A 288,358-nucleotide genomic window follows, 5' to 3' on the forward strand; every position below is an offset into this window, starting at 1 on the left:
TGGGAGTCATATCATCCTCTCCCATCATGGATATTAAGAACAATATTACAAAGGTGGTGTACACCCCCTGCATATTGAGAGAAATATTATGCTCTCCCCTTCAGGATATTAAGAACAATATGGCAGGAGGTGTGTACAACCACTGTGATATTGGGAGTCATATCATCCTCTCCCCCTGAATATAAGAAACAATATCACAGGAGGATGTACACCCCTTGTGATATTGGGAGTCATATCATTTTCTCTCCCTCTGGATATTCGGAACAATATCACAGTGGGTGTGTACACCCCCTACGATATTACCACTAGTATCATCGTCTCCCTCCCAGGATATAGGGAACAATATCACAAGGGGCTGTAAACCCTCTGCAATATTGGGAGTAATATCTTCCTCTCCCCGGCTGGCTATTAGGAGCAATGTCACAGGAGGGGTGTACACCCCCTGCTCTATTGGGAGTGATATCGTCCTCTTCGTCCCTGGATATTAGGAACCACATCACTAGGGAGAGTACACCTCCCGCAATATTGAGACTAATATCATCTTCTCGCCCCCTGGATATTAGGAACCATATCACCGGGGTGGTGTACACCCCCTGTGAAATCGGAAGAAATATCATCCTTTCCACCTCTGGAACACTTTTTAACAGAGCTTTGTATGTGGGGAAGACTCGAGTGATTAATCGAATGTTTCATCAGGTGCGGTTCTTCTGTTTCCCAGTTTTGACACAGCATTTGGTGAAATTTCCAGAGATTCCTGTGGTCAGGCTCACGGTTTCATTCTGTCACTTTCTAATGCAGTATTCTTTAGGAGTCTTTTAAATTAAGCGCCGTCATTTAAAAATAAGTTTTATAATATGCAGTTTCAGGTTAATTCTTTACCTTTGTGTCTCAGGCAGTGGCTCCCCACCTGTGAGTAGTCAGAAAGGTTCACGCAGTTTTCCAGGGCGGCCTTTGCATTCCCTGGAACTATTAAGAGCGCGTTCCTGCTTCCGCGGTGATTGGCACGCAGTGTACGTGAGGCCTTGCGTGGGTTAGCCTCTTCTGCAGGCTTAAAGGTCACTTTCTGTTCTTCCCCAAGCCTGCTCTGCTGTGCCAAGTGTTCACTGCGGGCGACGGTCACACTGTCTGGCACAGGCCACCGAGACCACAGGGCAGACTCCACGTAGAGGAGCCTGCAGAATGGAAGAGCCTGGCGCCCTCGCCGCCCTTCACAGGGAGTAGAAAGCGCAACCCTGTGATCAGAGCTGTGCTAGCCTAGAAAGCCTCTGAACAGGTTTAATCGAGGAATCGGCTCCTACCAACTGCCCATGTTTAGGATGTGTCTGAGTTTTTGTGATTTTTCCTGCACTGAAGCTACTGGGCTGGCTCTGAGTCACCGTTATGGGAGTTCACGTTGCTCCGACAGGAAGTGGTGGGGGAGGTGGGCCGCATAGAGTCTTGCGGCAGTGACAATGAAGGGCTTGTTGCTTGTTGGGTGAGCGAGTTCAAGCTCTTTGAAATTGTCAGCGTAAACAGCGACCCGCTGAGGACATGGCTGTAATTCAGGGTGGCATGATTGATTGTCATCCTTGGTATCAGGTACCGGCCTCTAAAGTGACGGTACCCATAGTCCTGCTCCAGGAGGGCAGCTCCTGCCCAACACGCATGCCCCTGGGCCCCTACATCCAAGGTCTTGCTGAGAGTCAGGCCTGCAGCTGTGGGTACAGCGGGGTCTTCATGGAACTGAGCACGTGTCTCTTTGCTTGTGGGGCACAGCCCTCTGACCCTCGCTATCCCCAGTGTCCCGTGGGTGCGGGTGGGGGCGGCTGCCGGGGGGCCGATCGCGGGGGGTGTCCCACCCCCCGTCGATGGGTCCCCCGGCAGCCGTGGGTGCGGGTGGGGGCGGCTGCCGGGGGGCCGATCGCGGGGGGTGTCCCACCCCCCGTCGATGGGTCCCCCGGCAGCCGTGGGTGCGGGTGGGGGCGGCTGCCGGGGGGCCGATCGCGGGGGGTGTCCCACCCCCCGTCGATGGGTCCCCCGGCAGCCGTGGGTGCGGGTGGGGGCGGCTGCCGGGGGGCCGATCGCGGGGGGTGTCCCACCCCCCGTCGATGGGTCCCCCGGCAGCCGTGGGTGCGGGTGGGGGCGGCTGCCGGGGGGCCGATCGCGGGGGGTGTCCCACCCCCCGTCGATGGGTCCCCCGGCAGCCGTGGGTGCGGGTGGGGGCGGCTGCCGGGGGGCCGATCGCGGGGGGTGTCCCACCCCCCGTCGATGGGTCCCCCGGCAGCCGTGGGTGCGGGTGGGGGCGGCTGCCGGGGGGCCGATCGCGGGGGGTGTCCCACCCCCCGTCGATGGGTCCCCCGGCAGCCGTGGGTGCGGGTGGGGGCGGCTGCCGGGGGGCCGATCGCGGGGGGTGTCCCACCCCCCGTCGATGGGTCCCCCGGCAGCCGTGGGTGCGGGTGGGGGCGGCTGCCGGGGGGCCGATCGCGGGGGGTGTCCCACCCCCCGTCGATGGGTCCCCCGGCAGCCGTGGGTGCGGGTGGGGGCGGCTGCCGGGGGGCCGATCGCGGGGGGTGTCCCACCCCCCGTCGATGGGTCCCCCGGCAGCCGTGGGTGCGGGTGGGGGCGGCTGCCGGGGGGCCGATCGCGGGGGGTGTCCCACCCCCCGTCGATGGGTCCCCCGGCAGCCGTGGGTGCGGGTGGGGGCGGCTGCCGGGGGGCCGATCGCGGGGGGTGTCCCACCCCCCGTCGATGGGTCCCCCGGCAGCCGTGGGTGCGGGTGGGGGCGGCTGCCGGGGGGCCGATCGCGGGGGGTGTCCCACCCCCCGTCGATGGGTCCCCCGGCAGCCGTGGGTGCGGGTGGGGGCGGCTGCCGGGGGGCCGATCGCGGGGGGTGTCCCACCCCCCGTCGATGGGTCCCCCGGCAGCCGTGGGTGCGGGTGGGGGCGGCTGCCGGGGGGCCGATCGCGGGGGGTGTCCCACCCCCCGTCGATGGGTCCCCCGGCAGCCGTGGGTGCGGGTGGGGGCGGCTGCCGGGGGGCCGATCGCGGGGGGTGTCCCACCCCCCGTCGATGGGTCCCCCGGCAGCCGTGGGTGCGGGTGGGGGCGGCTGCCGGGGGGCCGATCGCGGGGGGTGTCCCACCCCCCGTCGATGGGTCCCCCGGCAGCCGTGGGTGCGGGTGGGGGCGGCTGCCGGGGGGCCGATCGCGGGGGGTGTCCCACCCCCCGTCGATGGGTCCCCCGGCAGCCGTGGGTGCGGGTCGGGGCGGCTGCCGGGGGGCCGATCGCGCGGGGTGTCCCACCCCCCGTCGATGGGTCCCCCGGCAGCCGTGGGTGCGGGTGGGGGCGGCTGCCGGGGGGCCGATCGCGGGGCGTGTCCCACCCCCCGTCGATGGGTCCCCCGGCAGCCGTGGGTGCGGGTGGGGGCGGCTGCCGGGGGGCCGATCGCGGGGGGTGTCCCACCCCCCGTCGATGGGTCCCCCGGCAGCCGTGGGTGCGGGTGGGGGCGGCTGCCGGGGGGCCGATCGCGGGGGGTGTCCCACCCCCCGTCGATGGGTCCCCCGGCAGCCGTGGGTGCGGGTGGGGGCGGCTGCCGGGGGGCCGATCGCGGGGCGTGTCCCACCCCCCGTCGATGGGTCCCCCGGCAGCCGTGGGTGCGGGTGGGGGCGGCTGCCGGGGGGCCGATCGCGGGGCGTGTCCCACCCCCCGTCGATGGGTCCCCCGGCAGCCGTGGGTGCGGGTGGGGGCGGCTGCCGGGGGGCCGATCGCGGGGCGTGTCCCACCCCCCGTCGATGGGTCCCCCGGCAGCCGTGGGTGCGGGTGGGGGCGGCTGCCGGGGGGCCGATCGCGGGGCGTGTCCCACCCCCCGTCGATGGGTCCCCCGGCAGCCGTGGGTGCGGGTGGGGGCGGCTGCCGGGGGGCCGATCGCGGGGCGTGTCCCACCCCCCGTCGATGGGTCCCCCGGCAGCCGTGGGTGCGGGTGGGGGCGGCTGCCGGGGGGCCGATCGCGGGGCGTGTCCCACCCCCCGTCGATGGGTCCCCCGGCAGCCGTGGGTGCGGGTGGGGGCGGCTGCCGGGGGGCCGATCGCGGGGCGTGTCCCACCCCCCGTCGATGGGTCCCCCGGCAGCCGTGGGTGCGGGTGGGGGCGGCTGCCGGGGGGCCGATCGCGGGGCGTGTCCCACCCCCCGTCGATGGGTCCCCCGGCAGCCGTGGGTGCGGGTGGGGGCGGCTGCCGGGGGGCCGATCGCGGGGCGTGTCCCACCCCCCGTCGATGGGTCCCCCGGCAGCCGTGGGTGCGGGTGGGGGCGGCTGCCGGGGGGCCGATCGCGGGGCGTGTCCCACCCCCCGTCGATGGGTCCCCCGGCAGCCGTGGGTGCGGGTGGGGCGGCTGCCGGGGGGCCGATCGCGGGGCGTGTCCCACCCCCCGTCGATGGGTCCCCCGGCAGCCGTGGGTGCGGGTGGGGGCGGCTGCCGGGGGGCCGATCGCGGGGCGTGTCCCACCCCCCGTCGATGGGTCCCCCGGCAGCCGTGGGTGCGGGTGGGGGCGGCTGCCGGGGGGCCGATCGCGGGGCGTGTCCCACCCCCCGTCGATGGGTCCCCCGGCAGCCGTGGGTGCGGGTGGGGGCGGCTGCCGGGGGGCCGATCGCGGGGCGTGTCCCACCCCCCGTCGATGGGTCCCCCGGCAGCCGTGGGTGCGGGTGGGGGCGGCTGCCGGGGGGCCGATCGCGGGGCGTGTCCCACCCCCCGTCGATGGGTCCCCCGGCAGCCGTGGGTGCGGGTGGGGGCGGCTGCCGGGGGGCCGATCGGGGGGCGTGTCCCACCCCCCGTCGTTGGGTCCCCCGGCAGCCGTGGGTGCGGGTGGGGGCGGCTGCCGGGGGGCCGATCGCGGGGGGTGTCCCACCCCCCGTCGTTGGGTCCCCCGGCAGCCGTGGGTGCGGGTGGGGGCGGCTGCCGGGGGGCCGATCGGGGGGCGTGTCCCACCCCCCGTCGATGGGTCCCCCGGCAGTCGGGGGCAATGGGTGGCAGCTGTTGGTTTTGAGATTACTAGGGGTGCCTTGCAGATATCACAGAATATATGTTCACCTGTTACCGTAAGGGGATTGGTGGCGTCCTCTCCCTTTCCTGATATCTGGAAGAATATCACAGGTTGTACCACTGTGTCTTCCATTCTGGGAGTAAGATGGAGCTGTCGGCCTTGGAATATTAATTAGAATGTTCCAAGGTGGATGTACACCCTCTGCCATGTTGGGAGTTACTTCAACCTATCCCCTCCATGGATATTAGGAACGATATCCCAGGCTGGGTGTTACCCTCCTGCTATACGGTATGTAATAACACCCTCTCCCTTCCACGATATTAATAGTGATATCGCCGGGGTAGTGAACACAGCCTGTGCATTATTATCATCCTCCACCTCTCCAGGTACTGGAAACGATATCACAGAAGATCTGTACACTTCCTGCGATACCTGGAGGAATAGCCTAGACGTCTTCCGGGAATATTAGGAGTAATATTTCCTTGTGGTTGTCCATTCATTGCTATGTTGGGAGTCATGTCATACTCTTCATCCCTGGATATTAATATCAGTGTCACGGGGTGAGTGTACACCTACTGCGATATTAAAACTAAAGTCTTGTTCTCCGTCCCTGGATATCAGGAACCATATCACAGGTAGGTGTACACTCCCCGTGGTATTAGGAGTAATAATATGGTTATTAATCATCAATGATCGATTTTAATAATTATCAATGATTCTAATTATTAATTGGATACAATTATTAATTGTGGATAATTCTTTTAAACACATGATTAGGCATGCCTGAAATTAATTATTAATATTAATGTCATTGAACAATATTATTAGTCTCTAATACTAATTATTATTTCCTTACCTGCATCAATGTGTATTGATTTAAGGAGCATTAGTTGTTGATATCATTATTTAATTATTAATAGTCATATTGTTATTAATTATTATGACAAATCTTTAATATATGAAACCAGTATTAATTTTTACTATGTTTTCTGTGATCATTAATATTGATAACTACTAATAATTTTTATAACATTTATTAATATTAATAATTAATAGACTTGTTCCTGATATCCACTGGGGAGAAGATGATACTACTTTCAATATCACAGAAGGTGTACACGCCCCCTGTGATAGTACTACCAATTTCCGTGTGGGAGGGGATGATATGATACCCAATATAACAGGGAGCAGGTATTCTCCCGGGATAGTGTTCTGAATAATCAGGGAGGAAGAGGTTGATATGACATCTGATACACCTGGTGAGGGTGGACACATTGAGGGTCTACACCTGTCTGTGAAAGACATCATAATTTGCAGAGAGGATGCTATAACTCATAACTCACAATATCAGAAACAGGATGTGAGGGCACTATGGCCTGCAGCCGTTGGGGGGGCGGGTAGGGGCAGCTGCTGGGAGGCCGATTGCGGGGTGTGGCCGACGCCCCAGTGATGGGGCCCCCAGCAGCTGGGGAATCGGTTGGGGGCAGCTGCTGGGAGGCCGACTGGGGGGCGTGTCCCACCCTCCGTCGATGGGTCCCCCAGCAGCCGGGGGGTTGGGTGGGGGCGGCTGCTGGGAGGCCTATCGGGGGGCGTGGCCCAACCCCCCCCCCCCGGTGATGGGGCCCCCAGCAGCCGTGGGCAATGGGTGGCAGCTGTTGGTTTTGAGATCACTAGGGTTGCCTTGCAGGTATCACAGAATTTATGTTCACCTGTTACCGTAAGGGGATTGGTAGCATCCTCTCCCCTTCCTGATATCTGGAAGAATATCACAGGTTGTACTACTGTGTCTGCCATACTGGCAGTAAGATGGAGCTGTCGGCCTTGGAATATTAATTAGAATGTTCCAAGGTGGATGTACACCCTCTGCCATGTTGGGAGTTACTTCAACCTCTCCCCTCCATGGATATTAGGAACAATATCCCAGGCTGGGTGTTCCCCTCCTGCTATACAGAGTGTAATAACACCCTCTCCATTCCATGATATTAATAATAATATCGCCAGGGGGGTGAACACAGCCTGTGCATTATTATCATCCTCCACCTCTCCAGGTACTGGAAACAATATCACAGAAGATCTGTACACTTCCTGCGATACCTGGAGGAATAGCCTAGACGTCTTCCGGGAATACTAGGAGTAATATTACCGGGAGGCTGTCCATTCATTGCTATGTTGGGAGTCATGTCATACTCTACACCCCTGGATATTAGGATCAGTGTCACGGGGTGAGTGTACACCTACTGTGATATTAAAACTAAAGTCTTGCTCTCCGTCCCTGGATATCAGGAACCATATCACAGGTAGGTGTACGCTCCCCGTGGTATTAGGAGTAATAATATGGTTATTAATCATCAATGATCGATTTTAATAATTATCATTCTAATTATTAATTGGATACATTATTAATTATGGATAATTCTTTTAAACACATGATTTGGCATGCCTGAAATTAATTATTAATATTAATGTCATTGAACAATATTATTAGTCTCTAATATTAATTATTATTTCCTTACCTGCATCAATGTGTATTGATTTAAGGAACATTAGTTGCTGATATCATTATTTAGTTATTAGTAGTTATATTATTATTAATTATTATGACAAATCCTTAACATATTAAACCAGTATTAATTTTTACTAAGATTCCTGTGAGCATTAATATTGATAACTACTAATAATTTTTATTACGTTTATTAATATTTATAATTTATAGACTTGTTCCTGATATCCACTGGGGAGAAGATGACATTACTTTCAATATCACAGAAGGTGTACACGCCCCCTGTGATAGTACTACCAATTTCCGTGTGGGAGGGCATGATATGATACCCAATATCGCAGGGAGCAGGAACTCTCCCGGGATAGTGTTCTGAATATTCAGGGAGGAAGAGGTTGATATGACACCCGATACACCTGGTGAGGGTGGACACATTGAGGGTCTACATCTGTCTGTGAAAGAGATAATAATTTGCAGAGGGGATGCTATAACTCATAACTCACAATATCAGAAACAGGATGTGAGGGCACTATGGCCCACAGCAGCCGGGGGATCGGGTGGGGGCGCCTGCTGGGAGGCCGTTCGGGGAGCGTGGCCAACACCCCCCCACCGGTGATGGGGTCCCCTACAGCCAGGGGCAATGGGTGGCAGCTGTTGGTTTTGAGATCACTAGGGTTGCCTCGCAGATATCACAGAATTTATGTTCACCTGTTACCGTAAGGGGATTGGTAGCATCCTCTCCCCTTCCTGATATCTAGAAGAATATCACAGGTTGTACTACTGTGTCTGCCATACTGGGAGTAACATGGAGCTGTCCGCCTTGGAATATTAAGTAGAATGTTCCAGGGTGGATGTACACCCTCTGCCATGTTGGGAGTAATATCAACATCCCCCTCTATGGATATTAGGAACAATATCCCAGGCTGGGTGTACCCCTCCTGCTGTACAGAGTGTAATATCACCCTCTCCCTTCCCCGATATTAATAACAATATCCCTGGGCGTGTGAACACAGCCTGTGAATTATTATCATCCTCCTTCCCTCCGGGTACTAGGAACAATATCACAGAAGAGCTGTACACTCCCTGCGATATTGGTTGAAATAGCCTAGACTTCTTCTGGGAATATTAGGTGCAATATTACCGGGAGGCTGTCCATTCATTGCTATGTTGGGAGTCATGTCATACTGTACACCCCTGGATATTAGGATCAGTGTCACGGGGTGAGTGTACACCTACTGCGATATTAAAACTAAAATCTTGCTCTCCGTCCCTGGATATCAGGAACCATATCACAGGTAGGTGTACATTCCCACTGGTATTAGGAGTAATAATATGGTTATTAAACATCAATGATCGATTTCAATAATTATCAATGATACTAATAATTAATTGGATACCATTATTAATTATGTATAATTCTTTTAAATACATGATTATGCATGCTTGAAATTAATTATTTATATTAATGTCATTGAACAATATTATTAGTCCCTAACACTAATGTTTATTTTATTACCAGCATCACTTTGTATTGATTCAAGGAAGATTAATTGCTGTTATCATTATTTTATTATTAATAGTGATATTACTATTAATTATTATGACAAATCATTAATGTTTTAAACCAGTATTAATTTTCACTAAGTTTACTGTGATCATTAATATCGATAATTACTAATAATTTTTATTACATTTATTAATATTAATAAGTAATAGACTTGTTCCATCTTCCGGGGAGATGATATTACTTTCAATGTCACAGAAGGTGGACATGCCCCCAGTGATAGTACTATGAATTTCCGTGTGGGAGGGGATGATATGATACCCATTATCGCAGGGAGTAGTAACTCTCCTGGGATAGTGTTCTTAATATTCAGGGAGGAAGAGGATGATATGACTCCCGATACACCCTCTGAGGGTGGACACATTGCGGGTATACACCCATCTGTGAAAGAGGGCGTAATTCCCAGATGGAGAGATGATTTTACTCACAATAGCGGAAACAGGCTGTGAGTCCTCTGTGCCTCCCAATAGCCAAGGGGTGAGGCGGAGTGGCTGTTGGGAGCCAGATCACGGGCGCGCCTCACCAAAGAAAGCTGCGAGGTGCAGAGTGAGAGTGCGAAACAAAGAGAGTGAGTCACACACACACGCACACACACACATACACACACACACACAGAGAGAGAGAGAGAAAGAAAGAAAGAAACAGGGAGAGTGAGAGAAACCGAGAGAGATAGAAAAAGTCAGAGAAGCAGAGACACAGAGAGACATAGAAACATGGAGAAAGAGATGAGGGGAAGAGAGAAACAGAGATATACACAGAGTCTTAAAAGGATACAGAGAGAGACAGTGCAACCAGGAGAGAGACACACACAGGGAGAAACAGAGACAGACAAAGTGAGAGGCAGAGAGAGATGGAAAGAGAGATGGAGAGAGGGACAGAAAGAGAGAAGCAAAAGCACAACATTCGTTGAATTGCTTCTCCCTGAAGTCAACATTCTATTTCTGCACTTTCAGTCACCACCAAGAATCTTTCTATGTCACCTGTCCTCCTTCCTTCCCCATCTTCCTCATGCCCTCTTACTAAAGCCTCCTGAAATCTGCCTTCCCAATGACAACTCCTCCTTGAAATGTCACCGCTGACTTCCAAACCACCAGCAAATAAAAAAGGTTTTTAAAACAATTACTTCCACCTCTTTCTCAGTTTTGCTAAAGGTTATGGTGCTGTTTCTTAATACCTCTCTCGAAAATCTTTCTCTCTGTTTTTTATTTCTTTGCATGAATTAACATCGAGATAGAGCACAACATATCATAGTGAATATAGACTATAAAGGATGTTTTGTGCATACCTTATTTTTAGTGATATACACTGTATAAGTAATTTATTTTTGCCATTTGTTTCTTACTATGGTTTGAAAGTGTCCCCCAAATTTCAAGTGTTGGAAACTGCATCTCCCATGTAGTAGTGCCGAGGGGAGGGATCTTTAAGGGGTGATCAGCTCATGAGGGTTTCACCCTCGTCAGTGGACTAATGTTGTTATTGGTGTAGTGGGTTCCTTATCACAAGAGTTGGTCTGTTACAAAAGTGAGTTTGACCCCTCTTACTCCTTCATGCTCTCTTGCCCTTCCACCTTCCTGTGGGCTGACACAGCACAAAGATCCTTGCCAGATGCCCACCACCCCTTAACCTTGGGCTTCCCACTTCCAGGACTGTGAAAAATGAATCTTTGTTTTTGTAAATTACCCAGTCTCAGACACTCTGCTAAGAGAAGCAGAAAACAGGCTAAGACAAAATGTTTTAGGATCCTCTTCCCTCACAGTTGCAGTAAGAAGTTTATAGCTTTCTTTTGCTTTGTGGAAGATACAATGCTAAATAATAGGCATAATTTTGAAGGTTTCTCCTTCCATCCAAATATTTGATTCATTTTAAAATTTCTATTACACTGAGCTGTTAACCCTTGCTACTGATGCCTCAGAGATGTCTGGAAGAAAACCACGGAGGAAACCTTGAATGCCATGTAGTCTGTCTTATCTAAGTGCTCTCTGGACTTCGAGAAGGCTCTTTCTGTGAACCAGAGAGCTAACAATGTAGCCCAGCTCAAGACACTTTCCTGGAAAAGCTCTCAGAACATAGCCATTCCCGTGAGCATCACAGCTTTTAAACTTCACAACAGGCACCAGAGAGCAGTCAGAAGACCATGGAACATTTTGCCTGAATTCCTTCCAGCATTGTGTTCCAGGAACCTTGAAACTCCCTCTCCCTCTACATGGGTCTTAGGTTTCTCTTTCCAAATCCAAACAGACTTGTTTTTAAACAATCCCCAAGAAGACGACATCTTAGCATTACATATAATTGAGTTTTAAATCTTCTAAATTCAGAAAGAAAGATTATGGAAATCATTCAGAAGCCCTTGAGTTTTTAATGAGAAGAATCTGCAGTGAGGGGAAGACTCTTTTTATCCTGCAAATTCCTGGCGTACTTCTTCCACACACGATCCTTGCTTGTGTCTCTCTCCAAACCTCTCTGTGAATAACCCACTCATCCTTCCAAGCTCAACTAACACGCTATGTGACAGAAACAGTTGCTTCAGTATCCATTTCCTCCTCCTCTTGTAACCAAGGCTCTGCACTAAATGCTTCATTCCCCAGCTGTCTTTGTGCACCCATGCGGCCATGTAGGTCCATTCTGGCCCATGTGATATAAGTAGAATTGTTGAGCAGGACGTCCAAAAGGACTCCTTAAAAGGAGCCAAGCTACTGGGTATGGCTCTTTCTTATTTTTTCTTTTTCCTGCTGCTTTGAATGCAGCTGTGATTGCAGGAACAAAGCTGCTATCTTGGGGCATGAGGTGATCTAGAAGATACAACCACCTTCAGTCAAAGTTCCTGAGGGAATGATAGGAGAAGCTGGGCTCTCTGATAAGATCACAGATCCAGTGCACAGGGGAGGACTGCCTGCTTTCAGATTCCGTTCATGTGAAAAGACAGACCTTTATAGGTGTGAACCTCTGTCAGCTTGAGTCTTCTGTTTTATGCAGCCAAACTTAACCCTAACTGCCACACACCGTCTACTCATATTTTATGACGCTCTCTCTAATCTCTTAGGTAATTGTGTCCCCCCAGAAACCTATGGAGAGCTGAAGGGGTTTTAGGGTCATGGAATCCACCCTCCTCCTTTGGTAAAAGAGTACAAAGAGCAGAGAGCTGAGCGATGGCTGAGGCATGCGATTGTAAACCAAAAGGTACCTGAGACCGATCTCAATCCATTTAAAAGTTAATTCTGCCAAGGTTAAGGACGTGCTTGGGAGAAAAAAACATGGAATCACAGAAACAGTCTGTGGTCTGTGTCTTCCTCCCAAGACGATTTTGAGGGTTTCAGTAGTTAAAGGGGAAGGGTGGGCTGGAGGGAAGGGTGGGCTGGAGGGAAGGGTGGGCTGGAGGGGAAGGGTGGGCTGAAGAGGAAGGGTGGGCTGGAGGGAAGGGTGGGCTGGAGGGAAGGGTGGGCTGGAGGGGAAGGGTGGGCTGGAGGAAAAGGGTGGGCTGGAGGGGAAAGAGGGAGTCTGTGGTCGTCCTCAGGTTGCAAGAGAAAGAGAGCAGGTGGGGAATGGTCAGTTACGTCTTCATCTCACATGCAATAAATCAGTCCTTTACATAAGATAAGGTGAACATAGAACAGCTTCCTGTGGAGATACGTAACCCTTTATCTGTAGCTATCTGCTTAGGAACAAAAGGAAAGGCAGTTTCTCGTATGATTCAGCTTCCAGCTTAATGTTTTCTTCCTTTTTGACTGTGAATTGGGGTGCCGAGGCTTTATTTTCCCTGCACACTATGTTGTGTGTGAAAATTGTTGTTCGGGACCCAGAGTTGTTAACTTCCTCCAGCTACATCCTTTAGCTCAATTTCCATTTGGAGTGGCTTCTGGAAGGCTGGAATTGAAATCCACCAGTGCCCATTTCAAGGTGTTCCCAGCATCGCCCGGATACGCTTCCCTGTGGATGCAGGTCAGTCATCATAATGCACAGAAACAGCGCTGACCTCAGCCTGGAGCCATTGCCCTGAAAGGGGATTCTTCCCAGCTCGGGCCTGAGACTGATCTCTGAGAAGTGGCCGCTCCATCCCTGAACACTTCCTGCTTGTGTCTCCTTACTTCCTAGAGATCACGGCATTCAGGCTCAGAATGCCGCAGGCCTATCCCACTGGAAGCTGCCGAGGTGCCTCCTGGCACACAGGACGCCCGGCACGGCAGCAGCATCAAGGGACCAGCAGGGAAGAGGCTGCAGTGATTTGGGGGAACAGCCTGAAAATCACCTGGAGCCTGGTGGCAGGTGGTCCCACCTCCTCCCAATATTAGGTCCCAGAGAAAATGACAATATGAGCAACTCATGTCACCATTATTAGCAGAGTCTTTTTATTCTTTCCTTAATTTTTTGCCATTAAGTTGAGCTCTATCGGTCCATTCTCTTTTCTTTTCTTTTCTTTCCTTTTTAGACAGAGTCTTGCTCTGTTGCCCAGACTGGAGTGCAGTGATGCGATCTCTGCTCACTACAAGCTACACCTCCCGGCTTCACGCCATTCTCCTGCCTCAGCCTCCTGAGTAGCTGGGACTACAGGCACCCGCCACCATGCCTGGCTAATTTTTTGTATTTTTAGTAGAGACGGGGTTTCACCATGTTAGCCAGGATGGTCTTGATCTCCTGACCCCGTGATCCGCCCGCTTTGACCATCCAAAGTGCTGGGATTACAGGCTTGAGCCACCCCACCAGGCTTATAGGTCCATTTTCTGCTTTTAATGCCACCAATACATGAAATTCCAGATCTGCTTCTGTAAAAAAAAGTTTCATTTTCATTATTTTATTATTCATTACATTAATTCTATTATTTTATTCTCTTTGTTTTTTTAAGAAGAATTTCAGCGTGAGAGGGGCTATCCCTGCTGCCTTGTGGCTGCAGAAGGAGAGAGAAGGAGCCTCTCCAAAAAAGGGTTTCATGAAAGCCCTGAGACGAGATATTCACTTTAGAGGGTTCAGGACAAGGACACTCACTTTGTTCTGTGCGGTGTGGAGATGCGGGTGAGCGTTCCTCAGTGGCACCACCTGGTTCCCTCTTGTCCTCAGCTGCCAGTGTGCCCTGGGACATGTCATTTGGACAAAACACTTTTCCATGTCTGCCCTCCATTCCACGGAGGCAGGAGAAAAGGGTCTGGAGGCAGGAACAAAAGTCCGATTCACCCTGACTTCGGAGAATTAATCAAATGGAAACTTTTGGGCTATGACAGGAAATATCCTCTCCATTTACACAGGGCATACACTGAGTACATGACTTTGTAATTTTACTTCATCCTCTTCATTTACATAGGGTACACATCAAGTAACCAATGGAAACCTCTAAAGGGGATTTGAACCCCAGAAACTTCAGTAACGGGCTCCCTGTGCTCAGGTGCTCCCACCCTGTGGAGTGTGCTTTCATTTTCTGTAAATCTCTAATTTGCTGCTTCATTCTTTCCTTGCTCCATTTTTGCATTGTGTCCAAGTCTTGGTTCAAGACACCAAGAACCTGGACACCGTTGACCAGTAACATTATCTTAATATCTTGTTTTAAAACTGAATTCTGTTTTTCATCTGTTCACCTAGTTTTTAGAAAATTACAGTAAAATACAACTTGGAACTTACCACAGCTTAATACGAAGGTCACTATGAGCTATACAACAAGTTTGATGTTTAAAAGTTTGCAGCATTTTTTATTGCTCTTTCATTTACACACTACAGTAAATATTTTATTTTTTATGTTTAATTATGAAATATATGACACAAAGGAGTCTATAAAATTTGGGTGGGCACGGTGGCTCATGCCTGTAATCCCAGCACTTTCGGAGGCTGAAGCAGGCGGATCATTTGAGGTCAGGTGTTCGAGACCAGCCTGGCCAACCTGGTGAAACCCGTCTCTACTAAAAAAATACAAAAAGTTAGCTGAGCATCATGGCAGGCACCTGTGATCGCAGCTACTCGGGAGGCTGAGGTGGGAGAGTTGTTTGAACCCAGGAGACAGAAGTTGCAGTGAGCCGAGATCGTGCCATTACACTCTAGCCTGGGCTACATGAGCAAAACTCCACCTCAAAAACAAACAAACAAAAACTGAATGTATAATCCGATAGATTAATAATTGCGCTGATGTCATCATCCATTAGCATCGAGTGTCTTGAAAGGCTACAATATGCCCTTCCTTGATAACCTGGGTCTCCCTTCTCCACCCAGACATAGGACTAATGTGTCAATGTTTGTCTTGCTTTTCATAAGGTTTATCATTTCTGTGTATATTATTAAGCAATAGCACATACTATGGTTTGTGAACTGTATAGGGAATAGCAGTGTATTTTTCAGTAATTTCCTTTGTTCACTGTAATTTTTCATTGTTGATGCTTCTAAGTGCCGTTCATTTTCACTTCTGTATCATATTCCACAATGTGACTAGGGCAGCTTTTTCCCTTGATAGAGGTGTGTTTGGATGGCTTTCAGGTGTTTTCTATGTCTACAATCACTGCCTAAATATTCTTGCCCCGTATATGTCTCTTGGAGAAGACCGTGCAAGGGCATTTCTAGGGCAGACATGCCGGAGAAGGCAAGTGTGAGACCACAGAGGGGCGTGTCTAGCTTTTTATGAAATACAGTCTCTTAACAGGAGCAACAGCAGTGGATACTTTGCCAGCAGTGGATCTTTTCCACCTTTTGGATTTTTGTGGCTCTGCTGAATTTGTTTCTTGAATTACTGGATGTATCCACAGTACTTTGTTGACTTAAGTTTTGTAACGTTTTGCACGCGGACTTATCTTCCTTAGAATTTTATGTGGGGAGATATTTTGAGGACAGGGTTGCATTGTTTCAGCAAAGATGTTCACTCACATGGGGTAGGGGTGAAGTGAGCAGCCGCCTGGTGCCGCGTCGATTTGACACATGCTCTCGAGGTCTTCCAGCATGAACTCCTGGAGGACTGCTTCTCATCAGTTCTCAGGGTCAGTGGTTTTCCCCCCCACCCAGCACCAATGCAGGGACAGCTGCTCTCCTTGCTGCTCCTGCTCTGAGGTGGGCTTTTATTTGAAGTCTAAGATGTCAGATTTCTGACCTCATTTTGGAGAGACATCCGGTTTTGTTTCTGATGCCCCATCCTCTGTGCAACTGTCTAAACAGAAAAAAAAATTCCACTTTGGTTCCTGCCAATTGCTTATTGACTGCTGTGGATTCCATCCTTCAATGCCAGCTCAATAATGCACTTACAAAGATGCATTTTGGTAGGTTTTACTCCCCCTTTCCATCATCTTCATGCTGGGTCCAGGACTTCTTTTCCTCTGTGATTAAGATGCCACAATGGGCTTGGCATGGTGGCTCTTGCCTGTAATCTTAGCACTTTAGGAAGCCAAGGTGGGTGAATCACCCGAGGCCAGGGGTTCAAGACCAACCTTGCCAACATGGTGAAACTCTGTCTCTATTAAAAGTGCAAAAAATTACCCGGCATTATGATGCATGCCTGTAATCTCAGCTATTTGGGAGGCTGAGGCAGGAGAATTGCTTGAACCGGGACCCGGCAGGCGGGGGTTGCAGTGAGCCGAGATCATGCCACTGCACCCCAGCATGGGCTACAGAACGAGACTTTGTCTCAAAAAAATATATATATATGTATATGTATATATATATATATATATATATATTTGAAGTATTATCCAATGAGAGCAGGTGTTCCGGAAGACCTCATTTAAATACAGAATCTGATTGGGGGCCCATGTCACACCTGCCATTTTTTCATCTTTGCAGCTGGGCTTTTCTCCTCTTCTCTGCTGGACTCTGCTGTTTCCCACAAGGTCTTCAGAAAGTTTGCCCTGAATCCTACAACCAGGAGATGAGAAGCACAGAGTGACACCAGCAGGAGAACATGAAGATGCAGTGATAGTTGTCCTCCTTCTGCAGAGTCCAGAGCAGTGCACTCCTACTGCTGGTGCCCTAGCTAAGCCTGGGGGCCAGCATGCCTGATGATAGCCTGGGAGTGCTGCAGTCAGGGTCCCCACAATGGACACCCAGCCTGTGCCCTTGCACTCTACTTGAGCGTGGCCATTGTCACCTCAGAGCCCCTGAGTACAGAGCAATGCATCCTACCAGAGCTGCATGTGAGGAAGGACCACGTGAGTCCCGGGAAAGAGCTGAGGCCCTGCAGGTGGAGGTGGCCAGGACCGAGACCTGATGCCTATGTGGAGAGTCGTCTGTGGGTGTGAGTGGCACTGTGGGGTCAGTTCCTGGGTTCTGCTGCTCCTCCTCCTCAAATATCAGTGTCTGAGCAGAGGCTGGCGTGTGTGTGGCACCTGGAACTGCAGGGCCACCACTCATGTGTGAGGCCATCATGGGGACCTGAACATGGTGTGGTCTGCAGACCCCACCCATCCATTAGCCCCAATTCCTGGCCAGCTTCTGCCAAGCTGAGAGGGTGGAATCTGGAAGGTGGGCGTAAGCTGAAACCTGTCCCCCAGTGGCTGACATACAGGGTGACACTCTCTGTGTGGGGGAAAGAAAGAGAGATCAGACTGTTATTGTGTCTATGGAGAAAGACGAAGACATAAGAAAGTCCATTTTGATCTGTACTGGGAAAAATTCTTCTGCCTTGAGATGCTGTTCATCTGTAACCCCAGCCCCAACCCTGTGCTCACAGAAGCATGTGCTGTGTTGACTCAAGGTTGAATGGATTTAGGGCTGTGCAGGATGTGCCTTAGTGAAAATGTGTTTGCACCTCCTTGGCTCCAGGCTGCCAGCTGCCTGCCCAGGGTCTGAATGTCCTACTGTGACCTGTTTCCTCACCTGGCCCAGAGGACAGATAGGGAAGGCTTGTTTTGAGGATAAAGCAGGGTGATCCCTGTAAGCCCTCATTAGCTTGCCTGTCCTCCAGGTCTTTTTGATTTCTTTTTTCTCTTCTTTGTTATGAAACTCTGGAGAATTGTCCTCCAGCCTGTCTTCAGCTGGGGAGGTAGAAAGGCTGGACCTTGCCCTTGACTTCAGGGCCCCATCTGGGTGCCCCCTCCTCCTAGGGTTTTTAAAAGCATATACTTGGCAACATACCCTGTACCTGAGAGAGCTGCAGAGAACCTCCTGCATGTCCAAAGTAGCACACTTTGTTCCCTGACCCCAGGCCCTCATCACACCCCAAAGCGCAAATACTTTCAGGTGGCCAGCTTCAGACAAGAGTCTGAACTCTATGCTTGCTTTCTGGGGTCTACATAGGCCCATATGATGGGGCTACCTCTATTCTACCCCTGTGCCTCCCCCAATCCATTAGGGGCCTCAACTTAGTGATCTCTAACCGGGAGCAATGTTCCCTAGGCAAGGAATGCAGCCCTCCCCAGGATGCTGGCATGGCCATGTCCCAATGGACATCAGTCCTGGAGCAAGAGGTCCAAGGCAGGGAGTTTCACCGCCCGTTTCACCAGGTGTGGTGACCTTTCTTGGTTCCTAGCCTTCAAGATGGGATTTTTACACTGTGCCACAGTGGGGGAAACCGAGGCACAGGTCCTGTGAGCGGTAAAGAAGGAAAACCTCTGTGACTAGGAAACATGTCCCTTGCCCAGCACAACCGCTCCAGGATAGTACCCTTTGAGATGTATTGCTGAGCTGTTCTTGGCACGTGGCATGGCACTGTGGTGGAGGTCAACAGCTTGTGGAGTTGGGGGTGGGAGTGCTGGCAGGAGCAGGTAATTTTGGAGCCACCATGGGCAGGAAGGGGACATTGCCCCTATCCCCACAACTTGGGCACAGCAGCAATTTTCTTCTCTGATGTGTGTGGGCACCAATGCCTATGTGGGTGTGGGTGCGTCCTCCCCTTTTGTTGATGAAGAACCTTCCCGCAGCCGTTGGGGTGGGTATGGACACCACGTGTGCCTGGCAGCAGGGTGGTCCCTGTGGAGGCTTGGCTACTATATGTCTCACTGCCCCCTCCCCAGGGGAAGGAGACCCTGTGCCCTTAGTGCCCCTCATGCCCAGTCCCTCACATTCTTCACTTGGCATCCCCCTGCCTGATTCTCCCAACTCAGCCCCTGCCAGGTTTCTCCAGGGGCTGTGGGCCCTGGGATGGGATCAAAGGAGGCAGCAACTGTGCTGCCTGCCTCTGCCTGAAGTCGGGGATCCCTGGCCGCTACTGGCATCTGGTGGGCAGGGTATGTGGGGAGGTCAAGGGTCAGCTTTTCCACTCCCCAGCCTGCACTGCCTAAGTCACCAGGTATAACTGGGCTGGAGGCTGATCTGTGTCCTCCACAGTCACTTGATGCATTACATTGAAGCCAATCCTTGTGTAAATGACAAGACCTGTTGTTACTGCCCAAATCAAACCACAACCTAAAGACTGTTGCACTTGGGCCCAGAGCCTGGGGCTGAGGCTGCCATGACCACTCTGTTCTCTTCCTTCTGTTGCACTTGGGCCCAGAGCCTGGGGCTGAGGCTGCCATGACCACCCTGTTCTCTTCCTTCTGGGGTCCCCAGGAAGCTCCCAGGACTGAATGATCCCCACAAAACCCAGTGGCCAGGATGGGAGGGCTGGAGGTCAACTCCCCCACCCTGCCCCTACCACCACAACCAAGAGGCCCCCATGGAGGTTGGCCCCGAGCTGTGGGTCCCTGTGGGATGCGGGCTCCCACGGATACTTCAGGGGATGAGCATGGGTCCTTCTGGCTGACGGGAGCCTGGTGGGCACTGGGTGTGTGGGGTCTGTGTAGGTGGGTTGGACAGCACTGGGTCTAGCCAGGGAACCAGGGACTGGTGTGACCAAAGTGGGCAGCAATATGTTGCCAGAACCAAAACTACAGTGCAACCAGCCCAGCTGGTAGGGAGAAGGAGACCTGCCTAGCAGGACCATCCACCCCTATCCCGGTCCCAAGCCCAGACTGCCTGCCTGTACTGGACATTGCCTGGTCCGGGAGGCCTGGGCATGATGGTCAGGTGGTGTGTCCCTGGGTTCCAGGCCTTGGTGGTCCCTTGGGAGCTGAGCATCCTCTCGGCAGGAGGAAGGCTTGCAGTCCACTGTTTGCATCTGCCCCTCGGGGTTTGCCCCCGCCCCAACTTCTCAGCCCATACGGGGATGTGGCCAGGGCTCCTCACCTGCTCTGTGGCTCCAGTTCTGATTAGCTCACTTGGTGACTCTGACAGCTTCCTCTCCAAAGTTTGGGTCCTCATCTGTGGGAATGGGGTGTCCCAGGGACCCTGCAGGCAGGAACCCACCCCCAGCTCCTCTGATGGGCCCTCCTGGGCTTTCTTACCTACTGGCTTGTGAGACCCAGTTGGCCAAACTTGGTGTCCTATTTTTATTTTGGCCTTTTTCTTAGTGTGTGTTTTCTGTAACTACTGCTGTGTAGAACCTCTATATGAGTTTTAGGTAGAGAATCTTGCCCACCCAGAGGTCCGCCACCCCAGAGAGCCTCCATTCAGCACCCCCGGGCTGGTCCTGCCTGTGCTCCGCTTGGTGTGAATGTTGAGTGTGACCGATCCACACGGCTGCTTGACCCTGCATCTCCTTCCTTCTTGTTCCTGAGGCCAATTCTGTTCTCTCTTTCTCTACCTGAACTGCACTTGAAGCCAAGATGAAGGATGAGAAGTGGTTGCTAAGAAGGACCCCTCCTGCAGCGAATCCGCTGTGAGGAGGCTGCACTGGCCCAGCCTGTCCTTTCCTTCTCTAAGCTCATTCCAGAGGTCGGCAAGGGGCAGCCTGTCCCTCCCTGCCTGCTCTTCTGGCCCGTAAATCAAGAATGGATTTTACATTTCCAAATGGTTGAACAAATAAAAAAAATAACACTTCATGACACTGAGACGTTTCCATGTCCATAAGTAAAGTTTTATGGGGGTGCAGTCATGCCCATCTCTTCACAGGCCACCTGCAGAAGCTGCTGTCATGCAGCCAGGGCAGAGTTGCATCCTTGAGGCAAAGATCACTTGGCAAAGCCGAAAATACTGACTCCTGGCTCTTTAGGGAAACAGTTTCCAGTCCCTGGTTTAAAGGCTGTGTGGCAGGACCCCAGGATCTTGGTCAGATTGTTCCTCACTCAGGGCATGCTGTGGCCTTCGCTAGTATGTCTGCAATGTTTGAGTGCTATGGTGCCTCTCATGGGGGCATTGAGCTCTTTCGTGCTAGATTTCAGGGTATCTGCCTCATGGTCATCTGTCTCACCAACAGAGACCCTGTGGCCAGATTCAAACAAGCAGGAACTGTTGGTCTTTGGCAGCAGGGATACCTTAGAGCTGAGCTGACACCCACCCTGAGGTGGTCCCATGACACCCACTGTCTGGGTCAAGGTTGGGGCAGGGCTGGTGTCCTGAACCGCCGTGCGATGTAGATCATAATAGCCAGCGAGGGAGAGGGGGCTATTACTCCCCACATCACGGAGGGTGCCTCACTCCCCTGCGATGGGGATCTTAATAGCCAATTAATCCCCACCGCAATGTGTGTCCATTATTAGTAGTCTTTTTTTTTCAGGATATTAGGAACAATTTCACAGGTTGTGTGTACACAGCCTGCGATTGGAGAATGAATACCACAATTTGCACCTCTGGATATTAGGAACCATATCACACAATGGGTATACACTTTTTGGGAGATTTGGGATAATGTCATCCTGTGTTTCCCTGAATATTCGGAGACATATCACAGGGCGGCTGTACACCCACTACTCTCTTGGCAGGAACATCATAGTTTACCTACTGGAAATTAGGAGCAATATCACAGACTGGCTTTCAAGCCACTGTCGTATGGGAACTTAAATCATGCTCTCCCCCACAAGTTATGAGGAACAATATCACAGGGGGTGTGCACCTTCTCCAGTAGTGGGAGTAGCATCACCATCTCTTCCTTTAGATGACAGGAACAATATCACAGGGTGGGTGTACACCCTGTGTGTTTTTGGAAGCAATGTCATTCTCTCTTCTTCTAGGTTTTACGATTAATATCACAGGCTGGGTATATACCCCTTGTTGTATTGGATGGAATCTCATCCTCTTTCAACCTGTATCTTTAGAACAATATCCCATGGGGACTGTCCATCCCTTCAATATTGGTACTAATATCATCATCTCCTTTCCTGGATATAAGAAACAATATCACAGGAGGGGTGTACACCCCTTGCAATACTGGTAATAATATCCCTCTCCCCTGTGGTTATTAAGGACAAAATCCCAGGGTGGCTGTAAGGTTCCTACTTTACTGGGAGTAATGTCATCCACTCACCCCCTGGATAAGAGGAACCATATCACTGAAGAGGTGTCCACCCCCTTCGATATTGTCAGTCGTGTCATCTTCTTCCCGCCTGGATATTAGGAATGATTCCCCAGGGTTGGGGGCTGTGTACACCCACTGTGGTATCGAAAGTAAAATCAGCCTCTTTCCCGCTGGATATTAAGAACTTTATCAATGGTGTGTGTGCACCTTCTGGGATATTGGGAGTACTATCAGCCTCCACCCCGCTGCATATTAAGACCAATATTCGGGGGGCAGGGTGGTTACAGCCCCTGCAATATTGAAAGTAATATTCTTCTCTTTCCCCTGTACATTAGGGACTACATCACAGGGGTCTGTACACCTTCTGCGATATTGGGATTAATGTTATCTTCTCCCCCACTGAATATCAAAAACAATATCACAGAAGGGTGTACACTCCCTGCGATATGGACAGTAATATCATCGTCTCTACCTTTGGATAGGAGGAACAACATCACAGAGGGTGTGTACACTGCCCTGCAATATTGGGCATAATGTTATCCTCTCTTTCCCTGGATATTAGGAACGATATCCCTGGTGGTGGGGGGTGGATTACATTAAGAACAATATCACTGGGTGGGTGTACACCCCCTGTGATATTGGGTGTAGCATCATCCTCTCTTCCGTAGGATATTAAGAACAATATCACAGGACAGGTGTAGAGCCACGGCCCCTGCGTGATTGGGAGCAATAGCATCTTCTCCCCCTCTCTATATAAGGAACAATATCCCAGGGTGGGTGTACATCCCCTGCGATATTGGGCGTAATGTCATCGTCTCCCAACGTGGATATTGGGCATAGTGTCACAGGGGGGTGTATGCCTTCTTCGATATTGGGAGCAATATCATCCTCTCCCCTCAGGATTGTAGGCAAAATATCGAAAGGGTTTTACAACTCGTGTGATATGGGCAGTAATATCATCCTCTCCCCACTTAGATGTTAGGAGCTGCATCACAGGCGGCTGTACACTTCTTGTGATATTGGGAGTCATATCATCCTCTCCCATCATGGATATTAAGAACAATATTACAAAGGAGGTGTACACCCCCTGCCATATTGAGAGAAATATTATGTTCTCCCTTTCGGGATATCAGGAACAATATCGCAGGAGGTGTGTACAACCACTGCGATATTGGGAGTAATATCATCCTCTCCCCCTGAATATAAGAAACAATATCACAGGAGGATGTACACCCCCTGTGATACTGGCAGTCATATCATTTTCTCTCCCTCTGGATATTTGGAACAATATCACAGTGGGTGTGTACACCCCCTGCGATATTACCACTAGTATCATCGTCTCCCTCCCAGGATATAGGGAAGAATATCACAAGAGGCTGTACACCCCCTGCAATATTGGGAGTAATATCTTCCTCTACCCCGCTGGCTATTAGGAACAATGTCACAGAAAGGGTGTACACACCCTGCTCTATTGGGAGTGATATCGTCCTCTCCTTGCCTGGATATTAGGAACCATATCACTAGGGAGTGTACACCTCCCACAATAATGAGACTAATATCACCCTCTCTCCCCATGCATATTAGGAATCGTATCACAGGGGTGGTGTACACCCCCTGCGAAATCGGAAGAAATATCATCCTCTCCACCTTTGGAACACTTTTTAACAGAGCTTTGCATGTGGGGAGGACTCGAGTGATTAATCGAATGTTTCATCAGGTGCGGTTCTTCTGTTTCCCAGTTTTGACACAACATTTGGAAAATTTCCAGAGACTCCTGTGGTCAGCCTCACGGTTTCACTCTGTCACTTTCTAATGCAGTATTCTTTGGGAGTCTTTTAAATTAAGCGCCGTCATTTAAAAATAAGTTTTATAATATGCAGTTTCAGGTTAATTCTTTACCTTTGTGTCTCAGGCAGTGGCTCCCCACCTGTGAGTAGCCAGAAAGGTCCACGCAGTTTTCCAGGGCGACCTTTGCATTTCCTGGAACTATTAAGAGCTCGTTCCTGCTTCCGCCGCGATTGACACGCAGTGCGCGTGAGGCCGTGCGTGGCTTAGCGTCTTCTGCAGGCTTAGAGGTCACTTTCTGTTCTTCCCCAAGCCTGCTCTGCTGTGCCAAGTGTTCACTGCGGGCGACGGTCACACTGTCTGGCACAGGCCACCGAGACCACAGGGCAGACTCCACGTAGAGGAGCCTGCAGAATGGCAGAGCCCAGCCTCCTTGCCGCCCTTCACAGGGAGCAGAAAGCACAAGCCTGTGATCAGAGCTGTGCAAGCCCAGAAAGCCTCCGAACAGGTTTAATTGAGGAATCGGCTCCTACCAACTGCCCATGTTTAGGATGTGTCTGAGTTTTTGTGATTTTTCCTGCACTGAAGCTACTGGGCTGGCTCTGAGTCACTGTCATGGGACTTCACGTTGCCCCGACAGGAAGCCGCGGGGGAGGAGGTCTGCACAGAGGCTTGCCACCATGATAATGAAGGGCTTGTTGCCTCTTGGGACAGCGAGTTCAAGCTCTTTGTAATTGTCAGTGTAAACAGTGACCCGCTGAGGACACGGCTGTAATTCAGGGTGGCATGTTTGATTGTCATCGTTGGTATCAGGTACCTGCCTCTAAAGTGACGGTACCCGTAGTGTGGCTTCAGGAGGGCAGCTCCTGCCAAACACACGTGCTCCTGGGCCCCTGCAGTCAAGGTCTTGCTGCCAGCCAGGCCTGCTACTGTGGGTGCAGTGGTATCTTCAGGGCACTGAGTGCCTCCCTCATTTGCTTGTCGGGCCCAGCCCTCCATCCCTCCCGGTCCCCAGTGCAGCTCCTCCCTGGGTTCTCCCAGCCCCATGCACACCTCCATCTTCACAGCTTCCCTAGTTTTCTCCTGGGCGCCATAGGTGGGTGCCTGGGCAGGGTTCGTGTGTTAGTTGAGTTCTCTCCAGCCCTCCCTGGCTCGTGGTTCAGCAGGTCCCTTCAGATGAGTCAGCCAGCTGTGTGCCTGCATGTTCAGGATACTTGTCAGGGGCTCCTTCAGGTCAGAGCAAGACCCAAGCTCACCTCCTCCAGGGGACTTTGGAGCCCGCCCTGGAGAGACACCAGCCACGTCCAGAGGGGCCGCCCAGATCCTCGCGGGCTGGTGGGAGTGACTTCTGAGCCACTCGAGGCCCCACTTTGTGTTCCTACACCCCACAAAGACACTTAAAGCGCCATGTTCTGGTGCCGTGTGCCTCTCCAGTGTGGCACACAAGCCTGGACGGGGATCTGAGCGGGCGCTGCCTTCCTCAGGCTGCGCTTGTGTTTTGGGGCTCCTGGAGCACTCGTGGCTGTGATTCCCGCCGCTGTCTGGGCTCCCCTAGACAGTCTCACCCGCAGCCTGAGGGTCACATCAGCAGCCACCGAGGAGCCGGCAGGTCCGGCGTTGGTCCCACTCAGTCCTTCTCGACTTTGGTGACAGAGGAGACAGCAAAACTTCAGCTGGGAGCCCCAGGCCTTCTCTGCTTGGGGCCCTGGGACTGAGATAGCACAGATCCTGCCATCCACTGCTGGGGGCCCTGCTGTGCGCCTCCTTCCTCTGGTCAGGGGCCGCGCCCTTGAGCTGGGAAGCTCCAGGTCCTCACACTCAGGGGCTCGGGGCGGGTCATGGCTGCAGAGAGAAGGAGAAGGGCGGCGTTTTGAGCCCAACTGTGTTGGCTTCATCTTCTGCCTCTTGTCCCTAAATGCATTTGCAAAGTTTTCCAGATGAAAACTCAGACGGGATTTTTAATGACTGGAATCTGTGAATTCCATGGAAGCCAAGTCTGTCCACCTCTTTCACCCACCTCACTTCTCCCCATTGGGGCTGATTTTGGCAGTGTTCATAGGGGCATGGATGAAAGGGGTGGTGGCCAGCCCTCAGCCCTGCGTCCCTCCCCTCCTCCCCTCAGCGCCACAGCATTTCAGTGTCATCCCCTTCCCTGCACGCGTCCTCATGAAAACCAAGTGCAGCTGGAGGGAGATGCCTGTGCCCGCTCCCGTGACCTTCCCAGCCAGCCCGGCTGCAGTGGCCCCTCAGCAAGCATCTGCCTGGTGCTGCCTCCGTGCCCCTCCCATCACCTGACGCTCCTGCTCCCGAATCTTCACGCGTGTGCTCCGTGCAGCCACCTCACAGGCTCCCCAGGAACGGAGACAGTGTCTTACGCAGGTCAGAATGCTCTTCTCTGTCCACTGAATACTCCAACACAGAATCATTCCTCTGTGATTATTTATGCTTTGTTATGTAGAACTGGAATAAAGAAAAAGTGAATTTAGACATTACAGCCATCAGGTTGAAGCTAGGTAATTGCATTAGGGAATTAAATGAAAGCATTTGAGCTTCTCGAGCTCTAATTCCACATCTTCGTATCTCCATCACCCCATAGCCAGTGTCTAACACAGCTCTTGGTCTAGGAGTTTCTTGATAAATGCTTATTGAATTGAACGGGACTGAGCTTAACATTCCCACCCAGAGTTAGAAGCCAGTCCCTGAGCAAATTGCATTTAGAACGTGAGTTTGACGTTACTGTGGTAAGGGGTGTCCTACATGTCATAATTCCTAGTCAATATCGGGTATTTAGTCAAATAGACTCAAGTATAGAGAGGCATGGCCCATCTGGTGAAAGGGCAAGGCACAGTGCTGTAGGTCCAAGTCCCCAATATCAACTATGAAAATAAAACATTGTCACCTCCAATTACAGCCCTGTCCTCTGCTGGTCCCTGTTTACGCTACCAATTATAAACAGCTTGAACTTGCTGTCCTGAGAGGCAACACACCCTCCATTCTCTCTGCAGTGCGGCTGCCTTGGTGGATGGAACATGCCCCTCCTCCCTCCCTCCCCCTCCTCTCTCCCTCCCTCCCCCCTCCTTCTTCCTGTCTTCTGTCACCTTTCTCCCCCAACCTTCTCTCCTGGTCGAGGGGCAGAAGAGAAGAGACCTCCGGAATCTTCTGCTTCATCCAAGCAGCTTGGGGGCAGCATGAACAGCTGCAATTTGGCTGTCGCAGCAGGTGCCTCAGGGCAGCCTTTCTAATGGGAATCCTGGAATCGTGTCTTTCCTTAATGTGTCCTAAAGGCTGGAGGACATGAAGTGAAACAATGTTCCATGCTCAGTCCTATGATTTTGTGTATTTATTGGACTTACTTTGAAATTAAACTAAATGATACCCAAGGTAGAGCATTAAAAAAAAAAGAAAAAACAGGCTATGGTGTTTGAAAAACAAACAAAGCCATTTGGTTTGTTGGTTTGTTCTTAGATCTTCACAGGCTCCTAGGTCACACACTTCAGTTTCTCAGCGAGTGACATTCTCTGCAGAAGCCATGTCAGCCTCTTGTTTGATGATGTCAGCCACAGCAGAAAGAAGCACTCCGTAGGCCTCGTGCTCAGCACCTTGGCGTGAGCTCCTGCCGTCTTCTGTTCATGCTCATCACAGCTCTGTGCAGTGGGCGTCCTCCTGATCCATGTGGGAGGGTAGAGGATGGAGGTGGAAGGGTGAGTGACGGCAGGATCACATGAGGGATCTCTCCCGAGGTAGAGAGGGGAACCGGCCCAGGACCTCAGTGCCCATCGCGTCCTTCCTCCTCCTCCTATGCTTCTCTGTGACTGTTTGACTCAGGCTGCAGGGACAGACGTGAGTATGTGCAGAGTGTGTGTGCACTCCTGGGGTGTGTGCTCATATTGGCTGGGAGGGATGTGAGCGTGTACAGAGCATGTGTGCACACCTTGGGGGTATGTGCTGGCGTTGGCAGGGACAGATGTGAGCATGTACAGAATGTGTGTGCACACCTTGGGGATATGTGGTGGCATTGGCAGGGACAGATGTGTACAGAGCGTGTGTGCACACCTCGGGGGTGTGTGCTGTCGTTGGCATGGACAGACTTGAGCACGTACACAATGTGTGTGCACACCTTGGGGATATGTGGTGGCATTGGCAGGGACAGATGTGTACAGAGCGTGTGTGCACACCTCGGGGTTGTGTGTTGGTGTTGACACGGACAGACGTGAGCGTGTACAGAGAATGTGTGCACACCTGGGAGTGTTTGCTGGTGCTGGCACGGACAGACGTGAGCGTGTACAGAGCGTGTGTGCACACCTGGGGGTGTGTGCTTATGTTGTTTTGTAAGCGGCAAATACGTGGCTCATTGCCTAGGGCGGCCCTGCGCCCGTGCTGAGTCCAACAGTGGCCCTCGGGTTGGGGCCACCATCTCCCCAGACAGCACTCGAGTGTCTTGAGGGTTCAGATTCTTCCTCTCCGGGTACTTGGGCCTCCTCAGGACCAAGCATCAGAACCAGCCAACTGCAAACTACAAGAACGTTCAAATGCATCTTCAGTAGGAAAAACAAAAGCAATTGGAATAATTTTTTAACATGACCCCGTGGTTAAGCCGTTAGAAGCTCCAGACAAGAGATTGAGTCACTTTAAAATTCACACCAATTAAAATGGTTGTGAGAGTTGCAGAGCTTTACCGCTAAACCTTGAAATAATTGAAGCGTTCTGCTCCGCTTGCTTACAAACTAGGGTTGGGGATAACTTTCAGTCCAAAGTAGCAACCTTCTAAATCCAGCTTAGATGCGAGGCTCCCACTGACACAGGAAGAGACAGTGGCCCTTGTTTATTCTCCTGTGTTCAGATACTTTGTCATTTTTTCTTTGTATCCTGATCATCACTTCTGCTTTTCCAATTCAAACTAAAGGGAGTTTAGTTCTGTTTTAGAGAAGCTGTGGTTAGTGGTCTCTTTTCATGGTTTGCTTAATCTCTTCAGTTTGGTGCTTACATTTACCCAAATGGACTTTTCTTTAGTAAGACGGTGCCGTAGCCCAGGGCTTCTCCTTCCGTATCTGCTCCCCAGGAGGCCCCCCAGGATTGGGAGCTGGAGATCCAGCCCCTCTCCGTGTGCCGTTTTCTTTGAGTCCAATGTAGGTTTGGCTCAGAGAAGAAAACAGGCCTCCGGGTTGGGTGCCTCTGACTGCTTGCTTGTGAAATGTGTAATGATAAGGCGCCTTCCAAACTAATTTTACACATTGATAGTTGTAGCTTGAAGTATCGCTGTAGTCATAAGAATAAGAAACACTCCCATAAAGTAGATAAACAGAAAAAAGCCATAAAAGTTTAATAAAGGGCAAATAAAATGGTGTTGTAAGAAGGTACAGTGGGAAATGCTCTCAGTCCACCCAGATCGGCTGTGGCGTCCTCCTGTAAATACATTCAGCTACGTGTGGCCCTGATCACAATCACTACTGTGAATCGTGATCCAGAATGTTCTTGGGGGCGGATGCCTGGACTGTGCCAGCAGCTGAGTCTGATTGGGCGTCACGGCGGTGATGTGCTTAGCGCGGCCAGCTGGGCTGAGGGGTGGCCACCCGTGCACTCGCCACGTGCAGCCACTATTCTGGTGATAGAGTTGCACGCTTCACGGCTTGTCCAGCTGGGCTCCTTAAAGTACCGGGAACCCAACCGCAGGTGGGTGCCTCCCGACATGGGAGCTTTCTTTTTTATCCAGGGCCCTCTGGCGCTGCAGACCCCAGCCACCGGTCCCTGAGCCCACGGGGAGGCACCACAGGACTCCGCTGGGCCATGGAGGTCCCCGAGCAGGTGGTCACTCGTTGCTTATGAAGTGGTCCATGGCCTGTGAGTTTATTCCCGGGGTCTGTGTGGGCGAGGGTAACCAGTTCACAGCTGGGCACTTACCCCTTACACAGGTGACACTAGTTGAAGTGGAATCTATATTAGCTCATACAGGAGTACGTGAGGAGCTAGGAGGGTGGGGAGGCATGGCCCTAGCGTTAGAGTCTGGGCTCCTGACGTTCTGTGTCTTCCTGTTGAGGGGCCGTCAGGGCCGCTGTGGGTCCTGAAGACAGTGGGTGCCATATGGACCAGGGGGTGCAGAAGCCTCTAGAGGCTGTGGGAGGCAAGGAGACGGTCGCTTCCCCAGAGCCAGCCCTGCCGACACCTCGATGTTAGGTGGTGGGACCTGTTTTGGACTCCAGCTTCCAGAAATGTGAGAAAATAAGTCAGTGTTTAGGGCGCTAAATTTGGGGTGATTTAGTGGAGAAATAGAAAACTAGTCCACGAAGGTGCACGCATTGAAATGTGCTCTGTCCAGGTGTTCACAGTGGCGTGAGGGGGATGGCATCAGGGTTCTGGGAACCGTGCAGTTTTACTGAAGGAAGGGAGCTCGCCACGCCTTTCCTCATGTAACTGAAGGTATGTATGCCTGCCACACCGCCCAGGAGACAGGGACTAGAATTCTGACTTTATTTCTTATGGGAACCAAGCCACAGTCAGAACACGGTGAGGGCTGAAATGAGCTTCCTACAGCCTAAACTGGGAAGAGGAATGGCAAGTAGTTTGTGTTTTTCTACACAGACCTGTCCTTTCAAGTTTTAAGTTCTGGAAAAAGGGAGAAGCTAGACACACCTCGGCGAGGGACAGTGTTTCTGGAGGTGGTGTGGCTTCAGCCTGAACGTGGCCATGTGGCTGGGAGACTCAGAAACTGCCCTCCAAGGGCACTCATCTGTTCCTTATTGCACTAATACCTCATTTATAGAAATCCACAGAAATTCCAGAGCAGTGCGGGAGGCCTCTGGTCTGGATGGGTTTGTGTGGACCGAGGGCACGGGGTGTTGTCCCAAGTGCTTATCCTGATCTGGCAAAGGCTCTGTTCCCAAATAATAATTCCACAGTTTCAGAGCCTATATGTGAGGGATAGTCTTTTAACTTTGTTGCATATAAAGGAAACAAAGTATGTCTTGAGGGTCCAAAAATCCATTTAGTAGTCATGGCTGTAAACTCACACATGGGGCTTTGGGATGGAGTGAAAAGCACCGTCACCTGGCGTGGACGCTGCGTGGTATTTTTAGTGTGGTGGCTTGCTCGTGCCTTGAGCTCCATCTGCGGTGTGAGCAACAGCTGTGCAGTTGAGAAATGTGGACAGGTCAGCTTGCTCCTCCAGGTGCGTGCAGGCATCCGGGTGAGGGGCCTGGGATGAGGCCACGTCAGTGGCAAGGAGCTTGGTTGTGTCAGCAGATATGTCTGCCTCTACGTTCCCGCAAGCCAGCCAGAACCCAGTTTTCCTTTGGTCATCTAATGCCAGAAAAAAAACTGTTTCTTAGAGATTCTCATAATTTATGTTAATGAACCATTTGACCATACATAAAATGTTATAAATGCATGAGGCTTTACAACTTGGCAGATATGTAACTCACATGTTATGATTGAATCAAACTGTTGAAGATACTTGTTTCACTTGAAGGTTTTTAGCATTTTATGCACAAACCAAATGCCAATAGCATTTTGAAAGAGTGTTTTGGAATTTTAAACAGAGTGAGACAGTACTGGGTCTCTGGGATGCTGGTGAGGTGGACGTGACCTCAAGCTCTTGGAGCTTGCAAGCAAGCAGGATTCCTAAATTGTCACACCTGCAGTGCTGGAAGTCAAAGTGGATTTCTGTAAACGAGGTATTAGTGCAATAAGGAACAGATGAGTGTCCTTGGAGGGCAGTTTCTGAGCCTCCCAGACACCCCAGGGGGAAGTAGGGGAGGGGCGCAGTTACCCACCAGAACCTGGACGGTGGAGCCGGGTTTGCAGGTGGCCCTACGTGGCAGGTCATTATGTGCAATAAGGAACAAGTGAGCGCCCTTGAGGGCGGTTTCTCAGCCCTCTTCGGAACCGCAAGTGGAAAAAGACCCAAGGTGGGGGGTGGGGGGGGTCAGTTATTCCCTGGAGCCTGGATTGTGGCGCCAGGTTTGCTGGTGGTCCTGCGTGGCAGGTCATTACGTGCAATAAGGAACAGGTGAGTGCCCTTGAAGGCAGTTTCTCGGACTGCTTCAGAACTGCAAGTGGAAGACGCCCCAAAGTGGGGGGGGGGGGTGATGGTCAGTTATCCAGTGGGACCGCGTTTGCTGGTGGCCGCTGCATGGCAGGTCACTGCGTGGAGCCATGGGAGGTTAGTGGAGTGGGAATGGAGGACGCACCCTCCACAGCTACTTCTGGGAGTTGACTCTGGTAGCAAAGGGGGCATAGAGGGATTCCCATCAGGGGCAACACGGCTGGTGTCCCACGTGTACTGGACGCCGAGGTGTGGCTATATGTGATCTCAGTCTCCACAGTCACCCTGGGACGTGGGTTCAGTTACCTTTCCATTTCTCATTTGAGAAATCTCACAGGCTCACATCACAGCTGGGTGGGTTAGAACTCATGTCTCAGGCAGGACGTTGGTCCCAGAGCCCAGCTCTTACCCCACCTGCTCTTTTCAGTCCACCAGTCTTGAGAGGGGTGTGTGGTGGTGGTGATGGGCGGCCGAGAAACCAAAACAGTAGAAGGGGGGGCAGGAAATAAACCAGGCAGGAGACACAGGCAGTGCTTGGGAGGTCTGCGTGGGGTCTGGGTGTGGGGGGGCACCTCTGGGCCTGTGAACCCCATTCTGTGCTCCTGGCTTGCCCAACCTTGGCCCTCAGCCACATGCTGCACACTTCAGGTGAAATCTCAGTCCCTCGCGTGGTGTGGGCATCTTTTCTCCCTGGCTTTGCCTCTCCTTAAATCACAGTCTCAGTGGGGGTGGCAGGGTGGTTGGTGGTCCCTGTAATTTGCCTTCCACCTCCCCATCCTTGTCCTATCTGGCCTTTTACCAGAATCTGTCTCTTCAGAGCCTGCAAATGAGTGGAGGCCACGGCAGCCTCTCACCGGCCTCTCAAACTTGTTTATTCATCAGTTGTGTTAAATGCTGATTCCTAGGCACCCCATTAGACTCTACGCCTGCCTGGCATGGGTACTTTGAGGAAAGTACAGAGGGTTGTTGGGCTGTTGCAGGAGGGAATTTGCATTTGTAGAATGTCCACTGTGGTCCTTCCAACAGTCTGCACGCACACGTGGCATTAAGCCTGGAAGGACCTCTGGGTGCTGTGCTGGTGAGGAAGCCTCAGCTGGACGAGGGGCTGCTGGGGCTCGGACTTGATTCCTGGGCTGGGGGCTGCGGGCTTGTTCTCTTCAGTGGGCCTGCTGATGGGATGCCCTGGGAAGTCCTGCTGTGCACTCTGCGGAAGGTGCAGAGACAGGCTCAGGGAATACAGACCATGGATTTAAAAATTCCTACTGGAAAATCTTTTATGAGCAAATTTGCATCTGACTGAAGACAATCATTGCTTGAATAGTTGGTTTATTTACAAAATTGATCCTATGAACAAACAGATTAAAGTTATCATTCATGCCTTGTCTATAATGTAAATAGGAGCTATTACCACAACCTAAATTAGCTTTACATTTTGTATCAGATTGCAGTCCAGATTACAAACGGCTGCTTGATAATCTAATTGAGAAAATGGAGGAATTTAGTACTTGGAACCCAGAGTGAAGAGAACAGAATTGCTTTGATTTCTCAAAAGTGTGTGACTGAGGGGGTGACCTGGGGTGAAGAGAAGTGGGTGGAGTCATTACACTGGAGGAGATGATATGCCCCCAGCCTTTCTCAGCTGTCTTCTCGATAAAACAAAGGGGCGATAAATGGAAGAATTCAGCACTGAGTTCGTCTATGCCCTGAGCTTCTCATACGGTCATTAATGTGACCGGGCTGTATCTGTGAAGCCTCCATAGAGGCACAAAGGAATTAGGCTGGAGTAAGGCAGCCGGCGGCCTCTGGCGTTTGGACCGCGTGTCATTTCCTAAAGCCCTTTTGGGTGAAATGACAGTCACAATGTCTGTTCAGAGGAGTGTAATCTCACATATGAGATGCAGAATTTAAACACCAAAGCCAGGAAGCTTGGTGGGAGTGGCTGTCTCCCAAGTGCTTTTCTGTGCTGCCGTGGATGAGGCCTGGATGTGTCATCTGTTGGTGAGATCCACTGGTGAAGGGGCTAAGCAAACCCGGGGGGGTGGGGGGGTGGTGTGTGAAGTTACATCTTTTCTGGCATCCCAAGTAAATACATTTTGTAAAACTTGTGAATTTGACCCTGACCCTAACCCTGAGTGTTGAAGTCTGGTGCAGTGTCTTGAGCCCTCTTCTACATTGAGGGTGAGTGACTGTAAATGACCGATTCCTCAGTGGTGAAGGTTCAAATTTAGCTTCCCTGAGGAAGCCAGACCTCAGTCACACGTATCTCCATTGTAAACACTGCGGCCCCTACGCAGGTGGCTGCAAGTTTCCAGGCTCCCCTCGGAGAAGCAGCCATGCGGTGCTTGGTGACTTGATAACATCAGCTACCTTCTATCTTCTGTCTAATCACGGTACTAAATGCTTCTCCTACAAGGAAACGGATCTGGTTTCTTCCCCAATCGTTGGAGGAAGCAGCCTGCCTAGGGACTGCACCGTCCTCTGCACTTTCACAGCGAAGCTTGTGTCTGTCTCTGAGGAGTGTCACGTGTGTCGTGGGAATCCCGGGAATTGCCTCCTTAATTCTTTTGAGGGCTCAGGCAGCTCTGCCTGTTTCACCCAGGATGAGCAGCGGGTGGTCTCTGGCTGCTGTGGGACTAGGGCTTGGGGTGTCTCATCACATCCGGTGGCCTGTCCAGGTGGGCATCATTGTCTTTTGCCTGTTGGCTGAGGCAGCTGTGATGCCATGGGGGTCATGCTTGTGTCAGGGCCAACCCAGTTTTTCCCATGCACACCTCTCCTGCTGGAGTGCCTGTCCTTATGATGACGTGTTGAATTAGCGTGGAGAATGGAGAGAGGCTCTGGGCCTCTCCTTCCCATTCTTACTCCCTGGAGCTGTGATGCCCGACAAGGGAGCCCATAACCTGAGACTCCTTTAATTAGAATAAAGATTTGATTACATAGCTAATCACACTGGAAAAGAACTTCACAGGTTAAATTCCAGATTCAGCCCTTTGGGTCTAGTGGCCACGTTTCGGGGCTCAGCAGCTGTAGGTGGCTGTTGCCTTTGAGTTGGCTGAGCAGTTTGGGACGTTTCCAGTTCAGCAGGCAGTTCTCTTGCATGGCTCTGCCTGTGGTGAGGGCACCTCAGCTGGAGACCCTTGTGGGGATCCCTTAGGCATCTGGCTGCAGCCAGGCTGCACGGTTCCTGTGCCCCGGGTCCTCTGCAGGCCCAGATGGATCCCACCACAGAGCCAGCACTGCTAGACTTGTGGTACTGTGTGCAGACAGCAGAGGGGCAGGTCCAGGCCTTGCAGGGGCTGGGGTGACTGGCCTCTTTGGCCAGGCTCCTGTCTCCGAGTCTTCATGGGAAATGCATCCACTATCCACAACATGCATCAGAGGAAAACTGCAGGCTTCTCTGTGGATGGTGAAGTGAGATCATACAGAGTGACTAGGCTTGGGCTCCTGACCAGCGTGGAACCTGATGATACCTTTAGGTGGAACCTGACATGCCTCCGTGTGTACATGGCAAAGAGAATGCAGCATTGTCAGTTTGAATCCAGACGTGCTCCTGTTTTGAGGTGGAAGGTTCTGGGAGTATTGACCGTTGGTGATTGTCCTCCGTGGAGGACTTTGAATGCAGGCACTGGTGTGGATAACCATGGTATCCTGGTCCTGTATGTGGGCATCCCTGAATATCCCGGGCTGGAGGAAGGCAGGGCAGATGGGAGGGTGATAAGCGGTCAGGTGTTTCCAGCTGTGGGGAGTGATGCCATCAGATGGCAGAGAGCAGGAGGGTGGTGGCCGGGGGACCGAAGCAGGGGTGCGTGGAAATGCCATGTTTCCTGGGGCGTGGGGAGGACCTGTTGAACTCTATTCCTGGGCAACAGTTCTTCCATTATCAGGAATCGGTGCCATTGTAAATGAGTAGCAAATTCTGTAATTGCTCTAATTACTTACTGTTAAGTCCCCATCCCAATTACCATAAATTAGCAACAGTGATAACAGCTTGCCTGGTCAAGCCTTGCCAAGAAAAACAGTGGAACTGGTTTTAGTTGCCTTGAGTTCCCTCCAAATCAGATTCCTTAGCGACTTGTGTCCCCACAGCTGCTGCAGTTCCTCCTGGGCGTGGCAGGCACATTCCAGACATTCACATCTCAGCTCAGATGCAGGTGTGCACGTTATTTATAGAAAATCGCACTGCGCTGTGATTGGCTTGAGCTGACATTTTCTAGGTGGGAGGTGGAGGCCAAGGACCTGTGAGGGACTGTCCTCGTGTCCGAGTGCCCTCTCATTGGAGCAGGTGCACATCTGTTATTCAGTTCTAATGGGATGAAATTAGAAATATGAATTTTTAAAATTCACGTGTTATGAACTCTCTTCAGTGATTTCCTCTGAAATGACAGACTATTTGTGGACAAGGCACTTAGCCTGCAGCTCTCCTGAGAACTGTCCTAGACCTCGATGCTGTCCTATGGCCTCTTCCTGGGTGTGGGGTGCTCTGCTTGAAGCAAAACCGAAGGAAAGAACATGGTCAGTGTGCATCACTACTGCAGCCAGCTCAATGCACACCCACTGGGAGGGGGGCCGGACCACTTAACATTTTAAATGCATTTAACATTAAACCAGCAAGTCAGCCAGTGCTTTCTGTAACCAAGCTGCCTGGCTCATGGGAACCTGATACTTTTTGGAAGAGAATACTTGTGTCTGTGGAGTGTCTATTTGTCTCATTTCTTGAGACTGTGTTCAAAGTGATGAACGTGTGTAAATTAGGACATTTTTGTGTAAATTGGGCCACAGAGCTCTCTAGGCACAGTCAGGGGAGTAAACGGCTATAAAAGATGCCACCTGATGTGAACCATGGCCAGGCACTTTGGAACCTGGGATCCCATCTCCAGCCTTTCAAAGGACGTAGAGGAATATAAAATGCAGATGGGAGAGTTCATATTTTGGGCATCTCTGTTCTTTTGAAATTAAAGTGCAAAGAAAAAGTTTGCCTTGAGTTCTTGCCCCATACTTGTTTTTCTCCTGAGGTTTTAAAATTTTCTTAACTGTGCTTTTTTCTCCCCCGATCCTTGGGGGGAACTTCTATCTTCATATCTTCTTAAAAGATATGGTTAAATTCAACACTGAAATTTAAAAACATGGTTTCATACTATTTTTCTTTTAACCGATGTATCTGACATTGGTGAAGATGTGAAGACATAAGTGGATGTGTTGGTTTATTTTTACTTTTTTGTGAGAGTCTTGCTGTGGTGCCCAGGCTGGAATGCAGTGGTGTGATCTTGGCTCACTGCAGCCTCACCTCCTGGTTCACGCCATTCTCCTGCCTCAGCCTCCTGAGTAGCTGGGATTGTAAGTGCCTGCCACCATGGCTGGTTCATTTTTGTATTAGTAAAGATGGGGTTTCAACATGTTGGTCAGGCTGGTCTTGAACTCCTGACCTCAGGTGATTCGCTCACCTTGGCCTCCCAAAGTGCTGGGATTACAGGCAAGAGCCACCACACTCGGCCTGGGATATTCTTAATTGTAACTGTAACAGATCCTTTTAATAAAAACAAAACAGAACAACAACAAAAAAAAAACCCAGCTGTCTGAAAAGTCCCAAAATTAAAGAGCTCACTTGGACACGGATTTGGACACCAGTGGAGTGGCCCAAAACAAACCATAGTTACATGGGCCATTCGGCCTGTTAGATCCTTAGGGTATTTGAGGTCGTGGGGGATATTTGCATTTCTGCCTCTGGATATCGTGCTAGTATGAATTCGACTAGTGTTTGAGGGCCAGGCTCAGATCTGGGAAAACAAGAGCCCCTGTCCTCATGGTTCTTCTCTTCTGTGTGTGTGTGTGTCTTAGGAAAATAGAAAGCATAAGAGATTTTTTTCAATGAACTGGGAAGATGGAAAAACAAGCTTAAGATGTTGACTTATTTAGAAGAAGGGAAGTGCAAGGAATACTCAGATTTGCTGCTACAAAAAGAGGCCCCTGGCGGAGGCTGTTTCAGAGGTGGGATCTCTCTGAGAAAGGTGGTAAGAGGCAAATAGGATGCCCCATCTGGTTTGCCAGAGATGGGAAAAGTTAGTATCCCCAAAACAGCCTCAGCATTCTGGAAAAGGCTTCGGAAAACCAGCTAGGGTGTGGGACATTGTTGGCCGCTGGGTAGAAGGAAAACATCGCTGGTCCTGAGGACTGTACTGTTCTTCAACTGCTATTAAGAGCTACTTGAGGCTGGGTAATAAGGAAAATAAGGTTTAATCGGCATACAGTTCTGTGGGCTGGACAGGCTTCTACATCTGGGGAAACTGACAATCAGGGTGGAAGGTGAAGGGGAGGCAGGTATGTCTTCACATGGCTGGAAGGGGAGAGAGTGAAGGGGAAGGTGCCATGCACCTCCAAACAACTAGATCTCAGGAGACCTATCATGAGGACAGCACGTGGAGGATTGTGCTAAACCAGTAGAAACCACCCCCATGAATCAATCACCTCCCATCAGGGCCCACTTCCAACACAGAGTTACAGTTCAGCATGAGGTTTGGGTGGGGACACACAGCCACACCATGTCAGGCTTCCCATTCTTCTGCATGTGCTTGGCAAATGCTTCTGTCACTTGTTTTGGTTTTTGTTGATACATAATATATGTACATATTTTCAGAGTGCATGTGATATCTTGATTCATCCCTATATTGATCAAATCTGGGTACTTGGGATGTCTTTCGCTTGAAATACTTTCTTTTCCTTGTGCTGGTAATGTTCAAGTTATTCTCTCCTAGCTGTTTTGAAATACACAGTAGATGACCCACTGCCATCCCCCTGCTGATTTATCAATAGTAGGTCTTGTGCTCCCGTTAGGCTGTGTGTTTGTGCCTGTTACCAGCCTCTGCCCATCCTGCTTATGATTGGGCTCTGCTGGGCCCTGTTGGCCACCTACTCTTGGCCTCCATGAGATCTGCTCTCAGCTCCTGCTTATGAGTGAGAACATGCGCCGTTTCTTTGCCTGGCTCATTTGCTTAACGTAATGTCCTCCAGCTCCATCCATGCTGTCGCGGATGACAGGGCTCTCCGCTGTGTGGTGGAATATTGCTCCTGTGTATGTTCAGGCCACATTCCCTTCATCCCCTGTTGATGGGCACTCAGGTGATTTCGGACCTTGGCTGCTGTGGATGGTGCTGCATTGAAGCCGGGAGCAGTCACTGGCTTTATACTCAGGGGACGTGAGCCACTTTGATGTTCTCAAGCAGCCTATCCCCAAAATCCTCCGTGGAATGCCGCATTCCTTTGTGCCCATGGCTTCCACTAGGATGAACCGCTGGGAAGGGGCTTTGAGTGAATGCTTGGGTTTCTGTCTTTAACTGGTACCTGACTGCACTGACCAAGCAGGGGTCCCAGTGACCCTGGACACTGCCTCACATAAGGTCCAAAGATGCAGTTAGGTTCTTTTTTTAAATTTAAAAAAAAAAGAAAGCTTTTGACCTGGTTAAGCTATAGCATTATCAGTGTTTTTCATATTGGAAAGATATATATTTGATTTTCTAAGAAGGAAAAAAATCCTGTTAAAGACTCTAACCACAGATTAAATCATGTCAAGGAAAGAGGTACTATTTTGGGGGAAAATCACCCCTTCATGTCAAAGATGAAGGAGATTACTTACATAGTTTGAGTTAATTATGAAATCTTAAGTGGTTTTGAGAAGACAAACTGTGGATGCTGCAAGACATGAGACTGAGGCTGATTTAATGTTAGTCAGCCCTGATAGAATGTGGCTATTATTGAAAGCTTGCTCCAGTATTGCTTGATAGATTGTAAGTTAATGTAAAGATCTGTTTGATGCTTTTATTTTACAAAATATTGAGAAAAAGTTTGACAGCCAAGGAACAGCCTTCAACCAATTTCTATCACCAGAAAAATTTGTCCTGTTAATTCCAGAATTTACTTTTGGAAAGTTCCTCTCGGCAGAGCAGAGGTATTGGTGGTTGAATGGTGACTTGAATTTAGGTGAAGACCGTTAAATATTTCATAGTCATGTTTGTCTTGGTGGTTTTAGCAATTTTATATTATATTTAGAACTGCGAGTCAAACCAAATGTGTTCTTTTGCTTTTGTGATACTCCTTTGTTTGTGTGACTATATGGTAAAGAATGATAAAATGTGTATAGGTTATTTTTTCTGTGTAGATATTAGGATTTTTAGGGGAACAAATTAATCATTCTAATAGACATTGTGCTGTATGTTGGGTCCTTTGTATATTGAATCAGTATAATGAGGACCACTTGAAAGTATGTTTCTATACAAGATCTTTTATATATTGACTTGTGTTATACAAAATCCTTCATCCTCTAAGACTAAGCAATGGGTTGGAGGAGAGGTTTAATCCCCCATTAGGTCTATTCCAAATGCCCAGAATTGAATGCAAGTAACAATTATGCTTTTGAAGTGGGGTGTGTGTGTGTGTGGGGGGGGGGGGGTGGACTCCTTTTTAGGTCATGGGACAGAGGTAAACCAAAGATCAGATTTGCTGATGAACATTTGTGCATATTCAAGTGGAGAAGTCATATGACTTGACTGCACTTGCGTACTCTGATTTTGGTTTCGTTAGTGTCCATAGCCACAAGCCTCAGCCGCCTCTGGGAACCACACTGAGGGGCTGTGGTGAGGGTTATCACAGAGTCGTGTGTCTTAGTGAATGGCACAAATGGCCTTGTGGGCCTACTTTGGGTTTGCTTGAACCTGTAGATTGTTAAACTAATTGTAGTTTAACATTTTGAGGATTATAAGTTGTGATTCTTGTCTAAGAAGATGTTTCTATTGTCTCTGAAGACAGGAGCCACAATACAGATGGTCCCTGGCTCACAATGGTTACATTTGTGAATTGATTTTTTTTTTTTCAACCTTGTGATGGTGTGAACTAGTCACACTCAGTGAGTCGTTCGACCCGAGATGGGCTGCCTCTGGATGAACCCGTTGTAAGTTGAAACTATTATGTCAAATGCACTTTCTATTTAGGATATTTTCAGCTTACACTGGGTTTATTGGAACAGTTTCATCCCATGGTAAGTCAGGGAGCATATGTGCTCATAAAAGTAGAGACGATCTCATAGATACCATGAGATATAATGTCTCTGATGTTATCGAGATACGATGAAAACAATCAAGTGGGACTTGGAAGCCTTGGAGGGACTGACTCACATGGGTGGCTCCTGGAATGCAAACGTGGGCGCCACTGGCTTGTGGATGTGAGGTCTGTGCCTTCTGTTTAGTCCAGTGGGTTTTCGGCTGCTCTCCAGGGCAGAGAGGTCCAGTGTTCCTGTGTTTAGGTGTTTGAGCTGCCTTAAGAGGCTAGGTCAGTTCTCACTGGTGTCTTCAGGGCTTTAGGCCTTCAGAACAAGCGGGAGGAAGCACGACTTTGGAGAGCTTTGGAAATCTCAACGGACTTCAGGGCCATCCCCTTGGCAGGAAAGAGCCCCACTGGAGGCGAGCAGGGTGCCCTGCAGGCCTGTGCAGGGCCCAGGAATGTACGGACGTTGTGAGGGCCACAGGACACAGATCGGTCTTGGTTCACAACTGGTGTGATGGCCACGCAGCATTTCTGGCAGGTATATGAGTGCGGGGACTTGGGTTTTGGGGTGTGTGTCCTGGTTGCCTAGTTGCTTGGAAGACCCCTATTCAGACCCCAGCCTGAGTCACCGTGACAGGCCTCCCGTTTCACAGGCCACAAGGAAGCCGTGGGATCAATCACTGGACGCCCACAAGATGTCAGATGTGCGTGTGTATCTTCCCTGGTCTCGGAATGGGTCTTGTTTTGAGGTTATAGTAAACGTTCTTTAAGAGCAGTTTTTGGATTTTTTATGTTTGCGAGGAGGCAGCAGGGAGAGCTTGAGCAGTGAGATCCCCTTCCCAACCAATGCGATTTCAGATCACAGTAGGTAATTACGGCAGTGGAGCTGCAAGATCACCTTCCCAACCAATGAGAATTCAGATCACAGCAGGTAATTAGGGCAGTGGGGCGGGTGGCAGAACCCTGAACTGTGGCTGTTTCTGGTGTCTTGCCCCCGCGGACAGAGCGTGCTGGGGCCTCCGTGGTCGTCTGTGGGGTGGGTGGAGCGCATGAGCCGGGTGCTGCTGGGCCGTGGCTGGCTCCCCAGCCCGGGGTTTGTGCAGGACTCCTCCTGAAGACAATTTGGAACCCAGAAAGCAGCACTGAGGAGAACGGGTTTGTGCGTTTCTGGATCCTTGGTGCCTCCCAGTCTCAGACGCTGGGCAGACTCTGAGGGGTCTCACCAGGGAGACTTGCACAGTCGGCCCCGGGGTGGAGTGGGGCTGCAGCGGGTCTTGCAGGAGCTGGAAGGTGGGGGTGAGTGTCTCTCACAGGACCTTTCAAATGGGCCCAGTAGAATGCATCTGTGGAAATGGTGCCACCTAATGCTGGGCTGTGGCCAGCAGGACCTGAAAGGCTACAGCGGGCTGTGTTTCTGCTCTCTTGAGAGTCTCTGCACAGTTTTCCTTGGTTTTTGTCTGTTTGGAGGATGCTTCCCCTTTTCTTGGGCTTACCTAGCCTTCTGAGCGTTCTTGTTAAGTATGACAAAACCATGAGAAGGCATTTTTATGGCATAATTATGTTATCCTGGTGGCTGGGTAAATGACCTGCAAATGCGGGTGACTCAGTAGCTCTGAGGGTGTTCACTATCCAAGACAGGTGGGAAGGAAATGTTCAGGCAGGCGTCAGAGGATCTGTTCTCTGCTTTACACTGGGGCCCTGGTTCACTGACAGTCTTCACACTCCATCCAAAATGGGGATAATGAAGTCTCACGGATTCGGCGTCAGCTGAGAGCTGCCTCCAGCACAGTCCTGTGTGAGTAACAGTTTGTATGTTTGGTGCGAAGGGCGGGCGTCATTTGATCTTATTTGTGGTGGTGCTTATTGGTAGCTTTTCCATAAGGAATTTAGACTTTATTAGCTTTGGCAAGGGAATCCTGAGTGATAAATTGGAAGAATGTTTCAGGAAATTCTGGAACCTGCAGTGAATCTGGAATCTGTTTGAAATTGAGATTTGGATTCTCATGATTTCCTAATGCTACCCCAAAACCCAGTAGTTGAGACAGTCGTAGAGCTTCAGTTGTGCTGCCCCAGTTCCCCATTTTAAAAGGAACACGTTGCTTTCATCTAGAATGTTCTGAGCTCTGAATGCTGCTGGCGGAGTGACCAGCCCTCTGCATCAGAGGGGAAGCCAGGGCTGCGCTCACGACGTCGCAGCAGCTGGGAGCTGACCCTGGACCTCAGGCACGTGTGCTGCTGACCATTTTCTGTAAACTCCAAGGGTGCAGTGGTCTCCTTGGCACTTTACAGTCTTCTGAAGCTTTTGATGTGTCTGCACCTTACAGATTTTTCCGAAGTAGACGGCCTTTTCCCACACCCTTGTGCTGAGTTTTGTCAGAGGCTGGTGTGTGGAAGCACCACACCCACATTCTGACAGGGAAGACTCTGGTGCCCAACTGAGGTCAGAGTGGAAATTTGTTTTTCCTTCCCTCCAGTCTGGTCCAGCTGCTCCCTGCTTGGCCAGAAGAAAATCATGCTTATCCAAGTCATAGGCAAACCCCCTAAGTCAAACACTTGTCTTTTTTCTTTATTATACCAGTTTAGTTTATATGTGAATGATAGATAGAGAAATGTCTTTTTAGGGGAAAATTAATTTCTTTAATCACAGAGAACTTTTTGGATTAAAAACTGCAATCAAGAGGCTATTTTGTAATAAGATCTAGTTAAATACTACAGTTGAAAGCTCCTTGTATTAGATCTTAAACTTGGGCCCGGTGTGTGTGTCAGCACGCTCGTGCTCATGAGGCCAGGCTCAGCTGTGAACTACAGGCACGGTACATACTTTCTGGTTGCTTTTTTGAAAGTCTTACTGCTTGGCCTCTCTGACTCAAATGTCGAGTTACATTGATTCTGTTCAGAATGATCATCCTTCTATCTAGGGTCCAGTCATCTTCCTCTTCTTTGTCTCCTACAGTACTGTGTATTTAATAGTCAAATATTTTATAGGTTATATGGGTGACTGATCTGTTCATTAGGAAAACAATGCCAATTTTTACATCATTATAATGGACTTATTAAATGATTATGTTAGTATAATGAAGTTTACATGGCAAAAGAGGCTTTGCAGATGTGACTGTAATGGACAGTGAGATGGGGGAGGACCCTGGGTTGTCCAGGAGTGGTCCAGTGTCCTCACATGTGCCTTGATGAGAGGGAGTATGAGAGTCTGCCTCAGGAGGAGACCTGAGGATGAGATAGAGGCCAGAGGGCTGTGGGGCTGAGGGCAGGGGTGGGGCAGGGGCCGGAGGGGCATGGGGACAAGGGTGGGGCAGGGGCCAGAGGGGGGTGCAGGGCTGAGGCCGGGGCAGTGGTCGGAGGGGTGTGGGGCTGTGAGCCAAGCTGCATGGTGGCCTCTATGAATTGGGAGACTCCAGGCAGGAACACAACCTCCTGACCCCTTGACTTCAGCCCTGGGACTCCTGACTTCCTGGGCTGAGAGGAGGTTTGCATTTGTGGTAATTTGTTGCAGCAGCAATAGGAAGTTAATGCATTGTATCTGTTCTTCACCTCCAAACCTTTGAAAAGTAACCGTGTTGTATCGGCCTTTTGTGTGTCCTAAATTCTAATGAGATGGTTTGTAGAAAGTAATGGACACAAACGATGGCAGAAGAGAAAGGTGGAGAGAAGCAGTGTCTTCTGTGGTTCTGTAGTTTGGGTCTGTGAAGTTAGATTTCGGTCAGAGTGTGTGGTCTTGTTCAGTGTATACCTGGAGTACTTGTTCAGAGCTCCTGGGGGAGTGGTCTTTAACACTGTTAGGATTAAAACTTCAAGCACATCAGAGACAGAGTTCCTGAGTCAGTGTTAGGTGACCTTCGAATAAGAGTTGGCATGTAGAATCTGCCCACTTTACTAGTATGAAGCAGCAAAATCTTTCTTTTTTTTTTTTTTTTTTTTGAGATGGAGTCTCATTCTGTCACCCAGCCTGGAGTACAGTGGCGCGGTCTCAGCTCACTGCAACCTCCGCCGCCTGTGCTCAAGTGATTCTCCTGCCTCAGCCTCCAAATTGCATGATTTATTTTCCTGTTTTATATACTTAGTATATGAAAACTCTGCAAACTTTATTAATACAAATGACATGCCAGAACTTATGAGAATCCAGCATTTTCCCATGCAAATTAGTAGTGATGTGGAATTCTGGGCTGGTTTGGTTTTATAAGACTTAGCGGTGGATTCTTTGCCTAATTTCTGCGGAGCTAACAATTGTTAATCACCCAGCACTCTTACCTCCCCCAACAGCTCAGGTGAGGGGTGCTACCCCCGCTGTCGTGTTGACAGGTGAGAGACTGAGGCTTAGATGAGCAGGTGACATGTTACTGTCCAAACCCACCCACCCCGTAGTTTCCTGCCATGGCTCAGTTATCTTCCTGCAAGAAAGGATAGATGCCCTGATGCTGGGTAGAATTCTTTGGGAACCCCTTTCCATCCTCCAGGGAGTTCTTGCTTTACGGTGGTGGCTCACGGGGAGGCCTCTGGCCCACTGAGAATGTGATTCATGTTGTAACATGACTGTCTCTCTGTCTGGCTGCTGTCGATTGGGTGATTTGTAAACAGACATTTATTGCTCACAGTTCTGGAGGCTGGGAGATCCAAGGTCAAGGCACTTGCAGATCTGCTGCCCCAGGACCTGTGGCTCACAGATGGCAGCATCTCGCCGGGTCTCGCGTGGCAGCAGGTGTCTCCTCGGGCCTCATGTGGTGGAGGAGCAGGAGGGCTCCTTCAGGCCTCCCAACAAGGACACCAACCCCAGTTCTGAGAGCGGGGCCTCCCAAAGACCCTCCCCACCTCTTAGTTTCCAATCACTACTGCATCAGAGCCACAGCTTCTCATCTGCATTTGCTGCAGGAGGAAGATGCAGGTGCCTGTGCAAGTTGGGGTTCGATGCAAGAAGTGGAGACTCTCTGGGAGTTTTAGCAGGAGGAACCTAAGGGCTTTGAGAACTGACACCTTAGGACTGTAGTTTTCTTCAGACTGTTAAAACCTTGGTGTGTGACAATACTGAACATTGCCTGAGCCTTGTGATCCTGTAAAACTGATGGTTAAGACATTCCCCCTCCCCACAACTGCGCCCCCACTTTGTTTACTGCAAGAAGCCCCTTCCCATGTGGCTTAGGCTGACTTTCAGATGACCATTTACCGAGGACAGGGCGAGACACAGGCCTTCAAATCCCCCTTCTCTGTCTTATAAGTGATTAGCTAAACTGCCTGTTCCCACTGATGAATCAGAACAAAACACTTGTTAGCCAAATCTTGGTTCCTCCTCTTCTCTCCTTACCCGAGCCAGAGGCCCCTCTGAGGAAACCTCTGATCCCCAATCAGCCACCCCTTGGCTTCCCCAATCGCTTCCTCCTGGCCTTGTTTCCCCTTCCCTGTGAAGGAGGGAGCAGTTCTGGCTGCTCTGAGATGCCAGCAGGCCTGCCGTTGGAGCAGTGGGCATCTCCCACCTTGAAATGGTTCTTCGTGGTGTGGTTGCGCCTAGGGGGGTGGACTTGTCTTTGACTGTTGCCTTCCACAGAGGACGGTTAGGGTGGGCAGGAAAGAATTCTCTGCTACAAGTCTGCATTCCAGGCTGTTTCCAGAAGTGGGAATTCTCATGCCCTGCAGTCTGGGAATGGATTTCTAGTGTCCCAGCTTCAGGTGGAGTTGAAATTGAGTGAGGCAGCCCAGCACACATCTGGAACCAGGAACTAGAGCCGTTTTTAAAGTGGCAGTTTCTCCGTAAGATTACCAAAAAAATGCACTCGGCACGTTTCTTTCTTTCTCCTATGCATTTGGCCTTCTAAAATGGGAATGGTGGTTTTTTGAAGCATGGATAGAGTTTTAAATTTTGGGTATTGTAAACCTTAATGTAGCTTCTTAAAATGTTTGCCTGATTATCTGGAGATTTACTAAACCTTTGGGAGTGGTAATAAGTTGATCTATATGACTCTGCTTTCTATGATGCAATGAAAGTAGTATAGTTAAAACCTCTGCAGTTGGGTGCAGCAGGCGATTGGCCAAAACAAATTCTGCCTTTTGGTTTTCTTGAACCAAACAAGGGAGTAGAGTGTAGGCTGAAGTGGCAAATTCATTTCAGAGCACGCCAGAGCCATCAACGATTGAGCAGCCTTCTCAGGTGAACGTGTAACGTGCCGTGAGTCTTGACAAGCCTGCCTACAGATGTGTGAACGTGACACCATGGAGCCACACCTAGGAAGATGTGGTTTCTGTAAGAAGCTTTGGAAATCCAAAGTTCAACTTAATTATCCGACTTTGTTACAGAAAAAGCTTTGACCAAGATGACCAAAGACCTGATTGTCTCATGGTCGAGACGTGGTTGTAAAATTGCCCTTACTTGGTGCCCATCAGTGTTGGTCCACAGTGATACTCCTCCCACCTCACTGAATAGTTTGGAGACTGAAATGAGACTGTGAACATCTCCTTAAGGTGAAAGGGGCTCTGGGGCATCCGGGAATATCCGCACACCCGTGACCATTCCCCTTTAAGGTGGAAAGGATGGCTGGGTCACGCGGGAGCATCCGCACATCTGTGGCTGTCCTCTTTAAGGTGGAAAGGGCTGCTGGGGTGCCCAGCAATATCTGCACACCCGTGGCCATTGTGGCTGTCCCCCTTTCTGCTCAGTCACCTCTGGGTTCCCGCATTCAGGCTTTGGGACACTCATGAGCAGCTCATCCCCCTGGGCTGGTGAGGATGTAGTGGGAGTTTGTTCTGAGGCTCTGTCACCGTCTGCCCTGTCATGAGCTGGGCAAGGCAGCGGCAGTGACCCCGGAGGAGTCTGGTCAGTGAGGGCTCCGGCAGGAAGTGCCGAGGCTTGAGGTGGCTCTGCCAGTCGTAACCAAATGTCTTTCCTCTTATTTCCACGATTCCTTCTAGTTCTGCGCCATGCACTGCAGAGTCTCTGTGTGTCTATAACTACACATTAATTACGATACAGGTGTCTCTTTCCCCTCTGGGGCTGGGCCTAGGTAGTGAAGTGCAAGACCCCCTTACTGCTGGATGCCCATCAGCACGAGGCACTGCCTGCCCTGCTGACGAATGCCTACAGCGAGTCCTGGAAGCTCCCTCCTGAGCACCTGGCCCTGTAGACGGTGTACATGGGAGACAGATGAGCTCCCCTTGCCCCGCCCTGAGCAGAGACTGGGGAGGCGGCGGCAGTACTGTCCCCCATGGTGCATCCTGGGAGCATGGAGGAAAAGTCTGTTCATGCTTAAAATAGCCCATCCTCTCAAAAGAAGGGTGACAACCACATTTACATCTGGAATCTTATAAAAGGGCCCATCTCTTTGAGAGAAGAAATTGGCATGTGTGTGTGTACCTCTTTTTTTTTTTTTTTTTTTTTTTTTTAAGACAGTCTCCCTCTGTCGCCCAGGCTGGAGTGCAGTGGTGTGATCTCAGCTCACTGCAAGCTCCGCCTCCCGGGTTCACACCATTCTCCTGCCTCAGCCTCCCTCCCGGGTAGCTGGGACTACAGGCGCCCGCCACTATGCCTGGCTAATTTTTTGTACTTTTAGTAGAGACGGGATTTCACTGTGTTAGCCAGGATGGTCTCGATCTCCTGACCTCGTGATCCGCCCGCCTCGTCCTCTCAAAGTGCTGGGATTACAGGTGTGAGCCACTGCCCCGGGCCATATGTGTGTACTTCTTTACAAGTCTTGCCCGACCTTTGCATTTAAAAATTATTGAAAAACTTAATGTAACTGACAAGAACTTTATATGTTTCCCCAAGTAAAAATTTGGAAAAGTTAAGTGAACCCATAATGGATTTATTTCTGAGTCCCACACTTGGGTTTTAAAGGTGGGCAAAACATCTCTCAGTTCTTCAGCCTGATTTCCGTGGAATCGTGAAGGAAACGTGCTGAAGTTGCCACGCGGATTTTGTTATGTGGCAGTGACAAGTGGGGCTGGTCATGAAACAACTGGAGCGATCCCTGTCCTTTCTGTGCTCCTGTTGGACACTAGGCACGTGCTTGGGTGTTTTCTGTGTGTGTGGACAAGATGAGGACAGAATTTCCGGATGATCCACACGGTGGTATCTTCTCCCTTTTCTGTTATAACGTGTCTTCTGCTGCTTCTACATAGACCAAGTATTTCTCTCTTGCCTGTCTACATAAACGCTGTTTAACAAAAACTGTATTGTAGACATGTGAAGCAGAATTCCACATTATAAAGCAGATAGAGATGACTGAATATACTGTTTTGTGGAAGGAAGGTTTAAAATGATTTTTAGCTTTTCCCTGAAAGAGGGAATAATTTTAAGTTTTTCCCTGAAATAGGGAAGAATGAAATGGGAAAATAAATTTTTCCATTTAATGGTTAGATTATATTTAATTATTTGTTAGATTATTCATGTATTGCAAGGGAAAAAGGAACTAGATCACCCCATGTATCCAAGTGAAAATTTAAAGGGTATGGGCAAATTCGTTTGAACTCCTTTAAATTTTTTTTTTTTTTTTTTTTTTTTTGGACAGTCTCACTCTGTTTCCCAGGCTGGGTGCAGTAGTGCAATGACAGCTCACTGCAACCCCATCCTTCAACCCCAGGCTCAAGTGATTCTCCTGCCTCAACCTCTCCAACTGCTGGGATTTACAGGCATGAACCACCACACACAGCTTATCACCTCTTGGAGACTAACTTTGAGTTTGGGCATTCAGTGAACTATATTTTGGTTAATTCCCAAAGTTTCTCACTGTTTATCTTTAATTTGCTAAAAATCTAAATGTATTGTGAAATGGATTAGATTTCCTTAGCATTCACGGATTCCCTGTTAATGGGGCAGAGACGCAGAAGGCGTTCGGACATCATCAGGGTTACAGTTGAGTGCTTGCCCCTTACACACTGGAGCTCTGGGCTCTGTGGCCCCACGGGGGTCCTCTGTCCACTGAGGGGGCCGGGTTACCTGGAAAGTCCCTCCGGCCTCTGCAATTTTGCCCTTTTCAGGTTAACATCTCCTCGTTGTCCTGGACAGCATTGCCTTTCGTTCACTGACCCACGAGTGAACAGCTGGCCAGTGGCCAGGGCTGCTTCCTTCAGCTGGGAGGTGGTGATGTGATTTCACTTCCGTGGAGCTTGGTTCTTGGTGTATTAAGGGTTCAGTTGTATCTTGATTTTTAATCTGCACCTCTGAATTGCTCTTTTGATTGCAAAGAGATTGCTTGCTGGATTTGTTTCTGAATATTTCATGGATAACAGGAGAACTTTGCTTATCTGTGTGTTCCTTTAATGTGTTTTTGCTGGGCATGTACATGGGTGTCTTAGCCCTTAGCCCACTTTCTGTGTGTGGTGGATTCATTCTAATCATTTATGTGAAGTCTCTCTTGTATTAAGGCCAGAGGACGTGGGGTGCTGTCTCCCTAAACTAGGGGGAAATGGCATTGTTCTGCCTTCCTCCCTGGGAACGCTGGGGTTTCCAGGTGTCTGGACTTGGCTCCCACACTGGGAGAGTGGCTGTGGCTTCTGGAGCTCGTTTTGTGTGGGACCGACTCCTTCACTTGCTTTATTCCCCGCTGTCTTTGCTACTTTATGACGAAGGGATGAGGGAGTTGGGCCCGGGGGCCAGGCCTGTGCCTGAAAGGCTGGATGCAGAAACTCCTCGTGGGAAGGATGTTCCCTGAGGGCAGCTTGGAGTCTTTTGTTACTTTTAATAGAGAAGTAACTATTCACATGGTTCTATTCTGCTAGTGATGTTTCAAAATAATTGGTGTAGAGTTACGAAGACGTCCGAGACACCCATGATCCACTCCGGGCCAGTGCCGGGCATTGTGCTGAGATGCCTTCAGACCACATTCAGATGCCAAAGATTCTTGCTTGGTTATTCTCAAACTTATGAGAATCTAAAATACGGGCCATGGTGTGGGCTTTCTCTTGAGCCCCCGTGCCTTTGCTTTGCAGTTTGGGAATGAATGACTTCATCAAGGGGAAAGAATTTGAGGAAGGAGCCTCTGAAGCTAGGAGGGGGGTGGGGAGGGGCGGGGGCAGAGGGAAAAGGAGTTGTAGGGGGGAGGAGCCAGGCTGGGGCTAGGGCGTCTCCCCATGATGCTCCCCCACCCCTGGCGCGAGGCCCCAGGTACTGACTGACTTACCCACAGGAAATGTGTATGATTGCGTGTCTGTTTTGTGGGTTGGCCATTTGGATTGAGGGAATGTCCGTGTTGTGATTCTTTATTGATTCGAAGGTTGAAACGGTTTGTGCTCAATACAGGGGTCTCTTAGTGCGATGGGAAACGTGATCACAGCCGCCTTCGGGGTGGGAAGGGTCCTCAGTGGTGGCCGGTGCTGGCCTTCACCTCCCTGGGTGAGCTGCCTTCAGGGTGGGAAGGGAGGTCCTCTGTGGTGGCCGGTGCCAGCAGGCCTTAGCCTCCCTGGCTGAGCTGCCCTCAGGGTGGGAAGGGAGGTCCTCAGTGGTGGCCGCTGCCGGCCTTCGCCTCCCCGGGTGAGTGCTGCCCCATCCCTGGCGTCTCCGACTCCTTGCCTGGCACCTTCCTCGTTGGAGGCCGTGATCCATCAACCTTGTCCATGCGTGTCCTGCAGACTAGTGCTGACTGCAGGTCCAGGGGTGGTCAGAGGAGGCCCTTGTGATGCAAAGCTAAACACTGAATGAATGCGCTGCTGAGTGCATGAGCCGTGTCAGCCCAAGAGTCTGGGTAGGAGGGAACTGCGGGGTTGGAGGGAAGACTGGACAGATGGATGCTTTCCTTGGCCCCTGGGGGCATGGCCAGGTCCATGCTCAGACCCTCCTGGTTTCTCCCATAATTCCATAAATAGCAAGGGAAGGACTCGGGGCACCCAGGGACCTCATGGGTATAAGCTGTGTCCTCGCGTGGCCCCAGCTGTGGCCAGTGACGTTATTCTCTTTAACCTCAGGCTTATTTTGTATAAAAACACAAAGGGACAGAAGTAGTTCAAGGGCCTCTAAAGACTTACGTAATTGCTAATAGGCCTACTTTTATGATTTCTTATGTATTAAGAGCAAATCATGAAACAAACTCATTTCTGTTTGAAGAAATCTTTACTGATCTCATTTTTGTGGAAAGCAACATTGATTCTTTGCTTAGTGAGAGCGTTAGTGCCCTCCTGCCCAGCGCCGCTGTCCTCGGCACACACCTCTGTCCACTGGTCTCCGTTCATCTTTCCGTTTAGAATTGTAGGAGGGGCGCTGGGATCTTAGGGCTAGAAAGAAATTCTGAAGACCACTTGTTTTAGGGGCAGCTTTTAGTCAGGGCTCTCCAGAGAGACAGCCAGCCAGCCACGTGTGCGTGTGTCTCCAGGGGAAGGCTTGCTGCAGGGGCTACGGAGTCCAAGAAGTCCCAGGACCCACAGCCTGCAAGCTAGAGTCCTGGGAGGGTGTGGCTTGAAGACTTGAGGAGCAGAGGGTGCAGATCCCACCCGGGTCTGAGGAGCTGAGACCCAGGAGCACGAGTGGCAGAAGACGGATGTCACTGGCCCATCAGCCAGACAGGTGGAGTGAGCCCAGTCTTCCCCGCCTTGCTGTTTTACTCGAGCCCTGGGTGGATAGGGTGGTGCCCCCAACACCGGCGAGGATGGGTCTCCACTCAGTCCAGAGGCAAACATGCATCTCACACAGAAATAATGCAGAACCAGCCATCTGGGAACCCAAGGCACGCTCAGGTCGAGGCACAAAACCAACGCCGCGCGTGGCCCTGACGTCTGCGTGTTCGCATCACTCCACGCGCATTGCTCGGTCATCGCCTCGGTGAGTTTGTAAGCTCGTGCGGTTCTGGGGGTCTTTGCCCCGGGTGGTGGTGGTGACAGGCTCCCCACCGCCCCAGCTCAGGTGTGGAAGGTGATGCCACCAACGGGTCCTTATTTCTCAGACACTTGAGCGGGTGCTCTGTGCAGCCAGTTCCACCTGCAGCAGCATCTGTGTTCCCTACGCCAATTCCATTCGCAGTGTGTGCCTGCCTTCTGTTGGGGTGCAGCCTTCTTTCAGGGAGGAACTGTGTCCTGTTCGCCTATATCTCCTGTGGTGTATCTCATGGCTGAATAAGTAGCTATAGGATACCTCGGTGGCTGAATGACAGGTTCATTGGAAGGAAAACTTTACACTTTTTTTTCTTTTTGAGACGGAGTTTCACACTCAACGCCCAGGCTGAAGTGCAATGGTATGATCTCGGCTCATTGCAACCTCTCCCTTCTGGGTTCAAGTGATTCTCCTCCCTCAGCCTCCCAAGAAGCTGGGGTTACAGGCGTCTGCCACCATGCCTGGCTAATTTTAGTATTTTCATTAGAGACGGGGTTTCACCATGATGACGAGGCTGGTCTTAAACTCTTGACCTCAGATGATGCACCCACCTCGGCCACCCAAAGTGCTGGGATTATGGCCATGAGCCGCTGCACCCAGCAACTTAATACCGTTTTTGTTTTTGTTTTTTTTAATCATAATGGGCTTGTTAAATGTTTACATCAATGTTTATTTTTTAAAATATTATCTGTGACCTTTCAGCTTTTCATAGCACTTCTCGTGTGAATATTTTTAAAAAGCCCTTTCATCGTGGGGGAGAAGGAGTTATTCCTTTCAGCAGAGGGATATGGAGGAACAGGCCTTAGTGGGTCTGAGCACAGGCAGTCACCCCAGCCTTGGTGCTTGCTTAGGTCTGTTCTCCATTCACCGTAGCAGCGTCCACTGTCATTGTCAGCTTGTAAAAATAAGCTTCTTCCTCTTCCTAATCAGAATGAACAGTTAGTTTGTTAACCGTCATGTTAAGGTATCGAGAATGATGGCTTTCAGGCCTCAGATATGACACAAGTAGTAAATGCAGCTGACCCTGAACGACATGGGTTTTGAGCTTCGAAGGATCACTTCTGTTAATTTTTTTTCCAACCTAACCCTTATTGAGAAAACGTGGCTTTGTGGAGGGCCGACGTTTCCTACATGCGGTTCCATGGGGTGGCCGTGGGATCCTGTAGATACGTAGATTTGGGTAAACTCGGGGAGTGTTCTGGAATCCATGTCCCTGTGTATACAGAGGGACAACTGCAGCTTTTTAAAAGTTTGTGTCCTGCCTTGTCCTAAAAAGGCTCCAAGGTGGATGCAAAATTATTTCATTCTTTTGGTTTCCTTGGTGGGATATTGATGTTTATTCTTCAGTGTCTAAAATCCTGAGTGAAAAGAGTTGGTGCTTCAGGAACAAAGCCAGTCTGGAAACACATACTGAGATATCCACCTTTTCTTCATGGTTTCACAAAAGGTCATGATCATATTTTATTCGGTTGAACCGTAGCAAACTGCCAATAGTTGCTGTTTTTGGCCTACAAAATGGCAAGTTCGTACAATATGAAAAACAAAGGCTTCCTGGATGGGGAGAATAGGAATCCGTGAGAACCTGAAGTTGTCTGTCATGGCCTGTGAGTCACAGGTAAATAAACCTGTGTGAGGGGAGGTTGGCTGTACAGTATTTTCTTCTGTTTTGAGACTGTCAGAAAAAGATCAGTTCTATTCCGTTGGGTCCCTGCGCCTCAGCTTTGCTGCAGAGGGGACTTGCCATTATACTTCGTGTCCGCAGTGCCCAGGAGGCTGATGCCACATAGAAGACCTATAGGTCGGTGAACATGAGCAGGCATTGGACACGCTGTGCACCTTGGGACGCATCTGAGAAGTGTGTGCTTGCAACAGGTCTGGGGTGAGGGTGTGTTCCATCTCCTCTCTCTTCTCTGACTTTGCAGACCTTTGAAGTTGGTCCCCTGGAAAGTGAAATTAGTTAATGCTGATGAGCTCGAGGTCAAAGCCGGAATCAGGCTCATCATTTCCTGCAGTGTTCACAGCAGCAGGTCGTAAACTCGACATGACCTGAACCCAGAGAGTCGAGGTTCCGCCCTGCTTTGTGACTCGGTTGTGTGTGGTCTTGAGAAAGTGAACATGGGTTTTCTTGATTCTGAGGGGGCCGAAGAGACCCGCTCTTCACTAGGGCTGTGAAGCATTGGACCTTCCCATCAGGAGGCAGCAGGGACTCGAGAAAGCCCCACATGCCCTCCAGTTCCCTTATGTTGAAATGGTTTGTACTGGGCCATGCCGGGTCATTTTCGGAGGTAAGTGGGGCGTTCACATGGGGGTATACACTATTCTTGGTGTCAGGTGCGAGAGTTGAATTTGTAGAAGCTGTACAGATAGGAAAGAGCCTGGCAGGGAGTGCTGTTTACACGGAACCAATTTAACGCGAGGTCTGCGCTCTCCCTGGGTCCTTGTCTGACCAGTGTCTCCCCGTCTGCAACGGGATGTTCACGTGACTCGGCGCTATTGTCCCACTCTGTAGATGTCTGAGGATCTGTGCGCCGTTGCTGTTAGAGTGAGTTGTGATAATGAACTGAAACAGTGAACAAACCCTGAATTGGTTAGCACTGGTTCCACGGCCACTTCTGCCGTGGTTGGAGTCCTTCATATTAAAGTGTGCTGGACTCCTACGCAGAGCTCTGAATTCCAGAGACCCTTTAACTCGGCAGCTAACCAGCTGCTTCCTTCAGAAGACATTTGAGTCCCCTTTACGTGCCAGGGTGACCCTGGGAGTTTGAAGATGAGTGAGACAAGCCCTCCCCGTCTTGTGGATTTTACTGTCCAGAGGGGGAGACAGATGTGGATGGTGAAGGAGGCCCTATCAGAGGTCAGCGCACATCCGTTTTATTTCTTCAGCACTTGCTGTGTTCAGGCGGTGTCCCGGGCCATGTGCAGAGCATCTGGGGACCCTGCCCATGGCATCCCATGCACAGTTAGCATCTGCGCCATCTTCATACTTGGCCTGAGTTTTGGGGGAAGTACCGAGGACGGCTTCTGCCTTTGCCGGAGAGGGTTGGAAGTCAGGGCAGCCTTCCACAAGGAGATGATCGCCAGCTGATTCCTCAAGAAAGAGAGGTGGTCCCCACATGGGCGGAGCAGGGCAGCATGCACAGACCTGGCTGTGGGGTCTGGGGCAGGTGCATCTGAGTGGGGTCTGCTGTGAGACAGCAGGGGTGAGGTGTGAAGGCAGTTGGAATTTACAGGATAAATTATCACTAAGGCGATGCTGGGTTAACAGATAAAATCGGGACTCTCTGGGGTAAACTTGGACTTAAGGTTACCCTGGGCATGGGTGTTTTCAGGCTCTGAAGGCAGAGATTTAGGAAATTGGGGCAGAGCTGAGCCCCAGACGAGGATGAAGACCACCCTTGGGGGGATGTGGAATGAGACAGGGGTGGAAACCCAGTGAATGTCTTGGGGTCAGTCCAGCAGGAAGGCAGCAGAGGACACCAGTGCCCTCAAAGGCCCTGTGGATTTTACAGGCATCAGCCACTGCTCCCTGATGCTACTGGTAGAATTTCTAAGCAGCTCTCTCTCATACCCACTCCTGTATTTTTTTGTTTTTAAACCAGGTTTATGGCTGTATTTTTTCCAAGAAAACTAAACAGTTACCTGTTTGAAGTACAAATAACACCTGTTTAAAAACCAAAAATGTCAATTTGCACAGAAGTTTCCAAATACCCAGCTGGTTTGAGCCTTGCATTGCAGTGTCACTACCTGCTCTTAAATTTCTACACGATGTATAGATAGCGAGGCAGGGACAGCTCGTACATCTTCAGGTTTCGATTCTACTATCTTGGGCTATATTTTCATTTATTTTGGCACACCTGTGGGTGTGGGGAGCAATGCCAGGTATTTATTTTGAAGCTTGTCAAGGGAACAGTTGGGAAGATGTTCACATTTTTAGAATTTTCATAGTAATAGTTATAATTTACAAAGTATTTAAAATTGTGTAGTCATCATTCTGCTTTTTGCTAGATGTACCCCTCAACAGGGTTGCTAGCTATAATTCTACATCACAGGATTCAGAACAGTACCCTTTTGGAGCAGATGCCTGTAATCGAGGAATTCCGCCTAGTCAGTTCACTTTAAGCGTGTTTAAAAGATTTTCTTTATCCTAGTTGGCACCTGTGGCTATAGTTGGTTTTCACTGCTGTGGAATATTCCATGATGGAAACAGTAATTCATCTCTTTTTGATATCGGTGGACATCTGGATTATTTTGGGAGTGTATGTCTATTCAGCCTTCATTTTTTCAGGATTTTTTGTAGAAGATAGTGTAACAGTGTAATATCCTCTGCTACGGAGCTAACACGAACCCTGATTACAGCCACACAGACTCTCATGCCTTGTTACCAGTACACAGAACCAGTTTCTTAAGTTGAAACCCAGTAGCAGAACCTGAAGTCATGTGAACGTGTCCTCCGATCTTACACTTGGAATTCACTTTTTGTTACTATGTCTGCTAATTAGGAAGCATATCAATTATACAGAAATCTGAGAATGTATAATTATACATTTATAACAGAGAAAAGCTTATTTAATACCCCGGAACACATGGCTATGTTTTTCCCTCATGCCCCACCACTGTTTTCTTTGCTTGAAATGTGAAATGACACTTGAATACAGTTTTACAGTGACTGTTAGACTGACATAGTTCTTCAGAGACAGCGCATGTAAAGCACATGGAGAATTTCTGTTTGTGGAATGTGATTTCCCGGTCGCCTCATTCAGGCTGCCGCCGCCTTCCCCTTTGGCCGCCTGCACCGTGGGACATCTGAGTAGGTCCCTGTTTCATCCTCTGGAAGTTCTGAAAAGGAAGGAGCAGGAGAGGAGGGCGTCTCACGCTTAAAGTGAACTGACTAGGCGGAATTCCTCGATTACAGGCATCTGCTCCAAAAGGGTACGGTTCTGAATCCTGTGATGTAGAATTATAGCTAGCAACCCTGTTGAGGGGCACATCTAGAAAAAAGCAAAATAATGACTACACAATTTTAAATTCTTTGTAAATTATAACTATTACTATGAAAATTCTAAAAATGTGAACATCTTCCCAACTGTTCCTTTGACAAGCTTCAAAATAATATCCCCTTTATGTTGGTCCTTTGAGCTTTTTTTTGGAGTCTCGGCTGCCTTAGTGGTTGCTGCCTTTATGTCCCTAGCTTGTGGCTTGGTCCTTCTGTCTAACTCACAGGCAGACAGATGGATAGGAAAGTTGTGTTCAGCCAACAGCTTGATCATACTCTCAAGGCTCAAATCGACTGGGTATTTGGAGACGTCTGTGCAAATTGGCATTTTTGGTTTTTAAATATGGTGTCTTATTTGTACTTCAAATGGGTAACTGGTTCTCTTGGAAAAGAGATAGCCATAAAGCTGGTTTTAAAAAAAAAATGGGAGTGGGTGTGAGAGAGTGACTTAGAAATTACACCAGTAATGGCAGGGCGTGGTTGCTTACGCCTGTAATTCCAGCACTTTGAGAGGATGAGGCAGGTGGCTCACCTGAGATCAGGAGTTGGAGACCAGCCTGGCCAACATGGTGAAACCCCGTCTGTACTGAAAATACGAAAATTAGCCGGGCACGGTGACGGGGACCTGTAATCCCAGCTACTTGGGAGGCTGAGGCAGGAGAATCACTTGTACCCGGGAGGCAGAGGTTGCAGTGAGCCGAGATCGCGCCACTGCACTCCACCCTGGGGCGACAGAACAAACTCTCTCAAAAAAAAAAAAAAAAAAAAAAGAAAAAGAAAAAGAAAAACACCCCGGTAATGGAAACCTGACTGCGCCATCTGTGATGGAGATAGCGGATTATTTCACTTTTAGTGACAGGATGAATTGGATATGTTTGGAGTATTGATCTTGACAAGTGAAATGGTCAGAACCAAATGTGCCCCTCAGCTTGGGCCTCGCGGTTGGCAGAAGACTCTGGCGGGCAACAGACTGGAGACTCGGAGACTGAGGGGAGAATTCTCACGCCCTGACGCTGTTGCAGTCACTGCTTCTGGACTCCTGTTGGAGTGAGCGGCCCCTTCGCCTTGCAGGTTTTGGTGCAGTGGAGACCTTAGGACCTGCCCCTCCTGGCACACCTGTGAGTGTGGTGAGCAGTGCCAGGGCTGAGGCATAGGTGCTGAGCCCGGAACGTGGGATGGGAGAGGCTGCACACACCGGGCGGCAGGCATCTGCTCCAGCAGCCGGGGTTTCCGCAAGGGGCGGGGCGATGGTTTTCTTCCTTGAATTTGGGTGGGGAGGGTGTCCTGGGGTACTGTGTCTGCACTTGTGTTGCTCTGAGGTCAAGGTGTGGCCCCGAGTCCCTGTCCCTCTGCCAAAGTGAGGGTTTGCCCATTTTCAGGTCAGATTTCCCTTGAGTCCGGGCCTCTAGGAGTGGGGGGCATCGAAGGGGGCGTGAGCATGGTGGACGCGCGTCGGCCTCTTCCTCTCCCCCTCCCCCCAGCTCCTGGGCTGTGTGTGAAGAGCTGCCCATCGGAATCGCCCTCCTGCCTGGTGTCTCATTCACCAGAAATCGTTCTCACTGTGGACTCTTGACTCAAATGTAATCCAGGAATGGAACGTGCTGTTGCTGGATGCCACACGCAGCATCGGGAGCCGAGTTGGGGGTTATATGATCTTACCCCACACCTTAGAAGTGAAGATTATCGTTGTCAGGCCTCTGAGCCCAAGCCAAGCCATCGCATCCCCTGTGACTTGCATGTATATGCCCAGATGGCTTGAAGTAACTGAAGAAGTACAAAAGAAGTGCAAATGCCCTGCCTGGACTTAACTGATGACATTCCACCACAAAAGAAGTGAAAATGGCTGGTCCTTGCCTTAAGCAATGATATTATTTTGTGAAATTCCTTTTCGTGGCTCACCCTGCCTCGAAAAGCTCCCCCACTGAGCACCTTGTGACCCCCACTGCTGCCCGCCAGAGAAAAACCCCCCCTTTGACTAATTTTCCTTTACTTATCCAAATCCTATAAAACGGCCCCACCCTTACCTCCCTTCGCTGACTCTTTTCAGACTCAGCCCGCCTGCACCCAGGTGAAATAAACAGCCGTGTTGCTCACACAAAGCCTGTTTGGTGGTCTCTTCACACGGGCTCGCATGACAATAGTTAAGGAGATACTGAAGTCTTTGCCAGCTCCAAGAGCTTTTTCAGTTTGTGTCGGGCCATTTTAGGCAGAAGGAAAAGCTTGCTTAGAGAATCTTACAGAAATGTTTGGTGCAGCGCCATTCATGGAATAAATGTGTAACTTTCTGTGGCGGCCCTCTGGAAAGAGATGCACTTTGAGTGCACCCTGGCCTGCTCGCTACAAGAATCGGCCCGTGTCACCCCGCTTTCCGTGGGTCTGCAGGTGGCCGTGGAAGGGAAGATGATCAGGAATGCTGGTGACAGTTACCGGTGCGTGTTGATGTGTGCTGCTTTCTGCAGGTGAGAACATTTCTCTTGAATAAACATCGCATCAGGATGATGACTGCAAGATATTTGAGTCTCATTCAATAGTGTTTCTGAGTTTCTTCTGTTTTTAATCTGCTTTCTAGCACTAGGCAAGTGAAGACATGGAAAGTAAAAACCCATCGAACTTGTAGAGATGTAGTGTTGTGTAGGAGCAGACTGTAGCTTCTGGCTCTGTTTCAAGATTGTAGGAAACTCTTAGCTGGCATGGTCAGGGTGTAAATTATCTTGTTTAATTGAAATGTAAATGAGTCAAAGCTGGCGCCTGCATTGTTGATGAAATACCAGATTTTAAAGGAACATGTCGATACGCCATAAGATACCAGCAAAGTTCCTTGCTGAGGTTTGGCGCGGGTTCGGAGGAGCTGGGCCTTACTTGTCACCAGGGTCGTCTCTGGGAGCAGATGCTCAGTGTGGGCAATAGTCACTTAGCCCTTCCAGAGCCCAGGAACAGCTCGCTGTGGTGTTTTTAGAACCTGTATTTTGAGTCAGTTTGTCCCACTTGACTCGAAGTTGCTGCGCAGTTTCCGACCTTTGCCTCGCACCGTGCGCTCGTTTTCTTGTTCCCTGATAACTGCCTCGGTAGCCCCCGGCCTGACATTCGAGCCTCGTCGTTCACGGACACAAGCTCCGTGGTGGGGCCCAGGCCACGACTCTGGCTTGCACAGTTCCGTGCCTGTCACCGTGGTTTATCACATCACTCCCAGGATCTCCCATTTACGGGAAGAGTGTCCCTTTCCTGCAGGCCCTGTGTGGTGTGGAAACCACCCCTCCCTGCCTTTCTCCTGTTTGAACTGTACCGTGAAGCTACTTCTGTTCTAGTCAACCGTCAGAATTTAAGGAACGGTGATTTATGTAACTTATCACATGCTTCTCAGCAGTTCTTTATGAATTTCATTCTGTTGTGAAATGATTGCAGTTTTCATGGCTATGCTGGTCTCACGTTGTGGCCCTTGGTAACTCTCTTGAAATGAATTGCCTTCCCCATTGTGTGTTAAGGTTTTGCCTGGGAGCTGTTGAGCCCTCACCTCTGCTTAGGGCGGTGGCTTTGCTCTCCTGACAAGAGGAAGAATCTTATTTAAAGCATTTCTAATGTGGTTTTTGCTTCCAGACAGCATTACTTTTTTCACAAAGAGACAGCCACTAAAGACGTGGAAACACGTAGAATCCTTTGAGGAAACGTGTGTGTCTCTAACTTGCTGTAAGATAGAATTGGAATTTGTAATGGTTTTCTTTTCTAGAGTCTGGGTAGAATAGGGAGACAGTGTAATAAAAGCTAATTTTGAAATGAAGAATTTGAAAGATTTTCAGCAGCAATAGCTCTAGGAAGTCACCCTGGAAATGTTTTTAAAGATGTTCAGTAGCAATAGCTCTAGGAAGAGTCACCCTGGAGTTGCTTCTTGAGCATTGGTTTCCTGGCTATATGTTCCGACTTTCATTTTTAAGTTTTGCTGTGAGTTGGGGATGTGTGGGAATAACCATCCCCAGGTGTTGGGTAGGAGTGGCCCTGCAGGGGTGCGTGTGCCCTGAGGCCTGGGGCACTGTTTCAACCTAGCTTGGAACATGGGGACTCTTGTCAGTGGCTGGAGTAAGAGTACCAGCCTGGCAGGCTGGGGGAGCCCTGGGGTGGTCTGGGCACTGTCCTCCCTGCCTGCAGGATGGCAGCTGGAGGAGCTCGAAGGCTGCCTGCCTCGTGGCTGTCAGCGGAGCAGCCCCTCCTGGCCCTGGAGCAAGCTTTGGGTCCACGAGTCTCTGCGCCTGGACTTCCTCCTGGGACCTCCGCCACTGTCCCGAGGGCCCTGGTGCCACTTTTCCAGTGGGACCCAAGCCTTGGGCAACTGCGACCCCAGATTCGGCTGCTTTCCCTGACGTCTCATTCCAGCACGAGTGCTCACCTCACTCAGTGCAGAGCCTCAGGTTCCCTTGAGATCCCCAGACAGAATCTTCCAATTTAACAAGATCGTTGGTGACAAGATTTGAGCGGTACTGATTTAACTCAGCTTCCAGAGTTTAAGTTCCCAAGACACAGTCCTGCTCCTTTCCTGCCCTCATCCTGTGTGGCTGGTGTGGATGCGGGGTTTCTGGAGGGTGGGGCTGAGGCAGTGGCTGCTGTGGGATTTCAGTTTCCGAAGGGTGGGGCTGAGGCAGGTCAGCAGCAGGGGGATGGATGGCTCATTATTGTTCGTTCAATGCCTTGAGGGATAGCTAGGATTAATGACCTTTATAGGATTGTAGGTTTGGGGTATTTTTTTTTTTTTAAAGCGAATTGGATTTCATGTGGGGCAACCTACAGCAGTGTGGCCTCACCACGTGCCCAGCAAGTCACCTGCTGACACTGTTACTGTGTGTGTTCCCGTCATCCCACGAGGTGGCCACAGTTATCACCGCATTTTTCTGACATGAAACTTGGAGAGCAAAGGGTTTAAGAAACTCCTGAAGCCACACTGTCAGCGGGACCTGGGTGGTCTGACCTTAGACCCTGCATTGTTTACCCCTTGCCGCGCTGTCAGCAGACTCGCGTGGTCTGGCCTTCGTACTCACGCTGGTTGCCCCTCCCTGCCACGTTGTGGGGTTTTTCCTGCTTCGGGGCAGCGTTTGATAGCTTGTGAAACAAAACCAAGACTTACTACGAGTGGATATGCCATTCTCTGAGATCCAGAACATTCCTTGGACCTGGCCTTGCGAATGTCACGTAAGGGGAGGTAAAAAGCATTTTCACTGTGGTCATTGGGGCTCCTGAAATAGTGTTCTTCCCAGTGAAAGTTCACCATAAAAATCTGTTAACTCAATACTGTGAACAGGAAGAGGTGTGTTGGGCTCTAGTTAAATGTCTCAGAGCCACAGAAGTAAATGTGAGGGCACCTTCCGAGCACAGCCTCCTGGAGGAGGCCGAGGACGTTTGCCTGGAGGGTTTGCCGTGAAGCAGGACTTGGCAGGGCTGGTCGGCCTGGAGAGGCCTCTGGCATGATGTAAGTTAGTTGAAGTAGTTGAGAGGTGGTGGCGTGAGGTCAATGGTCCCCGAGGAAGCCCCTAACAAGGCCGGTTGCGGTGGGATGGAAAACTGCCCTTCAGTGGCTGTAATCCTGGCTTCACGGGTCCAACGTACATTCCTGCACTTTGGATACTTGGATCGCAGCCAGGTCACATGGTCCTGAAAGGACATTCGGGCTGTGACGGCTGCACCCATTCTCAGCATCTGCAGGGACTTTGCGGGTGTGTGTTTCCATTTTCTTTCAGAGGCTCAGCACAATTTAATTCTCTCTCCCAGAGAAGTCTCGAGAAATAGAAGGACACGTGGAATGAAGGACGTGATTGAAGAGAGTGTGGTGTGGTCTTCGACCTTGTTTTGCCTTGGTTGGTGCTCAAGAACTCCGCCTGCCCTGGGCTGAGCATTTCTGCCAGGAATTCCTGCCTTTTATCCTGCCTCTGAGGCCCGTTGAGACACTCCAAGAAGCTTCTTTAACAAATTGCCTTTTCCTTTTACAGCCGTTGGATATATTTGCAGCAAAACAAAGGAATAACCCCCCAATGTGGTGATTAACTGCATTTAAGTATAGATAACATTCAATCTTGAAGGGCCTGGGGTTTTAATCATCTTTGGGTCATGTAACCAGCGTTGTTGGTGATTCAAGTCTCCTGACAGCGCTGTTCTGCCACGTTCCTCAGTTTTGAATGATCTTCCTGGTTGTACCTTGGAGCGGCGTTTGTGGCAGTAGAGAGGAGAGTGGTGGTTCCCAGAGGCTGGGAAAGGACAGAGGTGAAGCCTCTGCAGGATGCCAGTCTTCCTGGTTTAGGGGTTTCGGGCTCAGCCACCCTCCTGTGTCAGTGTAAATTATACCCAGGATCATTTTCACTCCCCCCACTTTAGTTGAACATTGGATCTTCAGGATGTGTGCGCCCACGTCACCTGGGCCGTGATCCTGGAGCTGGGTGAGACTGTGATTCCTGGTTTTATAGAATTACTTGGGGATTATTAAAAATAAAAGCGCTTTGAGGCATTCAAATGCTATTTCTTGAACGTAATTTATGTGTAGTTCTTGGGAAACATTTCTCTGAGGAAGCATCTATAATTTTTGTTTTCTGCTGCTCAGTGCTAGAAAGAATTGTGCAACACTTGAGTGAGAGCGGCGTTATTCCCCTCCCTCCGCCATGCAAGCAAGATTAAACGTGCCTCTGGCTCCCCTCGGTCTTCTCGCCTGGTGTGGCAGTGTGCTGCCTTCCGTCTTCTCTCTGGGGAGAATTAGTGGTGTTTGTGTGTGCTGCTCAGCTCAGCGTGGTGCGCGTGAGGAGCTTGGTTTTGTTAGGTGATCCTCCCAGGCCCGCCTCCTGCCTCCCCAGGCCTTGTTCTAAACTGACAGATAACTGGTGTGTGTTGGAAGAGGACAGCTGCAGGGCAGGAGAGCGTTTGTTCAGACTTTCTCCTTGCACTGACGTTTGAGACCTGGTCCAGCCTGGGCCCCTCTACCACTCCCTCCCCGTAACTGTGTGTTGCAAACCACTCCCTCCCAGTAACTTTTCTTTCAGAGGTTTGGAAATGTGACTTAACTCATCTTCAATTTAAAGCATACTATTAAATTTTAATGTTGAAACTGATGTATTTTATGGCCTTTATTTGATTTCTCTTGATTTTTTTTCCCCCATATGAGACATGGCATCTTAAGGGAGACAACCTGGTGTTGGCCGCCTTTCCTAAGGATGGAAGTGAATTCTGAAAGCCCTTTAGGCAGCAAAATACTCAGGGAACCGTTATTATGGCTATGTCTGTCCACGTAAAGTGAACACGACTCATAAGCAGAAAAAAAATGCAGCCCCGGGGCAAGGTGAGCGCTAATGCTGCCTGTGCCTGGCCTCCCCGCCATGAGGAACAGAAGTGCAAGCGGAGGTGGTTGATTAGCCTCCAAGCTGGGTCTGCGCCCCCCTCACATCCCTCTGCATCTGCAGGGGCACAGGTCGTGTTGCCACCCCTCGCTCAGTGCCAGGGCTGATGCGTCAGGAACAGGCGGGGGCTGTCCGCCCCTTGTTCAGTGCCAGGGCTGATCTGTCAGGATGCCTCGTGCTCATCTGGTCCTCGTGTCTTCATCACCAGCCTTCTGCTCGTACTGGGCTTGTTATTACCTTGGTATGGGTTGTGGAGCGGTGCTCAGTCCTCCGAGGGAATCGGCCCTTGGCCGATTCATATTCAACAGGACCGGGGAATGGGTGCTTGTTCCATGTCCTGGATCCCAGGAAGCCCGTGCCCTGGACCCTGTAATGCCCAGGGTCTTCCCGAGAAACCCCGGTGCCACTGGAGCACAGGCCGGCCCGGCCCGGCCCCCTCCAGGCATCCCTGTTTCTCCGCTTTGTAACTGCGTTTGTGTGTAGCAGGTCTTCCAGGACTTAGACGTTGCTTGGTGTGAGCCAGGTTTTGTGTGGAAAGAGGACAGGTCATAAGCAGAAGCCTGAGCCCTGGTCCGAGCCAGCAACCAACCAACCCAGAGCCATCTTTTATGCTTCCAGATTCTGTTGCCAAAAACTTACCCATGGACATTGAGGGTGATGCACTTCTGCTCCGAGACGTCTGTGGCCTCAGCTGGAGGGATGGAAAGGATGTGGAGCCTCTTCACTCCTGGCCTGGGCTTGGACCTGCTGTGCAGCCTCTCAGGGGCACCAGGGCCCCCGTGTGTCACAGTGGCCTCGGGTTGGTGGCACTGCCCCCGGATGTCCCAGGCTTCATGATGTCCAGGCTCCCCTGGCATGGCGGCCTCAGGTCAGGGGCCCTGCTCTGATGGACATCTCAGGCTCCATGATGCTAGGGCCTCCTTGTGCCATGGCGGCCTCGAGATGGTGGCACTGCCCCAGGGTGTCCCAGGCTCCAAGGCCAGTGTTCCTTCCAGCAAGGGCAAGTTGTACTGTAAGGTCTAGTCTCGGAAGGTGCCTGGGGTCCTATCCTTCAGAGCGGTCCCACGCCCACCACAAATCAAGCCAAGGGAGGCTCTGCCAGAATTTGCAGCTGTGTTTCAGGTGGTCCCACCAGGCCTCTTATTTTGGCCTAGCCAGGTATATAATTCTTTTTCTCTTTGGTTTTTTCGAGACAAGTTCTCACTTTTGTTGCCCAGGCAGTGGTGTGAGCACAGCTTACTGCAGCCTCGACCTCCAAGGCTCAAGCGATCCTCCTTCCTCAGCCTCCTGAGTAGCCAGGACCCACAGGCACATGTCCCCATGCCTGGCTTATATTTTTTGTAGAGATGGAGCTTTGCAATGTTGCCCAGGCTGGACTCGAACTCCTGGACTTAAGCAGTCCAGCTTCCTCAGCCTCCCAAAATACTGAGATCACAGGCATGAGCCACCGTGCTTGGCCAAGCATGTTTCTAGTTTCAAAATTAAGAGGACCCAGAGCCAGTTAATGACGTCTCTACTGGAACATGCTGCTTATAGTACATTAAGAAAAATCGTCCAGAACTTGGAAAGGGGCTGGTCAGACACAGTCCTTTGAGGTTGTCTGAGCCCCTGGGGTCTTTAACCATCTGGAGGGATGTACCATGTCAGACTCACTGTTGTCGATGGGCTGAAGCCCAGGTTTCATGAGGTCACATGTCGGCTTGTAGGACTTTCTCTGGCAGAGAGATGCGAGTGACTTCTGTTCACTGAGAGGCTCATCTCAGGGACTTCATGGCCTGAGGGACGGCAGCCTGTTTGAGCTGATCAAGCAATCTCATGCTACCCTTATTTTTTGAAATGCCTGTGAGTGACTTTTCACACGTTCTTTGAAGCGGCTTCTTGCCCGTGTTACTTGTTAAGGAACGAATGCTTTTTTTTTTTGATCCCTCATCCCCTTTCTTTGGGGTGTTCCAGTCTCGGTTCTCACATGTTCTGCTTCTACGGGAATTTCTGACGCTGCTGAGTGTAGAAAGCACTGAGGAGGCTGTGCTCCTGTCCCCTGTGAGCCTTCCAGGCGGCCTCCTCTCCCCTCCAGGGAGTCAGGAGGAACCTTTCAAACCCTTCTTAATCTTGTTTTCATGTCTTTGTTTTAACAGATTTCTTGGCATCTTCTCCCTTATCCAGAAGTGAGGGTGAACGCTGAGTTATTCACAGGAGTCAAGAGACCACACACAGCCCAAAGTGACATTTGTTTCCCTGAAATGATTTGTGTGTGTTCACCTTAAAATGCAACTCAGTAAAACAGGTATGTTTTGAGGAATGACTTTAAATTACCCAGGTAAAAATGTGACAGTTCAATTTCATCCAGTCTGTGCAGGTGTCCATAATCCCTTCTGTGGTTGCGTGTGAGTTTATGTGACTTGTGGTTATTTTTGAAGAAGGAAAATCTGTTGTTGCTGAGGACTTCAGATTGTGAGCTGGGATTGTGTGGGGTGGACATCGGGGGCTTCAGTGTGTGGCTTCCTTGAAGAGGTTCAAATTAAGGCTGAGCGTCCCTACTCCAAAATGCTCTGAAACAAACATTCCGAGCTCCCTCATGACACTCGAAGGAAATGCTCTTCGGAGCACTTTGGATTTCAGGCTGGGGATGCTCAACCAGAAAGTGAAATATTGCAAGACCCTTCTTGTTCCAGGAGCTTGGATGAGGACATGTGGCCTGTGCCGGGCATCCCTGGCGTGCGTGGCAGCCTGGGCTCCCTGGACTGGTTTTGTAGGAGCCACAGAAGGGAAGAGGCTCAAAGTGGCCATGCCTGACTCCTGAGAAGGGTGGACCAGAAGGGGGTGGGCACGGAGGGCAGCAGCGGAGTCCCCAGCGTCTGGAGCTCCTGTCCCTGTTGGAGCTGAGAGCCTCCTTTAGTTGTGGCCTCTGCCCTGTCAGCAGCCACTGAGGCCTGGAGGGGAGCTGGGGGCTGAGAGAGGAGGAAGGATGATAGGCCTGCTTCTGGAGAGGGCCGGCATCAGCCTGTGCTAGCCTCGTGTGCTACTCCTGCATCCAGGGTGCACGGATTCCTCGTGGCGCAGCAGTTCCCGGGGTGCACAGCGCTCTTGTGTGCAGTAACAGCTTTGTCTCCAACCCTTGGAGGCAAGTTACCTTTTATTCCCCCACAGTGAAAAGAGGTAGAAAATCTTATAGAAATGCATTTGCTGGAATGTCTATTTTCCGATAAAACATCGTACGCTTAGGCTAAATCTGAAAGTGTCTCCTAGTGAGTCTCGTGTGTAGAGTAAGAACAGTTCACGCATATCTTAAAGCAGGTAGATCTAGGAACACAGAGCATCCCGGTGCTAGGATGGAGTTTTCCACTAACTCTGGGAATAGAATCTGTAGAGCCTCGGGTGCTTTTGCACCATGAGGTTAGCCAGGTTAGCGAGGGTGCACTCACAGCCCTGCCTGTGCCGCATCCCTTCTGCTAGAGCGTCTGCTGGGGCCTGCGTGAGTCGCCTGAGCATTGCTGTTACCTTTTTCACTTGAGCCTTTTTACCGAATACTAGGATAAACTTGACCTCACATACTTTGTGGGGAGAGAGAGAAGTATATCTGGGACCTCTTTAATTATATGTTGCAAAATAGATTTGGGCAAAATATTTCTGCATATGCGTGCTTGGTGAGCATGGGGTTCCCTGCCGCACCCTGAGGCACGTTCGCACATTTTGATTTAATCTTGAGCCTATGGCAACAAAACTGTAGAAGCTGGCTATGACTTACTTTCTAAAATCTAGAAATAAACATACACTTGGAATCATAATCTATTGGACTTCTTTGTAAAACCTGATTTGAGCTATCACTTTTGCTTTGTATAAACAATTTCATTTTTTTATTTAACGTGGTGTAGAATGAATGGAACAAATATTCAAACTCAAATTTAAAAATGAAGAATTGTTACCATTTTGTTTTTGTATCAGCATATTGCTTCACCAAGTTTCTTATTATAATAGTTATACTTTCTCTGAATGTGGCACAATTGTTATAGAATTAAGAAAAAGATTGGGCATGCTGACTTATGCTTGTAATGGCAGCTCTTTGGGATGTCAAGGCAGGAGGATCACTTGAGGCCAAGGAGTTCAAGACCAGCCTGGACAACATAGCAAGACCCCATCTCTATAACAATCTCTATAACAGAAAAATTAGCTGAGTGCGGTGGTGCATGCCTGTGGTCCCTGCTACTCTGGAGGCTGAGGTGGGAAGATCACTTAAGGCTACAGTGAGCTGCGATTGCTCCACTGTACTCCAGTCTTGGCGACACAGCCAAGACCCTGTCTCAGAAAGAAAAAAAAAAAATCCAGAAATATCATTTTCTTTTTTAATCATCCCAAAAGAGAAATCGGTTTTTTCTAAGAATGTCAAGAGTAACTGATAAGATTCTTTCCTTGCATTGTTTCTCCTTTTCAAGTATTTAGAGTATTCTGTCCACATGGTCTCTCGTCATCTCGTTACAAATCAGCAGGTGTCTTCGAGGTTAGTGGTGGTTCTCTGTGTTGCACCTTGGAGAACAGCCATCATGAAACCTCTTACCATGATCGTGCACATTGTAGTCCCAATTAAAATCCTCTGTAGAGCGCCTGTGCTGCTTATTAGAGCAGAACTTTGGTTGTGCTAAAACGTGCATTCAGCTAATGGTTTTAAGTTCATATCTGAGATGATGTTGTATAATTCATTAAGCATATGGGATCAGTAATGATAGAAGATAATTCTGGCTGATGTCATTTAGAGGATATTTTTCACATCAAGTTAAAACTTCCTTCGTGATAGTCATTTTGGGATTCATTTAAATATGTGCTTTATTTCATAGCTCAAATTTTCATTAGTCATTTCATAACATAGGATTTTGAAAGCAGATTTGGCAAAACCTTTCTAACAAAATGTTTGCTTATGATGTCCCAGGGAACAGCACTCAGAATTGCTGGTAACTGTGGTACATTTTTAAGGCTGATGATAGAAGTCACTTGAACAGTAAGGGCTTCTTCGTGAGGCAGATGGGGTTTTGAACCCTGACCCTCCTGATACGCCAGCCCTGACCCTGGCCTTCTCTCCTCTCCTCTCCACTGGGAGATGAGAAGGTGCCAGCATCCACCTCACAGGCCGTCCTGAGAACCTGGGACTAAGGGCTTGTGTTCCTCTTGCAGGTGGCGCAGTTGTGAGGGCTTGACGATATATACACTGCAGGCTGCCAGTGTCGGGATAATCCAGTTTTAGTAAAAAGGTGGGATTTGCTTTGCTCCCGTGCGGACCAGGTGCAGTGCTGCTGTAGCAGCAGGTGTGCGGATCCTCTTCGGTGGTCAGGTGGACAAGGAGTCACTGATTCCGATTCCCAGGGTTAGATGTGAGGGAACAATGGACCTCATGTGTTCAGAGGGAAGGGGAGTAAAAAGCTTCCCTTGTAATTCCAGGACTGTCTGTCCCAGGAATGCCAAACCACTGGCTTTCACTTGACGCTGTCGTAGGTGGCACTGTATGGAAATGAGGACTCATGTTCCGCATACCTGGGCCAGTACCCGTCTCCCTCCAGGGCCGTGGCCGAGCCCTCCTGATTTCGCTGGGTTTCCAGCCTGGGGATCTGTAAGCCCAGTGACGTCTCCGGTCTCAGCCCCCGCTCCCCTTGGGGACAGGAGGTGGCTTCAGGAGACTGGTGATGAATGCCTGAATGAAGCCGACTTGTGACTGCAGTTCTAAGGGCCTCCCTGGGTGTTAGATGTCAGTAAATGACACCTGTGTGTCGATCTCATGTGATGAAACAGTAGGAGAAACCAAAGCTTGTGGAGTCTGCAGGTTCTGGACTGGGGGGTGTGTGCACCTGTGTACTTGGTGAGGGGTGTGATGTCTGGAATGAGTGTGCAAGTGTGTCACGTTTGTGCGTGTGTGGGGAGTGTATTTAGCAGGTGTGGGTGGAGTCAGCATGTTCATGTGTGTCGTATGTATTTGAGGGTGTGTGTGGAGCGTGTACACGCATCACATTTGGTGAGTGTATTTGAGGGTGTGTATGGAGTGCATACATGTGCCTGTGTGTATAGTATTGGGTGAAGGGGTGGCGTGTGTGGAGTAAGCATGCACATGTGTGTGCTGTGTGTGGGGTTTCTACCTGGTCCTCCCCTGAGCCTGCTCCTGGGCCCTGCTGTCCTGGCAGCTTTACAGTTTGGTGTGTCTTTGATTCTGGAAGATTCTGGAACCAGATTCTGAAGCTGTGATCACAAACTTGCAGCCCTGGAGGATGCCGGCCCGTGGAGCTGGCATGAGGGTCTCTGTGCTGGCCTCTCCCTGGGCTCTGTGCACAGCAGAGCGTGTCTGATGATTGAGCTGTGCGGGTCTGTGGCTCCCCAGACTCGAGTCAGCCCTCAATTCTGTCCTGCATCTGTTTTTCTTGCTGAGGGGCTCCAAGAAGCAGTGCCTGGACGACGTTTTCACCCTGGGGTTGCTTCGCCAGCTGCCCAGGTGCTGGCTGCCTGAGCCCTGCTGCCGTCCTGGGTGGACGGGGCTGGCGCGGGGACATCCCTGAGCACCTGTGGGGGAGGCAGGTTTAGGAAGTGCCAGAGGTGAGTGGTTTCCTTCCAGACTTGATTTTCTGGAAAGTTCTGGGCCTCATATTTTTCCCTAAGGGAAGTTAGAAACTGAGTTTCTCTTTAGGGGAACGTCTTTGCAGCATCTGTTTGAATGTTCTCCAGGTGTGGAATACTCAGGGCCGTGTGTGTTTGGGAACATCCGTGTCCTGAGCGAATTCAGTAGGGAATGGAGAGAGGCCTCCTGTCAGCTTGGCCTCTGTTTTGAGTTTGTGAGGGTTGACGGCTGCTGGTATGCCAGGGAGAGTAAAACACTGGGCGCCCTGGGATGGGAATGTTCGCTCTGACAAGGTCAGTGGGAAAGTGTCTAAACAAACGTTGCTGTTCTCCTGGCTCCTCGGGGTCGAGCTTGTTTTGTGGTGTTGAGGGAAAGCTACCCTTGTTCCTGTTCCTCACCATTTGAATGGTGTCCAGGGCCTGTTCCGCTGGAGAGGTGATGCTCATGAGTGGGGGTCAGGTCACAGGCTGCGAGGTGATTTGGAATCTGTCAGCTGATTTCCTAAAAACACAGGTGCCTGGTAAAGATGTTCCTGATTAGCTAAAACATTTCAACAGGATGTGATAGCTGGTGGTGGTTCAAAGACTATCACAATTTTCCTGTTACTTTTTAAATGCCTGTTGAATAGGGGAAGATGCACATATTTTTCTTTTCCTGTCTGCATACTTGATATTTCGTTTTTTGTTTTATATGTGGGTGTGCAGTTAACTGGATTTAGAAGCAGTCTCAGCCCTGGGGAGACTTCAGGGCAGCCTCAGTCAGTGATGAAGGGAGGCAGGGATTGGGGGGCTACCTCCTTCATAGGATGGACACCAAGGGCCAGAGGTCAGCAATCTCAGTGAGGTCACAAAGACGGGCACACCCAGCACCCTCGCCCCTGTGCCTCTCCTTCACGTTTGCCTCTGCTCAAAGCTGCTCTCCTAGGTCATCACGGGTGATCTCTTGGCGTGTGCTTGGTTCTTGCAGAAGTGGTGTCTGGCTGTGGTCAGTGTGGGCCCTCAGGACTTCCATGTTTTTGGCTCACATCAATACTGGGCAGTGGTGTACGTTTGTTTTGGAGTGGTAGATCGGGTGGATTTTGGCTTTGCCAACTCATTTAATATCTGTTTCTCCTGTTTCTGTATCAGGTGTTCTCTATTTGGTTAGAAGGGGGATGAAGTTGGTGGAACTGCTTCCGGCTCTTGAGCGCCTGCTAAGAGCTGTTTGGCGTGCACAGATCCATTTCGGCACAATCTCAAGAGCAGTCCTGGGCGGTGCAGAAAGCAAGGCCCAGGCGAGTCTGTGTCGGACACAGGAGGGCCCTGACCTGTGTGCTTTCGGCCTCTGAGCCACCCCTCTCCTGACTGCTTACAAAGCTGTATCGATAATGAAATCTGCGCATTGAAAATTCGCTAGAGGAATGCCATTTCCAGGGATCTTACTGTGGACCTTCTGTAAAGGTTCGCTGTAGAATAATGAATTGCCTTTTAATGCAGGTACCAAACAGGCTCCCTGGGATAACTCATTCCATACAAACTTTTTAAAGTAATGTTCCCAACCAGCTGTCCTATACATTCTTTCTACTAAGAGGTGCTCCTCTCCTGTGCGCTTTAGTGATATCCTGTGTTTGCTTTGCATGTGCTTGGATTTTCAGAAGAAACCGTGTTTGCAGATACACTTGGAGTACAACATTCCTCTTCCTATTAGTGTAGATGCTCCATTGGAGGAGATATTCTCATGCATTTGTGTGTTTTGTGGGGAATAAAAGTAGTCACTGGCTTTTGCAAACCTAGAAGATGCCCAAAAGTTGATACATGTGAAAATAAGCGGCAACTGCCATAAATCCCCTTGTATTATGTGTGGCAAAGTGGTCTGTGTGTTCTGTCTGTGGAGAAAATTAGTCTTCCCTATTTTCCCAAGAGGTAACACTTGAATAGACACCAAAAATTGTCTTATTTGAAAATGATACCTTCTTTCCATTGTTATGAGACTATGTCATAGGAACTCACACATGTAATTGTTTTCTCCAGTTAGAACTTCCAGGTTTTGTCATAGTCCCTTTGTGTCATTACAGTGTCTGGTTCCACTTTATTTAAAGCAGGAAGAGACCAGCCATGTGGCCTCACTGGTGCTACCCAAGCACAGGGTCTCATAAGGGCATGAACACTTGGTTTGGAGACACGCTGTTCTTCCTGATAGAAACCCTATCATGCCATTCTTTAGTCTCCTGCGGGGTTTCTTCCACCCTAAATGCACCCAGTTTCTGTTGGTTTTTAGTTTATTTGTATTTTCTGAGACAGGCTCTTGCTCTGTCACCCAGGCTGGCATGCAGTGGCGTAATCCCGGCTCACTGCAGCCTGGACCTCCCTGGCTCAGGCGATCCTCCCACCTCAGTCGCCCGAGCAGCTGGGACCTCAGGCGCGCACCAGCGTGCCTGGCTAATTTTCTTTTCTTTGTTGTAGGGATGGGGTCTTGTTATGTTGCCCAGGTGTGGCTCTGTTTTCTGTTGAGTGTACAGTGGGTTTTTATGGAGAACCTCTGTATTTGGGTTGGGTGTGTGGCATCCTGGTCAGGAAGCTGCCCTCAGGCTTCCTTCCTGCCCAGCAGGGTCACGAGTGATGTCTCCACCTGGGCTGGTGTGTGTGCTGGCCAGTAGGGCTTAGTCCTGGACTGCAGACTGGTACTGGTCCATGGTCTGTTAGGAACCGGGGTTATAGCAGGAGGTGAGTGGTGGGCAAAGTGAGCATGTCCGCCTGAGCTCTGCCTCCTCTTGGATCAGCGGCAGCATTAGATCCTCCTAGATGCTGGGACCCTCTCGTAAGCTGCGTGTTCTCCTAGGTGCTGGGGCCCAATCATAAGCTGTGTGTTTTCATAGGCGTTGGGGCCCTATTGTAAACTGGATGTGAGGGATCTCGGAGGTTCTCCTTATGAGGATCCAATGCCTGACCTGAGGTGGGACAGTTGCATTTCAAAACCACCCCCCAGAAAAATTGTCTTCCACGAAACCCATCCCTGGTGCCAAAAAGGCTGGGGGACAGCTGGCCTAACGCGTGGATGATGTCAGTAGATTTTTGGACTCGGGCCGCAGTTGGAGAGGATTAGATTTTGAAAGGTGGGGGATTGAAGGCTTCTAAAGGGCAGGTTTTCATCTCCAGTGGGGCCTGGGCAGAACTGGGTAGAACTGACCCAGAACCTGATGATTAGTCAGGCTAGCTCACTGCCTGCATCCTGTGTATGCAGCCTTGCTGTTTATTCAATTGTCTCGTCGTGTGGTGGATTCCATCCACAGCCTCAGAGTAGTGGAACCCATTACTTCAAGGCTGACCTGATTTAACTTTATCAAAAAAAATTAAAATCACTGAGTATAAATCTTCCAGACACCCGTATCCTTTTTTTTTTTTCCAGAGGCTTTTAAATATTGCAACTTAAAAATCTTCAAAAATAACTTTAAAAGAAAACCTCTAAGTACATTTTTGATGAGCGTCCTTGACAGCTTTAATATGTGAAGTAAATTACCTTGACTTTTGTATTCCTAGAAACTCGTTCGTATTTGCAGAAGACTTTGTATTTTGTCAACAGTGGCCACTGTTTTGTGACCATCATACCTGTCGTCTCATTTAGAAAGTTGGATGTGGATGTATTAACTTCTCAGACATACAAACACATGGGCTGTTTGTTTTTGGTTTTGATTTTTTTTTGTTCCCCCACCCCCCTCCCCGAGCTGAATTCAAGAAAGGGAAACAAGTAGACTAGAGTAAGTACCAGAAAGCGTCTAAGTGGCTGGGTGGGGGATCCTACTATGGTGTTGCATTTTGTTCTGCCAGACATTGCTCCTCAAAAAGCTGACCCTGAAAGGGCTGGCATTGCCCTCACTCTGGGACATTCGTCTGTCTCACCAGAAAATGAAGAATCTGCCAGAGTACCGTGAGTGAAATTCAGTCAAAACTCGATTAAATAAAAGAGGCTTTGTCTCAAAGGCCAAAACATGAGGACACACTTCTAATTTTTAAGGAGCGCTTCATCGTGGGTCAGTCCTGACGTGTACTGCATTAGGAAACCTCTGAACTTCCACGGTCAGGCCCAGAGCTCTGAGGGAAAGTGGTTGTGCCCTTCCCACTGTTTCTGTCACTAGTTTTATTCATTAATTTCCTTAAAACCCTTTTTGTATGAGTTCTACTATAGTTTGGAAAAAAATTCACATAGGTAGAACTGGAAGCGTTTCCACAGTGTTAATACTCATGACCCGTTCTGGGTCTCGGTATATGTGTACTGTATAAATGTACATGTGTGTATGTGGTGTGTGCATACTAAGTGTATTTCACTGCATGTATTGACAGTGTATAGGTATGTACACTACATATGTCCTACACACGTACATGCTGTAGGCATGCATGTACACGTGTATGTGTGTAACTGGGCACTATGGTTATATGCACACTACTTGGACACCTATCTGTTCTGCATGTGTACATACATGCATGTGTTTAATGCCATATACATACCTGTGTACGTACACCATGTGGTTATGTGCACATTATTTGTACACATGTATATATACATATGTGCACACAAGCATGCATGTACACTACGCACACTAAAGTTCTGGATATGTACACACTAATACATATACATGCTGCATATGTATGTACACTGTTGCATATGTGTATACTTTAGACTTTATACGTTAGTGTACTGATGTACATCGTATACATGTGCATATGTGTACACTGTGCATGTGTATGCGTGCTGTAGTGCACCTACATACATTGGATAAGAATGTACGCTATATGCATGCGTATACATATAGCAAATAGCATACCTGTGTACACACGGATGTGCATGTGTATGCCATATGCATGTACATACAGGTTATAGTATATCTGTGTATACTTTTTACATATAGATGTGTGTACATGCTATGCATGTGCATACATGTTAGCATACCTACGTACACATGCTATATGGATAGGGATTTGTGTATGCTCTATGCTTGCACACGTAGTGAACTCTTGTACACTATACATATGTGGATGTGTACACTATGCAGGTACACTACATGGATCTGGATGTGTGTGCACTCTGTACGCATGTAGTGCACTTATGTATACCATACGTATTAGGATGTGTGTACGCTCTCTGCATGTACACGTGGTACAGTGTACCATATACGTATACTATGTGAGTGTAAATGTGTGTGCGTTCTATGGCACCAGGAATAGGGCTCCCGCAGGGATCCAAGAACGCACCATCTCGCTGGCACCAGAATGTAGGATGAAAACAGTTGTTTGTTGCAACCGAGTTGAAATTTGGCAGGTTCCTATACCCTTTGTAACGATTAAGGAACAATCACTTCATTGATGTGTGTGTTCCTGAAATCACAAACAGCTCTGTGAGGTGTGTCTCATTCCCAGATGAGAGAGGGAACCGAAACAACAATGACTCGGTCACTGAAGTGAGGTAGAATGAACATAGCAGCTGTCTAGCTTTCCATATTATAACTTTGTCAGCAGCTCAATGAGAAATCGCCACTCATCAGGAAATGTGTCCATTTTCTACTGTTCTTTATTCGTGGCATATTTACTGCCTTGTGTTATTCCTCACGATGTAGCAAAATCCCTTCTAGAGTTGTGAATATAAACAGTTCATGAGAAATGTAGTATATTCTTTGTTAACATTGAAAATGATATGTAAGTTCATCTTCAGGTACTGTTTGGAAGGATGAGAAAGAAGATATTTAGGACAAAAGAATAGAGAGCTTTCAAGTAAACAGGGAAAATAAGGGCTTAGTGCAAAATATTTCCAAATTTGGAATTTGAGAATAATAAATCTCACATCTAAGATGGTAGGTAGTTTTTTGGGTTTTTAACATTAGTACTTGGTTTTCCATGCCTTTGGGAATTTTCCTCCTGATGGAGGACTGCAAGAATAATCTGATTTTTCAGAACAGAAGGGACAGTCTGTCTCTAAAGGTAAATTCCAGGTTCTACCATAGAGAAATAGAAATTGCTGCCAATTTTCTGTAAGGTTCTTCAGTTCTTTCCTCTTCTGTGGTTAAAAAACCATCTCTGGGGCTGGGTGCGGTGGCTCACGCCTGTAATCCCAGCACTTTGGGAGACTGAGGTGGGTGGATCACGAGGTCAGGAGATCAAGACCATCCTGGCTAACACGGTGAAACCCCGTCTCTACTAAAAATACAAAAAACTAGCCGGGTGTGGTGGCGGGCGCCTGTAGTTCCAGCTACTTGGGAGGCTGAGGCAGGAGAATGGCGTGAACCCGGGAGGCGTAGCTTGCAGTGAGCTGAGATCACGCCACTGCACTCCAGCCTGGGCGACAGAGCATGACTCCATCTCAAAAAAAACCATCTCTGGATTTAGTCTCAGCCAAGTTCCTCTTATCAGGTTGCCTTACATTTCTCACAGCTGTTGAGAGTTTTCATCATTGGTAGTTAACTTGTTGATAGCAAAAGCTTGTACTAGTTAGATCTGAGCACCTTGAAGACAAGGCTTTGTTTTATATTTTTAATGAGCAGCAGGGTGATGGCAGGGCTAGGGCCCTTCATCCCATCATGCGTTCCCCTGAGCTTTCAGAGTTCTCACTGCGTGCTGAGTGTGGTGTTGGCTGTTTAGGGTTTAAATAGGAATACGAGGCTCTGCGACTTGGTACGCTCTTACCTCCTTCATAGAGAGCTTGGTGGCAGCTTAGCATGATAAAGTATACACAACAGGTGTGCAAACTCTTACGGCCCCACTGAAAGGGTATTGATTTAAACGTGACTAATTTCTCATGTTTATTTTTGCCTTTATTCCTAGTTACGGTCCTGATACTTTTTCTTCCTTTACCATCTTGCTAATCGCTAGTGAATTAGTGATAAACTATATTTATGTGTCCTCTAAATCTAGCGACTTAATTGCAGGTCATTCTTGTTATACCATCTGTCAGTGCTATGTCAGGATGGCTCAGTTTTATGTTGTCAAAGGATTAACTACGGCAGGATGCAGCCTTTCTGGAACTTGCTCTCTTATGAAATATCGGCACTTTTTTTTTTGTTATACGTGAGGTGTACTCAAATGTAAACATTCTGAGCTGTGTTAGAAGGATATACAAGATTGTAATGAAGTAAACAACAACTTGATCAAGTATCAGCTAATGAATTTTATATTTTAAGTACATGGAACGTGGACCTTGGCAATCAGTTTTCATCTTGACCTTTTACTTTTTTTGTTAGAATCTTGCTCTGTCATCCAGGCTGGAAGGGTGGAGCACAGTAGTACGATCTCCGTTCACTGCAACCTCTACCTCCCAGGTTCAAGCGATTCTTATGTCTCAGCCTCCCTAGTAGCTGGGGTTACAGGGTGTGTGCCACCATGCCCGGATAATTTATTTTTAGTAGAGGTGGAGTTTTGCCATGTTGGCCAGGCTGGTCTCCAACTCCTGACCTCAAGCGATCCACCCACCTCAGCTTTCCAAAGTGCTGGGATTACAGGTCTGAGCCACCATCCCTGGCCTGACCTTCTGTTCTAATATTGGTTATTCAGTCTCGATGATAGTGCCTGGTTGTATTAAATTGGGGTAGAAAGCACAATTGAAATGAATTTGGTTGTGTATGTACGTGCTGACTTAGCGTTCATGGCAGCACTGTGAGTTGGGCATTGTTCCTGAAGGAAGGCCAGATGGGTAAGTCGGGGCTTAGATACGGGACTTGTGGGCAGTCACTGCTGTCCCATGGCTGAGATCAGGCCTGTCTGACGCCTGTACCCCGAACTCTTCTTAACACACGAACCAAGCAGTTGTCAAGAGTCAGTGCTTGAGTGTGATGTGGCCCGTGGTGTTTGCCTCACAGCGTGACTTTGGCTCGGGGTAACAGGGCAACATCTCCCTCCCTCTTGCGGCTGCCTGGGAGTCCCAGGAGAACCCACTGATACCGTTTATAAATGCCGGACATCGAACCTTCTGCTTGGTACCAGCACATCTGGAATCGGACAGCGCGGTTAGATTCTCAGCCAGCAAACCCGTACAGGAGTGTGTGAACTCTGCGTTTGCTTCTCCCGGACAAAGGTGAATTCCTGGTCACTACTGGATGGCAACAGGTGTGGCCTCAGGAGCAGCATGGAGACGGGCACTCTGGTGCAGGAAAAGCATCTGCATGAGGGGTGGGGAACGTGACAGACGAGCTCAGCTCTTACCGTGGGGTGGGGGGGGGGTGTGTGGGTAAGACCAGATTTTCTCATTGTTGCCCCTTTCTGAAAAGGACCCTGAATTGACTTCTCTGTGGCTCCTCGTGCCTCCTTGTCAGGTTGGAGGAGACTGCACCTCTGGCTCAGGCTCTGCTTGCAGTGAGACAGAAGCCGCTGTTGCTTGCCCTGCGCTCCCTGTGACGTCCTCTGTGCTGTTCTCCTCCGGGAACAGTTCTGTTGAGCAAGCTTGGACTCTGCTCCCTTCTGCTCTTGGATTTCATGTCTGGAAGGCTTTTCTTCTTTCCTGGTTTTTGATGATGCTGTGCTATGTTTTTGCAAGGATCACACGTACCCATAGCCGGGAGAAGCCCCTTTGCAACTTTAACATCTTGACGCTCTCAAGCAGAGCTTGCTATCGAAGTTGACAGACTCCTGGGTTTTTGTTTTGGCAGAAACTGAATGTCAGTCCTAGGACAGCTTCAGCACACTTGATCCTAGCTCTCCTCTCTCACTGCTCCCCTCGTGTGTGGCAGAAATCATATGCCCTGAAGTTTACCAGTCCCTTCATTTGAAAATCAGTTAATGTATGCGATCCTCATGAGAATTTTACTTTTTATAAAAGCAATCACAAAGACTGGGTTTTGTGAAACCAGTGTTTTATGTGTGTATTATAATTGCACTCACAATAAGCTTTGTCTTCTAAATATTCCATGTTTCAGATTAGCACTGGAATCGTGCCCTGGAGTGAGTAGTTTCGCTTTTCCGCTTTTATTTTTGGCTAAGGTAAAGTTGAGAACGTTGTGATATTAGGTGTAGTGAGCCCTTTTAGTTCCTTCTATGTCTGTTTTCCTTTAAGCCAAAAGCAGCAGACTGATACCAGTTTGTGAGCACCAGGCATCTCCCAGGCCTTTCCTGGGTCTTCCCTCCGCTGTCTCGTGGACAGAGCAGTCACTCATGGAAGGTGAACCTGAGAATCCCTGTGTGGAATTAAGTAAATGTCATAGCTCTCTTCTGTGATGAACTGAATCATATTAGGCCCAGTAAATTGTAACAGCAGGCTTTGCACATACAACGCATTGAACACTAGGACAGGTAACCAGGCTGTGACGCTTCTGGTCCTGCCCAAGACCTGCGGTATCACAGCGCATTTAACATACTGGCAGCATTGAGTGTTTGAAAACATTGTGTATGTACCATGTCCGTGATTTTCGAGGGCCTGGATAAACACCTCTGTGGGTATCGCAGTCTTTATCAATGGGAGCTTAAGGTTAGTACTGGGGCAGACTGTATTAAAGAATCAAGGTCTCTTAAGTATGTTTCAGTTTTCCCATGAAGAAGAAAGATGTTAGCTGTTCTTTCCCGGACTGTGGCTATCCGAGTGCCCCAGCACAGTCACTCACACGTTTACCTCATTTCCATTTAACCGGGCTGGGCTTGGGCCAGAGTACTTCGGTTGTCAAATGTCATATGAGGCTGATGAACTGTCTTCTGCTTCATCGTTAGCATATGGAAATACTGTTTTCCAAAGCATACTCTACTTTATCATTTGGGTTTATATAAAATAATGGAACAGTTACTTTAACTGTGCAGTTTCTTATGCTTGGTTATTTAATTGCGGAAAGATAACGGTTTTATTTTGCTAAAATCTGTGCTAGGAATTGTGCCAGATCTTTGTGAAATGCCCAGTTTACTAGCTTAAGTTATAGATCTTTGTATGAAAAGAAAAAGCCTATTGCTAAAAGGAGCGTTGTCTTTATCGATGCAAAAAGCTTTAAACTTATTGGCCGTGTAGTCAGTAAAATGCATCAGAATGTGGCGAAAATTGAGAAAACATTGAAGTTTTAAAATCTGCTATGCAGTTTTCTTCAACTCCCTTGCAAGATACTTAATTTGAATAAAAGACAGAATAAAGTGTTCCCATTGAGGAAAGTTGGCAGGAGAATGTGTTCGGAACCTGAGCAGTCCTGCCATGCTCGTCTGTGATGTGGTGTTGTTCATGGTATCACTTTTACAGAACTTTAAGAATGCTGCTTCTGCGAATAAAAATACATTTTATTCTTAGCATTTCAGTTTTGAGATGTGTAAAACGTGTTAATGGTTTCTTTCCCTTACAGAATTTGCTTGTTGTTCTTTTTTTTTTTCTAAATGTCTACAAGACTCTGAAGCACATTAATCACTTTAAAAGAAAAGAAAAAAAAAAAAAAGGCGGGGCGTGATGGCTCATGCCTGTAATCCCAGTGCTTTGGGAGGCCAAGGCAGGCTGGCTGATCGAGCCTGGGAGCTTGAGACACAGGAAACCAGCCTGGGCAACCTGGTGAAATCCCATCTCTACTGAAAACACACAAATTAGCTCAGTGTGATGGCTGCACACCTGTAGTTCCAGCTACTCCAGAGGCTGAAGAGAATCACTTGAGCCTGGGACGCGGACCTTGCAGTGAGTGGAGATCACGCCCCTGCTGTCAAGCCTTGTTGACAGAGTTGGGATCCTGTCTGAAAAACAGCAACAATAATAACTTATGGGTGAACTGCTCGGCTGCTCTCTGTCTAGAGTAGAATAAATCCAATTACATTTTTGTCTTTTATTAGCATTGAAATTTTCTAAATCATCTCTTTGTTTTCATTACATTGTAGCAATATATTGCTGCTTAGAGTCTGGAACAAGTAGGTTTCTCTTGATCAGGTTCTTACTGAGTTGCTAAAACTTAGAATGATTTTCCCCAACTTGAATGTGACTTATAGAACTTTGCCTTTTGAGGTGATGTGCTGCATTTGACAGCAGACACAGGAACACCCAAAGAATTCACTTACGGGCTAAAATGTACATGCTTTGTAGTGTTTCTCTCCTATAATGAAAACGGTACCTCTCATTTGTGGGTCGATGATGCTATTTGCTGAAAACTTGTTAAATTTTAGTTTTTTTTTGAGACGGAGTCTTGCCCTGTTGCCCAGGCTGGAGTGCAGTGGCATGATCTCAGCTCACTGTAAACTCCGCCTCCCGGCTTCACGCCATTCTCCTGCCTCAGGCTCCCGACTAGCTGGGACTACACGTGCCCGCCACCATGCCTGGCTAATTTTTTGTATTTTTAGTAGACACGAGTGTTTCACCGTGTTAGCCAGGATGGTCTCGATTGCCTGACCTTGTGATCCGCCTGCCTCATCCTCCCAAAGTGCTAGGATTACAAGTGTGAGCCGCCGCACCTAGCCGAAAACATGTTTGTTTACTGCCTCAGTCCTCAGTTGGGTAGCCCTGTTCTTGGTAGGACATTCAGGGAGTGTGGGGACATCTTGAGTCTTGAAAGGCGCCCTCTGCGAGATGGGAATTTTCCAGCTGCTTATTTAGGGAATCCTGCCAGCTGTCATTGACTGGAGAGCGCAGTTTCCTGGCTGCCCTGGTCTTTGAGGGGAGTGAGACTGAGGGGTCATTTTCCCACCTGGACCAACGTGTTTATTAAACCTGGCTTGTGGATCATTTGGATCTTGTTATGAAGGAAAAACCACATCTGTGTCTTTCAGATGAGTGGAAGTCATGGTTTAAAAAAAATTTTTATTTTTTTGGCTACTATGGAGAAGTTTTATCCCTGTGACCTGTGAATACAGTCACGGGAGAGCAGAATGTTCACGGTGTGGGTGCTAACAGTGTACATACAGAGTCACGTTCTTCACAAGAGAAAAATATTTTTCTCATTACAACCTCGGTAAGAAGCTGGCAGTACTCTTGTTTTTGGAGGGGTGTGAAGGGGATATTGAGAAAGTATCAACGTTAGACTCGCCCACTCTGCAAATTCTGTACCAGCTGGAGTGAGGCCCCCGTGATGGAAAGATGCAACCCTCTGCCCAGAAGGAGGTGAATTTCGGTGGCGCTCAGGATGCGCGGTTCATCTCTATATAAAGGCAGAGCGTGAAACGCCGTGGAGGCTGAGAGAAGCGATGTGGTTAGCAAGTATGAGTGAGACATTTGGGGCTTGTTAGCACCTGACGTGTGTGCAGCAAGCTTTGCCATGTGCACGCGTGTGATCCTTAGAACACTGGCGTGTGGAGCCGTGAGGCTATCGAGGGCCCCAGCTCCCGGCAGGCTGAGGAGTTCCCTGTTACCACCAGGATAACCGTGATTGAAGGCTGTCACTCAATCCCCAGTCCCGGAAGGGGCTCCTTTCAGAGAGGAAAACACCCCTAGAGCCTCTGGCAGAATTCGGTGATTTTTATTATTACGTTGCTTAGATTTCGCAAACATGAAACCAAGAACATATTTCAGAATGCTTATGGTTCTTCTGTAACCATGGAAAGAAAGTAATTTGCAGTCGATGGACAGTTTGCGGAAGCCGAACTGCCTACATCATGAGCACGGCGCTCTCCCTACCGCCCTGGGCCTTGCTCCGGTTTGCTGGGGAGGCTTTGCAGGGCCTCTTGGCTGGGATACCTCTCCCATGTTGCTGCCCCTGGTCACAGCCATACTGCTGGGCACCTGCACCGTGAGGACACTGAGTGGACATGGAGCCATGGGGCAGCAGTTGGTCAGGAGGTGGCATCCACATGGTCTGAAACAGGTTTCTGTTCATTAAGAATGATCATTGCAATAAAAACATGGAGTGAAAGAAAACCCTCTACTGACCTGAGAATGCGTCAGCTGAGTTGGATGGGGAAGTGCAGTGAGGAAGGTGAGGGCTGAAAGGAAATGAGGGAGAGGAAAGGAGAGAAGAGAAGCGAAAGCGGGAGGGAGGATGGGAGTGAAGAGGGAGATGGAGGAGAAGGAAGAGAGGGCGGTGGGCAGGAGCCTGGGAAATGAGCCCCAGAACCGGTTCCTGACCCTCGTGGGTGCGTCAGAGCTGATCTTCCAGGAGAGGTGGCCCGGGAAGGTTGCCCCTTAGGAAGTGAGGGCCGGGGGGAGCTGATTTTTTGGCTCTCAGTGGGGCTGTTGCTGACCTGAGATGCAGTTGACAGTTATCCCGAAGAGGTAAGAGGTCGTCTGCACAGCCACCATTTGCCATCAGGTTGGAGAGAGAAGTGCTCGTCCCCATGAGTTCTTTCTATTGTGGATTTTTCCCAGTTTAGCTGAGCAGCCTGTCAGTGGAAATGTCAGGGATTACTAACATGTCTCCATTCTACAGAGCAGTCGGCCAGCTTCCGATCCTGTCGTTGTTGGGGGCACCACTCCCGACCTGTCATTAGGCCAGTGCCGGCCCAGCGTGGGAGCTGCAGCCTGAGGCGCTGGGAAGCCTGTGGGGCTCTTGCTGCCGGGGCTCTGATGGGAGTCATGCACTGAAAGAATGATGTCCCTTGAGCAGAGCCTGGCGAGGAGTGGGTGCTGCTGTTGCTGCAGTACATGGAATTTCAATGACGAATGAAACGCCCTTTTAATTATGACCAGAGCTCTATGCTCTGCGTTTCTTCAATGGAAATGTGCTGAAATGAATTTGCTGTTAATCAGTTGCCTCATGCAAGACAGTGTGCTTGGGAGCAAAGCAGGATGTGGACTTACATACAGAACTTCCTTCTCTCAACAGGCTATAATCAGTTGGATGGTGCTACACAGGAATACGTGAGAATTCGTGTGAGAAAGGTGATGTGTGAACAGCAGGTGTGGGGGGAGGTTTACAGAAAAGCTTTTGGCTGAAGTGGTGTCAGGTGCGGGTGCTGAAGTGTGATGTCTGGCTGGATGGAAGAGTACATGCCTCTAGGCTGCAGGAAACAGATAAAGGAGGAGGTGGGCACACGTGGGTCGTGTCTTAGGAATGGTAGCAATTCAGGCAGACCCAGGATCAGGCTCCCACGGGGGAGGAGTGGACTTTAGGACCCAGGGAGCATGGGGTGGGGGTCATGCCCAGGCTGCTGCAGGGCTTGCTGCTGTGTCAGTAGGGCCCTGTGCTTGGCCTCTTTAAAACTGTTTCCTGATCCATAAAATGGGCACTACAAAATCCACCTTGTGACACTGAAGCTTAAATGAGATGATCTACATGGTGCCTTCCTTCCCTTTCTGACATCATAGGCTCATAGCTATGGTGGCAGTGACAGGCTGGATAGAATGCTGGAGCCACTTTGCGTCTGGTGAAGCCACATGGATTTGTGCAGTGCTTGTGACTGTCTCTGAAAGCCTTTGGTCATGGCAGTGGCAGCCTTGAGTGGCTCTTGGCATATTTCAGTCTGTAGAGTGCAAGGTTGGCTGGAGCTCTGAGGCCATTGATACTATCCAGGGGTGAGCTGATGGGACCCTAAAACTTGGGGGAAGGTCGAGAGGAGTTGGCCGCCAGAAGTATTGTAGATTTCTGGCTTCGAGAACTTGTTGACTTATGGACACAGGAAGGTAAACCCAGATGGCTCCAAAATTTTAAGTCCAGAAGAAAGGTGGGAGGGTACAATTGTTGACTAGGTCATGGTTGCCCTGTCCCTTTCTTTCTGACCATTGTTTCTCCTCCCTCCCCTTGCCTTTGTGGGCAGGAGGGCCTGAGTCTGTACAGTGGTCTGTTTCATGGTGATGATGGCCGATTATTACCCTGCAGTAAGAAGTCTCTCCACTTTATTTTGCAGCAGCAGTAAAATAAATTTAAGGAATAATGGTGAAGTGGAATTTGTTTTGTTGCCTTTTTTTTTTTTTTTGAAGTATGATTTATGTGAATGTTCTTCTCAATTTCACTGATCACTTTGAGAGGCCAAAACATGCTTTGGTTTGTTATTTTGTGTTTGACTTTGAGCTAGTTTATTTTCTCACAGAATTATGTTCCTTATTTGGGCTTTTACAAAACTGAAACACAGGATGGTGCATCTCCATTGAGGGTTGTTCTGAAGTGTGACTTTTCTTGGCATGCTTGAAAATCAGTGACATTATTTTATAGAAACACTTTGTAACTGACAACAAAGCTTTAGAAGCTGTTGTAAAGGGCAAGGTAGGCAACGTGTTACGCTTTGTGGGTCACAGAATTCTCTGCATATTTTTTTTTTGTTAAAACTTCAAAGTGTAAAAACCACTTGTGGTTCCCTGGCCAAGGCTGGTTCGGGGATCGTGGTTTGCAGACCCTTGACAGCACCTTACCTGAAAGCTGATCTCCCTGCTCAATGAAGTGAGTAGGAGCCCACCTCATTGGTTCAGCTAGAAAGATGCTGCCCTCATGCTGGAATTTGCTTCAAACAAACTTGAAAGTTCTGGCACCGCTGCTCATTTCCGTACTGTTGCAGGTCATCTAAAATACGGAGGGTGCCTTGGCGTTTTGATTTTGTTACTCCTCTTTATCGGTTCTGAGATGGCTTATCGAGGGTTAGACATTTTCAGAAATGATCAGGCAGAGCTGCAGCCATCTTGCAGATCAAGTGAGGTTTTTTCTGAAAGTTTGTTACAGGCTTAAATTTCTGATCCCTTTCCATCCACTGATCTTGTATGATTGGTTTCTTTTTGTTCCCATTTGGGTCTATGAAACTTGTTGAACAGCGTCTCCCCACCACGGTAGAACTTTAGCTCTGATTTCATGCATGAGTAGGTATCCTCACTTCTCATTTGCGATGAGAAAGTGCTGCAGGTCCTGCATGGCTTCCGTCTCTTCCCTGCACACGGATGGATGTGGGAGTTATTTGAGGTGTGTGAACTTGCTACCCTTAGAGCCTCCAGGTTCACTCCCCTGGACCACACTCCTCCCCCCTGGTTCACGCCCCTGGACTGTACTCCTCCCTCCTCCCGTGGACTGTACTCCCCCCTCCTGGTTCACTCCCCTGGACTGTACTCCTCCCTCCTCCCGTGGACTGCACTCGCCCCTCCTGGTTCACTCCCCTGGACTGTACTCCTCCCTCCTGGTTCACTCCCCTGGACTGCACTCCTCCCTCCTGGTTCACTCCCCTGGGCCGCCACCCCTGCGCCGCCACCCCTGCCTCCTAGTTCACTCCCCTGGGCCCCCACTCCTCCCTCTTGGAGCTCAGTAGTTTCTGCTGTGCTTGTGCCAGCATGATAAGGCTGAGTGGCAGCTCCAGGGCTGTGGCAGCTCACGCAGCTGTGGCGTTAGTGCAGAGAACCGCGGGGATGCAGCTGCCCTTGCTGTGACGCTTTGAGTGTTGTAGTCGGGGTGGGAAGCTGGGTGGGACGTGGATGTCCCAGGGTGGGACAGGAGCCTCCCCTCAGCCTCTGTCAAACACTTCTCAACCAGGTGTGGTGGCTCATGCCTGTAATCCCAGCGCTTTAGGAGGCCGGGGCAGGCGGATCACCTGAGGTCAGGAGTTGGAGACCATCTTGGCCAACATGGTAAGACCCTGTCTCAACTAAAAATTAGCCGGATGAGGTGGTGCCCACCTATAGTCCCAGCTACTCTGGAGGCTGAGGCAGGAGGATCTCTTGAACCTGGGAGGTGGAGGCTGTAGTGAGCAGAGATCACACCACTGCATTCCAGCCTGGATGACAGCAAGACTCTGTCACAGAAAAACGAAACTTCTCTATATCATGCTCACAGCTTGTAAGCAGAGGAGAGAATATTTGGCAGAAATATTCAGATTTAGGAAGTCTTTTCTGATTAAGAGAATCAACAACTCAGTTAATCCTCTGCCAACTTTCAGTCGTGTTGTGGCTGGGAGCAGGGGTGGCTGTTAAAACAGGTGCCTGTCTTTGGGAGGCCGAGGCGGGTAGATCACAAGACCCAGGAGCTGAAGAGCAGCCTGGCCAACATGGTGAAACCTCATCTCTACTAAAAATATAAAAGCTAGCTGGGTGTGGTGGCGTGCACCTGTAATCCCAGCTATTCAGGAGGCTGAGGCAGGAGAATTGCTTGAATCTTGGGAGGTGGAGGTTGCAGAGAGCTCAGTCAGGGGTGGGTGCCGGCTCCCGCAGATAGAAGAGCCAAGTGTCCTGCAGGAGGCCAACGTGTGCACTGGGAGTTCCCAGGTGCGTGTCCTGGTACACGGCCCAGAGGCTCCTGACAAGGCTCAGTGCACCAGGCACACAGTGGACTGTTGGTGCCTGATCCAACGAGGGAGTGAGTGAGGGCCGAGACACAGGTGCGGGGATGCATGAGACGGTGTACAGTCAGGTGGAGAGTCATGCTGTAGGGTCCGGAAGAGACGGGTTCGAGAATAAATGGGACGGGGGTACATTTAGGTGGAGAGTCATGCTGCTGTGGTCTGGGAAATGTGTTTTTGCTTCTATCTGAGAAGGTGGACCTGAGCATTTCTGTGCTTTGGCATTTAATCTGTGCACTATCCTCCACGGGGTGTGTATCTCTGTGGTAGAGGACACCCCGGGCACAGTGGATGTCAGCGGCCGTGGCTGGACTCAGGGTCCATGAAAGTTGCGTGATCGAACGTGTTTGGTACATTCTCAGCTCCTGCCCAGGTGCCTCCCAAGCATCGGGTGTTGTGGCTCCCCACAGCCTTCACATCTGCCTGTAGCATGGCATGACCACCACCTTCCTACCATGTGTTTGTCCTACCACGGATGCCGTGTCTAACGGACGCTGTGCTCTCCAGCTACTTTCCTATAATCAAAAGCCTTGACTTTCCCTGTGTTTCAGAGACGACAGGGTATTAATCTTTCATGATTGCTCTGAGGATTTCCACTATGCAAGATAGTGGAGACAGTAATTATAGATGACTTTTCTCAGTCTTTTGCTTGTGGTAAAATTACATAGCACTCGAACCATTTTTAAGTGTATGGTTTGGGGGCATTAAGTGTGTTCACATTGTCGTGCCGCGATCACCACCATCCATCTCCAGAGCTTCCTGGTCTCCCCATGCTTGAAACTCGGTCTACCGAACACTAGCTCTCCTCCTGCCGCAGCTCTGGTGAGCATACAGATTGCTTGCAAAATAGGCTTTTTCAGTAAGAGAAGGGGCGAGGAGAAGAGCTCTCAGAACTCTTGAGATTAGAGGAAGTGTTTTAGGTTTTGCTCTCTGGTTCCCAGTGTAAAGGAGCTATTGAAGACGTGGGAAGGCGAAGGTCTGTGATCTCAGGAAGTGCTGGGCTGGGCAGCTTTCCCGCTGTGATGGGGGCACTTGCCCTCAAACCCTCCTGAGATAATCGCGTGAGGATGGTGCTGTATTGTGACAGCTCTGAACTTGGTCTCCTCCAACGTTGCCAAGTACATAAGCTTTGGTGGTTGCTGTCTAGTGTCTGCGAGAGACCTAGAATTGGAACATTGTTGACTTTAGAACACACTCATTCTTATAACACTCTACCTGTTCTCATCAGTAGGAAATACACTGTGTCCTTTTTTTTTTTTTTTTTTTTTTTTGCTTTAATAGTCTGTGTTGCAGTAGCAGTAGTTGCAGCGGACGCTACTTCTGGTTCATGGTTATTGCCAAACACAAGCTTCTGGAAACCGTGTGAAAAATGAAGGGGAAAAGTGGTTTTCTGCCTAAGCCTTTTTTGAACATCTTCTTTTTTCTGGAATATCTGTTGTGGTGTGAAACATTTTCAATTTAGGGAGTTGTAACGTGTTTTATTCTGGTTAGCTTTGAAACTCCATGTTTCTGCATGTCATGGGGTTGCTTTATCCTGTTGTTCTATGATATAGCTGGTTTTCAAAACTATTGGTTATTTCACTTTAAAAACCAAAGCAGCTTAGAGTATGAGTGTGATTCCCATAAGAATTTAATTGTAAAATTGATTCGTGTTCAATAAACTTACTGGAATGACTCGTTAGATCAGTGGACGAAAAGATGATAAGAACATGTCAAGTCTCTGGGCCAGGAAGGACTTGCAAATAATACACGTGATACACAGGAATTTCTTAACAAAAGATTAGATTTGGTACATAACTGTTTAAAATCTCTGTTTTCTATTATAGCCATTCCACAGTGCCCACGGGGGTGGGCTGCAGGACTGCCTATGGACACAAAGGTCTGTGGGCGCTCAGGTCCCTGGTATAAAATGGCATCGTGTTTACATATGACATACACACATCCTCCCGCAGACTTTCAGTCATGTCAGGGTTGCTCGTAACACCTATACCATGGACATGCCATGCGAGTAGTAGTTAAACGATATTGCTTACTGAATAATAGTCTGAATGCTTAGTACAGACACCTTAAAAAAGTATTCTTGGTCTATGTTTGGTTGAATCCACAGGCCTGGAACTCGGGGATAGAGTACAAACTCTAGAAGCAAAATGAACAAATAAAGATCTTGAGGTCAGCAGTGACGGGTGTGGGATCACACTGAATCTCGTGTGTTTTGCTGTCTGTGTCACTACAGAATGTAAACGGGGACCGTTTTTAGCTTTAAAGTAAAATAGGTAACAGGAAACACTATGGAATGGGCATGAAGGTGCGCCCCTCATTACCACATGTTACAGCCAAGCCCCTGCCTCCTGGGGAAGAATCTGTTCAGTGGGGAGACTACATGTTGATGATTTCTGGACATGTGAAGGGAAATGCCCTCCGAGAAGCGTGGCTTTGGCTGGAGCACGTCAGATGAGAGTTAGCGTGGTGTGGAGTTGCCACAGTGCCCCTCACACCTGCTGCTTCTCTCCTCTCCTCACCCCTGGCCCTGGCCCTGGCTCTGGCTCTGGCCCTGGCTCTGGCTCTTACCAAGGGAGGAAAGTTCAGCTCCAGCTGAACCCCACACAGGGCTGTGGGTCTCTAGGGTAGGTGCTACCTTCTCCTGAACAGGCTGTGGCAGAGGAGGGTCTGGCCGTACTTGAGCTGTGAGCGATGCTCTCAGAGATCCAGCATCTTGCAAACCCAGGTGCTGAAGGTCCCTTCACTGTCCTGCAGGGAGAGGGGTCTGTTCCTGCTTCCCCTCAACCTGAGCTGACTTCTTGTCTGTCCTGTACACCTCGCTCTTAAGAGCATTTATTGTTAAAAATAATCATCCAGCAGACAAATACCATAAGGTGACAGCCTGGGAGGGTAGATGGGGCTGGAAGGTGGTTTCCTGAATAACAGGGTTCAGGTTCCTGTTTTGGCGTCACTCAACCCAAGGCCCCCAGGCAATTGAAATATTAGCAAAACACCCATGTTTTATCTGAGTTTTTTTTTTTAAAGGAATGGGCGCAAACTTCTAACAGGGACCTGCCAGAAGAGAAGGATTTCTTCTCTGCAAAGCGAAGGTCAGGGCTGATTGGCATTTGCCACCTGGGACTAGCAGGGACCCAGGCTGCTTCCCTCCTGCTGCCCGACTCCTGCCCCTCCAGCTCCTGCCCCTGTTCCTGTTCCCACCAACAGGAAGGAGAGCGGGAAGGTGCCTTTTCTCCTTTAAGGGGATGAGGTGAGAGTTGCACTTGCCATTTCGCTAGTCCCTGGGGTGATTCTCCAGCATGGATGGGAGTTGGGTTTGGCGGCCTGAGCCCCGTGAAGCTGGGGTTGCTGTTCCCTGAGCAGCAGGAAGCCTGGACTCTGGGGAGTGGGGTCAGAGGGTAGCCTTTGCTGCATCCCCAGGAGGGGGCCCCTCGTCCCAGTTGACATCACTGCAGAAGGGGGTGTGGGCTTCATGGTCCATTGATAAATAGAACGTTCCTTTTTTTTTTTTTTTTAAAGTACATCAAACCCTAATTCCTTCGGCCTTTGCTAAAGTGGCATTTTGTGATTCCACATGATTGCATTATACCCGCAGGAGAGAATGCTTCCTGTAAACCAGAAGCGTCTGAGATAGTTCTCGGCCCATTCAGAAAGTTCATTTTCCCAAGGTTAAAGACACAGCGTCAGGAGGGGTTGAGGACACACCCGGGACACCAGCCTTAGGGGAGGGGCTGAGGATGCGCCGTGACAGTCTCAGGTCCTGGACATGTGCCCAAGGTGTGTGGGGCACAACTTGGCCTTACACTTTTTAAGGAGATGTGAGACATCAATATATGAGATGTTTGTTGGTTTGGTCCAGGAAGGAGGGATGACTCGAAGCGGGGAGGGGTTTCCAGGTCACAGGTAGATCAGAGACAGATGCGTTTCTGGTGAGCCTTTCCAGAGAAAACAGTAAGATCCACATTTATCTCCGTGTGCAGATGGTGACTCTGAGTTCTACCCTCTGTCCCTGAGGAATTTCCTTGTGGACCAACGGTTGTGAGGGAAGTACGTGGCTTTTTTTTTTTTTTCCTCTAATCTCTGTTAGGAGCATGGGAGGCAGGTTTGCCCTAAGCCGTTTCCCACCTTGACTTCATTTTAGCTTAGTGATTTCGGGGTCCTGAGATGTATTTTCACTTCACACTTCTGAACACACTGGCACTCTAAACAGTGTTGTAGGAGGCGTTCTAACTGATTTAGAAGAAGAAACTATTTGGAAGGACTTGAGCACCTTCTTCCTTGAGAGAAACAAGCCTTTGTTTATTTGCCTCGAGGCTGGTAGGCTGCCGGCGTGGGTGGCCTTAGAAAGCAGTGCCTCTCTGAGCGCCTGCCTGTGGAATCTGGTGACTTTGAGGTTAATCCAGCAGCTACATGTTTTTGAAAGCAGATTGTCTCTTAAAGTGTTGATTATGATTCTAACACTAGAATTTCAATGTGTATTTTCCACCCTTCTTACTTTGTCTCCTCATACCCTGAGATGCTGCTGCATTTGCCCTTAGGCTTCATTGAGGGGAGGGTCAGTTCTGGCCCTTTCTTTAGGTATTGATCTTGAATGGACAGAATCGAGATTCTGAAAAACCTTTGAGCTGTGAGAGTGTGCTGGTATCTATGTCAGTGGAATTCATGTGTTAAACTCAGTAATAGTTTAAGAAATATCAATCCTAGGCTGGGCATAGTGGCTCACACCTTTAATCCCAGCACCTTGAGAGGTTGAGGTGAGCAAATTCAGTTTTGAGCCCAGGAGTTTGAGACCAGCCTGGGCAACATAGCAAGACCCTGACTCTACAAAAAATTAAATAGTGGTGGTGTGCACCTGTGGTCCCAGCCACTCAGGAGGTTGAGGCTGCAGTGAATCGTGATAGCACCACTGTACTTACAGTGCACTGTGCCTGAGTGACAGAACGAGAACCCCTGCCACCACACACACACACAGACGTCCCCACACACAGACGTCCCCACACACACACGTCCCCATACACACATACCCCACACACATCCCCATACACACATACACAAAGTATCAATTCTAAATGGACAAAAATGAGACCTTTTAAGTGGAAAAACATCCCGTTTGGTTGCTCTACTTGTGTAACTGTTGACTCTTTTGCCAGGAAGAAAATGCAGCGGCCAGGTCTGCTGGGACCACCTGTTAAGGCTACTCTGGGCCTCATGGTTTGAGAAGGCTCTGTCCAGGGGAGAGTGGGAGGTAGGAGGGGCTTAAGGCCTAGAAGCCAGTTCTTGTGGTTCAGCATGACTGAGGGTGTGGAGCTGGGGGCAAGGATCTTCAGGGCATGAGAGGGTAAATGGATGGGCTTCCAGGATGAGCCCCGGTGACTTTGCCTGGTTTACATCCATCCAATACAAATCCACAGGCTCTTACTCTAGAAGCTTCTGCCGGGGCTGATGGACTGGTCTGGGGGCAGAGGGTGCCTTCTGGTTTAGGAAGAGCACTTAGTCACCTAGATCTAGGACTTACGGCACTGCAGGGGACTCATGACACTCGGAGCAGCAGCCATCTGCATTCTAGACTTGGTTCTAGGCAAAGTATTTTGGAGCCTGTTGGAACCCTGTGTTCTGTTTATCTGTAAAACAAGTTAGAGTTGTAAATAGCTAAAACCTATTTTTAAAATTTTGTCACAGAATATGGCAGTTGTGGTGGAGCCTGGCCAGAGACCCCCACACTCGGACACTGCCACGTGCTGGGGTTGCAAGCGTTGCCTTCATCGGCTGCCTCTCCTGGCGTGTCTGTGTTCTTGACACGGGTGCCCATCGAGGTGCGGCCTGTGGGACTCGTGCAGCCATTTGTCTGTGTTCCTCTGAGGTCCTGCGGACTTCATGGTCCTATGGCAGAGCGTACAGTATCTGCTTGCATCCTGATTTCCCCAAACCCCAGGACAGGCCAAGAATTCCTTACACACAGCTGCAGAGGGCCCCGGGGTGTGGATTTGTGGGTGATGCAGCCTTTCCCCAGCTCGGCCTTCATCTCCAGAGTTGGCTTTAGGGTGACAGAAGCTTCCGTCAGACTGGGGGGCCCTGAAGCTTTGGTGGTAGGAATTGGGTGACCAGCACGGATGATACCCCATTTCTTTGCATTTGTAGCAATAGTTGCTAATATGACCTATGAAATGTACAGAGGAAGGAAAAAAAGGAGGTTTTGTTTTCAGAGTAAGTCTGTGCTTTGGGAAATGTGGTCTCGGGGGAGCTGTAAGCACACATCCTTCAGGAAGGGGGGAGGCCGCGGCATTAAACGTTCCGGTTTTTGTTTGCTGTGTGTGTTCATCGGGCTCATGGAATGTCTGAACGTTTACAGGGAAAGTGGGGTTTCTTCATCCGGTTCGTGGAATGTCTGAACACTTACAGGGAAAGTCTAGCACATGCGCAGTGAGTTAACCTGTAACATCCATGTTCGCCTTGGGGCTAGTGTAACATTTGAAATGAGGCGGACTCAGCGTGTCATGTACAAAGGTGTGTTGGGCACAGATGTTTATGCGCAGCCTCAGTCACAGCCAGGACTGGCTCAGGGTCTGCGGCTTCTGGCGGGAAAGGACACTCACGAGGCCATTCTCTCCAGTCGGCGCTGCCGGCAGGGTCCCAGTGTGGGGCTGTCTGGTTGGCTGGTGTCGGAAGTCCACCCAGGTCCTGTGGGCAGCATTCCTCTAAACCAGGCTTCTGTCTGATGGCGGAGGAGACTTCAGGCTGGTTAACAAATTGCACAGGAGTTAGTGTCGTGGGGCTTCAGGGCTGACCTTCCTCCCTGTGATGCCGATTACATTTTTCTCCGGGCCTCATTGTAGCCACAGAGAATCCACCTCGTCTGACAGCAGGCGGTGCCATGTTGACATAGTAATTTATTGTATTAACCTTTTTATTACTATTTTAATAAAAGACTTTTTTTTTCTTTTTAAAGTGATAGGGTCTTGCTGTGTTGCCCAGGCTAGTCTTGAACTGGTCTCAAGCAATCCTCCCATCTCAGCCTCCCAAAGTGCTGGGCTTACGGTCGTGAGCCACTGCGCCCAGCCTACAGCCATGTTTTTAAAACTCGACAGTTTAAAAACACTGCTCCTTTCACCCCTCAAGCAGGATGGTTGGCCTTGTACAAACTGGGGTGTCAGGACCTTGGTCCCCCTTTTATTTTTCCCTTTCTTTGTCCTCAAGTTCTGATGGAAACAGCAGAAACTAAATGGGCATTAGTTGAGTCTTCCGTTACTGAAGCCAGAATTCTCACTAGTTAGAGACGTTTGTCCCCAGGATCCCAGAAAGCTGTTTTGAATCAAGCCTATGGCAAATAAGTAAGGAACTAAAGCCTTAGTCCTCTGCTTAGTATCTGGGAAATGTGTTATTGCTCACACCCTTGGATCTGTGCTCACGTGTTGCATCTCATCACGGGAAGCAGAGTCACCCTGTGGAATAAAGCCCGGCTTACAGTGGCACGTCGGGATGCTTCGGGCTGTCAATCCCTCAGACAGCGGCAGACATGGAGACTCAGCATTGCATGCAGAGCCCGGGCAACAGGGGTGCATCCTCCTTAGAGACCACACAGCCGGTCAGCAAGGTGGACACCTGGGCAGAGGGTCCTGATGGGCCCACCGCACGGTGGTGAAAAGGAATTGGTTAGCAAAGAAATGAAACTCGCTTGTGGGTCCCAGCTACTTGGAAGGCTGAGGCGGGAGGATTGCTTCAGCCAGAAGGTCAAGGCCACGATGAGTCATGATTGTAATACTGCACTCTGGCCTGGGTGACAGAGAGAGACTCCGACTCAAAAAATAAAAGGAAAGCAAGCTCAACCCTTACTCTCCATAGCAGGAGGGAGAATTTATCAAAGTAACTGAAACAAAAATCTTAGATGATGTAATTTCAGTGGCTAAATGAGCTGTCCAGCCCACGTGGCTGGCTCACAATGCAACAGAGCCAGGTGCTGCTGCAGCTGCCCTCCCACCCGATCACTTGTGGACATTTTCTGTTTTCCCATATCTCTTTTGGATACGTAGCTCCCTCCTTTATAGTTAAGCATCAGTAAAACAGGTTGTCTATTTTGAGACCTAATTATGCTGTCTTTTAAGGAAAGAAAATGAAGCAGATGAGAGGAGCATGTAGGTGTGGTGAATAGATTTAGATGAATAGTACTTGGCACCACTCTGATCCCTCCTTCTTCTCTCATGCTTAATTACAGCTGCCGCCTCCTAGCACAGAACACTTTCAGCTCTGTGAGTAGGAATTAGATTTTCTAAATCAGAAGTTTCAGTTAAGCAGTATTTTACATGAATGGCCAGTCCCTAAGTGTTCTCTGTACTGGTGTGTGGTATAGAGGAAGGAACGGGGGCTTGGGGCAGGGTCTATGGTGCAGTGTCCTGGTTCCCATCTGTGAGATGAGGTCCATGAAATGGCCTAGAATGTTCAGACTGTGGAGATTGAATGGCTCTGCCCACTCCTGGGAAGCCTCGAGTCTAACTCGACTTGGGCTGGTTTTAGGGAGATGCCGGCAGCGCTGTCCTCACAGTTTACTGGGAGGGGCTCTGGCACCGTCCCCGTCAGGTGTCTCATGATCAGCCCAGCTTGCTCATCTTAGAAGCTGCTGGTCGTGTTCTCGTTCCTGTTTGTTGCGTGTTACTTAAGTTCTGTTCATGTGGGGACCTAGGAGGTTCCACAGTGAGAGGAGAGCTGCTGAGCCGCCTTCCTGCCTGGACGCCAGCCCCACGGAGGACCGTGACTGCTTGAGGTTGGCTTCTGCCCCCGGCGTCACCTGTGGACACATTGATGCAGTGGTAGTTTCTAAGCTCCTGGGGCACACAGCGCGGTTGTGTGGATCCACAGGACACTCTGGCGTTCAAGCACGTGCTCCCGGAGGAGAGGACCCGCCATCTGCGCAGGCCCTCCTGATGCCAAGATGGTCGTGCGATAAATGCACAAAGCGCATCTCCAGCAAAAGGCCGCAGAGTTTCCACATCCAGGATATCCACCGCGGTGGCTTTTTGGTGTTAATACGATGAATGTGAGCGGCAGGTGGCCTGCGTTCTGGGGGGGTGTGACTGTGCCACTGCAGTTTTGTTCTCATGTCTTGATGAGCATGAACGGCTCCTGACGAGGGTAGGTAAGGATGCTGGGACCGGAGACGCTGCAGGATTGTAGCTTCAGGAACAAAGGAGGTTTTCTCTCTTGCAAACCCTTCAGAGAGGAAGTTCCAGGCTGGTGACTACTCCATGAGGTATTTGGGGATCCAAGTTCCTTCCAGACCCCTGCTTTGCGTTCCCAAGGACACGGCTGTCCTTGCTGTGGTTGGGACTGGGTGAGTGCCACGCTGACAGAGCGGGGTGTGGGGGTGAGGCTTAGGGTGAGAGTGGCCATGATTTACCTAATCTACATAATGACAGGGAGCTGGGAGTAAAGTGAAGCCATGGCCTGGAGGACGGATGTTGGTGAAGGACTGGCTGCACTCACCGCAGCTGGCCCAGGGATGGGGAAGGAGGGCTGATCATGCCACTCAACGGTGCCTGGTTCTTTCAGATTTGACTTTCTTATGGATTTTCTGCTGTAAAGAGGAGAGAGCCTGTGGTTCTAGGCCAAGCATCTCACTCATCTCAAAGCATCTTATATCCCTTAGCCAACATTTATGTCAAGTTTTAGAAGTCCTACAAACTGGCAAGCATTTCTCAATCTGGTTTAACCGTTGGATTTTATATCTGTCTGCATCTCTATTTACACCTATGTGGTTATTTGACACCCTGTAGTACCTTTGTAATAGGTTCTATTTGGTGGAATTTATTTTCAACAAAACCTTGCTGCTACTAGAATTTTCAAGGTTGCAAGTAGAAAGGAGAGAATAAAAACCACATCTTCTCTAATTTTAAAATTTGTTGTTCCTCAAATCACACCCGAAGTACAAATATTACAAATTACAAAAGCAGCCAGAATCAAGAGATTTCTGGGTGATTCTGGCTAATCAGCAGTATTTGCTGAGGTGTGTGCAGCAGAGCAACACACCAAGAAGCCCGGGATGGGGGAGAGTTGGGAGGCCAGGCTGTGACTCCAGAGGTGCTGTTGCCTCAGGGTGAGGAGCTAGATGCAGAGAGGATAAATGGCCGCAGGTGCGACCACCGCCGTCCTTGCTGCGGTACGGGAGCCTTTGTATGGGGGCCTTTGTGAGCTGAGTTATGAACCAGGTGAAGGCCGTGCAGGCGTCAGAGAATCCAGGCCAGACACGAGGGGTGGAGGCTTGGCGGAGGTGAAGAGCCAGACAGCCTCACTAAATGTGGTGGCTCACTGCAGACAGCATCCATCAGTCGCTAGACAGACAGGCTTGATCTTCAGCTCCTACGACAGCTGCCTTTATCCTGTCTGCCTCCACCTTCTGAGGCCTATAGGCATCTCAAATGTGTGTTTCTTAAACAGATTTGGATGAGTTGCTTTCTGCACAACACACCTGGACAGACGGAGGCTGGTTCTCCACAATGGCAGCAGGGACTTGGCAGGGACTGGCAGGACAGAGGCACAGCACCAGCTCCCTGGGAGAAGACAGTGCCTGTGGGATAGAGGAAGGAAGAGGCACACAGTGCTGAGGTGTGAACTCTAGTTTGCTCTTAGACATGACACACATGCTTTCCAGAGGTTTCCACGAAGCACCGTTAAAGCCACCAGTGTGGACGGGTCCTAAGATCAGGAGACCCAGAACATACGTGTATTTGAAATCCTTCACGTGCTGCAATCTCTTCAAAGAGGACCACAAGTCATCTCTAATAATGTTGTAAAATTAATTTTTTAATAAGTGTCATGGCTTTTTTGTGTGTGTGTGGGGGGGGGGGTAGGGCTGGTCTGTGACAGTAAAACAGATTCAGTGACGTAGCTGGTGGGTGTTGGTTCTGGGCCCCAATTGGGCAGTTGTATGAAAACAAAACAAAAAGTCTCCACAGTGGTATGAACCGAAACACCTGGATTACGTGTTTTCATGTATTTAACATAAATGCACACATTTGAATTCTAAACACACATTTTTCTATATGTAATAAAATTCAGGCCGGGCGCGGTGGCTCAAGCCTGTAATCCCAGCACTTTGGGAGGCCGAGACGGGCGGATCACGAGGTCAGGAGATCGAGTCGAGACCATCCTGGCTAACACGGTGAAACCCCGTCTCTACTAAAAAAAAAAAAAAAAAAAAAAAAATTAGCCGGGGGAGGTGGCGGGCGCCTGTACTCCCAGCTACTTGGGAGGCTGAGGCAGGAGAATGGCATGAACCCGGGGGGGCGGGGCTTGCAGTGAGCTGAGATCCGGCCACTGCACTCCAGCCTGGGCGACGACAGAGCCAGACTCCGTCTCAAAAAAATAAAAAATAAAAAATAAAATAAAATAAAATAAAATTCACACCTTTGAGTATTTAGCATAGAAACAGCTGTGCAGCATCTTCTCCATGCCTGCAGACACCCGGACGTTCTGAGTGGAAACCGCACTGCTGTGGACTTTGTGAGTGGTGAGCCGTGCACAGATATGTGCTGTGTTTGCTGTGTCCGCTGACGCAAGCCCTGGTCAGTCCTGTTTCAGGTGGATGCTTTCCCTTGTAGTTCCCTTCTCTTGTTCTGTTTGTAAGTTCAGTAAACTCGGGACCAATGGTGAGAGTAGGCGTAGAGGAGCACGGTGTCGGCAATTAAGGAAAATCCACCCCAGACCTTGCAGAAGGAGGAGGCGTGTGGAGTTCAATGCCTGTGTGAGCCATGACTGGTGAGGGCCTCTGGGTAGCAGCTCATCTGGGCTACTTGGAAATGCAGATTCCTGGACACAGACCTGAGAGGCCCTGGAGTGACCACCCTCCAGGGATTCCGCCCAAACTTGGCCATCTTGTCTTTTGGCAGATCACCCGTGCCCAGCTGTCTCATTGAGATGCCCGGCCATCACAGTTATCTGCACAGCTGGTGTGGGTGTGCCAATGGGTGTACGGGACTGGCCCGTCTTCCTTTCTCCCCCTGTGAAGTGTTTGAAGGTCTGTTATCCTACCCTGTTCTCTCCCTGTCCTCAGTGGGCAAGCAGGAGCTTCATTTTCACTTGCAGATGTGGAAAATTCTGAAAGTCTCATAAAGCAGCCAGGATCATCTTCAGAATCTTCTTTGTTCCAATCAGCTCTGATATTTTCAGTTGGAAAGACTTTTCCTCAAACACTTCGCATTCGTTCTATATGAGAAGTGCTGTAGACTTTCCTGTTGTTTTAGTAATTAGGATCTGTTCTGTTGTCCATCACAAACGTATATATTTTCATTCTGAGACACGCTGAGTCAGTCTTTGCAGTCCAGAGGGATTTCATGTGCATTCATAGAAGCTTCCATCAGAAACCACATTCCAAATAGCTGTGGACATACAACCTGCTTGTGACTTTGGGAATTGCCAAAGTCAAATTCTCTCTTGATTTGAGGCTTTAGGAGCTTTAGAAATCTTGAAATTATAAAACGAAGATGCGACAAAATTAAGTGTATGTCAAACAAAAGAGATACTATGCTGCGGGTTTTAAGGGCTGTGGTACATTATTTGGTTATCTTTAAGGATGTCGTGTTCCACCCAAGTTACAAATACATGAAATAATTTAAATATAAGGTGACCCCTTCAGAACATCCCGGATTTGGTCTTGATCTTCTGCCCTTGAAAATGTGATACTTTTTTTTTTTTCTTGAAAATGTGATTTTTTTTTTTTTCTTGAAAATGTGATGGTCTAAACTGTGTGTCTAGACCGTCTCATCTGAATTGCTCTGGAAACATCTGCACGGGCATCTTTCTATTCTTGGGTATAGAGAGAAAGACATCATTATGCTTTAAAATAGCAAAAGTCCCGTAGATCAGTTTTTCTGAAACTAATGAGCTATTGTTGGAAATCAAGGTGTGTAGCAAGTTACAGAATCTCTCAGTGAAAGTGATTATTTAAAATAGAAACCTTAGTTTTTAAAATAAAATGCTAATAGAGAACGTTTTGTTCACAAGAATCTAAAATGTTACGTCTTTGTTTAGAATTCAAGGATAGTAATTTGCTTCTGAGATCTTTGTGACTGAGATTTGAAATCTTAACTACGGTTTATCAATGTTTTATATATATGCATGTATGCATACATATATGTAAGGTATATAAAACAAAAATAAGCATGTATTTACATTTCTATACCCTTCTATAATGTGTATACTTCTAGTCACACAGAGGTCTAAGTGACTATGACTTTATTTGATGACCAAGAGGGTAATTAAATAATTTTCCTGCTCTTAGCCTTGCTTTTGCATCGATCAGGGACCCTGCGAAGTGTGCCTCCCATGTTCCAGGCCTCACACAGCCCGTGCCAGGTTTTGGAAGCAGGAGTTTGTCTGCAGCCACTTTGGGAAGCAGGTGGTTGCCAGGATTGCCTAGAGCTCCAGGCTGTCTCCAGTCCAAGCCTCCCTGGGTAGAAGCTGCCCCACTAGGGGCCTGGACATGGATGTTGGGGCCTGGACATGGATGTTAGGGCCTGGAGCCAGGGACTGCTCTGGAAGAAGCGCTCCTGTCACTGCTGGGCATGAGAACCGAGGACAGGAGGTGGAACGAGCCTCGGGCCAGTGCACGGCCTCCCGGGAGTGCTTGCGGGAAGCCCCAGCCGCCCTTTCCTGACCCCACAGCCAGCACCAAACTGTGAGATCCCCTTGGCCCACCCCTCAGGTTCCTAAAATGGTTAGGGTTTCCTGGGCTGTGAATTTTTAAGTCTAGGCTAAAAAGTCCTGGGACAGACTCACTGGGTTCTTCATGTAGAAACGACGAGGGTGCTGGTGACTCAGAGCAGGCACTGCACCTCACTCCAGGGTCCTTTGCGTCAGGTGGAAACGAGCGTGTGGGTCACACAGAGTCCCTGCATCCTCGCTCCAGGCATTGCTCTTTGGTTTCTTAATTAATAAGCCTTGATAATGAAAATGTGTTCTCCCCAGAGTAGAGTTTCCGGTTACAGAGGCTCACCTGTAAATGCCGTGTCAGGTCAAATATGCTGAGATCTGGGCCAGGTCCTGCTTCCTGCCCATGGCCAAGGCAGGTACTTCATTTGGGAGGTGACCCAGAGGGACATCTGAGAGGCCTGCCTGTCCCCGAAGGATGAAGCCGCTGGCCTTCACACTCTGCTCCGGCCTCCATCAGCTCCTTCCTACCTGCAAACTGCCTGCTTTTATGTTGCCATCATTGGAGATATGTTAGGAACTTCGTATGGAGAAACCCCCATAGGACAAGCAGATCGTGGAAAGGTGGGAACCAGGGCTGGGAGGGTGGTGACCATGGCCAAAATGAGAACCGCGGTGGGCTGAGAGGTCCATCTTCTGTCTAAAATGTTTTTTAAAATAGTGTCTCAGGAGCATGAGAGGGCAGGCCACAGACAAGTCTGTAAAAGACTCATCTGATAAAGGCTGTTATCCAAACCGTGCAAGGAACTCTCAAAACAAGAAAATGAACAACCTGATTAAAAATGGAAAAATGACCTGGACAGATACCCCAACAAAGAAGATACACAGATGGCAAATCTACACGTGGAAAGATGGCCCGCGTCTTATGTCATTGGGTGAGGCGCCAATGCACACCCACCAGCCTGGTCAATACTGGAACTCTGACACGACCGTGAGCTGGTGGATGTGTGGGCGTCAGGACCGTCACTCGTCGCTGGAGGAAGTGGGGCAGCTGCTGTGGGAGGCAGCGTGGCGGTTTTCCATGGAACTAAGCAATCCGACCACAGGAGCAATCACAGTCCTGGATGTTCACTCAGAGGCGCTGAAAATTTACTTCCACGAGGAAATGTGCACACAGATGTTGACAGCAGCTTTATAGCTTTATTTACAATTGCCAAAACTAGAAAGCAACCAAGATGTGCTTCAGTAAGTGAATGGATAAACTGTGTTACGTCAGAAACTGGGATATTATTCAGCACTAAAAAGAACTGGACCACTAAGCCATGAAAAGACACGGATCTTAAACGCATGTTGCTAAGTGAGTCTCCAATCTGGAAAGGCTGCCTGCTGTGTGAGTCCAGTCGCAGGGCAGTGTGGAAAAGGCAAAGCTGTGGAGACAGTAAAATGGTCAGCGGCTGCCAGGGGTTGGGGAAGGGAGGGATGAATGGGAGGAGCATAGGGGGATGTGTAGGGTGGGGAAGCAACTCCGGATGGGGCTTTCATGGGGGATCCATGCCGTTCCATGTCTGTGAAACCCACAGAGTGAGCAGCAGCAGGCCGAGCCCTCGTGTGAGCTGTGGACTCTGGGTGGTGGTGCCGCGTTGATGCGGGTCTGTCGGTCATACAGAAGTGCTGCTCCGGTGGGGGCAGGAGAATGATGGAGGCTCTGCCTGTGCTGGGGAAGGAGATAGATATGTGAGGACTCTGTACTTTCCTCCTGATTTTGCTGTGAACTGAAAACTGCTTTTAAAAACGTCTATTGAAAAGGCAAACAAGAAAGAATGCTAGCCAAAGAGTGCTAGCCAGATAGCATGTGTGTGAGGGTGTGTCCTGTGTTCTACGTTCCGTATTTCCCTGTTAGAATACACATATGTGAATTACTCAGAAGTTAAACCTTTGCATTAAGTAACTCACTGCAAAGTTACAGTATCAGCTTGAGCACTGCCAGGATAGCCAGGATCCTGTATCCTGACCAGCTTCTCCCCTTACAGGTGCAGTGACACCCACGGCCTCACCCCAGTGAGCAGCAGGGTTGGGACCAGGAGTCAGGCTTTGGGGGGCGGAGAGGAAGTGAGATCTGTAAGCCCGTGGCAGGGAGGAGCCCATGACAGGGAACCAGCAGGGATTTTTTTTTTTTAACCAGTTTTCCTTATCGCTGAGGCCTTCTTAGACTTGGGGAGTTGGGAATCCCCACTCTCGGGCACCTCAGAAACCAAAGGCTGCTCCTAATCCTCATGTTCCAGATGCCTCAGGGGGAGGTACCTGGGTTGTTGGGTGCAGTTCATTATTTACTGCTCGGTGGAATTTGCCCCCAGCATTTCTGGTTGTTTTTAAGAGCTGATGCTTGAGCTGCTTAAAATCACACATGGATATTGATTTACCTGTAAAAGTTAAGAATGGAATTTGAATTCAAAGGTTTGTGAAAATGTTCAAGTTTGTGTACTAATATATACGTTACATTTCTGGAAATAACTAAAAGTCCAGGATTTATATTAAACACTTCTCTTGATTTTTGTAATATCCACCTGTCATATTTCCATTTGGTTAATAGATGTCACAGGGCTTAAATTTTGAGTGCCTGAATTCACTGAATTTAAAACTTCTTACCTCAAATGTAATTAAACTGAATGTAGCCAACAGTATTATAAGTTTTGATTAAAATATATATGAAAGCACATATCCATGAGCATGCAGATGGGGGCAACATATTAAACCATGGAAGTAGAATTAGTGTTCTTTGTTTTCTGCGAAGACAAATTTTTAAAAAACCAAGGGGTCTTACAACTTTTTAGTTTCCAACTTATTTACCCTAAAGTGAAAGTTTGGCAGCAGAAGATTGACAGCAGCAGAAGAGTAGATCCTGGGTGAGTGTAGGCTCTGGGAGCAGCGGGGTGAGTGCTGGAAGGAGCTGGTTGGAGGCAGAGCCAGGCAGGTGCTCAGGCAGGTCAGGATGGCCTCAGGGAACGCGGCTCCGTGAGAAAGGGTTCACATTTCCTGGAGAGCCCTTGTCTCTGCCCATGGAAAACCCAGACTCCTTCCAACTAGGATGTGCATCTCATGTAAAAGTTACTACTCCCAGAAAGGAAGCCAGTGGATATAGAATTTTTTTTTGTATGCAGAAATTACTTTAAATTTGTTTTTAATCTTATCCTTTTCTTCCCCCATCTTAGAGTCTAGTAACTTTCTACAGATAACACACATATCTTAGGAGAGCGCTGTATTTCAGTTGCTGTTGGCTCTGATGTGGCTTTGTGGTGTCTGAGGTTCTGCCCAGAGCGTGGCGCTCTCTGCTGAGCGTTGCTTGTTGAAGGCCCGTGTGGAAACTTTGCCTGTAAGCTCGTCGACCCCAGCAGTCTTGGTTCAGAAACCTTTGGACTTGCTGAGACTTCACAGGGCCTGCTAAACTTTCTTGCGTGACCTTTTCATTTTAGTGTTCCCCATTAATTCAGATGTTTTCCAGAAGGTAAGTAAGCTGCTGAATGCAGGGTGGGGGGTGCCCTCCATTGGCCCTGGGGAGAAGCATCGCTGTTTCTCCGGGTGGAGCTTCCCTCCCGCCATGGTGTGCTCCAAGATGGAGTAGGGTTCTTTGGCAGAAGTAACCGTCAAAGGCCCGCCTCTCAGCGGCAGGGTGGCTGTGGGTGTGCGGCCTCGCGGCCATACGGGCCCCTCCCTGTCAATGGCACCAAGGAGAGGAGCAGGGGGAGGCCTGGGATCTGTGCTTCCGAGACTGCGTCGTCCGTTTGTAACTAGACATGCAGAGAAAGTGTTGGAGATAAGCAGGAGACAGTGTCTGTCCCTCATGAGCTCAGGTGTGCCGTCTGAAATGGTCCCCTTCCCAGGCTCGCTGTGCCAGCTGGGCGCCCAGGCCTGACTTCCCACCAGGGCAGAGGCCCCGTGTATGTGGGGGGTGGGAGGGTGGGGGTGAGGGTCTTGCTTTATTGCCGTATCCAACGCCACGTGGGGTCAGCGATTGAGCTCAGAAACCTCAAAAACTCAGCAGTGCAGACTTTGGACATGACCCATCCAGCCCTGGGGCTCTTTCTCTGAGTTTCCTTCCATGGCATCCTCATCCCAGAGGCTCCTGTCCCCGCATGGCTGTTGGCAGCTTCACAGCTTCCTCTGCCTCCCCTCCCAGGCCCTGGTGTGGCTGGGGCAGCTGGTGGCTGTGCAGACCCCACAGCCAGTAGATCGTTGGTGCCAATGGCTTGGGTTTGGGTTACCTGAGCCAAGGACTCCAGTGCACGGCTGAGCTCACGCTGAATGGCTGGATTGGAAGGCCTTGGGTTGTAGAGAGGCAACCAGAAGATTGCGGATTGAAGGACAATCTGCAAAGGAGAAGGGGAAATAGGTGTGCTGGATGGGCAACTGGAGAAGTCTGTGCAGAGCCTGGGACCCGGTACAGATGCAGAGCTGGCATGGGGAATCCGGTGACACGGCCACCGTGGAAGTGGGCAAAGTCAAAGGCTTCAGACTGACATGGAGAGGCTGGTCTAAAACGATCCTCCTTTTCCTTTAATTGCAGCATCTGCTGACTTACGGGGTGGGGGAATGAGATCTGTGGTGGCGGCGAGGAGAGACAGGGATTTTAATTAAACCCCTCTTTCTGGGAGAGGGGAGTAGCCGTCTCTGTAGGACGGTGAGCATTGTCACCTCAGGCAGCTCAGGCTGCTGTAACGAAACACCATTGACTGAGTGGCTTATGAACAACAGAAATTTGTTTCTCGTAGTTCTAGAGGCTGGAAGGCGGGATCAGGGTGCCGTACGGGTGGGTACTGGTGTGGGTCTCTTCCTGGTTCACACACACCTTCTCTCTGGCCCTGACACAGTGGGAAGGTGACGGATTTGCCGGGCTCCTTTCTGAGGCACAAACTCCATTCACGGGGGCTCCAGCCTCGGGAACTCATCACCTCCCAGAGACCTCCTGACAGCATCACATTGAGGGTGAGCATTTCAACCTGTGTTTCGGGGGACAGGCAGGTGGTTCATAACCGTCAGCCTCTTTGTGTATTTCTGACTCAACGTTGAGTCTGCATTGGGCTGTCCAGGGGACAGAGCCTATGTGGACACTGAGCGAGGTCAGAGCTGCAAGCATGTACACATCGGGGGTAGGGGAGCTGCCAGGGCTGTGAGAAGGGGGTTTCAGCGTCAATCAGAGCTGCTTTCCTGGCAAGTGTACTCATAAGCTATCCTGGCAACATTTGCTTTTCGTGAAGGAGTCGGTCAGGCAGGGCAGCAGGCGGTGTTGCCAGAAGCTTAGAACTGATGGTCAGCAGAGAAGGGGCAGAGGCCATGACCTTGGTGTGGTCAGCAGTGCCAGGTGTCTGCCCTCCAGGCCTCACACCTGTGACTGTGCATAGACTGAGCCGACTGGGGCTGCCGGCCAGTGTGGTTCTCATGCAGGTGATTATTGGGGTGTGCTTTCTATGTAATGTTCCCTCAACCCTATCCCCACCCCTCCAGTTTCTGTGCCTAGCAGAAATCATGCTGCATCTCCTTGATGAAGCATTGAGTTTCCTGTGGAGGTGTAGGAAGAGCACGATTTGGCTCACGTCAAAATACTTTGCAGTGAAGCTGCATGGAAGAGGATTTTAGGCTTCCATTTGATGTTTCAGACAATGCCTGAGTGTTACAGGGCCCTCTTGCTTGTTAAAAAACACCAGATGAGAAAGGCTACTGGTTAATAAGGGAGACGTTTTACATTAGCGCAGAGAGGGTGGCTTGAGATAAATTCAGTGTAACGTAGGTGTGTTTGTAAGCCGTGAAAGGGACCATCTCTCTGCTGGCGACACATGTTGTATGGATTTTGTTCTGAAAAAGGATGACTGGCTTTCGGTAGAATCATTCCAAAATTCACCTGGAAGGCGTCCACATGGTGCCTTGTTTTCTTCTGACATTCTGGGCACCACGAGGAATTACTCTTGTCTTCAGCACTAGCAGGAGACTTTTCCTGAACACATGCTCCTCTTTGGCGTTGTGGGTGTGAAGGGGTCAGAGTGACCCTGTCTTCATGGAGCTTTCGGACACCATGGGGACAGTGTGGCACGATGTCGGGCTCGGGTGGGATGGAGGCTTTCCCCAGAAAACAGCTGCCGATTCCAGGGCGGCCCTCGACCCCTCCTCCCTCTGTTCCTCCACGTCATGTCTGAATTAAGGTGGTTCTATCATAGCGGGGGTGTCATGTTAACTGGAGTGTGCTTTTGTTCTGGGCAGTAAATAAATTAATGGTACATTTGCCAAGGACAGCGAGATTTGATTTGATGAATCCAGTGTGGAAAAGGAGAAGGGGCTTGGCGGGGTGGGGACATGTGTGATGGCAGCAGAAAGGAGCAGCCATGAAGGCTGGTGGGATGGAGGGGCCGCGCCCGCATTTCCATGGGGTCCATCGATGTTTGTGCCACTAGACCTGAACCTCTGTCTCCACTTCTAAAACCTGCATAGTGAGGAAGCCCCTGATGGGCCTGAGTTGTTACTTCCCATGGCCATTGCTGGGAAGGGCCCCGGACGCCTCTCCTGGCTGGTGACGGCCCCGGGACTAGACACTGGCTTCGTCCTGAGCTCTGCGAGGGGCTTGGGCTCCACGCACAGCAGGTACCTGCGCATCCCTTTGGACGTGAGATGTTGGCGCTTGGCTTGGAGGCCACCGCGATCTGGGTGTGGTCAGGACTGGCTCATCCTCTGGGGAGAGAGCACCTGCCCGGGGGCCTCTCTGAGGTGCGTAGCCCTGCAGTGCCCTCACAGGATGCCCTGTCCTGCGGGGACTTCCTGCCATTCTCCTGGACCCTCAGGTGTGGGAGCCAAGTGTGGTGTGTGTGTGTCCCGGTTGGGGGTGCTGAGGACAACACGTGCCTGCTCGTGCGAAGACCCGAGGCACTGCATGGGCTCGTTTCCAGGGGACCGTTGGCGTCTGGGGGCCTGTGGGTGTCTTTCCACTGGCAGGAAATAATGGGTGGCCCATGTTACCTTTTTTGTCTTTTTTTTTTTTTTTTTTTTTTTTTTTTTTGCCAAAAAGCCCTAATGCCAACGTTGCAGTCCCGCTGTGGGAACCACCCATCTCAGGCTCACTGGCCCTTCTGTTTCTGGGCTGTTGCAGTGTTGTGTTGGGATAACTGTGTTAACTTCGTTTGAATTTTCTTCCTGTTCCTTTGGAATAAGTGTCGATAGCTTGTGCTGCTTGTTCACCCCAGAGGCAAGGGTGTCCTTTAGGCCTGGCAGAGCACAGCGGTGCAGGGAGGTGCTGGGCCTCGGCCTCCCTTGTCCGCAGCCCTCACTGCACGTCTGCTCTTCACTCCTCGTGCACAAGGCCGGGGTCAAGGGCTGCTCACTCTGCTGTTTGAGATCCTCTGAAAAGGTGATGCTTACACTGAAGGGAGATTGTGGGTGTTCGGCTGATTTTAAATAGGAGGAAATGACGGTAACAGAATGAGCAATGCCTAGCACTTAGTCTCAGGCCTGAGAAATTGTGTTTTAGAAGCAAGGTATCCTCAATTCCGGTTTTCTTCAAATTAAATCTTTTAAAGTGTCCACAAATAACAAATAGTTAAAGCCTAAAACTATGTAACAGAGGGCCTAGAGCCCAACCCACTGCCACCTCTGACTCCAAGACACCTCAGCAACTTGGCCCTCCTCCTCAGAGAACCCCCCTTCTGCTCCTCCCTCCACGCTCCTCTTCCTCCCCCTCCCTTTCCCTGGACAGCCCTCCCCTTCCCCCCTTCCTCGGACAGCTTTCTTCCTCCTCTTCCCCCTGCCTGTCCTTGGGCAACCTCCTTGGAACTCCGGTTGAAAGTCACTGGTCTGTGGGGCCGCCTATTTGACAGACGAGCATGCTGAGGCCAAGGCACAAGTGAGTGACTCAGACCCGCGCAGAGGCTGACCCAGAGGCCGTACCAACGGGTTGTCACTAATGCAAGAGAAGCAATGATGCGGCTTCACTGATCTCCAGGGAAAGCAGGTCGATAACAGGTTATAAACATGGGAACATTTTGGAAAAGCCATCGTCCACCTGTCAGCTCCATCTCTCCTGCCCGGAAGATGTAGGGAGAACCTGCCTTCAGCCCACCCTCATCCCGTAACAGGACAGAGGACAAGGGCAGAGACCCAAGTCCTGTCAGTGCCCTCAGGAAACCCCCGTTTCCTCCTCACGGTGGAAGTGGAAACCATCCCGCTGGATGATCTTCCCGGGGAGACCCTCCACCCTCAAAGCGAGGAATCTGGTTTGAGCGCACACACATTCTTGGTGCCATCACTTTCTGCAGCTGAACGCTGCGTACGTGGCCCGTTATTCTTGCTAGTCCGGTGTTACTGGGTCCTGGGAGTTTCTGTGCGCTGATGGCAAGTGTTTACCATTGTGTTTAGAGAGAACAGAACTTTTTTGTGTCGAAATCACATGATAACCATTGCCATGTGATTCCTTGGGTTGGGTGGGGCGGGGGATGCTCAAGCTTTTTCTGAGGTCTAAGTGCTTGTTTGAGACAGTCTCACTTTGTCACCCAGGCTGGAGTGCAGTGGTGCGATCTTGGCTCGCTGCAACCTTTGCCTCCTGTGTCAAGCAGTTCTCCCTGCCTCAGCCTCCCGAGTAGCTGGGATTATAGGTGTGTGCCACCACGCTTGGCTAATTACAAAAATTTCTAATACAGGAAGGGTTTTGCTGTATTGGCCAGGCTGGTCTCGAACTCCTTACCTCAAGAGATTGGCCCACCTTGGCCTCCTAAAATGCTGGGATTACAGGCTTGAGCCACTGTGCCCGGCCCGATCCTGACATCTTTTAAAGCTGCCTTCATGTACCAAAAGCCAGTCTATGTTTGAAAATGAGGAGAGGGATATACTTCAGCTAGATAAATAACTATGCATATGTTAAAAATATGGGCCAAACTCTATCCCAAATATTAACTCTTCTGCTTTGCGTTTTATATCCATTTATGGTTATTCTTTCAGTATTAAGATTTTTAAAGATTCTTTTGATAATTGTGGACAAATTACTATTAAAACTCAACTGCATTTGTAACACTTTAAAGAACTAACTAATGACATTATTTTTCTCGGAGGCATTTTGGATAGTTACATAATTGTTTATCTCTTTGCCAGAAATCTTTTTTTCCAGAGCAGAAACCTGAAAAGAAACATTCCTTTGCATTAAGTGCTATTTCACTGTGTGACAATCAAGTTTTGAATGTGAGAACAAGATCATCGTGTATTTTTGGGATAATTCTTGCTTAATAGTGATAATGCTAAGTGTTAAAATTATGGAACAATTTGTTTCTTTGAAAATTACCATTTGCCTGCTCATCAGGTGGGAGCTGATGAGAACGTGGATGTAAAAATTAAATTGTATTTAGCTTGTATAAAAGAAGTTTAAAAAAGCTTTTTTGTTTTGTGCTACTACTGAAGTTGCTTAGCTGTGGAAATGAGGTTATTGCAGGCACCTAGAATTTGATCCCCTTCACTTCCATGATGGGAAGAAATTCTCCAACAAGCACAGGAATCTGACTTTCTGATATTGAGACTCCTAGGCGTCAAGCCCCATGGAAGGGGTGGTGATTACATGAGCGTTGGCGTTGATGTGGGCATCCTCCACGCCGGACACAGGGAGCAGGGAAGGGCAGAAAGAACAGGCCCCTCAGGAGCCATGAGAAAATAAAGTGTTGGCAGCAGTGGTGAGGGTTGGTGTCAGGGGCCAGGAAGAGGTGGCAAAGGGAGCATGTGCCTCAAGACGGCTCTGGAACCCGCGGTACCTGCAGTGAGGTCTGGTCTGCAGGGGACGTGGACGGCCACACGGCGAGGCCCACAGACAGCCTGGACTCAGCTGCCTCAGAACTCTGATGGACGTTGCAAACGGCCCCACAGGGTTGCAGTGCACATTCCTCGGACAGAAAGAAGATGCTTGGAACTGTTCCCGGCACGAAGCCAGCACCCTGTGAACAGTGGCTGCTGCTGTTGTGACTGAGTGCCATCCAACTGGGAACATTTGCTCTGCTCAGTTCACTGTCTTCAACAAGCTTGACGCATTGAACGAGGATTCAGTTGATAATGTACTCTGTAAATATGCTCTCCCGGCTAGAGTGAGCAAAGCCCAGGGAGCGGGTGGTTCTTCAGTATTAGCCAGGTGTTTGTGGTGGGGCCAGCTGTGTGGCTGCCAGAGCGAATGTGACCAGGAAGCCTCTGTCCCCCCGAGGTGGCCAGCGATCCTGTTACACGTGCCATAGGCAGAAGGTGGGCACTGCTGGGGAACTTGCTCATGTTCCTGTTTTCTGATTGGAAATTCAAGGTTTCTGAGCATCTTACATTGAATTTGTACATTGCTGAGACTGTACACCTTTCAACGCTTGTTTTTCTCTGCTTTTCAGATCTATACAGCCTGGCATTTGGCCGTGGCTTCCAGGACAGGCTGGATGCAGAGTGAAGTCCTCTCCTCACTGTCAATGTTTGCAGATGTCTTCTTGTATAAACTTCGCATTTCTTGAGACTTTCAATTAGGTTTTTACTTAACTGGACTTTTAAAATTGCCATGCACATAACTCTACCAGTTACAATCGTGAGCTAACATGGGTTTTTGGTTTTTGGTTTTACTTTGATGAATGTCTAACATTTGCGTGCTGGATGTGGGGGTGGAGGTCATTTATCTGCTTTTCATTTCCTTCTTGGTTATACTTAGTGACTTTCAGGTAAGGTGTGGAAGGCGTGGTACAGGGTGAATTGCAGGCCGCACTGTGGCGCCGTGGAGGACAGGCGCGGGCTGCAGTGGTGTGCACAGTGGATGAGAGACAAGAGACTTCCGTCCTCCAGGGAAACACACAACAATTTAAAAAACTGATCATCTAGCTTACATGAGGTCCAACAAATACAGTTTGCAAAGTTGAACTTCCAAGTTAATTTAGTAATTTTTCCCCTACGTAATTAATTTAGTAGCTTACGTTTAAATATATTTCTTTTGTCTAAAGGAAGTAATAAATTCTAAAACGAATGACTAAACATGTAATAATTTAGGCATACAGCACCTGAAGGGAAAACTGCCAGTATGCTAAAATATTGGGTACAGATGCTTACAAAATATAATGTAGCATTCTTACAATGCATGTGCTCTTAGCGTGTAACTTGGTGAGTAGCTTTGAACTATATTTGTGGGAATGTGTATCTTGAATACTTGAGGCCACCACTGCAGATGTGTGTGTGAGATGTATAAATACTGAAAGTTCTTCTCCTTTCCCTTAAAGGAAAAACATTAGCTCCCTTTTATTTTTATTTTTGAAGTGGACTCTTGCTCTTGTTGCCCAGGCTGGAGTGCAATGGCACAATCTCGGCCCACAGCAATTTCTGCTTCCCGGGTTGAAGTGATTCTCCTGTCTCAGCCTCCTGAGTAGCTGGGACTACAGGCACCCGCCACCACGCCCAGCTAATTTTTGTATTTTTATTAGAGATGGAGTTTTGCCATATTGGCCAGGCTGGTCTCAAACTCCTGACTTCAGGTGATCTGCCCACCCCGACCTCCCAAAGTGCTGGGATTACAGGCGTGAGCCACTGTGCTCGGCCAGCTCCCTTCTGTAATGATTTTTTATACAGTTGTTTTTGCTTTTTGTTTTTTTGAGATGGGGTCTCACTGTGTCACCCAAGCTGGAGTGCAGTGACGCAAATCTAGGCTGACTGCAGCCTTCACCTCCTGGGCTCAGGTGATCCTCCCACCTCAGCTTCCTGAGTAGCTGGGAATAGACACATGTCAGCACACCTAGCTAATTTTTTTTTTTTTTGTATTTTTTTGTATTTTTAGTAGAGACAGGGTTTTGCCGTGTTTTCCAGGCTGGTCTCGAGCTCCTGGGCTCAAGCGATCTGCCCGCCTCAGCCTCCCAAACTGCTGGGATTACAGGCGTGAGCACCACATCTGGCCCATTTTTTTTTTTCTTCCAGGATTAGAAGTCGACTTTCAGAAAACCCTTCAACCTTGCAAACTTAATTTTCCATAATAATATGCTTCTAGGATAAAAACAAGACTGAAACAAAGAAGTATGTGTGGACTGCAGTTAAAATTTTTCAACACAACATAGCTTAGGAGAGTTAACATTTACAAAGAGCAGGAGGGGCCCCTTCAGTGCCTTCTAGGCATTGGGAATGGCGGTCTGTGGGTGACCTTAAGGTGTGCGGCGTCCTGAGACGTGATGGTGGTGCTCACGCTTTTACCGAGGGCCTCCTCCCAGAGTACCAGAGGCTCTTCTTCAGTCGGCCAGCCAGGCAGCAGCTGCTGGAGAAGGAACAAACAGTAAAAGACAGATGTACACGGTGTTATTGTGGCAGAGAGGTTAAAACCAGGCTCACTCTGTTCTTACAGTTTTAAAAAACTAATAATGAAGTCCTTGAATATGTATTGCATTTCAGGATTTTAAAGCAGTTATGGGTGTGTCTGTGTGTCTCTCTAGCTCCCAGGTGCTCCCTGTGAAGAGATCTCAGAGACGCCACCTTTCCTTGTTGAGGTGACAGGGCCTGGAGAGGTGTGAACCCCATGGTGAGGGGGGTGACTGAGCTGGGGGGAGGCTGGGTCAGCGGTGGGGATCCACCCCCACTCCACGTTTCTGTAGGGAATCCACAGTTCTAAGTCTTTATGATATGGGTAACATGAACCTAGAAGAGGTGTTATTTTTTAAGAAGTAAGTGCCATGCTCTTTTTTCCTCATACTTCGTGTTTAAGCAGCATTGAAGGATAAGGCACTAGTAGCATGTTGGTTTGGAAACAATCTTGTTGGTTATTTTACCTTGAATCTGATATTAAGGTTGCCTGGTAACAGAAGTTTTCCTTTAACAACATGAAACTCTGTTGAATCTGTTACCCCGTTGGCTGAGCAGTCTGAAGTCAGTGCTGTGGCAGCTGAAGAGGCCTTGGAGGAAGCCGCTGGATGGGCAGGAGGCACCCCCCTTGATTGAGGGAGAGAGGCGCAGTTTGCAGGGACCCCACGTGGCACTTGTGGCTCTCTTCTGCCCCCTGCTGGCTGGCCAAGCGGCCTCGCCACAGTGTGCTCAGTGTGAATGTTCACGCAGCAGGCCAAGGCTTTTGTTCCAGAAACACTTCAGAGAGGGCCAGCCGAGTGTGTTGAGCATGGCAAGAAAGACTTAAGTGTGTCTTAAACCTCTTGAACAAAGCAAGTTGATGTTTCAAATGCATCTCCAAGGCTAATGACTTTGCTATGGTCAATATTCAGGAGAAAATAGGGTTTGATGAAATAGAAGCACAGGAGTGGCAAGTGTGGTGTTGTGCCCCCTATGACTAAAGCGATGTCCTGGCCGTTCCACACCATGGCCTCTCAGCAGCCAGCGTGCAGATACTGGGTCAATTTAAATGGGACTCCTGGAGCTGTCGGCCGTCCGGGAGAAGTACGAGGAGTTCTGTGTGCCCATGGTCATGGTTCCCGCTACTGTGTCGAGCAATGTGCCGCGTTCGGATTTCAGCATGGGGCAGGCACAGCCCTGAACACTATCACTGAGGTAAGTCCCAGTGCGCCCTGCCAGGCCGGCGCCCGCTGAGGCTAACCCGAGGGCCCCGGCCCTTTTTATCTACCAGTGCGCTGGAAACAGGCTTTTACAAATACCCTGAATGAGAGTTTCTCGTTCTTTTCTCCCCCCTGGAAAAGTAGGCTTTTAGACTGAACATTTTTGATCTCACTCCCAAAAAAGTTATATCGCCTCTTCTGTGTGGCCACCGGCCCGGACTTAGCGTGGCCAAGACCCCGGGTGTGCCCGTGAGTACCTGCAGCGCTGAGGATGGCTGGGCCGCAGTCTCCTGTGATTGCACCAGCATTAAAATCCGCTTTTTTTTTTTTTTTTAAATGTTGAGCCTAAATTTTCTTTGAGCCTCCAATTCCCATTATGAGGAGCCCCTACCTTGATGCTGAGGGTAGAAATTGAACTGAATATTTTATAATTGTAGTCATTGTCCTGAACGCACCATTGCATTTGTTGTCTCTTTGGTCTTGGCTGTTGACCTCATTTTCCCGTTTGTAAACTGGGGATGTTCAGTTACATCCAAGGCAATATTGGGGCTAGTTTAGTTTTTTTGCCAAGAGACAATAATGAAACAAACTTTTCTGTTAGTTTTTTTCTTTGTGAGACAAGGTCTTACTCTGTCACCCAGGCTTGAGTGCAGTGGTGTGATCTCGGCTCACTGCAGCCTCGACCTCCTGGGCTCAGGTGATCCTCCCACCTCAGCCTCCCGAGTACCTGGGACCACAGGCACATACCGCGATTCCGGGCTAAAAGAAATATATGCCTATCCTCAAGTTTGTGTGTCACACTTGGTGATTCAGGTGGGAATCTGAAGATCCGTACCTAACGCAGGAAGCATTTCATTTTTTTAAAACTTGATGTCTAAAATTTTTCAGAAATTCTCAAGTTTTGATTTTTCTTGTGCGACTTAGTTCTCACGAATATCTTTCAAAGTTTTTTTTTTTTTGTAAACCCTTGGCATGCAACTTATTTCTAGCACTGGTAGTTAAAATAAGCTTTTAACATACAGCTCATATGGTTAGAAATGCTTAGCACTCGTTTCTTGCTTTTCTGAGTGTCTTAAACTTTCTTTGTGAAGGAAACCTGCCCAGGTTTTCCCGTGTTCACTGGCTTTGGGGGCAACTTTCACCTTATTTTTGGCAGTCACTAATCTCTGACCTAGGCATTGCTTCAGTAATCCTGGTGACGGGCGTCACGGCTTTGCTGCTGTGGGTCCAGCCCGGCTCTGGGCTGACCTTCATGCTGGGAACGTGAACATGAGTGTCTGTTTCACAGAGGGGATTCCAGCATGGCTTTCACTGCTCTTTCACCAGCTTTAGCTGGATTTTTGGGTCTGTGAAAGTTGGGTGTGCAATGGGAGGGATTGAAGCTTCTTTTTTCCCTAATCGTTACCTAATTGGCACTTGCCCAGAGGGAATGGGTGGAGAATTTGAGAGCAGTCACTGCAGTTAGCTGAGCATCTGAAGATGTGGGACAAAGCTGGTGTTGATCTCCCTGTGACTTTTTATTTTCAAGTTTCCACACAAAGCGTAGATGCTTGTGGTATGTGATGTACACTTTCATTCAGGAAGAAAATCTCTCTTTAATTCCAGCGTCCTCTGCAATAATTAACTTTTTTTTTTTTTTTTTTTTAGATTGTAAATATGTAACAAACGTGTAGGGTCAAAATTTGAAAACCAAAACACGTGAGGCAAACACCCCACAAATGGTCAGTTCCACCTGCTTTGAGGGACTGTGTGATTTATTATGCGATTGTTTTAAATTCAGTTTTTCATTCATTCGAGTTTCTGAAAGCTAGGTTAAAAAATTTTGTTTTCTTTTTTTCTTTTTTTTTTTGGAGACAGGGTGTCACTCTGTTTCCCAGGCTGGAGTGCAGTGGTGAAATCATGATTCACTGCAGCCTCGACCTCCCAGGCTTAGGCGATCCTCCCACCTCAGCCTCCTGAGTAGCTGGGACTATACGTGCATGCCACCATGCGTGGCTAATTTTTTGTATTTCTACAGAGATGAGGTCTCCCTGTGTTGTCATGGCTGGTCTCAAACTTCTGGGCTCAAGCAATCCCCCTGTCTTGGCCTCTCAAAGCACGGGGGTTACAGGGATGAGCCACTGTCGGACCTTAAGTTAACTGATTACAATAGAGAAAGAACTGGAGCGTGTAGTTAGTGGAGCCTCCCGTTGGCCAGGCACAGCCACCTTAGTGTGTATGTGTGTCCTCATTGCCCTTCTGATCCTGAGCTCCGAGGAATGAGGCTGTCTTGGGAGTGCTGTGGTTCTAGTCTCGTGATGGGTGAGTGACACCGGCTGAGCTGATCGAGGCCACCCTGGCAAATGCTGCAGCTGCTCAGGAGTCTTGGCAGGGACGAGAAAGCCACCGAGGATCCCTCTGTGGACCCCTGAAGGGAGAGGGACCGAGATGTGGACATGGCAGCTGTTTTCTCCAGAGCCCTGTTTACTGACGGCCAAACAGGGTGAATCCTGAGAAGGTTTGAATTTGGGTCTGAACTGGGCTCGTCTGGCCGTAGAACAGGAGCTGGTGGCGAACTCGAAAAATGAGGGCATGAGGCGACTTGACGTGGGTGACTCCAGGTCACTCCAGCCACTGTCCTGAAGCCGTCAGAGGCTGAGGACGTGTGGGAGTGAGCGTCTCTTCCCTGTCTGGCCACACCCTCTGTGACCCGTGACTCCTGGCCTGGCCCTGGGCAGCATTTATGTTTGGGGTCTGTGGATGGCTCCAGTTGTTCAGTCAATTTGGTGATTCTCATGGCGTGATTGTGCCCCAGGGGATGTTTCCACTGTCCAGGGAGGTTTCTGGTTAGAACTGGGAGAAGGGATGCTCCCAGCACCTGGGACTGGAGACAAGGGACGCTGCGGAAAGTTCCTCCAAGCACAGGGCAAGCTCCATAGTAGGCGTCTGGCTCAGGACCTGGCCGTGTTGCACTTCAGAAGCCCTGGGCGGATCTAATGTGCTGAAGTCATCATCTGCTTTGGACACGTGCGTCCTCATCCTCATCCTCACTGATGATTTGCTTCTTGCCAGCATTGATGCTTAGCTGACACCACAGCCCCTCAGAATCTATGCGGTGCTGGGGAGTGGGTCTTCCGGGCAGAACAGAATGAATGAAATACCTCAGAGCAGGTGTTACACATTCTCAGGATATGGCTGCAGGGAGTTTCCGTTGGACTCCTTTCATTCCTTAGCGCTGGCTGGTGCATTACTCTGTCCTGTAAGCTTGATCAGGTCACATCAGAAACACAGTAGGTGGGTGCCACGCTGCTGTCAGGTGTCGCGAAGGTGGCGGTGACCACAGCCTTGTAATTCCTTGTCATAGTGGCCCCACCACAGACCCAGGGGCTCGGCTGTGTTTGGTCTTGAGAGTTTTATGCTTTTCTGGGCAGGGTCTCCCCTGTCTTGAATCTTCCCTCCCCTTTTTTGGAGACTGAGGAAGGAAAAAGAGCGATAGGGAAGAGGGGAGAGAGGATTTGCAGCAATGTGGCCATTCCCACAGATTTCAATGTGGAGTTAAGGAGCTGAGATCCCCCCACCTGCCCTCTTGTCTGCCTCAGGCCCCTCCTGGCCCCGGGTCACCCACACCCTCTGGCTTCCAGCCAGAGCTTCTTGGAGAAGCAGCCGGCTCCCCGCAGCCAGTCTTGGTCAGTCCTGAGCTAGGGTATTCCACAGTAAAGGAGTGACATCACCTCTCTGAAAAGCATAAGAGCAGCCCCCCACATGGTGGTGCTGAGGGGGCCACATCCTGGGCACCAGGCCAGCGAGTATCCCCAGATGAGTGTTTCTGGCTGGGAAGCAGGCTGGCATTTGGATTGAAGTCCTGCAAAGACTGCCATGGCCAGAGCCTGTACAGAGCAGCCCAAGAGCTGGGCATGTGCTGAGCCTGGGTGGACGTGGAGGCCATGCCATGGGGCACGGGGGTCCCTGTTCACAGCTCACCTCGTGGTCACCCAGCACTGACCCACCCACCTTACCCTCCTACCCACCACGCTGTGAACTCACCTGCCACGGATCTCCACTCACTGTCCGAAGCCCTTAGCCCACACGGGCTCCTGGCCTTGGGATGCTTTGGGCTGCACCAGGGCTGCAGAGCCTGGGTCGCTCAGTGTCCAACTCTCCCGGGGACATGTGGGCCCCACCCTGTGTCCCAACAGTAGCATTTCTGCAGCAGATGTGGGGATATTCACAGTAAGAGGGACACATCCAAGTCCATAAATAGTTGGTTTTGCCACCAAGTGGATGACAAAACACCTTGCTGTGTGGGGCTGCTTGGACGTGGGAACAGTGGGCGTGTGGACCTGTCCTACTGTTACCTTGGTTAACACCCTGAGGTGGAGTCTGAAAAACCCCGGGGCACACGGGCTTGAGAACCGCTCCCAGTTCTGACACCAAAGCCCATTTCCCAGTGGAACCCCAGAGCAGCAACTCAGGTTCTTGCTCGCGTGTGTGGCTTTGTGTGAGGCTTCCCGAGGGCAGAAATGGCAGCCTCCCGCCGGAGAGCAGAGATGCGGCCCGGGGCTGAGTGTGGCCCACCGGTAATCCAGCTGCCTGCCTCCTTCCCTGCCTGCGCGTGGAGGCCGCCTCTGCACGATGACGGCGGTCACTTGGTGTGGTCCTTACAGCTGTGGGCCCCATCCCACTCATCCTTGCCTGCCTGCAGAAAGCTACAGGACTGGCTTTGCCTTTAAACTTCCTGACCTCCCTGGCCTCCCTTACCCACAATGAGATGCCGAGAGCTGAGCTGTCCCGCTCGTGACTAACTCGCCACTGCCTGCAACCTGCTCTGCTGCTTGCCTCACACCCACCCTGCTGTGCTGCCTGCAGGCCTCCCCTTTCACAAGGACCTGGGCTGTGCCCAGGCAGCCTCCTGTGTCGCTGAGGCCTGTCCTGCTCCCACACAGCCTCCAGAGCTTCCCTGGGCCCCTTGACCCGCATGAATGGGCTTCCCCTGGTGACTCAGGCCCCTCCTGTCCCTTCCTGGACCTCAGTGCAGGCCCTGGGGCTGGCAGGTGAGCACCCGGCACCCCCGCTAACGGCTTGGCCCCGCTGCTTCAGGCTTACAAGAGCGCGTGCGACATGGCCAAGGTAGGAAGCCACCATCAGGAGCTTTGCATCCCCCGTGTGTGGTGCCGGCCACGATTAGCAACAATGTCCCGGGCACCGAAATAAGCCTGGGCGCGGACACTGGCCTGAATGCTGTTGTCCAGGTAAGAGAACCCCGTTTCCTCCCATTGCTTTCTTTCCCTTATTTTAGCAACTTGTTTCTTCTGTGCTAAGAATGAGCCAGATTTATTATTACTCTTTCCCCCCAACCCTTTGCTAGCTTGGCTTTATGTCGGTCACACTGGCCAGAACGGGGTAAATTTTTAGCTTCTCTGCCTTAGGGAGAGCCTATCTTTATTGATTGAAAGCGAGATGATATATCCAGTCCTTGGGGTCCTGTTTCTATGCCACCTAGACTAGGGGAGCGTAAGCACCATTTCTCTGGAGCCGGCCTCTCCTGCCTGCATTGACTAGCGAGGCTGCAGGGCCAGCTGTGGGATCCTGCAGGAAGGGGTTTGAGTGCCTGGTACCTACGAGCTCTGGGACAGAGCCGGGCCCACTGGGGGCCGCTGCCTGGAACCATAGCCTTCCTGGTGAGATGAGAGGTTCTTTAGAGAGCTGAAATCATGCCCTCCTCGGCAGGCAGCTTCACCAACATGTGCTGTTGGGGGAGTGGATTCTACTGGTCATGGGCGTGGTGCTGACACCCGCATGGTGGCTCCTCCAGTCCCTGATAAGCTGACCCACCTCTATGGTCAGGTAGTTCCACAGGCCTTTGCTGCAGAGAGGGTCCTCACTCAGCTGCAGACGGGATGGTGGCCACCTTGGCACGTGGGGTCACATCAGTGGCTTGGCCGCCTGGCGCTTCCTGGAGAGCAGCCGCTGGCCTTTACCTTAGATGTTCACATCCAGAAGGGCTCCAGAGTTTGCGGTGAAAACTCCCAGCCCTGTTGAAGACTCCTTAGTTCAGCTTGGCACAGAACCTCAGAAAACAGTAGTTCTGCTCCGGGTTCTTCCTTCAGAACTGAGTTCCAGTGCAGGGAAGGGAGCAGAGGGGCCGTGAGGTCAGCTGAAGCCTCGTGTGCCTCCCACTCGAGCTGAGGGCCATCTCTCTCCTGGGCTTTTCCCTGTTGCATTCCCTAGTGCTATGCTGGCCTTGCCGAGGCTGGCCCCAGCTCGTTTCCTGGACTTCCTTGGGCCCCGCGCTTGACTCCTGTTCGTTGAATGCCATAAGGGTCCGGTCATCGCTGGCTTCACTCTCCTTCAGCACCTTGTAGATGTCCACATGTGCTTCCACCCTCGCACCCCGCACGTGGTGCAGCATTACCCCGGCCAGCCAATTTTTTGGTCAGACACTGTTTATCAGGCCGTCATAGGAGATTCCATAGAAAGGCCACAGGTCGAAGAGGCTATTACTCCCAATCACGCAGGGGCCGTGGCTCTACACCCCTCCTGTGATATTGTTAATATCCTAGGGAAGAGAGGATGATACTACACCCAATATCGCAGGGGGTGTACCCCCACCCAGTGATACTGTTCTTAATGTACTCCACCCCCCACCACCAGGGATATCGTTCTTAATATCCAGGGGAAGACAGGATAACATTATTCCCAATATTGCAGGGCAGTGTACACACCCTCTGTGATGTTGTTCCTCCTATCCAAAGGTAGAGACGATGATATTACTGGCCATATTGCAGGGGGTGTACACCCTTCTGTGATACTGTTTTTGATATTCAGTGGGGGAGAGGATAACATTAATCCCAATATCGCAGGTGTACAGACGGCTGTGATGTAGTTCCTACTGTACAGGAGAAAGAGAAGAATATTGCTCTCAGTATCGCAGGGGGTATAACCACCCTGCCCCCCGAATATTGTTCCTAATATGCAGCAGGTTGGAGGCTGATAGTACTCCCAATATCCCAGAAGGTGCACACACACCTGTGATAGAGTTCCTAATATCCAGCGGGAAAGAGGCTGATTTTACTTTCGATACCGCAGTGGGTGTACACCGCCCCCAACCCTGGGGCATCGTTCCTAATATCCAGGCGGGAAGAAGATGACTTGGCTGACAATATCGAAGGGGGTGGACAATTCTTCTGTGATATGGTTCCTCTTATCCAGGGGGTGAGTGGACGATATTACTCCCAATAAAGTAGGAACCTTACAGCCACCCTGGGATTTTGTCCTTAATATCCACAGGGGAGAGGTGATATTACTACCAATATTGCAAGGGGTGTACACCCCTCCTGTGATACTGTTTCTTATATCCAGGAAAGGAGAAGATGGCGTTACTACCAATATTGAAGAGATGTACAACCCCCATGGGATATTGTTCTAAAGATACAGGTTGAAAGAGGTTGAGATTCCATCCAATATAACAAGGGGTATACACCCCGCCTGTGATATGCATCATAAAACCTAGAAGAGAGAATGACATTGCTTCCAAAAACACAGTGTGTACACCCACCCTGTGATATTGTTCCTGTCATCTAAAGGAAGAGATGATGATGCTACTCCCACTACCAGAGAAGGTACACACCCCTCTGTGATATTGTTCCTCATAACTTGTGGGGGAGAGCATGATATTACTTCCAATATGACAGTGGCTTGACAGCCAGTCTGTGACATTGCTTCTGCACACCAACTCCGTGCCCCTCGTTTCCCATGCGTTCTCTCCTCACTGTTGGAACCTCGGGGGAGGCTTTGTCTTTGGTTACAGATGAAGAGATGAAGGGTCTGAGAGGTTAAGTAAGTTACTGGAAAGGGGTCCTGATCCAGACCTCAAGAGAGGGTTCTTGGATCTCACAGAAGAAAGAATTCGGGGCAAGTTCATAAAGTGAAAGTAAGTTTATTAGGAAAGAAAAGAATTAAAAGAATGGCTACTCTGGCCGGGCGCAGTGGCTTACTCCTGCAATCCCATAACTTTGGGATGCCGAGGCAGGTGGATCATCTGAGGTGAGAACTTCGAGACCAGCCTGGTCCAACATGGCAAAACCCTGTCTCCACTAAAATACAAAAGATTAGCTGGGTGTGGTGGCAGGTGCCTGTAGTCCCAGCTACTAGGAAGGCTGAGGCAGGAGAATCGCTTGAACCCAGGAGGCGGAGGTTGTAGTAAGCCAAGATCACGCCACTGCATTCCAGTCTGGGCAACAGAGCAAGACTCCATCTCCAAAAAAAAAAAAAAAAAAAGAATGGCTGCTCCATAGGCAGAGTGCCCCAAAGGCTGCTGGTTGCCCATTTTCATGGTTATTTCTTGATCATACGCTAAACAAGGGTTGGACTATTCATGAGTGTTCCAGGAAAGGGGTTCCAGTAATTCCCAGAACTGAGAGTTTCTGTCCTTTCCTTTTTAGACCATGTAGGGTAACCTCCAGATGTTGCCATGGCATCTGTAAACTGTGATGGCGCTGGTGGGAGTGTCTTTTAGCAGCTAATGCATTATAATTAACACATAATGAGCCATGAGGACAATCAGACGTCACTCTCGTGGTCATCTTGGGTTTGGTGGGCTTTGGCTGGCTTCTGTACTGCAACCTGCTTTATCAGCAAGGTCTTTATAACCTGTATCTTGTGCCGACTTCCTATCTCCTGTGACTAAGAATGCCTAGCCTCCTGGAAATGCGGCCCAGCAGGTCTCAGCCTCCCTTTACCCAGCCCCCATTCAAGATGGAGTTGCTCTGGTTCACGTGCCTCTGACAAGTTGGCGTGGGTTGAGCGTTCCCTAGTGTGTGGTTGTTGGAGCTGTTCCTAGGAGTAAGAAGTATTGTCAGTAGGAAATAGGCGTCTATTAGCCCTGGAGCTGGCAGTGTGCCCCAGTAGGTCGACCTCATTTTAGTGGTGACCAAACTGGGGCTCAGAGAAATCAACTCCCTCACCCCGCACCCCCAGACTGTGAGTGGTGGGCTGGGGTTTGAATGTGGGGCTTGAAGACCCATCATCTCCTCTGGTCCCCCAGTCTCTGCTGCCCAAGAGGAACAGGATCCCAGGATCCAGGCCCCTCATGGCACCAGCCAGGGTGGGTGGAGATGGGGAGGCACAGTTCCAAAGCCCCCCGGACTCTGAGGCAGGTCGGGGGCCGAGAGCAACCCGGACCTGTGGACCCCACCCTGAGAAGAATGGCTGCAGGCTCGGCCCAGCGGGCAGGAGGTCTGTGTCCTCAGTAAACGTGACGGCGCTTCCCGCTGCTCCAGCCAGGCCGAGCCGTCTTCATGTTTCCAATCATGTGGCCTCCAATTCCCAAGCTCAACCCACAGAGACAGCGATCTGGGGTCAACATGAATGAGGCTTGTTAGCAGGTCTGACCCACTGCTTCCCGCCAGCCCCGCGGCCGGCTCTGGAAAGCTCTCTGCTGCCCCCTGGTGGGGAGGCTCGGGGCAGGGCTCTGGCTGCAAGCATGGGGCTCCCCTGTGGCGCTCCCAGAACCTCCCGGCTCTGTCACCTCTGCTGGGTGGAAAACCAACCCAGGACTGAAGCAGCAGATGGGTGCCTGATTCCTTCTCAGAGCTCCGCCCACTGGCAAGTCTCTCTCCGGGCCTCAGTTTCCCCTTTCATTAAACGAGGGGCTTGGGGGATACCAAGGAGGGGTAACTGCTTAGCAACGATGGGAGGTTTCTTCTGGGGAGATGAAAACATTTTGAAAGTAGATGGCGTGAGTGGTTGCACAGGACTGTGAATGCACAAATGCCACCACATGATTTGTGTTGAAATAGTTAATCACATGCGATGTGAATGTCACCTCATTTAAAGTGTTTAAAAGAGGGGCCTGGGAGAGTGCAATGTATGTAAGAATCATGTGGGACACTCACAGTCTCTGAACCTCGGTTTCCTTGCCGTAAACTGGCAAAGAGACCGTGTGAGCCGTGTTCCCTGGGGCCAAGAGATTCCAAGAAGGAAAACCTGGGACTCCTGGGACTGGGATGAGGGCCGGGGGCCAGAAGAGGAGGGGTATATGGGGGCGGCTTGGGGGGCAGCCCAGATAAGGCTTTCAACACTGGACAGCAGTGTCTACACAGGCAGTCTTTGTAGATCCCTGCATCTCACTTCCCGCAGGGCTGACCAGTGGCCAAAGGTGGGACTGGCCAGGCTCGGCCCAGCCAAGTCTGGGAGCAGAGGACACTGAGTGAGGGATCCCCGGGGCCACCCTCACGGGCCTGTGGCTCTCCTGACATCACAAGAGAGGACAAGGAGTTGACTTTGGGTCCTAATGGGGGACACCTTCCTGGCAGCAGGCTGGCAGGGTGGTGTGTTGGTCAGTGTACTGGGCTCTGTGTCTCCCCCCCTACCTGCTGTGTGACGGTGGGCCAGACACTTAACCTCTCTGTGCCTCTGTTTCTTCAATGGTGAACAGGGGCACTAGCAGCCCCCACATCCGGGCACAGTGGCCTGAAGGTTAAAGGCAAGGGCGGCACGAGACCTACAGCAAAAGCTCCGAGCAGGGAGAGCAGGGAGCTGCCCAGGGAGTTCCACCACCATCTCCCCTCTGGCCGCCAAGGAAACCGAGGCTCATGGTGACCTGGCCCAGGTCTGTTGGACTCGGGGTCCTTCTCATCCCCAAGATCAGAGGGCTGCTACCAGGGAAGGAGCTGGCCCCTAGTAGACACGCCCCAGGAAGCACACAGGGAAGGATGCCCTGGGGACTTTAGTAGGTTATTGGAAAAAAAAAACAAAAACAAAAAACCTTTATTGCTATTTGACCCCTGCTTTCATGCCTCCATTTCCCAGAAAATGAGCCATGGAGACACCAGGAGAGGCAGGAGACCATCCTCCTTGCACAAAACCCACTCTCTCAGATGCTGTCCTCAGTGAGGGTGGCTGGGGGCCAACCTAAGGGGGCCCACCCGCAGAGTGGCAGAGGAGGCAGGTGGGCCGTGCAGACGTTGAGCTCTGTGGCGAAGGTCCTGGCCTTCTGGTAGAAGGAAGAGCGACTTCTCGCGGTCCAGGAGAAAGTTGTGGGAGATGGTGGCCGGCCGCGTGTAGATCTTCAGCTGCGCCTTCTTGTTGCCCAGGTCCACGGTGGCTGCCAGTGCCAGCTTGGTAGTACCCGGCTGCATCAAACAGGTCCTGAAGGGGACAGGCCATGCTCAGCAAAAGGGGGACTCGGAGCCTGTCTTCCCAGAGGCCGTTCCTGTCTCCGGGTCCTTCCATATGTCCAGCCAATCCTGGCTCACCCCATGAGCCCTGAAGCCTGTGGCACTGCTGTGGTCTCAGCTGCAGGAGGTGGGGATGACCCTGACACCCCTGGAATACTTCCTGACTGTCCCTACGCCCCCACTCACATGAAGCCTCCTGCCCCAGTCCCACCCTCTCTGCAGGCAGTGGCTGCTTTCCCCATGGGTTGAGGTCAGCGCCGATCCTGCCTGCTCTGAGTTCCATGCAGGACCCATGGCTCCAAGCCCCAGCAGGGGCACAGCGTTGAGTGATCCAGGCTCCCCTCTGGCCCCTGTCCTTGCTGACCATTTCCAGGCCCTCCACTGGCCAGGCCAGGTACACAACCATCTCCCAGGTGTCCTCTCTGGCAATGTTCCCTGAAATATTGACGGAGTGTGACTCCCCAGACATCCAATCCTGTTTTCAATGCATCTTTGGCTCAAACTCACCATCCCTGGGTTGGCCTCCGATACCTCTTCCTTGACCGTCCCCCACCCGGCTTCTCCCCAGGTGCCTCCTCCACATGGGGGTCACCCAAGGGACCTAAGACTCGTGCCTGGCCTGTCCCCCTTTACCATCTCAAGATGGCTCCTAGGGCCAAGGACAAAGTCCAAGATGCAGCAGTCCATTCCCTGACTGCCCCGCCCCACACACGGAGCAGGGCCCTGAGTCACCGCCCAGCCGAACACTGGACTCTGTGCTGGGTGTATGGCTGAGCCTAACATCCTTGCTCCCAGGCTGAGGGACCTGGGAGTGAACACTGACCATACAGGGTGGCCCGGACTGTGGTAGAGGGAAGCCCAGAAGCCTGTGGGGGGCCCAGGAGGCCCCAGCCTCAGCCAGGGTTGGGAGGCAAGGGCTTCCTGAAGGAGTGGGGGCATCCCAAGTAAACAGGAAGGAGCCAGCCAAAGCATATGTCTCTGTGTATGCGTGTGTGTGTCCTCCAGGAAGGAGTTGCTCAGTGCAGGCAGGCCTGTGTGTGTGTGTGTGTGTGTGTGTGTGTGTGTGTGTGTGTGTGTGTGTGTTCGCGCCTGAGTGTGTATGTGTCTGTGCATTTCAGTGTGCCTGTAGTGTGTGCAGCAGCTAGTGAGTGGCAGGCTGAGCCAGGACTACACCTAATCCACCCTATTCCAGGGCTCACTCTCATGTGTAGACTAAAGGGGACCCCATTTTAGAGGCAATCGGCAAGGATGCCCATTTACCCCTGCCTCTCCGCCAGCCTTCCAGGCCCCATCCAGCCCGGCTTTCTCTCCCACTCCTCTGGGCCCTGGGTCCAGAGCCTCCTATACAAGGAGGAGGGCGTGGCCTTGGAAAGACAGCCTCCCTTGGGAATTCCGAGGGGGCCTTCCTGTGGGAAGCTGGCCTGCGCTGACAGCATAGTCACAATGAGGCCCAGAGGGCTGTGCCCCTCGACCCTAACCGTGGACTTTGGCTTCTCAGGTACTACTTGGCCCTTTCCTTCCTCCTGGGCAGGCGGAGTGGGCGGCAGGCTTGACCAAGAGAAAGGCCTCTTCTGGGAGGCCCATTCCCTGGATTCCAGGTGAGCCCCTGAGCAGTGAGCAGCGTCCCTCTGGGCCTGACACCTGGCACCTCCCTGTCTGGCTGGGACTTGGGAGGCCACCGGGACAGCTTCTGAGCACCAGGTGTTGCCAGCACTGGGCGGGGGCCTCCCAGGCAGCCCCAGGCCTGTGGTGGGGGATTCGGGGTGGGGTCTTAGGGCTGCCCCTGCTCCTCATGTTGTTCTAAGGTTCCCAAGATCTCGGTCCCTGGACTGGAGCGCCCTGGCCCCTCAGCCCATAAGGAGCACTGAAGCGGTGCCAGTGCGATGCTGAGGAGGGGCGGGCACCTGCTGGACAGAGGAGTGCAGACATCCCAGGTCTGAGTCTGCCAGTCCCAGCTCTCCACCCCTGCAGGACTGGGGGCAGAGGGAGTACAGGTCCCAGCACCTTCCCTCGAGACAGACCCGACCCAGCAAGGCCTCAGTCTGGCTGGCTTGGGCCCCGCCCCATTGCACCTGCCCTGCGCTGGGGTTTCCCTGTCTGTGAAGCACATGGTAAGACACTGGCCCCACCCCACCCTTCCTGGGTGATGTGAAGATTCAAGGTGTCTCAGGACTCCAGGAAGGAGTTGCTCGGTGCAGGCTGGCACCCTGGGCAGGCTTCCTAGAGGAGGCGCTGGGATTTGGGTTGGATCTTGCAATGTGGATTCAACATGAGGATGATGCCATCCTCCTAAGTGTCCTCCCCCCCGACCCTGTTTTTGTTAAATGCAACTTGACACTTGACTGTCAAGACTCAGCTTTGGTGTCACCTCCTCCAGGAGGGCCTCCCGACTACGATCCCCTTTTACCCAGAGGCCACCATTGCCCGCTCATGTGTCAGCCTCCCTGGCTGAGACTGAGTTCTTGAGGGTGGGGCCTGGCCACCTTGGGAGCTGGGTTGTATCTGCTAACCTTGCCGGCTCCTCCAGCTGGGTGCAGAGCTCCCAGGAGGCCACTGGGCCATTCCTAAGGAAGGCTGGAACCCAGGACTCTGGGGTCTGGGTGGAGATCCCACTCCAAGGGGGCCGGGAACACCCCGAGCCCTGCCCCTCCCACCCACCTTCAGGTCGTAGAAGATGATGTCGCCGAGCACCAGGTACACCTTCAGGTAGTAGAGGGTCTCCTGGTCGAACTCCAGCGGTGAGTTGCAGAGCGACAGGGCCTTGAGGTAGAAGTGCTCCGCCAGCTCGCCGTCGCCCAGCCGGTGGTGCAGGGCAGCCAGCCGGTGGTAGGCCGCGCACTCATTCAGCCGGTCCCCTGGGGTGCAGGCCAAAGGGGCAGGTGTGAGGACGTGGCTCCCTGGGGCAGGTAGGGGCACAGGCCCCTCAGGAGCAGGTATGCAGACCTCGGGCAGCACCTGGCTTGCCTCCAGGCACCTGTGGTCACCTGGGAAGCTCTGCCCAGTCCCTTCCAGGTTCCCAGACTCACTTTCCCATCTGCAAAGCAGAACTAATAAGGCCTGCCCCCGTCTACTGTGAGGCTTTGGCAAGTCGGACTTGGATGGCCCAGCTCTGCCTACACATAGCCACCTGCCTTTGCTCACTGGTTTTAACCAGGGGAGCCCAAAAGCCATGCAGTCCAGGTGCTCCCGGGCACCAGGGCTCCAGGCAACCCACAGATGTGACATCCGACTCCTGGGTGTGTCACGATCAGAGCCCCCTACCCTGGGGAGTCACTGAGTGCCTGAGCTCCAGGTCCCCCCACAGATGCGCAAACCCACCTTGGCTGTCTCTGATATCCTCCCCTTTTCAGGGCGAGTGCCGTGGAGCCTGCATTCAATGCATTCCCACACAGCTGCACACCTACTGTGTACTGGGACCCGGGGCACAAGGCGCTGGGGCATGCGGCCTGCCCAGGGCTCCCTGTGTCTGGAGGAAGACAGACAACCCTGGCACAGCACCAGGGGATGCCCAGCCTTAAGGGGCAGGCTGCTGGAAGGGGAACTGGGACTTCATCAGCCAGAGAGCCGTGTGCTTGATGAAGGTGGGAAGGGCACAAGAGAAAGGGAATATGCCATTCAGCCTGGCACAGGGACCAACGAGATGCCTGGCATGTCTGGAAGGCACAGGCCACACTGGGCAGCCCTTGTGGTCAGCAGCGGGAAGAGGCAGAGGAAGCAGAGCTCAGCCAGGCAGGGGGCTCTGCACCGCGTGAGAGACCTCGGGATGTGCCCCACGGCTGGACTGGGAAGCCAGCTGGGTTCAGCTCCTGCCCTGAAGACCTGGAGGCTGGGCTCTGGCAGTGTGGCTCCTGGCAGGGTGGGGGCTCAGGGGACTTACCCAGAGTGATGCTGAGGGCTAGGGCCATGTGGGCAAACTCCAAGCCCTCCTGGGGTTCCTAGGGCCATGTGGGCAAACTCCAAGCCCTCATGGGGCTCCTCCAGCATGGCCGGCAGTGCCACCAGCTTGTGCACAGCCGCAGCTCCGCCTTGCGGTTCCCCGTAGTCACTGCCAGGAGCAGCGCCCGGTCCTACCACACGGGCAGGTGGGGTCAGGCTTCCCGCAGCACCCACCTTGCCCAGCGCCCTCCTCAGCTCGAACATGTGCTTGGAGCTTCCCACGCCCCAGCTACCCCTGGATCTCGACACAGCTCTGTGCTCTGGGATAACGCACGGGTCAAACGCCCAAGTTAGGGGCTGAAGAGTCACCTGAGGCCCATCCAGCTACACCCGGCAGCCTCAGACCAGCCTCTCCCACCTGCGCACCGGGGGTCTGACTGGGGGGAGCCGGCACTCCTCTCTGCTCTAAAAGCACCACATTTATCTGTGCCCAGGGCTGAGCCACACCGTGAGCTCAGAGGAAGGGAGAAGCCGTCCCCGCTTCGGGCTGCATGCAGTCCTGGGCCTCCCACTGACATGCTGTGCCCTTTGACATGTCCCTGTGCCTGAGCCTCAGTTTCCTCATCTGTAAGATGGGGACAGGACTTCCTGCTCATGGTTGCTTGAGATCAAGTGCAAGGGTAAGGCCATTGCCATGTCCAGGCTCCAAGTGTTTGTCCCAGGCAGGGGGCACAGTCAGTATCATTCCTGGTGAGACCACTAGGAAACTAAGCATGTGCATGGGTGGCCCTTCCTCCAGGTGGGAGGCCTCTGCCCTGCCACACCTGTGCCTCAGCCCTCCAGGCTGAGGCTCACCCGGTAGAAGGACACGGCTTTCTCCCGCTCCCAGGCCCATTGAAGAATATGTCTCCAGCTGCCTCAAACAGATCCAGCCCCAGGTTGGGGTCGCCTGTGTACAGCGCCACATTCTGTGCCCCTGAAAGGAGGCAGAAGTTCCCTCAAGACCCACACCTGGCGAGGTGGCCACGCCCACCCTCGCCAGCCTCCTTCCTGTCACACACTGCAGGTACACCTGAGCATTTATCAGACCCTGGGCATTAGGGCTGCCCCCACCACTGGCATGAGGACAATGAACTGATGAACCTGAGTGACAGGAGATGACTGAGCAGCTGCAGCCCGGGAGCCCGACACCTGTGAATCCTACCACCAGGGCTAGCCCTAGCCCACTCTCCCTGCACTCAAACCAGTCTCCGTGGCCCCCAGATTGCTGGGAGCCCATCCCCTGGCTCCTTTCTGCATTGCCACATCCCTGTCACAGCTCCGGGCCCCACACCCAACAGTGTTTGTGGGTGGGCCTGGTCCCTTCTTGGCCATGAGCTCTTGATCCCTCTCCTCAGCTCAAGGAGGTATACAGCACGTGCTCAATGATGAAAGCTTCACCAGGTTCGTGGGCTTCACAAGTTGTTCCAGATCACACTGTTTGGGAAAGCCTCTGTAAACAGCCGCTACGATAGATGCATTTTGTAAGGAGATGTGCCACGTGTTGCTTGGAGCAGGTTCTTCTGTGTGTTAACTGAGTGGCCACATTATTTGAGCATGTGCTGTATACCAGCAGGTGCTGGGCACTGAGGGGCCACGCCTCTGCCCTCAGGGAGAAGATGCTGGCCACTGGGGGAGGATATGAGGGAACCAGTTGGACGGAGGGAAAAGGCATACAACAGATGCTCAGCAGTGGCTTAGGAATGAGTGGATGGATGGATGGATGGGTGTGTGGACAGACGGATGCTTGGGTGGATGGACAGATGAATGGGTGGGTGGTTGGAATGATGTGTGTATGTATGGGTGGGTAGACAATGTATGGATGGGTGGAGGGTAGATGATGTATGTACATATGGATGGATAGATGGGTGGATAGACAAATGTATGGGTAAATGGACATATGAATGGAGGGATGTATTAATAGGTAGATTGGTGGGTAGATGGATGGATGGACGAATGGGGGAATGGATGGAAGGATGAAGAGGAGGATGGATGATGTATGGATGGAAGGATGAACAGGTGAATGGATGGATGGACGGATGGATGATGGAAGGATGAACAGGAGGTGAGTGGATAGATGGATGGAAGGACAGACAGGTGAATGGATGATAAAAGGATGGATGGATGATTGATGGATGGATGGACCCACAGGTAAACAGATGATGGAAGGATGAATGGATAGATGGGTGAATAGATGGATGATAAAAGGATGGATGAATGGACAGATGGATGAACAGGTAAATAGATGATGGAAGGATGAATGGATGGATGGACAGTGAACAGCACAGGGGCCCTCCTGCAGCCCTTGCCACTCACCTGGATGTACAGGTCCACCAGCTCGCTCTGCCGCAGGATGTAGATCTTCCATGCTTGCAGCCAGGCATGCGCCGCCTCCTTTTTCTTCTGGAGGTCAATGAAAATCCCCAGACTTCGTTTGGTGTAGTCCAGAGAGGATTTGTAGGCCCTGGAATCAGACACGGTGTCAGAACAAGGGCTTTCATCCTCCTGGAACCAGTCTGCCTCCTCCTGGGTCTGGTGACAGATGAATCTGGAATGTGGGGACTGGGAACGGCCCTCTTGTGTGTGCAGTGTTCTGCCCTTCCCAGGCTGCTGGGAGGGCCAGGGTGAACACACACGGCATGGAAAAGATGAAGGACATCCTTCTGAGGGAATCGAGCATCGTGCTGCCCTGTGGCAGGAGGAGTGTGCTAGTCCATCTCCCCTCTTCCCAGACATGGCCTGTGTCTTCTCCAGACGCACCAGGAGCCGTTAGTGTTCAGTGGCTATCTAGGCCGATGGTTCTTGAGATGTGCAGGCATCGCAGTCACCCAGAGGCCTGTCCGTATAGCTTGCTGGCCCTGCCCCCAGAACTTCCGGCTCCACAGGCCTGGGGCAGACCCTAGAACTCCCACTTGCCAAAGCTCCTAGGTGACATGGATGCTGCTCTCCTGGTCCAGGCACCACACTTTGAGAAGCATGGCTTTAGCACACTGGCCTGTTTTCCTTCTGTGAACCTGAGGCCAAGACTGGAGCCAGTCTCCCAGGTCGCCATGGAATCTGGCTCCTTCCCTGCACTCTCAGTAAGTCCGACACTCGAGGAGGTGTAACTGCAGCAATGTCACCGGGCCCTGTGAGTGGGGTGGCCAGGGCCATGGTTACCCCACCACATCAGGATGCTCGGGGGAAGCCGAGTGGGCCACATATGGGATGTGAGACCTTGAAACCCTGCCCCAGGGAAGCAGGTGACACAATTGGCTCTGTCTTCTGTGGAAAGAAGCCACAGGTGGCTGCTGTGGTCACATTTAAGGGGACAGATGAAGGCCAGGAGTGAAGACTCGGGGCAGGCAGAGGTCAGATGATGAAAGCCACCATAGTAGGAAGAATAGCCCAGACTGCACGTACTGCCTCTGCTGGGGTTGAGATGACCTTTGGGGAGGTGTGCAGGCAGAGATGGGAAGACGTGTCACCCAACAAGAGAGGCTCAAGCTGGGACTCGGGCCATCCGCAGCCCTGGGACGACCCCAGGCCCAGCAGCTCAAAGAATCTGATGCCAAGAAACCAAATGATCCCAAGGACAGGGGCTGCTGGGGCCCTGGGCCAGCTTCCCTGTGCTCCCCTCCCTGCCCTGCTCCCCCGCCCTCTTTGTGCCCCTCCCCGCAGTGGGGGCTTGGGCGCTGGGTTCCTGGAGGGTCTCCTTCTAGTCAGAGAATGCCCCTGGGGAAGAAGCCTGGGTCTGAAACCCCCACCCTCCTTGGGCAGATGTGTGGGACCGGGGCCCCTTCACATGGTCCTCTCCAAAATCTCATCCCTCCTAGGGCCAGGAGTGGGTGACAGGCCTATGCTGGGAAATGGGCAGATTTGGCCACAGCCCCTGGGGCTCTGGGCCAGGCCACAGGAGCCACCTCTGAGTGGTCTCACTATGCCATGACGTCTATCCTGGGAGGATGGACAAAGCGCTGCAAGGCAGAGGGGCTCCACAACAGCATCCCTTGTCTTGGTCATTTCCCTAGACTCAACTTCCTCATCTATCCTATATCCTATTCCTGCGGCCTAGCTTTCGGACAGCCCTGCCCACCTACTGTCCGTTCACTGCTCAGTCTGCAGTGACTGTTCTATAGCACTCCATGGCTCCCCAGTGCTCTTGGGGAAAAGGCCAAGCCACAGCCTAAGGCCCCAGGCCCTGCTTAGCTCTCCAGAAGAGCTGCTCACTATCCAGCACCCAACCCACCCACTCCCAACTCTGCACCTCTCTGCGTAAGCCCGACTCACTCAACCTTGCTCACACTCCCGCTCACTCACCACCATTCACCCACCGCCACTCATCCTTACTAGCTCACCCCTGGGCCTTCACACAGCCTACACCACCAGCCCCTCCCCGTCCCCACCACCATCACCTATTACTTAACTAAATCCAATCAACCCTCTGGTCCCAGACTGAAGAGTCTTCCCTAACCCGGGGCCAAGTGCTGCCCCGCCATCACGCCACTCACCCTTTTGTGGCTTCTCTGGCCTGAAGCTCACATTCCTACATTCAGCCACTGCCACCTGAGGACCCCACAAGCCCCATTTGTGGGTGGGGCCTGGCCCACTCTGCACAACAAGCTTTTGCGTGAACTGCTCTGCGGCTTTGGGCAATCACCTGCCCCGTGTCCTCTGTGAAGTGGGATGACAGGTGCACAGGCTGCCAACATACCAAGCAGATAACACAGGCACAAGAACCGGCGTTCCAGGCCTGGCTCATGGAGGGGCCCCAAGTCCCAGCTCAGCAGAGCCTGCCTCGACCCCAGGGTTATGTCTAGGGATTCCCAGCACGCAGGCCTTTCAGTGCTCAAGGCAGGATGGTCCCTGGGCAAACCGGGAAGAGCTCGCTGCCCCAGTAGACACAGAGGGCCTGGCCCTGCATGGGAACGGCCTGTCTCCAGGGCACTTGCCAACATCTGCTGTTGGCCATGACTCAGCACTTTCGATGGTGGAAAAACCACTTGTTTCTGAATCACAAATTCCAGGTGTGCCCTGACCCGAGTGGCCCTGGAAGGTGCACAGGACAACCCGGGGTACCCACTCTCCACGTGGCCCATCTCCACGGCGACCAGACGGGCCCACTCGTACTAGCCCTTGCCCTGCTGAGCCGGGCCCTGGTGGGTGAAGTCCCGGCCACACTCCCTGCAGGGCAGCCTCGAGAACAGCCTCATGGCCTCCAGGAGGTAGTGCTGGGCCAGCCTGCTGGCACCCGCGTGCAGGCACCGGGCCCCGAAGTTGGCCAGCACCACTGCCTGGTTCCTCCTCTGGTCCAGGTCCCAAGCCACCCGTAGGGCGCGGTAGTAGCTCTCGGCTGCCTGCCTCGTCCGGCCCGTTCTCTTCAGAGCCACGGCCACCATGTTGGCATTCACGCCCTCCTGGTCCTCGCTGGCCACCACTGCATCCTGGACAGACTGCAGGATGTTCAGGGCCGCTGGGCTCTGCCCCTGAAGCACGTGCAGCCAGGCCACAGCCACCAGGCGGTCCATGATGGCACGGACTCCGGCAACAGCACTGGCTTCCACCGCCTGCGTCATGAAGGTGATGGCCGGGCCGTGGTAGCCACGGTGGCTGTACAGCTGGGCCAGGCTGGCGTGGAGAAGTCCGCGCATTGCCTGGCCTGTGCCCGGGGTTAGGGAGGCCAGCGCTCGCCTGAGGTAGTGGGGAGGCTGTGGGGCTGAAGGACGTTCTGGAGCACCAGGTTCACGATCCTCAGCGAGCCGGACAGCGAGTGCTGTGCCCTCAATGAGGCCACCTTGACACAGCTCAGCACCAGGTGGGGCAGGCACTTGCAGCTGCAGATGTCAGCTAGGAGTAGGTGACAGTCTGAGAGCCACGAAGCCTCTGGGGCTCCCGAGTCCCTGTGCAAAAGCAGTAGCCGCTCTAGGATGGGCAGGACCTCCTCGGGCTGCTTGAGGTGCACGTGGTGCCTGGCCAGCAGGAAGCAGGCCCGGGCCTCGGCCTGCAGGCTCTGGCCACCCACCGCCCACCGTAGCACCAGCTGCAGGAGCTCCCCCTCCACCTCGGTGCTGCAGATGTGGCCAGGTGTCCCCAGGAGCAGGGCCACAGCTTTGGGAACCACCTGTGTACACTTCTCCCAGTTATTCTGCTTCCAGTAAATACTGGCCAGGTTGGCGTACACAGCCACCACCAGGAACAGGTCCCCAAAGCTGCCCTCCAGGGCCCCCGGTGCTTCCTCAAAGTACACCCAGGCCTGGGACAGCTTGAGCCTCCTGCTGCACAGCCGCCTCAGGAGGAAGCAGAGTCTGGCCAGGGCCGTGACGAGGCCAGCTTTCTTGGCCACCCCTCGGGCCTGTGCCAGGTGCCCAGTCAGCTCCTCGTCGCTAAAGCTGCAGAACACGCTGCTCAGCCATGGCAGCGCCACGTCAGCTGGCCTTGTACCCGGGGGCGTTCAGGAATAGCAGCAGTGAGCTCAGGGCCTCTGGGTCCTCCCAGTCATCCTCAGCTTCCAAGCAGAAGGAGAGCTCCTCAGGGTCCTGCAAACTCACGTTGCTGGATGCTGGGGGCAGCCTGGGCAGGTCTTTGTTATATTGTTCCAGAACATTCTTCATCTTCTGCAGGGTCTCCTGTGGCCCCGGGCCCAGGCAAGGTGGAGGTATTTCTGCAAGTCACAAAAACAACTAGACAGATTAGAGTCCAGCAGTGAGTCCTTGGTCCACTGGGGACAGGGTCCCCGCATCCCCGCCCTCTGTGTCCCTGGTGCAGCTTGCCATTAGCCCTTGAGAATTATGTGCAATGCAAACCCAGGGCCTGGAGCACGTAGGAACTCCGGCACTATGGGGACAGAATACGCAGGCCTGTGGCCCGACTCTCCTACAAAATCACCCTCCTGTCCTGCTTTGTCACCCACCTGACGGCATGGTTTTAGGGCACTATGTCAGCTCAGTGATCCCTCAGAGATGCCTTTTCAGGCCCCCCGATGGGGTACAGGAATCCATGAAATCCCCAACAGCCAATCAGAGCTATTGATCAGCTCAAAAGTTGCTATGCAAAATTGGTAAAGCCACTGATGGCACAGGACAGGGGTGTTGTAGCCATGTACCCAGCTCCGTGCAGGGAAACGGACCATCCCTGCAGGAAGGATGGGAAAGCTTCCAGGCCCCTGTGGCCACCTTTACCTTGGATGGTCTGAAAACCTGAAGCCCACAGTTCCTAAAGGGTTAACAAAGGCCAGGCTGCTCAAGCAGCCCGCTGACGCCTGCTGGCTTCTTAGCCAAAGCCCCCTCCCAGAGGTGAGCAAACAAGCGCATTTCCTGTTGGAAAACCTGGGATGAAAGGAGGCATTACTGGGAAGGAAAAAACCTAGATTTAAACAGACTCTGTTTCAAGCTCACATGTAAAAGGTATTTTCAATACAAACTGTCTCCTTATTCGTCTGTAAAGCCTTGGAATTAATAAATATGATTCAGAGACAAATGTCTGACTTGACTACACTAGATTAGCTAAGAAATCTCTCCCACTTGGCAGAGGCACACAGCCCCTCCCAGCCACTACCCTGGCCTCCAGGGCAGCTGGAGAGCCACGTGCCATTGCTCCAGGGACTTTGGCAGAGGGTGGAACCACCCCGTCCCTGAGGCAAACCTACAACAGCCTTCCCTTCCCCAATGGCTTCCCGGGCTGCCTCTGGGACCTTATGCCTGCATCCCAAATGTACTGGGATGGATCCCATTCCCAGGGAACTTCCAAGGGCCCTTGGGGCGTCCACATCACCAGGCTGTCCACATACGGACCCTGTGTGATGGGAAGAGACAGAGCCATAGAGGGGAGAATGGAGGGTCTCCCTGAATCAGCCCCTCAGGAAGGAGCAGACCCTTCAGGGACCTCAGTTGAGGCCCCTGGAACCTAAGGCTCTCAATTCTGCCACCCGCTGAGGGCAGTGTGGCCTCCCATCTCTGAGGCAGAGCACAGGGCGAGCTGCAGCTTCTCCAGGTCATGAGAAAGGAACCCACAGCTACACGTGGGCCCCAGCAGTGGAAAGGATGCCCCACCTCGCTCGGGGACCAGGCGGGGGCCAGCATGTTCACTGGAAGAAGTGTGGGACCCCACATCCTCCAGTGCCAGAGTAGACGGGAGGTTCAGGCCCACCTCAGGTGACGTCCCCCAAGCCCCCAGCCCACACCGCAGAGGGGTGACAGCCGGATCCAATGCCCACCATACTCAGCTCTGTGACTTCCCCCAGCATTACTCCAAGGCCCAACTCAACCAGAGGAAGCCTGAGCCACCGGCAAAACCCACCTCGTTCCTGTGGCTGCTCGGTCTCAGCTTCCTCTACTGAGTCTGGCAAGGGAGAAAAAAGAAGCCATCAACACCCCCAGCCAGCGCCTCTGGTCCTACGTCAGCTTGAGCTGGGTGTCGGTGTTGCAGGGTGAGAGCATTGCAGGGTGCAGGGGTTGAAAGTCATATCATCCTCTTCCCTCCTGGATCATGGGAACAACATCACTGGGGGGTGGACACTTTCTGCGATATTGGGAGTAACATCGTCTTCTGTGCCTTGGAATATTAAGGACAATATCACGGCGGGGGGAGGTGGAGGCGTGTACATCTTCTGCAATATTGGGAATAATATTATCCTCTCTCCCCCTGCAAATTCGGAAAGCTATCACAGAGTGGGTGTTCACCTCCTGCGATATGGGGATTAATACCATCTTCTCCCCTTCCGGATATCAGGAAGAGTATCACACGGGGGTGTACAGTGTCCGCGATACTGGGAGTAATATCAACCTCTCGACCTTGAGATATTAGGAACAATATCCCAGGCTGGGTGTACGCCTCCTGCTCTATGGGGAGTCATATCATCCTCTCCCTTCCAGGATATTAATAACAATACCACAGGGTGGGTGAACACAGCCTGTGATACTGGAATTATTATCCCCTTCTCCCCCTCCAGATACTAGGAACAATATCACAGAAGAGCTGTACCCTCCTTGCGATATTGGGAGTAATAACATACACTTCTTCTGTGAATATTAGGAGCAATATCACCGGGTGGCTGTCCGTTCATTGCTATGTTGGGAGTCATGTCATACTCTACCCCCCTGGATGTTAGGATCAGTGTCACGGGGTGAGTGTACACCTACTGCGATATTAAAACTAATATCATGCTCTCTGTCCCTGGATATTAGGAATGACATCACAGGTAGGTGTACACCCCCTGCGGTATTAGAAGCAATAATATTATAAATTAGTAAACATCAATGATCGATTTTAATAATTATCAGGCTGGTCTCAAACTCTTGACCTCAGGTGATCTGCCCGCCTCGGCCTCCCAAAGTGCTGGAATTACAGGCATGAGCCACTGCGTCCAGCCAACACTTCTTGACATCTCTTTTTGGACCTCAAATTTAGCATGCCCAAAACGTACTTTTGATTCCCTCTGCTATAACCCACTCCTCCCAGTCTTCCCGATCCCAATAACAGCATCTCTAGTCTTCCAGTTACTCAGGCCAAAATCCTTGACATCATCCTTAAAACTTCTTTTTCTCTCTCTTGCCATCCAACCCATTTAAACTCTTCTTTCAAAATATATGCCAGACCTAACCACTTCTCACCTTCCTCATCATTTCCAACCAGGTCCAGCCCTCATCATAGCGCTCTAGGTAACTGCAAAAGCCTCCCAATCGCCAGGCACAGTGCCTCACGCCTGTAATCCCAGAACTTTGGTAGGCCAAGGCAGGTGGATCATCAGAGGTCAGGAGTTCAAGACCAGCCTGGCCAACATGTTGAAACCCCCCCTACTAAAAATACAAAAAATTAGCCGAGCATGGTGGTGGGCGCCTGTAATCCCAGCTATTTGGGAGGCTGAAGCAGGAGAATCACTTGAACTCAGAAGGCAGAGGTTACAGTCAGCCAAGATCGTGCCATTGCACTCCAGCCTGGGAGACAAGAGCGAAACTCCATCTCAGAAGGTTAAAAAAAAAAAGCCTCCCAACGCACCTCTCTCCTTCCGCCTTTCACCCTACCCTGCATTCTACCTTCCACTCTCAAACATTTCAGAAAAAAAAAAATTATATCCACAGAGAGAGAAAGAGAAAGTACAAATGGGGTGAAATGTTTGGGGAATCTGAGGGAAGAGCATACGGGAATTCTCTGTACTATTTTTGCAACTTTTCCAAAAGTCTGGATTATTTCGAATTCAAGAGTTAAACAAAGAAGAAAAATAAAAAAACCACTATCTCCCTTTGTGAACCCATCCTGTCTTTCCCCTGGCAACTGAAGGACGTTCTCAACTAACACATCTATTTTTTCATGAACAGTAAAAGAATCCTTGCCTAGATTTGTCTTTCTGTGCTTGGCAGTAGAAGTGTGTGTGTGTGTATTTCATATATATGTGTGTGTGTGTGTGTGTGTATATGTGTGTGTGGTATATATAGAGAAGGAGAAATATATGTGTGTGTGTATATATATAAACATATATATTGCATATTGACAATGGTAATGTGTATATATAAATATATGTGTGTGTGTGTGTGTGTGTGTATATAATACATACCCCATTAGCCTGTCCTTAACCAGTTCTAAACTTAGTGGGAAAAACAGATACCTAAGCAGAGGATTTCGATGAATATTTTGACAGAGGGATGCGTTGCTATGGAACATGCTGCTAAGACACAAAACCTCCGAGATGGGACAATGAATGAACTAAGTTTTGTACCTATAGGCACCCCCACTGATATCCTCACAAACTTTTATAGTTACATGCATTTGCTTCCCCCGGGACCCCCATTTCATAAGGGTTAGTCCTAGAGCCTAGTAAGTTCCTACTACAGCTGGCACACGTATGCCATTCAAGAAACAGTGGCTGAGTGAATGACGAGTTAAGAACCATTTGTCAGCCAGTGCTCAGTAATACAACACGCACTGGTATGCAAATTATATTTGTGTTGAAAGCAAGGGCAGGATCACAAATTGTCATTCCAGAGAAAGCAAACCTCAAAAACTTCTTTACCCTACTAAAGCACATTATAAGAAATTCCCCTTATATAACAGAAAACCTCCTCATTCGTTACCAATGGCACGTAAACCTAGTACACCTCCGCCTCTGATGACATCTCTTCCATCCCCAGGGCTAGATAAAGGAGGTTCCAGAAACCCTGGTAGTTGTGAAGGTGGCTCCCAGCTCTGACAGTCTTGAACCCTGCGGGCGCGGAGGTCACACAGCAGAACAACAACCGAGGGAAGCATCAGCAGGCTCCGAATATGTTTGAACCAGAGACGGCAAATAGGCTGCAACCAACTGAAAACACCAGAGATTCACGGTAGCCACCTGAGGGGTTGTGCTTTTAAAAAACAAAAACAAAAAATAAAAAGTAAAAAAGTGAAAAAGGAAGGGGTCAAGAATCCATCAGGTCTGACTGAGACATGTATCAGTGACTAACACCACATATGGCAAAAGTACTCCGGTGCGCTTTGGGTCCCCACAGCTTCAGCAGTATTCAAAGGCGTGTGTTTCCCTAAGACTAAGCCACGGGAATACCCCCAGCAACTCTCCAAGGAGAAACAGCTCACATGGATTTGGCTAGAAATACAGTTGTCTTTAACAAATTAACACTGAATAAATCCTGACTTATTAGAGCCTGCGAGAATGACATTCTCAATGATAACAGTTATCACTACAATCTCCAAACATCTGCGATCCTGCAAGGAGGAACTGTGACAGCGCAGGCCACATGTCCAGAATGCTTCCCAGACTGCCTGTAACAGAATAAAAGAAATGAAACCCCCCCTAAGAATGTCTTCACTCACATTTAGCCAGTTGTTCCTTTGTGTATCTCTGTGCTAAAATGGCCATTCTTCCCCACAGCCTGAAGTCCTATGCTAAAATAAATGAGACTCACATGAAGCCAGAAACGTGCAGATGCGAGGAAACCCGCACAAATGAAATGGGCTGGAGAGTGTGGCCAGGAGGATGGTACTTCCCAGGAAGCAATTACTCCATCTCTGCCCACGAAGCAGGCAGCTGTCACTGTCCCCCAGGCCCACGCCAGCCACTCGAAGTAGGTTCTAACCAAACTACCTCCAACAATCAACGTAAATACACCACACAATTGGCTTCTGAAAGGACACCTTGCAACCAACAAGAAACTGTAAGCACAACTTTGAAAAACTGTGCAACTGAAAACGTTGGAAAGGGATAAACATTGCCACATTTTGACTCAAATACTGTTACATGGTAGCACTGCAATAATTCACTGAAACGAAAGAATGAATGAGGAATATGTTTACATAGGAATCAGGGGAAGCATGACTAATTATTTAAAGAAACAGGTCAAGAAACTGCTAGGTTCAGATGCTACCGTGAGACACTGTCATGGCCTTAGGCAAATTCACTTCTCTTGGTCGTGTTTCTAGGCTCATCAAAAACCAGCTTTGGACTAAGGAACCTGTTGCTTTCCAATGCCTTCCTTCTGCGATTCCAGCCCAGATTTCAGGACTGCTCTCCCACTTGGTATATGAAAGCACTTTCTATGTATAATAGCAAGAGTACATTTCTGTGTTGAATGCGGTTTGGGACCTACTCTATGAGGAAGAATATCACCATGTAACTGTAAGCATGACGACGAGGTGCACTCTAGATAAGGATAACACATAAGATGTGGCCACACGCCTGTGCGTGCCTGGCAGGCAGATGGGGAAGTCTCATTTCGTAAGTCCAAGGGGGCCGGCTGCACCTTAACATCCTCAATCCACGTCAAGTTCACAACGTCCTTCTGACATCAAACCACAGGTATCACAAACTTTTCCATCCTTTCCACCCAAGATTAAAATATGCAGAGCACCGTGATAAAGACGCCTCCATCACCAGCATGTTGGCTCTCGTTCTGTAGAATTACATACTTTCAGTGCAAAATGATCACCAGGCTGCAGCGGCAAGCAAGACTGGCCTCCGTGGGGACAGCAGGCCCTGCAGCAGCCACCACTCCTGTCACCACAGTCTGATGCAGCTGCAGAGAAGCTGTGGCTGAGGCCATTCACTTTGTGAGAGAACCGCACAGGAGGGAAAAGGTAGGGAAGGTAGGGAAGAGGGCCATGTCGGCCTCTGAGTCCAAGCCAAGCCAATCCCCTGAGACTTGCACGTATATGCCCAGATGGCCTGAAATAACTGAAGAATCACAAAAGAAGTGCAAATGCCCTGTCCCGCCTTAACTGATGACATTCCACCACAAAAGAAGTGAAAATGGCCAGTTCTTGCCTTAAGCTATGATATTATCTTGTGAAATTCCTTTTCCTGGCTCATCCTGGCTCAAAAACCTCCCCCACTGAGCACCTTGTGACCCCCCTATTCCTGCCCGCCAGAGAACAACGCCCCTTTGACTGTAATTTTCCTTTACCTACCCAAATCCTATAAAACAGCCCCACCCTTATCTCCCTTCGCTGACTCTCTTTTCGGACTCAGCCCGCCTGCACCCAGGTGATTAAAGAGCTTTATTGCTGACACAAAGCCTGTTTGGTGGTCTTTTCACATGGACATGCATGACAGGCAGGTACAGAGCCAGGGAAAGACCTGTGATGAGAACAGAAAGGAATGCGCCTCCCTGTACACACTCAGATTTTATGACAATGTGGGCAGGGGGCTGAACTAGATGCCTAAGAACATTCCTCTAAGTTATTTTGCTGATTTGCTAAATATTGATGTAAAATCTGAACTCAGACAAAAATTTTTTAAATCGCTTCAATCAATATCTTTGTCTGGTGCTCAGCATCATGTCTACATGATCATCTAGAAAACCAACTTCTGTTCTAAGGCTCACATCTTCCTATGAAGTCCCAGGGATTTTACAAGGGAATGCACCTCTCATTCGCATCAAGAACACACACAACTACCATTAAAGAAATGCTTGATTTGCTTACACCATTTTTTTAAACACCCAGATTTGAAATACAATTGAGAAGACAACTTTTTGATAGCTCTGCTTTGGAACTGCGAACTGCGGATGGAGAAAATAACCTGCCGTGATTTCTAACCAGTCAACAACCCGTCTTCCCTGGCTGCAGTAGGAGCAGTGTTTCTGAGCTCTTTCTCGGTTCTTTCTGAAAAAGAACCCAGCTGGTTAGGGGACAGATAATCATCAGTTGTCAGCGGGCTTCCTGGGTCCCACATCCCCATGTGATACGAGGAAGTAAAAAGCTATCAATGACCAAGCATCTGAAAGCTTATCCCACCTCGCCATCTGCTTCTCCTGCCACGCAAATTTAAAATTAATAAGGCTGCTATTAGAGAACAGAGTTGGTGCTGCATCTGTCTTCCTAAAATTACGGATAATTACCAGCCCATAATGGCTTCTAATCAGATTTGAGTAGTCCCTTAGACAGGAAGCTAAAGTGCCTCAGCCCTAAACTGAGAAGAAAACAGAAACTAGAAGGCTCTAGGTTTGATTTTTTCCCCCTTGTTCTAAAGTTGCTGTTCCCGAATCTCCTTCTACTGTCTTGTTTATAAAATGTATGAGAAACAGGGAATTTAAAGACACTATAGAAATGGCCACTTTTTCTAGGTACAAACTTTGTGAACATGATTTTCAGCTGCTGGGCTTTTCCTCCACAAACTGTGAGCCTGGAGTACATTTTCTCCCTCGTGGTTACACATTCAGAGTCAGGGAAGGTGGCTTTAGCAGTAAAGAGGGGACTGCAGTGAGAAGTGACTGGACACTGAGAAGGGCAGACAGGGACTCTACCTCGGTGGCCTGCAGTGCTCCTGGGCCTCGGCCTTTACTTTTCTATCTGTACAAGGGATCTAAAGGCCCGTGATTCTAGGCCACGACAGCTCTTCATACACACATACGCAAACATCACACGCCTATGTCAAAAGCTGTGACACGCGGCTGATTTCCTGAAGAAGTTATCTTGTATCATTTCTACTCAAGTACTCCACCTCCTTCCAGACAAGTATCTGAAGATGATGGGCTATCCCACAGCAATGTGTGTAACCTCTCCTGCTCACGATCCCTGTTCACACAGCATTTTCCAAAAGCATTTGGCGTGAAGTGACAGAAGAAAGAAGAATAAGGTTCTTTCAGCCCATTCATTCATTCATTCATTCAACAAATACTGACTATCTACGTGCCGGGTACTGGTATATCACCAGGGAGATATACATAGATCTCAGATATAACAGGGAACATATATTTTTGTAGGTGGAGACAGACAGCCAAAAAGTATGTTCAAGAGTGATCAATGCTGTAGAGGAAAATACACCAGGAAACAGGAAAGAACAATACCCCTAGCCACCCTACACTGGGGTGACGCTAGCATTACAAAATGGAAACAGGGGCCAGGTGCGGTGGCTCACACTTGTAATCTCAGCTCTTTGGGAGGCTGAGGCAGGCAGATCACCTGAGTTCAGGAGTTCAAGATCAGCCTGACCAACACGGCGAAACCCTGTCTCTACTGAAACACAAAAATTAGCTGGGCATGGTGGCACACGCCTGTAATCCCAGTTACTCAGGAAGCTGAGGCACAAGAATCACTTGCACCTGGGAGGCAGAGGTTGGAGTGAGCCGAGATCGCACCACTGCACTCCAGCCTGGGCCGAGATCACACCACTGCACTCCAGCCTGGGTGACAGAGCAAGACTCTGTCTCAAAAAATAAAATAAAAATGTAAACAGAAAATAAGATACCAAAAGAAAGAACATGAAAGATTAATTGTAACAAAAGGCTTTGTAAGCTGATACTTTCCTTTCTTGTCCCTTACAAATGGAAAAAAAGGGCGGGTAGGGGGTAGCATCAAAATGATGGTGATGTTTTAAGCTGGCTTCGGGTTTCAGATGTCTGACAGCCACACTCATGTACTTCAAGAAAAAGCTCTGTAAGCCATCTGGGCAATGGTTTAATGTCTTTTTTTTTTTTTTTTTCCCAGAGGGTTTTTAAAATACAGGAAAACGTGTGTGTTTCTTTGGCTGCTCTGTGCCCACACACGTGCAAACTGTGCTAACAGATTTTTCCACGTTTTGCTGAATTTGCCAGCTTGCCATAAACAGGCTTCCATGTCTTTTCTTAATTGTCTATAAATAGCACAAACACCCAAAAATGCAAATCAAGACAAGCTGTCCCTTCAACTGCTGCTGCCACGATGACAGCGAGCGACAATTGGCCAAATCAATACGCGGAGACTGAAGCTGTCGGGCAGAGAGCACAGGGCCGACTGCTTTTCCCATAGCGTTTAAAGAAACAAGCGGAAACGGCTCTCCACACAGGACACGTCCTTTGTTCTTTGAATAAATACTGCCAATGCCCAAAATACTTTCTCCATCACACCATCTATATGGAATTCAAGTTCCTTCCAATACCGTGAGTAACGCCAGTGATAGACTATGTTTAGCCATAATGACCCATTAGCATTCTTTTTCCTCTAAAATGTTGAAATAATAACATTGAGTGTGCACTCACGAGGTGCCAGGCTCTGAGTTTTATCTCGTTTAGTTCTTGTTGAAATCCTGTAAGATCAGTACCATATTCTCTCATTTTTCATCAGTGAGGAAACTGAGGCCTAGAAAGGCTAAGTAAGTTGTCCATGGTCACAGGTTATTTAGGAACTTTTCTCTAAACTTTCAAAAGTTAACTACTGCCACTATTACAAATGGGTTTCTGTTTGTTTGTTTGTTTTGAAACAGGGTCTTGCTCTGACCAGGCTGGAGTGCAGTGGTGTGATGATGGTTCACTGAAGCCTCGACCTCCCGGGCTCAAGTGATTCTCACACCTCAGTCTCTCCAGTAGCTGGGATTACAGGCATGAGCCACCACACCTGGCTAATTTTTTAATTTTTATTTTTTGTAGGGATGGGGTTTCACCATGTTGCCCAGAGACTGGTTCTGAACTCTGGGCTCAAGAGATCCTCCCAGGTCGGCCTCCCAAAGTGCTGGGATTACAGGTGTGAGCCACTGTGCACAGCCCTACAAATGTGACTTGTACAAAGTCCGAGCAGTGACAGGAAGAGAACAGAGACTTCAGCCAGTCTCCTGGCTGTTGCAACACCATATCCCTCCTCCATACCGTAACGTGTCTACACCCACCAAGCTCCTAGACGTTGAAGGCAGCTCAGACGAAACAGCAGTAAAGAGAAGATGCAGACATGTGTCTTGATTTCGGCTCGAGCGTGCCTCTTTGCAGCTGCACAGGCAGAAACCAGGGGCCGTGAGTCTGAGGCAGTGCGTTTGGTTCCTGGCAGATAATCTTTTGGGAGACAATCCCATAAAATTAGTGTTACACTTCTCAAAAAGGAAGTGTCACTTTTATAGAAAAATCGATTCCATTTGGAAGAAAGGTTTAATAAAACCACAAAAGGATAATACATTCATACAACAACAAATTAAATTCATCCGCTACAAACTGAAATCCAAAGCCCTCTGGGCACACAGCTGCTTTTCTGAGCTGAAATTCAACTCCAGTTGAGAAACAGGTCAACTTTTCTAAAAAGATTTCTTTTTCACATGCCTTAAATAAAAATTCCTTTCCCTCACTTGTCATTTTCCAGATTTAATGGCTCTGTTGGCCTTCCTCTCATTTAGGCCATGAGCACTGACTGCATGTCTGCTACAGCCGGGACTCCAAGGGAGGCACCCTAGGGAACACAGATGACCACAGCACAGCGACACCCTCAGGGAGCACACACGGGGAAGGCAAGATGATACAATCGCAGCCTTCACACAGAAAATAACTTGGCATCCATACCCCGTCCCATTTCTAGAAAACAACGATGCTGAGTCAGTAACATTTACCGAACAGCCTGCAGTGTGGAGGGGGCTCCATGCGGGGAAGAGCACCTTCAGAAGGGGGCATACAAGCAACATGGAGGCAGGAGATGCCCCCACCCACAAGGGCCAGCCTGGGGGTCTGCGGAAATGCCCATGCATCTGGGAGGAGGGAGAGAGAACAAGATACTTAAATGCTCCTAAATGAATAGAAGCCTCCCAAGATCCTCCCCCGAAATGGGGCAGGGATTTACAAAAGACCAAAGCAAGCATGCGCAGTTACCTGAGCATAGCGCCACGAGAGCGAGCTATCGAGGAAGAAACAGGATCCCTAGAAGCCTGAGCCTCTACTCCCAGCTCTGCGACTCATTCACCCTATGACCTTGGTGAAGGCTCTTAGCTTCTGTGAGCCACAAGAGAATCATGGGAAAACAGAAGATATGAAAACTGCTCTTTTTCACAGAACTGCTGAGGGAATAAAATCAGATAATGGATTTTAAAATTCTCTGTGAATTACGAAGCAAAATACAAACGTATGAAATCATTCTTACCATTAATACCAGCACTGTAAAATTAAGAGCAGAGTTAAGACCACAGCATTTTCCACCCCCCTACTCCCGAGAGAAACAGTGAGTCCAGCCGATGTATTCGGGCAACCCCAGTATCTAGGCTTCCAGAGCCTCAAACAGCTCATGAACTCTGACAATATCACTCCAGCCCAGTGCTCATTAAGTTCTCCAAGAGAGCCAACTGACAGAAAATACTACAGCTTTTTCAGCTGGGCTTGAAGCCCTCCAAGCTCACAGCACAGCTAAACAATGAAGAAGAGGTTTTCTGCCACTAGGCTCAAAAGCTGGCTTTTGTAGATTCCCATAGACAGAACATTCAAGGCCAGGTGTGGCGGCTCATGCCTGTAATCCCAGCAATTTGGGAAGTCGAGGCAGGAGGATCACCTGAGGTCAGAAGTTCAAGAACAGCATGGCCACTATGGCGAAGCCCCGTCTCTACTAAAAATACAAAAATTAGCAGGGCATGCTGGCGGGCACCTGTAATCCCAGCAACTCGGGAGGCTGAGGCAGGAGAATCGCTTGACCTCAGGAGGCTGAGGTTGCAGTGAGCTGAGATCACGCCACTGCGCTCCAGCCTGGGCGACAAGAGTGGAATTCCATCTCAAAAAAAAAAAAAAAAAAAAAAGCATTCTTTTTTGCTGATGTTAAATTTCCTGTGCTTAACACAGAGAAATCATACAACACTGAAATCCTGAAAAACATATCATAAAAAGCATTTAGTGACTGAAAAGACATTCAATATAATCTGTAACAGTGAGTTCCCCTCCTCTTTCCAGCCAGCTCCACTAACGCTGTGACCCTTAACAATGCTTTCACTAACACAGAGGAAAATTAATAGGACTGCTTACCCCTCTCAGCTGACAGCTAAAGCAGTGCTTCTCCCTGGGCTCACTAAAGATGACCTTTACCCAAAACCAGGCTGCAAAGACCCCGTAAATGTTGACTAACAATTTCAAAATTCCCATGTTCTTTGTCCACTCCTAAGGAAGATGAACTAAAGCCAGGTGTCTCCAAGTCAGAACTAACAGAGGCCTTAAACATCAGATGGCCCATCCCCTTCTTTCACAACCGGGGGATCTAAAGCCGAGATTATGGAAGAAAACAGCCTGTTTAGTAACAAAGCGAAAACCAAAGCCTAGTCACCTAACCTCTGGTCCAGAACTGCTGCGACAATCCAGCACCCACACAGGATGAGTCTCCCTAACCGGAAACTCCGAAATCCACAACTTTTTGAGTGCCGACGTGACGCTCAACGAAATGTTCATTGGAGCAGCTCAGACTCTGGATTTTTGAATTCAGGATGCTCAACCAGCAAGTATAACACAAATATTCAAAAATCCAATAATGTAAAAAAATCTGAGACACTTCTGGTTCCAAGCAGTTTGGATGAAGGATATTCAACCTGCATTTTTTCTTTTTTTTCCCTCTAATGAAGGAAATTTAAAATGAGGCTGGAGCAAAGCCATTCAATCCATACTAAAGCCATTGAATAGTTTAATTAGTACCCATTTAAAGTTAAGTGCTACCCACAGATATTTAAAAGGATGAATACATACATGCCTATAATCCCAGAACTTTGGAAGGCTGAGGCAGGAGGATCACCTGATGTCAGGAGTTCAAGACCAGCCCGGCCAGCATGGTGAAACTCCATCTCTACTAAAAATGCAAAAATTAGCTGGGCCTGGTGGCTCACACCTGTAATCCCAGCTACTTGGGAGGCTGAGACACGAGAATCACTTGAACCTGGGGGGCGCACGTTGCAGTGAGCCAAGATCACACCACTGTACTCCAGCCTGGACGACAGAGCAAGACTCTGTCTCAAAGAAAAAAAAATAATAATTTAAATTGTGTTTTCACATGGAGCGCATGTTCCCAGAACACAAGCTCTGCCCTATGCTCCAAGGGCACACAAGGTGCCCCTTTATCTTAATACTCACCATATTGCATGGCAGCCGTTGGCGCGTGTCTGTACATCGCACTAGACTTCCTGTGCATGAGGCAGGGATCATATATTATTACTTCTCTGTCCCCAATGTCTGGCCTAGAAGACACTCAGTAAATGATTAATGAACTAAGTCAGTTACCAAGACATTTTAAACTTGTATTAACAAAATTGATTTAATAAGTTTATCAATGCAGCGTTCATACCACACAGCTTAAATCTCAACCTGCGGATTTATCTTGTGTTCTGCTAGATTATCACCTATTAACATTCAGGAGGCACCTAGTGTGTGCTAGGCATTACTAATTGCTGGGGACCTAGCAGTGACAAAACAACATTCCTTGTTCAAAGAAAAGTTCTAGTGTAAAGAGGAATAGAAGGAACAGGCTAGATTGATGAGAGAGCTAAGAAAAGGACAGGCTGCCATGGGAAGCACCTGGTCTTGTCTGGATGGTACACAGTTAACGAAGTCTGAGTGCTTCGTACAGCGTAAGATCATCCCCTCCAAAGAAGCTAATGAAGCTTTGATTCCCCAGTACCACAAGTCACCACAAAGGTGCGCACAGCCACATGCTTAGTGTAGGAAGTGAAACCAAACAAACAAACAAAGTTCCAACTTCCAGAGGCAACGGTCCAATTATGAAATCCTCTGGCTACGTTCAATTGAAATTCAAGAGGCCAATACTTAAGTGATAAATTAACCCAACCACTTAAAACTAAAGTAGTCTTTGGTTCAAGGGCTAAGGGTATACTACCTTTTACAAATTTATTAGCTCTTAATATTTACATTAAAATATGATGATGACAGTGTAATAATAACTTCACTGAGTAGTTACTATGTGTTAGGCACCAAACTAAGCACTTTACACACACATTTGCACAATCCTGTGAGATGATAATGACCCCTTGTCATCTCATTTCACAGATGAAAGTCAGGTTTATATAAGCTTAAAAACTTGCCCCAAATGACACAGCTAGTCAGCAAAACCCAGGCAGCCTGACTCCATAGGCCTTGCTTAAAGAAGTAATATTTATAAACTGTCCAGCACAGCGGTAGTACAAACAAGAGTTCAATAAATGCCTAAAGAGCACTTCATACCCAAAATCGTTTCCCGCCAATCAAACTACACTTACTCTGGTTCTGCAGAACCAACTGTCAAATTATTGTTCCATGAAGAAAAGGTGGAATGGGTAGAGGTCACAACAGAGTGAATAACTGGTAAATATACTTCATGGCAGGTAGTAACAGGATGTGGCATTTAGGCTATTTCCACATTTGTTTGCATAACACTTTTTTTCACAGTTCTAAAGCACAAGAGCCATTCTAAGCTGGTGAAAGCATAAGGCATGTCTACGATCCAGGACTCCAATTCACTGTGGATCAGTGGATCTCAGCCTTTACGGTATATCAGAACCACCTGGGGGATTTTAACAGCACTACAGCTGCCCAGGCTCCATTCCTGCAGATTCTATTTCAACTGGTCTGGAGTAAGCACGCATGCTTTTTTCACAGCCCCCCAGACGCAGCTAGGTTTGCAAACCACTGTCCAAGACGCTCTCACACTTCTGTTCAGTTCAACACACACTCATTGAGATTCTAAGCACTAGGAATCGGGCTAAGTTAACAAGTCAGGCTCCACTCCCTAATAATGCTGGCAAAGAAACCAATATCAGAGATTTATTCCAGTCCAAACCAAATAAATTGCCGGGTGAAAAAAATGCCCTGGCATAGTTTGCCATACAAAACAACTTCCTGTATCTTCCCGGTCAGTAGCCTAGAGACTGACTCTGAGCCACGAGAATTCAGAATCAGGGGAAAATGCCAGTTTGAGGCATCTGCCACACTCCTAGCACACCCCCAAAAGCGCCCAGCTACACTTCACACCCACTGTCCTAACAGGGGACGAAATAGGGAAAAGCAGTGCAATACAGAAAACAGAGCCTGCTGGACATCAAAAGGCTGGGGAATTCCAGTCCTAGCCCTGCTACCAATCGGTCTGGTCACTTCTCTCTGGTCTTGGTGTGGCCAACAGTTACACGAGAGGGGGAGGCATAAAAACACAGATGTTAGGCAAGCTCCAGCATCCAAAATATATAGAAATTAAAAAGCATTAGGGTGATATCACAGAATGTATACCATCAACCAGAAAATAACTGAAGTAGTCCTTTTCCCACTCTTAAGAAATCAAAAGTGAGGCCGGGCGCGGTGGCTCAAGCCTGTAATCCCAGCACTTTGGGAGGCTGAAACGGGCGGATCACGAGGTCAGGAGATCAAGACCATCCTGGCTAACACGGTGAAACCCCGTCTCTACTAAAAATACAAAAAACTAGCCGGGTGAGGTGGCGGGCGCCTGTAGTCCCAGCTACTTGGGAGGCTGAGGCAGAAGAATGGCGTAAACTCCAGAGGCGGAGCTTGCAGTGAGCTGAGATCTGGCCACTGCACTCCAGCCTGGGCGACAGAGCAAGACTCAAAAAAAAAAAAAAAAAAAAAAAAGAAATCAAAAGTGGAAGCAGAAAATTGAGCAATCAGCCTACCAAGTTGACTGGGGCAACAGAATATACTCACGGATTCTGTTCACAACAGCAGGGCTGACAGACCAAAAGGAGAACTGCAGAGCGTCCCTCTCTCCTCTGTCCACCCATGCCACGAGCACGTGAATGCATCCACACGCAGCGCCCAGTCTCCTGTCCCACTGACGCCAGCGTCCACTCACCACAAGCCTACTAAGTGCCACATGTGCTATGATGCTCCCTCATCTCATCACCATAGACATCCCAGCTGGAGGTGAGTACGTGACAGACGAAAATCACGGAGGCCTAGGGAGGTTGAGACCCGCATTCCCACTGCAGGGAGGGCGTGCTTGAGAGGGACCCCATGGCTGGGCCCTCCATGCCGCTCTCCTCAGTGATCACTCCCAGACCAGAGCAGCCAGGGTGGATTTTCTTCCTCTCACTATTTTCAGCCCCTTGGCTGACCCAGCATTCCCCAGAAAGCTATGGAGTCCTGCCAGCTCTGAGGCCACAAAGCCATAAACGCACGGGACACACAGCCCATCTGTCTCTAAAGGGTCTTTTACTTGTCATGCTGGTCATTTCCAAGAGCAGATGGGTTAAGAAGGACTTGGCAAGTTATCACGAAATGACCCCTCCACTCCTCCTCCCTGGAGGAAGGCTGACTAGCGAGCAGTCAGGCCGGCTTTCTTCCCCCACTCCCTGCATTCCTGTCCCTAAGGAGCCACAGACAATCCCACCAAATATAGGCAGGAGACAGCCGCCTCCTTCCTACAGCTGGAGGGGGGAAGGGTCCTCTCAGGCCTTTCAAACTGCATGAGAACCAAACTGTGAGCTGTACTGACCCGGGCCTCGCCCATGTTGCAGGCATGTACAACACAGGTGCCCAGTGGTATCATCAGGCAGAGCTACGAATGTGCTTTCCATTGTTTTCATACAATGATTCCAGAACCGCTATTCACACAGCTCCACTTCTCACACATACGACGTGCTTCACGGATTACACAGCATGTTCACCATGCCCCTCATCCGCTCCTCCCAGCAGCCTTGTGTGATCCCTTGAGTATGCTTCCTCATCTCCGCTTCTTAAGAAATGGAGTTTCTGAGGTTATGAAAACAAAACTTTCATCCAGCTAGAATTAGAACCAGGATATGAGGGCTTCAGATTCTAGAACCAGTATTTGTGCCACTATTCCACATGGGCCCCTCCAGGGATTTCTGCCTAATCTTAAAATGCAGACAGCAAATCCGTCTCTCTAGAGTCCTGGGGTTCCCTATAGACAAGAAGTCAAACTTCTAACAGAAAGCTTGTACTTATTTGGAAGCCTACTTGGGATATTTCTTTTAAGTTAGTTTGTTCATGTTTTGGAAAGATTGTTCCAATGGCAATGCGGGGCATGAAGTGTAGAAAGGATTCCATGATGAGGCAGAGAAACAATTCAGTGGCTCTTACAACAGTTCAAATAAGGCATGAGGCACAACCAGAAAGGACAGAGGGAAAATGCATTGGAAAGAAATGCAAAATGAAGTCCACTCAGACCCAGGATGGAAAAAAGGGGATTAAGCATGATGGTGGTTTCTAGTTTGAAAGACTGATGAACAAGGATGTCATTAACTACTGCAGAGTGGTATCTGGGGCCTGGGTGCACCAGTTTGTTTAACCATTCACCTGCTGAGCAGTCTCTGGGCTGTTTCCAGTTTCTAGCCTTTATAAATAATGCTGCTATGAACAGATACATAGAGGCTTTTGTGTGAACATAAGTCTTCATTTCTCTGGGATAACCGCCCATGAATGTGAGTGCTGCATCCTACGGCAATTGCACGTTTATTTTTTAAGAAACTGTCAAACTGTTTTTCAGAATGGCTGTACCGTCTTCCATTCCCACCAGCCAACTGTGAGTGATCCCGTTTCCCCGCATCCTCACCAGCATGGTCTTGTTACTACTTTTTATTTTAGCCATTCTGACACTTGTATAGTGACTTGGCTTTAGTGTGCATTTTTCTGATGGCTGATGGCGTTGAACATCTTTTCATGTGCTTATATGTTATCTGAAATGTCTCTTCTGGTCTTCTATTCATTTTCAAAGTAGATGGTTTGGTTTCACTGCTGAATTTTGATAGTTCTTTATAAATTATAGATATGAGTCCTTTAGCAGACATGTGGTTTGCAAATAGTTTCTCCCAGTCTCTAGCTCCTCTTTTCATCTTTATTTTGCATTTTACATTTTGGTCCATGATCCATTTTGAGTTAATTTTTGTACGAGGTATGAGGTTTAGATCAGAGTTCAGGTTTTTTTCCTATGAATAATCAGGTAGCCAGTAATTTTTTTTAAGAGACAAGGTCTCACTCTGTCACCCAGGCTGGAATGCAATGACAAGATCAGAGCTCACTGCAGCCTCGACTCCTGGGCTCAAGTTATCCTCCTGCCTTAGCCTCCTGGAGTAGCTGGGACCACAGGCAGGTGCCACCATGCCCAGTTAATTTTTTTAGTTTTTGTAGAGACAGGGTCTTGTGTCATGTTACCCAGGCTGGTCTGGAACTCCTAGGCTCAAGTCATTATCCCACTTATATGGGGCCAGGCAGTGGCACATGCCTGTAATCACAGCACTTTGGGAGGATGAAGCAGGAGACTCACTTGAACCCAGGAATTCCAGAGCAGCCTGAGCAACAGAGGGAGGCCCTGTCTCTGCAAAAATTTTAAACATTAGTTGGGCATGGTGTTGTACACCTGTGGTCCCAGATACTTGGGAGGCTGAGGTGGGAGGATCTCTTGAGCCTATGAGGCTGAGGCTGCAGTGAGCCATGATCACACCACTAGACTCCAGCCTGGGAGACAGTGAGACCCTGTCTCCAAAAAAAAAAAAAAAAGCTAGAGCATCACTCATATTAAAGACAGATATTATCTTTTGAAAATTTAATTACAGTTATATAATGGACATGTAAAATGTCCAGTTTGAAAGTTTGAAAATATATAACTCTAAGTATTCTTACCTTAAAATTCTGATTCCTATCTACGATATCACATACTGCTTATGTAAGTATCACAATGCCTGGACAACAACTAAAAATGTGTAAGAAGAAGAAAAATGAGCATGTATGCCTATTAATTAAGGCACATTTCCCCCTTATTACATAAAAAAGTCATCACTGTAAACCCCTGTGACTGTATCCAAAGCAAGCCTACAGTTTTACTTCTCTGTATTATAAAATGCAGGGCTAAAATTCAAATACTCTACATTTCCTGAAGCCAAGGGTAGTTTACTTAAAATAAATGCCTAGGGTCTATATAAAAAATATGAAAAAGCTAGCTACTTCATAGCCATTCCAATCTAAGTTCAGCTTTTCCTTTTTTAATTGACACGTAATTGTGTACTCTACATATGTATGGAGTACACATAGTGATGTTATAATACATGTAATGTATGTGATCAGTGTAATTAGCATATCCACCATCTCAAACATTTATCATTTCTTTGTGTTGGTAACGTTCAATGCCCTTCCTCCAATTATCTGGAACTATATACATATATATATTTTTTGAGACAAAGTCTTGCTCTGTTACCCAGGCTGGAGTGCAGTGGTGCAATCTCGGCTCACTGCAACATCTGCTTCCCAGGTTCAAGCTATACTCCTGCCTCGGCCTCCCTGGTAGCTGGGGTTACAGGTACCCACCACCATGCCCGGCTAATTTTTGTATTTTTAGTAGAGACGGGGTTTCACCACATTGGCCAGGCTGGTGTCAAACTCCTGACCTCAGGTGATCCATCCACCTCAGCCTCCCAAAGTGCTAGGATTAGAGGCATGAGCCACAGCGCCCAGCCTGAAACTATATATTCTTGTTAACTATAGATATCCTATGTTATAGAACACTAGAACTTATTCCTATCCAGCTATAATTTTGTATCCTTTAACAAATTTCTCCCTATCTCCCTCTTCCCCCACCCTTCTCACCCTCTAGGATCCTCTGTTCTGCTTTCAACTTCCATGAGATCCATTCTTTTTTGCCTTTCCCATAAGAGAACATGTGGTGTGTAACTTTCTGTCCCTGGCTTATTTCACATAATATCTTCCAGTTTCATCCACGTTGCTGAGAATAACAGGACTTCATCCTGTGTTATGGCTGAATAGTACTCCACTATGTATAAAAACCACATTTTCTGTATCCATCATCTGCTGTTGGACACCGAGGCTGATTCCATATCTTGGCTATGGTGAACAGTGCTGCAGGAAACACAGAGGTGCGGATGCCCCTCCGACACTGGTTTCCTTTTCTTTGGGTATCTACACTGTAGTGGGACTGCTGGATCACACTGTAATTTCATTTACAGTTTTCTGAGGAACCTCCATACTGTTTGCCATAGTGGGTGCCCTAGCTTACGCTTACTCTTTTTCTCTTTTCTCTTTGAGAGTCTCACTGATGCCCAGGCTGGAGTACAGTGGTGCAATCTCGGCTTGCTCACTGTAGCATCCACCTCCCGGGTTCCAGTGGTTCTCATGCCTCAGCCTCCCAAGTAGCGGGGATTACGGGCGCCCGCCACTGCACCCAGCAAATTTTTGTATTTTGTAGTAGAGATGGGGTTTCACCATGTTGGCCAGGCTGGTCTTGAATTCCTAGCCTCAAGTGATCCGCCCACCTCAGCCGCCCAACAGTGCTGGGATTACAGGTGTGATCCACCGTGCCCAGATAATTTTTGTGTTTTTAGTAGAGACGGGGTTTCACCATGTTGGCCAGGCTGGTTTCAAACTCCTGACATCAGGTGATCTGCCCACCTCAGCCTCCCAAAGTGCTGGGATATCAGCGTGTGCCCCGCGCCCAGCCAGCTGCTCTAGTTTACACCCCCCTACAGTGTGTAAGAGCTCCCTTATCTCCATATCCTCGCCAGCACTTGTTATTTTTTGTCTTTTTGATAATACCCATCCTAACAGGTGACATGATACCTCACTGCAGTTTTGATTTGCATTTCTCTGATTATAAGTGATACTGAGCATTTTTTTTTCACATATTTTTTGGCTATTTGTACGTCTTCTTTCAAGAAATGTCTGTTCAGTTGGGTGTGGTCACACAAACCTTTAAGCCCAGCACTCAGAATGCTAAGGCAGGAGGACAGCTTGAGCCTAGACCAGCCTAGGCAGCATAGCAAAACCCTAGCTCAAAAAAAAAAAAAAAGAAAAAGAAAAAACGAAAAAAGAAATATCTGTGTCTGGTCAGCTTTTTGACCTCCAAAAATTAAGAGCCCATTTTGGAATCGGACGACCTGCCTGATTCAGAGACAATCTGTGTTTGGTTCTACTCTGCTACTTCCTATGTGACTTTGGGAAGTTCCCTTAGCCACTTTTACCTCAACTTCCCCAACATTAACCAGGAATAAATAGCACCTGCCTCTGCTGGTTAACGCTGAGGACTGAAAGGAGAACCTCCACAACGCCACTTGACAATGCTGCCTGGCGGAAGCCCCTCAATGCTGGACTGCTAGGATCATCTGAAGCCAAGTACAACTTTCCTTTCCACTGTCCCAGGCTCACTCTACATACGATTAGCAAGGAATAGCGAATAAAGGAAACCAAAATAATTGCTTAATTTTTAATAAGAAATTTTTAAAAAGTGGGGGTGGTGGAAAAATAGGAGGGAGAGGAGGGGAAGGAAAAGCAGCCGGTCACAAGTTCTACTCCAGGGCTCATCCCCGGCCTCCTGACTCAGGTAATCACCAGTCCCCACCTCCTGGGGAGGGGTACTTTCTCGGCTGGCTTCACCCACATGGAAGGCACTGCCACAAGTGTTCAGAAACCAGGAGCACCTTGAAATGGGCAATGTGCTTTGGGTAGGAGACCTACAATTTCCCCAAAGAAACCACGGCACAAAAGTGACCCACATAGGAGGTACCAACGGCTGTAAATACTTAGTGGCAAAAACTGATGTCATACCTTCTGTACAGGAGACACACACCCAAATAAAACTTGCCAAAATAGCAGAGAAAAAAATACAGCAGACATCCAGTGCCATTCTGTTACAGAAATATTTATATCCCAAAGCCAGGGACCTCTCTGGAACACTGTCTTTATTTCCACGTTTCATGGAAGATGTTTGAGTGCACTCACCGGTGTCTCAACAAACTTCCAGCCCCTGCTCTAAACCCTGTGGCTCCTCAGCAAAACCCAAAAACAAGTACCAGTTTTCCTTCCAAATGGGAAATTTCCCGACCTAGCGAAACCAGCATCAAACCCACTTATTTTAAGATAGTTGATTCCAGGTGAAGCCCTCTAGTCCAGGATGACTCCCCTCCTGCAGGAGCAGGAAGGGTGGGCACAGCACTGGCCTGCCAGACCACATCTCCAGGCAGTTTGAAACCATGGCTGCTCAGGTGAGCCATGACAAAAATCAAAACCAAGTATCTCTGAAAAGTATGTATGTCAAGAACCAGACCTCGGACCAGACTCAGCAGAAATGGATGTTGCAAGATTTGTTCAGAGACCTCCTCTCCATGCCCCCTCTCCCCGGGACCTCCCTCCTTTCACTAGGGGCCCAGGGCCAATGGACCGCTCCCTTTACCTCTAGTCCAGTGCATTTTCAGGAACAGCTCCCAGACTGTACCAGACCCTGAAATGTATTCACTGAATGCACTATTTCTTGAAATGATCGTAAATCACCTGACTATAACAATAATTGTTTTAAAAGTGTTCTCTCTCTTGGGAATCGTGCCATGAGTTTGAGCAAGCAGCTTTGCTTCTCTCTACTGCAATTCTATCATTTGCACAATGTTCACAATTACTGTGTTCACCCATAGCATTGTTGTAAAAAGCCTTAAGAACCACTTCATGTAGCCTGCCTGGAACACAGACCCTGCCACGCGGTAAATGCCCACTGAAGGTGAGTTATCTGTAGCTATTATTACCTAGCACTCCAGCGAACAAAAGGAGTCGATCAGGTCTCACTGTATCACCATGAAAGGATGTCCACGTAGACTGCGGAGTGGGAGTGGGGGGACTCAATGTTTATCAGGCACTATTTTGTTTTTTACAAAGTGTACATATATATTTGTAGGTACACTGGAAAAGATCTGGAAGGAAACACACCCAGTGTTAATAGTGACTACCCCAAAGACACATTCATCCAAACACACAACAGAAAAAATTCACCTTCTTTCTGTCTTCCATATCATTTGAACTATTTTCAATAAGCATCTATGGCTTTTGTAAAGTTTTTGAAAGGAATTTATTGCAATTTTTCTGGAGAAACAAGCAGGAGCATGAAAAAGGTGGAAGCAGAAGGTAAAATGGAATGGGACTCAATGGAATTGAGTCCCAGCCAGGCTCAGCAGGCACACGAACCACGGACCTCTCACTACAACTCAACACCAGCTCTCTCTTCTCTTGGTCCAATGGCCCAAGACTTAGAGATAAAATGTCTATTGTGATCACATCAATCACACCAAGGAGCTTGGAACTACCCTTCCAAACTCCTGTGGTTCTGTGTACCTGCCCGGGGCTGTTAGCTTTCCTCCTGTGTCTTCGGCTGGCCTGTAATCCCCTAGTGGTGGAAATGCACCCTGACACTTAGCCATCATCCCCACAACACTCAGCACTGCAGAGACCAGGGCAGTGATGCCCACTCGGACTGTGATTCTACTTATAAAGCAAAGGACCAGGGGCCAGATGCGACTTGTCTGTGGTAACTCACCAGCTGTTGCTTGAACCAGAACAAAGCCAGGTCTCCTGATGCCCAGAGAAGAGCTAGTGCCTGTCCCCCTAGAAACGTGGTGAAAATGTTTTCCTTGCTGTGAAAAGATGAACTACTGGAGAAGATGGGTGCAACTTCTCACGGAGCCACTCAGCCCAGATCAGCAGGCAACAGGGCTGCCAGATGAGACACTCAGCCCAGATCACTAGGAAACAGGGCTGCCGGATGAGACACTCGGCCCAGATCACCAGGAAACAGGGCTGCCGGATGAGACACTCGGCCCAGATCACTAGGAAACAGGGCTGCCGGATGAGACACTTGGCCCAGATCACTAGGACACAGGGCTGCCGGATGAGACACTCGGCCCAGATCACCAGGAAACAGGGCTGCCGGATGAGACACTCAGCCCAGATCACCAGGAAATAGGGCTGGCGGAGATCACCAGGAAACAGGGCTGCCGGATGAGACACTCGGCCCAGATCACCAGGAAACAGGGCTGCCGGATGAGACATGGGGCCCAGATCACCAGGAAACTCAGGGCTGCCGGATGAGACACTCGGCCCAGGTCACTAGGAAACAGGGCTGCCGGATGAGACACTAAGCCGTCCACCAGAAAGCAAATCTGGCAGGGCAGTGGAGGAAAATTCACACGGGTTACCCCGGCCCAACGGCAGCAACATGAACAAAACAAAAAATACCTGACTGGAAAGTCGTAGCCTGGCTAGCAAATTCGAAACAGAGCCACAATCTCCTAGCAGCACACATCACTGCAACACAGAGCTTCAGTCAGTGTGTGCACGCTTTAAGTAGAAATGTAAAATGTCCGTGTTTTTGGAACAAGGGGGCTATTTTTGTGTGTGTGTGATGTTAAACAAAACAGCTCAGAAGAAACTGTTGGCAAGGAAATAGAAATAGGCACCCTTACACATTGACAGTGAGATAACAGTATGGCCCTAATGGAAGGGAATCCAGCAACACCCATCAACATTTAAAATGCGCAGAACCCTGGATCCCACAATTCCATTTCTAGCAATGCATCCTATGAACATATTCTCACAAATATGCAAGAATTACGTACAACTCAGCATTGATTAATCCAAACGGTTGGGAACAACCTAAATACTTACCAGTGGGGAACTGGTGGAGAACAGTGTTTATCTTATGCCAACATCTATGTTTTTAAAAAGAAGACACATAGGCTGGGCACAGTGGCTCACGCGTGTAATCCCAGCACTGAGAGGCTGAGGCAGGTGGATCACGAAGCCAAGATATCCAGACCATCCTGACCAACATGATGAAACCCCGTCTCTACTAAAAATACAAAAATTATCTGGGTGTGGTGGTGCATGCCTGTAGTCCCAGCTACTCAGGAGGTTGAGGCAGGAGAATCGCTTGAACCCGGGAGGTGGAGGTTGCAGTGAGCTGAGATCACGCCAGCCTGGTGACAGAGCAAGACTCTGTCTTGGAAAGACAAACAAACAAACAAAAACTGGCAACAGTGGTCACAGGGCAGTGATGGGAGTAGGACTTCCTTTCACTCTCCAGGACCTTTTGAATGCCGCTCATATTACATATTCAAACTATATGACTACAGTAAGTATTTTCAAAGTAACTATGAAAAACTGGGGGAATAATGATATCTAACACACAGGACTGCTGTATAATTAAAGGATGAAAAACATTAAGCACTATCAGAGTTCAAAGGAAGAAAGATTAATTCTAGCTTGGATGTCAGAGCGGGGATCATGTAAAGGAAGTGAGTGTTTCAAGTCTTGAAGGATGGAGAAGATTTAGAGAGGCAGAAGTGTGGAGATGATGTCCCAGATGGAGATAAGAACATAGGCGAAGACGATGTCCCAGATGGAGATAAGAACACAGGTGAAGAAGATGAAGAGATGAGAAGGTATAAATTCTAAGTGCAGTTCTCAGGCTGGGCTTCAGAACAGGGCTTAGGCAACAAGCTGGAGTGCAAGGCTGATGGTGGGAATGGAAACACTGAAACCCAAACTTGCATATCACGCCCAGATCATGAGCCTTGAATGTCAAGCCAGGGAACCCGTCCTTGATCTTAACAACAAAAAATCACTGGGCCGGGTGCGGCGGCTCATGCCTGTAGTCCAGTGCTTTGAGAGGCTGAGGCGAGAGGACTGCTTGAGGCCAGGAGTTTGAAACCACTCTGGACAACACAGCAAGACTCTGTCCTTACAAAAAATTTAAAAATTAGCTAGGCAGGATAGCAAACCTGTAGTCCCAGCTACTCAGGAGGCTGAGGCAGGAGGATCACTTGAGCCCAGGAATTTAGGGTTACAGTGAGCTGTGATGGCGCCTGCATTCCAGCCTGAGCAACAGAACAAGGGCATGCCTCAAAAATAAAATAAAATGAAATAAAATCACTAAAAGTTTGTATAAAGTATAAAATCATACCATATACGATTTAATCCAGATATATAATATAAATTAGAGGGGAAAAGAGAAATTAGGAAGCTATTATAAGAAGACAAGACTCAACTAAGACATGAGCAAAAGCCCTGGGCTCACAGCGCTATCTTTATATAAAGGAATGAACTACCACATTTATTTTCATGGCATCACCAACTTAAATACAGGCTACATTATTCTGGAACCATCTCTGTATCAGTCAAATCAGATGGCCATAATACCATAGGCAAATACCATAAAAAACACCATAGGCTGTGTGGTTTAAACATTAGTTTATTTGTCCAAGATCAAGGTGTCGGCCAACTCACTTCTGGGACAGGGACCTCTTCCTGGCTTGCAGACAGCCACCTTTCTTCTTGTTTCCTCACACCGGGGCAGTGGGAGCTCTCTGCTTTCTCCTCTTTTTTTTTTTGAGACAGACTCTCGCTCTGTCACCAGGCTGGAGTGCAGTGGCACAATCTCAGCTCACTGCAACCTCCGACTCCCTGGTTCAAGCAACTCTCCTGCCTCAGCCTCCCGAGTAGCTGGGATTACAGGCACGTGCCACCACACCCAACTAATTTTTGTATTTTTAGTAGAAACAGGGTTTCAGGCTGGTCTCAATCTCCTGACCTCGTGATCTGCCCACCTCGGCCTCCCAAAGTGTTGGGATTACAGGTGTGAGCCACCACACCTGGCCTGGTTTCTCTTCTTCTAAGGGCACTAATCCTGTCAGACCAGGGCCCACGCTCATGACCTCATCTAACCCTAATCACCTCCCAAAGGTCCTATCCCCTAATACCATCACACTGGCAGTTAGGGCTCCAGTACAAGAATCTGGGGGAGACATAAACATTCAGTTTATAGCAAGGTCTTTTCAATCCTGTTGAAAAAACAACCAACTGAGTAGGCGAAGAAGTACCTTATATGTAAACAAGTCAGGACTTTTCATATTTCTGCTAACACATTAAGGTCAATTTAAAATGTCTGATAACAAGAGTCAGAAGCAGAGATAAATGAAAGTCAGTTACTCTGCATTTTAGACCCACATTGAGCTGTCTTTCAATGACATTGTGGCACAAAGAACACTGCTTTCTATTCTCGGTTTGGTCACCAAAAAAGCTGGAACATTTCCCTGTGTTTCCATTTATCTCTAAAATCACTAGGCTGACCTAGCAGACCTCCAAGGTCCCTTCCATTCACAAATTCCACAAATAACTTCCTACCAACAGAGGCTACACAAATAAACTACACTGACGAGGGGGAAAGCTAACACCAGCAAACAATGAGATGCACACAAGACAAGACGTATAGAGAACTGGGTCAACCACAAACTGGTGGACGATGAGCCGGCGGTGGATAAAAACACATTCCCTAACGATGGACAGAGAGGCAGTGGCGCCCAGGTAGTATTGTTGAAGATTTCCTGTTTTAAATCTTCAAGATAAATGGCCCAATTGTTTGTATTCATTCTGATTAAATGTGAACGTGAAAACTTCCTCCAGGGGACACAGACATCTAAAAAGTTCCCAATGTATCCAATTTGTCATTTGATATTTTTAATGACAAGAAAAATGAAGGACTGAATATACAAACAGACCATGCCTGATCATATGTATAAAGACAGAACTCAGACCACAACCTGTAGCTGCCCACCCAGGAAACCAATCCCCTATCTACAGTCAACAGCCAGGAGGCCAGCCAGGCTAGCACATCAGACAGGAAGCCAGACTGCTCTCTCTCCATACCAACCCAGAAACTAAACCGCAGCTCTGTCCCACGTGGCCAGGACTTGACTCAAAACTAACAGCCACCCTAATTTTGGCACTTGTTTCCCAGGTAGGATCATTCAGAGAAAGCCAAATATGCCCCTAACCAATCACATAGGACACCCCGCTTCTGCACAGCCATGTCCAGCCCCCACAACAGCCTCCACTGGGAGCCGTTCTTTTCCATCCTGAAGCTTCCCCACTCCTCATCTGCCACTCACTTGCATGTCAGTCTCTGCCACACGCAAGTGACGGTGCCGACTCCCTTACCACAGCAGCTCTGAGAAAGTCGCCTCTGCCTGTCTCATGTGGGCGGCCTTCCTTTATTTCCCCCAAAGAATAAGTCTTAAATGAGGGGATTCTCTCTATATGGCCAAGCTACACAATTCAGAAGCCCAGCATGGCAGATTCCAAGCCTGGAAAGACCATACACCCCTCAGGTCCTCTTTCCACAAAACACAGCTTCCTGAGTCCTTCAGTCACTCCCCACCAACCAGGGAAGGAACCACGTGTTATGGAAAGATCAAGGGCCTTGAAGTCAAACTTCTGAGTTCACCAAGTACTTCATCTTTCCATTTAAGAGATTACATGGCCTTGGCCAGGCATGGTGACTCACACCTGTAATCCCAGCACTTTGGGAGGCTGAGTCAGGCGGATCACCTGAGGTTGGGGGTTCAAGACCATCCTAACCAACATGGAAAAACCCCGTCCCTGCTAAAAATACAAAATCAGCCTGGTGTGGTGGCGCATGCCTGTCATCCCAGCTACTCGGGAGGCTGAGGCAGGAGAATCACTTGAACCTGGGAAGCAGAGGTTGTGGTGAGCCGAGATCGCGCCATCGCACTCCAGCCTGGGCAAGAAGAGCAAAACTCTCTCTCAAAAAAAAAAAAAAAAAAAAAAATGGTGTGACCTTGAATAATCTTAACTTCTCTAAGCCTCTATCTTCATCTTCAATAAAATAATTTTACCTCCAAGATTGCATTAAATGGAATCCCACATGTAAAACAGCTGACAAATATTAGGGGCCCAACAGCTGTGCGCTCCTACTGCCACCCCACTTTACCCCAAGGGAGAAGTGCAAGACGTCCAGAAAAAGCCTGTTGATCCCTACACCTCAGCATCCTGTGTTCACACAAGGCACAGTGGTATCCAGACTTACCGGGGTCGCCCAAATACAAGACATGTTTTGATTTTTCAACTTAGGTAGACATGGCTTCTAACATTCACCATATATGATCCACAATTTAGAAGAGATTTTCCTACACTACCCCGCGGTTCTATTTTAGCAGACTTAGATGTGCCATAATAGCTCACTCTCTTAAGCCCTCTTCAGTATCAAAAACAAAACTTTAATCTGTAACACAGTTATCAGCAGTGAAAGTGGAAAAGGTACCTATGAGTCAAAATGACCCTCTGCTCTGCCCCGCCCTACAAAAAGCCGTTCAGGAGTATTTGGGCTGGTTATGAGAATGTTGTTTGTATTCCCAGGGACAGACAAATGCCTACCCTGGTTAGAAGCTGCGCTGCTCAGCCTCCAGGGTAGAAAGCTCCCCACACCCTCTACCCAAGGAGAAGAGAAGCAAATGGGGTGGCCAGGCTCCAGGATGTGGACTGTTTTGTGTGGTTTCTGCAGCCCAGGTCACCGCCCTGGGTGAAGCTCTTCCTTCCTTCTTTACCACCCAAGTGGCCAAGGTCCTACGGCTGCTGTAGGGCCTCTTCCCTAGGATGAGTCAGCCCAGCCATTCCCCTTCCCCCTTCCTTTTTTTTTTTTTTTTTTTGAGACGGAGTCTCACTCTGTCATCCAAGCTGGAGTGCAGTGGCGCAATCTTAGCTCACTACCACCTCTGCCTCCCGGGTTCAAGCAATTCTCCTGCCTTGGCCTCCCAAGTACCTGGGATTACAGGTGCCCGCCACCACACCCAGCTAATTTTTATATTTTTAGTAGAGACGGAGTTTCAACTTGTTGGCCAGGCTGCTCTCGAACTCCCGACCTCAGGTGATCCACCTGCCTCGGCCTCCCAAACTGCTGGTATTACAGGCATGAGCCACCGCGTCTGGCCGAGTCAGCCCAGCCATCCTGATTTTTGTTCTGGCAAAATTACTCTCTTCCACGTCTACCTTCCAAGTAGCTACATCAGAGATCTGGCCTTGGGGCAGGCTTGAAGAATCCCTATTTTAGTCCTCAAGAGGTCCTACCAGGGTCTGGGACAATTCCAAGGCTTGTGTTCTTAAAGAGGAAAGAAACCTCATATACACAGCTCTCACAGAGCTCAGGTGAGCCCGTATCGGAGGCAAGGCTTGGGAGGCGGCCCTAAGGTTTGGGTGTGCATCTATGGTAACAGCTAAGAGATCTGAAGCCAGCTGTCTGGGTTCAAACCTCAATTCCAACAGCACTGGCTGTGTGATGTTAGACAACGTCCCCAGCCTCTCTGTGGTTCCGTTTCCTCACGGTAAAAGGGCCACAATAATAGAGCTGCTCTCAAAATTAAGTGAATTAGTGCATATAAGGTATTCAGAACAATGCTTGGTACATGGAGGAGTTCAACAGACACGTATTGAACAGAGTAACTTAGCAATTAGTAAATATACTCATGCAGGCCAGGCGCGGTGGCTCACGCCTGTAATTCCAAAACTTTGGGAGGCTGAGGTGAGAGGGTCACTTGAGCCCAGGAGTTTGAGACTAGCATGGGCAACACAGCAATATTCTATCTCTAAAACTGTGTTTGTGTAACATATATGTATATATACACTCATATATTCACAGTGTATTTATAATATACAAAATAGTTGGAATACAGACTTAACTATTCACAATGGTTACTTCTAGAGAAGGGGGAATGCAAATTTCAGCTTTTTACCCCACACATATATTCTTGTATCATCTGAAATATTTAAGCCAATTGTATGTATAAATTTGCCCTGAAACACATAGCAGAACAATGTAGTTTTGACACAAAAATCTTCAAATCATGATGGAATTGTTCTGTGAAAGTTAGAGAGATGAAAAGTCTCCCTCCAGCCTAAATGCTCTTTCATATGACCTATATTACCCACACCAATGCAGACGCCCCAATCCTTTCCCCACTGTCACAAGAATTTTTCAGAGAACTGCATTCCCCTTTACAAACTAGATGATAGTTAGAGTTACCAGGCAAGAACGTGGATCCAGTTCTGCTTTTTCAAAGCCCAATGTTCCTCACATAATAGCAATGCATTCTTCAACCGGTCAACTGCCCCCAACACCTGAGCTCTCTGTTGTACACAACTCAACCAGGCCTGGGAGAAAGCAGGTGCAAATTTCACTTACTCAGTAACAACACATCCCGCCTGATTCCTCTGCTGGGCTAGTTCTCAAGTCATCTTTTTCTAAGCTTTCATTCGGCTCTACCACACATACCTAGGCTGGGCCAAATACTTTACCAGGCTTTTTTTTTTTGAGACGGAGTTTCACTCTGTCGCCCAGGCTAGAGAGCAGTGACACCATCTCGGCTCACTGCAACCTCCGCTTCCCGGGTTCAAACGATTCTCCTGCTTCAGCTTTCCAAGCAGCTGGGACTACAGGCGTGCCACCACACCCAGCTAATTTTTATATTTTTAGTAAAGATGGGGTTTCACCATATTGGCCAGGCTGGTCTCAAACTCCTGACCTCTTGATCCGCCCGCCTCAGCCTCCCAAAGTGCTGGGATTACAGGCGTTGAGTCACCGCACCTGGCCTACTTTACCAGTTTTATTCCTGAATTAAACCTGTTATTACTATCAATAACGTCAATCAGTGCCATTTCATTCACCGTATGACACACACACACAAAGCACTTCATACTCGCTCCACCTGTCTGCTTTTCTGCAATGGCCACAGTGTTCCCCATCTTACATGAGAGGCACAGACAAAGACAACGACTTCTCCAAGGTTCTGTAATTCACAATCAGTGGCAGAACCAACATGCCCAACCAGGTCTGGCCAAAGCCTGTGTTTCAGCCACACCACCTGGTTGCTGCCCCGAAGGTTCAGTGGGCAAGTAACAGATCACTCCGATGGCAGAGGCTTCAGAAATGCCTTCCACCATGGTACAAGGGATGGTTTGCTCTCAGGAGGGGAGGCAGGGGTGGGAATCAGCACACAGTTCTGCTAGGTTTCTCATGCAGGGCACAGACTACGTATTTTGTGCCTTGCTTTGCAGGTGAAATGTCTCCTGCCCCCTGTACAACAGCTTTCTTTGTCCTCTCCACATAAAAGTACAACTGAGTTCCTCAGGGGCAGGCAGTGATCACTGCCCTGTGCCACACCTGACTGATGTCCAAACAGGAGGACACACAGGCTCTTCTCTTATGGCCCAGGCTGCCCCCATCTGCTAAGCATCGAAAACTATACACAGGATGCGCAGAATATTAATGACACGGAGGTGACTGCTTTATCTCTGTTGAAAACTTACTGCACTGTCCTAAAAAAGAGAATTCAGGAAAAGCTGAGCATTTGAGGCTGGCTGGCTGTAATCTTCAGCTGCTGAGAAAGCCTCAGCTGCTCGGTTCCACTGTGGAAATCCAACTCCTCCATCAAAGTCCAACTCAAGTACACCTCCACTGTGGTGCCTGTCCCTTCCTCCCTTTCAGAAGCACGTGTTCCCTCTGCAGTCCCAGAGCATTCTATCGCCACCTCTGGAGCCACACTGTCCCAGCCTACAGCCAGCTCAGTGCACAGCTGCCTCTCCCTGTGTGTACCTGCAGGCCCCACCTGGGCTGGAAGGCTGCCTCCTTCTCCTCCACACAGAGGTGGCACTCAGGAACTACTGAAGGAGGGAGGGAGTGGATGAGGAAGATCACCCAAGGGCCACAGGGAGTGGCCTGCAGCTCCCAGCAGGAACAGCCCCTGCCCTGCCAATCCGGAGGTGCTGGCTCTGTTCTCAGCAGGGCCGCTAAAAGCTCCGTTATAATAGCTCTAGGCCACAGTGATCAACTTGGTGTCAGGCCCTAAAGACACCAAACATCCTAACAAATAAAGAGGCCGCATAAGCAGCATGCTGGTTAAAAGCACAGGCTTCACAGTCAGAGCTTGAATTCCACTTATTATGTGACCTTGAGCAAGTTACTCAATGCATCAATCTCATTTTGTCACCGGCAATCACACCTGTAATCTCCGCACTTTGGGAGACTAAGGCAGGCGGATCACGAGATCAAGAGATGGAGACCATCCTGGCTAAAATGGTGAAACCCCATCTCTACTAAAAATAGAAAAATTAGTCGGGTGTCGTGGCGGGCACCTGTAGTCCCAGCTACTCAGGAGGCTGAAGCAGGAGAATCACTTGAACCTGGGAGGTAGAGGTCGCAGTGAGCTGAGATCACGCCACTGCACTCCAGCCTGGGCAACAGTGCGAGACTCCATCTCAAAAAATTTTTTTAAATAGGGCATAGAACTTTCTCCGAGTGGAAGAAGAGAAATGCACACACGGGAACTGGAGAGCCTGACCAGGTCCCTGGCCTAGCTAGTCCTGAGCTGATGGGAGCACATGCAAAGACCAGATAGAGGCCTCAGGAGCTGAGAGCAGCCCCAAACAGACGGCCAGCAAGGGAACAGACACCTCAGTCCTGCAACCACAAGGAACTATATTTGGCCAAAAGCACTTGGAAACAGTTCTACAGTGAGGAATGCAGCCCAGCCCACGTGGTGATTTTTGCCCAGTGACACCCACGTCAGACTTCTGCCCCACAGAACTGTGAGATGATACAATTTCAATTGGTTTAAGCCACTAAATTTGTGGAAATGTGGTAAAGCAGCAACAGAAATGAATACAGTGATTTACGTGGAAACCCCTAGAAGAGTGTCTGGCATGGTGTTGACACCTTACAAGCGTTTCCTGATTTCCTTACATCGCAAGGCAGGGTTGGCCACACTCCATCCAAAACAATAGATGATAGACTTGTTCTGACAAAACAGATTCAGTGAATTATAAATGGCCCAGAACACCTACAAATTTCAGGTTTCAGGTAAGTGATTGCCTTTCCTTTCACTTAGAAACCTCCCAATGCTCATCTTACTGATAAACTCTAAGTACCAGGCAGGAGACTAAACACCAGACAAACTCTGTTCCAGATGCCCCGGGAGCCCATCCCAGCACTCACTCCGCTGCACTGAAATGATGTCCAGGTCAGTTGATCCCACTAGAACAAGAACTCCAGCTCTCCATGTGTGAGTCACCAGTGCTGCCTCTGCATCTCTGCTTCTAGGATGGTGCTTCTGCACTTCACAGGAAATCTGTATCAATGTTTGTCAACACTATGTATGACAGTGTCACTTAATATCTGCACAGAAAACATCAATTCTTTGAGGACCAGGGCCGGGTTTATTAGCCTTTGTACTCCCACTGCCACTGTCTGGGACATCAGAGGCACTCGGTAGAAGTTGGTGAAGAGAAAGAAAAGGCAGAGGAGAGAGGAAAGCAGGACCAACACCACAGACACAGATTCCGAGGGGGTTGGAGGAGAGGCAGGCAGGAAACTTCCTGGATGCTGGAATGGGGTTCACTGTGATACCTGCTGCTGGATTTCAAATGTCAAAGGTGATGTTTTGCTGACCTTGACCTCTGACTGCCCTTTAGCTTTCCCAACCTCAAGACAGGGCACTTAGAAACTGCAATGTCAAGAAATTATGCTTCATTAAAGCATGGGAATGTTATTTACATGGATGTTCATTACTTCATTTTTTACATGGGAATGTAAATAATTGAAGAGATTGTTAAAGACTAAATCATGCACATTCAATAACTTTGTAAAATATTAATGATAACTAAAACACAAATTTTGATGTTCCCCAAAAATGCTAAAATATAAAACAATACTGGCCAATTAAAGATAGAAAACAATCCTAATGAAGCTCCCCAACAGACACATTAAAACTTCTCTGTACATTAAACACTTGGGATTTCAAAGGAAAACCCAAATTCATTCCATTCTTAATACGGCATTTTTTTGCTTTTTGTTTTTTGTTTTTAAATCTTAGGTAATACAATATTTCATTTAAAATTTACAAAATTCCATTACATTCATAATTTCGTTTGATCCTCAAAACAATCTCCTGAGTTAGGCAGAACAGGTATTACTAACAACTAACTCCATTTTACAGGTAAGGGAACTGAAGTTCAGAAAGTACTTGGACTTAACAAAAGCTTTAATAGGGCCACATATCGAAACCAAATCCTCTGCTCAAAAGAACTAGAGTAAGTTATCTTTTACATATTATTCATACTTATATCCTGTCAATATCCAAAAATGTTTTGAGGTAGCCTGCAATAATAGACACCTATCCAATAAAAACATTAAAAAGAAAAACGGGGGGGAAAAAAACCCAGCAGGTGACATGGGAGACAGAGGAAGGTAGATAGCAAAGGCTGAGACTTATAATCTAAGAAAACTTCATCTCTGACCTTCCAGTTCCAAGGAGATAATACTAAAGGAAACAAGATGGTTTACAGACTCATAAACTGACAAAAGGCAAGTCGCATCAGTTCTTAACTATGAAACACTCCTAGCAGCCACAGCAAATCTCTAGGACAACATACCAATGGCATCAAAGCAAGAGTATACTTCAGTGATAGAGTGAATTAAGTTCCCTGTTTGGGACCCTGGCCAGGGCTATAGAAAAGAACTCTGAAATGTAAAGCTCAAAAATATATCCTCTGTCGGCCAGGCGCACTGGCTCACGCCTGTAATCCCAGCACTCTGGAAGGCCAAAGCAGGCGGATCACGAAGTCAGGAGATGGAGACCATCCTGGCTAGCACAGTGAAATCCTGTTTCTACTAAAAATACAAAAAATTAGCCAGGCATGGTGGCAGGCGCCTGTAGTCCCACCTGCTTGGGAGGTTGAGGCAGGAGAATGGTGTGAACCCAGGAAGAGGAGCTTGCAGTGAGCCGAGATCCCACCACTGCACTCCAGCCTGGACGACAGAGCAAAACTCTGTCTCAAAAATAAATAAATAAAATAAAACCCTTTAGAGAAAGGGTTTCACTCCATCACACAGACTGGAGTGCAGTGGCATGATTATAGCTCACTGCAGCCTCTAATCTTGGGCTCAAGTGATTCTCGCACCTCAGCCTCCCAAAGTGCTGGCATTACAGGTGTAAACCACAGCACCCGGCCTTACTATTTTAAAGAATTAATTACCATATTCCTTAGAGTTGTAGTTCCTTTATAGGTCATTCAACATGTGATGCAATTTTTTACAAGTAGTATTTTTTTTTTTTTTTGAGATGAAGTCTCACTCTGTCGCCCAGGCTGGAGTGCAGTGGTGCAATCTCAGCTCACTGCAACCTCCACCTCCCCGGTTCAAGTGATTCTCCTGCCTCAGCCTCCCGAGTAGCTGGGACTATAGGCGTGTGCCACCACACTCGGCTAATTTTTTGTATTTTTAGTGGAGACGGGGTCTCACCGTGTTAGCCAGGATGGTCTCCATCTTCTAACCTCGTGATCTGCCTGCCTTGCCCTCCCAAAGTGTTGGGATTACAGGTGTGAGCCACCACACCCGGCCGCAAGTGGTAATTTTAAACTATGCTTCAAACCATTACACAAAGCCAAGTACATCTACTCAAGGCACTCTCAAATTTCCATTTACTCCCGTTTTACTCAACAAAATAAAATGTTAAATTGGAACATATTTCACATGACACTTAAAAGATCAACAAAATGCTCCTGAAAAGTTCTGAGCTCAACAACTCCATTAATGAGAAAAAAACAAACCAACTGGATATAGTGAAGATGCTGCACATAAAACACAATTGTGAAGAATATGCAAGATATTCCCAAAAAGCTGCTTAAGGTTTCATCATAGATACTTGTCCTTAACTCCAAGATAAAGTATATACTCATGTAACTAAACTCGTTTAAAAGGAAAAAAAGGGGAAGAAGAAAAAGAACTTCCACTTTAGAATCCACATTTTCAAAAGCCTCCATTATTTACACCATTGCCGGGAAGAGAATTTTTCTCTGCTATATTTGCTTGAAAGAATTACAGGTGTAGGGCAAAGATTCTTGGAAATTATGTAGCTTGCCGTCCTCAAAAGTAAGAAAAATGAAGCCCAGAAGAGAAGGCCTTCCAGGAAAATTCCAGAGCCGGAGGTAGACCTAGTACATTGTTTTTGTTTTTGTTTTGAGACGAAGTCTCACTCTGTGGCCCAGGCTGGAGTGCGGTGGAGCCATTTCGACTCACTGCAACCTCGGCCTCCTGGGTTCAAGCTATTCTCCTGCCTCAGCCTCCTGAGTAGCTGCGATTACAGGCGCCCACCACCACGTCCAAGTAATTTTTGTATTTTTAGTAGAGACAGGGTTTCACCATGTTGGCCAGGTTGGTCTGGAGCTCCTGACCTCAAGTGATCCACCTGCCTAGACCTCCCGAAGTCCTGGGATTACAGGCCTGACCCACCGCGCCCGGCAGACCTGGTAAGTTTTAATCAAGTACTCTAAACAATGCAACACTAGGAAGTAATAGAAAAAAAATTAATCTAAAAGCCCTCTGGAGAGTCAAAGAATTGCAGATTTAAAATAGCATGAATACTTGGATTCATGGTATTGAAAAAGGACCTCGCATTTACCCGCATGTACAAACTGCCTGCCCACCTCTATCAGAGCATTTTTCAAGCTGTGCTACAGTTAACTATGTACTGCCCAAAGCCAATCTGCCCGTGCAGATCATAAGCTCTTAAAGACCAGGACTTCAGAACAAGCAAAAACTTCAGAGAGAAGGGAGCCACCGAAACAGAGTTCATAGCAATGGGTCCGCAGGAGCTGATGCCAAGTGCGCGGTAGCGTTGGGGTCTGGGGCAGCCGAGGGCAGAGAAGGCAAAAGGGCCTGCATGACACGCTACAGGGCTAGGAGCCACAGCTGCGGTGATTAGTTCAGTTTTGTCTTATATGCCTGTTACTTATACACCATCTCTTGTTCAGAAAGAACTTCAGGTTGAGTATTTGGACTCCTTGAGCCTTCTGCTGTTTGTCTCCGGGACGTTTAACACTCTTAAAAGGCGGAAACTGTCCAGTTCGATTTTGCTTCCTGGGACATTACAGGTTTTTCAAAGGTTTGATGAAAGCATTCACTAAGGAGTGATTCCACTTTCTTTGGTGGCTGAGAAATACAGCGTCTGAGGGGCAGCATCAGGTCTTCCCATCAAGCTGAGGTCGGAGTCTCCCCACCCATGGACCTCACCCTGGCTCTCTCCTCATAAATCTGACCTCTAGCTGTAACTGCCTCATTCCGTGGGTGCGGATGCTCCTGCTTGAAACGCATTTTCCAGCCCGCCAAATTCTTGGGAGAGTTTCTTCCACTCTCCAGCCGCTGCGAGCTACAAAGTTTAATCTGGCTTTCCAGATTTTTTTTTTCTTCCCATTACTAACCGAAGAAATCAAGAAGCGCCGGGCAGAAGGGCCCTGCTCCCTCCAATCAGAGTCCAGCCCGGGGCCAGGGCAGGAAGCGCGGCGGTGGGACGCGCGGTGACAGCCCCTCGCCCCCCCGGACCCGCCGGACAGGGCAGAGGTAGGTGCAGCCGCTGCGCGACAGCTCCGGGTCGCGCCTCTCGCTTCCTCCCGCCGGGCAAGAGAGAGGATAAATCACTGGGCGGGGGCAGTGCGCCCCCACCAACCGCGCCCCCCGCGAACGGACCCCCACTACACGCGCGTCCCAGGCAGGGTCGACCCAGACGAGCCACTGGGCGGCGCACAGCCCCACTAGCAGGGCGGCCAGGACCCACGCGAGCGGGTTCACGCAGCGACCTACAGGTGACAAAACACTCAGGAAGCCGTCATGCGGTGCCGGGAAAGAGCCCCCACCCAGAGTCACGGACCCCCTCCTCGGAGGGTCCGCGCAGTCCCCTCGGTGAGTCTGGGGGAGCAGTATCGCTGCGAGGGAGGGCGGGGAGGGCGGCGGAGTCTCCCACTCGCGGTGACCCGGACCCCGCCCCATGAGTGGGTCCTCGCAGGGCCCCCTCTGCCGCACACGGGGACCAGCCACGCCGCGGGAGGACCAGGCAGAAGCCAGCGCCCGGGTCCATGCAGTCCCCTCCGCAGCAGACGCGGGGAGCCAGGGAGCAGTGGGGACCGGCCCCCAACCGCAGGGCGACCGGGACCCCCGCGCGGGCCCACGCGGTGTCGCAGCAGGCGCGAAGCCCTCGGTGCCACCCGAGGCCGAGACAAAGCCCAGGCGCACGGACCCCGGATCCCGACCCCGGACCCTACGGAGCCCAGCTCGGAGCCGCCACGCCCGGGGCAGAGACCCCCGCCCGGTCCGGAGACCCGGTCGCCGGTCGCGCCGTCTCACCTCAGGCCACCGCCTCGCAGCGCTAGCTCCTCGCCGCGGCGCCTGGGCCGACTGGAGGGCAGCTGAGCAGCCGACAGAGCCGCGGCAGCCTCAACAATGGAGCCCTGAGGCGGGGCAGCCGCCGCCGCCGCTTCAGCCCGTGTTCCCCGCTCAGTATCCGGCTCGGATTACTTAGCTGCACCTGGCGCTGGGATGCGGCCGGGACACACACCGCGCAGGCGCACACGGCCTCGCCCGCCGCCCCGCCCCCAGCGGAGCCGTGCGCCCAGGGCCCGCCCCCTGGCCAATGGGGAGCGAGCTGCACGGAGAGGGCGGGGCCTGGGGGAACAAAGGGAGGTTGGCGGCGCGGGGCGGCGCGGGGACCCGCGGGAGGATCAGACCCAAGAGCTGGCCGGATCCTGGCCTCGTAGAAGACCCAGCTCAACGTCCACTTGGAGTCTGCTCTACAGGACGCGCTCATCTCAAGCCTAGAACTCAGGCTTTTAGGTCAGAGAGCGAGAGACAGGCTTGCTTTACAAAAAGGGAAACTGAGGTCCAAGGAATAGAATTGCCTGCTGCCCGAAGTCACGTAGTCCCATTCACTCGTTCACCTTGTCATTCAGCAAACATTTGGAAGCACGTATGGTGGGCGTTAGGAGTGAAGTAGGGCCGGGCGCAGTTACTCGCGCCTGTAATCCCAGCACTTTGTGGGGCCGAGGCAGGTGGATCACTTGAGGCCAGGAGTTCGAAACCAGCCTGGCCAACAAGATGAAACCCCGTCTCTACTAAAAATACAAAAACTTAGCCGATCGTGGTGGCGCGTACCTGTGGTGCCAGCTACTGGGGAGGCTGAGGCAGGAGAATCATTTGAACCTGGGAGGTGGAGGTTGCAGTGAGCTGAGATTGTGCCACTGCATGCACTCCAGCCTGGGCAACAGAGTGAGACTCTGTCTCCAAAAAAAAAAATTAATAGATGGGAAGTAGAAGCGAACTTAGGCCTTCCCTGAAGGAGCTCGGCCAAGGAGTACCTGAAATGTCTCTGCATCTCTTTAAGGTCTGATAAAGGAACCAGGAGCGAGCACTAATCACTTCCCTTTCCTGCCTCAGAGCTTTCATGTGTTTGCTGTTCCCTGCCTGAAATGCCAAGTACCAATGGTATTTATTTGTTTATAGAAATGGGGTCTCCCTATGTTGCCCAGGCTGGTCTCAAACTCCTGGCCTCAAGCTATCCTCTCGTCTGAGCTTCCCAAAGTGTTGGGATTACAGGCATGATCCACTGTCCCCAGCCTTGATCGTCTTTAAAACCTCTTTCCTCATCTTATTTGAGCTTCCTGCATCATGTGACCCCACACCCTTGGTTTTCCTGTACCTCTATAGCGGCTCCTCTGTGGGTCCCAGGGACCCACCCCCTTCTCTGCCCAACTTGTATATGTCTGGGCTCAGGCCAAATGCCCTTCCATTTGCAGTGGGCACTGCTACAGGAAATCTCTTGCCCTTCCGGGCTTCACAAACCATCCACATGCTCTGCTGCCTGCCAGAGACATCCATCCCAGTCAGATGCCCAGCCCTGACCTTTCCCAAAGCCCCAGCTGGACACAGGGAAGCATCTGAAATTTTCTGCGGGCCAAAACAGAGTGCTTTATTAGTGCCCTAACCTGCTCATCCACATTCTTGTGATTCTCTGTAAACAGCCCCTTCATCCACCCAGCTGCTCAGGTGAAAATCTCAAATCCTCCTCCAGTCCTTCCTCCCCGAACCTCTCAGCAGCCCTCTGCCTTCCTAGGACGCTGAGCACCCCTCACTCCCAGCACCAGCTGGGGTGCTGTCTGAGTGGCTGCCTCCCATTCGGCATGAAGTGTGACCTCTCGCCCAGTGTGGTGGCTTACGCCTGTAGTCACAGCACTTTGGGAGGCTGAGGCGGGCAGATCGCTTGAGGCCAGGAGACTGGGACCAGCCCGGCCAATATGGTGAAACTAAAATACAACAATTAGCCAGGCATGGTAATGCCTATCATCCCAGCTACCCTACTCAGGAGGCTGAGGCAGGAAAATTACTTGAACCTGGGAGGCAGAGGTTGCAGTGAGCCAAGGTCACACCACTGCACTCCAGCCTGGGCAACAGAGCGAGACTCTGTCGCAAATTTAAAAAAAAAAAAAAAAAAAAAAAGCAAGAAGAAGAAGTGTGACCTCTCTAAGGCAAGGCCGTGTCCCACTCTGATTCACTTCCATGTGCAAAACAGGACCTGCACCCTGAAGGCACTCACTCAGGGAGGCTGCTGGGATGGGTGGATGCACAGTTAAGGTCTTCATGGTGGCTGGGGCTGACCCCATCCCCATCGCTCTTCCCACACACACCTGCACACTCATCACTCCCACACTCACACCCACCACTGAAAGCCTGGCCTCTAATCTGATTTGCCTAACAAGGTCCCCGGATGAACAACACAGGCTTCCCTACCTCTCCCCTGCTAGGGCCCCACCGTGTTCTGGGATGTACTCAGGGATCAGGAGAACAAAACCTCAGAGAGTGAAAGGACATTCCAGGGTGCAGGCCTCTGCATCCCCCTCCATGCCCTCACCCCTGCCTGACACACCCTCACCCCTGTACCTGGCCGGCTCCTACCAACCCTTAAAGTCTCACCAAGTTCAGTGGTGGCAGCCACACCCTAAAGTGACTGACCCCCCAATGACCTATGCCCTTGAATAGTCTTCCTGACCTTGGGTATGAGCAAAACCAGTGACTGGCTTCTAACCCACAGAGCCTGGCAAAAGCAATGGGATGTTACTGTCACAGTGCATCACCTTCGCACACTAGAGAGAGAGGTTCCGCCTGCAGGCGCTGCAGGAGATGCTGTGCTGAGAAAGGACCTTTGGAGGGGCCCCGTAGGCAAGGAAGCAAAAAGCTGGGCCCTTGCCAAGCGGGTCCGAGGAAATGAATTCTGCCAGTAACCTCAGTGGACCTGGAAATGGATTCTGCCCTGGTGGAGCCTCACATGAGGATGCAGCCCAGCTGCTTAGCGTGAGATCCCAAGCAGAGGACCTGCTAAAATGTGCTCAACTCCTATCTTGCCAAAATTGGCTTAAAGGTGTGTATTGTTTTAAGCTTCTAAGTGTTTAGTTATTGCCTATGAAAGTGTTAAAATATGAGACAATAACTTAGGTCCCCTCCCCATCACACACTCTTCTTTCTGGCATTCATCACAATTATACTTATTGATTTAAAATCTCCCTCTTGGCTGGGCACAGTGGCTCAGGAGTTCCCCACCAGCCTGGCCAACATGGTGAAACCCCATCTCTACTAAAAATACAAAAATTAGCTAGGCGTGGTGGTGCAATCCTGTAATCCCAGCTACTCGGAAGGCTGAGGCAGAATTGCTTGAATCCAAGAGGCAGAGGTTGCAGTAAGCCGAGATTACACCATTGCACTCCAGCCTGAGTGACAAGAACAAAACTCTGTCTCAAAAAAAAAAAAAAAAAAAAACATTGTCTCTTGCCACTGGCATGAAGGTCCCTGAGAAGAAAAATGGAAACTCTTGCTCATAACAGTGCCCCAAATGCCCAGCACGGTGTAGCTCTAGGGCAGTTGGTCGATGGTGGACGCTGCTGGTTGGAGGGCCCAGCTGGCCCTCCCAACTGCCTTCTCCCTGGTCACGTTCCATTATAGAGAACAGAATAGTTTCTTGCCTTTCCAGAGTCCCTCTTAGTGGGCATTGGCCAAGTGACATTGTCCTGCTCTGGGAGACGTAAGTGGAAGTTGGCTGAAAGGTTTCTAGCCGTGGTGTGCTGGGGCGATTTGAACCAGGACATGGGAGCTGACCGTCCATTGTTTGGGAATTCTGCAAGTTGGTTGTTCAACACCTTCAGTACCTAAAAATATTAAATAATATAAACTCGCAAATTAAAAAATGCATTAGACCAGATGCAGTGACCCACGTCTAACACATTGGAAGGCTGAGGCAGGAAGATCACTTGAGCCCAGGAGTTCAAGACCAGCTTAGGCAAAAAAGGAAGACCCTGTCTCTGCAAAGAATTTTAAAATTAGCTAGGCATGGTGGGGTGTGCGTGCAATCCTAGCCACTCAGGAGGCTGAGGTGGGGGCATCGCTTGAGCCCTCTGTGCAAGGCTCCAATGAGCTATGATAGTGCCACTGCACTCCAGCCTGGGTGACAGAGCCAGACCCTGTCTCAGAAATAAACATATTTTATATATTAATAAATTTATAATAAATGTATATTTATATATACATTTGTGTATTATAATTATATATTTAGACATAAATATATATTTTTTATTTTATTTATTTATGTATTTTGAGACGGAGTTTAACCCTCGTCACCCAGGCTGGAGTGCAATGACGCGATCTGGGCTCACTGCAACCTCCACCTCCAGGGTTCAAGTGATTTTCCTGCCTCAGCCTCCTGAGTAGCTGGGATTACAGGCACACACCACCATGCCTGGCTAATTTTGTATTTTTAGTAGAGATGGGGTTTCTCCATGTTGGTCAGGCTAGTCTCGAACTCCCGACCTCATTGATCTGCCCACCTTGGCCTCTCAAATTGCTGGGATTACAGGTGTGAGCCACCGTGCCCAGCCTATATTATATATTTATATATTATAATTATGTATATTAATTGTATATAATTATATATAAATATAAATATAAAAACTTTCCCTGCCTTCTCTTGTTTTTACCTACAGTCAGTCCCATGACTTCCAATACTATCTACATGTAATAATTTTAAATGTATATTTTATATATATATATATATTTTTTTTTTTAGACAGAGTCTCGCCCTGTCACCAGGCTGGAGTGCAATGGTGCAGTCTCAGCTCACTGCAACCTCTGACTCCCGGGTTCAAGCGATTCTCCTGCCTCAGCCTCCCAAGTAGCTGGGCTTATAGGCGTCCACCACCACATCCAGCTAATTTTTGTATTTTTAGTAGAGACATGGTTTTGTCATGTTGGCTAGGTTGGTTTCGAACTCCTGACCTTAATTGATCGCCTGCCTCGGCCTCTTAAAGCGCTGGGATTACAGGCGTGAGCCACTTTGGCCAAAATATTTTTCTGTTTCCAAACATTTTATATGAGAGGAAAGCAGAGAATAAATCATCTGACACTCTACTGTAAAAAAAAAAAAATCTTTGTACCTCTTTTCATCTTTCCTAAGTGTACATATTACCAAAATGTCTTTAGGTTGAGGTCCCCCCGTGAAAACTTTACAGGGTGTTGTGTCCTCAGCCACCCTCCTGTCTTTTCCTAGTCCTGGCATTTTAGAACTGTCTGGGGATGACCCAGGATACCCACTGTGGCCATGTCTATTGGAGGGTCTAGTGAGTATCAGCCCCGGGGTCATCTCATCACCAAGGACAGCCTGAGGTAGGGGGTAGAGTCTCTCAGGGGAGCAGCTGGATGCTCTTGGCCTTAGAGGAATCTCCTGGTATAGTTTCATCTAAAATGGTGACCCCTTAGGGTTATTAAAATTTTAGGACATTAAAATTAATGGACAATACAACATAATGTCGTTAAAGCTACATCATTAAAACTGTTCCTCCAGCCGGGGTTTTTATTCCTCGGAGACACGTTGATGGTCTGCCAATCGGATACTGATATTGAGAGGAAAAGGCAGAAATGATTTCTGCTCTCTAGATTGTCTCAGACTTGTGAAGAGAGAAAAACTGTCCCAAAGGACAAGGAAAACCCACCCCAGAGAGGATGTGCAAGAACCTGAATATGAAAATGCACTTAAGGCACACAGGAGGACAAAGAGCAGTGCCAGTGCCTCCTAGGTACTTTACTGAGTACTTTACTGAACAGGATGGGTGTCCCGAGGGATAGAATGGCCTGCCGTGACACTTAGAAAGGTCTGTGTTGGAGTCAGCACTGCCTCTCCCTGAGTTTGTTACCTTGAAAAGGCTTGTCCGCTTATTTGAGTTTCAGTTTTTCATTGACTGTAAGATACATTTTGTCAGTACAGCTTGAAAGATAAAAATACTATTTCCAAAGAGGCAAGGTAAAATGATGCATTTTATTTGCTAAAAGTTCATATTTATTTCTTCCCCAAAGTGAGTGTAGTAAGTTTTAAAGGTCTGTTCTTTTTAAGGGTAATTTCAAATGGAATTGTAGGGCTTAGCTTTGTAAATGCTACTGGTGAAATAAAAGTGTGATAGATAAATTGATGATTTACAAAGATTCACCAAAATGTCAGTTCCCCTCTAGTAGCATGGTGAAGAATTTATGACAGTAGACAGATCTGTATCCTCTTATCTGGATATCTGAGGGGTTTTTTTTTAGTTGTTGTTGTTGTTTTGGAGACGCTGTCTTGCTCTGTAGCCCAGCTGGAGTGCAGTGGCGCCATCTCTGCCTACTGCAACCTCCGCCTCCCAGATTCAAGTGATTCTCCTGTGTCAGCCTCCCGAGTAACTGGGATTATAGGCATCCACCACCACACCCAGCTAATTTTTGAATTTTTAGTAAACATGGGGTTTTAGGCCTGGCACGGTGGCTCATGCCTGTAATCCCAGCACTCTGGGAGGCCAAGGTGGGCGGATCACGAGGTCAGGAGTTCCAGACCAGCCTGGACAACATGGTGAAACCCTGTCTCTACTAAAAATACAAAAAAATTAGCTGAGTGTGGTGGCAGGCACCTGTAATCCCAGCTACTCGGGAGGCTGAGGCAAGAGAATTGCTTGAACCCAGTAGGTGGAGGTTGCAGTGAGCCAATATCTTGCCACTGCACCCCAGCCCAAGCGACAATGCGAGACTCTGTCTCAAAAAACAAACAAACAAACAAACAAACAAACCAACAAACAACAAAAAGACAGGGTTTTGCCATGTTGGCCAGGCTGGTCTCAACCTCCTGACCTCAGGTGATCGTCCGCCTCAGCCTCCCAAGATGGTGGGATTACAGGCATGAGCCACCACGCCCGGCCCACTCTATTTTCTTTTTATTCCCTAAATTTTAATATGTTTGAGTTTGTCTGTTCCTTTATCACTTTTTTCTTACATAAAAATTCTGCCTAATCCTTCGTGAAAAAAAAAATCTTCCTGTGACTTCTGAAAATGTTCTGGTATTATCTTTCATGGAGTCCTCTCTCTAATAGTGTACTTGACATCTTCATTTGGATGTCTGACAAGAACTTGAACTAACTTGTCTAAACCAAATTACTCATCTTTCCTTCCATCCCCAAATCTGTTTCTCCTACAGTCTTTCGTTTTGTTAATGAACACTTCAGACTTTCAGATGCTTAGACGAAAAACATAAACATTTTCTTTCACATCTCATCTCAGCAAATTTGAGAGACTGTGTCTTCAAAAACATACATAATCTAATCCCTTGTCATCACTTCTGCCATACCCATCTAAACTTCTCCATTTCTTGCCAGGATAATTGCCATCAACTCCTAATTATTTTTTCTAGTTCTTCACGTTCCCCCTGATGTATTCTCAAGGTAGCAGCCAGAGAGAGCCTGTTAAATGCAAATTTGATCATGCCATTCTTCTGCTCCAGATTTTTCAGTGGCTTCTCAACTCATTCAGAGTAAGGCCAAAATCCTTATGAAGTCCTATAATCATCTGAGTGATCTGATTTTGTCTGCCTGTCTGTCCTAAAATGCCTGGCTCCTCCCATGCGAGCAACATTGGCCTTTGTGTCACTTCTTGAATATGCCAAGCATTACTTCAGGGATTTCATACTTGTGTTCTTTCTTCTTGGAATGCTCTTTCTCAGATATCAACACTAAACGTTACCACTCCTCAAATATCACTAAATCACTAAGTCATTGAGGTCTCCAATACTGCCTTGTTTAAAGAGAAATCTCACTTCCCTCTGTAGTTTTTAATTTTTTTAGATTTTATTTTAGGTTCAGAGGTATATGTGCAGGTTTGCTATATAAATAAATTTCATGGCATGGGAACTTGGTGTATAGATTATTTCATCACTCGGGTGATAAGCAGAGTACCTGATAGGTGCTTTTTGATCCTCACCCCCTCCTGCCCTCTGTCTTCATGTAGGGCCTGTTGTCTGTAGTTCCCTTCTTTGTGTCCACATGTATTTAATGTTTAGCTCCCACTTACAAGTGAACATGTGGTACTTGGTTTTCTGTTTCTGTCTTACATTCCCACCAGCAGTATAAACGCACAACCTTGACAGAGTGTGTTTTTTGTTGTTGTTTTTGTTGTTTGTTGTTTTGTTTTTAGTAATAGCCATTCTGGGGGGTGTGAGAGGGTATCTCATTGTGGTTTTGATTTGCATTTCTTTAATGATTAATTCATATTGAGCATCTTTTCATATGCTTGTTGGCTGTGTGTATGTCTTCACGTGAAAATTGTCCATGTCCTTTATTCCCTTTTAAATGGGGGTGTTTGTTTTCTGCTTGCAAAATCAAGTTCCTTATAGAGTCTGGATATTAGGACTTTGTCAGATGCATAGTTAGCAAAATATTTTTGCCTATTCTTCAGGTTGTCTGTTTACTCTGTTGATAATTTCTTTTCTTGTGCAGAAGCTCTTTAGTTTAATTAAGTATTCCATTTGTCAGTTTCTGTTTTTGTTGCAACTGCTTTTGGCATCTTTGTCATGAACTGTTTGCCAGGTCCTATGTCCAGAATGGTATTTCCTAGGTTATTTTTCAGGTTTTTTTTTTCTTTTTACAGTTTTAGGTTTTACACTTTAGTATTTAATCCAGCTTGCTTTGATTTTTGTATATATATAATGAAGGTGTCCAGTTTCAGTCTTCTGCATGTGACTAGTCAGTTATCTCAGCATTATTTATTGAATAGGGAGTCTCTCCCCATTGCTTGTTTTTCTTAACTTTGTTGAAGATCAGATGGCTGTAGGTGGGTGGCATTATTTCTGGGCTCTCTATTCTGTTTCCTTGGTCTATGTGCCTGTTTTTGTAACAGTGCCATGCTGTTTTGGTTACTGTAGCCTTGTAGTATGGTTCAAAGTTAGATAATGTGCCTCCAGCTTTGTTCTTTTTCCTTGGGATTGCCATGGCTATTTGGGCCCTTTTTAAAATTCCGTATGAACTTTCAAATAGTTTTTTCTACTTTGGTGAAGAATGTTGTTGGTAGTTTGTCAGAGATAGCATTGAATCTATAAATTACTTTGGGCAGTATGGGCATTTTAGCAGTATTGATTCTTTCTATCCATGAGCTCGGAATGTTTTTCCATTTATTTGTGTCATATTTTATTTCTGTGAGCAATGTTTTGTAATATTCTTTGTAGAGATATTTCACCTCACTAGTCAGCTGTATTCCTATATATTGTTTTCCTTTGCAGCTATTGTGAAAGGGATTGCTTTCTTTATTTGTCTCTGCCTGGATGTTGTTGATATATAGGAATGCTACTAATTTTTGTACATTGACTTTGTTTCCGGAGAATTTGCTGAGTTTGTTTATAAGATCAAGGAGATTTTGGGCAGAGACTGTTGGGATTTCTAGGTATTGAATTATATTGTCTGCAAACAGGGATAGTTTGACTTCTTCTCTTCCTATTTAGATGACTTTTATGTCTTTCTCTTGCCTGATTGCTTTGGCCAGGACTTCCAGTGCTATTGATTAAGAGTGGTGAGAGAAGATATCCCTGTCTAGTTCCTATCTTCCAGGGGAATACTTCCAGTTTTGCTTATTCGATATGATGTGGCCGTGTTTGTCATAGGTGGCTCTTATTATTATGAAGTATATACTTTCCATTCCTAGTTTGTTGAAAGTTTTTAATATGAAGAGATGTTAAAATTATTGAAAACCTTTTCTGTGTCTATCAAGATGATAATGTGGTTTTTGTTCATTAGTTCTGCTTATGTGATGAATCACACTTATTGATCTGCATATGCTGAAACAACCTTGTATCTTAGTGATAAAGCCTAGTTGTTTATGGTGGATTAGCTTTTTGATGTGCTTCTGGATTCAGTTTGCTAGTATTTTGTTGAGTACTTTTTCATCTATGTTTATTAAGGATATTGGTTTGAAGTTTTCTTTTTTTTGTTGTGTCTCTGCAAAGTTTTGGTATTAGGGTGCTGCTGGCTTTATAGAATGAGTTAGGGAGGAGTCTCTTTTCCTCAATTTCTTAGAATAGGTTCTGTATAAATCGTACAGTGCTTTGTTATACATTTGGTAGAATTCAGCTGTGAATCTGTCTGGTCCTGGGCTTCTTTTGGTTGGCAGGCTTCACTTGGGTAATGAGGTGGTTTGGTTTGAAGGCTCAGAGCCCCATTTCTACATTATAAGCAAAATAAAAATTAATTCATGGATTACAAGGGTGTACCTGTAGTTGAGATACCATATTTTATTTATTGGAATGTCATTTTGAGATCCAGTGCTGTACATTGAATTTTCCTATAAGGAGATCTTGTGATTCTCAGGAATATTTACAAAAATGTTGGATATTTTAATGAAATGTCAAATATTTAGACATTAAGTAGACTTGAGAGTAACTTTAACAAAGGTCTAAGCATGAGAGATATGTTTGATATATTTTTATGGACTAAAAACCCTGAGAGAGAAAATAGGACTAATTTCACCAGGATGACCTCCTGGAAATTCATTTTCCATTTTGGAAATTATTTTTAAAATTCATTTTTTCTGGATAGGTGTACGTAGTGTGTGTGCCTGTCTATATGTGTATGTTTTATGAACTTGTTAACAATAATGTCATACAAAAGAACTGGTTAGCAGGAGTAAGATTTTAAGGTGTATTGGTCTTCCCATGGTTCCCAAGAAAACTTTCGATGATTTTGATTAAAAAGTTTGGATTCTGTCTATTTAAATCTAGCATAAAAATTGGTCATAGTGATGATCCTAGTAATGACTAATTTCCCTTTAATATTTAGATGTTTACTGTATGAACTATGTGGTACATTTTCCATAACTAACAGGTAAAGTTGCTGAACACAAATTATGGAGATGTGAAACGAGGAAAACATTGCAAAACACGAAAAGAATATGTCTTTATTTGCATGCTGGCAAACAAAAATTCAAGTTTCACTTCAACTTCAGTATGAATATTTCCAGTCTCTAACAAGAACAGACATTGAATAAATGAGTTAAGTTGAGCTGTTTGAAAATTAGAATGTTTTCCATAAATACATTATCGAATTCATCAATTAGCATAAATTTGTACTTTCTTGTTTGACACTGGTCACAATATTTGAAAGTAAAAAGAATGTTACTGCACATTCAGAAATCAGGTGCACATAAAATTTAAGGTCAGGATATTAAAGGAATCACAGCCAGTGTTGTTAAGCCTTCATTTTTTCTATCTTTTTGTCTGTTCAGACAAGATAACTTTTCTACCCATATTTTCCATTCTAGTAGTGGTTACGTTTGTTCTTGGAAATTTTGCTAATGACTTCATAGCATTGGTAAATTCCATTGAATGGGTCAACAGACAAAAGATCTCCTCTGCTGACCAAATTCTCACTGCTCTGGCAGTCTCCAGAGTTGGTTTGCTCTGGGTAATATTATTACTTTGGTATGCAACTGTTCTGAAGCCAGATTCATACAGTTTAGCAGTAAGAATTACTACTACTAATGCCTGGGCAGTAACCAACCATTTCAGCATCTGGGTTGCTACTAGCCTCGGCATATTTTATTTGCTCAAGATTGCCAATTTCTCCAACTTTATTTTTCTTCACCTAAAAAGGAGGATTAAGAGTATCATTCCAGTGATACTACTCGGGTCTTTGTTATTTTTGGTTTGTCATCTTGTTGTGGTAAACATGGATGGGAGTATGTGGACAAAAGAACATGATGGCAATATTGAGTTGGGAGATCAAATTGAGTGATCCAATGCACCTTTCAGATATGACTGTAACCACGCTTGCAAACTTAATAACCTTTATTCTTTCCCTGATATCTTTTCTGTTGTTAATTTGTTCTTCGAGTAAACATCTCAAGAAGATGCAGCTCCATGGCAGAGGATCTCCAGATCCCAACACCAAGGTCCACATAAAAGCTTTGCAAACTGTGATCTCCTTCCTCTTGTTACTTGCTATTTACATCAATTTGGAATCTTAGGAGGAGGCTGCAGAAAGAACCTGTCCTCCTGCTCTGCCAAACTACTGCAATTATATATCCTTCATTTCATTCATCCTAATTCGGGGAAGCAAGAAGCTAAAACAGACCTTTCTTTTGATTTTGTGTCAGAGTAGGTGCTGAGTAAAAGACCTGAAACTCTCAAATTTCTAGATTCACAAGTGGGACATCGTGTGTCTCCAAGAGAAAACAAACTGATGCTGTCTGGAGCATTTTATACTTTCTACTGGTTTTTCTGTATTGTATGTTTTTGAGTAATTTCCAAAAGTATATCTAGAAAAGTCTTTTACCTAAAGTTAGTCTAAAAAGTATCTATATATGCATGTGTGTGTGTATATGAAACACTGAAGAGAGAGTGACAATAACATAATCTTAATCATTTTTTACAAACTGCCAAATTATAGAAAATATAAGAAATTTTTCAGAATCATGAAGCCATGTGTATTTCACATATACATTTCATATTATCATATTTCATTTGAAAAATTTATAATCTCTACTTTTAATTGTTAAGAACTTGCAGCTTATTTCACAAAATCATTTCTCTTTTCCACTGTTATTTGTACCATACATAGGTACCATAGTGTGCTTAAACATGATTATTTTAACTTCTAGTTTTTTGAATGGTATGAGCATTCTATCCTAAATCAATAATGAGGTTTTATCCTTGGGGTAGTTTTTATTTCATAATGAATTCTAATTTTATGTTCAGTTTAAAGCAAACAATTATTGTTAGAACACTGTGCACAAAATAAAATTCAAGGATGACAAATATATTTGAAATACATTTTGTATATGTCTACCATAATCAGTACTGAGGAATATTAGATTTTATACAAGTATGTGAACAACTGAGAAAAAAGTCATATCTGTAATAGGGATGAAGAAAGAAACATAATACTGACCTCTTAAGTGCTGTTATAAGTCTCCATATACAGTCAGAAGAGTCATTTCTTTCAGTTTTTGAGGTAAAGAAAACCTTTTTGGAAATTGAGATCTGATACCAAATATTTCAATTTTTTTTCTTAAACCACTTCTGAGTTCCTGAATTGCCAATTATCTCCACTATCTTCCACATTTAACATTCTTTTTAAACATCACATAAATGAACTCAAATCTTTGTTACTTGAAAACATACTTAATGTAAAAATAGTATAGAAATTAGGAAAATCATTTGAATTATACATTCTGCAAATGTTAAAATGACATCTATGAAATCTATGTATTGATGATAGGAAATGACTTAAATATATGTTTTATTATAATGTAGTTGCAAATAATGCAACTATCCTTCGTTTCATTCATTCATCTTAATTCAGGGAAGCAAGAAGCTAAAACAGACCTTTCTTTTGATTTTGTGTCAGAGTAGGTGCTGAGTAAAAGACCTGAAACTCTCTCAAATCTCTAGATTCACAAGTGGGACATGGTGTGTCTCCAAGAGAACACAAAGTAAGAGAAAGTGTGTTGACATATTCAGTGATAGCAAGTTCTATTATAGGAAAAAGTATATAACATCATTAAACAAGTTAATTCTATAGACTGTGTCAATTCTTGGAGTTATGAAATTTTAACAATGTTATCTAAACCTTGAGGTAAATCATCTTATTTAGTTATTTATTTGTTTATCATATATCTTTCTTGGTACAATAAAAGCACCATAAAAGCAGAGATCATGTAGTTCTTGCTTACTGTTGACTCCCAGGACCTAAAAGATCGCATAAAAAATAGGTAGCCAAAAATATTTTGATGAACAAATAAATTAGTGAATACATGAATAAATTACATATATTGGGGTGGTGAACCAATGAAAATGAACCTCATCACAAAATCTACAGTTGCTTGAATTTTCCTGTTCTGGTTTCTGGTTGAGATGACAGGATTATCTAAGAAGAAGCATTTATCGGAGGAAAAGTGCGGCTATTCCATAATTGTAGGGGAAATATCACTATAATATAACCTTGATGCAGTTATATCAGATGAAAAACATGGAGACAAGGTGGAACATCAAAATCAGATGGCACCTACTACAATACCTACAAAAAAGCATATATTTGTGGATATTTTTATATATTTTCTCAATTGTGAATGATATATTTATATTGTGATATTTCTAGCTAGTAATTATGTAAAGAAATGGCATTTAAATTTTAAAAATTGAGTTAGTTATGAATTACCTTACTAAAATGTGATTTTTATATAATATTTTAAATATCCTTTCTAAATGCACATTTTAATTGCTATATTATAAAAGTTACAGAAAAGTGAATGAATAATAAATTATACCACTGAATGAATATCTTAGCTTTAGGGGTCTAGAACTAGAGCCAATGTCTAATATTAATGTGATAACATTTCTTTGGAAAGTAAGTCCAGGGCAGCAATGGCAGGGACACGTGGAAATTGAGGCAAGAGCACGTGGAAATTGAGGCAAGAGCAGATGTGAAACAATGTGTTGGGATGCATTATAACAATGTATTGTGTATATGTGACTGTGTTGTGTCCATTTCACCACAAGGTGAGAGAGAGAGCATGGTGGTCATCAGATGCATGCACTTGGATCCCAGTACTTTTCCAGAAAGCTGCAAGAGGAAACCACAGCCGCCATTAGTCCATGGAAGTGAGAGAGGAGGGAGAATATATCTGTTCAGCTGTCTTCTGTCTTCTATTTCCCATTGGCAAGGGTTTCCCTGAGGCAGAACCACCATCTCTGCTGTTCTGTTTTCCATCCTCCGGTCCCTTGGTGGCTGTTACGAAAGACAGACCTCATGCCCACAGTGTGGTGTTCCATTCACGCCCCAATAGGAGGGATGGTAGGATGATCTAGATCAGGCAAGGTGGTGGCCCAGAGAATAAGAGAGAGTTAAGGGAATCTGAGGAAGCACATGTTTGCGTCCAATACTGTCTACTCCTTGTACCACTCAGATTTGCTTATGTCTTCCAATCATGGCTGGCTTTATGGGCATATGATTTCCACAGTTGCACAGAGTCTTGTGCTTAGAGGCGCTCATGCTTAGAGGGGCAATGGTTAGTCTTCATATTGCCTGCTCTATTAGCAGCATTGAACCTGGTTTATTTGGGGGATGCTGCCCTCTTCTGATTTTATCATTGTTCACTGGGCACCTCTTCTCAACCTCCTTTGCTAGTTCTTTCTCTTGTCTCTAATCTTCTGCCCCTGCTGTTTGGTTTTTGAGACAGAGGGCGCTCCTCTGCTGAAGAGGGAATGGTCTTGCACTAATTCCCTAGGGGTTTTCCCTCCCCTCTCTTGTGGATTTGTCAGAGACTTGGACAGAGTCCTATAATGCCCACTATGCCTGCCTCTAGAATGTTTGAATTCTGCTGGATCATCTGGCACAATGGGCAGAGCAGCTTGGGCCAGATCCTATATCTGCTACGGAACCCTTTTTTGTTCTGGGTTCCACTTGAGACCAGTAGCCTTTGGAAACTCCATTAGTGAGTCACAGTAATATCCTCAAATGAGGAATATGTTGACTCCAAAATCCCAATAGGTCCAAAAAACACTGTGCCTTTTTTTTAGTGAGAACAATTATGTATCAGGCAACGAGCCATTTACTTTAAAAAGGATATTTTCACACAAGGACCAGGAGCATTGGACCTCTAAAAACACCATCTATGTTATAAGTCGCTGAATCTTCTGAGGTTTATGTCTCTCTTCTTCCAGTATTTTACTTCTGTTCAAAGTAATACTATTTCACTATATTTAAGGAACTTGCTACTTCTTCCTTATGAATACCAATTAAAGTAATATTATTAACATATTGACTTAGCGTGATGTTTTGCAAAATGCCAATTAATCTGAAAACAGAAGTGACATAGCCCTAACATAAAACAGTGAAGCAGTGCTTTTCTTCTTACCACACCAAACAAATTGTTTTGATTTTCTCTCATAATGCGTGTAGATTAAAAAGCATTCACCAAATCAAAAACCACATACAAAGTGCCAGAAACCACGTTCTGCTCAGTGAAGGTACCACGTCCTAGAGAGCGTCTGCAAGTGCGATTAAGTTTATGCTAATGTGCATTCATCCTATAATCCATCTGATGTCGGCAGAGGCCAGATAGGCTAACTGAATAGGGATATAAAATGTACCAACCCCCTCAGTGTTCATTATCAAGAGGACTTAGGCTTCCTTTCAGTCGTTTATCTCTGCTTCCGTGAATTGGCTCAGTCCTGAGAACTGGCTGAGGGTCTTTGATTTGTCACATCAGAGGCTGATCTCAGGACTCAGCTTTTTCAGCTCTTCTTTCCTCTTGGTTTATAGTCATTTAGCAAAGTATGAAGCCTCTTCAACTATTGGCCTATCAGCCTATTCCAATGAGTCTGTTGCTGTCACCACTCCATTAAATCTGACATTTGTTAAGATCACCAGTGAGTGCGTGTTGCCAATGGTTAGTCTTCATGTTGCATGCTCTATTAGCAGCATTGAACATGATTTATTGGGGGGATGCTGCCATCTTCTGATTTTATCGTTGTTCACTGGGCACCTCTTCTCAATCTCCTTTGCTGGTTCTTTCTCTTGTCTCTAAACTGAAAATGTCACACTCCCCAGGCTCTCAATTCTTCAATCTTTAATCAATCAGGCTTGTTTTGTTGGTGATCTCATGCCGTCTCCTTACTGATAATGTAGTCAAATGGTTCGATAGAGAGGAATAAGGCTGATTATTCATTTATATATTCATATATATTATTTTAATATAGCAATGCAGATATTGGCAGATTAATACATGGGGGATTTTAATTATATAATGATCTACATATAATTATATAATGATATAAGTGAAGAAATACATAGATAGAATTATGGTTTACTAACCCATTTTTGACTTCTTGCATTTTGTACAATGTCTCAGTATCTGTTAGTATCTTATTTCTTAAGTTTTTTTCTCTATGATCAATTACTTATGAGTTAATTTTTGTGTACAGTATAAAATAAGGTTCTAAATTTATGGTTTTTTTCCTTCTCTTTTTACTCCCACTTCTTAGGTAAGTTCCTCTAGTCATGGCCTTACTTATTTTCTGTGTGTTGATGATGCCAACATTTAATCTTTCAGCTGAGATTTCAACGCTGGTCTCTGGAATCCTTTCTCTAGTAGCCTATTTGACATCTTCATTTGGATGCCTAACAAGAACTTGAACTAACATGTCTAAATCAAAATACTGTTCTTCCCTCCAATTGTCAGAATTGTGTCTTCTATAGTCTTTCCCTCTTCTGATAATGACCGCTTCAGACTTTCAGATGCTTAGACTAAAAAAATGGAGTCAACATTTTCTCTCTCAGAACTCATCTCTAAGGCATCAGCAAATTTTGTTGACTCTACCCTCAAAAACACAGAATCCAATCCCTTGTCATGAGTCTGTCATACTAAACTGCTGCATATCCTGCCAGAATATTTGCCATCAGCTTCTAATTATTCTTTCGAGGTCTGCACATCCTTTTATCCTGATGTATTCTCAAGGCAGCAGCCAGAGAGAGCCTGCAAAAATGCAAATTTGATCATGCCATTCTTCTGCTCCAGATTTGTCAGTAACTTTCATCTAATTCAGAGTAAAGGCCAAATTCTTACAAAGTCTTACAATCATTCGAATGATCTGATTAAAACACCAAACACCTGGCTCATCCCATGCTAGCAACACTGGCCTTTGTGTCACTTCTTGAATATGCCAAGCATCGCCTCAAGGACTTCATACTTGTGCCCCTTCTTCTTGGACTGCTTTTTCTCAGATATCAACACTGAACATTATCACTCCTCAGATATCGTTGAATCATTGAGGCCTCCAATACTACCTTATTTAAAAAGAAATCTCATTTCACTTTGCAGTTTTTTTTTTCTTTTTTTTTAGCTTTCATTTTAGGTTCCGGGGTGCATGTGCAGGTTTGTTAAGTAAGTAAATTGCATGTCTCAGGCACATCATGTGCAGATTGTTTTGTCACTCGGGTGGTAAGCAGAGTATCCAATGATATCTCCTTTATCTTCACTCTACTCCTTTCCTCTGTTCACAAAGACCCTGGTGTCTGATGTTCCCTTATTTGTGCCCATATGTACTCAGTGTTTACCACCCGCTTATAACTGAGAACATGTGGTATTTGTTTTCTGTTTCTGTGTTTGTTGGCTTAGGATAACGGCCTCCGGCTCCACCCATGTTACTACATCATCTTGTTATTGTTGTTTTTTTTCCTACTGACTGCATAGTGTTCCATGGTGTATATGTACTATATTTTCTTTATCCAGTCTACTATTTATGGTCATTTAGGTTTATTCCCTGTCTTTGCTATTGTGAATAGTTCTGTCATGAATATTTGCATGCATGTGTCTTTATGATAGAACAATTTATATTTCTTTGGATATATATCCAGTAATGGAATTGCTGGTTTGAATGGTAATTCTGTTTTAAGTTCTTTGGAAAATTGCTATACTGATTTCCACAATGGCTGGACTAATTTACCTTCTCACCAGTAGTGTGAAAGCATTCCCTTTCACCACAGTCTTGCCAGAATCTGTTGGTTTTTTTTTTTTTTTTTTTTTTTGAGTTTTTAGTAATAGCTATTCTGACTGGTATGAGATGGTATCTCATTGTGGTTTTGAATCACATTTCTTTAATGATTAGTTGTATTGAGCACTTTTTTCATGTTTGTTGGCTGTGTGTTTGTCTTCACTTGAAAATTGTTCATGTCCTTTATCAAATTTTTAATGGCGGTATTTGTTTTTTGCTTGTAAATGTGAATTCCTTGTATGTTCCACATATTACGCCTTTGTCAGTTGTACAGTTTACAAAATAGTTTCTCCCATTCTGCAGGTTATCTGTTTACTCTGTTGATAGTTTCTTTTCTTGTGCAGAAGCTCTTCAGTTTAATTAGGTTCCACTTTTCAATTTTTGTTTTTGTTGCAATTGATTTTGGTGTCTTTGCCATGAACTCTTTGCTAGGTTCTATGTCCAGAATGGTATTTACTAGGTTATTATTCTATGTTTTTAAAAAAACAGTTTTAGGTTTTACACTTTATTTAACCCAGCTTGCATTGATTTTTGTATATGTATAAGGAAGGTGTCCAGTTTCTATCTTCTGCACATGGCTATCCAGTTATCTCAGTACCATTTATAGAGTAGGGAGTCTCTCCTCCTTCCTTGTTTTTGTTAACTTTGTTGAAGATTAGATGGTTGTAGGTGGATGGCATTATTTTTGGGGTCTCTATTCTGTTCCCTTGGTCCACGTGCCTGTTTTTGTATCAGTACCATGCTGTTTTAGTTTCTGTATCCTTGTAGTATGGTTCAAAGTCAGGTAATGTTATACTTCCTGCTTTGTTCTTTTTGTTTGATATTGCCTTGGCTATTTGGGCTTTTTTTTAAAAATTCACAATGAATTTTAAAATAACTTGTTTCTAATTTTGTGAAGAACATCAATGATAATTTGACAGGAATAGCACTGAATCTGTACATTGGTTTGGGCAGTATGTGCATTTAAACAGTATTGATTCTTCCCATCCATGAGCCTGGAATGTTTTCCCATTTGTCTGTGTCTTATCTGATTTAATTGAACAGTGTCTTGTAATACTCTTTGCAGAGATATTTCACCTCCCTGGTCAGCTATATTCCTATATATTTTATTTTTTGTGACTATTGTGAAAGGGATTGCCTTCTTGACTTTTCTCTGCTTGAATTTATAGGAATGCTACTAATTTTTGTACATTGATTTTTGTATCCTGGGAATTTGCTGAGTTTATCAGTCCAAGGAGGTTTTGGCCAGAGACTGTAGGGATTTCTAGATATAAAATCATAATATGTGCAAACAGGGATAATTTGTCTTCTTCTCTTCCTATTTGGATGCCTTTTATTTCTTTCTCTTCCTGATTGCTTTGACCAGGACTTCCAGTACTATTGAATAAGAGTGGTGAGAGAGGACACCCTTGTCTTGTTCCTGTTTTCAAGGGGTAATGCTTCCAATTTTGCCCATTTAGTATGATATTGGCTGTGGGTTTGTCATGGGTGGTTCTTATTATTGTGAAGTATATATCTTCAATGCCTAGTTCATTGAGAGATTTTAATATGAAGATATATTGAATTTTATTGAAAGTCTTTTCTGCATTTACTGAGATAATAATGTGGTTTTTGTTAGTTTTACTTGATTTTTTTTTTTTTTTTTTTGAGATGGAGTCTCGCTCTGTCGCCCAGGCTGGAGTGCAGTGGCCGGATCTCAGCTCACTGCAAGCTCCGCCTCCCGGGTTTGCGCCATTCTCCTGCCTCAGCCTCCCGAGTAGCTGGGACTACGGGCGCCCGCCACCTCGCCCGGCTAGTTTTTTGTATTTTTTTTTTTTTTTAGTAGAGACGGGGTTTCACCGTGTTAGCCAGGATGGTCTCGATCTCCTGACCTCGTGATCCGCCCGTCTCGGCCTCCCAAAGTGCTGGGATTACAGGCTTGAGCCACCGCGCCCGGCCTTACTTAAGTGATGAATCACATTTATTGATTTACATTTATTGATTTACATATGTTTAACCAACCTTGTATCCCAGTGATAAAGCCTACTTGATTATGGTGGAATAGCTTTTTGATGTGCTGCTGGATTCAGCTTACTAGCATTTTGTTGAGTATTTTTTTAATCTATGTTTATCAAGGATGTTTTCTTTTTCTATTGTGTCTCTGCCTGGTTTTGGTATCAGGATGATATTTGCCGTGTAGAGTGAGTTAGTGTGGAGTCTCCTTAGTTTTTTTGAGTAGGTTTAGTATGAATGGTACCAGTTCTTCTTTATACATGTGGTAGAATTCTGCTGAGAATCCATAAGGTCCTAGGCTTTGTTTGTTTGTTTGTTTGGTAGGCTTTCTATTACTCTTTCAATTTGGAACTTGTTATTGGTTTGCTCCGAGATTCAATTTCTTACTGATTCAATCTTGAAAGGTTGCATGTATGCAGTAATTTATCCATTTCTTCTAGTTTTTCTAGCTTTTGGGCATAGAGGTATTGACAGTAGCTTGGTAGGATTGTTTGTACTTCAGTGGGGTCAATGGTAATACCCATTTTGTCATTTTTGATCGTGTTTATTTGGATCATATCTCTTTTTTTCTTTATTAATCTGGTTAGGGGTCTATCATATTAATTTTATAAAAACATCAAATCCTGGATTCACTGACCATTTATATGTGTTTTTAAATTACAATTGCCTTCAGTTCAGCTCTGATTTTGGTTACTTATTGTCTTTTGCTAGCTTTGGCATTGGTTTGCTCTTGTTTGTTTAGTTTCTCTTGTGAAGTTAGGTTATTAATTTGAGATCATTCTAACTTTTTGATGTGGGTGTTTAGTGCTACAAACTTTCCTCTTAACACTGCCTTATCCATACCCCAGAGATTCTGGTATGTTGTATCTTTGTTCTCATTATGTTCAAAGAATTTATTGATTTCTGCCTTAATTTCAATATGTACCCAAAAGTCATTCAGGGAAGGCTGTTTAATTTCTATGTAATTATATGGTTTTAAGGTATTTTCTTAGTATTTATTTACATTTTTATTGTGCTGTGGTACAAGAATGTGGTTGGTATGATTTTCTCTGTTTTATATTTGCTAGGAATTGTTTTATGTTAGATCGTGTGGTTGATTTTAGATTATATGTCATATGCAGATGAGAAGAATGTGTATTCTGTTGTTTTGGGGTAAACTGTTTTGTGGATGTCTATTAGGTTCATTTGGTTAAATGTCTATTTCAGGTCCTGAATACCTTTGTTAGTTTTCTGCATTGATGTTCTGTCTAATGCTGTTGGTGGGGTGTTGAAATCTCTTACTATTATTGTGCGGTTTCCTTAATTTTTTAATAGGTCTGTGAGAATTTGCTTTATGAATCTGGGTTGGGTGCATATACATTTAGAATAGTCATGTCTTCCTGCTGAATTGAACCTTTTTCAATTATGTAATGCCCTTCTGTTTCTTTCTTGATCTTTGCTGGTTAAAGACAGTTTTGTATTTAATTAGATCATCAAGGTCAGGTGCCATGGCTCAGACTTGTAATACCAGTACTTTAGGAGCTGAGGTGGATGGATCACTTGACCCCAGGAGTTTGAGACTAGCCTGAGCAGCATGGCCAAATCCTGTCTCTATCAGGAAAAAAAATACAAAAATTAGCCAGTCATGGTGGTGCACACCTGTGGTCTCAGGTACTTGTAAGGCTGAGTTGGGAGGATTTCTTGAGACCAGGAGGTAGAGGTGGCAGTAGGCTGAGATTACACCACTGCACTATGGCCTGGGCAACAGAGTGAGACCCTACTCAAAACAAACAAACAATCAAACAAACAAAAAAACAAGAAAAGAAAAAGAAAAGTTAGAATAGCAACCCTGCTTCTATTTTCCATTTGCTTGGTAGATTTTTCTCAGTCTTTTAAATTTGAGCTTATGGGTATCATTGCATGTAAGTGAGTCTCTTGAAGACACCATACCATTGCATCTTGCTTCTTTATCCAACTTGCCACTCTGTGCCTTTTAATTCAGGGGTTTAACCTGTTTACATTCAAGGTTAGTATTCATATGTGGGAATTTGATCCTTTCATCATGTTGTTAGCTGCTTATCATGCAGACAGGTTTCTGTGGTTACTTTATAGGATACTGGTCTATGTCCTTAAGTGTGATTTTGTTGTGGCCGATAATGGTCTTTTGTTTCTATGATTAGCAATCCATTCAGGACCTCTTGTGAGACAGGTCTGGTGGTAATGAAATTCCTTAACCTTTGTTTGTCTGAAAAAGATCCTATTTCTACTTCATTTACGTGAAATTCTTGATTGGACATTCTTTTTCAAAAAGTTTCTGAATATGAGCTCCCGTCTCTTCCTGATTGTAGAGTTTCTGCTAACAGGTCCCCTGTTAGCTCGATGCTGTCCCCTTTGTAGGTGACCTGCCCTTTCTCTCTAGCTGCCTATGGCATTTTTTCTTTCATTTTCACCTTGGAGAATCTGATGACTATGTGTCTTGGGTATAGTCTTCTTGTGTAGTATTTCGTAGGGGTTCTTAGCATTTCCTGAATTTGAATGCTGGCCTCTGTAGCAAGGTTGAGGAAAATTTTATGGACTATATCCTGAAATAGGATTTCCCAGTTATTTGCCTTCTATTATTCCTGTATTTCATGGATGCCAATGAGTCATGTATTTAGTCTCTTAACAAAATCTTATATTTCTTGGAGGTTTTGTGCATTCTTCTTTATTTATTTATTTATTTTAATTTTTCCCTGACTAATTTCAGAGAGCTGGTCTTGAGCTCTGAGATTCTTTCCCCAGCTGTGTTGATTCTGCTAACACTTGCATTTGTATTCTGAAATTCTTGAAGTGATGTTTTCAGCTCTATCAGATCAGTTGGAATTTTTCTTAAAATGACCATTTTGTCTTGTGTCTTCTGTATCATTTTATGGCATTCCTCAGAATCTTTGGATTGTGGTTTGACTTTCTGCTGAATCTCATTATCTTTGTTCCTATCCATGTTCTGAATCATATTTCTGCCTTTTCAGCCTGGGGGGGGAACTAGTGTGGTCATTTGGAGGCTTTTTGAGTTGCCACAGTTATTGTGCTGGTTCTTTCTCATCTCTGTGGGCTGATATTCTTCAGTCTTTGAAGTTGCCATTCTTTAGATTTTTTTTTTTTTTTTCTGTTTTTATCTTCATTGATGCACTTTGGGCTTTCACTGTGGATTCCATAAAATGAGTTTGTTTCTGGTAAATTTTTGGAGGGCCAAGGTTTCTAACTCTAACTCTGGGGTCTAGTTTTGGACCCCGGACTTTGTTCTCTAGCCCCTCAACATTGGGAATCTGCTGTGCTGGAAGGGCCATTGTGTTCCTGAATTGCTGGCCACAGCACTCTGAAGGGAGGTACCAGCCAAAGCTCTTCATTGAATAGTGACAGTGTAATGCAAGCTTGTTAACACATGCCAGCACCAGCAGTGTGGCAAGGTATGGACTCTTGGACTAGGATGGGTTGCAGGCTGGCCCAAGGCTGCCAGCTTCCATGTGGGCATTGGCAGTAGCCTAAATTCATCTTTATACATGTGGGTATTTTCTCAACTAATTAGTTGAGAAAAATGATTAATTCCTGTTGAATTGCAATGGTGTGATTTTAAAAATCAGCTGACCATGAATGTCATTACTAATTTCCGGACTCTCAATTGTGTTTCATTGTTCTTTTGTCTCTCATGATGCAGTTACCACACTGTCTTGATTTAGTCCAGCAAACTTGTAGTAAACTTTGAAATTAGAAACTAATCCTCCAAATTTGTATTTTAAAAAATTATTTTATTGGCCTAATCACTTGGCATTTCCAGGTGTATTTTTGGAGTAGTTTTACATTTTCTGCAGAAAAAACTTTCTGTGATGTGATAAGGATTGCTTTATAAATTGCTCTTCACACATAAAGACTCTTCTTGTACTGGATTTCAGTTCAGATGGTCCTTATTGCTTGCAAGCTCTTTGATGAATACACACACAATTTTGGCCTTTTATTTACCTTATCCTTGTTGTTGCAGAAGGACATCTTGCTTTCTGGAACCTACTATATCTATTCAAAAGTGGAAGTTTTCACACGTAACTTCTACATATCAAGTAACATAGAATCAAATAAAAAACTAGCAGTCCTTGTTTCCTGTCTGAACCAGACAGGTGAAATTGAAATTAGTTATACAAGTGTGTACTAACTCTTCATAAAGACTATCCAAAGAGGGTATTATTATCATCTGCATTTAACAGATGGCTATCCTAAGGCTGATAGTTGTTGTAAAATAGATTCTCAGATCATACCTATATGAAGCAGAGAACCTGATTTCCTGTCCTGGCAGTCTGACTCCAAGATCCTTTCTTAGAAACAATTATGCTGTAAAAACTTAAAATGAATAAAACCCAACATGGGATACTGATTTTAACATCTGTTAGTCTTAAACCATTAAATAATAAAAAATAAGTTAAAATGAAAGAAAAATATCCAAATAATCGTATACAGAGAAGTCAATATTCTTCAATCGAAAACACTTTTTTTAAGTGCTCAAAGAATATTTGCAGAAGTGCTGAATATTTAATTAATTAATATTTGAATATCAAATTGACTTACGAGAATGAATTCCTTAAAGGCCTAAGGATGAGAGATCAGTTCGATAAATATTGAAAACGGGCTGAAAATTCTGAGTGGGAAAATAGGGTCATTTCAACCTGCATGACATCCCTAAAGTTTATTTTTCATTTTGGAAACTGTAGGACAAAAACTATTCCCATTCATGTGGGGTGTGTATATATGTGTATGGGTGTATATGTCTTCCCAAGAAAATCTTGAATGCTTTTGATAGGAAAAATTTAGATTCTGTTTACATGTATCTGGTATTGAGAAAAATAAATTAACAGCAGTCATGATGCAAGTTATGATCAAGCTTCCTTCAGAAATTTAGACATCCAATATATGATCTATGTATTGGGTTTAAAAATTTCCATAGCAAGTCATGTTGCTGAACACAAATTATGGCTACACAAGGAAAATATTGCAAAACAATGAAAGAGAATATGTCTTCATTTGCATGCTGGCGAATGAGAAATCAGCTTTTACTTCAAAATTATTATGAAAAAATGTCAGCCTATTGCAAGACAAGACTTTGTTTAAATAGTAGTTAATTTGAGCTGTTTTGAAAATTACGTGTTTTCCATAAAGACAGCATTGAACTCATCCATTAGTATGCCCCAGTGCTTTCCTGTTTGGCACTGGTCCCAGAATTTAATTTAGAAGAACCAAGAATTTTACTGCACGTTCGGAAATCAGGATCGCATGGAGTTTAAGATCAAGACCTTAAAGGGAATCATGACCATTGATATTAGGCTTGCCCTTTTTTTTTTTTTTTTTTTTTTGAGACGGAGTCTCGCTCTGTCGCCCAGGCTGGAGTGCAGTGGCCGGATCTCAGCTCACTACAAGCTCCGCCTCCCGGGTTCACGCCATTCTCCTCCCTCAGCCTCCCGAGTAACTGGGACTACAGGCGCCCGCCACCTCGGCCGGCTAGTTTTTTTGTATTTTTTTTTTTTCAGTAGAGACGGGGTTTCACCGTGTTAGCCAGGATGATCTCGATCTCCTGACCTCGTGATCCGCCCGTCTCGGCCTCCCAAAGTGCTAGGATTACAGGCTTGAGCCACCGCGCCCGGCCTAGGCTTGCCCTTTTTTAATGTGTGTTTGCTCAGACATGGGAAGTTAACTACCAATCATTTTTTTCTATACTAGTAATGATAGAATTTGTATTTTCCTATGATGCCCATATTAAATGTATAATCATTTTAATATTTTAACACTTTTTTCTTTTTTTTTTTTTGAGACGGAGTCTCGCTGTGTCTCCCAGGCTGGAGTGCAGTGGCGTGATCTCGGCTCACTGCAAGCTCCGCCTCCTGGGTTCACGCCATTCTCCCGCCTCAGCCTCCCAAGTAGCTGAGACTACAGGCGCCCGCCACCACGCCCGGCTAGTTTTTTGTATTTTTAGTAGAGACGGGGTTTCACCATGTTAGCCAGGATAGTCTCGATCTCCTGACCTCGTGATCCACCCGCCTCGGCCTCCCAAAGTGCTGGGATTACAGGCTTGAGCCACCGCGCCCGGCCTACTTTTTTCATGAGTTCTTTCAAGGGTTGTTAAACAATTTAAACAACCTAATTTTCCCTTATGATATGCTGATAACTAATCATATTTTCACAAAGTCATTTGGCACAATGTTTCATTTAAGAAAATATCTCTGGTATAACTCTACTTGCTGATGACAAAAGAGAATTTGAAACTTCAAGAAAGAAGATTAGAAAAGTTAATAATGCAATATGAATAAGTATATATAATTTATTCTTAAGAAATGTATGTGAAATCAGAGTCATAGAATGAAAAAAGAGTAATATGTAATTTTTAAACTAAAGTTGCATTTCAAATGTGAATAAAAAAGTATTGTAAAATGTTCAATAATATTTTATATAAATATAAAAGTTCAAAAATTATTCTGGTGTTTCTAATTTTGAAAAGGACATGAAGCACTGAAAATTTTCAGACACTTCTCTTAGGATTATCAATTGAAAGAATTTCTTTGTCTGAGCATGACGTTATCTGATTATGATGGAGGATCACCTCATAAGAACCAATATTTGTACTCCTACTCAAATACATATGAAAAAAGTGCATATCACTTTGTTTTAATAGCTAAAGTTGAGAAGTCTTCCAAATGACCATCAGTGATAAAATGATAAATAAATTATGGCATACTCAAACAGTCGAGTACTGTATAGCAATCAAAAAGCAAACCAGAGTGACATGTTTACAAAGAATTTACATAGCAAAGAAAATGAACAAATTTGAGCTAAATAGATAATATTCACAGATGTGAGAGGAATTACTAATATCGAAAAAACATTCAATTTAAGTCAATTTATATGAAGTTTTCAAAAATACATTTTTAATACATTGTAATTTATTACATGTGTGGTAAAACTCTAAAATGAAATGTATGAGTGATTATCATAACAATTGGAATAGTTGGAAGGAAGAAAACTAAAGGGAAACGATATCAACAAGAAGGTATATATGGGGAGTGTCTGGATTTTTGGCAAATTTTATTTTTTGGCCAAGGTGTGGTAAACATGGGAGATACATTTGTAATTGTTTTCTCTAACTGTGCATTTAGGTTTTATTACTTTCCATAACTGTGTTATGTTCCACAATAGTAAAAATATTTAAAAATCAGAAAATAAAGTAAAATAATAAATAAAAAATTAAGCCGAAACTACATATGTGCATAGATACAATGGTATTATAATTATTGTGGTTTTCCTTAACAAAGAAGAATAGTGCATTGCAGCAGTAAGAAATACAAGCTAAAATTATAAGCTTTTCTTTAAATTAATTTTAAAAAGAAAATACGTGCTAGAAGTGTGAATTTAAATTCTTAATGCTAATCTTGGGCAGAGCCTTCAGGAGCAAGTGAAACCCTCTATGCCATTGCCTCCACAGTGGAACTGCTCTTGCCACTCTTGGACTAATGAAGGAGCAACGGTCTTAAGTCCCTTATTCATACCTCCAACAAGATGTAGTCAACCCAATGAGAGAAGCCCACTTAGACTGCCATGGGTCCCACAACTCCCATACCTCCCAATGCTGGTCATCAGACAGGGAACCCCTGACTCAGGCCCACAGCACAAACCCTCCATCTTGGACTGACTGCACTGAGCGATTGCTGACCTGCATCTCTCTGGGATGGAGCCCCCAAGGGTTGACTCTTGGACACAACCACTACTAAGATCTCTTCCAGTGCTGCCTCTAAGCTGGGAAAGGAACATAAACACTGAGATTGCACCAGAGCTGCAGTTGGCTGCTCAGGAATGCTAAGTTTTGAACTGTAGCCAGGACTGAAGGGCACAAGGAACCTACATCTTCAGAACACTGAGAGGGAACATGGCTGCAACTGTGAGGAAACATAGGGGAACCACATAATTGAGCAAGAGTCTATCGACTGACCAATAAGCTGAAGTGTCACCTGCTGGATTACACCCCAAAGCTTCAACACCAAAAATGCCTCACTAACATAACACCCTCTGAAACCAGAGACACAGAGTCAGCTTCAGATAGACACCCTACACAATGCCTCTCCCTGGCAAAAACATCCAGAAAGGAAGTCTATTTACTGTACTCAGTATACACTGCAGTTAAAGAAACACCCACATACAGAGAAGAGAAAGAACCATTGCAGTCATTCTGGTAACTCAAATGGCCAGAATATCATATTTCCTCCAAAAGACTGTACCAGTTCTCCAACAAGAGTTCTTAACAAGGCTGAACTGGCTGGAATGACAGAAATAGAATTCAGAATATGACAGAAACGAAGATGATCGAGATTCAGGAGGAAGACAAAACCCAATCCAAGGCAAATAAGAATCACAGTAATGTGATACAGCAGCTGAAGGATGAAATAGCCAGTATAAAAAAGAATTTAATGGGTCTGATAGAGCTGAATAATACAAGAATTACTCAATGCAATCACAAGGATTATCGGCAGAATATACCAATCTGAGGAAAGAATTTCAGAATTTGAAGACTGGTTCTGTGAAATAAGACAGTCAGACAAAAATAAAGAAAAAATAATAAAAAGGAGTGAACAAAACCCCTGAGACGTATGGGATTATGAAAAGAGGTTAAATCTATAAATCATTGGAATCCCTGAAAGGGAGAGCCAGAAAGCCAACAACTTGGAAATTATATTTCAGAATATCGTTCACGAACTCTTTCCCAACCTTGCTAGAGAGGCCAACAGACATATTCAGGAAATACAGAGAACTCATGCAAGATTCTACACAAGATCATCTCCAAGATACATAATCATCAGATTTTCCAAGATGGAAATAAAAGAAAGAATGTTAAAGGCAGCCAGAGAGAAAGGGCAGGTCACCTACAAAGGGATTTCCATCAGGCTAACAGCAGATCTGTCAGCTGAATTCTTACAAATCAGAAGAGATTGGAGGCCTCCATTCAACACTCTTAAAGAAAAAAATCTTCAACCAAGAATTTCATATCCAACCAAATTAAGCTTTTTAAGTGAAGGAAAAGGAAGATTTTTTTCAGATAAGCAAATGTTGAGGAACTTTATTACCACCAGATCTGCCTTACAAGAGATCTTGAAAGGGGCACTTAGTATAGAAAAGAAAGACCACTACCAGCTAATAAAAAAATCCCCTTAAACACAGAGATCAGTGTTTAAAGCAACCATACAAACAAGCAAATGTAATGACAAGCTAACAGCACAATGACAGGATCAAATCCACACCTATCAATATTAATCTTGAATGTAAATGGGCTAAATGACACAGTTAAACAGCACAGAGTGGCAAGCAGGATTCCCACTACTGGGTATCTACCCAGGGAGAAAAAATTCATTATACAAGAAAGATACTTGCACATGCATGTTTATAGCAGCACAATTCGGAATGCAAAATCATAGAACCAGCCCAAATGCCCATCAGTCAATGAGTGGATAAAGAAACAGATATAGATATAGATATAGGTAGATATAGATAGATAGATATAGACATAGATAGATACCAAATATATAATCCTATATATATGTATATATGTAATGGAATACTACTCAGCGATACAAAGAAATGAATTAACAGCATTTGCACTGACTGGATGAGACTGGAGACTATTATTCTAAGTGAAGCAACTCAGGAATGGAAAATCAAACATTGTATATTCTCACTGATATGTGGGAGCTAAGATATGAGAATGCAAAGGCATAAGAATGATACAATGGACTTTGGCGACTTGAGGGGAAGTGTGGGAGGGGGACAAGGATGAAAGACTACACTGTTAGGGTGATGAGTGCATCAAAATCTCACAAATCAGCACCAAAGAACTTACTCATATAACGAAACACCATGTGATCCCCAATAACATTTGGAAAAAAAGTTAAAAAATAACATACTGGTGAGGTTGTAAAGAAAAGAAAACCCTTATACACTGTTGATGGAGGTGTAAATTAGTTCAACCATTTTGGAAAGCAGTATGACGATTTCTGAAAGAGCTCAAAGCAGAACTACTATTCGACCTAGCAATCCTATTACTGGATATATACCCAGAGAAACATGAAGCGTCTACCATAAAGCTGCATGCATTCGAATATTCATTGCAGCATTGTTCGCAATAGCAAAGATATGGAATCAACCTAAATGGCCATCAATGACAGACTGGATTTTAAAAAGTGGTATATATACACCATTGAATATTATGCAACCCATAAGAAAGAATGAGATTGTGTCTTTTGTGGGAACATGGATGCAGCTGGAGGCTATCATCCTTATCAAATGAATGCAGAAACAGAAAATCAAATAACACATGTTCTCACTTATAACTGGGAGCTAAATGATAAGAGCTTATGAACACAAAGAAGGAAATAACAGATACTGTGGTCTACTTGATGGAGGAAGGTGGGAAGAGGGAAAGTAGCAGAAAAGATAACTATTGGGTACTGAGCTTAATACCTGTAATAACATGTACAACAAACTCCCATGACACATGTTTATCTATGTAACAAAGCTTCGCATGTACCCCCAAACCTAAAATCAAATTTTGTATATCTATATGTTGCTAGGCACCTTTTTGTTCTTATTTCCAATTTAATTATTTACAATGCACATTTTGAAGTGGCAGAAATTAGTAAATTTCTAACACACTATATGACCAGAGATATTAAATATATAAAATAATTATCCCTAAATTTATCCCTAAGTAAAATAATTATACTCATATTGTTACCATTCAAGTATCACAATTTGTGATCAATAGGTGCATACGTGTGTTTGACAAAATATTTTTCTGCTATACATTTCTTGGCTCTCTATTAAAGAAAAAGCAGGGAAAAGTAAATGCTTTAAGGTATAAAACTTGTTTAGTGCAATCTTTGGGTTTTTTTTTTTTTTATTTGTCATGCTACTTTGGCTGCTATAACAAAATAATCCAGATTTAGTCATAGTAGCTGAGAATGTAAATAAGTATTTGAAAGAATTTGGCTTGCTAATGATGCTATTGATATATGTAATAAAGTTTATGTACTGTATAAATGCAGAGTCTTTGTACATGTTCAAATGAAAATTAAAAAAGAAAGAAAGAAACCAAACAGAGAGTACTATTTGTTGGAGGTCATGTTTGGCTTGATGTTTAGAATTTAAAAATCCCTTCAAAAATCAAAGAATCCAGTACCAACCCCAAAAAGTCCAGGACCAGACGGATTCACAGTCGAATTCTACCAGAGGTACAAAAAGGAACTGGTACCATTCCTTCTGAAACTATTCCAAACAATAGAAAAAGAGGAAATCCTTCCTAACTCATTTTATGAGGCCAGCATCATCCTGATACCCAAACGTGGCAGAGACACAATAAAAAAAGAGAATTTCAGGCCAATATCCTTGATGAACATCATTTCAAAAATCCTCAATACAATCCTGGGAAACAACTCTTTTTCCAGCTGGAACCATGGAGGGTGTAGAAGAGAAGAAGAAGAAGGAAGTTCTTGCTGTGCCAGAAACCCTTAAGAAAAAGCGAAGGAATTTCGCAGAGCTGAAGGTCAAGCCCCTGAGAAAGAGGTTTGCCCAAAAGACACTTTGAAAGGTAAGGAGGAAGCTTATCTATGAAAAAGTGAAGCACTATCACAAGGAATATAGGCAGATGTACAGAACTGAAATTCGAATGGCGAGGATGGCAAGAAAAGCTGGCAACTTCTATGTACCTGCAGAACCCAAATTGGCATTTGTCATCAGGATCAGAGGTATCATTGGCATGAGCCCAAAGGTCCGAAGGGTATTGCAGCTTCTTCGCAATCTTCAATGGAACCTTTGTGAAGCTCAACAAGGCTTCGATTAACATGCTGAGGATTGTAGAGCCACATATTGCATGGGGGTACCCCAATCTGAAGTCAGTAAATGAACTAAACTACAAGCGTGGTTATGGCGAAATCAATAAGAAGCGAATTGCTTTGACAGATAACGCTTTGATTGCTCGATATCTTGGTAAATATGGCATCATCTGCATGGAGGATCTGATTCATGAGATCTATACTGTTGGAAAATGCTTCAAAGAGGCAAATAACTTCCTGTGGCCCTTCAAATTATGTTCTCCATGAGGTGGAATGAAGAAAAAGACCACCCATTTTGTAGAAGGTGGAGATGCTGGCAACAGGGAGGACCAGATCAACAGGCTTATTAGAAGAATGAACTAAGGTGTCTACCATGATTATTTTTCTAAGTTGGTCAGTTAATAAATAGTACCTGCTCTCAAAAAAAAAAAAAACAAAACTGGGAAACCAAATCTAGCAGGACATCAAAAAGCTTATCCACCACGATCAAGTCGACTTCATACCTGGGATGCAAGGCTGGTTCAATATACACAGATCAATAAACGTAATCCATCACATAAACAGAACCAATGACAAAAACCGCATGTTTATCTCAATAGATGCAGAAAAGGCCTTCGACAACATTCAACACCCTTCATGCTAAAAACTCTCAATAAAGTAGGTATCGACGGAATGTATCTCAAGATAGTAAGAGCTATTTACGAAAAACCCACAGCCAATATCATAGTGAATGGGCAAAACCTGGAAGCATTTCCTTTGAAAACCGGTACAAGACAAGTATGCCCTCTCTCAGCACTCTTATTCAACATAGTAATGGAAGTTCTGGCCAGGGCAATCAGGCAAGAGAAAGAAATAAAGGGTATTCAAATAGAAAGAGAGGAGGTCAAATTGTCTCTATTTGCAGATGACATGATTGTATATTTAGAAAACCCTGTCATCTCAGCCATCTCCTGGTCATTAGAGAAATGCACATCAAAACAACAATGAGATATCATCTCACGCCAGCTAGAATGGTGACCATTAAAAAGTCAGGAAACAACAGATGCTGGAGAGGATGTGGAGAAATAGGGACACTTCTACACTGTTGGTGGGGTATGAATTAGTTCAACCATTGCGGAAGACAGTGTGGGGATTCCTCAAGGATCTAGAACTAGAAATACCATTTGACCCAGTAATGAGATTACTGGGTACATACCCCAAGGTTTATAAATCATTCTGCTATGAAGACACATGCACACATATGTTTATTGCGGCACTATTCACAACAGCAAAGACTTGGAACCAACCCATATGTCCATCAATAATAGACTGGATAAAGAAAATGTGACACATATACACTGTGGAATACTATGCGGCCATAAAAAAGGATGAGTTTATATCCTTTGCAGAGACATGTATGAAGCTGGAAACCATCATTCTCAGCAAATTATCACAAGAACAGAAAACCAAATACTGCATGTTCTTACTCATAAGTGGGAGTTGAACAATGGAAACACGTGGACACAGAGAGGGGAACATTACACACTGGGGCCTGTTGGGGGATCCGTGGCTAGGGTATGGGGAGCATTAGGAGAAATACCTAACATACGTGACAGGTTGATGGGTGCAGCAAACCACCATGGCATGTGTATACCTATGTAAGAAAGCTGCACGTTCTGCACATGTACCCCAGAAGTTAAAATATAATAAAAAAAAGTTTTAAGAATTAATTAGGAGAAATATTCCATAAAAATGGTTAATTATGCTGCTCATCATATACCTAGGAAGAAATCCACCATTGATATGCATTCACATACAACTCTAAGAGAGCTGAAGTAGGAACTTTATTTTAGCTACAACCTGTGGAAATAAGAGAATGTTTTACCTGCAGTACCAAGATCTTTCCAAAGGTTTTCTACTAGCTTTATTACCTACCTCACATGTCAAAACTTTGCCATTCTTCATCTGTTCTTCTTTTGGTTCCTGAATTTCTGACACAACAAGAGTGGATGTATTTCCCACACTCTTGGTTTAGCAGAGTACCTATATTAGTTAATTAGTTGGTATTTTTGTTTGTTTGTTTTGCTAGAGGAACTCCTCCAAAACTGCATTGGATATTGATATCTCACATGTCTTTTGGGTTCAGTTTTTCTAAGCTGGGTTTGGTAGATGGCTCTGGTGGTTTGATGGGCCAAGTTCTGCATCTTGGAGCTAAAGTTTCGCCAGTTTAGGCCAGATCAGGCAGGGGCAATCTGACTCCGTTAGTTTCTTTTCTCCTTCTGGGAACAGTGTAGTAGCCAGGTGATGTTCTCTTGATAAATGGAAAAGAGCAAGGTAACCCGATGTAGAAACCATCTCAAATCCCCGTGTAAATTCTACCAATATTCTGTTCATTAAAATAAATTATGTGAGCGAACTGAGAATCCAGGGGTAAGGTAGTTAGTTACCTTGCCTGTGGTGGGAGGATACTGTAAGACTAAATATCAAAGGGTGTGATACTCAGAAACATTTACAAAATTGATAAGTATTTTAATGAAGTAATAAATACTTAAACATCAGATAGACTTGAGAGTAACTTTACTAAGGACCGAAGCATGAAAGATATGTTTGATACATATTTTCGTATGGGGTGAAAATGCTGAGTGGGAAAATAGGACTAACTTCACCAGGATGACCTCCTGGAAACTCATTTTCCAAGAAAATAACTCCTTCCATCCCTGAGGGGTGTAAGATTGTGTGTTTGTGTGTGTATGTGCGCATGTGCGTGTGTACATGTGTGTGTGTTTGTGTGTTTATGAGCTTGGTAACAATAAATTCATCCAAAAGTATTGGTTAGTAGCAACCAGATTTTAAGGTAGATTGACCTTCCTGTATTTCTCAAGAAACCTTTGGATAATTTTGATTAAAAAAAAGTTTGGATTCTATGGATTTAAATTTTGTATAAAAGTCAATCCATTATTGGTGATGATCCTATTTATGAATAAGCTCTTTTAACAATTTAGACATTTGCAGTATGAACTATGTACTGGGTGGTAAAATTTCCCTATTAACAACTGAAGCTGCTGAACACAAATTATGTATTGTTAAACAAGCAAAACATCGCAAAACAGTGAAAGAAGATACGTCTTTATTTGCATGCTGGCAAATGAATATTTAGGTTTCACTTCAACTTTAGTACAAATAATTCCATCCTGTTACAAGAACAGACATGGAATGAATAAGCTAATTTAAGCTGTTTTGAAAATAAGAATTTTTCCATAAAGACAGTATCAAATTCATCCATTAGCATAAGCTGGTGCTTTTTTCTTTGACATTGGTCACAGTGTTTAAAAGTAAAACGAATATTGTTGGGCGCGGTGGCTCACGCCCCTAATCCCAGCACTTTGGGAGGCCAAGGCGGGCGGATCACGAGGTCAGGAGATTGAGACCATCCTGGCTAACACGGTGAAACCCTGTCATTATGAAAAATACAAAAAATTAGCCGGGCGTGGTGGTGGGTGCCTGTAGTCCCAGCTACTCGGGAGGCTGAGGCAGGAGAATGGCGTGAACCCGGGAGGCGGAGCTTGCAGTGAGCTGAGATCGCGCCCTGCACTCAAGCCTGGGCGACAGAGCGAGACTCCGTCTCAAAAAATAAAAAATAAAAATAAAAATAAACAAATAAAAAGAATGTTATGGCACATTCAGAAATCAGGTGTATACAACTTTTAAGGTCAAGCTGTTGAAGAAATCACAACCGGTTATATTAAGCTTGTATTTTTTTCTTTCTTTTTTTTCCATTCAGATATGATAACTTTTGTACACATTGTTATTTCAATTACTGTAGTGGTCCTATTTGTTATTGGAAATTTTGCCAATGGGTTCATAGTATTGATACATTTTATTGGCTGGGCCAAGAGACAAAAGATCCCCTCAGCTGATCAAATTCTCACTGTTCTGTCAGTCTCCAGAGTTGGCTTCCTCTGGACAGTATTGTTACATTGGTATTCAACGGTGTTTAATCCAGCTTCATAGAGTTTAGAATTAAGAATTACTGTTTATAATGTCTGGACAGTAATCAACCATTTCAGCATCTGGCTTGCTAGTAGCCTCAGCATTTTTTATTTGCTCAAGATTGCCAATTTCTCCAACTTTGTTTTTCTTCACCTAAAAAGAGACTTAAGAGTGTCATTCCAGTGATAATGCTGGGGCCTTTGCTATTGTTGGTTTGTCATCTTGTGTTGGTAAACATGTATATGAATGTGTGGATAAAAGAATATGAAGGAAAAGTGACTTGGAAGATCAAATCGAGGGACACGATACATCTTTCAAACTTGACTGTATCCACGCTTGCAAACTTAATACCTTTTACCATGTCCCTGACATATTTTCTGCTGTTAATGTCTTCTCTGAGTAAACATCTCAAGAAGATGCAGCTTCATGGCAAAGGAGCTCAAGATCCCAGCACCAAGGTCCACATAAAAGCTTTGCAAACCGTGTTTGCACAGTTTGCAGACTGTGTTTGCAAAGCTTTTATGTGCAGTTTCCTCTGTTCCTAATCATTTCGCTTTGGAAACCTAGGAGGCTGCACGATAAACCTGTCGTCATGCTCTGCCATGCGATTGGAATCATACATCCTTCATTCCACTATTCATCCTAATTTGGAGAAGTAAGAAGCTAAAAAAGTCCTTTCCTTCTTTGTTATTATTATTTTTTATTTTGGTCAGATTATGTGCTGAGTGAAAGAATGGAAACTCTCAACTTCCTGGATTCACCTTTGGGAAATCCTGTGTTTTCTAGGAGAAAACAAACTGATGGTGTCTGGGACATTTTATACGTTTTACTCGTTTTTCCGTAGAGTGTGTGTTTGAGTAATTTCCAAAGACCTAGAAAAGCCTTTTGCCTAAAGTTATCATAAAAGGTATGTATGTATGTATGTGCGTGTATATGTGTATAAAACACTTAAGAAACAGGTACGATAACATAATGTTAATCAAATTTTTTCCAAATTGCCAAATTACACAAAATATGGTAATAAGTTCCTCAGAATTATGAAATCATGTGTATTTCACATATGTATTTCATGTCATCATGTTTTATTTGAAAAATTTATGATCTTGATTTATAATTTTTAAGAACTGACAGCTTATCTCAGGAAATCATTGCTCCTTTCCATTGTGATTTGTACCATACATATGTACCACAGTGTGCTTGAATGTCATTGAACCTCTAATTTTTGGATAATAAGGACATTCAATTCTAAATCAATAATGAGGTTTTATCTTTGGGGTAGTTTTTATTTAATCATGAATTATAATTTTATGTTTAGTTTAAGGTGAACAGAATTATTGTTAGAAAACGATTCACACCATAAAATTCAAGGGTGACAAATCTATTTAGAATACATTTTATGTATGTCTAATATAAACAATACTGAGGAAAATGAAATTAGATATAAGTATGATATAAGTATGTGAACAGTTGAGAAAAAAATCATTTATATAATAGGGATGAAGAAACAATTATGACTTCTTCAGTGCTGTCATAAATCTCAATATGCAGTTAAATATGTCATTTATTCCAGTTTTTAAATAAAAAAAACAGTTTTTGAAGTTGAGACCTGATGTTGAATGTTTCAGTTTTTATTCTAAACCACTTCAGAGCCTCTGACTTGTCAATTATCTCTTTTATCTTCCACATTTAAAATTATTTTTAAACTTTACGTAAAAGAACTCGAATCTTCCCCACCTTAAAAATTTTTCAGTGTAAAATGGTATACAAATGATGGAACATAATGAAAGGACATTTTCTGCAAATGTTAAAATGATGTGTATGAAATCTAAGTATTGCTGATAGAAAATCTCTTAAATATGTATTTTATTATAATCTTGTTTTAGGTGATGAAATGAGAGAAAGTGTGTTGACATATTCAGTGACAGCAACTTCTATTATAGGAAGGAAATGTATAACCTTGTTCAACAAATAAATTATACATGACTGTATTAATTCTTGGTGCTATTAAATTTTTATAATGTTATCTAAACTTTGAGATAAATCATCTCTACATGTGATTTAGTTATTTGTTTATCACACATTTTTCCCGGTTCAAAAAAACCAGAGATCATACAGATCTTGCTTACTGTTGACTCCCTGGACCTAAAAGACAGCACATAGAATAAGTGGTCAAAACTGACATTCTGATGAACAAATAAACTGGTGAATATACGCATAAATTAAGTATATTGTGATGGTGAACCAATGAAAATGAAAGTCATCACAAAATCTATAGTAGCATGAATTTTCCTATTCTGCTTTCAGGTTACGATTGTAGGCTTATCCAAGAAGAAGCATTTCTTAGACCCAAAGTGTGGCTATTCCACAATTTTAGGGGAAATATCACCATAATATAGACTTGATGAAGCTATATCAGATGTATGACGTGGAGACAAGGTAGAACATGAAAATCAGATGGCACCTATTACAGTACTTTTTAAAAAGCATATTAAAGATTTTTGTATATATGCATATATTTTTATTGTGAATGATATGTGTGTATTATGATATTTTCTAGCTGGTTGTTGTATAAACAGTAATGATGTTTGATTTTAGAAAATTCAATTACCAAACATCTTACTACAATGTTATTTGCATATAGTTTTAGTATCCTCTCTAAATGAATACTTTAATTGCCATATTATAAACTCACAAAAATGTGAATGAATTATAATTATAGAACTGAATGAATATCTTAACCTCAGGTTTCGTTTCTAGAACTAGAGCCAATGTCTGATATTAAAGTGATGATATTTAATTGGAAGGTAAGTCCAGGACAGCAATAGCAAGGACATGTGGAAATTGAGGCAAGAGCAGATGTGAACCTACGTATGGTGATGTATGTTATGACACTGCTGGTGTCCACTTCACAGTGAGGTGAGAGAGACAGCCGGTGGTCATCAGATGCATGCACTTGGCTCCCAGCACTTTCCAGAAGGGCTGCAAGGGGAAACTACAGCCAGCATTATTCCATGGAAGAGAAAGAGTAGGTAGAATGTATCTGCTCAGCTGTCATCTGTCTTCTATTTCCCCTTGACCAGGGTTTCCCTAAGGTAAAACTACCATCTCTGCTATTCTGCCTTCCGTCATCCAGTCCCTAGGTGGAGGTTATGAAAGTCAGACCTCATGCCCACAGTGTGATGATCCATTCACGCCCCAATAGGAGGGATGATCTGGGTCAAGAAGGGTACTGACCACGGGAATGGGGGACGGTTCTCCTTCACTCCTTGTGCCACTCAGATGTGCTCACGTCCTCCAGTCATGGCTGGCTTTACAATCATATGGCACGTGCAGTTGCACAAGGTCTTATGCTTAGAGGGGCTTGTACTTAGAGGGGCTCTATGCTTGGATTAATGTTCTGCACCTGCTGTTTTTGTTTTAGAGACAGAGGACACTCCTTTGCTGAAGAGGGGATGGTCTTACTGTAATTCCCTAGGAGTTTGCTCTCCTCTCTTCTATGGGCGTAACAGAGATATGCACAGAGTGCTATGATGCCCACTATGCATACCTCTAGCAGCTTTGAATTCTGCTGACTCATCTGGCACAATGGGCAGAGGAGCTTGGGCCAGAGCCTATATCTGTTGTAGAGCCCTCTTTTGTCCTGGGTTTCATTTGAGACCAGTAGCCCTTAAGAAAATTCTGTCAGTACATCAGAGCAATATCCTCAAATGTGGTCTATGTTGCCTCCCAAATCCAAATAGGCCCCCAAAATACTGTCCCTCTTCTTTAGTGGTAAGTATATATAGAGAAACATTCCATTTACTTTAAAAATGATGTCTTGACATGTGGACCAGGACCACTGTACCCCTAAAAGCATCACCAGTGTTTTAGGTTCCTGAATCTGCTGAGGTTTCTCTCTCTTCTTCTGGTATTTTATGTATGTTCATTGTTACAGTATTTTACTATATTTAAGGAACTTCCTACTTTCTGCTAATGGGTACTACTTAATGTAATATAATTAACATATTGAACTAGCATTACGTTTTGCAAAATATCAATTAAACTAAAAGTAGATGTGACATAGCCCTGACATAAAACAGTGACGCAGTGGTATTGTTCTTACTGTATTTACCAGCAGCTATACTCTGGTCAGTTAATGTTTATATATATAAAATATACGTATATTTTAATCTTAAGTTCTGGGATACATGTGCAGAAGGTGCAGGTTTGTTACATAGGTATACATGTGCCAATGGTCATTTGCTGCACCTATCAACCTATCCACTAGGTATTAAGCCTCGCATGCTTTAGCTTTGTATCCTGATGTTCTCCGCCGACTACTGACAGGTCCCGGTGTACGTTGTTCCCCTCCCTGTGTCCGTGTGTTCTCATTGTTCAGCTCCCACTTATGAGTGAGAACATGTGGTCTTTGGTTTTCTGTTCCTATGTTAGTTTGCTGAGGACGATGGCTTCCAGCTTCATCCATGTCCCTGCAAAGGACGTGATCTTATTCCTTTTTATGGCTGCATAGTATTCTATGGTGTATATGTACCACATTTTCTTTATCCAGTCTATCATTGATGGGCACTTGGGTTGATTCCATGTCTCTGATATTGTGAATAGTGTTGCAATAAACATACATGTGCATGTATCTTTATAACAGAATGATTTATATTTCTTTGGGTATATACACAGTAATGGGTTATCGGGTCAAATTGTATTTCTGGTTCTAGATCCTTGGGGAATCCCCACACTGTCTTCCATAATGGTAGAACTAATTTACATTCCCACCAACAGTGTAAAAGCATTCCTATTTCTCCACAGCCTTGCCAGCATCTGACTTTTTAATACTTGCCATTCTGACTGGTGTGAGATGATATGGCATTGTATGCTAGTCAGATTGGTGATTATATGTATATTTTTATTCATTTATATATATTGACATACATCACATTATGTAAAGTTTTTTTTTCTTGAGTAGTCAAAGTTACATTTAAAAGGAATACTACCGGTCGGGCGCAGTGGCTCACGCCTGTAATCCCAGCACTTTGAGAGGCTGAGGCGGGTGGATCACGAGGTCAGGAGATCGAGATCATCCTGGCTAACACGGTGAAATCCGTCTCTACTAAAAATACAAAAAAATTAGCCGCCATGATGGCTGGCGCGTATAGTCCCAGTTACTCGGGAGGCTGAGGCAGGAGAATGGCGTGAATCCGGGAGGCGGAGCTTGCAGTGAGCAGAGATCGCGCAACTGCACTCCAGCCTGGGCGACAGAGCGAGACTTCGTCTCAGAAAAAAAAAAAAAAAAAAAAAAGGAATACTACCAAAAAGCTAGGGAGATGAAGGAAGTTTCAATATTTTTACTTTAATCTCTGCTAAATGAGAGTTACGGTGACCTGGCATCTAAAATTTAAAAGCAATATAGGCCAGGAAGGATAAGGGGGAAGGGTATGAGGAGAGACTGATTAAGGGGTACAAATGTAAAGTTTAATAAAAGACATAAGACCTAGTGTTTGGTAGATCTGTAGGGTGACTACAGTTTACAGTAATGTATTTAAAAATAGCTGGAAGAGAATGATTCAAATGTTTGTAATGTAAAGGAGAGAGAAATGTTTAAGAAAAAGGATATCTGAATTACATGGATTTGATATTTATGAATTTTGTTAATATATAAGGTAGGTGCAAAAGTAATTGCAGTTTTTGCCATTTAAAAGTAATAAATTATCTCATGCACTCCCAAAATAAATTTAAAAATAAAAAATAAAGTGAGAAGAAAAATCAGCAATATAGGTGTTGATTGTAACATGGGGAATTTTCATTATAGATGTAATAATCTCAGTAGAGAAATATATGGACAGGATGATGGTTGTTCAACAGAGTTTCTACTCTGCATTTGATACAATTAGCACATAAATTTTGATGCATAAAAAAGTTAAAATGAAACACATTAATCAGTTCTGTATATACCTAAATGAATGGATTAAGACACTGCTCTTCTCTGAGGAACTGACTTGTTATTCTAATTTCTGGATGTAGTGTGTTGGAATTATTATTTTTACCACTCTTTTTCTGAACAAGATTGCCTTTCCTTAAGAGCTGCTGTTCCAATGAAAACCTAGTGTTTTCAACCCAGCATGAATGATGCAAGTGCTGAGGGCCTTTGGGCGAGACCCTCTGGGATTCTTGTAGCTGTCACTGGAGACTTGAGCTCTGCTCTCTTTTCAAAGTATCCATGAAGTCTCAGCAGAACCCACCACACAACCCCTACCCACCATGGTAGTTTGTCTTTCTCTTTGTCTTTTTTCCCAACCTCATCTTTATGACCTGGATATGGCAAGGCTAGGGTAACCTTCTTGTCTCTACATGGATAGTATGTTTGTGCTTCTAGCCTTGGGATTTTTTCCTTAATATTTGCCCATGATAGCTGAGTTTGCCTTTTCAATAGCGCTCTTGACTAAATATACAGTAGTTTTCAAGATACTTTGGTTTTATTTTTATTTTATTTTTGCTCAGTATTGCTTCAGGGGACTGAAGGTGAGGGATCAGTTCTTCACAGTGGAACACCTTACTTCTTTCTCTGTCATCTTTGACGTTTATGAGGCATATTTTTCTACTTTCTTCAGTAGCTGTTGCTGAATTTGTTTCATTGGTGCTTTGCTCATTTTACTTACTTTTTTAGCTATTGAAGAAGAATGACTGTATCAGGTTGCTGATTTCCCCATCTTGGCTAGACAGTATGTCATCCTTTATCTGCATTGGTCCCTGTAGTGAGGATCATGGAGCAAGCTTGCTGGGAGAGTGAGTACATGTGAAAAAAATCTGAAGGTATTAGTTGCTGATGAAGCAATGTGCCCTACTGGGCAGGGGAGAGGCACAGAATAAGGATTCTTGCTACGTGGATGAACTCGTTCAAACACAGTGACTGCTTTATGAGACAACAGGCAGATTTCCACCCCTTCCCACATGTACAGAAAAAATATTTCCAAAGTCTCCAGAATATTTACGTTTAATACTATTTAATATAAACTTGCAAGTCTTTTTAAATGTGTTTAAAACTATCACAGTACTGCCGGGCGCGGTGGCTCAAGCCTGTAATCCCAGCACTTTGGGAGGCCGAGACGGGCGGATCACGAGGTCAGGAGATCGAGACTATCCTGGCTAACATGGTGAAAAACGTCTCTACTAAAAAATACAAAAAAAAACTAGCCGGGCGAGGTGGCGGGCGCCTGTAGTCCCAGCTACTCGGGAGGCTGAGGCAGGAGAATGGCGTAAACCTGGGAGGCGGAGCTTGCAGTGAGCCGAGATCCGGCCACTGCACTCCAGCCTGGGCGACAGAGCGAGACTCGTCTCAAAAAAAAAAAAAAAAAAACTATCACAGTACTAAACATGAACTAGATGCATAATAAATGCTGAAAATAAAAAGCCTGAATTATTAAAGTGAAGAGAGAAAAAGATTTAGATCCCAAATAAACGTGTGTGTGTGTGTGTGTGTGCACGTGTGCACACGCGCATGTGTGCGCACATGTTTGGTGTTCATGTACTTGTAAAATAATAGAAAAGTATTATTCTTGGTACCCAGCGTTCTAGGAATAATGTCTTCAACAAGATTATTAGAAAACTCTGCTACTTTGTAGGAGGAACTTTGGATAACTATGAATAAGTCCCTTTACAGACTTAACTTTAAAAAGCCATCTGATTTTTGTTTATTTTCTTTATTTTTATAATAAATTGACATATTTTACTTGCATACATTTATGAGGTATCAGATGTTGTTATGATTTATGAATACTATGTGGAATAATTAAATGAAACTAATTAACATATTCAAATGATAATATATTAACATAACAAATGTCAGGTAACTTTTTTTATGGTGACAAAACATTTGAAAGTTACTTTTTCAGCGATTTTGTAATATACAATACACTAATATTAACCATATTCACAATGCTGTTCAATAGATCTCAAAAAAGCAAAACAAAACTTATTACTTTGGTCTAATTGAGGCTCTGTACACTTTAACCATCATCTCCCCATTTTTATCCACCCAAACTCTGATGTAAAAATCCTCAGTGCTTAGAAAGTTTCATATACCAATTTTCGTAAAGATACTTCCCCAGAACTCAATTTGACAGACTGAAATATGTAGATAAGACAAAAAAAAAAAAAAACCACAAACCAATGAAAATAAATATGTCTTTATTTGCATGTTTGCAAATGAGAATTCAGTGTTTCCTTTCTCACCAGCTACAAAAGACTTCAGCCTACTGTGTGTGAGGCACACGGCATCTGGATGAAGCTCAGCTGAGTTATCTGGGGAAATACAGAGATCTTTGTGACGAAAGCTTTAAACCCAGCCATTAGCAAATCTGGATGTTTGCTGGTTTAACATTCCCTTTTTAAAGGGAATATTTTACTGAATTTTCAAGAATCAGATATACATAGCATTTTAGATGAATGCATTAAGAAGTCTTCAGCAGTGATATTAGACATTGGGGCATTCTCTTACAGGCAATGGATGGTGTCATAAAGAGCATATTTACATTCATTTTAATTGTGGAATTTATAATTGGAAATTTAGGAAATAGTTTCATAGTACTGGTGAACTGTATTGACTGGGTCAAGAGAAGAAAGATCTCTTTAGTTGATCAGATTCTCATTGCTTTGGCAATCTCTAGAATTAGTCTGGTTTGGTCAATATTTGGAAGCTGGTGTGTATCTGTGTTTTTCCCAGCTTTATTTGCCACTGAAAAACTGTTAAGAATGCTTACTAATATCTGGACAGTGACCAATCATTTTAGCGTCTGGTTAGCTACAATCCTAGGTACTTTTTATTTTCTCAAGATAGCCAATTTTTCTAACTCTATTTTTCTCTACCTAAAGTGGAGAGTTAAAAAGGTGGTTTTAGTGCTGCTTCTTGTGACTTTGGGCCTCTTGTTTTTAAATATTTTACTGATAAACATTCATATAAATGCCAGTATCAATGGATACAGAGGAAACATGACTTGCAGTTCTGCTTCATGCAACTTTATACGATTTTCCAGGGCTATTGCATTAACCAGCACTGTGTTCATTTTAATTCCCTTTACTTTGTCCCTGGCAACTTCTCTTCTGCTCAGCTTCTCCCTGTGGAAACATCACAAGAAGATGCAGCACACTGTCAAAGGATACAGAGACGTCAGCACCAAGGCCCACAGAGGAGTTATGCAAACTGTGATCACTTTCCTCCTACTCTATGCCATTTTCCTTCTGACTTTTTTCATATCAATTTGGACCTCTGTACGGTTGAAGGAAAATCAAATTATTATTCTTTCTGAGATGATGGGACTGGCTTATCCTTCAGGTCACTCATGTGTTCTGATTCTTGGAAACAAGAAGCTGAGACAGGCCTCTCTGTCAGTCCTATGGTGGCTGAGGTACAGGTTTAAACATGGGGAGCCCTCAGGTCACAAAGAATTTAGGGAATCATCTTGAATATGTTAGAAAAAAATAGTTCATAAGAAATTCTTGTATATTATGTAAATTTATACTTCCTCAAGATTCTTTCATTGTGTATAACTTTGTGAATTTTACAAAGGTATGTTTGGAATCAACACCATCCAAACATATCACAAATTAGGATATATGAAAGTATGTATATTACCATACAGAGAAGAATGTGAATACTATAAAGAGTTCTTATACAAACAGATAATATAGGTTTTGTATCAATCATTAATGTTTTTTGAGATTTTTAAATGAAAAACCTATAAGGTATAAGATACATGTGTATGTATGTATGTGACACAGTTACTAAAAATAGACTGCTTAACCTTACATCTCAATCTGGTAGATAAAGTACATAAAAGAATATGGAATTTTAGTACGTATATTAAATGTTTTTAATTTTTGTATAATATTTAGTACCTGATTAACATGTATGCAAAAAAGTAATTTGCTTTGTTTGTTGAATTAGAAGTCAGCTGCCTTACTAAATGATCACATTTGCTTTGCTCATTCTCTTGTCTTTGCAGATAGAAAATTATATCATCTGCATATAGTGATTTATAATGATTATTTTACTTCTCCATTTCACTACTTGTAATTCTTTTTTTTGGGATCAGTTGCATAATGAAATGGTTTGAACATTCAAAGTGTTAAGTAATTGTGATCGCAACTACTATCTTTGCAAATGGAGTGTTTTCTAGTGTTTTAACAGTAAACATAATACTGACTCTAGCTTTGAGATAAATTCTTTTAAAAATAATCTTCAGGGAGAATATTTGTTTCCTACATTCCTGTGTGTAGTATTATAATAAAATCTCTGTTAAAAACTATCAATTATTTTTGCTGTTTATTAAGATGATCATACTTTCGCTCTCTTCTGACCAATTAAAATAATACTTGTTAATGGTGGTACACCAAACAATGATATATCTTCTAGTCTATGCATTCTAGATTTAATAAAATACAATATATGTATTCATACACACACACACACACACACACACACAGAGACAGAGACAGAGAGAGAGAGAGAGAGAGAGAGAGAGAGAGAAAATTACAACCTTAGAGGCAAATTGGAATTCAGAAAGTAGCTGCAAGGTAATGAGAGGTAATCTCCAAAAGGGGAAAATAATCCCAGTTTGAATAACAAGAAAAATTGTGTCAAAGAATTGTATGCCAGAAGATGATTCATTTTTTCAAGGGCTAAGAAATGTAACTATAATCCTGAATTCTTTGCTAAAAATTTGTTCTGGGATTTGATTTAAATAATAACATTCCCCTCTCCCCTTAAAAAAAGACAAGGGCTGTTTACTAAGCATACCTCCTTACTGAAAATGCTACTAACCAATCTGCTTCAGAAAGAGTGTTATGGACAGACTTGTTTGTCTCCAAAATCCATGTGTTGAAGCCTACAATCTCAATGTGACTATATTTGGATATAAGACTTTTAAGTAGGTAGTTAAGGTTAAATTAGGCCATACAGTGAGGCCCTAATACAATAGGACAGGTTTCTTTATAAGAATAGGAAGAAACAGGCATCTGTGGGCACAGAGAAGACACAATGATGTATGATTCCATTTACACACCATTCTAGAATATGGAAATTAATCTATAGTGACAGAAAGCAGATCCACTGCACTCCAGCCTGGGCAATAGAGTGAGACTGTCCGTCCAAAAAAAAAAAAAAAAGGAAGAAAGAAAAGAAAAGAACCATAAATTATTACCATATTTTTTTATTTCAAAATAAACATTTGTACATATTTAGCATTGTGGAAATTGGGAGGTGTGGCACATTGCATTTTCCAAGGATAATCAAACAGTATCCTTCATTTAACGTTTTCTTCCTACAGTGGGACTTTGACATCCTCTCTTGAAGGGGTGAGGTGTGACTTCACCGGATTGAACCCCTGCCATGACCAATAGCGTATGTCAGAAGTGATGTTTTGTGACTTTTGAGTCTATATCATAAAAATGCCATGCAACTCAAACTCGTCCTTTATAGAATCTGCCACAGGCTTTGAGGAAGCCCATGCTGTGAAATAGAGATCTAAAATTTGTTTTTAAAATGATTGCATACCTAATTGTCCCCCCAAAATTTGGAAAAACCAAGTTTTTTTCAGTGATTGAATCACTATCTGTATCATATTATTTCTTTACATGCATAACTACATATCAAAAAATTCATTTATCATTCTTTTCTACTGATCATGGCAATATTTCAGATGTCTTAGTCCTTTTAGTCCTTACAATAGTTTTGAGGATTTTTTTGCATTGATGATAACTTTTCAGAGGAAAACATAGTATCTTAATATGATTGGGTGACTTTCACAAAGCCATACATTTTATAGGTATCAGCATAGTTAGGAAATACGATGGAGGTGGGAGGTGGGGGAGAGTAAAAGAGAGCGAGCGAGAATTACCTTATTTATTAAAACAGTTTAAATTCCTAGCATCAAATAACAAGAACTGTACAGGATTCAGTTGAAGAATGATCAAACTTTGATGCAGATTATACACTGCATCACAGTTTAATTTGTCAATCTGAATACATGTAAATTTCCAGATAGGAAAATACAGCATTAAAATAGAGCCAATTTTCCAGGTATTCCCATGTACATTGATTGCACCACTGTTCTCTCTTCCTGTCTGGGTTTGGTTTTGCTGATTCATAAACTCTGTTAATTTTCAATTCATCATTCCAATTCCACAATTTGATCTAAATTTGTGGTTTACTGTAATTTCTCTTTCATTTTCCTTGTTCTTGGGTATTAATTTCTTTTTTGCTTCTTCATCGCAAGTTTATTGGGACATTGGGAAGAGCAGAAATCAGTCCGTGTGTTCAATGCACTGTACATTTCAATACCCTAAGGATAAAGAAACACATTCCTATTACAGTTTAAAACAGAGTCTACAAATAGACCTTTTGTTTATTTGTTTTCTCTTTCATTTTAAATTTATTTAAGTTACTTTACAAGGCAGATTGTTATTATCTACGTTCCTAATTTCAACAGAAGCATTTGCTATCTTTTCTTCATTGGCTGCATAAAAATAACATGACCATAAGTTCATAATCAAATGGCTATTTCCACAAGTTTGTTGAGTAAACTGAACCTGTCTTTGCAACCCTAGAAACAATTTTAATTGACAAATAATATTTTATATTTTAATAAGCTGACAAATATAGCTTTCTATAACAAATGTACATGGTTTCAAGTCTATTACTTATCCATCTTTAGAACCACCAAAGCAAATCTCTCTGTATTGTAAGAAAATCGTGGTGGGGCTTGGTGCCTCACGCCTGTAGTCTCAGCAATTTAGGAGGTTGAGGTGGGTAGATCACTTGAGGTCAGGAGTTCGAGGCCAGCCTGGCTCACATGGCGAAACCTCATCTCTACTAAAAATACAAAAACTAGCTGTGTGTTGTGGTGCATGCCTGTAATCCCAGCTACTTGGGAGACTGAGGTAGGAGAATTGCTTGAACCAAAGAGGGAGAGTTTGCAGTGAGCCAACATTACTCCACTGCACTCCAACCTTGGAAAAAGAGCAACACTCCTTCTAAAAATAAAAAATAAATAAAAAATAAACAAACAAACAAAAAACAACCTTTATGCTTTTTAGTCAGCAGACATAGAAACACAATATTATAATAAAATACATAAAGAGTTTGAATGTATCTTTCATTTTTCTCTAACTTTATTTTTTAGCTAAAGCTAATCTATATTCAGGTTTCCCTGATTATCTGAAAACACATCTTTCTTACATTTTGTTGAACAGTTGAAGGCTTATTTAAATGAGCATCCAAACAAGATTGACATATTGCTTTTTGTCAGATGTAAATGGTCCATGAAACAAATAAAGCTTGAACTCTGAGGTCCTCCTGCTGCATAGACCCCTTCCAAGACTCTATTTATTCTAAACACAAGAAAAAGGTATTAACAAGTTTCATGAACTAGCATTGGCCCTATTTCTACCCATTTTTTAAACTTAAGCCTTTATTTTTTTTTTCTGTCTTCCACTTTCCCAAATGGTCATCCCCCAACACAAACTTCAGTAGTTGGGGGGATATCTGAAATTTTTTCTGAAAAGAAGACTTAGAAATTCCTACAGAAGTCAATTTCTAAATAATCTGATTCTTATATCTACAGATAAGAGCTAACTATATTCCAGCACTGGTCTAAATGCATAGTGGGATTGCAGATTGTATAATAGATGGGGGAATCCAGAAATTATTCTGTATTGATGTTCAAGGGTCCTATTAAAGTGAGGCTGCTTGTATGACTTTAAATTTTTGCTAATCCACTAGTTTTTACTTGGCAGAACATACTCCCTTTGAAATGCTACCCTACATCAGTATCTATAGGATTCTCACTTCTCAGTATAGAATAGATGTTAAATGTTAGCTTATGTCTTTTTTCCTTTATAATCCACGGGGTCATTAGAGAAAATCTCATGTTTGAATAAACAAGCAAGCAGCAGCTTCATGGCCCAAATTAATCTGGTCCTTTTTGCTAGTGTCCTGGCCCCACCTGTTTCCACACCTTCCTTTTTAGAGATGATGCTGACTGTGACACATATCAACACAGGGAGGTTCTTTGATTTTTAAAGTGAAGAGCAATTTCCTTGGAGATTTTACCCTTTAAAAAAGAAATTTATTTTCTGACTTCTCATACATGTCACTATTGTTTATTCTGAAGAGCCCATGACTGGAATACCAGGTACAACCAGTTATTTTTATATGTTTCTTTATTCTTGGTCTTTTGGTTTGTCTTGGGAGACATTCCAGGACAGATTTAATAAGTAGAACTCTGAAATTCTGCCCCCATTTTGTACCCTTCTTACCCAATCATCATGTTCACATAGCTGAGTCCACACTTGGGGAGAAGAGAGAATACAGTAGTAACTTATGAGGACAGGTCCAGTTCACCTGCTACTCTTAGGAAGTTCTGACTGTGAGCGGACCAAGCCTTTAACCAAATCCTTCTCAGAGAGTGTATCTGCACTCCATTTCCATTGGCAGGATATCAGCCATGGCAGAACACCTTGGTAGTTAAGAAAAGGAGGAATTTATTTTCACGGACTCAGGGGAATCCTACATTTACTAATTCTACTGGAGACAGATAGCAGAATGCTTAGACACATGGTGAATGAATCTTACTGCAAGTGAATCAAACTGTTTCTTAATTGCAGATCAACCCAGCTACTCCACAGGCAACAGAGTCCATCTCAGCACCTGTTTGTGATTTTCATCCTTTTCAACCCTCATACCTTACTAGAGATTTCACACCATTTTCAATGTAAATTTTAATCCTTCAAAAAAGAATTCAAAACTTCCACCAGATGTTAATATCAGCTATAAAATCGTATACAGATGTTAAAGACAATCTTTTTTCTCCCTGTTGCTGTTGTTGTTAAGAAGGTGAAGCAACTATTCTTAATTTAATTTAATTTTATTTTAAGTTTCACTGTACATGTGCAGCATGTGCCAGTTTGTTACACAGGTCATGGTGGTTTGCTGCACCTGTCAGCCCATCACCAAGATTGTTTTTTTCATTTTTTTTATTATACTTTAAGTTCTAGGGTACATGTGCATAACGTGCAGGTTTGTTACATATGTATACTTGTGCCATGTTGCTGTGCTGCACCCATCAACTCGTCAGCACCCATCAACTCGTCATTTACATCAGGTATAACTCCCAGTGCAATCCCTCCCCCCTCCCCCCTCCCCGTGATAGGCCCCGGTGTGTGATGTTCCCCTTCCCGAGTCCAAGTGATCTCATTGTTCAGTTCCCACCTGTGAGTGAGAACATGCGGTGTTTGGTTTTCTGTTCTTGCGATAGTTTGCTGAGAATGATGGTTTCCAGCTGCATCCGTGTCCCTACAAAGGACACAAACTCATCCTTTTTTATGGCTGCATAGTATTCCATGGTGTATATGTGCCACATTTTCTTAATCCAGTCTGTCACTGATGGACATTTGGGTTGATTCCAAGTCTTTGCTATTGTGAATAGTGCTGCAATAAACATATGCATCACCAAGATATTAAGCTCTGCATGCATTAGCTATTTATCCTGATGCTGTCCATACCCCGACACTCCCCATAGGCCCCAGTGTGTGTTGTTCCCTTTTCTGTGTCCATGTGTTCTCACTGAAGCAACTATTTTAGTAACCATGAGTATCTGCCTTCTATCCATCACTTTCTAAGAAGGAAGTGAGAATCCTACAGATACTGATGTAGGGGAGCATTTCAAAGGTTTGATTCCATTTTACTTGAGCTTTGGAACAAGGCCACCACATAAGCACAGGACATAGTGAAGAATGAAATATATACAAAATAAATTAGTTAAGAAATAAAGCAAAGCCACCACTAAATTCTAGGAGATTGAGGAATTGTAGAAATCCAGAGAAGCACCGGATGTGCCTAGCTGAGGCATTGATCCTGGCTGAGTGGAGGGAATTGAAAAAGCATTGGGGAGGAACACTTTTTAGCTGTTCCCCATTTAATAGGGACTCAATAATTGTTCATTGGAATTGAATTTTGAGAGTGGTTTTTATTTTGTCAGGGAATATGTCACTTAGCTGCCTTGTGTTAATAAGCATGGTAATTTTATTGGTCCCTGATACTTTACGAACTCTCATTAACACTTTACAGGGCCATCAAAAACATGAAATTAATCCGTGGAAAGTTTATTAGTTTTCCTATGCTGCAATAACACATTACCACAAAGTAAGTGATTTTGTAACTTAAAATTCAGAAATGTGTCACACTGTCTTACATCCATATGGAAAGGCTAAGTTTCATGCTAGAGTTTCTAGGGAAGAATAAAATACCTCTTTCTTCCACATTTAAGGACCATGTGACTGCATTGGGTCCCCCTAGGTAATCCAGAAAGATCTCTCAACATTCAGGTCAACTGATTAGCAAATGTAATCCCCCTTTGTCATGTAAGTTAACATATTCATTGGTTCTGGGAATGAGGAAGTGTGTGTCTCTGGGAGGTCATTATCCTTCATAGCACACAATGGATGGGCATCTTACTCTCCTAGACCTGGTTTGGTTCAGTGCAGGGTGGCGAGTTACCCAGGCTTCTTCCAGATAGTCACATGAGGGTGCAAATGAATTCATATAAAATTAGATGTAATGCAAATATTTGTACTTTAAAGTATATATCTATGCAGTAGTATAAGTCAGAAACTGAAATGGCAGAAATCTACTTTTAATAACCATTTCCATTTAATGTAATTGTTGGTATTTCTAAGCCATTTGTGTTTTTCATATTTACACTACTTTTGATTGTTTTCTTTTTCCCGATCTCCTATGGATGCCTTAAAATGTTTTTTTGATTCCATTTTACTTGATCTGTAAATTTTTTGCATGACTCTCTATATAGCATTGTTAGTGGTTGCTCTGTGTTATGTAGCTATGAAAAACATAGTGTTTCACAATCTAGTGGTGTGCACATTTTACCCTATTAGTGAAATATGGAAAAATTGCTTCTTTGTCTTCTTAACCACTCCTGTTTGTAATAGAATCATATTAAACATATCTCTACATGCATTTAACCTCACAGTAAGTGTTGTCATTTTTGCTTTGACACAATTTATTGTCTTCCAATTTTGCAGCTGAGAAATCTGAACTGGGTCTCAATGGGTTAAATCCATGTCTCAAGGTTGAGTTCCTTTCCGCAGGCGCCAGAGAAAAATCTCACTATCTTGCCACATTCCGTAGTCCTCTTCCATCTTTAATGCTAGAAAGCTAGCAATGGCCATTTGAGCCATTTGAAACTCATGCAGAAAACTCGAGAAGGATAGAAAGATATTTTGTATTTACCTACTTTGTATTACCAGTTTTTATTTTTGGTTTATTGTCATTGTTGTGGTTGTTATTCATTACTGACGTTCCAAAATGTTCTCTTCTATCTTTTCTTTTATGATTAGTGACCTTCATAGAACCATTTTATGTGATAGGTTTGTTGGAAAGAAATTATCTTAGACTTTTCTTTTCTGTCTTCGAAGAATGCCTGGATTTTCTTTTTATTATTGATGAGTAGTTTTATTGGACATAAATATCTGGTTGACATGTTTTTTCTTTCAGCACTTTAAATATTTTAGTTACCTTCTTCTGGTTATTCTGCTCTCTGGTAATAACACCATTGTTATTCATATTGTGTATTCATCTAGCTATGGTGTCATTTCTTTCTTGCTGCTTTCAAAACATTTGTTTTAGTTTTCAGAAATTTGACTACAGTCTCTCTTGCATGGATTTTCTTAGGTATATTCTGGTTTGCAATTGCCCGGCTTTTTGTATCTGTAGGTTTATGCCCATTGCAGTTTTGGAGAATTTTCAGCTATTATATCTTTGAGTTCTCTTTCAGTAACATTCTCATTGTTCTTCCCTTCTGAAGCTCAGATTTCATCATTACCACATTATTTGCTATAGCCTTTCATGTTTGTAATAGTATGTAAAATTTCACCCTGTGTTTATCAGAGTATATAATTGCTATTAATCAATCCCGAAGAATACTGACTCTTTCCTCCATCATTTCTGTCTGTTACTGATCACACCCAATAACATTTTATTTAATTTTATATGTTACATACCCCAGTATCAAAATTTCTATGTCATTATACTATACAGTTCCTTTTACCTGCTGGGAATGCTTTTTTCCATTTATTTTGAGAGTGTACACACTGATCTAAAATGGAAGGCTATAACACCTGCTTCAATGTGATTGAAAGTCTCATCGTTTCAACATCCAAATCTTTTCAAGGTTGTTATATGTTGATGGTTTAACTCCTTGGAAATTGGTCGATTGTTTCTGATTTTGTAAAGCGTGTTGAGTAATTTTCTATTTTGCCCCCCACACAGTATTTTCTCTGTTTAAAATACACAAAAATTTCAACGAGGCAAATTTTGGATATCGGAGGGTAGAGGCACTCATGCTTCATTGAGATCCACCCGCTGGTTCAGATGGCAGGGCGGTTTGTCCCGCTTACATTTTTCTACTTGGAGCTTCTGCCTGGATGATTCTCTATGACTCGTAATGAGATAAAGCTGTAAGTATATTTAACATCGAACCATACATAGTGTGTACTGCATGGGTCCCGAACATCCTCTTCACAAAATCTTTTATTTTTCTTTTGTGCACCCTATCCACTAAATCCTTTTTTCTCTTTTGTGCCCCATTTGCTCAACCCTCAACTGAACTTGAGCATTTCTTTATCCTTTTTTCCCTACAAAAACACCAGAGTTTAACACCGGCTTAATTAGAGTCTATTATAGTACCCAGGTATGCCTGCTGTCTTCTGATGGGAGATTTACAGAGTGCAGGATAATGAGGTTGGGGTAAAAACTATGACTACAGGCCTGGCGCAATGGCTCACACCTGTAATCCCACTACTTTGGAAGGCAGACATGGGAGGATTCCTTGACACCAGGAATTTGAGATCAGTTTGGGCAACAGAGTGAGTCCCAGTCTTTACAAAAAATTACGAAAGGATCCTGGCTTTGTGGTTTGTGCCTGTAGTCCCAGTGTATTGGGAGGGTGAGCTGGGACAATTGCTTGAACCTGGGAAACTGAGGCTAAAGTAAGCCACGATTGTGTCTCTGTACTCCAGCCTAATAGAAAGAGCAAGTCAAAGTCAAAAAAACAAACAAACAAACAAACAAAACAGACTAGAACAACGAAAAAGATTTTCTTTTTACTTGACTTCATGCTCCAGGGTTTCCCTTTTTACAGGGCATCTCCCAGTGTTGAGGGAGTCTAAAGCCTTGTAGTCTCTTACTTTTCTTACACTCACGTATCACAGTGGCTCCATGCTACATCCCCCAGCACTCCTTCCCCAATTCCCACAGAGCCAAGTAGAATAGTGATTTGAGCACATATAAGCAATTTTAATCCCTACCATCCTTGATGTTTTACAATATTTTGGGAAGAGTTTGTAAGACCTTTTGTCTCACTTGACCCAGGGATAACTCAGGTCTAGTTCAAATCCTTAAAGGAACTGAGATCAGAGGAGAGGAAAGGAAGTGATAGAGAGATATGGAATAAGTGTCTTCATGCAAGTAAGCAAGACACATTTAATTTTATATTCAAGCAGTGCAGACATTGCTCAAAACTCAGTTGAATAAATATTTGAATTTTAGTTCTCCGCAAAGATCTACAACAGGGATGGGAGATCTTTAATCCTTCTACCTCCTGTTATCTGTGGAATAAAGCAAACATAAAAGTGTCATTTGGTAAGTTTGTTTCAATTCTACCATCAAATACCCAGTTTTCAACCATTTCCCTATTCTACACATTAATGAACAGCATAAAGGAAATTGTCATACATTTTGTTCAACATACCAGCTATTGATATGCCTTTTTTACATTATTAACTGAAAAATAATAAGCGTCCTTACAGATGTTATAAGATTACAAAACAAAAAGCATCCAAAGGATCTAAATTAGTATGCAATGTGGATGTCTAATGATTTTCTATCAGAACTCTCACCAATTGCCCTGTTTGATGACAAAAATGAACGGGAGCACTGTCATGGTGAAGTACTCTGCAGAAGCTTTCCAAGGCATTTGTCTACTAAAGTTTTGGCTTTCTCAAAATAGTCTCAGAATAAGCAGATGTTGTCATTCTTTGGCCCTCCAGAAAGTCAACAAGCAAAATGCCTTGAGCTTCCCAATAAACTCTTGCCATTACCTTTGCACTTTCCTCATCCACTCTTCCTTTGACTGGACCACTTCCACCTCTTGATCGCCATTGCTTTGATTGTGCTTTGTTTCAGGATTGTACTGATAAAGCCATGTTATATCTGCTGTCACAAATCTTTGAAGAAATGCTTCAGGATCTTTATCCCCCTTATTTAAATTTTCAGGGAAACCTCTTCTCTTTTCTGTAGCTGGTCTTGTTTCCACAGTTCGGGCATCCACAGAGTGAAAAATTTGCTCAACATTAATTTTTCAGTTAGAATCATGTAAGCTGAACCAATTAAAAAGCCTGGAGGAGGAGGAGGAGGAGGAGGAGGAGGAGGAGGAGGAGGAGGAGAACGAGACAACAACAAGGAAGACCAGTGTGGCCATGTGGCCATAGCTGGATCAATTAAGTACACAGCAGTAAATTAGTTCAGAGACTGGTAGGGCTCCACCCAAAGGAACTTGACCACATTCAAAATTAGGATTTTGTTCTTATGGTGTAAAAGAGGGGGCCAGGCACAGTGGCTTATGCCTATAATCCCAGCACTTTGGGAGGCCGAGGTGGTTGTATTACCTGAGGTTAGGAGTTCAAGACCAGCCCGACTAATAGGGTGAAACCTGTCTCTGTTAAAAATACAAAAATTATCTTGGTGTGGTGGCACATGCCTGTCATCCCAGCTACTTGGGAGGCTAAGGCAGGAGAATCACTTGAATCCAGGAGGCACAGGTCGCAGTGAGCCGAGATCGTGCCACCGCATCCAGCCTGGGTGACGGAGTGAGACTCCATCTCAAATAAATAAATAAATACATAAAGGAGGACACAAACTAAAAAACATATATGTGTAATATGATTATTAAGTAGTTACAGTGAGGAATTGACTCGAGAAAAAAATAGACTTGCAATTTGGGGTAAGGTAGAAATGAGGCTTGCTTAGATGGGCAGATAGTGATGATTGTGCTAAAAATGGCTGCGATAGAAATGTATTTTGAAGGTTGAACTTTAACATAGCATAGTCTGTTTGACCTGATGTAATGTGATGTATGAGGAAGAGTCAAGAATGTCTTGTAGTTGGCAAAATCACACATATGAATATAGATGCTATTTACCAAGGTGAAACAGAGTTGAAAGACAATAAACTTGTAGCTACAGGTGGGAAGCAGCAGAGGCAGAAGAAACCCGTGGAGACAGTGAGAAATCCCTGGAGATGTTGATAAAGTGTTCCAGGAAGAAAGATATGTTCAAGAGTGATATATTGCTCAGAGGTCAAGTGAGATGCATGACTGAAAATGGATTCCTGAATTGACTGGAATGAAGGTTAAAGATGACTGTCACACAATTGGAGTGCAAAGTATGAAAGGCTCTATAATGAACGTGGAAGAAAACTTGGAGGTGAGGAAACTTGGAGGAAATACCGTCAATATATATTTCAAGAATTTTGCAATAAGAATAGCAGGCAAATAATGTGATAGTAAAGAAATATTAAGAGTTTTAGGAAGACCTTTGTAAAAATGGGAGTTGCTTCAGCAGGCTTGTGCTAATTGAAATAATTCCATGGAGCATACAGGTAAGAGTCAGGAGACAAAAGGATCATGTGCAGAATCGAAATCCTTGATTCCGCAATGTGATATAAAATCAAGTAGGAAGGGAAAAGATAGACTCAAGGAGGTTTCACTTAAGATAATAGGAGAGAACTGGGCTCCAGCTGGATGTGGGTTGGTCAACTTGGTAGCTATTGTGGTAAGATCATTCTGTTCTGATTCTTTTTGAATTTCTTAGTGAAAGCACTTAGGCTATCAGAGGAGACTGTGGCAGTTTTCTAATATTGAGCCATTCTCACCATCCTCTTTCAACATGGTAGATTATTTTCACACAGCATTTACTTATTTATTTACTTCTGAGTATTCTTCCTTTGCAGGTCTACTTATTTTCATTGATGAGCCTCACAGAATGAATTCTGAAGGAATGCTACCTTTCTTATAATTTAGAAAAATTTAAACTAGAATTATCTGCTCATAGTGATTAACAGATGCTGCAAAAGAATTTTCTGTGTTCATTGACATTGGAGATGACAGTGACAGTTGCTTGCAGAGAGTTTCCTATATGAACATCATTCATTTCTTTTAGGATTTTATATTCAATTTTTCTGACAATTCTTGAGTCATATTTGATAACTTATGTTAAAGTAATATTAATGTCATTGACATTTTTATATCAGAAGAGTTTTACATCTGTTATTTTTTCAAAATTTTATACTTCTATGATTCATTTTTCCATCTCATTTTTGAAGTTTGTATTTTTTTCCTTTTTACTTAATAAAATTACATAATGTATGTGTCTTTTATTTTCGCTTAAGAACTAGACTTTCCATCTGTTATAAATTAGATTGTGTCTCTGTTTTCTCATTCTAGATATTTTAATTTGGGTGGTACACAAACAAAGGTTGATATTATGTGAGCAATATTTCCCTATATTAACCAACACGTTCCTAAGCTATTAGATTTCAAAAGCCTGCATTTCTAATTGTCATAATTAAATTTCCATTTTAAATATCTACCAGTATAGACAACATACAAGCAGGCACTAACTATTTTTGAAAAAAGAGAACTAATTAGAATTTTACATATAGCCTGGTAAGAAAGAAAATGCTAAAAAACATATGAGGAGACAAAGTCATCCTATTTTGTTTGAAAGCCTAGAAAAAAGCAGTGTCAGAGACTATTTTACTTAGGTTTTTTGACAAAGAAATCTTAATATTTTTAACTTGGAGCATTTATTTCCTCATAATTTAATGTCTGCTATTATTTCTTAAAATCATTATTGGGGAGCAGACATGACATGATACTATAGGTATATGTTTCAAGAACTTTGCAATAAGGAAGGCAGACAAATAATGTCATAGTAAGGAAGAATTAATAGCCTTAGGGAGACCTTAGTAAAAATGAGAGCTGTTTCAGCAAGTTTGTGCTGCTTGAAATAATCCCATGGAGCATACAGGTAAGATTCAGGAGACAAAAGGATCATGTGCAGAATCAAAATCCTTGATTAGGCAATGAGATGAAAAATCAAGTAGGAATGGAAAAGATAGAGGCAAGGAGGTTTCACCTAGGGTAATAGGAGAGAACCGGGCTCTAACTACATATGGATTGGTCAAGTTGGTGGCTTTTGTGGTGAGATCATTCTGTTCTGATTGTTTTTGAACTTCTTAGTGAAAGCACTTAGGCTATCAGTTGAGATAGTAGCAATTTTCCAATATTGAGCCATCTTTATCATCCTCTTTCAACATGGTGGATTATCTTCTGCACAGATTGACTTGTTTATTTACTTCTGAGTATTTTTCCTTTGCAGGTCTACTTATTTTCATGAATGAGCCTCACAGAATGAATTCTGAATGTTTTTAGCCTTTGTTATAATTTCAAAAAACTTAAACTAGAGATATCTGTTCCTATGCTTAACAAATTCAACATAAGAATTTTCTGTGTTCATTGACATTGGAGATGACAGTGACAGTTGCTTGCAGAGAGTCTCCTCTCAAACATCATTCATTCCTCTTAGTTTATTTTACATTCAATTTTTCTGACAATTCTTGAGTCATATTTGATAACTTACATTAAAGTAATATTAGTGTCATTGAAATTTTTATATCAGAAGAGTTTTACATCATGTTTTCTGATTTTTTCAAAATTTTACATATCTGTGATTAATTTCTCCCTCTCATTTCTGAAGTTTTTATTGTTTTCTGCTTTTTTAATGAAATTATAAGATGTTTGTATCTTTTATTTTCGCTTAAGAACTAGACTTTCTGTCTGTTATAAATTAGAGTGCTTCTCTGTTTTCTCATTCTAGATATTTTAATTTGGGTGGTACAAAGAAAAAAATGACATTATGCAAGCAATAATTTGCTATATTAACTAACACTTTAGAAATCTCTTAGATTTCAAAAGTCTGCATTTCTAATTGTCATAATTAAATTTCCATAAGGAGATACTATTTTTTTTAAAAAAGAACTAATTAGAATTTTACAAAGAGCCTGATAAGAAAGAAAATGCTAAAAAAAAAACATGAATACGCAATGTGTTCCTATTTTGTTTGAAAGCCTAGAGAAAACCAATGTCAGAGACTATTGCACTTAAATTTTTTGACAAAGAAATCTTAAGATTTTTAACTTGGGAGCATTTAATTCCTCACAATTTCATGTCCACTGTTCTTTCCTAAAATCATTAGTGGGAAGCAGACATGACGATATCCACTAGTTTTCCATGTATGTGATCTGCTTAGTCTTCATCCTTTAGGGGAGTCATTTTGATTATTCAAAAATTTAGAAGAGGAAACTTAGGCTCTGAGATGTAAGTAGCTTCCTATGAGTCCAGAGTTAGCAAGAGAGAGTTGTTAAACTACAATCTGAGAGATTCCAAATTCTTTGCTTATTCAAGTCATGCTGCCTCTGATGAAATCCATTTAGGTTTTCTTACGAATAGTAAAACTCACAGGCAGGTATAGAACTGATCAAAGATAAAATAGCGGAAAATAGGTCTAATGGCTTCTGGGGAATCGAGGCATAGAACCATACTCACTTCCCTAGAAAACAAAATTGGTTACTTTTGAACTTGTTAAAATTTCTCTCAGCTTCTGGGACTTTCTTTCACTGGTATTGTTTTTCTTACATTCATAAGCTTACTGGAATATCAGGAAATGACCTGAAAATAATTGTACAATTTAAATTCGAGCTATAGAAGACAGAGAAGGAAAGAAACAGTGGAACTCCTTCCCCAGGCAGATGACTTAAGGATAAGGAGAAGAGAAGCTTGCTGGAAACATAAAGGAGAAGGGGTCCTGGATGTTCGTACAATGTGAACGTGGCTCTCAGATTCCAGAGTCCCAAACACTCAGAAACAGACACCACCATCAGAAATTGCAAGCTGATTGTTTTAATGGTATACTGAAGTTAGAGCATGACCGCGTGTTTCATGGCGTTTGAAACACTGTTTTCTTCTTATTCACTTCCTGAAAAAGACAAACAAACAAGGAAGATTATAGACAACACTTGACCTGGCAGGAAATGTCTAATCCCTCACTGGTGCACTGCAGTGAGGGAGATGCAAGTCCCTACTCTTGCCCTCTATCCCTTCTACAGCCCCCTTCTCCTTAGTAAGATTTTCTTTGTTCACTCTTTAAGCCATTGCAGGTAATGTGATTTAAACTGTTGCTTAGATGAGAAAGAGAAACAAGTATTGTTATGTTGTTCACGCTTTGTTGCTGTTGCTTATGTAAGGGCTATTTTTACAAAGATAGGCGCTGTAACATATCCTGTAATAGTGAGAATGTGAAACCAGCCTCAATGTCCAGTGACAGGGATTGGTTAAATAGATTTTGGAACCACCAAACAATGGAATAGTATACAATTGTAAAAACAAACTAACCAACAAACACTGAAGAGATCTAAATGAACTCATGTGAATGTTTTCTAAACAATCAATTTTTCCTATGAGTAAGACACAAATCTGAATATAGAGTATGGTATAAGTGGTTGTAATAAAAGCATTATATATATTTATGTAGCAATAAATATTTCAAAAAGTAGATTCCAAAGATTAAAAGGTGGAGGTTTTGAGAAGGATAGAAGGGAAGAAAGATGAGTTAGGCTCTTATTATTTGGCTCTGTACCCTTTTGTTCACTGAGATTAGTTTTTGTTAGCTTATGCATGTATGACTTTAAATGTAAGTATTTTAAAAATGAGATACCATTTAACAGCTGAAAGTTCAAGGACTATTTAGCGGGAATACTGGACATGAAAGCCTGATGTGAGGCAGGACTGAGCAAAGCATGTCCAGGTGAAAACTTTAAATGGGAGTCTTTGAATTTGAGGAAAGAAAATAGAGAGCCAAAAGGAGAACATGGTTCTACACCACCCTCATCATCAACGTTATTTAAGACATGGAATTTGAAGATAGTGATTTCCAAAATCAGAATTGCCTTCAAGAGCTTCTGTAAAACACAGGATCTTGATACCATATACAAGAATATCTGAATAACAATTTTTAGAAATGTGTTCCAGGACAAGGCAATCATAACAGCTTTTCAATGGACTCATTGGCACAATGAAGTTGGAGAGCTGTAGCAGTTGGAGCCTTCGATGGAGAATAAACTGGAATCATACCTGTCGTTGAATCCTAGATTACTGGGGAGACTGCTCCTTTGGAGGTCTTGATGGGCGGCTCCCTTGGGAAGGTGGAGGTGTTCCCTCGGGCTTTCCAGGAGGAGGTGAGGGACGATGATGGTGATGGCCTCCTGGTTTCTGTGTGTTTTGTGGCTCTCCTGTAGGAGGTGGAGGACGGTGGTGGTGGCCTCCGTGATGGGGTGGTTTCTGCTGAGGGCCATCATCCTTGTTTCCATCACCAGCAGGGTGTTTCGATAGCTGTCCTCCCAGAGGTGGTCCCTGATGCGCCTCATCTATGAACTGGTCAGAGTCTTCCTCATCTGTGTGAGTTGAAACAAGAAGAGCTGAGCTCAGAGCTGGAAAACCCTCCTGTGTTCATACCTCTCTGTCTTCACCACAGAGCCCTTCTCTCCCTGACCTGCGTCTCAACTCCCAACCTCCCCGATTCCCAAGGCTTCCTGATTAGAACTCCTCTTCATCCACATAAGGGTGATGAAAAATCAAATTTCTTTGTTCATGGTCCCCAGAATCAAGGTTGGGAGAAAACTACTTATATCTCTGAGGCACTGACATTAGTCAATTCCTGAGAAGAAAATGTTGATAAGAAGACACTTGAGAATTGATCAATTCTTCAGGAAAAAATGGAGACAAAATTTACTGAAAATTTACTGGAATTTACCTGATATTATGGAGGGAACGTCTTCCTGGCTGACATCTAGAAAAGAAGTAGAGGATGATGGGAAAAGTTACTTTGTGCATCTTTCAGGGCTCATAGTGTCCTACGAGGAAAAGGGACCTCTGATAACACCCTGTGCATGTCCGTTTGTGACCTCATCAGTCACTGTCTGATGCTACTGGAAGTGGAGGAAGACGTGAGGGGAAGCAGGGTTGTTACTACACTGAGCATCAACCAGGAACTCAACAGAGAAGGGCCCCTGTTGGTCCTGTTATGATTCCTCAAGCCTTAGTGCTTATTTAGTTAAACTGCCCTGAGTATTTCAATGACATATTTGGGGATTCTTCTGCCCTCTTTCATCTGTAAATATGTTGCTTATGTTTGCAAGCTTTCTCAACAGGAGCCACCAGAAGTAACCACTTGGATACAATCTGAAGCATGCCACTCCCAGCACCCTGAAATACTACATGCAGGAGAGAAGAAAATGACAGTGTTTCACTCTGGTTATTGTCTATCTCTATGTAGACAGAGACAAGTGTTTTACCCATTTCTCTGTCTCGGCAGTAGCTCTGACATGTGTTTATCTCCTTCATGATGCTCAGCCACTGTACAGCAAGGCCAGCATCATCCCTGTCTACCGGGATCAGTACAGGATCTTCACAGCTGCACTTCCCTGGCTCTGTCTTGCATTCTCCACGTCCTTCACAGCAGTCCCATGTCTCTATAAATGCAAATCTCACTCTCTCACTCCCCTGGTACAAATTCTTTATCGGGTTCTATTTGTGCAATCAATAAACTATGAGGCCTTGATGAGGAATGAAGGCACAACAGGTCTTCTGATCCTTGGCATGAGAACTCTGCAGTCCCGTCTGTTTTCTCATCCTCCTCTCTTCCCTCCACTTTCCCCCTCTATAGTGTGAGCCCTTAAATCCCAATCAGAGTCACAATCTCTTCCCCCAACTGGTTTTACCTTCACTTGAGCTCTGAACTGAGCTGAAGGCCAGCAGGGCCACTGACAGCAGAATCAGAAGCATCTTGTAGGAGGCTCTGGAGTCACTCCCAACTTTGTGCTGGGAGAATGTGTCAGCTCCCTTTATAAAGACAAGCAGAACAATGGCGCATTTGAGCTCCCTACTGGGTGGGCCTCATCACCTCAGAGACTGGGTTCTGCTTTGCTTACTGCAGGTCAAGTGTATCCCTCATTTCTTTTGGGACTCTAGCCCAGCAGGAAGGGTTGGGTAGGACGTTGTTTGTGTCTAATTTCTAAAAGGTACAACTATGACTTGAATACATGTTTTGACAGAACTGTGTCCAAGCAATCAGCACAGTGTCAGAATTGAACTTTTGACATCATTTGGTTTTCAATCTGTTTGGGAAGACTGCTATTCTGATTTCCACTGTGCTTTTCATTTCTGTGTATATGTGTTTGTGTGGGTGTGTCAGGGGGTGGGGGTTGGGCAGTGATCCTGCAGCTAACAGTGAAGATGGTCAATATCTCTGACTCTTTTTATACCTTATTTCCATCTCTCGTAATGTGTGTGTGTGTTTGTGTGGATATTTTCACATTTAGCTAAATTTTTCATGTAATAGAGATGGCCTCTGCTTATCTGTGAGATGTGTGAGGACAGCACACTCCTGGGCACACATAGATGAGAGAAAGCTTCTGCGCATCCTGCTCAGGCTACAGGAACTGTCCAAACTCTGTGGATCTCACTATGCTCAGGCAAGCCTTGGTGCTGTACAACACAGGCAAGCTAAAAAATTTGTATTTTAAAAATATCTTTAGGGATTATTAAAGCAAGACTGAACACAGAAACCACCAAGGGATTTCTAGACCTGAACAAACTGAATACATGGTTCCCTAAGTGAGCCACACAATGTCATATAGCTAAGACCTCTACTTTCTCCAGAATATTCTATATAATTCATCCTCTGCTTTATTTCTTCTAACAAATGCTGTAGTCCTCATCACTGATAACTAAGTGGCCACATTTATACATTCAACTTGATGATTTGTAATGCCTATCCAAGCCTCAAATGCCTTGATTGGTCTTCTGTTTTTTATTCAGTATTTATGTCACCTGTTTCATCAGAGTGTTCTTTCACACAGAGGATTTTTTCTATAATATTCTAATATTCATTCTCTTTCTCTTTCTCACATTTATTTGTTGATATTTTATATTCTGAGTCTACCTTGTCATATGTAATTTTCTTCCTATGTATTTGTTTTTCTCCCCACATGTCTTTTGGGAGATGTCCTTTATTTAATCTTCTAAGTAATGGTGTATGGTACTCCTCACTACCTTTATTTTTATTTTTGTCTCTACAATTGGACAATAAACTATTAAGCTTCCAAAATGTCCTTTCAGGGTCCTGGATTGGTAGCCCTCTTCTCAGCTGCTGATTATCTGTGATACCTACAAATTCCCTGTTCATCAATTCATAAAATATACTAGTCAGTGTCACCAGCTGCACTTTCCATTTCAGACCTTGTGTAGGCCTTGTGTAATTTTTCACTTTTTGTGCATGGCTAGTCTTTGTTTGAGGATAGCTTCATTGGAGGCATGGCTGAGAGACCATGTGACAGAAAATCATAAAGACAAGCCCCTAGCCAGGTGTGCATGAGTGGATCCTGTGCTGTGCATACGAGGGTCTGGTCTGGCCCTTCTGAAGAGTTGCAGATAATAATACAAGAAAGTTTCCTAGTAGATTAGATTTTGCTACAGACAATATTGTTCTCATAAGGGATCCAGGAGGATTGTTATTTTCCCTGGAATAAATATAGACATATTTGAAGTGGGAATGCATTCTTAATTGGCAATTCTTCTCTGGTCCTGTGGGAAGTGGATCAGTTCTAGTTGGGCTTTATGAGTTGTATCGTAGGCACAGAGTACTTACTGAGCCAAGCATCTTCCAATGTGTTACTGGGATTATTGTGTTTGGTTTCACCAGATACTGTTTTCTATCAGACCTGGAGATGAGCAATCCTGTTTAGTTGACTTCAGGTCAACTATCATGTCAAAAAGGAAGGTCAGAGAAAAGGAACAAAGAGGAGTGCCGGGCAGATATTGCCTGATGATGTGGGCAACTGAGAAAACTGCAGGCCTGGTGAAAGACAGATTTCTTCTTGGCACTAGAGTACAGGATAAGAACAGGAAATGCCCCTAAAGGTCGCTCAGCTCAGGTCCCTTCTATGACCTTCTCCAATGTCAGCAATCAGCAAAAGAGACTAGTGTATCCGGAAAGCATAAATATCAGCTACGCTCTCACCAGACAAATCAAAAACAGAGCTGAAAGGGACACTGTCTGTGAGTGAGGGTGGGTGGGTGAAAGGGAGAAGCAGGACTGCTGCAGGAGCTTGGGCACCTAGAGGTGAGTGACAGCCCTCAGCACCACACTTGCCTTCTACTGTGGATGTTCATATTCTGAGGCCCTGAAGGGTCAGTCTTCAATATATGAAATTTTAGGATTCATCTCTCATAATACATCCCAACATTTTCTCAGTTACTGACAGGTATTTAACTAGTGGTTCAAAACTCCTCACTCCCTCCAGCATTAGCTGATCTAATTGTTTCCACCTTCAAAATACATCCCAAATATGACCTCTTGCATGATCTTTACTAGAAGGTTGTTCAGCCCTCGATGCTCTCTCCTGGAGGACTTTAACAGCCTCGACCTGGTCTTGGTAACATTCTTCCCCCAGCACATCCCATATCAGTTCCCTCACAACAATCAGAGTGATCAAATTAGAGCATATCACCCTTGTGCTTTGAATCCCTTGTTTTCCCTTCTGGACTTATGATAAGATGCAAATTTCATGCCTCAGCTCTTTCACTCCCACATGTCTCACTGTTTTTGAAGACCCGGAAGCTCTCTGAATGGAATAGAAAGTAGAATCTTCTTCAACTTCACCTTGCTCTAGTTTGCCTGGAATACTGAAGGATGGTTTGCCAGGAAAGATGAACATTGGCAGAGGAGATAAACTTCTCTGACAGTGAGTGAATTGCATTGAGTTACTTGTCTGACAGTTTATGTGAATTGGAAGAATTATTGTATTCATTGTATCAACTAAGCATTCTGATAATACAGTTAGCAAATAAACACACTAGTCTTTGAGACTTAACTTTGCTTTGACTTGTTTAAAAACTTTGGTTTCACTATCATGGCAATCGTTTATATTTTTTAATTTGATGTTGACCCATAAATATATATTATATATTTCACAATTAATTTAGCATATTTCTATTCTTTCCACCCATCCTAGCCAAATTGGTTATAATAGAAAACATTTCTTAAACATTTACTATATTCCACTTAATCATCAAAACCACTATATTAGGGAGATATGATTGTTACCATTGCCTTAGTTTTACAGATGACATGGCTTAGGTACATACCAAGGTTCTTATAAAGGTAGTAAGTGGAACAGAAGGCAGTCAGTTCTCAGAGCTTACTGTGCTCCATTACTTACTTACTATTCATTTATTCATTTCATTACTACAATATGAGAGGGAAGGAGGTTCAGAAAAGAAACATAAGTTCTGTTACTAGGAGATTATCAAGGTTAAACTTTCCTAAGACTTTAACAGGTGAGGCGAGAAATATATTTTTCCTGAGTAAGTAAGTTTGTTTTAAATTATAAGAACATTTAAGTAGACTTCCAGTAAACTGTTTTCCTCCTTGACCTCATATAAAGATACTCATACAAATTAATTCCCTTTTTGGTGATTATGAAAACCTTGTCAATGTAGATACTCTATGTGCTTTCTTAATATACACTACATGCATTTTTCTGCTGAGCCATGTTAGCATTGGCAAAATATGAGCATATCCTTTGAAATAGATCAAATGTTGATTCTCATCACAATGAATGTAAAATTTTAGAAATCCAAGAGATAGACTGGTCTGAGTTTTGTCCATGAAGGGACAAATTTGTATACCATTTGCACAGATTTCAGTCTTCTTCCTGAGAGTGTCTCCTGTGTCCTGGCCCCAGAGCTGGTATTACCAAAACAGGTCCAGGTCATTGGTATTATTATTAAGATGTTATCTGAGCTCATGGTCTCATGACCAAGAAAATTAAGGAGTGTGGACACAAAGGGTGAGGCTGGAGCAAAAGTTTAATATGCGAAAGAAGAAAGCTCTCTGCAGTGGAGAGGGGAGTCAGAGTGGATTGCCACTTTTACAGCTGAATCCACAAGCTTTTATAAGAAACTGCTCTCATGTCAGTAGCTATTTTTATTATCTATAAAATTGTCAGCTGGGCGGGTTGGCTCATGTCTATAATCCCTACACTAGGGGAGGCTGAGCAGAGTGGATGACGAGGTCAGAAGTTGGAAACCAGCATGGCCAACATGATGAAACCCCGTCTCTGCTAAAAATATAACAGAAAATAGCTGGGGATGGTGGCTTGCACCTGTAATCCCAGCTACTTGGGAGGCTGAGGTAGGATACCTGCTTGAACCCAGGAGATGGAGGTTGAAGTGAGTGGAGATAGTGCCACTGCACTCCAGCCTGAGCGACAGAGCAAGACTCGGTCTCAGGGGGAAAAAAAAAAAAAAAAGGTGTTGGCACAACACCTTGTTATGTATGTAGTTTTAAAAGAGGGATTTTTTAAAAAAGTGATTAATGAATAACTCACTTTGTTTAGATAAACATGTATGTTTTATCTTAGAAAAACGATTTTTCTCCTCCTGCTTAAGGACCATAAATTACAACTGTAGTTTTTTTATTTCAAAGTGCAGATTTTTTATTATGTAACATCTTGGAAATTGGGATGTGTGGCACATTGTATTTTCCAAGGACAGTCACAACAGTATTTTTCATCTTTATTATCTTCTTATGACAGGACCTTACATCCTCTCTGGAAGGGGTGAGGTGTGATTGCCCCCCCACCTTCCACTTGGTTGGAATTTTGTTACTGCCGTGACCAATAGAATATGTCAGAAGTGATGCTTTGTGTCTTTTGAGTCTAGATCATAAAAATGCCTTCAATCCCAACTGGTTCTCTAAAGAAACCGCCACATGCTACAAGGAAGCCCATGTTGTGAGGCAGAGGTGTAAAATTTGTTTTTAAAAATAATTGAATACATCACTGTCCCCAAACAACGTAGAATAACCAAGTTTTTTTCAGTGATTGAATTATTATCTGTATCATATATTGCATTTCTATACGTGGATGACTAGCTAAAGATTTATTCGTTATCCCTTTGTACCTAGTATGGTGACATTTTAGACACCTTCGTGTTTTTTTATACTTACAATAGCCCTTTGATTATTTTTGCATGATGTTCACTCTTTGGATGCAGGAATTAAAATTTCAATATGAATGAGTATCATTCCCAAATTCACATACTTTATAGGTATCAGCAGCGTTAGAAAATCCCATGAAGAGAGAGGTAGAGAGCGAGAGCGAGAGCGAGAGAGAGAGAGAGAGAGAGAGAATGACAAGATAACCTTATTCATTCAACAATTCAAAATACATAAAATCAAATAACAAGAAATGCAGAGGATTCAGCTGAAGAAGAAAGACTAAACTTTGATGAAGATTATACACTATAATCTGACTATATATAAGTTTTTGGATAGGAAAATGCACTAATCCAAAAGCACCAATTTTTCAGGTGTTCCTGTGTACATTGATTGCAACATTGTCCTCTCTTCATGTCTGGTTTTGGCTTTTTCTGATTCACAAACTGGTAATTTTCGATTTGTCATCCCTGTTCCACAATTTTGTTACATTTTTTGTTTGCTGTCATCTCCTCTTTTATCCTGTTTGTCATTGGGTATTTCTTTACTATAATTGTATAGGGACATGGGAAAATGGTAGGAATAAGTATGTGTGTTCAATGCACTGTGCATTCCAATACCCTTAGGATAAAATGGCAAATATTACAGTTGCAAATGGCTTCAGCAAATGGTCCATGTGTTTACTTTCTTTCAAGTGTATTCAAGTTACTTTACAAGGCAGACTGCTCTTACTGTGTAGGAATCTGCAGTCTTTTCTTTCTTTCTTTTTTTCTTTTTTTTTTTTTGAGATGGGAGTCTCACTCTGTTGCCCAGTCTGAAGTTCAGTGGTGTGATCTTGGCTCACTGTAACCTCTGCCTCCCAGGTTCAAGCAATTCTCGTGCCTCAGCCTCCTGAGTAGCTGGGACTATAGGCACACACCACCACACCCGGCTAATTTTTTTGTATTTTAGTAGAGACGGGGTTTCACCATGTTGCCCAGGCTGGTCGTGAACTCCTTAGCTCAGGCAATCCACACCTCTGCCTCCTGCTCACCTAGGCGTGAGCCATCGCGCCCAGCCAGCCTTTTCTTACTGTACGCCTTAAAGAGAATATGACCATGAGTTCATAATCAGATGGTTATTTTTCACAAGGTTATTGAATAAACTCAACCTATCTTTGCAACCCTACAAGAAATTTTAAGTGACAAACACCTTTTTATACTCTAATAGGCGAACAAATATGATTTTATATAACAAAAGTACATAGTTTCAAGCCTACCAGTTAACCATCTTTACAACTACCCAAACAAACAACTGTATATGATAAGAAAATATTTTGGGCAGGGCATGGTGGCTCACACCTATAATGCCAGCACTTTGGAGGCCTAGGTGGGCAGATCAGCCTGGCCAACCTGGTGAAACCCTGTCTCTACTAAAAGTACAAACTTCTCGAAACTGATTATATTTACTGTCGGATCCTTTGTACCCTTTCCTCTATCCTTACATGTTTCTCTTGTTAATCTCCCTGTGGAAATATCTCAGACATATGAAGCTCAATGCAATGGAATTCAGAGATCCTAGAGTCAAGGCCAATAAAAGAGCCATGATATCTGTGATGCTTTTCCTCTTATTATTTGCTATTTACTTTCTGTCTCTTCTTACAGTGATTTTTCATTCTAAGGTGATACAGATCACATTGGTCCTTATGCTTAGCCAGGCTATTGCAAGTGTTTACCCTTCAGGCCACTCATTTATCCTATTCTGGGACACAATCTGATTCGGTGCTGTGGCAGCTGAGGTGTGGTTGAAAGCTGGGAAGCCCTCACATTCATAGATCATTCTTGTAACCATCTCATATAATCTGGAAAAGAAATGTTGTTAAAAAATTCTTTTGTGGTATTTTGTCCTTATTTCTGGATTCTTCTATCATGTGTGATATTGAATAAATTTCAAATGTTTATCAGAAAATGCTCTTATCTACAGCAATTAAATGTTAGTTACATGTATGTTTAAAATATTTATACAAATAAAAACCATTACACAGGTTACCTAATTATTATACAGGAGTTTTGCCAGCAACAAATAATACGAATAGTGTTTCAGTTTTCACCTATTTGGAAAATTTTAAAATACATATGAAAAATATGCATGGCCGACACACGCAGCTGACCCTAGAAAAACATGGGTTGGCACCGCATGGGTCCACTTACACACAGATTTTCTTCTGCCTCTGCCACCTCTGAGATGGCAAGACCAACACCTTCTTTTCCTCCTCCTCCTCAGCGTACTCAACCTGAAGGCAGCCAGGATGAAGACCTTTATGATGATCCATTTGCACTGAATGAATTGTAAATGTATTCTCCTTCCTTATGATTTTCTTAATAATGTTTTCTTGTCTCTAGTTTATTTATTAAAAGGATACAGTATGTAATACAGACAATACACAAAATATGTGCTAATCTGTTTATGTTATTGGTAAGGCTTCCAGTAAACAGAATGTTATTAGTCAGGTTTTTGGGAAGTCAAAAGTAGTAGTGGAGTTTTGACTGCACACGGGGTCAGGGCCTCTAACCTTCTTGTTTTTCAGGGTCAACTGTATTTACTAAATGTGAAAATAATAATTTTTATGCCTAACAGTTTTCAAATTATAAGAATCAATTTATAAATATTTGTTAGACATTTCTCACAATCAAAAAGCAACCTGTATTTCATTTACTCTTTCTACTTTACTACATTTTCAGTCAGTGATTTATTATAAATCTATAATATATATTATAAAATATATATAATATATATAATCAGTTTATAAATACAAAAATCAGGAACCTGCACATTTTTTTTTGGAATTCACTAATATTTCTCATTATAATTGCAAAGTATGTACGTAATTTTGATTTTAATGTATGAATCTCCAACATTTATCTTATGTTGTGAGCATGATTTTTAAATGTATATTTTAATTGATCATGCGCCTCTGGGTGACTGGTAAGTGGAAAAAGGAATGGAGATTAAAAAAAGAATTAGCGAGAATAATTTGTGCCAAAAACATTGAAATTCAGGTACATGCAACTCATATTAGGATTGATTTGATACTGGAAAGGAATTTGAAGTTAGTCTTAGTATGTCAAAACTTATCTAAAATCAAGTTCAAGTAGAGAGATAAAGGATAAAAATGACCAAAGGTCAGTGTTACTAAACTTTGAATACAATGAAATGTGATTTCATTAAGTTCTGTCCCTAGAATAGAGTGTATAATTTATCAGAGCAGCAAAATTGTTAGTCTTTTCTATTACTGTAGCCTGATGACCTAAAAGAAAGCCTGGACACAGGGTAGTTTAATAAATGTTTAATCAATTAACAGTAGAGTAAATGATTGAATGAACTACATAGAAGAGGACGACAAGAGCAAACTTATTCCACCGAAACACGAAGCTTGCATATCACAGATGTTTTCCAGACCTGGCTTATAAATTTATACGTACACTCTCTGAGTTCAAGAATTTCCAGCAGCCAGAGCTGCAAACTCCTCTGGTGCAGAGAATACATCATTAGGGGTAGCCATCACTGGGAAAGAAGCTGTTCTTATAATTGGAGGTGGAAATAAATTAGAATAAAGCAATCAGATGGTTGCCATCACAATGGCATTAAAAAAGTTGAAGATTATGTCTTTTGGTTTCTTCCTGATCACGTTCTTCTAATATTTACTAGCTAGTTATTGTGTAATCACAAAGATTTTTTAGAAATTGAATTAATAATCAGGTATTGTATTAAATTTTATATTAATTATAATGGTTTTTCTTCCTTTCCTTTTTTACTTTAGTAGATTCTCTGTTATTTTCTTGATAGAAAAACAGATCTGCATGTGGTAGTAATTTCACTCCTTCCATTTGAATACGTATTTCTCTTCTATGTGTTTGTCTAATGCTAAATAAGATCACTCACTTTCTAATTATCTCTAACAGTGATAAGCTTTTTCTTTGTACCTTTTTATTTGATAATTTTTCAGTGTGTTGCAGATACCCATAAGGTTAGCAGTTACTTACATATTTTTTTCCTCTGCTGACTTATTATCCAAAACAAATGATGAACATTCCTTAACATTCCTAAAAGAAAGTCTGTTAGGTCACTTAACTAATATATCACTTCAATTTGTTTGAAATTATTTAGTTTTTAAAGTGAGATTTATAGTTATTACCATTGTTAGAGTAGTCATATCAAATTATTCATTTTTTTCCAAGAACTTGGGGTATTTCTCTTCTTTTCAATGTTTTGTATAAATCATCATATTAAAGGACTTCCTGTTAGTTGAGGAAACTTCTGTGAAGCCCAGCAACTTCTGAGAGGAGTGAATTCTCTATTAAATTTCATAATATTTTACTTAACTATTAAGTAGTACAACATGTTTAATATATTTTAAAGTCATTTTATATATGTCACTTCGTATTATATATCTCTAAAAACTGTGTTCAGTTTCTCCTGTTTCGTTTTCGGAATGTAGGAAAAAGTATTATCTTTAAAAACACGTATTTAGGCTTTACCTATTTACTCTGAAGATTATCTATGTTTTTCCTTTATTCTTCAAGAATTTTCAGAGTCTTTTGACAATTTTATTGGATTTTTCAAGAAGTTATTACTTTTAGTTCAAAATTTATAAATCATTTCTTCTCACTCATTTAACACTTTAATTTTCAATCATTCTTATTTCTGCTCTCTCAAGCATTTGAGCTTATTGCTTACTTATTTTCAATACTCCTCATTGCATTATAAAACCATCAATTTCTAAATTGTTTTCTGACTATTTTGTAAATCAAATCACATCAATTTTTGTATGCAGCTGACTACAATTTTATTTTCAGAATTATCAGTAAATTTAAGTTTTCTGTTTGCTCATATGTTTTTAATATATACATATTTCTAGAATATATATGGTTTGATTTGTATTTGGTTTTCATTTTTAATAATTTCCAAGGGTTAGGATAATCTGATTTATAAAAGTAATCTGTATAATTCCATTTTATTTTGCTTATTATGTTTTCTTTAAATAAATTCTATTAGAGAAGCATGTGCTTTTTACTTTATAAAGTTTGGCACAAATATAATATTAAGTATATTTATTATATTACTTAAGATTTTTTTTAAATTTTATCTCTCATCTGTCAAATATGTCCAAACCTCTGCTACAATTTTGTTATATTTATTATCTTCTATAATTTCCAACATTTTTGTTAGCGATTTTTTCCAAGATTTATACTATTTGGCATAAAATTATCCTACAGAAACACGGTTCAAATATTAGAACAGTTGTAGAATCCATCATAAGCTAGTGGATGACAGAACAGAAGCGGCACCCTCTTGGACAAGCACCACCATTTTAAAGTTCACCTTGATCAAAAACCATCTAAATCCCAAGGAAATCAGCCTAATGGCTAAGGTCAGCATGACCGTAAGCCACAAATGACATCTCCAACCAGAAACATTCCAATTGTAACATAAACCCCTCCCAACCAAAGACATTTCAGCCCCAAGATAACCTCTCCTCCAGAGGGAGGGATGTCAGCCCCAAGATTTCCTCTCCTCTGACCAGAGACATTCCAACCCTGAAATAAACTTCTCCCCCACGCAGAAACATTCCAAGCCTGTAATAGGTTCCCTCATCTTGAAACCTTAAATTGTCTTAGTCTGTAAAAGAGGATACTCCTGACTGGAATCAGCCAGAAATCCCTGTTAGGATTATTCTCTGAAATAAACCTGTCTTTGACTATTGAGCCACTTTAGGTGTTTCATTCCTCTTTCCTTAACTCTTACATTTGGTCCCAAAACCCAGGATGGGAGTTAGAGGTAGAGGCTCTCTTGCAACCCAGGAAGCAGTAGATACAACTGCTCATCCCACTGGATCCTGAGAGTCTCTGGCCACCCACTTCATCTTGTCTCTCACTTCACTTTTCGAGTGATTTGCTTTGGGAGGACAACACTAGCCTGAAGGGGACTATGAGGCTCGGGCTGGGGTCACTCTCCAGTGAGCCTCAAAACCCTCAGGTCTCAGAAATACACCTCTGACAGCCTGCAATGGGTATTTCACTCTCTGCCCTCTTCACCCCTCATCTTCCCTTTCTCTCTCTCTCTCTCCCTGTCTCTCGCTCTCTCCCTCTCTCTCTTTGTCCCTCCCTTCCTCGTGCAGCTCCAGTCCAAGAGGCCCTTTGCCAATTCCAACCAGAACATCCAACATTGAACACTAATCCAACCAACTGGTAAGATCTGCCCTCCCCTGGCTTTCTCGTGGTACCCAAGAAAGTCAGGTCTGTTGTCCCAGTCCCTGGAGGACAAGGGACTAAGCTGGAAGAAACCTTGGGGATGCCCAGTTTCTTCTCAGCTTGTTCATCCTCTTTATAAAGAGGATTCCTGGTCTCTGTCTTTTGTCTGGGGATGCCTGGAACAAAAACAGACATTCTTGACTTCCTCTTACCAGTCCACATGGGTGCCCCAAAATCCCACATTCCTATGTCCTCTCCACTGGGCTGTCTCCTTCACAACCTCACCAGACTTGTCTTACAGGAAGCATAAAGCCAAAGCATTTGGTTTTTTATTGCAACATGGCCTGGCCCCAACACAAATTAGATATAATGACAGCTGATGACCAAAAAATGGCACCTTTGACTTTCAACTTCTCAGGGACCCTGACAACTTTATAATCAAGAACAGCAAATGGCAAGAGGTTCTCTGTATTCAGGCTTTCTTCTACCTTACATCCCGACCCTCCCTTCGTCAACTTTCACCCCTATGAAATCCTTCTTCTTAATGAAAACCCTCCCTGGGTCTCCCCTTTCTCTGACGCTCCTTCCTTCGAAACCCCTTCTTCCAAGACCCCTTTTGACCCTGCAGATGAACTCCCACTATATTCTCATCTTCCTGCGTTTGCTCCTCACCCGTTGGAAGCCTCCACCCCTGTGGCACCTCCTGCCCCCAAGCCTTCAGTCCCGAACCCTGCTCCTCCTCCTTCTCCACCTATTACCCATTCAAAAACCACTCCAACCAGTCAAGCAACCTCTGACATTCTCCCTCTCCAGAAAGCGTCTGGGATTGAAGGCATTGCTCACGTTCATGTCCCTTCCTCCATGTCTGATTTGTCACAGATCGAACAACATCTGGGATCTTTCTCTGAAAATCCCTGTCATTATCACAGGGAATTCCTGAATATAAACCAATCCTTTAAGTTGGCATGATATTTAGATAATTCTAACCTCCACTCTCACCCCTGATGAAAAAGAGTGCTCGGCTTAATTAAAAGGGACATCCGAGCTATGAATATATTCAAAAGGCCTTTATGTTTTTCTCTTCATAAATCTTGTTTTCCTGGAAAAGGTTTTTTCCAAGTCAACTGAGCTACTTTTCTCCACTCTGTCTTGCCACTCTTGGTGCATGTATGAAAGGCCCTAAAATGACTTCTGGTGTCCTGGGACTCCTTGGGAAAACAGAAGAGGCCACACAAATCCTGTTTTGGGAAAAATCTCTGTTTTCCTTTTGGAAGCCCTGGAATTAGAGGTGAACAAGTGCCTCTCAAAATCTGTCTTTGTCTTCCAGCTATGGTTGTTTATTAGGCCCTCTTCTTAAAGGGCATCACCTGAAGGCCAATAATCCAATTGGGAAATTAGAAAATAAAAAAATCTTATAACTACTGGATCTTATTCTGGTTGTCCGTGTGGATATATACGTGTCATGTGTGCAATGTCTATTTAAAAAGCTCTAATTAATTGGCCTAAGAAAAATAAGCCCTTGAATCAAATATTTTTAAGGGAAAAGTAAAAGCTGTAGGACTTTTCAGTCCACGTTACTTAAATCTTTAAAACTTACTGGTACAGCAGGATTAAAAAAGTCTTAAGAGTTGTCAGCATACATTTTTGTTTGCATGTATTCATCAAGCAATTTCATACTTATCTCTGCCAAATACTATAAGGTGTCAAAATTTGGCATAGAGGCTACAAAACTATAACTCAGTCCAAACAGAATAATCTTTGCTTTTGTAATTTTTTAATAAATGAAACATTAATATTGGTTTAATAAAGATAGCTACATCTTGAACTATTTAGTGAAATACCCTAACTTCTCATCTTGTGGCCTTAGGCAGTCTAGTCCACAGACATGAAGGAAGTTTGTTTTGGGAAAGGACTGTTATCATCTTTTATATTAAAGGAAAGAAGATTCATATAAAAATGAATCTTATATGATAAATTCTCATCCCAAAGTAAATTAACTGGTTGTTTAAAGAAAGAAATGTTTACAACAAGTTGGAAAGTTGAGGCATATTAGAGATTGTGAAAGTTGTGAAAAATTTTATAAAAGAGAATTTATGCAAGAAATGTTGTACAATTAAAAAGTGATTAGGCCTCCTGAATGCTTTATAAAATGCCACTCGAACTCTTAGCTGTACAAATGGCCTGCTGTGCAGCCAGGTGAGACCTAAGACACATGGAGGGAAACACTGGAATAAGTCAGACCTTATCTGAACTTCTGTCTGGGTTCTAGGTTCTATACCTAGTACATAATTAAAATCCCAAACTCACCAACAAAAGTAAAGGTTGCTGAAAGTTAACAATGTAACATGTATTTAAGACTACTGAAAAAACAGTTTGCATATACTTTTGGTAAAAAGATTATAAGGAGGCATGAGAATGTGGATTTTTACCTAGATTAAAAGGTTAAAGAATTGTTTTGAAGGTTTAAGCAAGTTTTGGAAAGTTATTTGTAAAGGAAATTCTGTGTGTAAACATATCAGCTAAAGTTGAAGGGGTATCATCCAATTTTTCTGTAAACTGAGCATTAAAGTAAAACACAATGCGTTTCTCTTAAAGAACTAACTTGCTTTTTAACAAAAATTATAAAGGGTTTAAAAAGGTCTATAAAAATCTTACCTTATGGTCAAAAATTAAAATTGGTTAAATGTATCTACAAGATTGTATTAATACAAAAAATTAGCCAGGCATGGTGGTGGGTGCCTGTAGTCCCAGCTACTCAGGAGGCTGAGGCAGGAGAATGGTGTGAACCCATGAGGCGGAGCTTGCAGTGAGCCGAAATCATGCCACTGCACTCCAGCCTGGGCCACAGTGCGAGACTCCACCTTAAAAAAATAAAATGAGTTTTACATTAATAGCACACTAATATAAAGGTAAAATTTGGCTTATTGGTATAAAATCATACAGGAAGCATTGTCAAATATAAAATGGTGTTTGGCTTTCCTTGGGCTATATTTGTATAAATATGTTATTGGTATGTGTTCCAAAGTTATGGGAGAATCTCATAATTCTGATATATCTTCATGTACATTATCAGTAATAATTACAATTGTTATGATAAAATTATTGTGTGCCACGAAGGTAACAGATATCTTTGTCAATTGTGACTTTAATGATGGCTACCATAAAACTTTTGGTCATCCATAAATAATTGTTGTCTTGTTTTGGTTCTCTTTAGAAGGTGGTTTTATAATCAGCTATAAAGCTCTAACAGGTACTCTTGAGTGCAGGTTTCTGATAACTTTAGAGATTGTGACATCAGAATAGAGGAAAAACGTTCAGGACTCTTGAAGAGCTAAAAATGTTCATTAATATCAAGCAGGACAGGAATTAACTTCATGAACTGAACTAATAGGAGATAGGAGCGATCTTTTTGACATTTTGAAGTTGTGGCAATATAGTTATTTGCATAAGTGCAATAAGAATCTGTTTGCTTTTGTAACAGGACACAATTGGAAAAACTGGTTATTTTTACCAAGGCTTTGACTGGAATCATATGCTTACCTTTCAGGAATCAAACATGACTTAAGAAGGCAACAAAGCCCTTGGAAACTGGCCTCATATTTTGTGTATACAGTCCCTGTACAGGGTTTCTGACCTGTAGTAAGTAAAGAATGTCAGTTTCTGACAGGCCAGGAACCCCAAGTTATCTTACAACCTCAACAAGAGAGGAATTCACCCAACTCATAGGTATTTGATGGTACAAATCCATGGCTGGGCTGGGCTTTAAAAAAGGTCTTATCTCAGATTCCTTCTACGGAACAAAGTTCCAACAAATCAAATTTAAAAGACCTATGTAACAAATAATTATTCTTACTGCACTGTATACAAATAATTAAACCAAGTATAATAAAGTAAACCAGTCCTACCATGATTTGTCTTTTAACAATGGTTACTAATAGAAACTAACACATGGATCTTTCCAAACATGTGCCTCTGCGTCTCCTTAGGTAAGGAATGTTGCTTCTATCTCAACCAATCAGGCCTAGTAAGAGACACTGCTGAAAAACTTAAACAAAAGGGCTAAAAAACTAAGGGAATACCAAAACAACCAAATAGATTCTTGGTTTGGGAACAAAATTATACCATGGGTCATCCCATTCCTGGGTCCTATCCTCATAACATGCCTAGGACTAATGTTCTTACCCTGCCTAATTAACCTTCTTCAGAGATTTTTAACTGACAGGATTATGGCCATTTCACAGAAAACAACCCCAAAACATCTGCATACAGTGTTAATACTACAGTCAATCCAAGACCAGAAAACTCTCGGTCCCCTCATCAGCAGGAAGGAGCCAGCAAGAACACATCACCCCTCATCTTTCTAATAACTACAGAGCCTGGATTGACAGAGTGGGAGTATCGCCATCTTGGACAAGCACCGCCATTTTAAAGTTCACCTTGATCAAAAACCGCCTAAATCCAAAGTGAATCAACCTAATGGCTAAGGTCAGCATGAGCATAATAAACCACAAATCACATCTCTGACCAGAAACATTCCAACCATAAGATAAACCCTTCCCGACCAGAGACATGCCATCCCCATGATACCCTCCCTTCCTGCCAGAGAGATGTCAGTGCCAATATAACCTCCCCTCCAACCAGAGACATTCCATTCCCACAATAAACTTCTCCCCGACACAGAAACATTCCAAGCCTGTAATAAGTTCTCTCACTCTGAATCCTTAAATGCTCTTAGTCTGTAAGAGAATACTGCTGACCAAAATTGGCCAGAAACCCCTCTCAAGTTTATTCTCCAAAATAAAGCTGTCTTTGACTGTTGAGCTGCTTTTTGTGTTTCTTTCCCCGTTCTTGAACTCTTACAGTGAAATATTTAAAAATATGTGGGATAATCAAGTACAATGGTATACTGAGTTCATCATGACTGAAAGAAACAGAATGGAGACATTAAATTTTGCCTTAAAAAAGTTTATATCTTATCACGTTTAGGTAAATTATATAGAAAAAATAAGGTATTTTCTGAAAATTATAGATAATACAATGGTTTTAAAATGGCCGCAATTTTTGGACACTTCTATCAAAAAAGATGTCTGTTTCCTCTCCCTTCAAATTTGGATGGCTCTGTGTTGATCATATGGCATGCGATTTGTTTCCAGGTCCACTGCTCTGATACTGGCAGCATTCCTGCCTTCTGGAATATTCACCCGTGGAACTCAGCCATCATACTGCTGGAAGCCCAAGCCACAGAGAGGGGCCGTTGTAGATCTCTTGATGGACAGCTCCCATTAAGCATCTCACTGAAAACCTACATCAACTGTCAGCCATTGAGTTGGACCATTGTAGATGTTCATCCCATTTGAGCCTTCAGATGACTATGGTCCCATCCCTCATCTGACGGAAACTACATGAAATACCACAATGAGAGACTACCCAACAAGCCCAGGCAATACACAGAATCATGAGGAAAAAAAAAATAAACTGCTGTTTTAACCCAGTAATTTTGGGGGACAATTTATAACATAAAAATAGAAACTTAGAATAGGTGGAGAAATGAATAAAAATAACTTATCAATTCAATCTCAAAGCAAAAAAGACAGTGATAACTAGCAAAATTTTAATAAGACAGTAAAAGCAAGTTCAATGTTATCAGAAATTTCCATGAATTTAAATAAATGTACTTGATCTATCAAAGGACAGAGAATAAATAAGAAAACAAAACACGACTATGTTCTGCTTTTAAGAAGCATAGCTAAAGCAGAAAACCACAGTGATAGAAAATAAATGGATAGAATCTACCATGTACTAATGAGCACAGTGACTGGTACTTATGCCTAATAACTATTATCGTATCTATTATCCTATCATTTGTCAGTGATAGAATCACTCTATTCCCTTGGAAAATTTGTGCCACAAAAGCTTTCCCATGTACTTTTTAGTTATGTGAAAGATAGATACTCTTCCACATGCTTATATTCAAATACTTGTTTATATTTGTCATATCTAACTGAATTATAACTAATAATCACACGCTACCCAAACAAAAAGATCAGACAAATTAACAGTTAGTAAACAGCAGTAACAGTTAAAGACAGGTGATTACAGAGTAGTAAGAATAAAACAATTCACTGAAGGCTGGGTGTGTTGGCTCACACCTGTAATTCCAGCACTTTGGGAGGTCGAGGCGGGCAGATCACCTGAGGTTGGGAGTTCAAGACCAGTCTGGCTAATGTGGTGAAACCCCCATCTCTACTAAAAATATAAAAAAATTAGCTGGGCATGGTGGTGTGCGCCTGTAATCCCAACTACTTGGGAGACTGAGGCAGGAGAATTACTTGAACCTGGGAGATGGAGGTGGCACTAAGCCAAGATCACACCTTTGCACTCCAACCTGGGCAACAAGAGTGAAACTTCCGTCTCAAAAAAAAAAAAAATCATGGAAAAGATGCAATAATCATGAATTTGGACATCCTAACAATGCATTACATAAATAGATAAAGCCAAAGCAAAAACCTCACAAGCAGAAACTAAGAATCCACAAATAATAAGAATGTAAGACACACTTCATAAACTGCCATATCAAGCAGAAGTAAGAATGATATGAAATATTTTAAGAATTAAATTAGCAAAAATTAATTCAATACTTTTATGTAGAAATCTGTACTTGACAGAAATCTGGACACAAACATTCAAATACACATGAAACATTTATACGTCTAAACTGTGTACACTGTAACAAAGAACAGACTCCATGGAATAAATATTATGCATAAAGTAAGGTAGTAAAATGTTAAATCAATAAAAAAAGTTTGAAAATTAAGCTATTCTCTATAACTAAGAAAAAGATAAACATTTCTACATAGAAGATAAATATTTAGAACTCAGAAATGAAAAAGCTTTTCACAATCAAAATGAGAAAACCAACTAAAGCTAAGAATTCATATCCATTAGTACAAGTATTATAAAAAAAGTTGTCTAGATGAATGAGGCACATAATCACCTTGAGTTAAGGAAAATGAACAGAAAAATCCAAAGAAAGGTGAAGAAGTTAAGAAGGACCTAATAAGTACCTTGTGCTTACTTAGTATATGGTACTGTTCTAGGTGGTTTATGTGTGCTACTTATTTTATGTTTATTCCTAAAAACAATCTCATTCCCTTTGGTTTACGAAGAATCAGAGGCATGGAAGAGTCCGGTGGCACCTGCCTGTAATCCCAGAATGCTGGGAGATCAAGAAGGTGTATGCTTGAGTTCAAGAGTTTGAGACAACCCTGGGCAATATGGTGAGACCTGCCTCCACCCCCCACCCTCTACAAACAATACAAAAATTAGCCGGGTATAGTGGTGCACCCTTGTAGTCTCAGCTACTAGGGAGGCTGAGATGGGAAGATGACTTGAGCCTGTGAGGACAAGGCTACAGCGAGCCAAGATTCCACCACTGCACTCCAGTCCCTGGGTGACAGCGTGAGACCTTGTCTCAAAATCTAAACAAACAAACAAAAAACCAAGGGATAGAAAGGTTAAGTAAATTTCTCCAAGTCATAGACTCAGCAGAAGGAGAAGTTAAAATTTGTCTGGAGGGCAATAATTATGCTTTTGAACATCAACCAAAATAAAAGTAGAAAATAAATAAATGAATGAATGAATAAATAGAAAACCAAAATATAACAGACAATGGTAGCACAACCAAAATCTTTTAAAGATTAGGAAATACAAAAGTCTGATAGTATCGATCAAGAAATATGAGAAGCACAAAAGTTGATGAAATGTAGAAAATACTAAATAGCAGAGCTTTATATAATCAATGTTCTAAATAATTTTATTCCAAAATTTAAAAACTCAATTGAAATTGCCAAGTTTTTAAAAAGCACAGGTCAACAAAAATTTATAGTAGTAGTAAAAAACTTAAATGAATCAACAATTTCAAAGATTTTGAATGGACTATCAAAATATACACACGATATCAAATTCAGATGGATTTATAAAAAACTTTTACTAAGTTTAAAAATGTCATAATTTTTACCTTCTCCAAACTGCTTCAGTGAACCTAAATGTTTTATTCTCATTTCTTTTAAGAAGTTAAATCCTCAACATGAGCAAAAACAGTACAGCACAGCAAATAAAGAGAAGGTAGGCGATTAGATACAGGCGCAAAACTGCTAAAAAAAAGCGTAAAAGTAAATAAGTCTCATAATATGTACTTAAAATATATTACAAATGAAAGATTCGTTCTAAGACTGTGAAGATGATTTGAAACTAGAAAGTAAATAATTTGAATTTACATAAAATTATCTCAACAGATGTTGCAAAAATGTTTGATCTAATTTAACTCCTAATCAAGATAAATAACCAAACCCAGTTTAAATAGAAGCAACATTTAATAACTTGTATGTCTACTAAACAAATACAGAAGCATAGTTATTAGTGTAACATAAAACTATTTCATTTAATCAAGATTAAGACAACGATACTTGTTTATTGACAATTTTGTTAGCTAATTTAACTAATACACTTTGACAAAAACTTTGTTACATAGAAATTTGGATGGAAACTAAAGAAATTATATGCTGATAGTAGTAATTCCACCTAGATAATTTAAAAATCAACAGGAAAACTTTTTAAATAACACAAATTCGACAAGTTTGCAGGGTACAATATCAATATATGTGGGCTAAAATTACACCTATTCACCAGCACTGGTCCATTAAAACGTGGAATTGAAAAGTTCCCTTTCTTATTACAAATAAGAACTATATTTTGATTTTGACTAAATCTCACAAAAATGTTTCATGATGTGATCTACTATACATAACTATAATACTTTAGTGAAGGATTTGAACTATATAGATATGCAAAAATGAATTTTCTAAGACTTTGATTATGCTCAAATTAATTCACATATTCAATACAATTCTAACCAGAATCTTAAAGAAATTTATTTTCATGTTGACAGAATAGTCCTAAATTACACATAAATTAAATTCAGTATTCAAAAATAAATCAGACAATTCTTGAAAAAGAAAATTAAGATAGGGTATCCGGCAGACAGCAAGATTTATTTAAAGTATTTATTTAGTGGCTCATACTTGTAATCCCAGCATGTTGGGAGGCTGAGATGGGAAGATCACTTGAGTTAAGGTATTCAAGACCTGCTTGAGCAACACAGTGGACCTTGTCTCTAAAAGCATCAAAAAAATAGCTGGGCATAATGGCATGCAACTGCAGTCCTAGATACATCAGAGAATGAAACAGGAGAATTGTTTGAGCCCAGGAGGTCAAGACTGAAGTGAGCCTTGATTGAGCCACTCCAGTCTGGGCAACAGAGAAAGACCCTGTCGGGGAAAAAAAATAAATAAATAAATAAAATAATTTTTAAATATCTTTTGAGACAAAGCAAGACCCTGTCTCAATAAATGTATATAATAAATAATAGGTCAGTGGATCAAACTAAAGACAAGTCTGGGGAGACCAGGTTGTTTATTCTTATCATGTAGGAACCTCTGTACATGATAGATTTGGCATTAGAAACAACAACAAAAAAAGTAGACTGTTCAACTAATGATATTGAGACCTCTGTCATTTAATATTGGGACAAAATTACATTTCTAATACACAACAAACGGAAAAACAACATTAGATGTATTATCACTTTAGATTTGAAAACAATTCTTTAAAACTTTTACAAGAAAATAAAAATAAGACTCTACTGGCTTTAATTTGAGGAAGCACATGTCATTAAGGAAAAGACTGATGAGTTTACATTTGCTGATAAAAATAATATAATCTGTCCATCCTAAGTTAGGTGTCCAACAAATAATTAGTTATGTGTCTACCCTCTCACCTATCATGTCCTCCAACGCTTCTCTTTAAGGAGTGGCATAGCATGACATCATGAAAGAATGAGGAAACACCAGTGCAACAAAAATTCTAGAGTTTATAAATATCTTTTTCTGTTTACAAATATATTGTGTGAGATGGATTTTTCCATCTTAAATATGTGAAGAAAAATTAAAGCTGCAATAATTAGTATTGTAACAACAATATTGCAATTTGAAAGAAGACAAATGTGTAACATACTTCTTCTCCCAAAGTAAATAAAAGGATAAAATACAGAATTGAAAAAGTAAAGCATAATCAAACAGAGAAAATATCATGAATTGTTCTATAATCTTGAACGTTGGGAAGACATGTTTAAACATGATATTAAAGGCAGAGTACATTTAAAATGAATGCATTTAATAGCATGACTGGAAGAATTTCTGAATGCCTCAAGAAAATAAATATAAAAGGATAAACAATAGATTAAAAACTTTAAAATCTATTTGCAATAATACAGTAGAAAAAAAATTAATACCTTTACTATTTTATAAAAAAGATAGAAATAATTTTAAAAACCAAACTATCATATATAAAAAATTCAGCTTAATGTTTAAACAAAAATGTAAGTTTAGTATAGTACTATGGTAAAATGAATAACAAGTGCTCTATTTTGCATTTCAAATTGGCCACATTTTGCTTTTGTAAATTGTTACATAGAATTATGTGTGCATTATAAGTTATAAGCAGTCTCACTTAATGCTAGTGAGAGTTTATATTGGTGTATGCATTTTATAGGGGCCTTTGTCAATATTAATAAAAGTCTTAAATGTTTATATAGATTATAACCTGCTTTTTGGACTTCACCTGTTTCTACGACTTCATCTTACAAATAATTGGAGATTTCACTACAGAGTTTTGTCTTAGTCCATTTTTTGTTACTATAAAAGAATGCCTGAAGTTAGATAATTTAATTTTTTTGCATTTTTGATCATGTGTATATTTCAAAAACGTATCATTTATTTATTTATTAAGTTCTGGGGTACACGTGCGGGATGTGCAGGTTTGTTCCTGCATTCGTTTGCTGAGGATAATGGCTTCCAGCTTTATCCATGTCCCTGCGAAGGACATGTTCTTGTTATTTTTTAAGGCTGCATAGTATTGAAGCAGGACAATTTATAAAGACCTAAAGTTTCCGCAGGCTGGGAAGTTCGAAAAGCATGGCACTGACATCTGCTCAGCTTCTGGTGAGGATTTTCCTGCTGTATCTTGACATGGCAGAAGGTCAAAGGGGAAACGGACATGTTTGAAGAGGCAAAACCTGAGGCCCGTTCTGACACTGTAACCACTCAGTCTTGCAAAAACGTTTCCATGAACACAAATTTAGTCTCAAGAGAAGAAGAACTCACTCACTACTGCTGGTTTTGAGTTCATTCCTGCTACTGAATTCAAGTATCTCCTGCCAATACCATTCTTCAGTGACCTGTTAGTCTCCTAGTTGGGGACTGTAATGTGTTCATAAATTGCAGTTTAGGATGAAGCAAAAAGTGAAAACCGTGATAGGAAAACTGTCCATAATTGCATCTGAGAACACTAGACTGCATTTGGCACTCTTTTGAATATGGAAAGTTATCACCTGTGGCTCTTATAAAAGAAATAAAATACTTGTTAGTATGAAAATTGCCAGTTGAATCATTTGAATAATGATTTCTCTGATTTCATAAATATCAATATGACCTGATCCTACAGAAGAACCAATTTTAATGTAATTAACAACAAATTAACAATGAGCAATAGAATTAATGGACATAGCAAGAGCGAAGTACTGAAACAATAAATATTAAATATTAATCCCTTAATAATCCCTTAATTATTATATTAATCCCTTTGTTGAAAATAAGAAATTATTATAAAATTAGGAATTTTTCTCTCTGAAGAGAAAACAGGTATAGAGGAGGACATTTCCATGGTGGCATTAACTGTGGAATTAATCACTGACTTAATTGGCAAGGAACAGGATATCTGCTTCAATGACCTCATTTTCACCAGCTTATCTCATATGTACAAATATATACATATCTGTATATATGAGTCTCACCCATGTATACATATATTTAAATGTATACATATATATGAGTCTCACTCTGTCACCCAGGCTAAAGTTACTGGCATAAGCATGGCTCACTGCAACCTGTTGGGCTCAAGCAATCCTTCCACCTCAGCCTTCTAAGTAGCTGGGACTACAGGTGTGCACCACCATGCCCAGCTATTTTATTTTAATTTATTTTATCTTATTTATTAGAAAGGTGGACTCTCTATGTTGTTCAGGCTGGTCTCAAACTCCTGGGCTCAAGATATCCTCCCACTTTGGCCTCCCAAATGCTGGGATTATAGGTGTGAGCCACCATGCCCAACTCAAATATATTTGTTGATGATAACACAATCTATTTCTGTGGGAGTTCTTTTCAGGTCTTTATAACACCAGTAAAATGGGGAGAATGATAGCTTGCTTGGGTTTCTGAATGGTCCTTTCACATATTTGTTTACCACCTACCTCTATTTTTCACTGTCTTGGTGAGAGCCCATTCCTTCCACTAACTCTTTTCACAGCTCACATGACAGTTTATGTGGTTGTTACTGTTATTTTTTATGGTTCTCTATCTGTGGCAGGTCTCCCTTAAAGACAGGGAAATGTTCTGAGTTGGGGGAAGAATGTAAGTCTCATTGAAAAAGATGTAATTTTAGAACTAGGAAAAAAAGCGTAATCTTCAACAGATTCTCATATTGTCTGTGAGCTCCCATTTGTCTTCACAATATGTTAAACTATATCTCTGGAATAGGGTTTGATATGGTTTTTCTGTGTCCCCATCCAAATCTCATCTTAAACTGTGGCTCCCATAATTCCCATATGTCATGGGGAGGGACCCAGTGGGTCCCGCAATTGAATCATGTGGGCGGTTCTTTCCCATGATAATGAATAAGTAAGTCTCATGAGATCTGACGGTTTTATAAAGGGGAGTTGCCCTGCACACACTCTCTTGTCTACCGCCATGTAAGATGTCCCTTTGCTCTTTCTTTGTCTTCCACCATGATTGTGAGGCCTCCTCAGCCATGTAGAACTGTGAGTTCATTAAATCTCTTTCTTTTATAAATTACTTAGTCTTGTGTATGTCTTTATTAGTAACACAAGAATAGACTAATAGAGGGTTTTAGCTCAACATGTGTTAATAAGGTAAACTAAGGCACACTAAAGTTTTTTAAAAGTTTATTTGCAAATGATGGTTCAAAATTGGAAAGCTACAAAATGAGGTGGTTCCGGAGCTCTAATGAGGGAATGCAATGGGGATGCTTTTATAGGACAGACACAGAAGAAAAGCAAAGACAGGATAGACCAAATAAGGTACCTTAATAGCTAATCAATCAAGTGTTTGGCTATCCTGTTCGCTGTCTTTGATTGATTGAGTTTAAGCTCTGTTTTTCTTTACTATAGGCATTTATAAAAAATAGCTCAAGTTAATTTTTGCTTACCTTTGTAAATCAATCAGTTTTAAGGTCATATGAGACCTAACTGGCTTTGTCTGCCTAGGGATTCTTCAGGCCTGGCCTCCATTTCAATTTACTTTGACACATGTGACCTAGTTTTGGTTGGCATTTCTTTCAGAAGCATGATTTTTTTAAAAACTCAATTTTTTAGTCTACTTAATTCGTGTCAGCTTTACATACAAACAAACAAGTCACAGTTTTTGTCTGGTCTGCTGCTTCTTATATTTGCTGTATTTTGTTGCTTTTTCACCCCTCTGCTTTTCTCTCTGTACTTAAAATCAGATACTTTGAGCACTATAAGGCTTTATTCGGGAAACCAGATATTTAATCACTCTGCCTTGATATTACCTTGTCAAACTAAAAGAACAGTAACTGTCAGTTGAACCTTTGTCTGTAAATATAATCCAGTCTGAATTTTTTTTTTTTTTTTTTTTTTTTTTTGAGATGGAGTCTCGCTCTGTCGCCCAGGCTGGAGTGCAGTGGCGTGATCTCGGCTCACTGCAAGCTCTGCCTCCCAGGTTCACACCATTCTCCTGCCTCAGCCTCCTGAGTAACTGAGACTACAGGCGCCCGCCACCACACCTGGCTAATTTTTTTGTATTTTTAGTAGAGATGGGGTTTCACCGTGTTAGCCAGGATGGTCTCGATCTCCTGATCTCATGATCCACCCGTCTCGGGCTCCCAAAGTGCTGGGATTACAGGTGTGAGCCACTGCACCCAGCCAAGGCTGAGTTTTAACCAGGCTTAGAAACTCAAATACTATTCAGTGTTGAGAAGCAATTGCCTCTTCCAGCTCTGCACAATCTCAAGTTTCTAGACTCTTCTTTCTGAAATTTTTTTTCCTGCTTGAAAAGTAGTGTAAAATTGTCAGAATCAAAATGAAGTCACTTGTGTTAAAACTCTGACAAATGCAGCTGAAGAAGGCCGTGAAGGGAGTGTTCTTAATGTAAATACGGCTTATAGCAAGAGCTATCAGAAAAGACTCTACAAAACAACAACATTGCAGAAAGGCCACTACAACCCTACACAAAAAGATACTTCTGCAAGGACATCTGCTCAGAAGCTCCTTATGTAATCTTAAACAGGTGTCACCCTTGTTCTTGATCCTTGGATCCAAGGTTAATTATCTCAAAACAATTATGTAATGTTCCTCTTTTAGAAATCCTTGTCTTTTTTAATGTCCCTGAATACACACAGAATTTACTATGGCACATGTATTCCCATTGCAATATTACTCCCAAATAAATATCATTTTCTTTTAGAGCATCTCCCTCTGTTTGCTATTTAGCTAGACAGTAGGCAATTATTTTATGAATTCAATTTTTAAAAAATTGTCAAATGCACCATTAATATATTCAATTATATTTTTTTCTAGAGTTACAAAAGTTTCAAATATGTGATCTACCTTCCATGTAACCACAGGTGACAGCTATCAAATGTTTTGCCACTCCCTAACTTGTTTTACAGTAAACAATAATGTTTTTTCTTGCCACTCACTGCCAATGAATCAAGTATTAAGCCAATGGCACATAAGTTAGGTGTTGTGTTTTAGCAGCACCCCATTTCAAGAGGCCAGTCTCATACTAGCCAAGATTGCTTAGTCTATTCTGTACTAACAAGATCCCAACATCTCAAGGACTCCACATAGGAGAAGTTTTTGTTGTTTGTTTTTGTTTTTCACTTCTGTTACATGTCCTGTGCTCATAGTGGCCACAAAACAATCCAGGCTGAGAGATGCTTTATTGACCCTTGTTTGAGTGTCAAGGCAAGACAATGAGAAATTTGCAGTCTTACACTGGTGAGCAAATGCTCTCACTCTGAAGCAACATGTCATTTCCACAATATTTTATTGACCAAAAATTTACATGATAATATATAAGTTCAAGGGGGAAAAGGGGACTCCTGCAAGAATGCATTTCTTATCCCACAAGGAATAAAATGTTAGCGTACAGCCCTAGGTCCCATTTTACAACCTCTATGCTATGTACTATATATATAAAGTCTACCATAAAACACTAACAAAAATAAGCTGATATAATCATTTTAATATATACTAAATTGGTTGTTTTGTTGTTGTTGTTGTTTTTGAGATGGAGTCTCCTTCTGTGGCCCAGGCTGGAGTGTACTAGTGCGATCTTGGCTCACTGCGAGCTCTACCTCCCAGGTTCACGCCATTCTCCTGCCTCAGCCTCCCGAGTAGCTGGGACTACAGGCACCCGCCACCATGCCCAGCTAATTTTTTGTATTTCTAATAGAGATGGGGTTTCACCGTGTGTTAGCCAGGCTGATCTTGATCTCCTGACCACATGATCCGCCAGCCTCTGCCTCCCAAAGTGCTGGGATTACAGGCGTGAGGCTAAATCGGTTTTAAGGAAAAAGACATTAGAATAGATAATGTCACCTCATGTGAGCAGAGGTTATATTTGCCATGAAGATACTACAATTCTAATGCTCCATGCACTCATAAGTGTGGCATCAAAATATGTAAAGTAAAAGTTGACAGGACTTCTAAAAGAAATAGATGAACCTATACTCACAGCAGGATAGTTTAACATTAAATCTCAAGAAGTAATAGAATAAGAAGACAAAACTCAGAAAAGGTAAATAGGATTTAAACAATATGATTAACAAATAGATTTAGTGGATGTATGAAACACTGCACCCCAAAACTTCAGGATACACATTATTTTCAACAAACACAAAACATTTATCAAAATTGACCAGATATGCAAAACATAAATTTTAGCAGAGAAAATTTTATGTAAATGGAAACTTGAACATATATTTTTAAAATAGTCTACGGTGGAAGAAAAATCACAGTAAATTTAGAAAATATTTAACATTAAGTATAATTAAAATATAGTAAAACCTTGTGAGAAATGATTTAAAATTCTGAGAGGAAAACATATTCCAGGAAAATAACAGCAAACATGCTCAAAGGAAGTAAAACTAATTAAATAACAATAAAAGAGATGAAATTAATGAAAGAGAATACATTTGAAAAGATCAACCAAGACAGATTTGAATAGACTAATAAAATAAGCAAACCTCTGGTAAGATAAGTCATGAAAAGAAAAGCAAATAATATGAAGAATTTAAAGGATATATTCTGTTGGTATTAAAAATTTAATAAGATGATATTATAATCAAAATTACATAAAAACATAAATAATTAAAAGTGACAAATATCTAGAAAATTGTAACTGCCAAAACGAGACCAGAAGAAATAGGCAACAGAATAGTTCCAGATCAAGATCATAGAAATGTACGCTCATGTACTCTATAAGTTACATGTTAAAGAATGTTCGTAGCATCATCATCATCCTAGTCTCCAAACTCAAAATAAGCCAACTTTGTGTTTCCACTAGACTAGATAAAGTTTGAATTGTCATTCAATTAATACTATGCAGCAATTGAATAAATGATCTATCTCTATATGCAACATGATTAATTTTAAAAACGTAATATTGATCAAAAATAGTTACATTCAAAAAGATTATGTACAGTATTATTCCATTCATGTGCAATCCAAAACCAGGCAAAACCAAGCTAGTGCTTAGGGATACATATTCAAATGTAAAATATACAAAGTTAAACAATAATGTGATTTGAGTTCAGATAGTTGTTACTTCTGGAATGAAGATAGGGGTTATGATTAGAAAGGAGAATATAAGGTGTTATGGGATATACAAAGTTCTCTTTCTTGACATGGAAGGTGTTTAAATTAGTGTGCACTTTATACTATAGCATTTATACTTCATTAAATGTTCTATATTTGTTATATGTAACAATAATAGCAAAAATGAAAAAGAGAAAAGAAATATTTCTAATCAAATGATATGAGGTTAGCTAAATCTTAATACCAAATTCTCATAGGCACAATATGAGAAATGAAAATTAAATGTCAATATTCCTTATAAACATAAATGCAAATATCCTAATACAACATTGGCAAACTGTGTCCATCAGTGACTTAAAAAATACTTTACATACTCAAACCTTTCATTGTTTCCTCTTCCTGCCCTCTGCCTCATTTTCCTTTTCGGTTCAGACTGCTGAAAAAGTTTTTCTGTGATGTTCCCTAGCATCTATTCTCTTTCTCTTATAGAAGTGAAAGGCTACATCTCTTTGATTAAATTCATGTTTTTAAATGTTTTCTCTTATGGAAATGCACCAGAAAAATGCAGCTCAGAACCACAAGCTTGCTATCCATTCTCTCTGTCTTTGTCATGGGTTATGTCACAAGTTCTAAAAAACTGTGCTATTTTTTTCATATACCAGCAAGTACGGTACCGTCCCTCAGGTCTATTTGTGCCGATTTGGGGTATTATCAGGTTGTGACCGGCATCCCCAAACGCTTTTCTCCAGATAGAGAGGAAGATCACCCTAAATTGAAAAAGTATAAAAGATCTCTTCAGGCCTGGGTCAAGAGTGCAAATGAAAGACCACATGCCACATAGCTAGATATTTAAAGGTCATAAATATACAAAGCTAACAAACTGTTAAAGGAGATATTTTCTATTCTATCTTGACAAATATACCATTATAACAACAAAATGGAAAATAGCTACCTAGCTATTTTAAGTTATAATTGAAACTTGCAAATCATCAAAGATGATGCAATTATTTTGTAAATTTTTTAGTACTCTGTAGATCACCCGAAAAAGATTGCGTGAGTAATAAAATACAAACATTTATAATTCACAAATTATATGTTTATTAAATAAAAATAGCTTTGTATTCATCCAGCTAAATGGCTGGATGAATTTACTATCTTATAATCAAGATAATCAAGTTTTTATTTACATTAATTTTGAATTAGATACTCTTTCTTGAGTCTCCAAGTTTTCAGAATTTTGGTAATTCACTTTTTTTGGTGTTTTTTTGAAAGAGTGGGATGGGGTGAGGAATCTTGACTCTTCACAGTGAACACAGTAGTCCCACCTTATCTGTAGTTTCAGTTACCCAAAGTCAGCCATGGTCCAAAAATAGGTGTGTACAGTACAGTAAGGTATCTGGAGAGAGCGAGAGACACCACACTACATATTTCATATTACATACATACATATATTTTTTACATACATTACATACATACATAATATTTTTAAACAAATTTTTTACTTTTTATTTTTTAAATTTTTATTTATTTTAGAGACAGGGTCTCCTTATATTGCCCAGGCTGGTCTCAAACTTTTGGGCTCAAGCGGTCCTCCTGCCTCAACCTCCCAAAGTGCTAGGATTACAGGCATGAGCCACAACCCCTGGCAACTTTTATTATAGTATATTGTTTTAATTGTTCTATTTTATTATGATTTTTGTAATCTTTTACTGTGCTTGATTTATAAATTAAACTCTATCATAGGTAGATAAATACAGGAAAAATACATATTGTATATAGAGTTTGGTACTATCCGCTGTTTTAGGCATCCACTGGGGGTCTTGGAACATATGCCCCATGGATAAGGGGAACTAGTGTTTCTGTTTCTTTGCTTGGTTATCAGTTTTGCAGGTTATGACGTAATACAGTACTGCTTTCTTTGGTAGCTGTTGCCGAATTTATAAAATTTACTTACTTTTTATCACTTTTAAAGTTCAAAAAAGAAGTATGAGGGGAAAAGTGGATAAAATGTGAAGGCATTTGGTGCTATGGAGGGATGGTGGTGAGCACTGTTAAGTAGTGATGAGGCAGGGAATGAGAAAGATGCATGCTTTGTAAACGAGTTTCTCTTCAGTCACAGTACTGACCAAATCCAGCTTTAGCTCCACAAGAAATTGAGCACTCTTTTGAAATAGATAGGTCTGTCTTTGCATATTTTATAAATCTTCATTGGCTATGCTATTAGCCATAAAAGCTTCATTTAGCTACATATTCTATGAATCAGATTTTAATAATATTTGTGCCTCAGAACTCAAGCTGGTTGAATCAAATTTTCCACAACTCAGAGGAGGCAAAAATGTACAAAACAATGAAAGAGAATACGTCTTTATTTGCATGGATGCAAATGTGAGTTTAACTTTGCTTCATAATCATCTATGAAATATTTCTGCCCATGGTGAAGACATAAATTTCTTAGCTGGGGCTCAGCAGAGAAATTGAAGGAAAAAAAGATGTCACCAGTACAGCTATGTGAAGATCAATCAGCAAACTTTAGAAATTTCCACTTGACATTGAGCTAACAATGAAAGAAGGAGCAGAAAAAGGAGAAGGAAGAAGAACTCCACTGTCCACTCAAGGATATGAATAGCATTTTAGATCAGTGAATAACCAGCAGCGATATTAGACTTTGAACTTTCTCTGTTCTGACATGGAAAGTGCCCTGCTGAGTATCCTCACTCTTGTAATAATTGCAGAATTCGTAATTGGGAATTTGAGCAATGGATTTATAGTACTGATAAACTGTATTGACCGGGTCAGTAAAAGACAGCTGTCCTCAGTTGATAAAATCCTCACATTCTTGGCAATCTCCAGAATTGGGCTGATCTGGGAACTATTAGTAAGTTGGTTTTTAGGTCTGCATTATCTAGCCATATTTGTATCTGGAACAGGGTTAAGAATTATGATTTTTAGCTGGGTAGTTTCTAATCACTTCAGTCTCTGGCTTGCTACAATCCTCAGCATCTTTTATTTGCTCAAAATAGTGAGTTTCTCTAGCCCTGCTTTTCTCTATTTGAAGTGGAGAGTAAACCAAGTGATTCTGATGATACTGCTGGGAACCTTGATCTTCTTATTTTTAAATCTGATACAAATAAACATACATATTAAAGACTGGCTGGACCGATGTGAAAGAAACACAATTTGGAATTTCAGTATGAGTGGCCTTCCAACATTTTCAGTGCCGGTCAAATTCACCATGACTATGTTCAGTCTAGCACCATTTACTGTGGCCCTCATCTCTTTTCTCCTGTTAATTTTCCCCTTGTGGAAACATCTCCAGAAAATGCAGCTCAATTACAAAGGACACAGAGACCCCAGGACCAAGGCCCACATAAATGCATTGAAGATTGTGATCTCATTCCTTTTACTCTATGCCAGTTTCTTTCTATGTATTCTCATATCATGGATTTCTGAGCTGTATCAGAATACACTGATCCACATATTTTGTCAGACGATTGGAGTCTTCTATCCTTCAAGCCACTCCTTTCTTCTGATTCTAGGAAACCCTAAGTTAAGACAGGCCTCTCTTTTGGTGGCAGCTAAGGTATGGGCTAAACGTTGAGAAACTCACAATTTCATAAGCCATTCAGACCACAGATTATTGAATATTGTAGACAGAAACAGGAGTCTATGAGGAGTTTAAAAATATTTTATACTTTCCCTAGTTTCTTCTATTGTGAAGGTGGTCACTACAATTTTTTAAAATTCTTCTCTATAATAGCATCTTACCTAAGAATATTATGTATTTATGACATATATTTCTACATTATTAGGAATTTGAAACTTATTTGAGGAAATCATTGGTAGATTCTACTGTAAATTAAAAACATATACTACAGCATACTTAGATGTTAATTGTAAATCTACAGTCTTTTGTCTGGCAATGGCTCTTCAATTCTAAATCACTCATTGGGATGGGTGATTTAGGTAATTATTTTATTATATCATGTACTCCTATTTAAATGGTGAATTACAGATAACTAGAACAGTTATTTGGAATAGAATTAAGGGAAGTTTGGACTTGCCACTATTACTATGCTGATGGGTTAAAAAAAGTTTAATATGAGTAACTGCCACATAAAAAGATAAGTGTTTGTTAGGAATTATATTGTATGTATGTGTACATACATATTTTACACCATGCCTTTTAAAATAAATATTATTGAAACATAATTTACATATAATAAAATGCAACATGTTAGTCCACATTTTGGTTAGAGTTTTGACAATAGTGTACACCTGTGTGACCACAATGTCAGTGCCCTTTGCAGTTTACCCTCTCCTCACCAGCCCTTTTTCCCAAGCAACTACTTATCTGTTCTTGGTAACAATAAGAAAGTTCTTTGATTTTTAGAATTTATATGGCTATAGATATATAGATGCTATATATATATATATATATACACACACACACACATGCACACACACACATGTACAGTTATCGAGTGTGCACTATTATATGTGAAGCTTCTTTAACTCAGCATAATGTTTTTGAAGTTCTTCTATTTTGTTGTATTAATCAGTAGTTTGTTCCTGAGCAGTATTCCTGAGTAGTATTGGATATACCACATTAAAAAATTTATCTTTCCTGTTAATGAACATTCAAATGGTTTTTTAATCATTGGCCATTATAAATAAAACTATATCAACATTCATGTGTGTCTCTTCTTCTGGATATACAATTTTCTCACTCTTGAGTAAATACCTACAAGTAAAAATGTCAAATCATATGATAAGTGTATGTTTAACTTAAAAAAAATGCTAGAGTTCTATGGAGTGGCTGCACAATTTCATATTATTGCCAGCAATATACAAGAGTTTCAGTTATTTCACATTCTGGCCAACAGTTGGTAGGTACTCTGTTTTATTTTTTATTTTTTGGCCATTCTAGTCAGAATGTAATGACATATCATCATAGTTTTAATTCACATTTTCCTAATGGCTAGTGAGGCTGAACATTTTTTCATGTGCTTTGGGTCATTCATAAAACCTCTTTTTATGAAATGTTTGTTTAAACCTTTTGTCAACTATTTAGCTTGATTCGTTGCTTTCTGTTTTTGTTTCTGAGTTGTAAATGTTCTCTATATAGTCTCCGTATTAGTTCGTTTTCATGCTGCTGATAAAGACATACTCAAGACTGGGTAATTTGTAAAGAAAAAGAGGTTTAATTGACTCACAGTTCCACACTGCTGGAGAGGCCTCACAATAACGGCAGAGGCAAAAGTCATGTCTTACATGGTGGCAGTCAAGAGAGAATGAGAACCAAGTGAAAGCAGAAACCCCTTATAAAAACATCAAGTTTCATGAGACTTATTCACTACCATGAGAACAGTATGGGGGAAACTGCTCCCATGATTCAATTATCTCCAACTGAGTCCCTCCCATAACACATGGGAATTATGGGAGGTAGAATTCAAGATGAGATTTGGGTGGGGACACAGCCAAACCATATCAGTCTGAATATAAGTTCTTTATCAGACATTAAGTTTTATGAATATTTTCTGCCAGCCAGAGGCTTGTCATTTCATTTTCTTTACAGTGTCTTTCAAAGAGAGGGCATTAAAAACTTTTAATGAAGTTCAATAATCAGTTATTTTCCTATAAGAAAATTAATTTTTACTTCTTTTGCTTTCAAAATTCAAAGGTATTTTATGGATCAGTTAGAAAAAATATTTGCAATAAGGCACAGTTATCCTTGAGTATAATGACAGAAAGCCTGATTTCATTTTCTCTACTGTCAGAATAGGTTCTTTGGTGATACCACATAGATTTTTAATAACCTGTTTCAGTAGTACTATCTACTTGAGCATTCTCACTTTCTCTCTTTTATTTTCTTTTTAGAAAGGACCTCCTAAATGGGTTTGCTTAAAAATTAGGTGAGAGGAGTAGTATGATCATTTTTATCATTAATTTCTCTGAACTCTCTTGTAGTTTATTTACCCAATAGCATCTTTCAATATCTGTCAGTATTTTCACCTCGGTACTCATATGGTTCCCATAAAAAGCACTATAATAGTTAAGGGCTGAGTCTGGAGTCAGAGGTACAATTCTCAGTTCTATCACTTAGTAGTGTTAGTTAAAATTGTGTAGTTCCCATTTATAAGTGAAAACATGCAGTATTTGGTTTTCTGTTTCTGCATGAATTCACTTAGGACAATGGTCTTTAGCTGCATCCATGTTGCTGCAAAGGACATGATTTCATTTTTTTATGGCTACATAGTATACTATGGTGTATGTATACCACACTTTTTTGGTCTAATCCATTTTTTTTTTTTTTTTTTTTTGAGACAGAGTCTCACTCTGTTGCCCAGGTTGGAGTGGCACGATCTTGGCTCACTGCTGCCTCCACCTCCCAGGTTCAAGCAATTCTCCTGCCTCGGCTTCCCAAGTAGAGCTGGGATTACAGGCGGGTGCCAGCATGTCCGGCTAATTTTTGTATTTTTAGTAGAGACAGAATTTAGCCATGTTGGTCAGGCTGGTCTTGAACTGCTGACCACAGGTGATCTGCCCACTTTGACCTTCCAAAGTGCTGGGATTACAGGCATGAGCCACCGTGCCTGGCCTGTAATTCATTGTTGATGGGCATGTAGGTTGATTCCATGCCTTTGCTATTGTGAATAGTGCTCTAATGAAATTGTGAATATATATGTGTCTTTCTGGTAGAATGATTTATTTTCTTGTGAACACATACCCAGTAATGGTATAACTAGGTTGAATGGTAGTTTATTTTAAGTTCTTTGAGAAATCTCCAAACTGCTTTCTATAGTGGCTGAGGTAATTTGCATGCCCACCAACAGGATATAAGTGTTCCCTTTGCTCCACAGCTTCACTAGCATCTGGTTTTTTTGTTTGTTTGTTTTTGTTTTTTTTAACTTTTTGATAGTAGCCATTCTGACTGGTGTGAGATGGTACCTCTTTGTGGTTTTGATTTGCATGTCTCTAATGATTAGTGATGTTGAGCATTTTAAAACTTTTGTTGGCTGCTTTGTATGTCTTGTTTTGAGAAGTGCCTGTTCACATGTTTTGCTCATTTTTAAAGGGGTTATTTGTTTTCTGCTTGTTCAATTGTTTCAGTTCTTTATAGATTTGGGATATTAGACCTTTGTTGAATGCATAGTTTGCAAATCTTACATTCTATAGGTTGTCTGTTTACTCTGTTGATAGTTTCTTATGATATGTGCAGAAGTTCTTTAGTTTAATTAGGTCCCACTTGTCAATTTTTGGTTTTTGTTGCCATTGCTTTTTGGGACTTAGTCATAAATTCTTTCCCAAGGCCAATGTTTAGAATGGTGTTTCCTAAGTTTTCTTCCAGGATATTGTAGTGTAAAGTCTTACATTTAAATTTTTGACCATCTTGAGTTAATTTTTGTGTATGGTGAAAAGTAAAGGTTCAGTTTAATTCTTTGCATATGGCTAGTCAGATACCCCAGCACCATTTACTGAATAGGAAGTCCTTTCCCCATCGTTTATTTTTGTCAATTTTGTCAAACATCAGATGGCTGCAGTTGTGTGCCTTTATTTCTGGGTTCTCTATTCTGTTCCATTGGTTTATGTGTCTCTTTTTATAACATGACCATGCTGTTTTGTTTACTGTAGCTTTATAGTATAGTTCAAAGTCAGGTAATGTGATTCCTCTGGCTTTGTTCTTTTTGCTTAGGATTGCTTTTGTTATTTGGGCTCTTTTTTCGATTCTATATGAATTTTAAAATAGTTTATTTTTCTAGTTCTGTGCAAAATGGCATTGGTAGCTTGACAGGAATAGAGTTGAATCTGTAAATTGCTTTGGGAAGTATAACCATTTCAACAATATTGATTCTTCCTATCCATGAGCATGGAATACTTTTCCATTTGTTTGTGTCATCTATGATTTCTTTCAGCAGTGTTTTGCAGTTCTCTTTCACCTCCTTGGTTAGCTGTAGTCCCAGTTTTATTTTTTATTTTAATTTTTGATGATATTGTAAATGGGATTGCATTCTTGATTTGGCTCTCAGCTTGAAGTTTTTTAGTGTATAGAAATTCTACTGATTTTTGTGCATTGATTTGTATCCTGAAACTTTACAGAAGTCCTTTATCTGTGCCAGGAGACTTTTGGCAAAGTCTTTAATGTTTTCTATGTATGGAATCACATCAGCAAGGAGATATAGTTTGACCACATTTTTTTTTCAATTTTGATGCCTTTTCTTTGTTCTTGCCTGATGTCCTGGCTAGGACTTTCAGTACTATGCTGAATAGGAGTGGTGGGAGTGGGGACTCTTTTCTTGTTCTGGTTCTCAAGGGGAATGCTTTCAATTTTTGCATGTTCAGTATAATGTTAGCTGTAATTTTGTCATAGATGACTCTTACTATTTTGAGGTATGTTCTTTCAATGCCTAATTGTTTGAGGGTTTTTTCAAGAGTTCAGAGTTTCCTTGATAGTTTTCTGCCTCAGCGATCTGTCTAATGTTCTCAGTGAGATGTTGAAGTCCCCCAATATTATTGAGTTGGTGTCTTTTTATAGGTCTGGAAGTACTTGTTTTATGAAGCTGGATGCTCCAATGCTGAGTGCATACATATTTGGAGCAGTTAAATCTTCTTGTTGAATTGAACCCTTTATTATTATGTAGTGCCTTTCTTTGTCCTTTTTTTTTTTTTTTTTTAACTGTTGTTGGTTTAAAATCTGTTTTGTCCTATATAGGAATAGTGATTCTTTCTTTCTTTTTTTTCTTTTCTGTTTGTGTTACAGATCCTTCTACAACCCTTTCCTTTGAGCCTAATGGTGACATTACATGTGAGATGGGTCTCCTGAAGACAGCAGACAGATGGCTTTTGTTTTTTATTCAATTTGCTTTTAAGTGAGGGTATTTAGACCATTTACATTCAAGGCTAATATTGCTATGTGAGGTTTTGTTTCTATTGTGAAGTTGTTAGCTGGGTGCTTTGTAGTTTCTATTATGTGATTTTTTTATAGAGTCTTGGGCTATGTGCTTAGCTGTGCTATTTGGGTAGCAGATTTTCATGTTTAGAACTCCCTTTAGGATCTCTTGTAAGACTGGTCCAGTGGTAATAAATTCCTTTACCCCTTGCTTGTCTATAAAATATTTTATTTCTCCTTAAGTTATAAAGGTTAGTTTGATGGAATATAAAATTAGTGGTTGGAAAATTTTCTTTCCTTTAAGAATGCTGAAAGTAGGCCTCCAATCTCTCCTGGCTTGTAAGGTTTCTGCTGAGCTGTTTACTTGGGCTTATGGGGTTCCCTTTGTATATGATCTGATCTTTTTCTGCAGCTGAATTTAAGATTTTTCTCTTTAGTGTAGACCTTGGATAGTTTGGCAACTATATGCTTTGGTGATGTTCATTTCCTATAGCATCTGTCAGGTGTCCTCTTGATTTCTTGTATCTGTATGTCTACCTCTCTAGTAAGATTAGGGAAATTTGCTTAAATCATTTCCTCAAATATGTTTTCCAGGTTATTAACTCTTTCTCCTTCTTTCTCAGGAATGCCAGCAGTTTATGAGTTTGGTAGGTGCCCCACGGCACCATGACCTATGTCAAGGAAGGTTAGGTGGTTCAGGGTACTAAACCATGCTAGCAAGCCTGAGATCTGCCTAGGCATGAAGCAGAGAGGGCCTCCCTGTGCCAGGATCTCTGCACAGGAAGGGTGGAGCAGATTAAGCTGCTGAACCAGGTGAATGAGTGATCCAAATGCCCAGATTTCTGCCTAGAGGTAGATTGGAGGTGACTCTGTTGCACCACAATCACAGGGGAGGAGGGTGGGACACCCAGCAATGACACACACAGACTAGTTCCAGGTAGCTAAGCTGCCTGGTTGCAAGTCTCATCACACAGGACGATGATGTGTTGGTTTGATGGTGTTGGTTTCACTACATTCACTTTTTTTATGGTCGTAGAATTCTCGTTCTGTTTTCTCCTCCTCTGGCAATACTGGCATTTCTAATTTTTGTAATTATTTTCATAAGGTAGGATTTTTTTCTTTCTTTCCCTATAATATTATTGTTCTTTTTTTTCTTTCCCTTTCCATTCCCCCTCTCTCCTTAGGCGGTATGACTTTAGAGAATTCTGGGTTGGGTCTTTTGCCCAGCTTCTATAACCCTATGCATTTATTGGTTGCAGGTTTTAGACTGTGCAGTTCAACCTACAAGCCAGTAGATGGCAATTATAGGTAAGAGCCAGTTGTGGACAACATGGTGGTTATATACTTGATCCTTGTTTACTGGAAGAAGCTCTCTGTTGCTGCAGATAATGGGCTGACTCATGGAGTACACAGTAGTGTGAACTCCCTGCTCAGCCCTGGGGGTTGTGGGGAGCAAGGTGGGTGGAGCCAGACAGGGCAGGTCCACCTATAGGTCTCCCAATGGCAGACACAAGCACCAACACTGAGGGAGAATCTACTGAGTGGCTACCAAGTGACCAGAGTTGTGTCTAGGGGTGGAGCTAGGTAACCCCCTTCTTTGCACAGCAATATTGGAGAGGTTGGCCTAAACTCTTTATCCAGGAGAGTGGGGGGTTCTGAATGCCTAGAAATCTGCCTGTTTGTGAAGCAGAACCCACCCCCACCAACCAAGATTTCTGCACAGGGTAGATGGGGTGACTCAGGCTGCTTAACCAGACAGGCAGGTGCTCTGAATGCTTGTATTTTTGCCTGGGCATAAAACAGAGAGGGTCAGTCCTGTACTTGGATCTCTGCACAGGAAGGGTGAGGCAGCACAGGTTGCCAGTCTGTGTGAGCAGGTGCTTTGAATGCTTGGGTATGCAGCAGAGGACCTCCCTGCACCAAAATCTCTGCACAGGAAGGGTAGGGGAGGGTAGGCTGCTGATCTAAGTGAATGGGTGCTTCATATGTCTAGAGTTCTGCCTGGATGTGGAGCAGAGACAGCCCCACTGCACCATAACCTATGTCAAGGAAGGTTAGGTGGTTCAGGGTACTAAACCATGCTAGCAAGCCTGAGATCTGCCTAGGCATGAAGCAGAGAGGGCCTCCCTGTGCCAGGATCTCTGCACAGGAAGGGTGGAGTAGATTAAGCTGCTGAACCAGGTGAATGAGTGATCTAAATGCCTGGATTTCTACCTAGATGTGGAGTGGAGCTGACTCTGTTGCACCACAATCACAGGGGAGCAGGGTGGGGCACCCAGCAATGACACACACAGACTAGTTCTAGGTAGCTAAGCTGCCTGGTTGCAAGTCTTATCACACAGGATAAACTGGCCCAGGCCTGTGATGGAGGAGAACACAACTTCAGTGTTTGCTGCTAAGGTTTTTTTCCTACAACTCTGGCTATGGAGGTCCCCACCCTGCTCTAGAGCAGGTGCTCCAATATCTGGCCCAAGACTAAAATGCCTGCACAGCTACACTGCTGAGTCACTGAAAAATGATTTACTGTGTATGCACTTGAATTAAAAACAGTATCCTGCTCTCAGTCCTGGGTCTGGGAAAAGGCCTTTTCCCAGTGTCTTTCCCTTACAGTGTCTCTAAGCCTCTCTCCAAGTTAGCTCCAGGGCTTTGGAGAAACAAGGTACTCTTCCTCAGCCTGGGTTGCTTAGATCCCCAGTGGAAAGGTAAGTCATAGAGGGAGACTCTCTGCCTCTCTCATCTACTGGAGCTTTACTCACTTTTATAACTGGGTGTCATCATGGGGGCTGTTTGCCTGTGTTCCCCTCCCTGGAATCTGTGTGTCTGTATGATTCTGGTAGATTCCCACTTTCCTTCTTGAAATAAAGCTCACAGAGTTAACCTTTATGAGACTTTGTTTGAGAAGGATGTCCCATCCTTCTCTGTTTTCTGAAAAATTTGTGTAGGTTGGTATTTTTTTCTTCTTAAATATGTGATGAAAATCAACATGTGGGTCATCCCTTGCTTTGTGTGAAAGTTTTAAATTAAGAATTCAATTTTTAAAAATAGACACAAAGATTTTCTATTTCTTTGTGGGCCTGATTCAGTAATTTCTTTCAAGGAATTTGTCCATTTTATCTAATTTAATTCACTGAAATAATTTTATAAATAGTATCCCCCAATTTCTTGGTCTGTTTGTGTTGCTATAAAGAATACCTGAAGCTGAGTAATTTATAAATAAAAGAGGTTTATTTAGCTCATGGTTCTGCAGGCTGTACAAGAAGCATGGCATCAATATCTGCTTAGTTTCTGCTGATGGCTTTTGTGCTGGGTCAAACCATGGTGGAGAAGGTCAAAGCAGAAGCAGCACAAGTGAAGACAGAACAAACCAAAAGGGCATCCTGGCTTCATAACAATTCACCCTCATGAAAAACAATTCACTCCCCCAGAACAAATTCAGTCTTGTGAAAGTGAGAACTCAACAACTACATTGAAAATGGTATGAAACCATTCATGAGGGATCCAACCCTTGACCCAAACACTTCTCACTAAGCTCTACCTCTCAACACTGCTACACTGGGGATCAAATCCCAATATGAGTTCTGATGGGGACAAACAAACCATGTACAAACCATAGCATTCTGCCGTTGGTCCCCTGACAACTCATGTCCTTTTCACATAAAAACATGTAATCATTCCATCCCAACAATAGTCCCCCAATTCTTAACTTGTTGCAGCATCAATTCAAATGTCCAAAGTCCAAAGTCTCATTTGAGACTCAAGCCAAGTTCCTTCCAGCTATGAGCCTGTGAAAAAAAACAAAAACAAAAACAAAAACAAAAACCGAACAATTTATTTCCTTCCAATATACAGTTGTTGTACAGGCATCAGGTAAACATTCTTATTCCAAAAGGGAGAAATCAGCCACAGGAGAGGGGCAGTAGGCACCACACAAGCACAAAGCACAGCACGGCAGGAGTTAAATATTAAAGCTCTAAAATAATCTCTTTTGACTGTATGTGCTGTCTTCTGGGCACAGTGGTGTGAAGAGTGGGCTACAAGACCTGGGCATCCCCACATCCATGGCTTGGCTGGGCAAAGCCCACATGGCTGCTCTCATGCCTCTTCCTTCTGTGACTTCATTCTTACTGGTCCCACTCTCTCATCTCTGTACCAGCCACACTGCTTTCCTTGTTCTTTCTCAGACACACGAGGTACATCCAATGTTAGCACACTGATAATGCTGTTCCCTGTGTCTGGAATATACTTTACCCAGACAAAACATGGATAATGCCTTTACCTATTTTAGGTCTTTGTTCAGACATCACCTTCTCAATGAGTCCTTCCCTAATCACCTTATTTAAAATTTCAACCCTTCTGCTGACATGCTTTCTATTTTCCCTCTCTACTTACACTTGCAACTTCTTATACACTATATTTTATATCTGTATGATATATATTTTTATTATCTGTTTAGAGTTCATCTTTTCAGAATGTCAACTTATTAAAGGCATTTAAAAATAGTTGTGTTTAATGCTGCATCCCACCTCCTAGAGGGCTGGAACAAAGAAGATATTCAATAAGACAAATAAAATAGCCCTCTTTCAGCATATAATATTTTCCTGAATTTCCCTTTGTTTATTTCAGTTTCAGTTTTGTTTGCCTTTCATATTTGCCTACCACAATTGGCCTTTCTTTTAGTCATGGAGTTTTTTTTGTGAATTTACCTAGAGTGTATCTTTTGGTGGGCTGTCCAACTCATTCATTTCTTTGACTCCTCTTAGGTCTATATTATATCTCCATTGTTTTTGAATGTCACTAAATTTTGGGCTAGCTACTTTGGGAGGGAAATGCAGCAGTTGCATTACACAAAGAACGTGACGAATTTACTTTTCCTGGTTTGACCTCATCAGAATTAAGATTAAGTTCAGCTCAATGTATGAAAAAATTATAGAAAATTTATACAAGTTCCTCTTACACTGAGGAAAATAAAGATGATATAGATACCTTTATTTGTGATAGAAGAAAGAAAGAGACATGGAAATTTGAAATAACAAAATATTTATACCATTCATATGCTAAATAATTCTATTCTGATGCTCTATTGCTGTATAGTAAAGTCATCCAGAAACTTTATGGTGTAAAATAACAGTCATTTTATGGTGCTTGTTGATATGGCTTGAATTTCTATTCTCCTTCAAGTCTCATATTGAATTGCAACCCCTAATGTTGGAGGTGGGGCCTAGTGGGAGGTGACTGGATCATGGAGGGCAGTTTCTAATGGTTTAACACCATCCCCCTTGGTGGTGTTGTGGCAATAGTGAGTGAGTTATCACAAGATTTGGTTGCTTGAAAGTGTGTGGCACCCACCACTCTCTCTCTTCTTCCTGCTTCAACCACGTGAAGATGTATCTGATTCCCCATTGCCTTCTGCCATCATTATACATTTCCTGAGGCCTCCCCAGAAACAGATGCTGCCATGCTTCCTGTACAGCTTGTGAAGCCATGAGCCAATTAAACCTCTTTTCTTTATAAATTACCCAGTTTCGAGTGTTTCTTTATAGCAATGCGAGAATAGACTAATACACTTAAAGATTCTGTAGGGTTAGCGTTTTGTTCAAGGCAAGCAGGGATGACTTCTTTTTGTTCCAGAATGTCTAAGCCTTTAGCCAGAAAGTTATGAACAACTGGAGGCAATTCAAGTGACTAGGGGCTGAACTTATCTAAGGTGGAGCTGATAAATAGAAATGTCAATGATAGGCAATGATAGAAATATCCTGTATGTATGTTGGCTATAAAATAGTCAATAGTCACATGTGGCTAGTAAGCATTTGAAAAATGGTTAGTAATACTGAGGCTCTGTACTTTTAATCTTATTTAATTTTTATTAATGTGAATTTAAAAAGCCATGTGTGACATGTGGCAAGTAACTACCATATTAGAAAGGTCAAATACAGTTTTCTTGGCTCATAGGTTTAGTACCTGGGGTTAAAGGACTTACAAGCTGGGCTCATGTGGGACAATGAGCCAAAGGGCCTGCACATGGCCACTGCATGTGGTTCGGACATTGTGACCTCAGAGTAGTTGGACTACTTACATGTGGCTTAGGACTCCAAGAGTAAATGTTGCAGTGATTAAGAAAAATCTGCATAGTTTTTTATGATTTAGCTTCAGAATTCTTATAGCATTTTTATTAGCTGAATTAGTCACAAACCATTCTAGATTGAAGGTGAGAGTACACAGACTCCTAAGATATCAATAGAAGAAGTGCCAAAGTATATATCATATGTTTTAAAACTTCCATACTCCCTTTTTTTTTTTTTGAGACAGATCTCACTCCGTCACCCAGGCTGGAGTGCAGTGGCGTGATCTTGGCTCACTGAAACCTCTGCCTCCCGGGTTCACGTGATTCTTCTGCCTTAGGCTCCCAAGTAACTGGGATTACAGGTGTACGCCACTACGCCCAGCTAATTTCTGTATTTTAGTAGAGATGAGGTTTCACCATGTTGGCCAGGCTGGTCTCGAACTCCTGACCTCAGGTGATCCACCTGCCTCGGCCTCTTAAAGTGCTGGGATTTCAGGCATGAGCCACTGCGCCCAGCCTAAAACTTCCATACTCTCTAAAAGATTTTGGTATTATATCAGAGAGCTGTTTTCTCCATTTTCTTAAACTTGCATATTTTTTAATCAATCTGTATTGGTGAGGTTGACAATGAAGAAATATGCTGATCATAAACTCTAAAGATATACTGCATTTTTCTAGATGGGGGCTTAGAGTTTCTAGCCCAGGGTGATAGCTGAATCAAAGGGATACATCACACAAATGAATAATTTTTAAGCAAAGGATGGCATTATAGAACTATAAAGGAGAATCTACTTTAATTTTGCATGTTAACAAATCGGGGTTCAAATTTGAATGCAGAACTTTCCATGTAAAATATAACCAGAGTCAATAGCAGCAGGGAATATAATATTTGCCTTGAAAATCACTAGCTGATACCTTCAAGGGGGAAAAAAAACTTGTATATTTTACAATTTAGTTGAAATCTAATTTTAGAGCACACCTTGGATCTCTCCAGACTCCACCAATGGCCATCAAAAAAACAGAAAGAAGTCACTCCTTCGGATACATAAATCTATAAGAGTGCAGCTAGAATCAATCAGTCAATGGTGTATTGAAGGCAGACGTTCACTATGTACAGGCATGTCAAGCATTCAGGAGGCATTGTTTATAATAGTTCCTGTTGTATAATTCATAACGGGGATTGTGGGAAATGGATTCATTGTATTGGTAAACATCATTGAACCAGGAACTGAAAGGTCTCCCTGATTGATTTTATTCTCAACTGCTTGGCCATCTCCAGGATACGTTTCCTGTGGAAACAATTTTAGCTATCTCTTTCAATATAGGCTATGAGAAAATGCCTGATTCTAAGAATCTTGCAGTAAGTTTTGACATTCTCTGGACAGGATCCAACTATTTCTGCCTGTACTGTACCAGCCACTTAGTGTCTTCCATTTCTTCAAGGTAGCCAACTTCTCCAAACCCATTTTCCTCTGGATGAAATAGAGAATTCACAAGGTGCTTCTTTTTGTTGTACTAGAGGCAATGATCTCTTTCTGCACAACTTTCATTTTGAAAGAAATAATAAATAGTTTAATCCAAGAATGGGTAATAATAAAAGGCAACTTGACATTTAACTATATGGAGACCATGCATGATTTCACTTCTCTGTTTCTCCTTCAGAGGATGTTCATCCTTCCTTTTGTGGAAACACTGGCCTCCATTTTTCTCTTACTCCTGTCCTTATGGAGCCACACCAGACAGATGAAGCTACACGGTGTTTATTCCAGGGATCCCAGCAGAGAAGCCCATGTAAGACCTATAAAAGCTATAATTTCATTTCTACTCCTCTGCTGTGCATCAGTTCATCAGTATCATACTAACATTGTCTTATCCTATTCTAGACAGCGTTGTGGCAAGGACTTTTAGTAGTGTGCTGCTATTTTTCCATCCATCTGGCCATTCATGTCTTCTAATTTTACGTGACAGCAAACTGAAGCAAGCTTCTCTTTGTGTCCTAAAGAAGATGAAATATGCCAAAAAGGACATAATCTCTCATTTTTATAAACATGCCTGATATGAGTGATGATATTCTGAGAAAACAAAAGGAAGAACAAGAACAGGAGGGCTACACGTTTGTCTCTTTCACCTACCTCTTCTTTTCTCATTATATTCTATGATATATTGAGCATTACTGAAAATACTTGCAGATTTAAATTAAGCAGAAAAGATTGCTACCTTGTTTGCACCATATATGGAGATTATGTATTGAATAGTAAAATTCTAATGTATTGATAATACATTTTACATTAGGCACTGTGAACAATATAATAGATTATTATTAAATTTTATTAATATGTTGCATAAGCATTAGAATAGAATAGAAATACATCAATAATTATAATATACATTTATGTGTATAGAGTGTACATAAAATCAGATTTACATGTATAAACACATACAGATTTAGTTCCTATCCTAAAAATGATGATCCATTGATAATTTAAAATTAGGAAGGAAAACTCAAATGAAAATAATTAGTAGAGTCTACAGCTTAGTGAAAACTTGGAGGATATGAAACAAAGTCAATCGAAACGCACATCACTAAGAGTTATTTCCAAATATAAACCGTATTCCATTCATATTTTCAGTTAAAAACACTAAGCAACATTGACCATCAAAAATGTTACAATCTTGACCATGTACAACAGACTTGGACTCTAGAATCTGAATCTTTGGAGTAACAATAAAATTTTACTCAATTGGTTAACTGTGTAAGGAAGGCAAGGACACATATTAAAAAATCAGTAAGATTTTAAGTAAGCAAAATTGGAGGACTGCTGCTGGCATCTAGTGCAGAGTTACCAGGTTTAGTAAATAAAAATATAGAAGGCTCAGAAGATAGTAACAAATACAGGATCTCATTCTATGAAAGTCACTATGTAAAGAAAGAAAAATAAATAAAGATTTGAAAAGAAAAACAAATCAGGGACAGCCAGTTTACAGAATTAAATTTAGTAAGAACGTCTCCTCTTAAAAATGTAATTAAAAAGCATGTAAAAACAGCAGGTTAAATAAAAGAACAAAATTGCAAGTTTAAGATAAACAGTAATAAATACTTAAAATGAAATAATTGGAAGCAGATTTTGAAGAGCAATCATGTTCTCTCTAAAAAAGGAAAGAATATATCTCAAGGAAATAATACAGTTTTCAGCAGTAAAGTCAAAAGACAAATTTTCAACATTGCAGAAAGTAGTTTAAAAAGTCAATTATATAGTAATCAATAGAACAAAAAGTAAACCCTAGAAAAATAACCTGGACATTGCAGGCCTAAAATGAAATTTTAAATGTGTGAATAAAATTAAAATATCCAGAGAACAGACCATGAGATTTCCAAGTGCAGAGGATGTCATCCCTTTAGGACAGTGGTTCTCAACACAGGGCAATTTTGCCCCCTAGGGGACATTTAATAATGCCTGGAGACATTTTCAGTTAAGGAGGGATGCTGCTCGCATCTATTGTAATGTTACCAGATTTAGCAAATAAAAATATAGGAGGCCCAGTTAAATTTACACTTCAGACAAAAAACAAAACAAAACAAACAAACAAAAAAAAAACATGAAGAATAAATTT

General features: G+C 45.0%; 4 protein-coding genes, 2 long non-coding RNA genes and 3 pseudogenes across 14 annotated transcripts; 6 read left to right on the forward strand and 3 right to left on the reverse strand.

Moving 5' to 3' along the window:
• Positions 1-13,399: 13,399 nt before the first annotated feature.
• Positions 13,400-24,508, reverse strand: LOC144332778 (uncharacterized). The gene is made up of 2 exons (XR_013400881.1): positions 24,135-24,508; positions 13,400-14,207 (listed from the first exon to the last, which is right to left on the reverse strand). It is a non-coding gene; the product is annotated as an uncharacterized LOC144332778 (long non-coding RNA).
• Positions 24,509-42,735: 18,227 nt separating this feature from the next.
• Positions 42,736-113,639, forward strand: LOC144332775 (uncharacterized). Its single transcript, XR_013400878.1, has 3 exons — positions 42,736-42,883; positions 67,372-67,520; positions 112,915-113,639. It is a non-coding gene; the product is annotated as an uncharacterized LOC144332775 (long non-coding RNA).
• Positions 113,640-126,749: 13,110 nt separating this feature from the next.
• Positions 126,750-177,157, reverse strand: LOC114671026 (SH3 domain and tetratricopeptide repeat-containing protein 1-like). 8 transcript variants are annotated; one of them, XM_077953547.1, is made up of 8 exons: positions 177,015-177,156; positions 151,340-151,443; positions 139,386-139,427; positions 137,639-137,751; positions 133,428-133,575; positions 131,928-132,048; positions 129,855-130,051; positions 126,750-127,314 (listed from the first exon to the last, which is right to left on the reverse strand). In XM_077953547.1, exons 4-8 carry the CDS (start codon positions 137,692-137,694, stop codon positions 126,931-126,933), a joined length of 906 nt encoding a protein of 301 aa, XP_077809673.1. In that variant the 5' UTR covers positions 137,695-137,751; positions 139,386-139,427; positions 151,340-151,443; positions 177,015-177,156; the 3' UTR covers positions 126,750-126,930. The 8 variants fall into 8 exon arrangements, 7 of the variants coding, with proteins under 7 accessions (XP_077809673.1, XP_077809675.1, XP_077809671.1 ...); XM_077953549.1 differs by having other exon boundaries at positions 137,639-137,770; XM_077953545.1 differs by lacking the exon at positions 151,340-151,443 and having other exon boundaries at positions 177,015-177,155.
• A 49-nt stretch (positions 177,158-177,206) lies between these two features.
• Positions 177,207-190,691, forward strand: LOC144333223 (taste receptor type 2 member 19-like; annotated as a pseudogene).
• Positions 190,692-209,014: 18,323 nt separating this feature from the next.
• LOC718081 (large ribosomal subunit protein uL30 pseudogene) lies at positions 209,015-209,776 on the forward strand (annotated as a pseudogene).
• A 3,379-nt stretch (positions 209,777-213,155) lies between these two features.
• LOC722362 (taste receptor type 2 member 20-like) lies at positions 213,156-213,907 on the forward strand (annotated as a pseudogene).
• A 7,892-nt stretch (positions 213,908-221,799) lies between these two features.
• Positions 221,800-223,657, forward strand: TAS2R14 (taste 2 receptor member 14). Its single transcript, XM_015151074.3, has one exon. The coding sequence runs from the start codon at positions 221,856-221,858 to the stop codon at positions 222,813-222,815; it is 960 nt and encodes a 319-aa protein (XP_015006560.3). The 5' UTR covers positions 221,800-221,855; the 3' UTR covers positions 222,816-223,657.
• A 14,764-nt stretch (positions 223,658-238,421) lies between these two features.
• LOC722360 (salivary acidic proline-rich phosphoprotein 1/2-like) lies at positions 238,422-241,463 on the reverse strand. 2 transcript variants are annotated; one of them, XM_077953113.1, is made up of 5 exons: positions 241,318-241,463; positions 240,351-240,386; positions 239,960-239,991; positions 239,672-239,829; positions 238,422-238,517 (listed from the first exon to the last, which is right to left on the reverse strand). In XM_077953113.1, the coding sequence occupies exons 1-5, from the start codon at positions 241,379-241,381 to the stop codon at positions 238,511-238,513; spliced, it is 297 nt and encodes a 98-aa protein (XP_077809239.1). In that variant the 5' UTR covers positions 241,382-241,463; the 3' UTR covers positions 238,422-238,510. The 2 variants fall into 2 exon arrangements, with proteins under 2 accessions (XP_077809239.1, XP_001118517.4); XM_001118517.5 differs by having other exon boundaries at positions 239,672-239,991; positions 241,318-241,439.
• A 31,021-nt stretch (positions 241,464-272,484) lies between these two features.
• On the forward strand, positions 272,485-273,396 carry TAS2R13 (taste 2 receptor member 13). The gene is given in 1 exon segment (NM_001080767.1): positions 272,485-273,396. A coding segment is annotated over 1 exon segment (912 nt).
• Positions 273,397-288,358: the final 14,962 nt, after the last annotated feature.

This window comes from Macaca mulatta, chromosome 11, assembly GCF_049350105.2.
Source record: "Macaca mulatta isolate MMU2019108-1 chromosome 11, T2T-MMU8v2.0, whole genome shotgun sequence".
Classification (NCBI taxonomy): domain Eukaryota; kingdom Metazoa; phylum Chordata; class Mammalia; order Primates; family Cercopithecidae; genus Macaca; species Macaca mulatta.

What these genes read in the sequence shown, in the direction of transcription:
- LOC114671026 (XM_077953542.1), bottom strand. Translation starts at nt 133,847, where the DNA reads ATGTCTGGGAAGAGGGGAGATGGACTAGCACACTCCTCCTGCCACAGG. An exon ending in TGGTGGACCTGTACATCCAG is followed by an intron (nt 132,049 to 133,427) that starts GTGAGTGGCAAG and finishes GCCTCCTTTCAG; the next exon opens with GGGCACAGAATGTGGCGCTG. An exon ending in TCATCTTCTACGACCTGAAG is followed by an intron (nt 127,315 to 129,854) that starts GTGGGTGGGAGG and finishes CACCTCCTGCAG; the next exon opens with CTGAGACCACAGCAGTGCCA.
- LOC722360 (XM_001118517.5), bottom strand. Translation starts at nt 241,381, where the DNA reads ATGCTTCTGATTCTGCTGTCAGTGGCCCTGCTGGCCTTCAGCTCAGTT. An exon ending in AGTTCAGAGCTCAAGTGAAG is followed by an intron (nt 240,387 to 241,317) that starts GTAAAACCAGTT and finishes CTTCTTTTCTAG; the next exon opens with ATGTCAGCCAGGAAGACGTT. An exon ending in CGTTCCCTCCATAATATCAG is followed by an intron (nt 239,992 to 240,350) that starts GTAAATTCCAGT and finishes CAACTCACACAG; the next exon opens with ATGAGGAAGACTCTGACCAG.
- TAS2R14 (XM_015151074.3), top strand. Translation starts at nt 221,856, where the DNA reads ATGGATGGTGTCATAAAGAGCATATTTACATTCATTTTAATTGTGGAA.